At 35.2% G+C, this 288,358-nt stretch overlaps 1 protein-coding gene across 1 annotated transcript; it reads right to left on the bottom strand.

Moving 5' to 3' along the window:
* Positions 1–66,950: 66,950 nt before the first annotated feature.
* On the bottom strand, positions 66,951–255,863 carry LOC150105348 (uncharacterized). The gene is made up of 11 exons (XM_090394734.1): positions 255,248–255,863; positions 243,917–244,096; positions 233,118–233,476; positions 194,868–195,015; positions 178,675–178,755; positions 174,764–174,931; positions 160,171–160,240; positions 124,244–124,338; positions 112,550–112,701; positions 90,091–90,255; positions 66,951–69,008 (listed from the first exon to the last, which is right to left on the bottom strand). Exons 1-11 carry the CDS (start codon positions 255,275–255,277, stop codon positions 68,858–68,860), a joined length of 1,599 nt encoding a protein of 532 aa, XP_090250860.1. The 5' UTR covers positions 255,278–255,863; the 3' UTR covers positions 66,951–68,857.
* Positions 255,864–288,358: the final 32,495 nt, after the last annotated feature.

The following is a 288,358-nucleotide window of genomic DNA, read 5'->3' as shown; positions in this document are numbered from 1 at the left end:
GAATGGAAAAGGGAGATATATCAGTGGATAAGGATTCGTGGCGTGATTGGTGGGATACTATGAACAAAATAGGGGTGGGGGGAAGCGGCGTCAGTATCTTGTATGTGTATTGTTATGAGTTGTAGATAAGTAAACGGTTTGCGTATGGCATGATGGGTGATGGAGAGTGATAAGATAAATTTTGGAATGTTTGGAATTTCGCTGGGGCCCCCTTTCTGTCAGGGACATCACGTGGTGTGTTGGGTTCGCGTATAGTATTGTGAGTGATATTTAGAGATAAGAATCGTGACGTTATGTGTTTAGAAATTTCTGGGGAACATGTCTCTCTGTGATATCACATAGTGTTTTGGTTTGCCTATGGAATTGTGGGCAATGTTTTTGAGATAAGATATCTTGGAATTTTTCCGAGGGTGACACACATCTGTCATTGTCGTCATGTTTTGTCTTTGATTGTCTATAGATGGCTGTATTAATTTTCCAATACATTTTCGGGTATTTCTTTCCTGTTAAAGGAAAAGCGTGGGAATTCTTAGAGTAGAATCGTGATGGCGGCAGTGATTAGGCTTTTCTGAATAATTTAATTATATGGCTGCTGTCCCTCAAACACACACACTTTTTTTTCCATAGCTCATCCATATTTTATTCATAATTCATCCGAATATTTTGATTTTTCTAAATTAAGATCTTAAAGTTCAATAAATAAATAAATAAACAAAATGTGTGTGAAGACATTTCTGAATAATTATATGCCAATGTCACTCAACCACAAACATTAGACATGAAAAGTCGCTAATGTATCCCATAATGATACTTGAATGTATGTACCCTATGATAATTCTTATGGAAAAAAGAAAAATATATATTCAGTATTAGAATTAGTATTGCGCTTACCAAACATACGATCACTGGGCATTGAAATTACATATCACATAAACTATGTTTATGTTAATAAAAAAAAAATATTAACTTACTTTTCAGAATGTGACATCTTGGAACTAGCTAGATAGGTTCTGAAAACAATATTTATTCAAATTGTTGATTTTAACATATATTCACAGCACAAAAACACACAAAACGTATGAATTGAAAGAACGATATTTCTGTAAAAAACTTGAAATATCTTTGACTATTTCTACCTTTTAGACTTATCTCCGTTTGTTACTATGGATTAATTGCATTCGCATGCTGCCTCATGCTATGCTTTTCCAATACTTTCTGTCCCCAGTGACATCATACTGTTGACCCTACTTTCGACTTCCTGTTTTTGGAATTCTGGTAGATTTGGTTTTCGGTCCCTCTTTCAATTTCAAACGATTGGTGTTCCCACACACACACATATGACTAACTGATTTTAGCATTCACGTGAGTTTTACAGTAGAGGCAACAATTTTCCATTAACTCAACATGTCTTTTCCTGATTAATGCGGTTCGTTTATTTCCTACACTCATGGTGGCTCAATCTGTGTCTTGTCATGGGTAATATCAGACAGCGACCGTATTCGCCAAATTGTTGTCTAGTTGTGAACTTTTCTGACTGGGGGGATTGGAATTCTCCTGGTCTTACTTGAGGGTTTGATAATAATTTCCACACGACAATCCAAACGTCACCTTTTTCATGACCCATATCCTCCCTTTGATGTTTTGCGCAGTATTATCAGTTCAGGGAAGTACGACTGTTTTCCTAGTGTGAAATTCTTATCTTACTTTCTGTGGGGAAAGGTAAAATTTGTACTTGTGTTATCTGGAGAGTACAAACCTTTTTTCTATACCAAACTGTAACGGTTTAAGTTATGTTTTGGGTTAAATTATCTGCAGTCTCTCTGTAAAACTACCAACAGAAAGTTCATAAGAAAAAAATTCATTTGTACTTTATCATTTTAAAAGACACAATTACATTATTAGCTATCACATCTGTCGTTTTTTTCTTTTTTCGTTCTCCTAATGGAATAGCATGTGTTGTCAAATTTAAAAAAAAAAAAAAAAAGCTTCGACTGCCAGTCATATGTTTTTAAACTTTTGTCATGTACAAATGTTTGAAAAGAAAAGAAAAATGTACCTTCTTTTCTTTTCTACACCAAGCTTTTGTAAGAGTTTGGTAACGTGATGGGTTAAAATAGCTGCAGTCTCTCTGTAAAATTCTTATCCTATTTTGTGTGGGGAAAGGTAAAATTTGTATTTGTGTTGTGTTATCTGGAGAGTACAAACATTTTTTCTATACCAAACTTTAAGAGTTTGGTATAGAAAGCTCATCCAAGGGGGGGAGAGATAAGCGCGCTCGCCGTTTTCGGATTTCTTTTAGTCATGTCACCTCCAACTTATGCTTAACTTAGGAGCAAAAAAAAAAAAAAACGCGTTTTTTTTTTTCCTACAAAGTTAACACAAATACAAATTTTACCTTTCCTCACACAAAGTAAGATAAGAATTTGGTTATTTTACAGAGAGAGACTGCAGATATTTTAACCCATCACGTTACCAAAATCTTACAAAAGCTTGGTGTAGAAAAGAATAGAAGGTACATTTTTCTTTTCTTTTCAAACATTTGTACATGACAAAAGTTTAAAAACATATGACTGGCAGTCGAAACTTTTTTTTTTTCAAAACTTGACAACATATGCTATTCCATTAGGAGAACGAAAAAAGAAAAAAAGACAGATGTAATAGCTAATAATGTAATTGTGTCTTTTGAAATGAATAAAGTACAAATGAATTTTTTTCTTGTGAAATTTCTGTTGGTGGTTTTACAGAGAGACTGCAGATAATTTAACCCAAAACGTGACTTAAACTCTTAAAGTTTTGTACTTTCCAGATTACACAAATACAAATTTTACTTTTCCCCACACAAAGTAAGATAAGAATTTTACAGAGAGAGACTGCAGATATTTTGACCCATCACGTTACCAAAATCTTACAAAAGCTAACCCAACACACCACATGATATCCCTGACAGAAGGGGGAGGGGGCAGCGAAATTCCAAACATTCCAAAATTTATCTTATCACTATCCATCACCCATAATGCCATACACAAACTATTTACTTATCTACAACTCATAACAATACACATCCAAGATAGTGATGTCGCTTCCCCCACCCCTATTTTGTTCATAGTATCCCCCAATCATGCCACGAATCCTTATCCACTAATATCTTCCTTTTCCATTGAAAAGAATAACGTCACTTATTTACAACTAATAAATGATGTCACTTATCTTCATCTAATAATAACAAACATTCATGTCATGATTCCTTATCTTATCTTGATCTTGATCTGGTCAGAAGTGTCCCACCAATCACGACACAAATCCTTATCCACTAATATATCCCCCTTTTCCATTCAAAACAACAATGTCACTTATTTACAACTAACAAATTACGTCACTTATTTCCAATTAACAAATGACGTCACTTATCTACATCTGAAAACAATACACAACCACATCACGATTCGTTATCTTATCTTGATCTTGATCTGATCAGCAGTGCCCCACCAATCGCAACACAAATCCTTATCTCTACCATCACCCATAATTCCATAGGCAAACTAAAACACAAGAACTGAACTCATTGACACATATGCCCCAGGGATATTCCAAAAATTCCAAGCCCATGACGTCACACACACACAATGACGTCAACAAATGAACAACCAATCAAGTCACGATTCCTTATCTTATCTTGATCTGGTCAGAAGTGACTACACTATTACTTCAGCTTGTTCTGATCAATTTGTTCGCTACTGTAAATTAAAAAATACAAAAAAATATATAAAATTGAGTCCACCCACAGTTCCAAATACGCTATTATTATTATGTGACACTCGAAGGAAACCAAAGACTCATCGAGGAAGAGCACCTACTCTACAACTCTCCGTCTCCACAGTTAATCCACCAACTACAGGGAGCTCCAACTACCATCATCATCTACACTAACGCCATCTAATACCCACCATCACCACTAGTATTTTTTGTCTGTAAATTACGTGTGTTCTCAAGGCGGATTTTTCTGTATGCGGGATGAAAAACCCGAGTTCTGGGAGGAAAAACCCTGCTACTTCCGTATGAGATCGGCTAACTCACCTTCAGTTGAAAAAAACTCATATAACGATTCTTCTCGTCAGGACGAGAATTGAACTTAGTTTTGGTAGGAGCAACATAAAAAAAAAAAGAAAAGAAACAAAGAAAAAATATGATACGCTTTCATTGTTATGAAGAAAACCATATGTGCCTTATCCAGAGACCATCAAGCTGAAGACATTAAAAGAAAAAATAATAACAATAAATAGAATTTTAGCAACATATGAAGTCACAAAATTACTGCTCCAATACGGTATGAATAATATTTGTCATTTCCTACAAAATATGCCCTACACATCAGCAAAAGTTTTGCAACGCTACAATTTTATTACGTCTTTTCAAAAACACAATATCATACCTAATATACTTAATGCTCAATACTCAATAGACAACAATGATATTTTTAACACTTATTAAATACCAGCAGGGAGATGCGATCAATTTGGGAATAAGTGCGAGTAGTATTTTAATGGGAACATCTAAAATTTTTAAACATAATAATAATTTTAAAACATTATTATTGAAGTTAATACTTCTGTAAAAGATATTTTTTAAATAATAAAACAAATATAAGCTAATCCATAATATTTAGTACCTTATGAAGTTTTCCAATCCTTAATCCAAGCATTTTAAGCGAACATACAAACATTGATTGCACTGTAGTTATAACAAATAACATTAGCAGTGCCCTCTCACAAAGACTCATTAAAGTTTAAGCTTTTGTAACGCAAACAAACGTAATGCAAAACAGTATATTATAAAATATTAAAATGGTTCTGTAACATAAATATTAAGCTAAAATTTTAAAGTTAAAAAGTAATAAGTGATATGCTGTAAATATTTCACTCGCAGTTTCTACATTTTCATGGTTACCATTTCAGCTTTTCCCACTCACAAAGACAACGACAGATTTTTACAACTTCGTGGCTGCTTCAAATGCATAAAGATTCAGAACCAGTCTGAAGGAAAGTTTTCTGAAAGTAATACTGCTTCACTTACTTATCGATTGTTTTCTTCGGTGAAGAAAACAATCGATAAGTAAGTGGAGTAAGTGCAGGGTGAAACATAAAAGTCACCTTGGTTAAAACAAAGTTTAACATAAAAAAAACACTATTGATAGACCTCGCGTGGTACGAAAGCTAGCTTTAAGTGCTTCACCTAATTTTGCTCCCACGCACAAGTATGACGCATGCCATAAATTACTATATTGCACATTGGAAGTAAATTGCATGTAGGAAATAAATTGCTATATTATTAAATATAGCAATTTATTTCCTACATTTCTGTTAGCTGAAATGTCTGAGTAACTAAACACACGTTTTTTTTCCTCTCTCTCTTCTTCTTCTTCTTCTTTTTTTTTTTTTTTTTTAAACCACAGGACACGTTTTAGCTGTGGATAGAATGGGGAGTTTCTATCAATATTGGTTCACTCTTTCGACGACCGCAGTATTGAGCAAGGTTTGGAAAGATATCGTACAGAAAATGTTGCCTTCTCACCCACCACTGCAGCAGCATAGACCTCATAAAAATGTCAGAAGTTGCGGTGCCCCGCCTTCATCTGAGAGAGGAGAAAATCATCCATTGGATTCTCTTTTAATGTCTCTGATAATATTTGGTTTAGACTTAACAGATCGCAGTACGGTGTGTACCTGTGTGACCTACTTCTGGCTTACAGGAGTTGTGATATTCATTCATTTGTACGCATTGGTTATATTAAGTGTTTTCTATCGTGGAATGGGAAATCTGCAGGATTTCAGCGATTTGGTTGCCACGTGGACATGTGCAATTACTACTGACATGTTCTTATATCATCGGCGTCGTATACGTCAGCTTCTGATGTCGATTATAAATAGTCCTAGTGAGTCTATCGTTGAAGAGGATGCCGAAACAAATGAGGAGTTTACTAAGAGATGTGTGATTATCTGTTGGGTGTACATCACCGTCTGCGTAGGCCGTTTATTGGTCTTTTCATCTTATATAGATTCTCAGAAGTATTTTGAAAAGGTTTTCTTTAATGTTTCGCGTGATTCTTTCACTCCCAAAATCGAACTGATTGTGGTGACTCTGAATGAGGCTACCATCACGTTTTTCACCCAAGGTCCTCTTTTGTTCATAATTATCTTGTTCATTGTACTGTGTCGGCTTCAGAAAAAGTCGTTCATTAGATTCGGAGCATTTGTGGACGGTACCCACGATTCCCTTAATGATGTAAGAAGCGTGGATGAATTGGGTCGCATAAGATTTATTTACGATATCCTGAACTCCAGAGTGATGCTAATGGATGGGATTTTTTGTGCTGATGTTTTGCTGTGGTACATCTCGGCTGGAACTTATTTATGCTCAAGAATCACGATCCTGGTCCACAATGTGGATTATGGCCACAAGCTAAATAACGTTGTATCTCTATCCCTGGGGGTACTACGCTCTGTTTTGATTGTGCTAGCGGTTGGGCTATCGGCGAATTCAGTTGCACAAGAGGCCCGAAATGGTTTGATTCGTGTTGAACAATTATTATCCTATTGGCCATCTACGCATCTACAGTGTTCTTTGTATCACGAAGTTTACTTGTTGCTATGGAAACTGAAAACCAGTCCATCTTTTCTTACTTGTTTTGGATGCTACAGATTATCTCATTCGTTTGTTATGAACTTCTGTGCGATTATTGTCATCTATGCCAGTGGCTGCATATTACTGAAACCAGAATTCGTGACACAAGTGACCAAAATGTGATTATGAATCGCTTGTGGCAATAATCTGTTATTTAGCAAATGCACATCTTTCGTTTTAGAGATATAAACAAAAATCACATTGAAGCAACACTCCTAATCTTATAGTTCTGTCTGCTATAGAATTCCCCCCCCCTCCAAAAAAAGTGTTCTTGGAAGTTTGTTGTATGTGAAATGGTTGTAAATAAATCCCATATTTACAAGACTTCTTTCATATGTGACTGTCGAGGTGAGTGTCATTTGCTTTTCATATATATAATGTATATTAGTATCCTCTTTGTATTTCACCAGTTCCAACTAGAACAATAATGTGTGCGTGTGTTCTCCTGGCCGGTTTGAGTATCTTGCGGAATGAAAAACCTTGTCATCTTCATACGAGACTGACTAACTCGCCTTCAGTTGAAAACAACGGATAAAGGGTTCTCACGTGACTCGAATCCAAGTTTTCCAGTCAAAGGGCATTATTAAAACTAACTGAGCCACGGAGGCTCTTTAATAATATTATTATTAAGCCTAAGAATAATAATAAATTTTCCCATATTCACATATTTGACTGAATAATTCATAAAAGCTTTAGAAAGAGTAAACATTCCTAAAATTGTAATTCAGAAGTCTCGAACCTTGTCCTCGTTCATGAAATGAGAATGCTTGTCCGATAATGCGTACATGTGGGGGAAAATTACGCCGTAAGACTCATTAGGTTTTATATTTGCTTGCGGATTAATGTTTGCTATGTGGGTCTATAAATGTTACCAAGTAACTGCACACTTATAAGACTGCGTCTCTCTATCCTCATAAAACTCTATAGAAATGGTGATATGCAAGATATCTTTATACTAAGTCCTGGAAATGGGCAGAAAAAAGAATATCAATTCTGAAGATGTACAGCGATAAAATTATTGATATTTTTTTTCCTACCGATGTTTTTATATCGAAATGTTAATATAATGAATATTAGGAAATTTTAATTCAAAAGAAAAATGATTAATAACACCAAAACTTAATCCTTATTTATAAATGAAATACATTAAAAAAAGTTAAAGCCTAAAACATAGAACTACTAGAAAAAATGCTGGTCATATATTGAATTTTGTGAAATTGTCTGGACCATTTCACGTAGTTCCTATTTTTAGAATTTTGATACGTGATTGGCAGTTCAAAATCTTGAAGCAATGAGGAATCCCTTTGGTACCGTTCTAGTTAATCCGAAGAATGTATTAAAATTCATAATTTTAAGATATGATTTTACTGTGCTTTTTGAAAAGGTCATTTTGAAATGTTAATTTGAATTACACATATATTTCCTTTCTTTTTTTTTTTAACAGACGTATATTAAATATGGGATAAAAATATATTTGAGTAAAGGAGTAAATATTTATTTTAGAAGCTATTGTTAAATATTTTTTGCAGATAAACTACGAAAAATTCAAAACACATTTTAAAATTGTAATGTGGGTCTTTCAGGATGCGAGTTTTGTTTGGAGCTGATTAAAGCCACAAAATAATTTGGGATCCCATCATATTTTACGCGATTTTTAATTGCTTCAAGACAAACACTTATCCCTAAGTACCACATTTAAAATATTTTCAAAATTAAAAAAAAAAAACGTTATTTTTTAAAATCGCAGAATAATTTAATTAGTTTTAAATTAAATGTCTACTCATTTACTCAGGTATACTTTTATTTTATATTTAATATTCACCTGCAAAAGAGAAAGGAAATGTAAAACCATATCTTAAAAGTATGTATTTCAATACATGGTTTAATCTGATATTATGCATAAACTGAAAAAAAGAAAATCTCTAGTCCACTCACAAATTAAATTACAAATAAAGGAACAGAATAAAGGAAGTAAGGACATAGATGGTTTCCTTTTAATTTGTACATCAAAGAGCTATTTAGAGATAGAAACCAAATACGAAAAGAACATTTGGTAAATCCAAAAAAACATGTGCAGACTGTCTGCATTGAAGTATTGAGACGCAGAAGCCGAATTGTAAAGCAAGAAGAAATATCTATTACTACAGTGTTTCCCAACGTATTTTGGATCATGTCCCGCTTCAACGTCTCAAATATTTTGATGCCCCCCCCCCCTTCTAGCATAATAGTTAGCCAAGTTCTGAAAAAGCATAATATAAATATGTACTTTAAATAAAAAAGGAACATGGGTAAAACTGTTTCTAATTTGACTTTCTTCAATGAATATAAATTTTATATTACACTTTGTAAATTATAAAACATAAAACGAACTGAACTCGGAAAAATAAAATCCAAGTTAATGAGATCCTTGAACTTGTCTGCTGCAAAGAGTTTTTATTTCAGGTATTAATTTAGTAATTTTCAATTAGGTTTTGATAGCCAGATGATTTCTTTTTTTCCCAGTAGCAAGTCATTTACAGCACTAAAGCCACATTCAACTAAATATGACAACAGTATTTTTTTTTTTTTTTTTTTTTGTAAACCTAGTTGAATTTCGGTATTTCGTTTCTGTCTCGTCAGAAAGCTATGCCATTGTTCCTTTTATGTTGAATAAAGTCTAATAGACTCATCATTTTGCTTTTCTGAGAGTTCTTGATACTGTATTTATGTTGACGGCTGTACTAATGATGTCAGCTTATTTTCTCGGAAAGTCAGGGTTGCAACATCGACAATTTATTGCCGACAATGGTGAGTGTTTTGAGTATATCGGTGATGAGGTGACGAATGCAACATCATTTTCTAATTGCCCCCCAAAATATTCAAATTTCCCATGTTGGGAAACACTGGATTACTGTTTCCTAAGTTTATTATTTATATCTTTATATTTTCTGAAATTTGAAACCGCTCATGGTAGCATTTCTTCCTTAGTTTTAGTTAAGAATATTAGTCAACAAGTTGATTTTGAAATAAGTCTCTTTCACGATTAAGCATTTTTCATTTTAATTTATAATTAATTGGTACTTTTCTGTATCGCTACAATGAATATAGTTCGCACATAACATAGATGTTTATTACGTAATCGCTACTACTATTCGAATGTAATATGCAGTGGCGGCCCGTTCATAAGCACTGCGACACTGCAGCACCCCCAAGGAAAAAATTAAAAAAATACATTTTGTGTTTATAAATAATAACAATGCTCACAACATTATATAAATGCAATACAACATGTTAAACTCTACAGCTTATGTTTTGACATTGATTGAATAGTTAATAATTGGAATTGTTCGATTAACGCTTTAGATTACGAAACAAATATACGCTGCGTTCTAACGCCGTGTCGGAATTATCACGTTCGACCAATCGCAGCCAGTCTCGCCGATATTCGTTTGCGCTTGTAATTGCACGTTACAAGTGATTCCGACAATGCTCGGTTGGGCAGTGTATCGTATTTCTGTGAGATACAATACTTTTATTATTGGTGTTTGTTCGTGGTGAGGGGGAACTATTTTTAATAAAGCAATTTTTTAATATGTACATTTATTTATTAATAGATTGGTTACTGATTAGGAAAAAATGAATTTTTTTTTCTTCCTTTTTTTGTATATGGAGCACCCCCACTTAAAATTTTCACCGGCCGCCACTGGAGAAGTACGAATTTTGAAAATATTTGGTTTGTTTCGTGATTCCATTTTTTAATCACAATCCATCCATTCAATATTTCTTCAATACATTCCAGTTATTAGAGTAGCCGTTGTAAACATGTAATAATAATAATATAAAATTTTAGGTATTATTCCTATTTCTCAAATTAAATTAAAATTTCCTTTCAAATGGAAGCATAGATAAATTCTGTATTAGGTGCTTTAACCTGCGTTGTTACTAGTAAATTAGACAGGGAGAAATATTTCATCACTTTTGTTGGACTGACATTTTTCTGTATTACTTTTGAATGTTAGAAAAATGTCAGGCCATTTAAACCTAACATTTTTAGTCGTTCAAGTTAGACATTCATTCAAGCACAAGGCGCATTTTCAATAAGCACTCACTATCATAAAACATTTAAACCACAACTAATTTTTCACAGAGCAATGACGTCTCACTTTAGAGATCTTCCTAAGAACGGCACATTTCTCGGGACTTTTTGATCTCCACACCCCGGACAATTATAATCATGACAGCAGCCTCTCTGCTGTCATAAGACATCACGTTTTTCAGATCCTCCTTTAAGTTACAAAATCATTAAAGGATGCTAACTAATTATGGAGTGAAACTGCCGCCACCTTGCTCACTAAAAGTCTGAAAATAAATTGTCATTTCAGCCCATTTCCAGTTTTTGAACAGTTTTTAAGATTTTTAAACTTTATAATGAGTTAGATTTTTGAAAAGTGCAATTTTTTTAAGAGTTCAATGGTCATCTACACTTCGCTTACACTACCAATGTACTGCAGCTATAGGAAGGGGGGGTTTGTAATAAATAACTTTTGAAAACCAACCAAGAGATGATATTCTTGGTTTCATCCTTTATCCAAGTGTGAGCAAACAGAGTTTGCGCGTGAAGTCACTTCACTACTGGGCTATTTGTATATGGAGGCTAATGACGCCACATCAGTTGCCTTAGTATTCCATAATATAACGCATATATCCTGTACATGGAACTTGAAATATAATATTTATTTTCCAGTGAAAACTACAAGTATATAGTATAATGTATAGTATAAGTACACAGTATAATGTATAGTATAAGTACACAGTATAATGTATATACAAGTACTGTATATACATTATACTATGCATAATGTATATACAGTACTCTATTTATTTAGAAATCCTCCACTGGGTTTAAGCCTATAAAAGACATTATTTGGAATCTGCTATCGTCAACGGTCATCTGGCGTTGAATACACCGAGTTGCTGCTTGGACTCACTTGACCAGAGCAGACGTGTATTATTGTGCTCCGCGTCGTAGTGTTTAGTGCTTTGTATAAAGATTAAGTGAGGCGTAAGCCGATTATCAGTGCTCTCGCCCACGATCGCTAAGTGCTTCCCGGAAGATGCCTACTGTCTCGGGAACATCGTCAAATAATCCGACCGTCCCTAGTCTGGCCGTTCTTATAGAGAAGGGGTCGCCAAAGTTATTTGCCCGTCGACCCCTTCAAGAGTTTCTTGACTTTTTATCGACCCCTATATTTTACTATTACGTAATTATAATAGGACAAGCAAAAAAAGACGCTTATGTGAGTTTTTAGATTGTTTATTTTATAGTTACAGTGTTTATTGTATGTATAATATAGTATATATTATTATATTACTACTATTATTACTATCACTAGTAATATCACTGGTATTACTAGTGATATTAATAAACTACTGATATTACTACCAGCGCTGCTCAACTCTTCAACATAGAGAAGCTTAGTTCGTGAATGAATAACGATTGAATTATAATATGTATGTTGATGAATTTTAGAACATTAACGCTCACTTGTATGTCGATGCGCAAAAATGAGACTGGGATCGAATACTTGTATCAGTAAATAAGAACCACGCACGTGTTGCAATCACGCTCCCACTGCGCCGGCCGGCAGGAACCACCAACATCCGTTTATTGGTAAATACGTCATTTTGGCCTACTTGATTGGCCTCAGTAACTATTTTCATGACCTTACTCCATCTTACAGGTCCTATTCATGGACCTGTAAGATGGAGGTACTGATCCCACGATTCACTCTTAATTGCGTTCTCATTACCTGGAGGTAATCCAAGTTAACCGAATTAAATATTACCCATATAATGATGTCTTATATTTTTCTGTCGACCGCTAACAATGTGATATCGACCCCTTTGGCGACCACTGGTATAGAGCATTCCACCAAAGTAAACGGATCGAAGATAAGGTTATCGGGAAACGCTCAAGTTCTTCCATGGATACCAATATAGACATCATGTCTTCAGTAAGCCTGCCTGAGGAGCTGGACTGGAGTAAGGCCTGCATCCTATAGTACGACCCAGTTGCAGCTTCGTACACCGAGGAAGACATCATACAAAGTCTCAAAACCAAGGTAAGAGGTTCAGATGTCTGGCACCTCGGTGTCCTCAAATATAATTATATATTCCTTATTTCCTTTAAGTCCATTGCTGTGAAAGAAATATTTTTAAATTTTAAAGAAGTGGATATATGTAAACGTAAATGCAAAATTCTACCAATATCTAAAAATTGTCAGCTAGATATTATTATACACTGGTTATTCCCCCCCCCCCCCAAATCCCAAACAGACTTGTGTCAATGCACTTCGAAAAATTTGGAAAAATCGAATGCATTGAACAAGTCACCAGTAACATCAGGGACAAAGAGTGGGCACATGTCCTTTCTAACAAAAGAAAAGTAACCATCACCTTGAACGAAGGCACCAAAACTGAAGAAATACCGTATGTCATAAAAGTTCAAAAAATGACGGGAATAGTAATCATCGCAGGATTCTTCCCCCCCCCCCGCATGCTTTTGCTGCAGGAAGATTGGTCACTTAAGAAAAGAATGCAGTGCTCCGAAATGCGAGCAGTGTAATCGAATTGGCCATAACATGAAAGAATGTCCTGGGCAGACATGCGCATCGATGTTAGCCAAACGAACGGCTGTAGACCAGCCAAGTACACAAAATGAGCTGGAAAAAGCAGACGATGTTCAAGAGAACAACTTAGAAGACATGCAACTAAAAAAAGTAAACGAAAAAAATACATCCGAAGATATTAGCAAAAAAAAAAAAAAAAAACACCAAATGAGCAGCAAGAAGAGGGAAACACAGTGTGTAACCCCTGAAGAAAATATATGTAGAGAGGACATTACACAAGGGAAAAAAAAATGCCGGAAAAGATGAAGATGAACTGCAAGAAGCGGAAACATCTTGAATAACCTCTCAGGAACAAGACATTGCAGGGGAAAAAAAAAAATTGTCAAGAATGATAAAGAGGAGCTTATAAGTCCGGAAAATCTGGGGGGAAATAAAAAAAAAGCCCAAGTGCTTTCATCCCATATAGAGGAACAAAATTAAATTTACGCTTAATGTAAAAGCAAAAAAGAGATCAAGTCAAAACTCAGAGAGGAAAGATCTGCTGATTTCAAAAATTTACAAGAAACCAATTAATATAGTGAGCATTAATTGTAATGGGCTAAACAGCCAGCAGTCACAGAAATTATTAAGAAACACGATACATCAGAACCACACAGACATTGTAATACTACAAGACACAAGACTAAACACACTCAGAAAGAGAGAAAAAAAAAAATCACAGAAGCCTGCAGTGTCATTACTACATCGTTGGCGAGCCAGCACAATGTAATGGCACTGCAGGATTACCAACACTCATAATAAAAAAAAAGCAACATACAAATAATATCCCACAGCACCATAATAGAACACAGAGCCCTCGAGGTTGAAGGTCTGGAGAGATCAAATAGTGTCGTTAATCAACATCTACGGCCCTACTGATCACAACAACAAAAAACACTTCTGGGAAACACTTGAAAATAAAATGCTAAACATAAAAAATATCATAGCAGCGGGAACATGAACTTTACTGAAAACAACAATATAGACAAGGAAATTAAAAACACTTCAACAAAGAACAACTTCACACACATAATATATCCTATAAGGAGGGAGTATACACACTTTTCCCCCACCAATGCCTCACGGCTAGACAGAATATACATAAGCCAGCATCTAAAGTCACTGTTAAGGAAGTTTGCTATACACCACTAACTTTTAGTGACCACCACCACTTGGTCAAGGCAAAACTATCCCTTGAGACCTTAGACAGCAACACATATACTAACAGAAACTACCCGCTATGGAAACTAAATAACAGCATTATTAACACAGATCAATTTACCTCGGAAATTAAACAAATACTAGACAATATTAAAAAAATAACAAATGTAATGGAGGCATGGAACAAATTTAAAATACAAGTAAAAAAAGCCGCCATAAAGATAGGGAAACAAAAAAAAAAAAAAAATACAACACAAACAAAGAAAAACTAAACATAATTAAAGAACTAATGCAGAAGTACAACCCAAACAAAACACTCCCAGAAAATAAAATAGCCATAATGCACTCAAAGCAAAACTAAAACAAATTGAAATAAAAGAGGCTGAAGGGGTCTGGGTTCGCGCTAAAATAAAAACAATGGAATAAGATGACGGAAGGACCAAAGCTGCGTGGCTCTTTGAAGAGCAAAAAAAGCAGAAAGCGACATTTAATAAAATAAAACACGAGGGGTTAGAAATCGAGGGAGATGCAAATCTCCTCCGATTCTTCCACTCACAGTACACCAATACGTTCTCTGAACAAGAAAATGACGAAACAGAAACACAAAACTTCTTGACACAACTACCAAGACTCAAAGACAAGGAAGCAGAACACATAGACTCGTCAATCACGCCAACCGAATGCAAGAAAATCATAAAATCCTTATCATTACACAAATCTCCAGGACCCGACGGCCTCACTGCGGAGTTTTACAAAGCGTACTACCTTTTATAAAACTGAGTTTTACAAAGAGAGACACTTTGTAAAGAGTGTCTCAAACAGGGGTTTGAGACACTGTGAAAATGTTATCCGAAATACACAACTCGGAGAGCATCCCAGAACATTTCAACCTCGGCTACATAGCATTAATTCCCAAAAAGAAAGACAGCAAACAACGAAGAGACACAATGGAGAGGTATTACACTTCTCAATACAGACCAAAAAATTTTAACTAAAATTATATATGAAAGAGTGCAGAGACATATAAACCAGATCATATCCAAATCCCAAACCTGCGGAATAAAAGGCCGAAAAATAGAGAACAATATCCTGCAAATTCGATGTATATACGAGCACTACCAGGCAACACAACAACCATGTCTACTGGTAGATCTCGACATTGAAAAGGCCTTTGACTCAGTGAGTCATCATTACCTACATGAAGTCATCAAAGCTGCAGGTTTTGGGAAAAAATTTCAGAATCTGATTTCAAATATTTACACCACAGCAGAGTCTCGCCTAATCATAAACAAGAAACTGTCTACACTGGTCAAAATTAAATGCTCGGTCAGACAGGGAGACAGTCTCTCTATGATCCTCTTTGGTCTTACCTTAGAGCCGGTGATACGAGAAATATCGAAGCATCCCGGCATAGCTGGCACTCACATAGGAGGTGAAGGAAAAATAAACGTGCTCGCTTATGCCGACGATGTAACACTAACCGTAACTACAGCCGAGTCCTTCACACTCGCATACAACATACTCAAAAAATCTGAAAAAGCGTCACTGCGCTCAAAGTAAACCTGCACAAGTGCCATGCGATGTTCGTCGGCAGGTGGGTAAAAAAGGCCTACCATGCCGAACGACATAAAAATAAACAAACACCTACCACTTCTGGGGATCGTTATAGGGGAACAAATCCAACAAAACACACAATGGGAGCTTGCACATACAAAAATAACCACGAAAATTAACAGGTGAGACACAGACAACTATCACTAACAAGTAAAGCTAAAATATGCAAACAATATTTACTGTCTAAGATATGGTACCTCATGAACAATACCAACTACAACGGTCAAGAAGTAGACAGAATACACAGAGAGTGCTCAAAATTCATCTGGGGTTCCAAATACGAACCCATCAGAAGATCCACAATATTCCATGACATTGAGGCTGGAGGACTCGCTTAGTAAACGTACACCTAAAAACTCTAAGTGCGAGAGCAAAAATCATAGCGAGAGCTTACACACAGGAAAAAGCGTGGAGCGCATATATAATATATTATATGCAGAAGATAATGCCCGACAAAGTAATATGTTCCCTTCCGCGTTCGAGTGGCAAAACACCAAGAATGTTCCGCGAGATTGCGGAAGGTTACAAATTTATTAACAAATACATAGGAATAAACGAATTCTTGAAGATGAGACCTAAAGCAGCACACATCAAACTCACGCGCACAGGTATACCATCACTACAACACCGGGAGATTGAAAGAGGGACATTAAAACTATCAAACGCACTTAAAAAAAGCTTTCAATCTGCCTATAAATCCAAAATTAAAAGCATTCTACTACAAAGTACACCACGCTTGTTTGCCCACCAAAATATGGTGCACAGAGAAAGGGCTCCCTCTTCAAGGCCCCGCCAGATGTCATTTTTTGCCCCCAACCAGAAACACTTTACCACTTAATGATGTACTGTCCTCACACCTCCCGAATATGGAACACTGTTCAAACATTCATAAAACACAAACAACCCTTTACAAAACACACATTATACTGGTTAAACGAAGGTAACATTAAGACAACTAAAACAATCATCATTATAACAACCATGTACTCGATTTGGACATACAAATGCGACAAAATTTACGGAAAGGAAACAGGACCAGACATACTCAAGAAAATAAACACATATTAAAAGAAACAATCACAGATACCATAAACAGAAACAAAATACCAATGACGGCAAATAGGTCTCATCTCAGAATTCGAAGAACAACTGCAAATCATAGAAATAAAGGACCCACCGTAAATAAAAAAACATAAAACACACATACACGATAAAATAAATATACATAAGCGAAAGCAAAGCATATTGTAAAATTTTTCATTAAGCTTATAACCACTTGTACATTAATTGCTTTATACTATAATTAGTTGTAGTTCTGTGCATAATATTTGTCAACTATAGAGGTTGTAGTTTAGTTTTATGTATCAAAAATGTCAATGACAGTCTATATAGTGGAAGAATTTGATGACATTTTACTGATCCGGTGGGTAACTGAAATCTCTGCCAAAATGTAACCCTCTCCTTTTATGTTAAAACAAACACTACATATGTATATAGAGTTGCAATCTCAAAGTGATAATAATGAAGCAATAAATCATGTAATGATATGCAAAAACAAGTTTTAGTAATTATATGTTAAGAATATTTATGATATGTAAAGTAACTATATGTGTATGTATAAATATGATATATGTAAATAGCGCTTAACACTTCATGATAAGTTAATAATGTATAATACAAACTATATCTGTATAATCCAAACTGTATATGTATAAACAAAAAAAAGGAAAATGGCGTTTTGCCTAGTGCTCATACATATGATTCGCGATTCTGATATTTGATATAAAATGTCATTTAATGAACTCAACAAATATTTTTACTGGCAGTGAATAGTCCTACTGATATAGTCAACCGGTTTGGTTCTTAAATAGGCTCACAAAAACTAATTCAGTAGGTAAGTTAACCTTTTTTCGAAACAACGGCGATACGCTAGGCTTACTGCCATCAGCATCGCCATTGTTTCATTGCATCAGTTATTGTTTTAGAAACTACCTATGCATCTAAGACCAGCGGACAATCCCAAAATCTATGGATATCAGTCGTATAGAACTGACAGATCAACTCACAGAGGTGGAGGCACGGCAATTTTCATCAAGAATTTTATCTCTCATCACTCCATAAACATTCCTTCTACCTCCAATCTCGAGGTCACTGGCATCGAGATTCTCACGAGCTCAGTAGGCAAATGAAAAATTTTTGCAGCATACCATCCACCTCAAAAATCATTACTACCTTCTGATTTGAACGCTATATTTGATACTGGAGAGCCTACCATTGTGGCAGGTGATTTAAATGCCAAGCATTCTACCTGGAATAGCCACTCCACTAACAAAAATGGACAGATACTACAGAACTATGCTGATTTCAACAACCTTCACGTAATAGGCCCTGCTGATCCCACCTATCACAACACCTATGGCAGGGCTGATGTATTGGACATAGCCATACTGCAGCACATCAGACTCCAACACAATTTAATGACAATCAATGATTTATCATCAGATCATAATCCAATACGGTTAAAATTAGGAAATCTTGAAAAATTATCCCCATCCCCTCACTCATTTATTCCTTGGGAAAGGCTCTCCAAGGTGCTTCCAAAATATATTGGTCCTGTTCTCATCATTAAATCAAAAGAGGAATTTGATTACACCCACCTCACCTGCTGAAATATATGCTATTATTCAGAAATTCAAAAATAAAAAGGCTCCTGGACCCGACGGTATCTCCAACAAAGTTATAAAACTTCTACCTCGCAAAGCTATTGTTCATTTGGCAAACATAATCAACTCCATACTTCACTAGAAATATTTCCCTTCTTACTGGAAATTGGCGTACATTGTTCCAATTCATAAACCTGGAAAGGATCCCACTTTGCCACAGAATTACAGGCCAATCAGTCTCATCTCTAATCTTGGAAAAATTGCTGAGAAGGTAATTCTTACTAGGCTTCAAGATTCTGTACTCCGGTTAAACATCCTGCCTGAGGAGCAGTTTAGCTTCAGACAGTTGCATAGTACCACACAACAAATACACAGATTGGTGGAACATATCATTACAAGTTTTAACTGGCGTCAATGCACTGGGGCTGTTTTCCTAGACAGCCAGTGCATTTAACAAGGTTTGGCATTATGGCTTGCTATACAAGCTTATATCATCCGGTGTTCCAATCGGAATCATTCAACTCATCAAGACGTAGCTCTGCGATAGACGCATGCAAGTGAGATTAAGTGGAGTAGTGTCCTCACAGAAACACATCTTGGCTGGAGTTCCACAAGGGTCCTTACTAGCACCAATCCTATTCTCCTTATACCTGCATGATATACCACACAACCCATTATCTTCAATTAAAGCTCTTTACGCTGATGACACAGCGATATTGGCCAGATCATTAAAGTCTCACTTAGCCACCAAGAAACTGCAAGAAAACCTACTGCAAATAGAACAATATTTTGCCAAATGGCGACTCCAGGTGAATCCTCAGAAGAGGATTCTGAGGATTCACCTGGAGGATTCATTGTTCGTCTTCTAGAGAATAAGACGGCTACGTCTTATTCTCTAGAAGATCAGTGCTTCCCAAAGAAGATATTCTCCTCTTTAACACAAAAATTTCAGTGGAAAACAGAGATCAAGTATCTCGATGTAGTAATGGACAGTAAACTGACTTTCAACTCCCATATCAAGACTATCTGTGCAAACACATCAAAAACCATAGCCCAGCTCTATCCGCTAATAAACAAACAGTAAACTGAGCACCAGAATCAAACTTCTCATATACAAACTGATGGTTCGTCCAATACTCACCTATGCCTCACCGGCCTGGAGCCATACTTCAAACTCAAATATCATTAAATTACAACGCATTCAGAACAAGTGTCTTAGAATGATCCTGGGCGATCCATGGTTCATCCGAACTGTCCAACTGCACCGCGAAACGGAGGTCCCCTATATCTACACCTTCATGCAATCTATAGCAACCAAATTCTTTTCAAAAGCAACTGTGCATCCTAACAGACTGATCCAACTGGCCGGTGACTATGATGCAATGGACTATTCTAAGCGCAAAAGACCTAAAGCCATCCTCAACCCCCTCACTGAGGATTAATCTCCTAGCCCATTCAGGGCGAGCAATATAGCTCATAAACTCTTTCTACTCACAGTCTCTATTAAGATAGCATGGAATACGAAAAGCTTTTGCTTCACCCGTTAAGCCAGTAATGTTACTAGTATATGTATAATGTACAATCCAAAATGTATATGTCAAGTCAAACATAACAAAGGTCTATAAAGAAGTGTCTCGGAAAGAATAATTATATGTATTATAGGTAAAATAGTCCTATGCATAGAAGACGTATTATATGTAAAGTAGTAATAGGTATATATGTATGTGTGTATATGTACATGCATGTATAAATATGTATATTTATATATGAATATTGTCAGATTAGTTAACAATATAAAATCCATTGTGGTATATTTTATAACAAACCTTACATAGGTTTAAGGAAAAGTGTCTCCTCACAAGAGATAACAACGTAGATCGAATCCCATATGTAATTGGAAATATACCACAAAAATATAGGAATTTCATTATAAAAAGGAAATATGATTTATGGAAATAGAAATGTGACTGGTAACTTAAATTTATAATGCAGAATTCCATGGATAGTAAAGTTATGTTACATTAAAAGAAAAATACTGCTCAGCTCACTTAAAAAAGACTGTAGGAAGAAGCAGACACTGAGAGATTATTATGTTAAAAATAAGGAAAAAGAAATTGTACATAATATATATATTATTAATATATCAAGAAATGTAAATCAAAATGGCAATTAGAATAAGCATTCTATGTACGAATGTATATATTGTAAATAGTTGTATTTATATTTATTTTCATTGTACATAGATGCTTTAGTGTTAATAAAATATACTGGCGTTGAATACACCTGTTCTCCTACGATCACCGACGTTCAGCTCGGTTAGTACTTGGGAGGGTGCACCTAGGAGTGCCGTTGGCGTAAGATTTTTTTTTCCCCCGCTTCCTGATGAATTTAGGTAAACCATGATGTCATAATGTGTAATTTATTCTTAATTATCATTTAAGCTATAAAATAATATATTAGAAGTATAGCCTTTTGATAAGGAAAGAAAATTATGTATATATCCACAAGCCAGAACATTATGATCACTTACATAGTAATATGTTGGGCCTCCTTCGGCGAGATAACCGCTTCCACTTGCCACGGAATCCTAGAATTCCACGAAAACTTCTAGGTGTTCCCCTTCAATGACTGTGAACTGACTTCAGTGAATGTGTAAAACACTGATTTTTATTAAATGGACCTATTTCTAGCACAGTTCATGTTACTTTTATTATTTGTAATATTATGTCCCATATGTTTTCTTCATTCACAGGAGCGGCTCGTGCATAGGCATTACGGAACTGCAGCACCCCCCAATTTTTCTCGATATATAAATATATTTATTAATTTATTTATATTTGTTTGTAATATTTAATTTTATCATCAACAATCCTCTAATTTCTCGATATATAAATATATTTATTAATTTATTTATATTTGTTTGTAATTTTTAATTTTATCATCAACAATCCTCTAATTTTGTATAAAAAATAATAAAAACCCATCTTGTAGCCCGTAGGAGGGCGAAGGACGCTAGCAGCACTGTGTTTACCACGGTGTCATATTGTCCATCCAGCACTGTCCATCGCGCAATTCCACTGTTGTTTATATGCAGTTTGCGCCAGTAGTAGAGTGTTCGTAGTGCTTATCGTGTTTACTCCGTCTCTTTAAATATTTGGACATTACAATTAAAGACATAACATTTGTTAAAGTTTTTATTTTAGAACATTATTGGGGTTATGATAATGGATTTTATTTTTAAGTAATTTTGAATTATGCTAAACTATATAATTTTATCGATAATAAACAATATTTTTTCATGAAACAAAACAAGAAGAATATTATTATTATTATTATTCCTGATACCTCCAAGGAGTCCGAAGACTCATCGCGGGAGGACATCTTCAACTGTCACTACATATATTAGAAATTGTTAATTCTTGACCACAAAGATTAATTAAAATTAATCTTTGTGGTAATTAAATTAGTTATTCACCTACACTTGACCAGTATCTAAATAATAGTTAATTTTCATTAAGAATATATTTTATTTTTAAGTAATTTTGAATTATACCAAACTGTATAATTTTATCGATAATAAACAATATTTTTTCACGTTTAATTTTTTTTTTTTTTCATTTTTACCACGATTTTGATATTTTATCCAAACACGTATACACTATACTTACAGTGTGTATGTATATTTCGAAAGTTGCAGCAACCCCACGATTTCAAGCCATGAGCCGCCACTGATAATATGTTCAAAAAGGGGCATGTTAGCCCCTTTTTGAACATATAACCAGAAATAAGCTAGCATTATTACGTTTACCGTATGAGTGAGAAGCAAACATAGTTTGCTCGAGAGTATAATTGTGACATGAAACACATAAAAAGATATATGCAGTATACTTAAAATTCTAAAAAAATACTTATGACCAGTGGCGCACCCAGAGGGAGGTCCAAGGGGCCTTGGTGCCCCCAAAGAAAAACAACAAGAACAACAACAACAAAAAAAAACACTAGAAAATTTTCCAAAAATCTTTTCCTAATTAAAATTAATTTTTTTCAAATTTATGTGGTGTCGTGTCTTCTATTTCTATACTACTTATGAATTAGCGATCATTGCTGATGCCCAGTCATCGGTCGTATGCGATGCGTAGTGTGTATGCTCAAATCGTTCCCCCCCCCCCCCCCCACACACACAGATTAAATCGTGAGTGCTCCACTGCTTATGACTATTTAAAATGTTAACTTAAACTTACAGTAACATACAAGATGGTTTATTTATAAGAGAAGCTTCCATGATGTTAGTTTCGTCTCAAAATATCAAAATGCAAATAATGAATTAAGAGATGTTATTTCGATTCCACGCAAATATTCCTATTTGAACCCGATTTCAATTTCTCTCTCTATCTCTCTCTTTTTCTCTCTGCATAGCAATTAATTCGCTATCAAACTATTTTAATTTTTAAGTATACTGAAAGGCAAAAAAAAAAAAAAAAATCCTGTCGAGCGCTAATATGAATGAGCTCGACAGGATTATTATTATTATTATTATTTTTTAATGTAAATCCACTCACTTAAAAGGTTCCTAAGGACGTTTTAATATTATTTTATTTTTAGAATATTTTACTTATTTTTTGTGACCAAAATTTGGTATCTTATGTTAGTTTTAGATCGAGTACGACTTTCAGTGCGACAATTGTAAACTATTGAAATTAACAGAATTAACATCATTGTTTTTGAATATGTTTAGCATGCATTCCTACTGCAACGAAGCCAATAATTGTTCTTGACATTTAACTTTATTCGGGCTTAGCCAATGCTAGAAAAATCTATTACCATCTTCTTCTTTTATTATGGAAAAGAAACGAAACTTCACATTTACATTTTGATAATGTTGGTTATATCCCTTCCATCTGCTTCGGACAGACTGAGTCTCCTCCTAATGAGGAGTCACGGCGAAATAATGTAGCCCGCACGCCACTGCTCTGCTGCATCCCTATTGGAGGTATTCATGACTAGTAGTCCCTGTGTGTTCACGAGGCCGGTTTGCCTGCTTGCGGGATGATAAACCCCAAGCTAAACTGGGGGAAAAACCCTGCTAACGCGCACAAGACCGGCTAACTTGGCTATGTCTGAGGAAGATACTTGAGCTCCTCATGTCTCCGACGGGAATCGAACCTAGGACACTCCTTCTATATATATATATATATATATATATATACACATATATATATTATATTAAAACATTTGGAAAATAAGCATGCAGAAAGCTTGCATGAATCGTTGATTTATGAAGAGCAAGTTAATTCGAAGTGGGAGGGGGGGAATGAAGGTATATGGTCATTTGTACAAAATAATAGTTTGGATACTTAGAATAATGAACGATATAATCAACTTAAAATATTCACAAGTAAACAAATGAAGCAAATATCCACGCACTACAACTGCATTTGACCCTTGAACAACGCGGGGGTTAGGGGTGTCGACCCCTGTTGTTCGAAAATCCGCGTATAACTTTTGACTTCCCTAAAACTTAATACTAATATCCTACTGTTGACCGGAAGCCTTACCGATAACATAAACAGTCGATTAATACATATTTTGTATGCTACGTGTATTATATATTATTTTCTTACAATAAAGTAAGCTAGAGAAAAGAAAATCTTATTAATATAATCATAAGAGAAAATGCATTTACAGTACTGTACTGTATTGTATTTATCGATAACGTAAGTTTACGTCGTCTGTTTACAAGATGATTCATCATGTCTGTCAGTACCTACATCAATGTTGTCTTATATGATAAAAAACCAGTGGCGCACTCAGGATTTAATCTTAGGGGGGGGGCATTCAAGATTTAATGTTGGGAAGGGGAGTTGAGTAGACGATTTGAGAATACACACTACACATGGCATACGACCTATGACTGAGCATCTGCAGTGATCGCCAATGCATGATACCCGTGATCTCCTCTGGACCGGCTCGGACAAACGAAGTAGCGCTCGGTCCGCCCGAGCACTACTTCGTTCAGAGCGGCCGTGATTCCCGACAGCTACCTTCTGTGACCTCTAATTCATATAGAAATAGAAGACACATCACAAAATAAATAAGAAAGAATTTTAATGAGGAAAATATTTTTGGAAAATTTTCTAGTGTTTTTTCCCTTTTTTTGTTGTTTTTCTTTGGGGTGCAAAGGTCCCCCCTTATACCCCAAAGAAAAAGTATATTTAGTATAAGTATACTGCATATATCTTTTTATGTGTTTCATGTCACAATTATACTCTCGAGCAAACTATGTTTGCTTCTCGCTCATGCGGTAAACGTAATAATGCTAGCTTATTTCTGGTTATATGTTCAAAAAGGGGCGTGTTAGCCCCTTTTTGAACATATTACCAGTGGCGGCTCGTGGCTTGAAATCGTGGGGGTGCTGCAACTTTCGAAATATACATACACACTGTAAGTCCAATGTATACGTGTTTGGATAAAATATCAAAATTGTGGTAAAAATTAAAAAAAAAAATTAAACGTGGAAACATTGTTTATTATCGATAAAATTATACAGTTTAGTATAATTCAAAATTAACCTAAACTGTAGTATAATTTTGAATTTTTTTTCGGGTCATGGCCCCTTTGGTCATTGCGCCACTGTACAAAACACACTACGTATTACTAGCACTAAATGTATAACGATTCATGCATTGATAACGAAGCAGCAGCAATATGGTTGCTTTATGGTAGCCTAGTGTAATTGATACAATTGCTTCCCGGTAGTCTAACCTATACACTAATGAATGAATTGGTGTTATAATTTAATTTTTTATTTTATGCTAATTAATTAATTTAATAAATAACAGTCGATTTTATGTAGTGATGTTTTAATACCGCATCCTTATGTTTGTTTACATTTCTCTCAACTGCGAATGGCGCCATGTACAGTTTATGTGTTTGTATGCGTAAGTTTTGATAAATTTTAACTTTTTATAATAGATTTGTGCATATTTTATGGTAGATAAAATAGACTAGCATCTAAAATTTCAATAGTTTATATATCTATGCTCTAATGAAAAGTTAAAAAAATATCCAAGCATCTTTATGTAAAAATCATAAAGAATGAAGGGGGGGAAAAAGGAATATTTTAAATATAATTCTTTGTTGGGATTTGTTTTTGCGAATAAACATTTGAAACAAAAATACACACATACGAGTATTAAGGCGGAACTACGAGACGAGATTATTTCCTCCATCCTGAATACTTCCTCTTCCTGGTTTTAAACTGGTGAGTAGCCAATCACATTTAGAAGTGATGGATTTTCTCTCGCTAAATGTTGCTCAGCGCCATAGCCGCTTGTCAGTATTCGAAAGAAAGGTCGAAATCAGTCTTTCGTGGTATGTTGTTATCCTCAAGCCAAGCCGTAGTAGATTAGGTAGCTCTACAGACCAAATGGGACTTTTTCAGGCCACTTCAGAAATCCAACATGTAGAGGTGGTGGTAATGGTCATACAGCAGACGATGAAATTCGTTTGTCACTTAAAATGGCATTCACAAAACATCAGCTCCGATTCGAACCCACATACTGTTGGCTAGTCAGCAGAATCACTCTCCACCGAATAAAATGTCAAGGAGCATCTCCTCCTTTCACGCATTAAGCCTAGTGGCCTGTTAAGTTCGTATTAGGCATGGCCTATTACAATTTGACACCGCGACCACTTCGAGGATAAGGTGGTTAGCCCTATGCCTCCCCGGTGTGTCTTATGTCTGTAGATACGTGTGTTTACGGGGCCGTTTTGCTTGTTCGTGGGGAAGGACGAAAAACCCGAGTTGCAGGGTGAAAAAAAAAACCCTCCCTCTGTATGAGACCGACTAACTCACCTTTATTCGAAAGAGACCATATAAAGGTTTCTCACGTCACGGACAGGAATCGAACGCAGGTCTTTCCGATCAAAGGGGGTTCGTCTATATCAGCTGAGTTACGGAGGACTCTCAACCAGCATCTATTTACAGTTTACTGTTTTTGTTATCGCTAGGCTGGTTGCAGCGACTATTGCTTCAAAGGTTTTTCAAACGTTCCGTCTCAATAAACGTATTGTTTGAAAATAATGACCGAATGGAGTTGGCGGTCGAAGTCTGTAAAGAATGGTTGATTTTCTGTAGTATAAGTGTGTGTGTGTGCACACACTTTATAAGCGAGAAAGGTATTTATATTTATTAAAATTTAATCATAACTGCTTTATGATTTATTATAAGATTTAACAACCATCTGAACACTATATCTTTTTTATTTCCCCAATCATTACGTTTTTATGCCAGATCTGAACACGGAAAAAAAAAAGAAGCGCTTTTGGTTTCCTTGGAATCAATGCATAACGGAATAAACGGAAGTGTGCCACAGCTATTTTTCTAAACAACTCCAAAGCATTCAACTGTGCACATCAGGATCTACTCTTACAGAAAATGTATAGATATGGTATGAGAAGTGTTGCGAATAATTGGTTTAAATCGTATTTAGCTAACAAAAAATAATTTATTAACTTACGCAAACACAACAGTGAAATATGACTTACTGCAAGGATCAGTATTAGGATCTTCTCTGTGGCTGCAGCTTATTTGGCAAAATACTGTCCTTTGCTGATGACACCGTTCTGATTTATAATGAAGTTAATGTCGATGCATTAGAAGTGCTTCCCAAACTTATGGATGTAAAGGCCCCCTTTGAAAAATTAAAATATTACACGGCCCCATCGAAAGAAAAAAAAATCGTAATACAGACATATATTATTATATTTATATATTATAATAATATTTATTGTATTTATATTCAATACACACAGCGAATATCGCAAAAATCGAATGCAAATATTACATTTTAGCATCTTACATATACACATTTAAATTTGTTTTCATTATTTCACGGTCCCCTCAACAAAACTAAAGTCCCCCATGGGGGCATCGGCCCACAGTTTGGGGAACACTACATTAAAAGACCACATAACTGAGGATGTGGCAAAATTCAACATACTTTCTAATAATGGCCTCAAAATAAATTTCGGTAAAACAAAATATAAGTACTGTACTTCAGTTTGACAAATAAGCTATATCGCCATCTGTCAATAACATGGCAAGACTTAAATTGCGATGGTAAATATGTCATTGCTGAATTAGAAAAAAATAAAATAAAATAAAAATTCGATAAGATCCTTCAATCTAAATGTTGACAGCAAGTTAAAGTGGAACTTCCATGTTCCATTTACACAATAAGATACATCATCAACAGAATCTATGTTAAAAAAAACTGCCAGTACGAGTATAGCATTTCTGAGATGCTTATATATCACTCGAGGGTAAATTCCTCTATCTCTCGTCGAGAATCACTTGCTGGGGTGGAGATTATTACAGTAGCTTGGTGTCCCTGATAATCCAAAACAACAAAAGCATTGCTCATTTCCCATCCAGCGATGAACTGTATACTATTCTTCATGTCTTACCATTACGGGAACTTTATCTTTACCGCTGTTTCCAAAGCCAACAGAGAGATATTCCACAACTCTTTTCAACATACAGCTTCAATAAATTACCAGACGATATAAAATCTGTACCTTCGGACTACATACAGTATTTGAAAAAAAGATTTGATGAATTATATCATATACTTAAATGTCACTGAAGTATATTTCAAACACACAACTTAAAAAGCCTTAATAGATTGTAATATATATAGTGTACAATCTAATTATGTATGTAATAATTTATGTGATTAACAAACACATCTCTAGCCATGTAAATATCAGTTACGCTGTGTAACCTACCCATAACTAGTACGTATTTTTCCCTTCTGGTGGTTCCACATGTATTTTATGTTTATTCTTATGAGAGTGGTCGGAAAAGTTCTCAGCCTCGACCATAGATGGCAACACCATCGGCACATTTTTTTTTTTTTTTGCTAAGTTGGTACATCTGTCATAAGTATCCATGTGAAATTGCAAGTCATTCTATCAAGCAGTTTGTTTTATATAGCTGTCTGAAGCAAAAGCGCTGTCTCTTTCCCTTCAAATGGATAAAATTGAGTATCGCGCGGTAATAAAATTCTTTGTAAAAGGTTTAACACCAAACGAAATTCATTCGAAGGTTATAAATGTTTATGGGCATTCTTTTACTTCGTTTTCGACAATTAAGAAATAGACTGTCGAGTTTAAACTTGGCCGTACCAGCCTTGAAGATGATCCACATGAATGACGTCCAAAAAGTGTAATAACACCAAAAATCATTGATCAAGTGCACGATTTGTATTGGAAGACCGGCGAGTCATAGTGCGTGAAATTGCTGAGACTATAGGCGTTTCAAAAGAACGTGTGTGATATATTTTGCATGAAGAATTGCAAATGGAAAAGCTTTGCGCAAGATGGATGCCGCGCTTGCTCACAGCAGATCAAAAACGCACTCGCATGAAAATTTCTGAACAGTGCTTGGAGCGTTTTAACAAGAATAAAACTATTTTGTGCATCGATTTATTAGTATGAATGAGACTTGGATTCACCATTACACACCAGAATCCAAACAGCAGTTAAAACAGTGGACAGAAGCCGGTTGTTCAGCGCCAAAGAAGACAAAGTCGGTTCCATCAGCAGGAAAGGTCATGGTAACGGTGTTTTGCGATGCTCAAGGTATTTTGTTCATTAATTAGCTTGAAAAGGGTAAAACAATAACCGGGGAATATTATTCCGATCTTTTAACTAGACTAGACTAAAAAATTCGTGAGAAAAGATCAAGTTTGCAGAAGAAAAAAATAGTCTTTCATCGGGACAATGCACCTGCCCACAAAGGTGCTTTGGCAATGGAAAAATTAAGGGATCTGCATTATGAATTGTTGGAACATCCACCCTATTCCCCAGATTTGGCTCCCTCTGACTTCTATCTCTTCCCAAAACTTAAACTATTCTTCGCTGGTCAGCGTTTATTCTTTGAATCAAGAGGTGATGGCACCTATAGAGGAGTATTTTGCAGACCTTGCTGAGAACCACTACACGGAAGAGATAATGGCGCTGGAGCATCGCTGGATTAAAGAGATTATTATAGCTACTTCCCAGTCTTTGGGAATAATTTTGTTTTTCCATACGTCCTTGAATAGATGTAAAAGAAATATTATGGCTTTCGTTAGCCTTAAGGAAGATTATGTTGAAAAATAAAAATAATTTTGAAATTATAAATTCGTTTTTTTTTTTTCATTGTTAGAGGGAGAATCTTCAGACGTCCCTCGTATATACAAACTGTACCTTGCAAATTACATCATACTGTTTTCTAATTTTGCCCTGTTAGACCGCCCCTTTAAGGAAATGAAAGGTCATTCGTTGATGAATTTGCGAACAGAATATAATCTTTTTTTTTTTTAAAGTAATTTTTAAACTTTCTTTTGGAAGTCTTAGGCTTTCCGTAACTATCAGTTTTTTCATTGCTTTGGTCGCGTGTGGTCAGAATTATGGTCGAATGCACCAAGCCATGAGGTCAAGTGTATTAATGGTGAAAAACTTCTGCTAGTAAAAAGCTCTGCTCAGGTTATTTATTTATTTTTTTATTGTCTTCGGTCGAAAGGGCTCTATAAAAGTTTTGTAAGTCTTAGATGGAAATAGAGCGTACATAGAAATACATACCTTAGTGAAAGAAAAGAAAATGCTGGGAAGACTTCGGACATATTTTAGAGCAAAATTTTAAAGGAAACCAAAAACTCTTCTGTAATGTTTTAAGAAGAATGAGGTCAGAGAAAGAATGCCCCATAAAGTTTATCAAAAATAAGGATGGTAAGTTACAAATTCCGAAGACATCATGGAAAGGTGGAAACAGTACTTCCAAGAATTATTGGAAGAGGCAGGACACGGAAAAGAACAGAATCCTAAGAGCAAGACATGCAAGCAAAATAGAAAATCAAAGTGAGGAAATTCATTCAAATGAACTGTTAGCAGCAATAAATAAAATTTATTTATTCGTATAGTTTCCTCCCTTTTTCTCCCCCGTCCTTATTGGGGCGAGTTGAGCCCCCCTCATGGGGGGTTAAGTATTTATGGCTGTAGATCCGTGTGTATACACGGAGCCGGTTTGCCTGCTTGCGGGATGAAAAACGCCAGATAAACTGGGAAAAAAAACCCATACTGCCCGCGCCCAAGACCGGCTAACTTGGCTATGGCTGAGGAAGCTCCTTAAATTCCTCACGTCTTCGACGGGAATCGAACCTGGGACACTCCTTCCCCAGTCATATGTTTGCGAAGCGCACAGCCACTAGGCTAACTGCGCGGACAATAAATAAAATAAAACTGGGGAAATCAGCAGGCCATGACCAAACACCAGAAATGGTAAAGAATTTAGGAACGAAAGCCATAAAATTTCTTTTACATCTATTCAGTGACGTATGGAAAAATAAAATTATTCCCAAAGACTGGGAAGTAGCTATAATAATCCCTTTATATTTAAGAAAGGAGATAAAACGTAGTAGGTTCATGATTGAGATGGAAAGGATTTTTTTTTTTTTAATCACCTGTACAGTTTCATCTGTCATTTTGAGGATTATTCTCATTTTTATGTTGTTTTTTTATTAGTTTAATTTTTGTCATTTTTCTGTACTATACAGTAATTATGTTCTCCCTTTCATTTTCCTATGGCCTAGTTCTGTTTCTTGATATATACGAATGACTTTAGGGTGTTTTAGGTTAGTTAAGTAACTTAGGCTATGGTAATTCCGACTTGCATCGAAAATCGCCTTACGTCGGTCCGTAGGAACGGATCTCCGACATAACTCGAGAACCCCCTGTAATCTCTCTATCTCTCTCACTACACTGCCATCTCCGCCAATCATCACCAACAGCAGTATTTTTTGACTGTAAATTGCGTGTGTTCTGAAGAACGATTTGTCTGTACGCTGGATAAAAACACTTGCTACTAAAGGATTCTTTCGCAAAGTGATACAATGTTCTTCAATTAATTACGTCCTTTCAATTAAGTGCACATAATTTCTCCCCTTTTTAATTTTTCCGGTAATTTATGTAGAATAATTTATTTTTGTAGTTCGTTATTGCAGATAACATCCACACTACCATAGTCTAAAATCATAAAATTAATCAATAACTAGGTTCCGTTTCATATTCAAATTTGGAAAATATGTCGAGTTGTTTCTAATCTGAAAAACGTGATTTCCTCCCATCAAAAATACTTAGACATTGTCACGTCATTGACTACTCTCGATTGATCGTGAAAAATGACGTCATCAATTTATTTAAAAAAAGTAATTAGGGACTAAACTGAAAAACCATTATACGAGTATAAAGTTTTAAGAGATACAGAAGGTAGGGCAATGATATTTATACATGTTTTTCAATACTTGCCATTTTAAGCAACTGTCATTAGGCCTAATGACATCACTGTCATTAAGCCGAATGTTATAAATGACAAGGAAAATTTTAGAATTAACAAGAGAAAATAGAAGTATTTTAATCATTCACGTTTACTTCACGTCCAGTGGCGGCTCGTAGCTTGCAATCGTGGGGGTGTGCTGCAACTTTCGAAATATACATACTGTAAGTACAGGGTATATGTTTGGATAAAATATCAAAATTATAGTAAAAATTAAACATGAAACAATATTGTTTATTATCGATAAAATTATAGTTTAGTATAATTCAAAATTACTTAAAAATAAAATCCATTATCATAACCCCAATAATGTTCTAAAATAAAAACTATAACAAATGTTATGTCTTTAATTGTAATGTCCAAATATTTAAAGAGACGGAGTAAACACGATAAGCTTTACGAACACACTATTATAGGCGCAAACTGCATATAAACAACAGTGAAACTGAGCGACAGACAGTGCCGCATTACGCTAATAGCTCGCAGATCACTATGATGTGCATATGCTTGCGCGCGTAACAATACGACACTAGTAAACACAGTGCTGCTAACATCCTTCGCCCTCCTAAGTGCTACAAGATGGATTTTTATTATTATTTTTATACAAAATAAGAGAATTGCATTGGATTGTTGAATGATAAAAATTAAATATTTAAGTGAATATAAATAAATTAATAAATATATTTATATTTCGAGAAAAACTTGAGGTAGGGAGTTGCAGTTCCGCAGAACCTGTGCACGAGTCGCCCCTGTTCACGTCTACATTAGTTATTACTATTACTATTATTACGGGCAACTCCAGGGAGTCATTAGACTCATCGAGGGAGGCCCCAAATCATATTCATCACAACTATCTGACATTCATACAGTATCTATCATACCTCGCCTTAAACTCATTCACTGTCACAGCATCCACTACAGACTCAGGGAGCGCATTCCACTCATTCACTACTCTAAAAGTAAAGAACACAGCTCTAACACCTTTACTAACCACACTTTTGCCCAGTTTCCATGGATGTCCCCTAGTCCTCCCACAACCAGCCCTGTTCTCAAAAATATCTTCTGAATTAATTTTATAGAAACCCTTCAGTAATTTGAATGTCTCAATCATATCTCCCCTCCTCCGCCTATCAACCAATTTTTGCAACCCACAAATCCTCAACCTGTTCTCATACGGTTCATTCCACAGACCTGCTATCATCTTGGTCACTCGCCTCTGGATCCTCTCCACATCCTCCCCATCAAGAAGAAACCTAGGTGACCAAATCTGAGCACAGTAGTCTAGATGGGGTCTTATCAAGGCTCGATAGAGAGGAACAATAACCTGCTTGTCAACGTATTCTTCAGCAACCAAGTGATTTGATGAGCTGTTTTGGTCACTTTTGCAATGTGTCCCCTAAATTTCAATTCCCTATCCACCAACACTCCTAAATCTCGTGCCTCATCAATTTCCTGGAGTACAGTTACACCAATATGGTAAACCTGCTGCTAATCTTTACACCCCAAATATGTATAACCTTACATTTTGCCACATTAAATTGACATCCATTCTCCTTAGCCTAGACCTCCAATCTATCCAAATCATCCTGCAAAATTTTGACGTCATCTGCATTCACTATTGCCCTACCCAACTTCGCATCATCCGCAAACAAATGAACTGTTCCTCTCAGATCATTTCCTATATCATTTATGAACAAATTAAACAGCATTGGTCCAAGAACAGATCCTTGTGGCACACCACTAGTCACAGGCCGTCTTGTGGACTCTACTCCCGAGTAAACCACTCTCTGATATCTCTCCGTCAACCACCCTCCTATCCATCTCACCAACCCTATGTCCATTCCCATATGCTGCAATTTACTGATTAGAATTCCATGTGGAATCCTGTCAAAGGCCTTGGCAAGGTCCAGTAGAATCACCGTAAACCCATTACCCTTGTCCAGTTCAGCCGTCACTGTGTTATAATACGTGAGCAAGTTACTGAGGCATGACCTACCCTTCACAAAACCATGCTGTCCCCGATACAGTATCCCATTTTCTTCAATCCAATCTTGTATTTTCCTTTTGACTATTTTCTCTAAGACCTTTACAATGATTCCTTATGTTCTTATAACTTTTTTTTTCTAATTTTTGTTAACAAATATTACAGCCACGCGGTAACGTCTTTCTTCATAGCTAATTATGTCAATAAATAGATGTCATGACACACACACACTTTACACAGAACTAAAATAATGAAATCTGTATCATACTAACGGCTACTGTCAAACAGTATATCGACCTGTTCGCAGGATTTACGAAAGAGTGGAATCAATAACCGGTTATTTGGTTGAAGGATAACACGTTGTGTAAATACTTGAATGCTGAAAGTTTAGTTTTATCTTGGAAGTTCAACACTAGAATTTTTTCATTCCTTCTCTTTCCATCCATTACACTGGGGAGAATCGGTAGGAAAATTTCGTCAACAAATACGAACGATATTTCGCATCGGCCATGCGCTAAACTAAACATTGACAATAGAAACTTTTTTTTCTTTTTTTGCTCATTTATTTTCCAATAAACCACTCGACGTGGGCGACTTTTGAAATGAAGTGGTTTCCACAGAAACGGAAATGATTTCCTTAGAACGTTTCAGGCGTTCTGCTGTTTTCCGAGTTTAATACGAAAGACTGTACACGTGCGGAGAAAGACGATGTTTAGTTATCGAATTACGAGAACAAAGTTACGTAGTTAAGTTAACCCTAAAGGTACACAAGGGCATAGAAACGTGCATCTCCGCATTCATCCCATAAATGAAAAAGAGGTTTCATACATATGAAATGTATTTTCTTAGGTTCAAATGCAAAAACATACCTTTTTATAATTCTCGCAATTTTTTTTTGGACAAATCTGAAAAATTTCACTGGCTAGCAAATTTCGGGTTTATTTTTTATGCTGTTGATTGGTCAGTTGGTTGATTGGATAGCAAACTGGCTTTCTCAATTGATATCAAGCGATGCTGTATAGAGGTGCCATGGTTATTAGGTGGAGAGTTACCAGTGGAGTCATAGAACAGGGTTCTGTTCTAGGACCACTGATGTTTAATGTTTGATTTGTTAATGAAATTGCCAGTGGTTTGCAAACTGATTTCAGCTGCTTGCAGATGATGTTAAGTTGGAAAAAGTTATTAGGAATGATGCAGATGTACTGGTACTTCAGACCGATTTGAATGGAGTGGTGATGGGCTGACAAGTGAGGATGTCAATTTAACACCAGTAAATGTAAGGTTTGCACTTTGGATCTCAAAAAAGTAAAGCTCTGGCCTACTGCACATCTATTTTATCACCTGCATTCCTAGCAAGCAAGTTCTGGAAAATGTTCAGAGGCAAATAACAAAAGCAATATCGGGATTGTGGAATACTGACTGCAGACAAGTTGAATGTCAATTGCAGACTCTAGTATATATGCAGAAGAGGGGTGATATGATCGAGAGATAACTTAAGGGGTGCTTATTATTATTATGACACCTCCAGGGAGTCCAAAGACTCATCGAGGGAGAACACCTACTCTACAATTCTCCACCACTCAATCCACCAACTACTACTGCTTTCATCTTCTACACCAACGGCATCTACCTCCAACCACTGCCACTAGTATTTTCAGAGACAAGCACAAACATCCATGCCCACAGCAGGATTCAAACCTGCAGCCTTTGGCTGGAGAGTGGATACGCTAACCACTCGGCCAACCAGGCCAGCAAAAAATATCGTTTGAACAAAATCAATCAGCGAGTGCAGAACTCCTTATTGAACAGATACCCAGAATATTTTTCAAAAGGTTGAAGGAGGGAAGGGGATAGAGACAAGAGGTCATTCTTGTAAGCTGTATTAAGGTGTGGTGCATAAGAGTGCTGCCTAACTTTTTTGCATGAAGAGTGGTTGGTGAGCAGAATGTATTGCCAAATAAGGTGATGTGTGCAAACATTGAAGCAATTTAAGACGAGGTATGATAAACATTATCTCTATTAGAATGCATCTTACTATTGCTTCCCTTGATGAGTCTTGACACCAGGAAGTATTTGTAATAATAATAATAAAAGCATTACATTCTCAGCAGCCAAACTGGAAATCAGTACTTAATTTCCCAAAGTATACTGTATATATTAGGTAGTTTTCCTGCTTGATTATAAATTAAATTTAAAATGTCAGAAAATTATGTTCCTGCTTAGTCCTTTATCCAAGTGTAAGCAAACAGTTTGTGTGTGTGTGTGAAGTTTCTTCTCGACAAGGATACTTGCATATAGAAGCTAATGACTTCACTTAAGTGACTCAGTACCCAATAATGCAAAGCACATTCTTTCAGGTATGTATAATGCTATGCATAACGGGAAAGGCTGCTATTCAGACTAGTTTTGACCTTCATTGAGGACTTAGCAGTGGGAGCCAGACCCAAAAGAGATACTAAGGTTTAAGTAATGCAGGCATCATATATATGTTACCACTAAAGCCCAAAAGCCGTTAATGTGCACGTTACCTAGCTAATCTGCAGATTAACTGATTTGCTCCGTTAACGTGCGGAATCAAGAATTTTCCGCATTTTAAGTAGGTAATGTGCACATTAACGGCTCTTCCGTATCGTTAAAGTTCAAAAGTTTGTTTCTCTCATTTCCTTTGCCTACTCCTCCCCCCTCTCTCTCCACTTTTAGTTTGGTTTCGCCAATGTCATATGTTTTGCAAATTCATTTCCTTAATTGTAATAATATTTTATACCGTTTGATTCTTTGTATTATATTATAGTTTTTTAATTGATTGATGATTGATTCTATCAACTAATTTGTTGATTGATTGTATTAACTTGATTCTTTAGATATAGAAAAATAAATAACATTATGTTAATTTAAGCGTACAGAAACGTTGCTGTTGTTCCAGCAAAGATCTTATTTTCACTTTAACGAGTGCCTAGTAGGTAATGTGCAGATTATCTAGGTAATTTGAGAAAAGAAACAATTTTCTGCACGTTAACTGATCACCCTAGTTAATCTGCACATTATCTAGATAATCTGCAGAATAACTGATTTCTGCACTTTAGCGGTAACATATATTCCATATACAAGAGGTGAAAAGGTACCACACCTTATTAAAATGTTCTGGTTGAAAGTGGTCTGATAGTGGCTCCCATAATGCATAAGGAAATTAATGTTAAGTCATTAGCCTAGTCACGAAGATGTAAATACACACAAACTTTGTTTGCTTACACCTGTATAAAGGATTAAACAATATAACTTCTTGCCATTTTTAATTCAAACTAAACACTGGTCTAAACAAATAATGGGTGCTATTGAGTATTCTTCAGAAAAAAAAAAAGCCCCCTTTGGCTGATGTATATAGAATACACTGACGAAAGAAATGTTGCAAGTTTAAGAAATGGGCTACTTCGGAACATTTTTCTGTTGTCTCTACACACCCATTTGTAATAAATTGTAAAATCATAACAACCAAAATTTTTACAGTATCTAAAAAAATTAAATTAGAAAAATTGATTTTCAATTTTTGTAAATGACTTTAATTACTAAAAATTAGCATTATTGCACCAAAATATCTTTTAGTTTCTTGTGGTACGTGTACCCCCAGGGGTATGGATACCACACTTTGAGGAACACTGGTTTCACTATAATAATTTATACAAGAACTAATGATATGTTAAACAAAAAGGCAGTTTTGTTGCTGTTATAACATAGATGATGCTTTGTGATGAAGTATCAGAAGCAACTGGCTATATTTGAGTGTGATATTTTTGTCAAACTTCAGAATGAAGAAAATAGTGATATGACAAGAAATGGCGAGGTTGTACCAGAGAACTCTGAGGGCGTGAATGTAGAAAGTGTGAATGATGGTATTAATTCAGAGCAAATTAATGGTTTTACAGAGAATAAAAAAGATGAGATAGATGCAATGAGTGAGATCGCGTTAAGTGAGATTGAGTGGAGTGATACAAAGGGCAAAGCGGCAGCTAGAGCGTATGAACAAAAGTCGACTGAGTGTACCAGCCAATAATAAAAAGTATGATAGGAAAAATAAGCATATGAATGTGAACGTAAACAAAATGAAGGAGAGAGTGCTGTATGGAGACTCGTTAGTACGAGGTGTGTTAGTAGAGGATTTGACAAAATTGTACCAACCTGGTGCGACTATAAAGGATGCAACTGAGTCTATTAGAGAGCAAAAGGAAAGGGTGAAAGAAATGATTGTTGTGGCATACAAATGATTTGAAAGGAGATAAAATGGAAATGATAGAGGACCTGAATGAATTGTTTGAGGTAGCAAAAGAAAAGAGTGAGAGAGTTAGGATGATTAGTCTTTTGCCACGGTATGACAGTGAAGTGTTTAAAAGGAGGGTCATAATTGCAAATGACTTTATGCGTGGATTATGTATGACGAGTGGTGTGGAATTTGTGGACGTGTGGAATGATTTCGATGGGCAAAGGGATCTATATAAGATGGATGGTTTGCATTTGAATGGATACGGTGTAAGGAGACTTGAAAAAGTGTTGCTGAATGTAGTGGATGTGCAAAATCAGAGAAAGTAAATTATTAAGGGGGGGGGGTAGATATACAGACCTTAGGGAGGCAGTTTAATGTATGAATGAGTATAATATGCCCGAGTGAACAAGGACAACAAATCAGAATGGGATAGTTAATATAAGGCATCAAGGTAGGGATGGGGCTAATGGGGGGGGGGTCTTAAATTCATGTACATTAATGCTAGGAGTATTAGGAACAAGAAGGAAGAGTTTTTGGCAATGGTTGGCACTTCCAGACCACAGGTTATTGGCATTAGTGAATCATGGCTAACTGTAGATGATATAGCTACTGGGATTGAATGTGATGGGTATAGTGTGTTCAGGAATGACAGGGAGAATAAAATGGGGGGAGGAGTATTGTTGATAGCTGATGAGCTGCAGCCAAGGACAATAGAAGTTGAATTGCAGGATAGAGAAAAGAGCACATTTGAGGCCATTTGGTGTGAGATTGTGGCTAGCAGAACAAAATATACAATTGTGTGCTGCTATAGACCAGGTGATGGAAAAGATGGAGACAGTATGCACAAGCAAATAGAAGAAATGAATGGAAGGAGGGTAATTATTATGGGAGATTTCAACTATGGTCGCATTGATTGGAGTGAGAAGAGGACACATGGGAGGAAGGAATTGGATTTTATGCGGTTATTTAGGGATAACTATCTGCGACAGCATGTAATGGAAAATACTAGGGATCAGAGAGTGCTTGACCTAGTAATTACATCTGAGGATTTGGCTGTAACAAATATGACCACATTGCCACCAACTGGTGAGAGTGATCATAGGGTCTTGACTTGGGAGGTGGCTAAAGGTGTGGAATTTACAATTAAGACAGGGCACATGTGGAATTATCGGGCTAGTAAGTATGACAAGCTTAGGAGTTTGATTGATTCAGTGCCATGGCATGTACAACTGCAAGGACTAGAAGTCGATAGTGCATGGCAGGCAGTTAAGAAGTGTTTGAAGCAATGGCTGACGGTACACCTAGAGTCCGAATAATAAATCAAGTAGGGATTAAATGGATGAATAACATCATTAAGCTTGAGCTGCAAAAAAAGAAACAACTATGGAGGGAATTTAAGGAGAAAGGTGACCAGCAGGCACATGAACGGTATAAAGCGCAGGCCAGAAGGGTAACGAGTGTGGTAAGAAAAGCAAAAAAAGGATCATGAAAGAATATTGGCCATGCAGGCTGAAGAGAATTCTAAACAATTTTTTCGATATGTTGCAAGTAAAAGGAAAAATGTATATGGCAGAATGATTTTAAAGAATGCCGATGGTAGGGAGGTAACTGAATCAGTTGATATAGTTGAGTTACTGAGTGAGCACTTTGCAAGAATATATCATCCAGGTGGTGACATTGCAGAAATGAATGAACCAGTGGATTATATGGGAATTGTGGTGAATGAAGTGGAGGTGAGTGGTCTATTGCATAATCTCAATGTCAATACATCTGTGGGATTGGATGGTATACCAGCTCGTGTCATACTAGAAGCAGCTAAAGAATTGTCAGTACCCTTGACCATTTTGTTTGAGTCTTGGGTCTGGGTTAGTCCCGAGGGGGTGGAAAGAGGGGAAAATAGTTCCACTGCATAAAGGTGGTTCCAAGACTGCTGTTGTAAATTACCGACTGATTAGCATTTGAGGAATCGTTGTCAAGGTCTTAGAGAAATTAGTCAAGAAAAGAATACAGGATTGGATAGATGAAAATGGGATATTGTATGGGGGACAACATGGTTTTGTGAAGGGTAGATCATGCCTCAGTAACTTGCTTACGTTTTATAACACAGTGACAGCTGAACTGGATAAGGGTAATGGGTTTACGGCGATTCTACTGGACCTTGCCAAGGCCTTTGACAGGATACCACATTTAACTGTAATCAGTAAACTGGAGCAGATGGGGATGGATATAGGGTTGGCGAGATGGATAGGAGGGTGGTTGATGGAGAAATACCAGAGAGTGGTTTATTCAGGAGTTGAGTCTAAAAGACAGCTTGTGACTAGTGGTGTGCCGCAGGGCTCTGTTCTTGGACCACTACTTTTCAATTTGTTCATCAATGATATAGGAAAGGATCTGAGAGGAAGTATTCACTTGTTTGCTGATGATGCAAAGTTGGGTAGAGCAATTATGAGTGCACAGGATGTCAAAATTTTACAGGATGATTTGGATAGTTTGGAGGACTGGGCTAGGAAAAATGGATGTCAATTTAATGTGGCGAAGTCTAAGGTTATGCATTTTGGAGTGAAAAGAATAGCAGCAGTATATCACATTGGTAGAACCGTACTCCAGGAGATTGATGAGGCCAGGGATTTGGGAGTGTTGGTGGATAGGGAATTGAAGTTCAGGGGGCACATTGCAAAAGTGGCTAAATCAGCTCATCAAATCACTTGGCTTCTGAAAAATACTTTAGCATGCAGAGACAAACAAGTTATTGTTCCTCTGTATCGAGCCTTGATAAGACCCCATCTGGACTACTGTGTCCAGTTGGGCGGCAGGGTTTCTTCGTGATGGGGAGGAAGTGGAGAGGATCCAGAGACGAGTGACCAAGATGATAGCAGGTCTGTGAAATGAACCTTATGAGAATAGGTTGAAGATTTGTGGGTTGCAAAAATTGGTCGATAGGCAGAAAAGGGGTGATATGATTGAGACATTCAAATTACTGAAGGGTTACTATAAGATTAATCCAGAAGATATTTTTGAAAATAGGACTGGTGGTGGGAGGACTAGGGGCCATGCATGGAAGCTGGGCAAGAATGTGGTTAACAAGGGTGTTAGAGCTAGGTTTTTTACTTGGAGAGTGGTGAATGAGTTCAAGGCAAGGTATGATAGATACTGTGTGAATGTCGAATAGTTGTTCTTGACATGATGTTAGGGCCTCCCTTGATGAGTCTGTCGACTCCTTGGAGTTGCCTGGAATAATAATAATATAAATACAGCTATATATATATATATATATATATATAAATCTTATAGTATAAGAAGACAAAATCACTGTTTTATTCTATAGAATTTAATAAAATTCTTAAATTCAAAATTATAATTTTTCTATACATTTATACAAACCACATTATATTACATCACATGAAATGAATATTTTATGCAAAATATACAGAAAATTAAACTAATTATTTCATATTTTTTCTTACATAACAAAAAGTGGCACTGGCTATTCATATGAAGAATAACATCGCTGGAATAATCTTCCCAAGTAACATGATTTCTTTATACAACGACAATGAAATGACAACTTCAGACAAATGTAACATGATGAGAGTTTGAGCTTTCGGTAGGAAAAATGGTTATTCAGTTACATTTAACATGATAAACAGTATAAATATCATTAGTTCATTAATGCAAAACAGTATTATCTTCTGTAACACTTATACAGGACCATCAATAAAAAAAACTAGTTTGAATGCCTATAATCCTTGAGGTATTTCACTTAAAATAGTTAATCTGGTGTCACATAATATAAAAGCTTTAGGGTTTCACTAACCAGAAGATTACTGGTTAGTACTCTATCAATTTTTCAAAACAGTGTCTTCTTGAATCGATAGTTTAAAATACCATCATTCTTTTGTGCAAACAAATATTTACAAAAAAGATACAGCAGTAAGGCATACTTTAAATGGCAATTTAAACTGATTATACCACTGTTTGACACATTTATTTTCATGTGGATTAGCCTCCTCCTCATGTGTTCATTTAACTTTCTGATGGATGCATCATTACTCAAAATTTTGTATACCATAAAACCATGGGGGGGGGAGTCTGATGGTGATAAACTCCAGCTTTCTGTTGAAATGCTGATCATCTTGACACCTACTTATTAGGATGGAATGAGTGCACATACACAACTCTTGAATCAGCAAACAATTTAGTTTAATATCAACCATTTGGAATGTAACATATTTGCATTTAAAACACTTTTTTTTGGGGGGGGGAATTATGTATTTTAAATTATTTGGAAGTGAATCATCATCATGGCCACTATACTCACTGATTTTAATTGTTTTCATTTCAGGAAATGCTTAATGAAAATGTAAGCAGAAAGAATCCATCTGTAGGAATCTTCAAATAGTAATTGAATAAACAAAAAGCATACTATTCTCAGATAACAAAATCGTTCACTTCTTTGGTGTTGTTAAATTACAACCAGTACTGTTAGTGAAATACTTTAATAAATACAGTATAGGCAATTCAAACCAGAGTATCTTTTTTTTTTACCTGACTATACATTCCACAGAGCAGTAAATTGGCTTATCTAGATCAATAGCTTTCATGGAATGAAAGCTAATGGAAAAAGCTTTTGTTAGAAATTTTACTTAATATACATTAACTAAAAATATATTTATGATTAAAGGAATGAAATATAAATATAGATAAGCAATGACTGCTTGAATAAAACATTAATACTTCAAAGACTAGATTAATTCAAATAAGGAAACTAAATATAAGCTAAAATTTGAATTAAATATATGTTATGAATATCCTTCAAAGCATTCTTGTTGTAATATCCATTATTCTCATAAAGAAAGCTTGAAGTAAATAACTATGTAAATATAGAGAAATCAGCAAGCATGATGCAAAATGTCACTTCTATTTCTAAACTTTTGTTGGAATCACAGTTTCGTATACTGTAAATTCTCTTAAGATAATTTAATTGACATTTATTTTCTTTCTTTCTCTGGGTCTACTATATATAGCAATACACATTTGTTAAAGCAGTTAATACATTAAGCAGATTTGTTTCTTAAAGATTTAGAAAAACTAGCTACACTATGAACAGATGAAAGATACATATTTGTGCATTTTAAACTGGACAGAGCAGCACCATTTAATGCACAATGATGTTCAAATAAATTCCTCATTTTCATTCCAGTTTATATTACCTGTGTTCTCCGATGATGTAATTCCGGTTGGTACTTTTTAGAATGATATTCCAGTGATAATTTAATTATCACTTTCAGTATTTCACCAATGTTAAATTAACACCATTAGAGAACAGTACAAAGGCATATATATTAAAGCATACATTAAATATATATATATATATTAAGGTATACCTGCATACTGTTCGCTGATGATTCCAATTTGACTTTTGCAAAGTACTAAAAGAAATACTTGAAAATTTACATCACACATGATGTCACCTACTTCCTAAAAATAGCAATATAAATGATTTCAATGCATCACTTTCCACACAAGACCAATACTGAAAGAAAGAACACTGTTTCCAAAATGTGTATTTAAGAATTGGAAGGATACTATACTTAAAAAATTAGATATCAGATATTTAATATCTGACACTTCCAAAAATCATTGAATTATTACCTATAATCAATTATATAAACATTTAACATCCACAGAAGAAATTTAAGAAAAATTCAATTTTATACTTCAACCGATAGAGGTTTAAAAATTATAATAATGCGATAATAATAATATAACAAATTTACGGTGCTGACATGAAAGCAATATAAAATTCAGTTAATACAGAAAATTTAAGCAGCTTGCATTAAACTTTCTAATAATGATCCTACAGACATTTCACATCTAAACGATTTCTGCAAAATAAGATATCTAGTAAGTTAGAAACAAAGTTTTCAATTAACCAGATAGGCCGATGGTGTTTTTTCTCTCTCTCTCTCAGATCAAATATGATAAGATGTGCAACTGGTTGCTAGAGAATCATAACTAGTGTTATCATTCTTGTTAGCCATCTTGTTTTTATTACCAACATTGCCTTTTATTTGGTTTTTGTAGCTGCTTAATAAAAATGCTCATTGCATATATTCACTTTTTAACCTAGTTATTATTATTGAATTCAAAAAGACTGTTCAATTTAAAAATTTAAAGAAAAAAGGTAAATGTTAAGATCTCTTTTGCAGGGTATGCATCTATTTACCAGAACACAGTACTTATTACAAATATGAAGAACCATATTCTTGAACCACACACACTAATCAATTAAGACATCAGAATCATCACGGGAAGTAAGTATAATTTTGTTTATGGAAATCTCATTCTACGAGTTCAGATAGAGAAATGCAATTAGGTTGAAGCTGAATTATAAATTAACTGTTCTTACCTTCAGTATTTGTCCTCTATGGAAGTGTGGGAGACACATTACCTTTCACATTCATAGTGTCTACGTACAATAATGAAAAGCAATATCTGAGAAAACCAGTGCAATCAGAATAATTCTAACTGTACACTCATCGACATGGGTATCACCACATTGTTAATCCTTTCCTTGGAAACTGTGACAGAACAAATAAAAGGCACTGGGTACCACAGTGTAGGCCTGTTGAGGTTATTTCCAATGAGATAACCTTCACTTGCTATTTACTTCACCGTTAACTGTTGAAGAAAGTCAAGCTCCTCTGTTTCACTCAGCATTCATTACTGATAAAGGTATGAACTTTTTCAGAAAATTATACATTAAGAACTTAACTTTAAAATCTAAAAATAATCGGTTTGTTTATATTAGAATGCGAGAATACTGTGTTAACTGAAAGATTACAGTTGTCATCACCTGACTTTCTGTTAACTGAAGTTTCCTCTCCTCATATGTAAACAGTGGTGTGACTCAGACATCATTTTCAAATGCTGTGTTCTGTAATGGTGGAAGGATCATGATCTGGAGACGATACAGTAATTGATATAGAGTTACCTCCATTATCACAAGATCACGACAAAAAATGATACATCCTCTGATAGAATGCATCAAAATAGCCCGATATCATTTGGACAGCCACTCATATCACCTGTTTGTTTATCATATGACATAGTTCTTCGGTAAATTATATGGGAGTATCTGGAGAACCTGCTGTCCCTAGTTCAAGTAATGATTGGTTAGCTAAACAGAAATCTCAGTTAGAGGTGCCACTAAAAGGCATTTGGAAGGAGGCCACTGCTTGTAAAGGGAAGAAAGAAGCCTCTGTACTCAATAGCCAATCAGTTCTTGTCTCAGTTCCACTGACTAGGCTGGAGTGTAGTGTTCCACTTATCTATCGTTTTATAATACTGATAGTGCTAACTGTCAAATTCAAGTTGCTGCAGGTCTACAGTCCTGTAAAAATGGTCTACCTTTCATTTCTGGCCCTATGAAGTCTCAATTGCAATGCCTCAAAAGAGAAATGAAGTGGAATGCACGAGAGCTGAAATGAGGACAATGAATAGAAATATTACGACACCTGAGAATGTGACAAGAATGGGCTGGAGAGAAAAAGAGAGTGGAAGTGACAGGAAGTTGAGAGAATGAAAGAACATTAGAGAGAGATAATGAGATAATGACACCTGAGAATGTGACAAGAATGGGCTGGAAAGAAAAAGAGAGTGGAAGTGACAGGAAGTTGAGAGAATGAAAGAACATTAGAGAGAGATAATGAGAGGATGTCATGAAAGTGCAGAAGGAAAAGCGTGATAAGAAGGAATGAAAGTGTGAGAGTAATAAGAGCGTTAAGGATGCTAGTGTGAGTAATAATGAAGCTATGACAAGCATAATATATGCAGATTCAATGATTCAGGGTGTGCAGAGTAACATGCACGAAGAGTGCTTTCCTTGTGGAACAATGGAGAGTGATTTTAGCAATGAAGAGAGGACAGAATGTGGAGGAGATGATAATAATGGCTGGTACTAATGACATGAGGGGCAGCATTAATCAGGTGACAAAGGATCTGAGAGCAATGTTAGACATTGTGCAGCAGAAAAGTGTGAGGGGGTAGGGTAGTGAGTGTGCTTCTTCACTTTGATGATGCACAGTTAAGTAGAAGAGTGGTGATAATGAATGATAGGATTGCAAGAATGTGTAGGAAAAGAAGTCTAGAATATGTTGATATTTGGAGTGCCTTTGATGATAGAAGAATACTGTATGCAAAAGATGGGTTGCATCTGAATAGGGAAGGACACAGGCTTTCAGAGATGTTGTTGTTCTCCGATCAAGTGGAAGTGTTTGGAGAAGAAGAGTTTGGGTGTGAGGAAAGTTGTAGAATTGGTGGTAATATAGAGGAAGGGGCTGGAGAAGTGATGTTTGTAGGATGTGCAGAACCAGAAATGATTTCTTATCTTTGTTTACTAATGCAAGAAGTTTTCAAAATAAAGGGAACAAAATTGTTGCATTGAGTTTATTCGTCCCAAAATTGTTGGTATAATGTTGGTTAGATGAGAATGACATCCTGACAGGAATAGAAATCATATTTTTGTGAAAGGGAGGAGTATTGTTGTTGGTAGCAGATGAGTTATGCATATCTAAGGTGGATTTGCATGGAGCAAATAGTGGCCACGGTTTTGAGGCAGTATGGTACTCAAGTACCCTACTTAATTTATCTAATACATTTTGATATGATATGTATTTTAGAAAAATTAAAAGGGTTAATAGAACAGGTGCGAAATGGATGAATCAAGAGATAAGGCATGCAATCTGCAGTAAACAGTAATGGACCAAATTAATGTAACTCCAACAGTAATGGAGCAAGTCACCTTCCTCGCCTGCGAAGCACAAAGTGCAGGCGAGGAAGGTGACTTGCTTGATAAGGGTAGCAAAAGTGCAGTATGAGCAGTATTTAGCTAATGCAGCTGAAAAAAAATCCTAAGGACTTTTTTCAATGGAAAAAAGTTTTCAATTTTCAGTGACTAGAAAGAATGATTATGGCAGGATGGCAAAGATTGGTGAAAATGGAAGAATGATAACTGCTGCAGAGGATATAGTTGAGGTATTGAATGAGCGATTTATAAAGGTATTTCATTCTTATGAATGTGACATCATACAGAACTTGAATGCGGTGGGAAAGGAGGAGGAACTGTCAGTAAGTGAGCAGGATACATGAGCTGTTCATTACAGCCTGTTCAGCTGTAATGAACAAAATGTAAATAAAGCTGTAGGACTTTATGCTATTTCACCACGTTTTGAAGAAATATTACGGAGAGCTAACATCAGCTTTTACATATATTTTTAACATGAATCTTGCACTGGGCCTAGTTCCAAAAGAGTGGAAAGAGGATAAAATTGTTCTGATTCATAAGTGAGATGATAATACTAGGGCTTTGAATTATAGCTCCAGTCTGTGTGTCTGGAGTTATGGTTAAGGTGTTAAAGAGGTTGGTTAGCACCAAGATTCAGAATTGAGTTGACAACAAAAAAATTCTCTTTGGTGGCCAGCATGGATTTGTTAAAGGAATATCATGTTTTAGCAATCTGCTTACTCTTTATAATAAAGTGAAAAATGTATTGGATAAGGGTGCATACACAGTGGTATATTTAGATTTTGCAAAGGCCTTTGATTGGTTGCTGATAGGTATCAGCGAGTTGTCTATGGAGGAGTGATATCCCAGAATAGGAAAGTTATTAGCGGTGTACCCAAAGGATCTGTTTTGGTCCATTACTGTTTAATTTGTATGTAAATGATATTGAGAGAGGTCTGAATGGTGATATGCAGTTGTTTGCAGATGATGCAAAGTTGGGGAGAGCTATCAGGAGTAGAGCAGATTGCTGTGGCTTTGCATGAGGACTTGAATACACTGGCTGAATGGATAATTGAGTGGGGTTGTCAATTCAATGTTGCAAAGTGTAAGGTTTTTGCAATTTGGGAAACAGAGATGGGAGGTAGAGCATACAATCAGTGGAAATATCTTGGAAGAGGTAGAGGAGATGAGAGATCCTGGAGTGATTATGGACAAAGATCTAACATTGTGAGGGCAGCACAGCAGATAATGGGAATGATGCAGAGGGCACTGACTTGAAGTAAGGATGTTATGATTTCCTTGTATAAGGCTTTGATCAGGCCACATATGGATTACCGTGCACTGATTTGGTCACTTGGTTTTCAAAAGGAGGAAGATGTATTGACAAAGGTCCAGAGACAACTGACTAAGTTGGTTTCTAGAATGTCGAGTATGAAGACATATTGATAAAATGCAATTCGCAGAAATTGATGGATAGAAAAGGAGTGGGGATATGATTGAGACATAAGCTGTTAAGAGGTTATTACCAGATTAATGCCAGGGAGGTTTTGCACAGAATGGGTAAAGATAAAGAGAGAACAGGAGGTCATTCCTGGAAGGTGTATAAGGAGAGTGGTGAGTGATTGGAATGCAGGAGGAGCTGTGCCCAAGAGTGTGGTGAGCACAGAAACAGTGAACATATTTAAGGCGCAGTATGATAAACTGTGTAACAGTGGGACCTCCCATGGTGAGTCTGACTCCATGGAGAATTTTTTTCTTATAATACTACAGTCTTCGCTAATACAATAATCAACTATACCTTCTGTTTAAACATTTCTTTATCTTTAATACTTCTCATGTAGGAAAATTTTTTGCAACGATAACATGAAACCACTAAAACTGAAGGAGTATCTTTCTTTTATTCACCTCAAGAATATCTTGAGTGTTGAGGTGTGACAGAAGGAACCTCTAAGACATCAGTAACTTTTCTGAGTGGATTTGTTCCTATGAAAAAAAACTCTGCCCAGACACCACACAAGATTTAGTTTTGTATTGCAAAAAGCTAGACTAGCTCTGGCTTGGCTGGCTGAGTGGTTAGCGTACCAGTTCTCCTACCAACAGTATGGTAGGCAAGCATGTGAATCTAGAGGTGAGTGGTGCAAATGGAGAGAATAAGAGAGAAGGAACACAGAGTGGACAGGGGTGACACTGCATGTAAACTGTGGATGATGGTTTCAGGAGTAGATGTGTGAGTGCGCAAGAAAGAATTAAGACAGTCAAGGATGTGGGTTGATGATCGACAGGAATGGATAAAGGAGAGTGTAGAGGAGTCATCCGAGAAGTTGGATTAGTGGGACTTGTTATAGAAACAGAAATGAACTAGTGGTATGTTTACAAATGCTAAAAGTCTTCGAAACAGGGGAAATGAAATTGTAGTTTTGATAGAGTTCATTTGCCAAAAAATTGTTGGTATAAGTGAGATATGGTTGAATGAGGATGACATTCAGACAGGAATAGAGATGTGGTCTTTCACAAAGACAGACAAAGCAAAAAAAATGGAAGAGTGATGTTATTGATGATGGCAGAAGAGCTGTGCCCATTCAGGATGAAGATGCCAGGAGCAAATATTGACAGTGGTTTTGAGGCAGTATGATTTGAGGTGGAGGTAAACAGGATGAAATGTTTGGTGGGGTGTTGCTATAGACCCAGTAATGTGGAAGGCAGTGAGAAGGAAATGTTCAGACAAATTGGTCTGGCTAATAAGAAAAGGGTGATCATTATGGGAGATTTCAATTATGGTAATATAGACCGGAATGAAGAGACAGCATCAAGAACCAAAGAGAACAAATTTGAATTTTTAAGGGACAACTACCTTAAGCAGTAAGTTTCATTATCTCAACCTCATCAGAAGATATTGTTGTAAATGAAATGTCACATCACCCTCCAGATGGTGAAAGTGACCATGAAGTGATCACTCTGGTGGTGGTGGCCAACCACATCAGGACTTTTGCAAGAAAGAGTTATATGTGGAACTATAAGGCAGATGATTACGGCAAACTCAGGAGGCAGCTTGCAGCGATATCATGGAATGAGGAATTGCATATATATCAATCAATACTGCTTGGTTTCTATTCAGGAATTATGTGGCAGAGGCAATGACAATGTATTCCAAAGGTCAGGAGATTACCTAAGGTAGGAGTAAAATGGATGACCAAAGAGGTGAAGCGTGCAATCTGGAAAAAAAAAAGCATTGTGGAGGCAGCACAAGGTGAGTGGAGATAATCTGTTATATGAGGAGTACAAAGAGCAAGCAAGGAAGGTGACTTATTTAGTAAGGGTAGTTAAAAGTGCATTAGCAAATGATGCTAAAAGAAAGCCTAGGGAGTTTTTTTTTTTTTATATATATGTGACCAGTAGAGGGAAGAATGATTATGGGAGGATGATGTTGTCAGTAATAATGGAAGAATGATAAACAGTGAGGAGGATATAGTAAAGGTGTTAAATGAGCACTTCATTAAAGTATTCCATCCTTGTGATTGTAATATAAAGCAGAACTTGAGAGCAATGGGAATGGGGAAGGAACCAGTGGTGAGTGAGCAGGAGGTATATGAGGAATTGAGTAAACTTGACAGTATATCATGGTGTCTTGAAGGAATGTTCCAGGAAGTTAATGATGGCTTTAACATATATTTTTAACATGAGTCTTAGATTAGCCCAGGTCCCAAAGGAGTGGAAAGATGGCAAAATTGTTCTGCTTCATAAAGGATGTGATAAGAATTATAGGCCAATCTGTTTGTCCGGAGTTGTGGTCAAGGTGTTGGAGAATCTAGTGACGACAAGGATTCAGAACTGTGTTGACAGCAGTAGAATTCTCTTTAACAGACAGCATGAGTTTGTTAAAAGAAGATTGTGTTTTAGCAATCTGCTTACTTAAAACAAGGTGATGAATACATTGGACAAGAGGGATACATATACAGTAGTATACAGATATCACAAAGGCTTTTGATAAATTACCACATGACGAACTAATTAAGTTAAATTGGAATAATTGAAGTTGGATTGGAGATTGGCTGTCTAATAGATATCAACAAGTTGTATATGGGGGAGTGATATTCCAGAAGAGGAAAGCCACTAGTGGCATGCCCCAGGGGGTCTATTTGCAGATGTTGTTTGCAGATGATGCGAAGTTGGAAAGAGTTATTAGAAGTAGAGCAGATGTTGTAGATTTGCAAGAGGACCTAAATAGACTGTCTGAATGGGTGAGTATGTCAGTTCAATGTTACAAAGTGTAAGGTTTTAAAAATGTGGGAAGCAAAGATGGGATGCAGAGTATATTGGTGGGGATATTTTGGAGAAGGTACAGAGATGAAGGATTTGGCAGTTGTGATTGGATAGAGACTTGAAATTTTGTGGACATTTTGCTAAAATTGTGAGGACGACAGCAGATTATGGGAATGATGCAGAGAACACTGACATGCAGAAGTAAGGATGTTTTGATTCCATTGTACAAGACTGATCAGACCCCATATGGATTACTGTGCACAGATTTGGTCGCCAGGGTTTTAAAAGGATGATGAGTTGTTGGAGAGGGTCCAGATATCATTGACTAAGTTGGTGTCTGGTTTTTGGAATGTGGAATATGAGGACACACTGAGAGAATGCAATTACGGAGCCTAGTAGATAGAAGGAAGAGGGTAAAGACATGAGACATATAAGTTGATAGGGGGTAATTACCAGATTAGCGTGGATGAGATTTTTCATAGAATATCTGGAGACAGGGGAGAATGAGAAGCCATCCACGGAATCTGTTTATGCTCACATCCACCATGTATAAGGTGGATGTGAGCAAGGGGATGAGGAGCAAATTTTTTGCACAGAGTAGTGGGTGATTGGAATGCATTGCCTGAGAGTGTGGCACGTGAGTGAATGCATTTAAATTGAGATATGAGAATGGAACCTCCCACGATGAGTTTCTTGATTCCATGGAGTTCTATTGATAATAATAATAACAACACTCTGTAGGTTCAAATCAAATGTGGGAACGGATGGTTGTGATTGTCTTTAGGTGGGAGATGAATTTCATTGCCCAGTGTGAGACCACTGCCCAACTTAATGGAGACCCGAAGTGGCTCGAAAAAGTTCCATGTTTGGTTTCTAGAGCAGGGTTTCTGGAATATGTATAAAATAAATTTTAAAAAAAATCTTTAACCCACCTATGGTACAAATGAAGTATAGATTTGCAGAAAAATCATTTGTAAGTGCTACACAAAAAGAGACTTAAGCACTGTGCCCTGCAAATGGTTAGGCTGGTGACAAAGAAAGCAGAAGAGAGATAATTCTCTGTCAAATGATACTTGTTTAGAATTGCTGACATATCTTCAAATATGCTTAAAAGGTCATGGATGAATTAGTTCAGTATATAATTAGATGAAATTACCAATGTATATTTTGCAGCTACTAGTAGTCATCTACTTTTTAAAATTTGATATGTACACAATAGTCTGATAAAAGAAGAATTTCTACTTTGGAGCTTATTCTAACAGACTCAATCACAAAATTTTGAAAAGTTTCTTTCCTGGCTTTCTTTCTTGACTGAAAAACAAAAACTCTTAGCTGAACATCCATCAAGGTGTTTCTTCCAGATAAAAATTGGAATATTCCACACTGGTGAAGAAAGAAAGAAGCTCCACATCTAACTCACAGTTTCCCACACCCTGACTACTAAAGTTCCTTCCAGAAACTCAGGAGGTGGTTCTGTTTTTACCAGTGCCTATTCAAACAGGTTTGCAAAGAAACTGTGAGCAGGACAGGAAATTCTTCTATACTACATAGATTATATGCTGCAAATGACATTTCAGTTGCTATGTAGAAAGACTGTTCGATAATTTGAAGCTTTGACTGATACCAAATAACAGTCCGATTAGGTTTGTGTATTTTTATGTTGTGGAACCGAGTGAATTTTTACTGGGTTTATCACCTGCATTATACTATTTTTTTTAAGGAAACACTGATTTGAAAGCATAATTTGTAACAAATGCTTGATTTTATATACACCTAACCTTCGATTTACAGTAGCTTGGTTCAGCAAAATATGTAAATGAAAATTACATGAATCAAGACCAATATTTGTATAGAAAATGACGGGATAGGTTCTATAACACTCAAATGTTTATTTATTATTTTAAATAAATTAATTTTTATGTATAGATTCATAACAAAAATTTAAGGATAATAAAACAAATACTTTTATTTCAAGAATTTATAATGTAGTGCAGCATCTAATTATTATTACACCTCCAGGGAGTCCAAAGACTCTGAGGTAGGACACCCACTCCACAACTCACCAACTTCAAACTAACCGCAACTACACCATTTTGTAATATATATCGACACACACGTTACTCTCAAAAGTGATTAATGTAATGCCTAACAAAGTAACTACTAGAATATTTCAAATAAGTCTGTTCTTGAATATTTTAACCATTTTCAATTTAGAACGGTTTTTATAACAGTATGCTGCTATTATGATTTGCTGTAAAAACACACACATTAGGTGTATTTTCTTGCTGATAATATGTTAACTTTTGTAATAAAATTATTTAATCTTCCTCATCAGAGTACATTAAAAGTTATTTTAAAGTCAGTAAGCATGGATATGTTAAAAATATTATTCATCTGAACAGATCATATACAAAATTCTAATAAATGGAATGGGATCAAATCTATCTTCATAAATTGTTCATAGACTTCATCACAGGATGTATCTGCATGCTCTGTATTAAAAATATAAGCAGGATGCTTATCCAGGCAGCTTACATCAATTCATCAAAAAACAAAAGTTTGGAGCAAAAGGAATTAGCTTATCAATAAATATTCAAAATAAATGTCTAAAGATAGTTTAAAACAAATATGTTGGCATGCTCATCAGTAATATGAACATAAATATTTGTTCCATCATTTATTACATGCAAGTACTAAATTATCTTGAAAGCAAAAAAATAAAATAAAATAAAATAAATTCAGTAAATCATGAACAAGAGCACAGTCATTTTTAGAGAAAAAATTATAGATTCAGACAAATGAAATACAAACTTCGAGACAAGTGTTTTTTTTTTTTCCCTTTGATATATTTATTGCAAAATATCGATCTGTATTATTATTCAATACATGGGCATTCTTATGAAAGATATGCATATGAATCTTTATATGATTAAGACCACACTAACAGATTACAATCAACAACTGTACTGACTTTTTGTATTTAAAAAAAAAAAGGGAAATTTCAGGGCACTGAATGTATAACAACCTGAACCTATACAATTTAAGGGAAGTCCAACAAATGTAAATACAAGGAGAGTGAATCTATATATTTGAAACTTCTGCTCAGTCTCACCCTGAAATTAGTCTTAGGATGAGAGCATTGCCTGATAGTCTGAGTGTGTAGTATCATATGTTAAGACTATTTTATTTGCATATAGGAAATATAGCTTCTGCCATTTAAATAGCTCTTAGCATCTCCATGTATCTTACATCCATGACTACAAATAAATGTTGAAACAGTTACTTTCCAATAATGAAATTAAACACACGAAAGTACGCACGCAAATATGAATATCCTAATCATGAAAATGTTTCACACTCAAATTCCTGTTTGCTAATGCTTAATAAAAAGAGAAAAAAACAACAACTAAATATCCAAGAGATGGACTCAAAACCTTCTCCTATCCAAAAATTTGTACTTCCTAAATTCCAATTCATTATTGAAGAAGGGATAACTACTGAATATCAAATAAAATAAAGAATACATACTGAAAATATAAAATAAACAATTAAAAAAAATGAAGCTAAGCATATAACTCTATAATTAGAAATTGAATTTTTTTTGGGGAGGGGGGAAATAGTTATTAAAAAACAAAACAGCTCATTATTGCAAATACTGCAAATGTGTACTCAGGCTAAAGGGCTAGTTGATGCTCTTTTTTTGGTTTAATCTAATTTAGACAGCAGCACTAAGAATGAATTAAATGTTGATTAGACTACCTCATCTCATCTGACAAATGAGACTGAGTGATTAAGCCTGTTTAATTCATTCTTAGTGTTTGCTACATTAACCAAAAAATAAAACTAATTAAAGTCCTGACAAAAGTCCGATATGCAAAAGTCTATGGTGAAAGAATTCAACCATACCCAACTATTCCTGGGTTTAATCCTGAACTGACAACACTAAGTGTTAGTTGATTTTTTTTTTAAATATCTAAACTACAAGAAAGGTTGCAAGACTTATAGCACATCAGTGCTGTGTAATGTCAAAATTAGTTACATATGAGAATTTGTTTTGGATATTATCGATTAGCTTCAGATAATGGGTGATGCTTAAATGGAAAATTTTCAGGAACACTTAACACATTTGTGTTAGTGTTTCACTTGTCACAGGAACTCAGTTTACTGTACATTACATCGCATCCCCATCAGGCGGCCGCATTTTTATAAAGTTTTCCACATACATGCCATAAGGCATGTATGATGGATGTCAGAGTAGGATGGCTGTCAGTCAGTGTATGGAATGAATCAGATGGTAACATGCATTTTAGGAAACTTGCTGATCAATTAGTGCACAATCTTGCTGCCATCTACACTGTCAGGACATGCCTGAAGGAAGGATATGTAATGGTATGTGGAGGATACTGTCAAGGCCACGTTACAGTGTAGACACAGCCAGTGGCGTATTTGGGTATTTCCCACCCCTAGGCACGCAGAAAGTGCCACCCCCATATTTAATGAACATGTTGATTTATATGCATAACCTATTTATATCTTAAATTCGTAATATAAATATAATTACAAAAATGAGAGCCCGGAAATTTCCACTGCGCCTCAAAATTTGCCACTCTAGGCCCGGGCCTATACCTAAATACGCCACTGGACACAGCCCATCTTAACTGTCCAGATTACACTTTGTAATTTCTTCCACCATAAGGGAGTTGCTTGTGCCATGTGTGTGAATTGATTATTCTTGCAAGAGGATGCCTAATCTAGAATCTCACCTTTTTGACCTAGTGGCTTAAGATTTCTTTGCCACATTATGCTTCATTCATCTGCTGCTTCTATTATTTTCTCCATTCTGACCTGATATATTTAACTTCCGATCTGTGATGCTTAATTTCATTCAGTCCAAATTTCTAAATAGTGAAGTAACCTTTCTTGATTTCAATGTCCACAATTCTAATTTGGTTTCCCTTTTCAAACCTCACTGACCAGTCTAGAAGAAAGGAAGTGATTTTTGCTCTAAGCAACAATTTATAAAAACAGATCATTCATCTCCCCACCAGAATTCCTCACAGTCCTCTTTGCTCATCCAATGCTCTGGATCTCTTAACTAGTTCTCCTTCCAGGTCCTCTGTTCAGGAGACTATCCACCTGTGCTACTTCTGCTTTCTCATCCCAAAAGTAGCATCACTTAAAGACAAGGCTGACATCTGGCTTCATTCTTCTCTTCCTACTCCTTCATAGATAACCATGGCAAATTATCTCTCTCTCCTTCTTTGCCTAGAACATTGCATCTTATGTCCAGTGACCTTCTAGAAGAAAGATATCAGAAGAATCTTGAATAACTTGGATACCTTGATGGCAGCCAGTTCTAATACCCCCTCTTTATCATCCATTCACTAGACAGTACTCAGCTGGCATCCACCCTATAGCATGGAAGAAAGCCTATATAGAATCAGTTCCCAAAAAAGATGATAAAAACACTCTACTGCTCTCAGTTCAATTTGTCCAAAGTAATAAATTATGACCAGTCAAGCTTCTGCAAATCTTGGAGAACTGCCACCGAATTAGCAACCACCAGTATGGATTTTGCCAATCTAGATCCACAGGAGATCTCCTGGCCTAGTCACACACTTCTGGACTCATTCCATGGAAAGGCTCGGAGAGAAACCTGTGCTGTTGCTCTTGACATTTCTCGAAGGCTTTTTATAGGGTCTGGCATCTAGGGACCTGGACTAATACCTATTCTTTATCATCCATTCACTAAACTGTAATCAGCTGGCATCCACCCTACAGCTTTCTTCCATGTCATCAGTTCCTGAAAAAAGGTGATTAATGTCTACATATACCTTCGAGCTACAGATCTATTGCTCTCAGCTCAATTTGTCCAAAGTAATAAATTATGACCAGTCAAGTGGCAGTTCTCCAACTCTTGGAGAACTGCCATGGAATTAGCAACCACCAGTATGGATTTTGCCAATCTAGCTCCACTGACCTAGTCACACACTTCTAGACTCATTCCATGGAAAGGCTCAGAGAGAAACCTGTGCTGTTGTTTTTGACATCTCGAAAGTTTTTGATAGGGTCTGGCATTTAGGGACCTGTTCAGCAATTTACCATCATACGGACTGCCTTCATCCTTGTGTAAGTGGATTGCCAGTTTTCTCTCAGATCGATACCTACATGAAATGGTGGATGGTGTTCTCAGAATTTCCTATTAAAGCTCATGCAGTGAATAAAAATGAATCCTATGTATTACAAGAAGACTGAATCTGGCGATCTTCAACAAAATACTAGCATATACAGGATATCTATTATTAATAAGACAGAAGAGCTGTTGACAAAAAAAACTTGTATGATGAAGGTAGAATTCTCAAACAGGTGAATAATTCCAATGATCATTGGAAGTTATGTATATTGCTTTTACATATTGCTATGTAAAAAGTGTACATTGGTCATCAGTGAATAACAGAAAATTCTTAGAAAAAGTGAAATATAAATAAAAAAAAAGAAGAAAGAAATACACTTAAGCACAACTACCCTTGTCAACATTATTAGTTCATTGGATAAATCCTTGGCTATAGTTATTTATTGATGCAAGCCCTACATTACCCAAACCAACACGTGGATCATCTTCAGTGGTGCAAACAGCATGTATAGGAGATATGGAAACTAGGACAGCTGTGTTATGGAGCAATGAATCATGCTACACCCTCTACCGAGCAGATGGATGGGTGTGGCAGATGCCTGGTAAACATCTCTTACCAGAGTGAGTAACACCAACTATGAAATTCTGAGGTGGCAATGTGATGGTTTGGTCCTATTTTTCCTGGTGTTTGGCCTCAGACCTCTGTGGTGTTGCGAACAATGAACTCCAAGAGGTATATGAACATTCTGGACAATGTAATTCTTACTTTGTGCCATTTCTACAGAATTGACTATTGTCTCTTTTAGCAAGACCAAGCACCATGTCATAAGGCTGCTGTAAATGTATAAAATCTCTCATGGTAAGTGACTTCGTAACTTATCATGTTCGGTTTTACGTTTTTTTAATTTGGGAGAATGCACTCAGAAAAAAGTAAAATGTTGACTGAAATTATATTTTCTGTAATATTATTGTATTCGGCCTTTGTTAAAAATAATGTGGTGCATGAAGTCATCAAATAAGTAATGTTAAATAAGTAAGTTTAATGTTAAGATTAGTGAGAAAATTCTGAGCATTGTCATGGATGGAAAATTCCAACGACCCACGTAAGATGACGCAATCATGTTCAGAGGTCAATACGGACAAAGAATTCCAAAGATGCACAGAGAATTATGTCTGCATGTCTGTAAGTAAATACGTGACCAATTTCGAGAAATGTGCATGCACACGATAGAAGTCAGGGCCTGCATAAGCCGATCCGTCAAGAAAGAATTTTGTTCTTAGGGTTTCCTAAGCTTCCTCTTACCCGAGACTCTGTCACGCCAAGATCGCTATCGGAAGTTGAAAGAGAAGCGTTGAGTTTCAAAGTCATCTACCTGGATCACTGCCACATGAGAAATTTGTGTCAAGTTATCATAAAAGGTAGGATCTGCACTTGGCTGCCATAAAATATAGTCGACTACTCGAACAAGAAAGAAATTTAGCGGGAAAACAGGAATGAGTTAGTAAACGGAAGGAAAAACAAGAAGAGGACTCGCATGCAAACGAAGGATTAACATGAAAGACTGTCTGCTGAATGAATATTGATAAGTACTTGTATTACTGAGCAAGATTCTATGTCAAGTGTCTATATTTGTGAGATATTGTACAGTAATGGTAAATTAGGTTTACCCAAGGTATGTCTTTTAATCAAGTAATGTTAGGCTATGTTGTATTCAATTAAGTAGAAAAACTTGAGAAGAAAATCGTAATGATTTTGTGTATATACTGTATCATTCAGTAATTATTCTTTTAGACTTAATTAAATGGTTTTGTAAACAACACATTGGACTCGTTCTGTCAATGCACTATACTGAAAAAAAAAAAAAAAAAAAAAAATCGAACCTGCATAAGATAAGTTTATATAATTTTTATTTATGCCATGACTAGTTTAAAGAGTAATATTAAGTGGGGAACACGATGTCTGCTTTGTCTTTGGCTTAAGATCTTATACTCTCGCACTCAATATATAGTCTAACCACAGTTGGTAAACAAATAAATTTGTTGGACTATAGAGCGTGACAAATAAGACAGTAGAAATAAATATATGGCAGCAGTTCATAGCTTTAGACAGCCAACCATTAACGATAATTAAGTAAAGAAAAATTAAAGACAAAGTAGGGTAGTTCTTCAATTTCCCAGAATGCAATTCTATCAATGTGGTATGCTATTGGTAATATTTTCACCCCAAAATGCATAACCTAACACTTTCCCACATTAAACTGACATCCATTGCTCTTTGCCCAGATTGCCAGTCTATCCAAATCATCCTGGCAATTTTTAACATCATGTGGATTAACTATTGCTCTACCTAATTTTGTATCAACAGCAAACAACTAAATAATTCTTTTCCTATATTGTTAATGTAAAAATTAAATAGCAGTGGCCCAAGAACAGGATCCTATGACATGCCACTAGTTACAGGCCTTCTACTGGACTTGACTCCTGAATAAACTATGATATCTTTCCATCAACCACCCTATTATCCACTTCAGCTTTATATCCAATTCCCCTTGTGGTGCAATTTATTGATTAGAATTCCATCCAATATCCCAAAAAGCTTTTGCAAAGTCTAGCATTATCACTGTAAACCCATTACCTTTATCCAACTCAGCTGTCACTGTATTATAAAATGTGAACAAGTTACTGAGTCATGACCTACTTTTCACAAACCATGTTGCCCCCCCCCACTCCCATACAGTATTATCTCATTTCTGTCTATCCATTCCTGTATTTTGTTCATGACCAATCTCTCCAGTATCTTGACGACTCCTGATATGCTAACTGCTTGGTAATGTTCTACATGAGTCTTGGAGACTCCTTTATGCAATGGAACTATATTCTCTCCCCCAGGACTAATCCAGAGCTGAAAACTAGATTAAATAATGTGGTCAAAGGCACATCCAATTGCATAGCATCTTCTCATAAAACTCTATTTGGTATACTATCTAATCCCATAGCAGAATTCACATCAAGAATCTGTAATATGCTATGCACCTCCAAGTTTATTTACCTCAATTTCCATATATACCCCCCCCCCCCCTCACATTACTGCCATATCTCTACCTGGATGATATATTCTTGCAAAGTGTTCAGAACAATATTCAAAAATTCTCACTAACCTAGTAAAATGGTAGGAGCAAGCATTTTGCATCCTTGACTAATGACAAACAATTACACGATACAAAAAAATTAAACTCTTTCTAATCCATGAAAACTACTGCCACAGTACAAAACAGACCAGATAAGTTTGGAATAAGCTGCATACTTTTATGATTGATGATAAAGATAAAACTTGTCATGATGGTCACATAACCATATCTGCAGCTCTCATCTTTTATAGCCTATAACAACACACTCTCACAGGTGGTGATATTATTATTTATAAGTCCAAAGTAGTTAAAGAATAGTTTAGAGAATATGAAAAGAAATAACAGCATGCATTCTAACCAGCAAAATTTTCTGATTTGAGTGCTATTAAGCATCTGTAGAATATTCTGGAGAGGCATGTAAGACAACAGAGCCACTACTTAGCCAATCTCTCATTTGAGAATTAGACTCAAATTCTCATCCTCGTACAAAATCATGAAGAAGCAGTTTTAAAGGGCTAGAGTTAGACTTATTATGAGCATTCTCTCTCTCACTTTTGTCTAGACACTTCAATATCTATATTGATAACATTTATTTGCTAGGAAAATTAACGATTTCCCTTTTTTTTGTCAGTGCCACACATCATTTAGAATTAACTTTATTTGAAAGAATGTGAAAATTAAAATTTATTTTTCCTGACACTTGACCAGCCCGATTTGAATAATATCTGACAAAATATAATAATGCATCTTAGGTAGGCCGGTTGCATAATGTATGCAGAGGCTAAACCATGAGGATAAGGATATTGTGCATATCAACTGCATCTTTTCATAGCCAATTTTTGTGAATGTAAAAAAGGAAATTTTTAAAAAGACACAGCCACTTCTGTTTATAAGAATTTGACACAATTATCTCAACAGACAATTTACATTTGGCTTACAACAAAGACTGGCTCTTATGAGCAAAACATGTATTGCCTCAAGTGTTCATTTACAAATGAATATTCACACTCTTATAAACAGGACCGCATCCTTTTTACAACATGAATCACAACTAAACTTCTTTGGATAATCCTCTACTCTAATGGATACTTTAAATGCTTTATAAAGACCCTAAGTTCTTTATAAAAAATTATAATTATGAAGCAATATTAATTTTCTTAGACTGAAAAGAAGGGAAGGAAAAGTATAATTTTAATCAATGCAATTTTGCTTTGAGTATAAAGATTATTTTCATACAAACTGTGACTTGCATCAATATTTAAACATCAGAGAAAAAACAGTTTTGAAACAATAATTATATAAAATTTCAGGACATGCATTCTTTAAAACTATCTATACTGCTATGTGAGTTCATAAAGACTTTCATTTCAGGGTCTGCACTACGCTAAAGAGTTGGTGTCTATAGAAGTTTGATATTTTTATGGAAACATCTGTTCCATAAAATATGAATGAGATTTGGATCAATTGGTTCTTTTAAAAAGACAATGTAACATTTATTTTGGATGGAATATTCAGGATTTTAAGATGCCTGATGCATCTGCTATATGAAAGCAGCAATCATGGGGGGCTATATTGCAGCTAAACAATATTTCCGTTTATCCAGCTTCAACTGAGCTGTCTTTTAGTGTGTTTTTATGGTAAATAAGAATAATCAGATTGTGGTTGGAGAAGGTAGACAAAGCCAATTTCCTGCAAACAGCTGATTTAGTGCCATAAATAGGTTCTATCGTAAATTTTGGATCACACTGATTTTATGATGCTTACTTTGATTGTGAGAATTACCAAAGGTAATGTGGCGATTCTCACATGGTGATTCAAAAGAAAAATCCAGATAAGTATAATTTTCTGATGGATGAGTTTTAGTGCCAGTGCTAGGAATAACTGTGATCCAAGTTTCCTAATCTGCTATTATATTTGAAGGAAACTGGCTTAGATTCAAGCTTAAAATGTTTGCATCAGGGAAACAAACAGCTATAACGAGGTGCTATTCAAAAGTTCAGGGAATTTGAATAGTGCACATGAAACCAGTAGTAGAATGGCCTTCTGTCACTATAAGGGGCTAGTAGTACCCTTTGTGGATCAGTATAGCAGCAAGCTGAAAACTACGTTCACAGGTTATGTGCAGTTTTGTAACATGTGCTTTAGTGGTTCAACAATTTTCTTTTCCAACTGAAATGGCAGATTTTAAAGAGCAAAGAATCTGCAACAAATTTTGCTTCGACCTTAAAAAAACTGCTACAGAAATTCATTGAATGCTTAAGGAAGTATTAAGTATTTGGTGATAATGCTATGAGCTAAAGTACAACTTTTTGTGACACAAACACTTCAAGGACGGACATCTGTCGACGATGATGAGCATTCTGGATGACCATCGACAAGCACAACAATGGAAAATATTGCATGAGGCTATTCTTGCAGATCATAAACTATCTGAGATGCTTGCGAGACCACAGGACTGTTGTACAGAACTATTCAATGCAATTTGCCGGACGTTTTGAACATGAGATGTGCTTTTATAGCACACATTGTTATAAAATGTGTGCCAAGACTGCTGAGTGACAACTAGAAACAATATTCCTGTCCCCTCTATTTACCTGACCACATCCCTCTGTGTGCCTTTTTCTTGTTGAAAGGTTTTGACACTGCTGAGGAGATCCTCAGCAGGAAGTGCTCAACACAATCAGACTTGAGGACTTTGAAGCATGCATACATGGAAAAACAACTGGGATTGCTGTATACATGCCCAAGGGTACTACTTGAAAAGTGACAGCAAAAACTAAGAGTTAGGATAAATAATTTCTTTAGTGGTTCAACTCCCCAAACTTTTGGGTAGCACCTCGTATTTGTCTTCTGGGCCTGAATGATACAAAGACTTGCTGAGGAATGTTGGAATTATTTATTAGATTTCTTATCACCAATTTCTTCTCTAATCATTCACTATGTCATGAAAGCCTTTCTCTTTTCAGATTTCTCCACCAATCCATGCATTTACACTGCTCTGTACTTACCAAGTGCAAATCACATTGATGCTGATGATAGTATACTCCATTCCATTTCTTCACTAACAACCCTTACGCCACTCCAACATTCCATTCTTCAAGAACTTCAAATGTCTAAAACAGTCTTTGCCATTTGGCAGTGGTTGCATTGAAGCATTTAAATGGATGCAGTTATTCTTCATGCAAGAAATATCTCATCTTAGCTGTCTCTACCTCTGATGAAATCTAATCTCCAGACAAGATCAAATTCTCTTTTCAAGCACATATCCTTTTCTGGCATAAACACAACAACCAGACAGCCTCCTCACCCTTGATAAAACTGTCATTTTTCACTGCTCCTAACACTAAACAAATACCAAAGCTATCCAATCTTATAATACTGTTTTTTACATTTGAAGTAGTGCACCAAATACATTACTAAAAATATAATATTTTAATTACTATACTTGACTTTAGAAGAGGTCAATCAATCCAGTTAACTAATGTCTCCTCCCTCTTGTGCACATATACACAATACTCCTATCATTTTACCTGACACGTTCTGTTTCTGTCTCGTCTTTTCAGTAGATATTTTCATGAGCATCAGTTTGCTGAACTTTCTTATACCTCCTGCTTAGAGACCAAATTTTTCTAAACACTTAAGACCTCCAAAATAAGCATATTGGAGGGATTAGAGGTGGTCATACCCTGAGTTAAGAAAATCATCTATGACCAGAAGACCCATTAATATGTATGCTACAAGTTAGATTTGAATCTGTTGGCTCGAGCAGCTAGCCAATTAGCCAATCACACTGGACTGAGATGCAAATCATATAGTAGACTAAAAAAATAAGCAGAAATTGTATAGGAGGTGTAAATGTTTCTTTTTATAATTTAAAATTATATCTTAAAATTTAAACATTACCACTTTCTTGTTGAACTCTTACCAAATTCTGAGCACTGAACCAGATTTTAGTGTTTGCACAGCTGTAGACTGGAGTATGCTGTCAGTATATTACTTCACCATATGATAATATATATTATATGTGTTTTTGAATAAGAGATACAAAGTTTCCCCACCCCATATACACATACCTTTAGCAATAAAATTCATCACTCAACTGTGAAAACATTAGGCTCTGGTTTAATATCCAGGGTTCAAACAACTGCAAAGAGCAGATATTTTACAATGATATGCTTAAAATATCTGTTATTTGCAATAAATAGAAAGCCTACTTGTTTTTACGAGGGACATCAAGAAAGTAAGTTCAGTTTTTAAATATTTTCACTGCAGCACTGGTGCTGGGTTTGTTGATTCCTTAGCAAGGCATTGGTGCCATTTTCAGACAATATTGCAGTGCGTATGCTTCTGGTGTTGCATGCAACCTCTGAATCCAAACAACAGCCCATGAAGTGGAGGCACACCTCATCACCAGTCAAGATGAAATTGAAGACAACAGTTTCCACTTGGAAAATTATGTGCACTGTGTTTTGGGACAGACAAGGAATTTTGCTGGTAGACTGCTTGGGTCAAGGCTCCACAATCAATGTGAGTATGTACTGCCAAACCCTTAAGAACTGAGTCGTGCGATCCAGAATCAACGACGTGGCATGCTTACCAAGGGTGCTGTTTAGATTCATGATAATGCGTGCCCACATACAGTTGGCGTAACACAACAACTTCTAGCCACCTTTGGCTGGGAACAATTCCATCATCCCCCATATAGTCCTGACCTTGCGCCAAGCAACTTTTACCTGTTCAAACATCTGAAATCTTTCCATGGTGGCCAATGGTTTCAAGACAACGACGAGGTCAAAGAAGCAGTCAAATACATGGTTTGCGTCACAGACGGCAACTTCTTCTACGATGAAGGAACACAACTCTTGGTGCCCTGAACAATGGCCGAAATTATGTAGAAAAGTAGTGAAAGATGTCTACTTTAATTTCCAATAAAGTTTTTTTTTTTTTTTTTTTTTTTTTGTAAGTATATTTTTATTTCTCTGACAGACCATCGGAACTTACTTTCTGTTCTTACATGCTTATTTTTTTGAAATATAATTCAAGATCTAAATACCTTGAATTATATTTCAAATTCAAAGTATTTAGACATATTTAAATATTTTAAAAAAATTATAAAAAGTGAGCAGATGCAATATAATTTTCTAAATCTCTCTCTCACACACACACACACACACACACACACCCCAAAGAAAAAACAATGGCAATGCATGAAGCAGTTATAATTTTGAGGATGAACTGCAAAACTGAACACATTTGACCAAATCCATAGTTCTGGTTTGCCAGAACTACACATTTTCCATTTAGATGGACTGTTATGAACTTGTAAATTTCAAGTCAATAAGCATATGTGACAGAGGTTGGATTGACAGGCCCTGTTAACCAAATAACTAAATACTGTTTTCATTTTGGAATTTCAAAAAGGGAAGTAGCATCTATTAAAGTATGTTTCAAACACAGTTCACATAAATAAATAGTCACTTGCAAACAAAAAGTGTAGATGATAGTAAAATATGGCAACAATAATAACAGTTTATTACAAGTGGACAATGGGAGCATTCGTGAGCAAATTACAGCTATGTAATTCCTAAATTCTTAATGCATAATCTCTGTTGCAGGAACTTTGTCATGTAGGTCACACAACATGGCTACCATATGCTATGCTATTTTTAACATGTGAAGGCAGCATAGTATTATACCTACTGTATAGATCTCAAGAAAGTATTTGCAAAGTTATCTTGACTTTCCTTGGAATTGCAGCCCTCTGACAATATAAATCAGAAGCTCTAAAACAAACCCGGAATACTGGATGGTTGATTTGAACATACGTATGCACAATCACTAATCCTTATTACTGGCCAGTGCACAGTTGACAATTATGTCAAATGTAGCCATGATAAAAAGATACATAAATGAAAAAAAAAAAAAAAAAAAAAAAAAAAAAAAAAAAAAAAAATCGCTTGTGTGCATTATTAAGCTAAAATGCTATTATTTTCTACAATACATTTCTTACAAAAAATAAATTATAATCACCCTCGTCTAAAATATTTCTATATTAACTGCAGGAAACATTTTAAAACCGAGAATATTAAAAAAAAATAACAGTATGCACACAAGAATAATTTGATAAACCACACATTTTTACATACTTTTTCAATGACCTAATACTGTCTTCATTTTTTGTACATATTTTACACACTGAGTTTTTCACACTCCTGTTTATTTATAATTTTTTCACAAAACTAGAATTACTACATATATTTGGCAAGTATGTTATTCCAATTAGGAAAAAAAAATATCACATTACTCACTGTCAAAGCTTTTGCATACAAAGTATAAAATCAATCTAATTATTCTTTTCTGCCTGATTAAGGCATAACAAACTGAAAAAAGTTTCATCTATCATATTTGCTTTTATAATAATTTTAAATTTACTTTCCATATTCATTATGAGCAAATGCATTACATGGGTTTATCCATAAAGTTCTTGACAACTTAAGATACCATGATTTCATTAATATGTTATTAAGTAGTAGACATTGACTTAGACCTCTATTCATATTAAGAAATCATGGCTACTGTTCAGCATTAAATTCCTGCCATGTCTTTCAAGAAAAAAAAAGTAATGCTTTCTATGTATATACTTTTAAGGAAGTAATACCCATTTAAGAACTAATCATATCAAGAAATGCACTATTTACAAAAATGAAATATTAACATTTCAGAATACATGTGTCCTAAAAATACAAAAGTATCACAGGATGCTTAAAAACAATATTTCAGCAGGCCATTACTGCTGTTTAACAGCACCTGAAAATTTTTAAAATTTATTTTTTTAAGAATTAAAAAAAAACCATAAAAGAAGCAGTAAAGAATCCATTATTTGATATGTCAACATTTAATCTCTTAGTTTTAAAAATGACAAACTTATACTATGCACAGTTATTATAAAAAGACGAAACTCTGACAAAAAAATGATTATGACTTGGAATTATTTTGGTCTCAATCAAGGCAGTGCATTTGTACTTATAAACTCACCTTATTTCCTAAAGTGAATATCTCTTGGAAGATGTGGAATTTCTTTCTGCTAATCGGTTAGGATTTTAGTAGTGGAATTCTGAGCTATATTTTACTAATTTTTTTTTTATGGTATCATATAAAAAAGAAACATGTATTGCTAGCTAATATGGATGCTAATATGAGAGCTAGTATATATTTAGAACTTCATGAAATATATCCTACTTGAAATTTTATACATAATACACATGAATGCTAAATGATCTGAAGTTCAAGTTTGTACTTGAACTTCACACTGAAGTTCAAGTACAAATTAAAAAGGTCTTGCACTAAATTTATGGGGAGAAAAGAAAAATATAGGCATTTCAGCTTGCCATTTGAAGTTCTTGTTTAATATTCCATACTATAAAATATAATAAAAATAGTTCAACTAGTTATTGTGCATATGTAAATATTAATTGATGTTTTTAATACTCAATATTGAAGTTATATAAATACAACATAAGAGAAGTAATCACAGCTTTCAACATGAATACAATTGAGCATGGTATTTAGCAACTAATAATTTTCAATGTTTTTGACAACTAAAGAAAAAATTAGCAGATTTTGTTTATACCCTGTAGCTATTCTTCACAATAAATGCTATGTTTTGGAATATACATCTTAAATATATCACTGGTATTCAGGAACTAATTATCATATAAAAAAATTCACTATTTACAAAACTGAACATTAATAATTCTGAATAATATATATATTATTTCTTTCTAAAATACTGTTTGCAAGGATCAATAAAATGACACACACAATCAGTGGAACAGAATACACACATGATTTTTCTTTGGTCAGCTGCCAAAATTCAGAAACATTTAAAATAGTATGTTGAACTAGTAATTTCAAAAGAGAATATGTAAGAAATAATAAATGTACTTTGAGTTCTTTATGGTCCATGACTAAATTTTCTTTTCTTTTTTTTTTTTTGGTCCTTACTGAAAGAATGCTGTACATTCTACTGCCCAGAATGGAAAAAGAAATATGTACAAATATTTTTCTTAAAAATAGTACTCACCCAAAGTGTGGCATTCACCTATGACAAATTTATAAAAAAATAAAAACACTATTTTCTAATTTAAAGACCCACTCTTAAAAGTGAGAATCTACCACTTCTTTGGTTGCTGGGCTATTGGCCAAACTGTATTTCTTCTTGGAGAAGAACTGGATGAAGATGGATGGACAGAGTTGGATTTCAATTTATCTACCTCATCCTGCAAAATATGTGCTTCTGCTGTTTCTTCTGTATCCATTACACTATAAAAAAAAAATCATACATATACAATTATATTAAATTCCCTTAAAATTTGTTAGTATAAATTAGCTATTTCTGCCATTCCTTCACAGAATAGATCACTAGCGGAGTAAACTCTGAATATATTACTCTACAGAACAATTAGTTAAACTGCATTCAAGATCTATGCATTCTCGACATTTTGAAATGGAACATCAGCATGATCTTTTTAAATTCATTTATTTAATCACACATGTAACAGTTTTCTAAGTCACAGTCAATGCCTACTGAATATCTTATTATTATTATAACCAATAATAATAATAATGTCATTATTATTATTATTCCATCCATTCCAATGATTGTAGATTCTATAATCAAATGAGACATCACTCTAGAGACAAAATCTCATTCCTTCAAGTAGAGCAAAACATATGCATATTTTGTTTCTGAAGTTTAACTGTGGGTAAATTGTTCACTGAATATTTAATAACATTTGAAAAAAATTTTCTTAAATTACGCTTTTTCTGAATATAGTTTGCCTCTCATTGAAAAACAAATTAGGTATCTGATATTCAATATTTTACAGAAATATTTCCACTGATCCAAACATAATTCTGATCCTTCGACTTAGTACACAAGCAATTATGACAATCATCAATAAGCTGCAGAAAATTCCAAGTGCTTCCTGTTTGTGAAATATAGCTGTCGGAATATTGTTAGTATGCTTGGCAGATTTTTTCTTTGTAAAATGGGATTGTTCATAGGTTTGTTAGAATCCCAATAAATCATTCTGGTATATGCTGTGACAACCATACAAGCAAATTCATGGTGATAATCCAGGTTGGTAACAAATCATTTGGATATGTTTCCTGTATGAGAGGTTTTTACTCTTAGCAGAAGAGCATGAAGATGCTTGTAACCATCAACTTCTGATGTAGTTAATTTCTTCAATATCTAGAAGCCTGCCAGTTAATCAGCAACCACCAGTATGGATTCCACCAATCAAAATCAACAGGTGATCTCTTAATCTACTGTATATCACCCACCACTGGACACCTGCCATGAAACGTGTGCTGTAGCCCTTGACATTCCCAGGGCTTTTGATTGTGTTTGGCATCAAACTATGCTTTGCAAACTGCCTTCCTTCAGTCTACCCATCACCCTCTAACTGGATAGTCAGCTTTCTCTGATCATTTATTGCATGTTATGGTGATGGCTTCAAGCTTTGCCACCAATGTGGGAGTGGTTCAGAGCTCTGTTCTATCACTTACTTTTTTTCTCTTTTACATAAATGACCTACTCTCAATTACCTACAAATTGAATTCATAGCTTTGCGCTGACAACAGCACTTTTCCATCCTTCCTACTCCTTTGACAACCATGCCATTTTCAGAGACATCTCCTTTTATCAAGATCATCTGCAACCAAAAGCACTGATCTCCATATCCTTCAGTGGGGAAAGGATAACCTGGTCACTTTAAATGCCACCAAAATACATTCATGCCATTTTTCTCACAAAGGGGATCTCAGCTTGCCTTCTTTATTCCTCAGTAATACACACATCAGATAGAATGAACTCTCTCTCCTTGGACTCAAATTTATCTCCAGCATCTTAAAAAACTACCGTATTTACTTAAATATAACTTGCCCCCCCCCGATTTTAATTTACGCAAAATGAAATTAAAGTTTCGCATATACCTTGCACATGAAAAAAAGTTAGACACATTCACGTCAGGGTGATGATAACTCTCTCTCTCCCCACAGTAAACAACACTCCCCTCCCCAACAGCCACTATACTGCAGACTCAAGAGAAACAAGTATTTTTATTGTATCACTGAATAAGGTACAGAGACATTTGCAGTCTGTGTAATATATTTCTCAACAAATAGTGCAATTAGAGACAACTAGGATAAAAAAAGACACTAAGTATTGAATCACATGTCCCCCTCCCACAGAAACTATGCTGTAGAGAGTCAAGCAAAACCATATGTTGCACTGGCAAACGCAGTATCTAACTAAAAAAAACTATTGTCCAATTTTTCAATTACATGATTTTGAAATTTTCGAAATTATTAATACAGACCACAAAGGCTAACTTCAAATAAAATTCTACTGCAAAATGCCATGTAATGTATTTGAAATTTTCGAAATCATTAATACAGACCACAAAGGCTAACTTCAAATAAAATTCTACTGCAAAATTCCATGTAATGTATATGCGATACCGCCTGCCAACTCAATGCAAAAGTGGTACCCAAACAAGCAGCAATAAAATTCAACCGAAGGGTTGAAACTTTGTGTGAGTGAGCCCGCCTGTCCACGCGACATCGAAGTGGGCTAACTCACAGATATTATGGAATTCGGTTGAAGAGAATTAGCATTTCAACAACATCTGTCAGCTTGCCTTTGTCGTTGGGTCACATGATCTTCTGTTAATACCCCACCAATCAGATGCACGTCTTCATAGCTGCTCCATCTCTATTGGCCTACTATTGCTGTCTGTTTCACACTCTGCTTTCACTTCTCATTAGTCATTCCTGAAGGAGTGTTCATTACATATCTCAAGTCTTGTAAACTACTGGTAATTTTTGCTTGAAAGAAGATGATGCTATTTGGGTACATGACATTGACGATGCACACAAGGAAACCACTCTCGAGGCTGGAAGTAGCAATAGCAAATAGAAGATTCTCGGTAAGTCATACCCATTCAGTTTTTTCCTGAAAGATTTAGTTTCCGAAAATCCCTGTATATATCTCGCACCACGATTTTTTAGCTTTTTTGGGAAAAAAATTACAAGTTATATTCAAGTAAATACAGTAGGCATTCTTTTCCACACAAGAAGCTATTTTACAGCTACACAACATTAGAATACTGTTCACAGATTTGGAGTGGTGCACCAAAATCTCTTTAAAAATTCTAGATGCTGTCCAGAGGAGAGCAATTCGGCTCACTGATGACCATTTCCTCACAGGCTTGCTTCAACTTCTATTTCACAGATGCAACATTTCAGCCCATGTCTCTTCTACAGGTGCTTCCATGGTCTGCTCCAGTGACTTGGCAAACATCATTCCTTTACTTGCTGTTGGACCTGTTAAAACAAGAGCAACAGCCACCCAACATCCATTTTCACTACACCTGCAAACCCACTGACCCTGCTTCTCCTCTTCCTTATTTATTGCATCTATCTCTGGAAGAGTCTTTCTCATAATGAGTTTCCCAACAACTTCAACCTCCAGCTTTCAAGAAAATTTTAATATATTTCTTCTTTCTCAATCCTTATCTGCACCTAGTATTTGTGTTATAGGTTCTTGTGCTGCCTGTGTGGGATAAAAAAGCTATTTATTTAATAAAAACTGTTTCCTAGAAGTAAAAAATATCTCTGTTATATAATACAGATGTGTTTCAATTTTTCTTCAGCTTCAAACTTTCTTTTTAAAATAATGTATTGTTTGGAGAGTTTGACAAGAACACTTAATTTCTCAAAATAATTTTAAATCCCTGTTTCAGAGTAATAAGCTTAGTACTGTTTTGCTCACCTCGGTTAGTAAACTGCTTGTTTACTGGGGTATGGATTCGAATCCACACACAAGGCATACACAAATGTTACATCATCATTCATATCAAGGATTTAGGTAGTGTGGCCTGTTCCGGCCTTAGAAGTCATCGTTGAATCTTTTAAGAGGACATCCTGGTTTTCTTTTTCCTAATGGCTTGTACTTTAAGGCTTGTTTTGGTAGTCTGTCTGTTCTCATTCTTTGAACGTGTTCCATCCATTTATGTTTATATTTTTTAATTTTTTCTATTACTGGTTCTTGGTTTAATTCTTTCATAATTTCTTCGTTTCTTTTGTAATCAAAGAATGCCTCAAAGCAGGCATTCTTTCTTTCCAAAGGGAGCGAACATTGATCTCAATCTCATGTGGCAGAAGCTAAGATTATGGAGAATATTCAATGCTCTTGCATTTTTCTCTTTAAATGATGAATGTGCGACAGGAATGCAAGCTTCCTTTTTTTTTAGTGTTGCACGGTGATCAGCATTCATTTCAGACATTATGGACTTTACAACTGTGTTATAAATAACTATTTTAATTTCCCGACATTTCAACTTTCATATTAAGGTCATCATCATCTGGAGTATATACAAATATACAAGGACAAGCTGAGTTACATTTCACATAGTAAACTAAAGAAACAATGATTTGATCACCGGTTATTCTACTGGCATGACCTCTAGTGAACAAAAAAACAAATAAAATAAAATCCAGATAAAATTACAAATTAATTATTTAGAAACTACATCAAAGCTAAATTTTATTTAAGATAACATGAGAGAAACATTCTTTCTTATAGATAGTTTTCTTATGGTAACAATGATGTCCTATTTTTAACATTACAATTGTTATGTTAGATTTAGGATTCTGGATTATCTACAGTCCTGCTTATAGCTCTTAGGGAGAAAGGTTCCGTGGGTAGAATATGTGCCTTCCTTATGCTTGGGATTTTTAGACCATCATTACTGTTCAGATTGGGGTGATTGATAAGAATCTCACAAGCTTCTTTAAATTTGCGTTCATACCATGTTTTGGCGTGATGTAAACAACTAGTGTTTTTCCAGTCAATTCTATGTAAAGTGTTCATGGCATGATCAGAAAGGCCAGCTTCACCATAGTTATTATATTTAATGTGTCGTATATGTTCCTTTTGTCTGATAAGAATTGTGCATCCTGTTTCCCTTATACATGGTAGATTACAGGTGCAATAAATACAGTATACTCCAGGGTGAGCCAGCAGAGAGGGTGGGTCTTTGGATGAGTTGTGTAAGCTTTTTGATTTTGCAGGAGGTTTAAAGATGGCTTTGAGGTTGTATTTCTGTAGTATTCTGTTTATTTTATCTGATGTCCCTTTAATGTAAGGAATGGTTATAATTTTATTGTAGTCTGGTTTATCTTTGTTTTTTGAGGTCTAGTAGAGAATTTTGTTAATAGTGTTTTGGCTGTAACCATTTTTTAGAAAAGTATTGCTGATAACTTTAAATTCATCTTTCAGCACTTGTTCATTGGAGCAGATCTTCAAATCCCTGTTTTTTAGAGTACACACACACAGACAAAAAAAATAGTGCACCTGGAAGAAAACATGGTACAACGGCGAAACCAAGCAAATAGCTAGAGTGAGGGGTGGTATGCAAACGATCCAAGTTTGGTGGTGCAACTGCGCATGGCCACACACCCTGCAGTGGTGCTGCAAACACGAACCAGCAGCCTTATAAAGCCGCCGTGTAGTCGATAGCCGATTAAAGCGAAAAGCACCGGCCGAGGCGAGCTAGAGAAAAGAGTGACAATAATGCCGGGAAGACGCCAGAGACATCGATTTAAGCAACTTACGGACTTTGTCAGAAGCATGATCATCGGCCTGAAAACCAGAGGGTGGTCGGCACGCTGTGGACATGTTCCGACTATAGGCCTATTCCCCACTCAGGCCTATACTATAGGCCTGAGTGGGGAATTGGGTTTGTGGATTTTTGGTAAACCGTATATTCGGGGGGGACGGGAGCGGAAAGGTTTAAGTTTTTTCGTGACATCAGGGGGCCAGGAAGATACTTTTTTGAGTAAGATTTTTAGTTTCTTAACTTGTGTTTTTGTGGGGGTCGTGTTCTAGCAGGATGTAAGTAGCGCGATCGCGGAGGTTAATGTTCATTTTACGATTGTATTCACTGGTATTAAGAACGTTTACCAAAAATCCACAAACCCAATTCCCCACTCAGGCCTATAATAGATGCCACCAATGCACCTTGCTATAGACTATCTAAACAGCTGGCCAACTCTCTGATCCCCCTCACCGGAAGGTCCCCTTCCTATATAAAAAACTCGACCCACTTTAAAGCCCTCACAGAAAATTTAACCTTGAATAAGACAGACATATTGGTAAGCTTTGATAACTCCTCTTTGTTTACCAATATTCCCTTAATTGACACCTTATCTCTCTCTTAGAAAACGTTTTCCCCTCTGACATCTTAGATCTCTTTTCCTTTGCCATTAACTCTGGGTATTTCTCTTGGAACAACAAAATCTACAAGCAGATAGAGGGAATTGCCATGGGTTCCCCCCCCCCTTGTCAATTTCTATATGGAAGATTTCGAAAAACGAGCCATAGACTCAGCCCCACTCAAACCTTCTATCTGGCTAAGATATGTAGATGATGTGTTCTCTATTTGGCCTCATGGCCCAGACACGTTAGAATCCTTCCTCAGTCATCTCAATAGTCTACATCCAAGAATCCAGTTCACTATGGAAAAGAACAATTGTTTACCCTTCCTAGACACCTTAGTCACACGCCTACCTAATGATACACTTACCTTCACCGTATACAGAAAACCCACACACACAGGCAGATACATTCACAAACTCTCCCACCACCACCACTCTCAACAATATGGCATTATTAAAACTCTTACCAAGAGAGCCCACAATCTTTGTTCCAGTGGATCCGCCTTCACTACTGAGCTAAACCACATACACAGCACTTTCCTCTCCAATGGCTACAGCGATCACAGTATCAAAAAAATAGTCAACTCCTCCCCCATTCCCCATCCTTCTCATCAACAAGATTTTAAAAATGCCATCACCATACCCTACATCCGTGGTACATCCGAAAAAATAGCCAAGATACTAAAACAGTACAACCTACACACAGCATATAAGCCCCACCGCAAACTTGCTACCCTTATCCGTTCTATGAAAGATCAGCTCCCTCCTCTCTCTCTGCCTGGAGTTTACAAAGTACCCAGTTCCTGTAAGCTGGCGTACTTTGGACAGACAGGCAGATCAGCATCCATCCGTCTAGAGGAACACAAGTCTTACATCTTTAAACACAACTATAACCATTCAGGCTTGGCTGTTTGGTTATATTGTTTTGGACACCACCCACAGGGTATCATGGAAGAAAACCACCATGCTCCACCACAGCAAATTCAAGAAAGAGAGACTTTTCTTAGAAGCAGCAGCAGCTCTCAAAAACCAACCAAATCTCAATAAATACGGTTGCATTAAGCTTCCGAAGATTTGGGAAACACTCATCACCAGAGTTCCCACCTTACATTCCAGGCCATCTACTACTGCCCTTAGAGGGCGCTCTACCTAGATAAGACTTTAGTGTCACCCACGTGGTTGGGCTTAGTATTGTTTGTTATTTGTGTATATGTTACATTAATTGTTTTTGTAATCCCCGTAGATTTTATAAGATTGGTCCAGAAGATATTTTTGAAAATATGACTGGTGGTGGGAGGACTAGGGGCCATGCATGGAAGCTGGGCAAGAGCGTGGTTGACAAGGGTGTTAGAGCTAGGTTTTTTACTTGGAGAGTGGTGAATGAGTGGAATAAGCTTCCAGAGTCTGTTGTGGGTGCTACGACTGTGAATGAGTTCAAGGCAAGATATGATAGATACTGTGTGAATGTTGAATAGTTGTTTCAGACATGATGTTAGGGCCTCCCTCGAGTTTACCGGAACAATAATAATAATAATAATAAAGATGTCCTAGCGACTAGGACGAAATATAGGAAGTATTAAATTCTATTTTAATTCTTTTTGAGTGTTGTAAAAAATCCATTAAGTCTCCAACATGATGTCCTCACAGCACTTAAGCCTCTACACACGTATTGGAGGTATGTTGTTGCAGGTATTGGTGACTTTCAGTGCATGTGTGACATGGAGGTGGATTTTATAGACATGCTTGATGTCCAAGTTGTCGTATGTAGGGCTACACTGTTTTTCTAGGTTCTTTGCTATTTCTTCAGATTTTTCTGCGTCCGTGTGTACTAGTCCCATGTCTGCCCTGAGCGGGGGAAGAGATCTGTTTTTGTTTCTGAGACTTCTTAATATGTTCCAGATGGAGTGTTCGCTGGGTGATACAGAGGCTAGTATGGCTTCCCATGTTTCGTTCCTGTGAGCTTTAAGTGCTTCTCCAACTTCATTGTTCAGTTTGTTGAGAATCTTTTTGTCATGAGGTGCACAGGTTTTGTGGTACCTTTTCCTCGCTTTGTTTTTATCCCTAATTAAATCCATAATGTGTTCGGGTAGTTGGTTTGGCTTAAGAGTGGCTTTGGTAGAGGTGACAGCCTTCATGGCTGTGTTGATCCACTGGGTCAGGCTTCTAACAGCATTCTCAATCTCCCCTATGGATCTGATGCGAGGGACAGGTCCAATATGTTCTGTTAGTACTTCTGTTAGTTTTTTCCATGAGATGAAGGAGTGGGGAGGAGGCAGCAGTTGTTCTTGCTTTCCCAGCTGGAGCAGGATTGGATTTTGATCAGATGTCAGCTCATTTAAAGAATCTAGGCTATACTGTAGCTTAATATTTTGTAATACAGCAATATCAAGTATGTCGGCTGTGCCATACGTACTATGATGTGTTGGTTCTGCAGGGCCTGCCACCACTGCATAATTTGAACTGGAGTAGGTGAAGAGTGTGTAGCCGTTTCTGTTAGTGGTTTTACTGTTCCATGCCGGGTGTTTCGCGTTTAGGTCACCGGCAATGATGACTTGATCTTTATTGCCCACGACGGCATCTAGATCTGAATGTAGTAGATTCTTTGATGGAGGGTTGTAAGCTGCATAAAGTGTTAGTTTCCCAGCTGAGGTAGTGGGTACTACTATTCCTGTGAGCTCTAGATTTTTGGTTGAGGGGCTGGTTACAGAGTGGTGATCGATGTGGTTTTTTATGAAAATGGCAGTGCCACCGCCTCTGTAGTTTATTCTGGAGGAGGTATCCTCTAACTTTGGGGTTGTCTGCTGGTCTTAAGTGGGATTCGTTTATTAGGATGATGTCTGGGTTGTATCTCACTGTGAATTCTTGGAGTTCCAGAAACTTGTTTCTAAGTCCATTCGTGTTCCAAGCGATGATTAGGGAAACTGGAGTGCTTTTATTTTTATGCATTTATGAGAGCTGCTAGGATGGATTGGGTTTCTTGTAGAAATCTTTTTCTGGAGTCCGATGTGGGGTTAGATTTGCTGAAGTCTTGCAGCATATTTGCAAGGGAGTTTGTGATGACGGCTGCTAAATTTGGGTTGTATTGGTCCTGAGTGGCCTTTGTTGAGCGGACTACATCTGCATAGGACTTTGTCTGCTATTTGAGGTTTGCTTCGATCGGGGCTTCTGGTTGCGGCAGTTGGTTTTGTATCATGCTTTGTCGACCTCTGGAGGGTTGAGGAGTTGGAGCTACTGTTGCTGGTTTTAGTAGATTAGTAGAGGGAGCAGATAGTCTGTTTTTTGGATGTTGTATACATCCTTTGTAGTTTGCTGGATGCAGGCCCCCGCAGTTTGCACATTTAGCCGGGATGGATTTTGGCTTGGTGCAAGTATATGTGAGGTGGCTCTCCCCACATTTTAAGCACTTGTATTCTGCTTTACATAATCTCTGGGCATGACCATACTTTTGGCACCTGTGGCACTGTCTTGATGAGGTTCTTTTTCTTAGTGGTTCTGGGCTGATCTTTAGCCCACAAATTGAAGTTAGGTCATATATGCTTTTATGTGCCTGGTGGATCTCTACTAAGACAAGTGGCATTGGACTTTTGTCTGCTCTGGTCATTCTGCTGACCTCGATGGGTGGTAGGTCTTGGTGGCAGAGATCGGCGACTATGTCTTCTGTATGTATGTGCTCTGATACTCCAAGGAGAACCACCTTCAGGCTCCTCTCAGAGTCGAGGGTGAAGGTATGGTATTGTACACCTTTATTGTCTAGCTCCTTTGTGAGTCTGCGATAGTCTATTATAGTGGCAAGTTGGATTTTGATGCCATCATCCAAATTCTTTGCTGTAGTGTATGCTATCTGTAGACTAGTCATAGTGGCCCTTAGTTCTGTCCACCTATTCTTTTCTCTTAAGATAATTGGAGGTTATATTAAGAGATATCTTAAGATTATCTCTTAAGATAATTGGAGGAAGACGGACACAACGCTGACAACAGACCCACCCTGTGGGTGGGTCTGTCGACCGTGTTTTGCGTTTTTTCCACAGGTGAGTCTCTCCTTGATCCTGGGGGGGGATTGGAGACCACCAAATCCAATTTTTCCTCTGTATTAGCAGTATCCTCGCTTTCATCATCATCTCTCGTTGTGGAGCACAGGTTCAAATAGCCTGGCCATTCCACTTCAAACTTTTTTAGTAATTTTTTGAGTAGGCTTAGCACCAGACCTTTGTCTAGTGTTTCTATCAGGGTGTCGGTGTCTATATCAGTCATAATTATGTCTAGTAGGTTTTGATTCGGGGTTGGTCAATTACTAAAACTGAGAATTAATAGCAAAACCTTACTTTTAATGGTGCAATAGCTACAGTTAAAATCGACTGACGTATTTTCTTTTTCAGAAATCAGTACAATTCCTAAATTGCAACTAAATCAAAGTCTTACCTCTATATATCAATCAAATTCAAGCATAGAATTCGGGCTATCATTGACGTTCAAGTTGAAGTAATGCAGAAATCATATTTACATATATAAGTAGCCAAAAGGTGTCACACCTTTTTACTAAAATACTCTAGATTAGAGATAGATGTTGAAAGTTTGTTTTCATCTGCTTATATTATAAATTAAAGTTCCCAAGAAATTATATCCTTGATTTCATCCTTTATCCAAGTGTAATCAAACAAAGTCGTGAAGTGACTTCATGAGCAAACTTTGTTTGCTTATACTTGGATAATGAATGAAATCAAGAATATAATTTCTTGGCATCTTTAATTTACAATATAACCAAGTGAAAATACTTTCAGCATCAACCATGAAGATAAACTTCTTGATTGGAAGGAGTTTCCAGTATTTATGTTGGCAAACTTCAAATTGGGGAAATGAACAAAGAAACATATTTGTGTCTATGGTGCCACAGACTCTTCTTCTAAGGATAAAGTGGATGAATTTTTTGAGACATTGGAACAAGCAGCTGACAAAAACAAAATGGAAACGCAGAGTAGGAAATGAATGCCACTAGGCATATAAGAACATTTCAGGAAAATTGGAGACAAGGACAAAGCTAATAATAATAGCAAGTATTTAATGGATTTCTGCTCAGGACATGGACTAGTCATAAATGTGCAAAAGTTCACATGAAAAGAAGACACAAAAAATAAGAAAAGCCTCAGTGACTACATCATTGCTGATAGTGATATCAGCATGTTTGTTCAGGATACAAGAGTGTACTGAGAATTCGAAATTATGACCATTACTTAGTACTAAGCAGGATATGAATATGAGATTGAAAAGAACAGTATGTAAGCAAGTTTTAAAAATAATTAAAGTTGAGCAGCTTTTACAGGTAAATTGTAGACTCAACTATGCAAATATTATTGAAGAAAATGTGAAGCAGTTTGAAAACAAGAACCAAACTTTGGAGTGTCAGTGGCAAACTCTAAACAAGACATTGACTGATTCAGGTAGGGAGGTATACGATAAAGTTTTCTACAAGGACAGAAAAATAAAAACACCATGGCAGACACAAGAAAGTAAAAAACAGTCCTGCAATCCTGGAAAAGAAGAAAGCATACCAAAAGTTACTAGCAAATAAGTTGGCAGATGCCCTAAAAGAATACAGAGAAAAAAATGTTAGTGACCTAAGCTATGTGCAAAAGTAGCTAAACAAAAGTCATGGAAAGAATTTGGTAAGAGTATAAAAAATAAATATCAGGAAGGTGGCAAAATGTCCTAGAGGCTATTGAAGTAGTTTAGAAATTGAGGAAAGAGTACCATAAAAAATTAAAGATGATAAAGTGACATGAAAACTGACGATAAGAATATCCTAGATGTCTGGAGTATTACTTTGAAAGACTGTTCAATAAAGCAAGCCATGACAGAAATGCACTAGAAATTTTCAAAAGGAATGCAAAGAGGAGCAGATATCGATACTCGAGGTAGAAAAAGTTATCAAAAACTTGAAATGTGAAATGGCAACTGGAGTAGATGATATTCAACAAGAAATTCTTACGTATGGAGTTATAGAAGTTTTGCATTAGCTACACTGCATAATTTAAAGAAGGTCAAATTTCCAATGATTGGAGTAGAGTTCTCATAGTACCCATGTATAAAAAAGGGAATAAAATTGAATGTGAAAATTACTGAGGAATTTCTCTACTAAGAGTTCCAATTAAGATTTATTTAAGCATACTTGAAAAGAGGTTGTGAAAGTTTGTGGAAGAGAAACTTCAAGAAGAACAAGCTAGGTTCAGGCCAAATAGAGGTTGTCAAGATCAGATTCACTTTAAGACAAATAGTTGAGAAATCATAAGAATATGACAAGGATTTGTACTTTAGTCTTGTAGATCTGGATAAGGTATATGACAAGGTACCCAGAGAAAAGCTTTTCAAAACACTACAAGTATTTTGAATGGAACATTATACAGAACAATACTCTATATTTAAGTTGTCAGTCAGCTGTTAGAATTGAAGGAAATACAGGAAGATGATTTGATGTAAAATCAGGGGAAAGACAAGAATTCACATTATGAAAGAAAGTGGCATTAGGCCTGATATTAGAATTGGAGATGTTAAACTTAGCTCTTTGCTTTATGCAGACGTTGTAGTCTTAAACACATCTAGTGCAAGTCTCCAGGATTCTCTCACTAAAATGAATAACAGCTGTAACAAATTTGGCATGAAAATTATTATTATCTGATACCTCCAGGGAGTAAAGGACTTATCAAGGGCTATAAATCATCAAAACTAGTTATCATACCTTCCCTTAAATTCATTCACACTAGATGCACTCACCACCTCTAAGGGCAAATTACGAGGCTTGTTCGATAAGTCTGTGCAAAAATGAAGAAAACAATTTTTTTGGGACAAACATTTTTTATTTTTCAACATAGTCTCCTTTGAGGTCTATACACTTAGTCCAATGATACTAGAGTTTTTTGATCCCGTCCATACAGTATGGTTTGTCCAACTCCTCAAAATAGGCAGTTGTTTTGGCAATCATCTCATTGTTTGATGAAAATCTCTTTCATGCCAGCCATTATTTCATGTTTGGAAACAGATAGTAGTCTGAGGGAGCCAAATCTGGAGAGTGGGAAGGATGCTAAAGGACTTTGTAGCGTAAATCGAATGTTTTACGCTACAATTTTGCAGAAGAGTAAAGTGGGTGCATTGTCATGGTGAAAATGAATCTTCTTTTTTTGCCAAGTGTGGCCATTTTTCCTTTATTTCATTATTTAAATGATCCAGCAAAGACACATAATACATACCGGTAATTGTTTTGCTCTTTTCCAAGAAGTCTATGAAGATTATGCCACAAGCATCCCAGAAAACGGTGGCAATCATCTTTCCTGCTGAAGGAACGGTTTTTGCTTTCTTTTTTGCAGATTCAAAAACAATTGCAACCCAATGTTTTGACTGTTGCTTGGTCTCTGGCTGGTAGTGATGAATCCATGTTTCATCCACCATTACGAAACAATGCAAAAATTCACTGGATTCTGTTTAAACAGCTTCAAGCTGTCCTTGCAACAGTTAACATGTTGACGCTTTTGATCCAGTGTGAGCAAACACGGCACCCATCTTGCGGCTGGTTTTCTCACATGTAAAATGTTTATGTAAAACATTATGTATGCATTCATTTGAAATGCCTACAGCCTTATCAATTTCACACACCTTCACTCTTCTATCATCCATCACCATATCATGGATTTTTTCAATAATTTCTGGAGTAGTGACCTCAACAGAGTGTCCAGAACGTTCAGCGTCATTTGTGCTCATATGGTCACTTCAAAAGTTACTAAACCACTTATAAACCATTTTAATAGAAGGTGTACTCACCCTAATGTTTATCAAGCTTAGTTTTGGTTTCCTGAGCCATTTTGCCTTTCAAAAAGGCATGTTTAATCACAACACAAAATTCTTTCTCATCCATTTTTCACAAAACACGGTACTTGATCGATTCAAATGAACACCAAACACAGAGTAATAGATCTATCTGACTGAAACTTAGTGTGTGATCCTTCAACAGTTGCCAGCAACTAAAAATAACCTCAGTATTGTTAAATTGTGAATGAAGATATTTATAATTAATAACACTTCACTCATAATTAACATGATCTACCATATCATAAGCAGGACTAATTTAAATTTATTTTGTTAGTCTCTTGCTTATAAAATGTTATTCATGTAATTCCTTTCGAGTTTTATTAGTTAATTTTAGGATATATCATAGACATGAAAAGGCTCTGTATTTAAGTGTAATTTGTTTTATTTGCTTTATTCCTTTAATAATAATATAAGAAACTGTGATGTATGTAATTTTAATATATCTAGAAGATTCCTTGTGATATCATTTGATTGGTTGTTGTGAAAAATCATGCAAATTTCTCCTAGCTCATGTTGGAGCGTGAACTACTACATACCAAGGGAAAAGCAAGTTTGATGTGAGCTAAACTGGTGAGAACCGGTTACTGTATGGCGAGAAAAAGGAAGAAGTGGACATGAAAATGAAAGTAAAAAAGGAGAAACGAGTGGGGGAGTATAGAGAACGGTAGCTAGAGATTGAAGGGGGATTTTGACGTGCCGAAAAAGGAATAGAAAGGACCAGGAATAGCTTGGAATTTTAACTTATCTTTTTCGGAGTTGGATTTCTACCAAAACTTCCTAACGCCTAGCAGTGGAAAAAGTGCAGGGCATAGGATAATACGTATAAGAAAAGGAAGAAATAGGTAGATAATTTAAACCAAGTACAAAAAGGTTATATTCTCCCGAGTCTGTAAATCAATCGCGGAAATAGAAGATTCTTTTAAGTTTGTGTTACTACAAGGTAAAAGTCAGCAAGGACTTTAAAGATGTTGTTCGATCTCCTTATGATGTGATGAAGCTATATCCCGGTAAGATTACCTTCCTATACTTAGTGTGAAGTAACGAAAATTAATTCCGCCAAAAGTAATTTATTCCTAGTTGCTGTATTCAGTGAGTCAAGATTGAATGTGTGATGTGCTAAGACCTTTCCCTCTTCAAGTGACAAATGCTATATTATTGAATTAAGTGTACATTGACCGAACGAGAATATTGAGAAGCCTATTTGTTGTGATTTAGGAATCTCGAACTTACAAGAACAAATTTTGATTGACTGAGCTTAGAGAATCACAAATGAATGTCTGATGGTTCATGAGTTGTATTCTTTCTGAATATCTTGAACTGATTTGATATTTAAAATGTTTTGAGATGTAACCTTGGTTAGAGTGAAGTTGTGATAGAAGTTCTTTGTAACAAGAAGAATAAGATCTGTTAATATAGTTTTAATTATAAATTTTAAGGTCAGCTGAGTGGTGTACTAGTATCTTAATGAGAGTTTTATATTCATTTAATTGTAATGTCCTTGTTGGAACATTGTGTTATGATGTAATTATATGTGACACTGCATTAAATGTTTTTTTTTTTTTTTTTTTTTTTTTTTTTTTTTTTTTTAATCTAAGATCAATCTAGAGTTTGCCTGATTTTCTTTCATTGAACTGCACATTAAATATATTTCGAACCAAAAGCAGGAGCTTTGCTTAATAGTGAAAACCTCGGCCTAAAATAAGCTTTATAATAACCTGGTACAGTTGAAGGTTGATTTATCAAAGTTGCTCATGTAATTCAAAACATAGAGTGGCACAGTATAATACAAATTTCTTTATGTTCAGATGTATCAGCCTACAACTAGTTAAATACTAACGAGAGAGAACTACAAGACGATAAAACTTGATTAAGCAGAAGCTACGATCTAAAAAAATGGCACAGTCTGCAGGATGTTGATTCACGAGTATTAATTGAGAGATTAAGTTTTTTTTTTTATATTTAACTTAAGAGGAACTAATTCCTAAAACTTTAGTAGTAAGGTTAAGTGAATCACGGTGAGTTGATTGTGGAACAAATCAGGCAAAGAATTATATTTTGAACAGTTTTAAACTTGAAGTTGTGAGAATTAAAGTAGTAAATGATAACCCAATATGGCTCTTGCATCTAGCACAGGAATTGAAGACAGTGAATTCTTCTGAACTGTGAACCCTCAACAGGTCTTTCTTCAATTTTCAGGAGAGAAATCACATGATGTATTGTCATTTTTTTACCTTTATTGAAAAACTCAGAGACACAGCAAATTGGACTGACTTTCAGTTATTGATATTGCTCAGAAACAAATTAATTGGTAAAGCAAAACATTTTTATTCTCATCTCCAGTACTTAGAGAAACATTTGAATACTCAAAATTTAAGGAAGCTTTATTATCTCAATTTTCTAAACTGAGAAGTGCTGGACCAAATCTGTGGAAACTACAAAAGATCACAAAGAAGGATAAAGAGAGTGTTGTCGAATTCTACAATCGCTTGTTAACTCTTTCTAACAGTCTGAATGTATCCAATGCAGATAAACCTCATTTGGATTGGGCAGTATATCAACAATTTCGACAAGGTGTTAAGCCAGAACTCAGGGAAACAGCCTATAAAAAGAAGATCACCACAGTAGAGGAGTGCCTTATAGCTGTCAAATAGAAAGAACAGATGATAGGAGACCTTTATCCCTCATCCAATGTAGGCCATGTACACATCATAGAAAGGACTGATTGTTCCCTAGGCCTAAATGAAACCTCAAAGGAGACTAAAAAGAAAGAGGAAGGGAAGAAAATTAATGAAGAGAATTCCATAAATTGTAACTGCTTATCTGAGAGTAATGAACAATCCAACAAGAAGTTAATGAAAGAAGTACAAACCTTAGTTCACCAGGAAGTAGAGAAGCTGCAACAACCAATAATGAATAGTTTTGATGAAGTGATGAAACAATTAGCAGCAATCACTGAAACATCTCAAGAAGACTACAACCCCACAGAAGATAAAATTAACGAGATGATTAAATTGGAAGTAGAAAGACAAAATAAACCCATTTTGGATAATCTGGATAAGGTCGTGCAAGCACTAGAGAATGTTAAACAACAAATGTCCATTGTCTCCCAACCTCAGACAAGGAGAGAATATCTCACTGATCATAGAGATCCTCTTAAATGCTTTAGTTGCAATAAAGTTGGACATATTGCCAGGAATTGCTCCTTTGATAGAAGAATTCTAATTTTGGACACATTCCTCACAGAGAATATAATTAGTTTCGAAATTTCCCTAGATTGAGAGAATCAATGATGAGGATTACAGGAAATGTCCAAGGTTATATATGTAGCATTCTGTTTGACACAGGTTGTAATGCCTCAACCATCAGTAAGCAGTATTTCTTGAAAATAAGAGATAAGTTATGGAAAAACATTGCCAAATTAAGGAGACCTGTGAGAATTACCACTCTCTCTGACTAACTCTACAGCATATGAAAAGGTTTGCACTAAAATTTATCCACCAGATATTAGACTGTATATCTACCAAGACTTACTTATTGTCCCTTTTACACCTAGCATGGGTTCACACATAATATTAGGAACAAATTTTGTGCAGAAGCATCACTTCTCTTGTGACTTTTCAAGAGGTGAAATATCCCTAATGAACAGAAAAATAAATGTCAGAAGAAGCAATAAATCTATATGCACAGGAAAGATGCAACTAACAGGAAGATTTTGTATACCTGATGAAGAAGAACCTCCTAATAGAGTGCAATCATCTGTAGATAAACCAACCGTGAAAGATAGTGATACAAACTCTGATGTACTTGATCAGCCTGTAACACAAATTAACACTGACTTAACATCAAAACATCAAGTGTCCAATCCTGAACAAGAAATTAATACTGAAAATCAACTGTCAGTTAAAGTTAATTTTGCTAAAGTAACTGCTTTACATATCAGAACTAGAAATATGAGAAGAGAAAGGAATTACAAAGGAATGAGTGATCACAAAGGGATTACCAATAGAACAAATCACCCAGTAATGAGACGACTAAGACTCAATTCTAGTGACAGAGAACAGAACTTCTGCCCTGAAAAGACATTGTCCCACTATAAGTGTAGCAAACAAATTTTTCCCTGTGATAAAAACAGCAAGAATCCAAGTGGAGAGAAATAGATACACAGACTGTAATGAGAAATTAAATTTTATTCAGACTAGGCACTATCTGAGACCTCAAGAAAGAAGTAGAAAGTCTGATTCATCCCAGAGATCTATGTGAAAAGAAAAATTTTTCAGAGAAAGAGTAAGCCTTTGTTAAATTGTGAATGAAGATATTTATAATTAATAATACTTCATTCATAATTAACATGATCTACCATATCATAAGCAGGACTTATTTAAATTTATTTTGTTAGTCTCTTGCTTATAAAATGTTATTCATGTAATTCCTTTTGAGTTTTATTAGGAATAATAATATAAGAAACTGTGATGTATGTAATTTAAATATATCCAAAAGATTCCTTGCGATATCATTTGATTGGTTGTTGTGAGAAATCATGCAAATTTCTCCTAGTGCATATTGGAGCGTGAACTACTATATACCAAGGGAAAGGCAAGTTCGATGTGAGCTAAACTGGTGAGAACCAGTTAGTGGCAGGAAAAAGGACGAGTGGATATGAAAACAAAAGTAAAAAAGTAGAAATGAGTGGGGGAGTATAGAGAACAGTAGCTAGAGATCGAAGGGGGATTTTGACGTGCCGAAAACGGAATAGAAAGGACCGGGAATTACTTGGAATTTTAACTTATCTTTTTCAGAGTTGGATTTCTACCAAAACTTCCTAACGCCTAGCAGTGGAAAAGTACAAGACATATGATAAAACATATAAGAAAAGGAAGAAATGGGTAGATAATTTAAACCAAGTGCAAAAAAGGTTATATTCTCCCAAGTCTGTAAATCAATCGCGGAAATAGAAGATTCTTTTAAGTTTGTGTTACTACAAGGTAAAAGTCAGCAAGGACTTTAAAGATGTTGTTCGATCTCCTTATGATGTGATGAAGCTATATCCCAGTAAGATTACCTTCCTATACTTAGTGTGAAGTAACGAAAATTAATTCCGCCGAAAGTAATTTATTCCTAGTTGCTGTATTCAGCGAGTCAAGATTGAATGTGTGATGTGCTAAGACTTTTCCCTCTTCAAGTGACAAATGCTATGTTATTGAATTAAGTGTACATTGACTGAATGAGAATATTGAGAAGCCTATTTGTTGTGATTTAGGAATCTTGAACTTACAAGAACTAATTTTGAATGACTGAGCTTAGAGAATTACAAATGAATGTTTGATGGTTAATGAGTTGTATTCTTTTTGAATATCTTGAACTGATTTGATATTTAAAATGTTTTGAGATGTAACCTTGGTCAGAGTGAAGTTGTGATAGAAGTTCTTTGTAACAAGAAGAATAAGATCTGTTAATATAGTTTTAATTATAAATATTAAGCTCAGCTGAGTAGTGTACTAGTATCTTAATGAGAGTTTTATATTCGTTTAATTGTAATGTCGTTGTTGGAATATTGTGTTATGATGTAATTATATGTGACACTGCATTAAATGTTCTTTTTTTTTTTTTTTATCTAAGATCAATCTAGAGTTTGCCTGATTTTCTTTCACTGAACCGCTCATTAAATATTTCGAACCAAAAGCGGGAGCTTTGCTTAATAGTGAGAACCTCGGCCTAAAATCAGCTTTATAATAACCTGGTACAGTTGAAGGTTGAGTTATCAAAGTTGCTCATGCAATTCAGAACATAGAGTGGCACAGTATAATACAAATTTTCTTTATGTTCGGATGATATATCAGCCTACAACTAGTTAAATACTAACGAGAGAGAACTATAAGACGATAAAATTTGATTGAGCAGAAGGTACGATCTAACAATATGTACTGGTGGCACCATCTCTTAGACATTGCAAGGGCTTATCGAACAGCACTCTTATTCCACTCACTCACTGCTCTCTGGGATAAAAACCTAGCTCTTACCCCTTTGTTGACTGCAAATAAATTTAACTTCCATGGATGCCCCATGTTTTCTACCCACCATCCATATAATGAAAAATTTCATCAGTTGATATCCTATAACACCCATTCAAAAGTTTATAAATCTCTATCATATCATCCCTCTTTCTCCTGTTAACCAGATCTGCAATCCACATACTCGCAATCTATCCTCATAATCCAGATATCTTTGTAACTCTTCTCTGCATCCTTTCCACAGCTTCTTTATTACATTGACAATGATGTAAATTTACAATTTATTTTATTTTATTTATTTTTAACTTACATTCAGGTTGATTATGGCTATAAGTAAAAGGAACAGGAAATTTAAAGAGTATTGCATGCAGCATCAGTGAAGGACTCAATTTTCATCACTTCTTCACACAGAATACCCATACTTCAATCCATGCAATGCCTCAGACAGTACTCCCTGCAAGCTGCTACACTCAGACTCCCTCCAGGAACAACCTGACAAAGCAAGGGCAAAATTATTCATCACTTGATCGGGAAGCCTCCTGAAGAGTTACCCAGTAATACCCACTACTGGGTATTACCTGGCAGCGACTTGCAGAAACCCCTTTACAGCTGTATTCTTGAATGGAGAAGGTACTAGATGTTTAGTTATGATTTGAATGTGGAGATCACAAAGTCTTCACTCACAGTGCATGTAGGAGGGGTGGAGAAACCACAAACCCTACTCTAGAGATGGAACACAGCAAAAGCCATTTGATGCCTTCAAAATCAGGGTAGTGGTATTTCACAGTGTGATGAAAGACATCTACCACCTAGAGGCCTAGATGGCATTTGCTCCAAATAAAGGAAAGTACACTTTTAATGTTGCAATACTTGTCTAAGTAGAGGCTGCTTGTGGAAATGGGCCATACCCATTTCCACAAGCAGATAAACTGTACAATAAATTTATAATCTTTGAGTATGTAGTTTCAGATACTCCACCCCACAGGAAAAAAGGTAGTTAATTAGTGCAGGCAGAGAAATGATTCATGTTAAATAATGGATCCAATGAGCAATGCAAATAAAAACTACTGAGGAGGACTAAATTTCATAACACCAACAAAATTAAACCGATCACAGATTTTCAATTATAAAATAGTCTTTTTTCTATTGTACGATCAATAAATATACATTCAAAGTATTATTAATATACCAATGGTGTATTTAAATAATAGGTAATACCCTGAATACTACAATAGCTAAAATAAACTTTTACTTACTGAAGTGGGATATTTTTCTTTTCCAGATGAAATTTCTTACAATCATTTTCCAGTTTCGTTCTCCACTCCTGTTCCCTTGCTAACATTTCTTTGGCTATCCCAAGATCATTTTCCAATCTCTTCCTATTTTCTGTCCAGACTTGTTGTTCATGTTCAATATAGTCCCTAATGATTGAGATAAAAATAAGTAATGTTAACAGTGAGGTATAACTTGTAAATAAACACAAAATCCATTCTTCTGTCATTTGAAACAAGCAACATTGTATATACAAGAACATTCCTGTCTCCTTTTGAATAAAAGGAATTTTCTCTATCTAATCCTTATCCACAGATATGATCAGGCTTAAGTACATAGGTGAAGAAGCTTCAAATATCCTACAAAGATAGCTATCCTATGTTTTTTCTTTTAATTTTTTTTTTGATATTAGCATTCATATCTCATTCAGCCTTGCTTGTTTCCCATCCCACCTCACTTTCAACAAGTATGCTGACATTCATGTTTGCATTTTTCTGCCATAACATGCAATATATATATATATATTTTTTTTTACAGATTTATTTATATATTAGTTTACGGGTTCAGTGCTCATGGTGAAGAGCACAGTGTCCGGCCAAGTGTGGTGATAGACAATTTGTTGGATAAATAGTCTGTACACAAGAGTGAACACAAAAATTTATGTGAATTAACAATTCAGAACTTTCTTTTGAATTCCTGGAAGTTTCATGTTTAGTCATTCATGAAATTGTGTTAGAAAAGCTGGGGTATAAGAAACTGTGTGCCATATGGGTTCCAAAAATGCTGACCAATGCTCATAAACAGCATGAGTTGAATTGGCACAAACATTTTTGGTGTGTTACAAAAAATGAAAAATGAACTTTTTTCTTCTATTATGACTGGTGATGAAACGTGGATTTCACATGCAACTATCAAATCAAAAGAACAATCAATGCAGTGACCACATTCATCATTTCCAAAAGCAAAAAAATTCAAAACGGGCACAATCAGTCAAAAAAATGACAGCCACTGTCTTCTGGGAGCGAAAAGGATCTTGCTTGTCAATTTTCTTCAGCAAGGAACCACAATTGATGATGATGCATATCGTGAAACAATGAAGAAACTCAAACAATTCAGAACAAAAGACAAGGAATGCTGTCATCAGGGATTATGGCATGACAATGCACAAGTTCACACTGCAGATCAAACTATCCAGCAAATTCAGAAGATTGGGTGGGAACTTATCAACCACCCACCCTACACATCATTGACTTCTTGTTCTTGCACATGAAGCAGTGGCTCACATCTCAACAGTTGAGGAAGATGAGGAACTGAAAAACAGTGTGACTCAGCGCTTGAACTCACTGGAGGCATGTATTTTTGATGCAGTGATGAAGCTGGTGCTAAGATACCAAAAATGCTTGGAAGTCAATGGGAACTATGTGGAAAAAATAAAGTACGTAAGTATTTTAGTGTATAACAAATCTTTTTTTTCTTCTCTACCAGTTTTATTTTAATTCTTGACTGGCTTACTTTCTGGATGTGCCATGTACATATGTACAAAGGTCTAGAAATACCACTTAAATCTACTGGTCACAACAAAAAAAAAAAATTACTCACCGTGGTATAAATTTCGTAAAAGGTGTGTGCATATGTGCTATAATTTATAATACATATAGAACATCTTTAATAGAAGTTTAAACATACAAATTCAAATTATGTGCAATAATTTGTAAGATTTGGCCTCTCTTTAATTTTGACACTAGTCCACTGTTTTTTTGTTTTTCACAAAATGTTACATGCTACTTCTGTTCCACTACCTGCCAACCAATTACTTGTCTTGTATGACAAGCAGAACTCATTTGCTTCACTTTCTCTTCTATCAAAGTACACCGCACCTGAGTTTTGGAGAGGAATTTTGTAAAGAAACGTCTCTTCTGATTTTATGCATCTTGTATAATAGAGAAGTTCTCATTTGAAGTATCAGCAGTATCATCTAGAAGAAAACTCACTACTAGATTTCCTTAACTAATTAATACTAACTGACAAAAATTCTTTGCATTTGTCATTTTGATAGATCATTTTATGTTATCTGGGCCTATGAAGTTTTTGAAGTCAGTATCGAGTGATGAATTTAGCTTTACAATAGGCTATATTAAAATGGCACTTCGTGTATTCAAATGTTTTATAATTCATCTTTTGAAAGCAGCTAGACATATTTCCCAAGTAATTTCTTGCAAGTCTATGTCACAGCATTTTTTGTGAAAATTAAATGTGTCATGAAACTTAAATGGCTCCACTTAAAATAAAAATAAAAAAAATAAAGGGCATTAAAAACTGTGCATTGATGTAGATTTACTATCAGCAGTCCCAAGATATTTTTTATATGTTATAGAAATCAATTTCATCTTTGCAGCACAACCACTTGAATTATTCTTGATTGTCTTTAGTCGATGTCTTTTTCTCCTGTGTTTCTAATATTTTCTGGTCCCTAACCTTTGCCTTCGGTTTTGCACTTTACAAAACTAAAAAGTATAGTTTGCATTTTCTTTCATTTATTGTCTATAATAAATGGGAAATTTATATAAATTATCCATAATCATTCAAAAGGAAAGACAAATAACAAAATTTACAGAAAAACAGAAAACGGTCCACACTAGCAATGGAGTAAGACTAACTTTACAGGTGTCGTCATGTCAATAATAATATCTTGTCTCTAACTTGTCTATGCAAGATAACTGTATTTTTTAAATAACACCATTTAAAAGCCTTTAAAATGCTTACGTATATGCACTTCGAACATTTTCCACTAAGCTAGTTCCTCTAACCAAATTTATACTCAAACAAATTTAACGTAAATTTTCTACACATGACTTACACACTTTATTTGGAGCCCATGACTTTTCCTGATCTGCAATTTTTACGTCAAAGTATGCAAAGTACACTTTCTTAACGAAATCAGTGATATTTGTCCTTTGACTGGGAACAGTAAAGCTGCCACAAATGTAGCAGAAGGAATCTACACCACTATTGACACAATTTCGAGTACTAGACATGATGTATTTTCTTCACTGCCGACTAACATGAAGTTAACAAGACAAAAAAAACCAGAGACTTTATTGAAACGCTATAAGTGCTCATCATACTTTCACGATCGATTAACGATTGACTGATTTCGATCGTTCTTTGTCCGCTATGACGCATATAGCATTCATTTGTTTTAGGCAGTTGTCATCGCCTACTTTTCATCACCTAAATGTATTAGGTCAGTTATTGGCCTCTCTCGCATTCAAAGCACCAGTACGTGGCATTGCAGGTTCTTATGCTAACAAGCGAGAGCGGTGAGCGCTCCGATTCTAATCAGCGCACCGCTTTGAATAATAGGCTATATCTTCGGGAATTTTTCGAATTTCTTGATAAAAAGTTAAGAACAGATTTTTAAAAGTACATACTTTCAGAGAATAATATTAAAAAATCGATTTTTTTGATCCCCTAAATAGTACTGCCTCCTCAAAACTATCAAAAACTTACAAATTAGCAAAAAGAAAATGCCATAGAGGAAAACCTGACGTGATAGAGAAAAATGGGTTTGATATTTGAAATCAGCGCACCCAAATTAGTAAAAAACAAGTGTCAGATCATAATCAGCAGAAAAAAAAATTTTTTTTTGTTGGCCAGTGTAATCTAAGATGGAATTACTTATTAAATTAATTACATAAGATACCACTGAAAATAAAAATTTATTACATTCATTGATGGGTGCTAGTGCTATAACAGAATAACTTTAAAATGCAGAAGGACAATGTGCAAGTTATGCAAAGCAAAGAATATATTTTGAATGCATTTAGAATGAAGATGAAAATTCACTTGTCTCTGATAACTAGCCTGTGGCGAGTGGATTTCTAGGGCCCTACATAATACAAATAACAACAGTTTATTTTTATTTTTTCCCTAATAACTACATAAACATTACTAAAATAAGCAAGCATTTATGAAAACAATAAGCCACTAACAACGAATGTAATCTCATTTTTAATATAAAATTTATCTTTACTTTAAAATATAATTTATCTTTTGGTTTGAAACAAAACTGCTGTGCTGCAGAACACTCTCTGATATGCATTACAAGCTATTAAGACATGGCTGTAGCAAGAGTGTTCTCATTTGAAAGTATATTCTATTCTACACTAGTTTCGATAAATTCTATAACTCAGGAGTGAAAAGGAAGAAAACATGAAAGTCAGGAATATCATGCAAAAAGTGATGCTTAGTCTTGTTATTACATACAAATGAATGGTCCTGTCAGCAGTATATGCTAGTGAGCCATAGCATAAAAGCAAGCATTTTGGAGTGGTTTTCCATTTCATGTCTGGAAGAGAACAGGATATTTCAATATTTGCAAGAAATTCAATATTTCAATTCAACTGCTGCAAGACATCATTAACTTACAAATTCAGGTTGGGAGCCACCATAAGACTAGAGGCTGACCAAAGACAGGGAGGTAGCAAGACTGTTGTATGTGAACCATTCTGTGGTTTACAAAACGTGAACCAATTCCAATAGTCACAAACAGCAACCCAGAGATAGAGTGAAGGAAAATCATGGGTCACAACTGCAGAGAGAATCTTGCACTTGTACTGGATTTATTTAAAAGTATAACATCATCTACATAAAGTAAAGAGCTAACATTAACATCTCCAATTTCGATATCAGGTTTAATGCAGCTTTCCTTCATAATGTGATCCATATAGATAACGAGGAGATAATCTACATCCTTCTCTGACACCAGATTCAACATCAACCATCTTCCTGTACTTCCTTCAATTCTAACTGCTGACTTACAACTCAAATAAAGACTAAGTATCTTTATATAATTCATATAATGCCCCACAGACATTATATAACTGTAGCATTTTGAATAGCTTGTCCTTGGCACCTGCCTTTTGCAGGCCTACTAAACTTAATACAGATTTTTGTTATCTTCACACAATTTCTCAACTATTTGTCGTAAAGTAAAAATCTGATCCCGACAGCCTCCATTTTGCCTGAATCCAGCTTGTATTTCACCAAGCTTCTCTTCCACAATCCTTCTCAACCATTTCTCAAGTATACTTGCATAAATCTTACCAGGAACACTCGGTAGGGAAATACCTCTAATTCTCACATTCAATTTTATTTCCCTTTTTGTATATGGGTACTATGAAAACTCTACTCCAGTCATCTGGAACACATCCCTTCCAGTCCTGAATTATGCAGTGCAGCCACTGCAACTTTTATTCCTCCATACTTGAGCATTTCTGGTTGAATATAATTATTTCTGCTGCCTTTCCACATTTCAGCTTTTGATGGCTTTTTTCTACTTCAAGTATGGATATGTATTCTCGATTGAATTGCCTGTTAAGTGATTTTAAACACTGTGCTGTCACTGCTTGTTTCGTTTAGTAATTTTTCCAAGTAATACTCCATACATCAAGGATAGCTTTTTTCTACAGTTTTCATGTCACCTTTATCATCTCTAATTGCTTTTACAGAATTCTTTCCTCCATTTCTGAGCTTTTTCAACAGCCTCCAGAGTATTTTGTCACCTTCCTGATATTTATTTTCTCTGTTTGTGTCAAAGTCTTCAAAATGACTTTTATTTAGCTAGTTTTACACAGTGTTCAGCTTTCTAATATTTTCTCTGTATTCTCCAAGAGCACAAGCTAACTTCTTCTCCAGGAACTTTTGATATGCTTTCTTCTTTTCCTTCACTGTCTCTTGAACTTCCTGTGTTCATCATGGAGTTCTGATTTTTCTATCCTTGCAAACAACCTTACCACATGCCTCTGGCTGAGTCAATCAATGTTTCCTTCGAGGCTTGCCACTGAATCTTCAAAGTTTCGTTTCTGTTCTCAAACTCTTTCATTTTTTGTTGGAAGATATTTTTTCCACTTGGTTAGACTATAATAAATTTAGTTTAATCCTTTACCCAAGTGTAAGCAAACAAAGTTTGCACCTGAAGTATCTTCAGGACTGAGGCAACTAGTGGTAAAGGTTGACTAAGCTCTCGTCACTTGTCTTAGTATCTTCCATAATGCAAAGCACATCTCCTTGCAGACATGTATAATGCTATGCATTAAGGGAAGAGCCACTACCCAGACCGATTTCAACCTTTATTGAGGTCTCATCAGTGGGAGCCAGACCTAGAATGGTGATAATAAGGTGGAAGTAATGGAGAAGTCATATTTACCTATACGAGTTGCAAAAGGTGTCTCACCTTATTATTAAATTACTCTGGATTTAGAGAAAGCTGTTGGAAGTTTTCCCCCCCACTCGGTTAGACTATAATAAATTTATTTAATCCTTTATCCAATGTAAGCAAACAAAGTTTGCACCTGAAGTATCTTCAGGACTGAGGCAACTCGTGGTAAAGGTGGACTAAGATCTCCTTAACGACGAGTTGCCTCAGGTGCAGAGTTTGTTTGCTTACACTTGGATAAAGGATTAAACCAAATTTATTATTTTCTTTCATTTTTTCTTCAATAATCTTTGTGTATTTTAGTCTATAGTTCACATCTGAGAGCTGCTCAACTTTTATTCATTTTAAAACTTTCTTACATGTTCTTCTTTTCAATATGAAATTCCATTTTATCATGCTCAAGACTAAATGGTAATCACTTAAAATTTCTAATCCTCTGTACAAACTAGTGTCTTGCACCAGTGTGAAAACATTACTATCAACAATTACATAGTGAGACTTTTCTTATTCCTTGCCTCTTCTCTCGATGTGAATTTATGCACATTTTCATGTTGGAACATTGTATTAGTAATAACCAGTCCATGTCCTGAGCTGAAATCCAACAGGTATTTGCATTATTATTAACTCTACTCTTTTATCCAAATTTTGGGAAAATTTGGATAAAAGAGCATATTTCTGTATGCTTGACAATCATTTCCTACTCTGCTATTTAGATCCCCAACAAGGACCAACTTTTCTTTTTTCATTGTGTCTGTTGCTTTCTCTAAAGCTTCAAAAAAATTCCTTCACTTCTACCTTAGTAGAACATTCTGTGGGACCACAGGCACAAATAAGTCTCATTGTTCAGTTCTCCATTCTGATATTTGCTCACATCACTACTTGATACTGCCTGCCATTCAAGAAGAGTACCCTTGTATTTAGTGTTGAATACTCTAGCTACTCCTTTTCTCTTATTGCCTGAATATAACATTTTGTATTTATTGCTTAGAAAGCTCTTGCCAGTTTTTGACTTTATTTTGTTTCATTCACCACTATTATGTCAATCTGGTACTTATCCAATTCTTCTGCTAGTTCCATTTATATGCAAAATGCAATTCTTGAATTGCACAAACATATACATGCTGAGGACGAAGAAATATAAAAAGGCAAAACAATAACGTTGACGATAATGATACAAATTCAATACCATCATCAACCTCAATTCTTCTATTGCCAAGAAGTTACTGTAACTTCCGGATCAGAATTTTAAAATAAAGATTTAGCAATGAAGGGAAAATTGAATTTGTTTATTAAACAAAAGACACAATTGAATAAATTCATATGGAATAAGAGAGAAATTAGTCAGAACACTAAATTAGCTATATACAAGACAGTGTTCAAACCAGTTTTAACTTTCGGATCTATGAGTTGGGTCTGAAGTAAAACTTGACCAAAGACTAGGGACCGCAGATATGAGAGTCCTGAGAAAGATTATAGGCATGAACAAATGGCATCAATGGCAATATCATATTAAAAATGAGGATATTAGGAAAGAACTTGACATTGTCAGCATCCAGGAATGTGATAAGCAGAGCTAATCTCAGGTGGTATGGTCACTTAAAGCGAAGAAAGATTAGCAAAACAAGTGTTCTCTGCCAGGTTGGCAGCAAAACGACCCAGAGGAAGACCAAGATATAGGTGGATTAATACGGTATAAAGTGCCTTAGGCGATAGAATATAAGATCTGATAATGTTGGAGTCTTGACAAGTAACAGACTGATTTGGAGGAAAATTGTAGACAAGAAGTTAGTAATGATGTAATTTTTTTCATGTAGTACTATCATATCCTGTACATCCCTTGTGGGTACATGGCAGGAATTTGATGATGAACAAAAGACGCAATCTAATAATGAACAAATATAACTCACAATAAAAAAAAAAATAAAGGAAATAATAAGAAAAGAATTATATTTCAAAGAGCAGAATATTAAAAGAAAATTTTTACATACAACTTTTGATGCATTAATTACAATTCACCCAACAAGTATTGAACAGAGAGATCCTTTTCAAATGCAAGTGATTACTGCACCAAGATTAGATCGTAACTGGAGGATGATAGTTCAAATACCCTTTGTTTTTTAAGAGGATATTTTCTACATAATAAGAAAATAAAAATGTAGTCTTACAAGTGTTTAATAAATAAAATACTGAATTATTTGTTTTATTTTAAACTTTTTCAATGCAAAATCTGTTAGCATGATGCTCTTATTAAAATTTTTGGATTAGGAGTCAAAATTTAAAAATTTCGGTAAACTGGTAACATTGTGAAAATTTACTTTATTACTGGTAACAAAAAAGTTAGTACATTTGCAACTCCTAATGGGTTTTAACCACTAGCTGAAAGATGCTGCAAAGGGCTCTGAGCTCAGTTTAAAGGACGATGTCATGTAACAAATAGCCTTGACTTGGTGAGTATGTGTTTTAAGGATGCCATACGTTGGTAAGGGTGATATGCGATTGTTTATGTACCGTTCTGTATGAGTACACACTCATACATTTCTGTATATGGAGAATAATAATGAGCCATTAGGCTCATTATCTTTCTCACTAGCATATCTAAAAAGGGAGAGACAATTGTTACTTTCTTTTTCTATGAGTGAAGTTTATTTTAGGGTGTTGGCTATTAAGATGTGTCAGAAATGTATCTAATGTGTCTGGACCATGAGGTCAAATAGCAAACACATCAACATAGCACAGTAAAACTATTGGTTTAAGTGCAGCTGTGTTGGGTATTTGGTTTTCAAAATGTTCCATATAGAGTTAGCTAGACAGGAGGAAAGAGGGAAATTTCTAGCAATCCCATCAGCTGTTTGTATATTTTTTTCTTTCCACAGGATATATGGCGAATCTGAATAATTCAGTTGTCAGGATGGAAATGTGACTTAATGAGGTTAAGGGTACAATAGTGAAGTAATATATACTAAATAGACTACTCACCTCCATGAAGTGGAGGTGAGTATTCTATTGCATAACCTCAATGTCAATACATCTGTGGGATTGGATGGTATACCAGCTCGTGTTGTACGAGAAGCAGCTAAAGAATTGTCAGTACCCTTGACCATTTTGTTTAATTTGAGTCTCGAGTCTGGGTTAGTCTCGAGCGGGTGGAAAGAGGGGAAAATAGTTCCACTGCATAAAGGTGGTTCCAAGACTGATGTTGTAAATTACCGACCGATTAGCATATCAGGAATCATTGTCAAGGTCTTAGAGAAAATAGTCAAGAGGAAAATACAAAATTGGATAGAAGAAAATGGGATACTGTATCGGGGACAGCATGGTTTTGTGAAAGGTAGGTCATGCCTCAGTAACTTGCTCACGTATTATAACACAGTGACGGCTGAACTGGATAAAGGTAATGGGTTTACGGTGATTCTACTGGACCTTGCCAAGGCCTTTGACAGGATTCCACATGGAATTCTAATCAGTAAATTGCAGCATATGGGAATGGACATAGGGTTGGTGAGATGGATAGGAGGGTGGTTGACGGAGAGATATCAGAGAGTGGTTTACTCGGGAGTAGAGTCCACAAGACGGCCTGTGACTAGTGGTGTGCCACAAGGATCTGTTCTTGGACCACTGCTGTTTAATTTGTTCATAAATGATATAGGAAATAATCTGAGAGGAACAGTTCATTTGTTTGCGGATGATGCGAAGTTGGGTAGGGCAATAGTGAATGCAGATGACGTCACAATTTTGCAGGATGATTTGGATAGATTGGAGGTCTGGGCTAAGGAGAATGGATGTCAGTTTAATGTGGCAAAATGTAAGGTTATGCATTTTGGGGTGAAAAGATTGGCGGCAGTTTACTGCATTGGTGGAACCGTGCTCCAGGAAATTGATGAGGCACGAGATTTAGGAGTGTTGGTAGATAAGGAATTGAAATTTAGGGGACACATTGCAAAAGTGACCAAAACAGTTCATCAAATCACTTGGTTGCTGAAGAATACGTTGACAAGCAGAGACAAGCAGGTTATTGTTCCTCTGTATCGAGCCTTGATAAGACCCCATCTAGACTACTGTGCTCAGATTTGGTCACCTAGGTTTCTTCTTGATGGGGAGGAGGTGGAGAGGATCCAGAGGCGAGTGACCAAGATGATAGCAGGTCTGTGGAATGAACCGTATGAGAACAGGTTGAGGATTTGTGAGTTGCAGAAATTGGTTGATAGGTGGAGAAGGGGAGATATGATTGAGACATTCAAATTACTGAAGGGTTTCTATAAAATTAATTCAGAAGATATTTTTGAGAACAGGGCTGGTTGTGGGAGGACTAGGGGACATCCATGGAAACTGGGAAAAAGTGTGGTTAGTAAAGGTGTTAGAGCTGAGTTCTTTACTTTTAGAGTGGTGAATGAGTGGAATGCGCTCCCTGAGTCTGTGGTGGATGCCGTGACAGTGAATGAGTTTAAGGCGAGGTATGATAGATACTGTATGAATGTCAAATAGTTGTGATGAATATGATTTGGGGCCTCCCTCGATGAGTCTAATGACTTCCTGGAGTTGCCCGTAATAGTAGTAATATCTAAACTGAGCATGGTCTCATGGCAATTCATGAAAAGTGCAATCATGAGTACATATCAATACTAGAGGTAAAGTTTTTTCTACCTGCAATTTCTAATGCATTTCATAGGTATTCATGAAGTGCATTCCTCTTGAATGTTTTCTATCACTGTTCTATCATCTACTCCAGCTGCAATTGGACCAGAAATGCTCAAATGTGGAGGTATAAAGGTTACAGTTGCAGTGCTGCATAATCCAGAAATTGTGAACAGAAAGTTGAATTCCAGATGACTGAAGTACAGTTATTATAGTACCTATCTATATAAAACAAAATAAAACTGATTGTGTGAATTAGGGGAATTTCCTTGCTGAATGTTTCAGATAAGCAAGCATACTTCAGCACAAGCTGGGTTCAGGCCAAACAGAGGTTGAAGGATCAGATTTTCATTTCAAGAAAACTAAGAAATCATGGTGATGTAACAAGGATCTGTATTTGAGTTTTGTAGATCTTGAAAAGGCATATTACAAGGTAGCAAGAGAAAATTTTCTAAAAACACTACGAAGAATGATGTAAATGAACATTTGAGTTGAAAGTCAGCAGTTAGAGTTTAAGGAGTAATATCTAAACTGATATTTGGTTTGATGTTAAATCAAATGTGAGATGATAGTGCACATTATCTCCACTGGTATTCATCATCTATACCATAGGTTCCCAAAGTGGGTGGTACTGCCCCCCCCAGTGGGCGCTGAAGCCGTCTAGGGGGGAGGGGGGCTATGGTGGGATCAGAAGCATTTAGGAGCATTCAGGCGGTCTAGGGGTCAGTGGCGCTTTATAGAAGAAATTAATAATATATATTTAAAAATTAATTATTTTCGTGATTTTGCGATTAGATAATCATTTTTTAAATGATTATCTAATCATTTAAATGCAATATTTAAATTTTATTTAAATATTGCATTTTAATTCATCTTATGCCCATCTTACATGATCAATTTTTTTATCAATTTTCTATTTCAATTATTTAATCATTTGAAAATTTACCGTGTCAGATAGAAATAGATGTCAATGAGAAAACAGAGCATGTATATATGTGTGTATAATAGGTTATGTTTACAGTAGCAAATATGTTCGTTATATTTCATTTCAAAATATATATAAAATTTATAAAACCACTTTTCTAATTGAATTGTACAAAAATAAACCCAATTTTATATAATTTAGTATTACGAGTAAAAATAATAATGGCAAGAAAGAAATAAAATCGTAAATTTTAGTTAGCCTAGTTAGTACTAACTTATATTGTTAACTAGAGGGAAAAAACAAAGCAAATATTATTCGAAACTTATTATACTGTTTTCTGTCGTTATGTTTTGTAAGTTTGTTGTTTATATCTTGTCTAATTATTTTATTTATTAATTATTATTTATAATTATTCGGACAATACCGTGGTCGGAAGAACAAAATGCGCTTGCGTGCAAAATAAAAAATTGAACGTATCATACAAGATATTTTAACTTCTATTTTTTATATACTTAAAAAATTGATTCATTTTTTGCTCTTTCAAAGCACTTGTTCAAAGTAAGAGTAGGATGGTATCGCAAACAACTCAATGCATGCAAGTCGATTCGGGCTAGATTTCAAATCTATAAATACCAGTGGTTTAGGAATAAGTTTCATTATTTTTTGTGTGCTTTGCCAACAATCATCAGTCGAAAGTGTGATAGATAAGTGGAGTCATACAAAGTGTAAATTAAATCTTTTATTTTGTGAATATTTTTGCAAATTTTATTACTTCATTATGTCTGAATATAAGAAGAAATGTCGACAGTACAGTATTGAGTATTTGAAATATGATTTTATTTAGTCCCCTATGAACCAATTATTACCCATGTGCTTGATTTGCCAAAAAGTGTTTTTAAATGAAGCCTTCTAGGCTACAAGAGCATTTGACTAAAATGCATGCTGACAAAAAGGATAAAGATTTGTCATATTTTCAACTACTAGAAGAAAAATATTTTAAACATCTAACTATATGAAAACTTTTTCCATCGTCCACTAAACAAGATAATGACGGATTACAAGCTTCTTATAATATTTCATTATTAATCGCAAAAGTGGGAAAACCACACACAATTGGTGAGAAATTAATCTTGCCAGCAGTAAAAGAAGTAATAAACACTGTGCTTCATAAGCCAGCGTCAGATATCATCAGGAAAATTCCTTTGAGCAATAATTCAGTGCAAAGAAGAATCGATGAAATGGCTGAAGACGTTTAAAAATCATTGTGCGATTATTTGAAGACATGCCAATTTTGCATTTAACTCAATGAATCAACTCTCCCAAATAATGAACCACTACTCTTATCATACGTACAATTCATAAAAGAAGAAAAAATTTGTCAAGAATTATTATTTGTTAAAAACTTGGAAGCGGATACAAAGGAAGAATCTATGTTTAATATCATGAATAAGTTTTTTCAAGAGAAAGACATTCCTATTCGTAATATTTTGTCTGCTGCTACTGCTGGTGCTCCAGCAATGACAGGGCACCACAAAGGTTTCATAGTGCATTTGAAACAAGCAGTATCAAATGTATATTCGCTATACATTGTGTTCTTCATCGTCAACATTTGGTTGCGAAAAATTTAAGTGAATGCCTGCACACGTCGCTCCATTACGTTACTAGAGTAGTCAACAAGATTAGAAGCAATTCATTGGGTAACAAATTGTTTAGCCAACTTTGTAGTGAAAACGATGAAGATTTCAATCATTTGCTGCTTCACACAGAAGTTTGCTGGCTTTCAAAAGGTATTTGTCTGAATTGATTTTACAATTTGTTTGATTCAGTACTAGAGTTCCTAGAAAACAGAGACGACGGATTGCGGGCCAACCTGATTACATCCAAAAATGACATCGCTTATTTGACAGACCTCTATAAAATATTTAATGAAGTCAATCTACAACTACAAAGTGATGAATTGAATTTAATTAAAACAAAAAACGTTATTGCCGCTTTTGTAGGGTAACTTCTTCTGTTCAAGCGGAATATGGGCCGAGGAGAATATAGCCACTTTTCAAATTTATCAGCAGTGTCTCTCAAAAAGGAAGATTTACTTACATACTGCCAACACTTGGAGGTTCTCCATGCTGATTTCAATGAGCGATTCAAGGATATTCTAAACAGGAATATATACCAAATTGGGTTCTAGATCCTTTCTCACATGTAAGCACATCAGGATCATCAAATTTAGAAGTGGAACTCATAGAACTCACAACAAATGAAGAACTAAAAATAAAATTCAAAACTGGATACCAAGAGTTCTGGCTTCAAAAATCAATACCGACACTGTACCCTGGATTATGGGAAATAGTGCAGAAATTTTTAATTGCATTTCCATCTTCTTATTTGGCTGAGCGTGGGCTTAGTGCTGTAGTGAATTTACTATCTAAGAAAAGGAACCAATTGCAAGCGTGGCAATTTACGACTTTTTTTAACGAAAGTTGAACCCGATATTAACAAACTTTTAAAAATGCACCAGGCTCAATCCTTCACATTAATTTGTTATTTTTTCTTTGTATTTTTACTTTGTAAGTTCGAAATAAACCATCTAATACATTTGATGGTCTTTTAATTATTACAACACGATTCTTACTAATGTAATGCAATCTCTTAATATGTATTCCGAATTTTCATATTTAAACCATTGTATGAAACTTCACATTGATTTGTTATTTTTGCTTTGTATTTTTACTTTATAAGTTAGAAATAAACAATTTTGTAATATATTTAATGGTGTTTTAATTATTACAATAAGATTCTTACTAATGCAATGCAATCTCTTAATTGTATTCCACGTTTTCATATTTAAACCATTGTATGAAACTGTGCATAATGTTATTCGAGCATACATTTTACAATCTTTACATATGGGCTACGTTTCACCAAAATCGGTCTAGCAATAACTGTGTTCAAGATGAAGCATATATTGGCCACTTCTTTTTAAAACTTTAATGGCATAAGCAGCAATGTATCATTAGTTGCTATTTACGTCAAAAATATCAAACAGCTTGAATGCGGAAAACTATTATAATGGGAAGCATTACAAAGTTTATGTCTTGCAAAGTGGGAAGTGGCCCGAAAAAGTTCAGGAACCTATGATCCATGCAGATCACATTATTAACAAAAGTGGCATTAAATCTCATTTCAAAATTGAAGATATTCAGCTCAGCTCTTTATTATATGCAAATTACAAGTGTGCAGAATTCCCCAAGTAAATTAAATAACTTCTGTAATAAATTTTGTATGAAAATCTGCAATAAAAAGACAAAAACTAATAAAATAGGCAGGAACACAGAAAACATCAACTGTATCTAGAATGAAGAACCTATAAGGTTCTCCATTCTGGAACAAGTGAAAGAGTATAGATAATCACAATTTTTAGTGAAGATGGCTGATAAAAACAGAAATATGTGAATGAAGAATCAGCAAAGCTTCTATAGGGAGCTAACACGTTCGCTGCCATGCTACTCAGGCATAGTTTGTTCCCATACGCCAAGCAATTTCACTTCTTTAAGGTAAGTATGGGTAATCTCGTTGCCGGCAGTAATCGACATACGAGTATATTCGTAGTTGGCTTGTGTGGCTTATATACCATCTACGAGTATACACACTTTTGCTGCTAGCTCCACAAGCCAAGCATTTTCACTTCTTCAAGGTCAGTACGGGTAATCTCGTTGCCGGCGGTAAGATAAGAGTATATTCGTAGCTGGCTTGTGAGGCTCATATACCAACTACGAGTATACTCGTAGTTGGCAGCGAATGTGTTAAATGAATAAATTTATTATGGAATAAGAGACAAGGTGGGGGGGGGGTCTGGAAAGTTCTGATAACATCTAGAACAAAAATGATAGTAAATCAACTGATATAACCATAAGAAAGAACATATGAGTAAGTTCTACTCATTCTAAAGAACATACGAGGATACAAGAATATAAGATACCTTCATAAACTATGCTACTAGTATGTGTTTTCTTTTTTCATCAGTTGCTTTAATATCATTTTCATTCTAGGTGTTATCTTGATCATTATTACCAAGTTGAATTTATAGATCTAAGAGCCAGGTTAGAAACAAAATACTTGGTCAAAGACTAGAGACTACAGATATGAGACTAACAGATGACATCGATGGCAGACCCATATAAAAATAATGCTATTAGAAAGGAACTTTCTAATAGCGTTAGTTGACATAGTTGACATTGAGGAATGGGTGAACAGAACTAATCCAAGGTGGTATTGGTCACAAACAGAATGGGAAACGAAACGTTAGTATGATACCAATGGTGACATCTATTCTCTCCCCTGATCTTTCTCAAAACTTTCGTATCTGTAGTCTCCGGTCTTGAAGTGTTTCATATCTAACTCAGTTCTCAGATACACAAGTTAAAATTGATTTGAATACTGTCTTGTATATAGCTAGTTTAGTGTTTTGATTAATTTCTCTCTTATTTCATATAAATTTATTCAGTTGACTTCCTACCATAGCAGATTCCAGGATAAGAAAGAGGATGATATTTGTCTTTTGGAGAGATAAAGAAGTTATTTAGTTTACAAACAGGACAGAAAGAGACTTGTGGATCAATCTGGAAAATAAGTCTTGCTATTCTTTCTGAAAGTGTTTAACACATAGAAGACAAATTATGGAAACTTTTTCTTGAGGATGGTCAAGATGAATACTATGAGTGTTGATTGTTTTATCAGTAGTTTTTTTATTATAACCATTACAATTAAAGCTAGCTCTGATAACAGACAGTTCGTTGTTCAGAAGATAATCAGAAGCTCTAGTAACTATAAATCTGACTACTCCATATTGTTAACAAGGGTGATGATATGAGATGACTATGTATTTGCCTGTATGAGTTTGTATGAGTTCTATATATACTGAAAACTGCCATTTGGTGAACACTGATAATAAATAAATTAATAAAATATTTTTACATTTTCTTTTCTTTCTTCTGAAAAGAAAATTTTAAAAATTTTATTAATTATTTATGTCATGATATATATTAATGTAATGGATTTATTCTCCTGAAGTCAATAGCAAATATTCAAATAATCAAAAATTCTACAAAGAAACAAATTTACATAAGTGAATTCTTTATTAATTAGTATTATAACGACATGATACGGGGAAGAGGATGCTTAAGGATCAAAGCTGCATAACCGAGAGGAGACCTCCACATAGCCTTTAAAGGAATGCGGAGAACTGACCAAGGCTTCTGGCCTAATGTCCAATCCTCACCTTCTCATGGTGCACCATGTTAGGTATTATTGTGTCCCATTTTACGATTATTATCCTATCATTCTGCTCATCTATGTTCAACTATTATCTATGCACGAGATATCACCCAAAATTACAAATATTTAAGTTATTTCTCCCCTTAGCGTCCCTAATATTTATATTATACTGCGCCTTTTGGGACATTTAGTTTGAGATATTAAATACAAAAACAAGGAGCAATTACTAAATTATGTCTGAACGTGAAACAATATTGCAGTTGTGACCCTCTATCTCGTAACTTAACACATTAAATTCCCGCGTGATTAGGTCCGTACGTTTTTCAAGTGGTGCATTGGGCAGCAATTTCAGACAACTGTTTTATCAATGAACAAAGGTTTATTAAACTCATTGGCATGGTACAATTCAACTTCTAATATAATTCAATTCAGTACTAAGAAAATATTTACAAAATAACATTAGCTTATCACATGTAATTTGGCTATGATCCTATATGGGTATTGCGATCATGCCACCATGACAAATTCAACACATCCAATCATATGTATAATTCTAGATCTAATTAACACCTTAATTAAACCTATATTACTTGGAATATACGCTATATGTTGTAGCACATGGACATGTGTGATCAATTCACTCTGTTTAACTATCCAAAACTATGTAAATTAAATTATCCTTTCACTGTGTTAACACAACTATGACATTTAAAACTTTCCTATAAGTTACAATACACATGCATAAATCTCAGGACACATAATTACTTATATAACATTAGCAAGCATACTTTCATTATAATCAGTCATGTACTAAAGTCCTAGTATAAATTTCCTTAGTCTCTTCAACAGTTCAGTAATAGAATAATGATTACAATTACAGACGATTTTCAGTTAACACGAGATTTTACTGTACCTTTTTTTCTCTCGAGTTTTCTATATTGGCCTCTACCTTTTTCCGATTGAACTATCCTGGTATGATCTCTCCTATAATTGGTCACTCCTAAGTTCTTCTGGTATTAAACTGTGCTTACACGATTTTAACTTTTCGTTCTTGAATTAAGGACACACTTTAAATCATCTATACAATGGCTGTGAAACTCATCACGTGGACACCGGCTTCTTTACAGATTTCCTTTTCATTGGACGATGAAACACCTAGATAATACCTTCTTTCCTTTAACTAAATGGCATTCCTCGTTTCTTACCATAGGAAATATGGAATCGAAATCCCGCTCACTTTTGTTTCCTTGTTGTGATGACGGAGATATAACTCCAATCCTGCCACTCAGGAAAACCACGTGAAACCTATACGAAGGAGCTCGTGAAGAAACTATCCAGTAAAAAAAAGGCCTTGTTGGGGGGATTTCTAACCCTTTTATACCTTGACTCCTAATGGCACCCTCTTTAATTTCTTTTCTCAGCCCCTTACTTGATTCGACTTCACTGACCAATTAGGGTGGCGTTTTTCTGCCAAATATCCTTTGGTCAGCGAGCCCATGACATGTCTCAAATCTGGGAATTGACCCTGAGCGATAGTCTATTGTTTTTCTTTTGCTAGCCTCTAAATTAATCCTCCTTCCAAATTTTTAAGAATTTGCTTAATATTTTAATCTCTAGCCTCTCACATACAATTTCTTATTACTAATCTTTTCTGTTTTACTTAGCTAATTGTTTTATATCACAACTGTAACATTTTCCTTCTTTTATTATTTAGTTCTTCAAACACTTTTTTATTATATATTTTACTTGGATGCAAGAATATTTTTCTTTCTTTTAAATAATTCATCTATTAGCTTTTATACAGGGGTTTTATTTTATTTTCTCTTCATGTTACACCATGATAACTGGGAATTCTACATTCTTAAGGTATCAGGGTGTAACAGTATCTACCTGGATATTGAACAAATGAGGATGGGCTGGCAATGTGAGGATTTAGCTGACCAAATTGTTATTCTTATTTGTTTAAACCAAAAGTAAAATGATGGTACAACATGAAAGACTTAAATGCCTTCTGGGGCGTCACCCTGGTTAAACAATGCCCCCATTGTTTTCGCCAGGGAACCAGGGCGAACAGTGAAAAGTCAGTTACTGGAACAAATCCCGAAACACAACCCAACTAAACATCCAGAGTTTAAGATCAATAAAACTGAATGTGAGAATAAGAGGTATTTCCCTACCAAGTGTTCCTGGTAAGATTTATGCAAGTATATTTGAGAAACGGTTGAGAAGGATTGTAGAAGGGAAGCTTGGTGAAATACAAGCTGCAGGCAAAACAGAGGCTGTCAGGATCAGATTTTCACTTTACGACAAATAGTCGAGAAATCGTGGGAAGATAACAAAAATTTGTATTAAGTTTAGTAGGCCTGCAAAAGGCAGATGACACGGTACCAAGAGAAAAGCTATTCAAAATGCTACAGTTATATGGTGTCAAGGGACATTATAACAAGCAATATTCAGTCTTTATTTGAGTTGTAAGTCAGCAGTTAGAATTGAATGAAGTACAGGAGGATGGTTCGATGTTAAATCTGGTGTTAAATATTAAGAAAGAACTTGACATTGCTAGCAGAGCTAATCTCAGGTGGTAAGGTCACTTAAACAGAATAGGAGAGGAAAGATTAGCAAAACAAGTGTTCTCTACCAGATTGATAGGAAAAAGATCCAGAGGAAGTCCAAGGTATAGATGGATTAATACAGTAAAAAGTGCCTTAGAAGACAGAAATATATGATCTGATAATGTTGGAGTCTTGAGCTATCTGGTGTGAAACAGAGTCCAACAGGACAAAATATATTGGTGGTTGCTGCTATAGACCAGGAGCTCCACAGAAAGATGTGGATGCAATACATCAACAGATTACCACAATGTGTGTAGGCCAAGCAATTATTATTGGGGGAGGGGGACTTCAAGTATGGGAACAAACTGGAGGGAGAAAAGGGGGGCATGGCAAAATGGAAATGGAATTTATGCAGCTGCTAAGTCATCACATAACAGGACCTGAGAATAGTATCAGAAGTTGTATCCATACTCCATTTGGGCAGAGTGATCATGCAGTTTTGTCCGGCAGGTTGATAAACATGTGTATCTCTCTCTGTCAAGAAAGGATTAATGTTAAACTATAAAGCTGGGAACTATGATACTGCAAGGGAAGCAGTAGCAGACTGCATACCCATGGTAAGGAGGACAAAGCAAGTGGGAGTTAAGAGCATAAGTAGAGATATAAAGCAAGAGCTACAGAAACACTGAAGGGAATTTAAAGAGAAAGGTGATTGGCATACCCATGAGCAGTACAAAGTGCAGGCAAGAAGGATGATTATTATGGCAAGAAAGGCTAAATTGGATTAAGAGAGAAAATTAGCTAAGCAGGCCAAAGTAAATCCAAGAGTTTTTTTCATTAGGTAGTAAGAGGAAGAATGACTTCAATGATGATGGTAAAAAAGTGGCAGAAGCAAAAAATATAGTGGGTTGATGAATGATCATTTTGCAAAAGTGTATTATGTAAGTGGAGAATTTGCAGTTGCAGATATGATAGAAACTTAAGTTAGAACTCATGTAGATAAACACATGCTTGGGATATTGAAAAATATCAATGGTACTGGATGGCATGTCAGTCCATGTGCTATATTAATGTGCTAGAGAATTGGATGCCTCTGATGAAGTTGTTCAATCTAAGTCTCAGTCTAGAAAAGATCCAAAGGAGTGCCATTACATAAAGGTAGCCCCATCAGGAGTGGAAGTATTGGAAAAGTAGGTTAATCATTAATTATTTCGTGATACTTTGTGCAACATGGCCCCTACATGCCCAATTAAAAAACCTAGTGAAGAATCACAGGAAAAGAGGTGAGCAATTGATCTTGAAATGAAGTTGCAAGTTCAACGATAGTGAAGCAACAATAAGGTCCTATCAGTGATTGGAAAAGCTATTTGCATCATGCACAGAGGACCTGAACCAAAAGCACATACCTCTTAGCACTATGACCATAACTGATAAGGCACTAAGTCTCTTCAACATGTTGCAGGAGAAAGCAGGCTGTTTGATACACCATAAAATCTAGCAGTGGGTGAATAGAATATGATACTTTATGGTGGACAGCATGGCTTTGTAAATGGTAGGTTCTGACTTACTAATTTATTCACATTTTATAATAGTCACAGCAGAATTAGTTAGGGGGAATGGCCACACCATCATACAAATTCTGTCAAATGCATTGCAAAGACATTTGACAGAATAGTGCATGGAAAACTATTTAAAAAAAGGGGGAAGCAAACAGGAGTGGATATGAAGCTGGTAGCATGGATAGGGGCAGCTGACAGACAAATGCCAGAGTACTAGTGGGATGGAATCTAGGAGAATTAGAGGCGACTAGTAGAGTGCTTAAGAGTTCTGTACTAGGGACACTACTCTTTAATTTGTATATTAATGATATAGGGAAAGATTTAAGAAGGAATATTCAGTTGTTTGCTGATGATGCAAAACTAGGCAGGGTAATAATTGATAAAGGTGACATAGATATCCTGCAGGAAGATTTAAATAAATTGGTATTGTGGGTGAAGGATAAAGGTTATCAACTTAATGTGGCAAAAAGGTTTTTCAACACTTTGGGTTGAAAAGGTTACATACTGTATATTACATTGATGATAGTGGACTGCACTGCTGAATCTAGGGGCTTGGGGGGGGGGTTAATGGTGTACAGAGAGTTCTAGTTCAGAGGACATATTACAAAAGTTTGTAAAATAGCTCAAAGAATTACTTGGATGTTAAACATACCAACAGCTAAAGATAGGGAGGTTATTATCCTTCTTCATAGGTATCATTTGGTTGTATCTCACTACTGTGCACAGATTTGATCATCTGAGGATTCAGAGATGAATGACCAAGCTGATTACAGGTCTGTAGAATGCTCACTATGAAGATAAGTTGAAGGTGTGTGCAGGTTGCAAACTTTAGTTGATGGAAAAGATGGCACACAATAGACGCTCAAGTTATTAAAGGGGTTCTATAAGATTGACACAGTAAATTTTTCAATCATTAATACATGGAACGAGAACTGGGGAAGGGGTTAATCTTGTAAGTTGTGTAAGAGTGTGGTTAGTAAAGGTGTGTGGAATGGATGGCCATAATTAGCCGTGAATGTCCTGAGAGTGAATGAGTTAAGGAGAGGTATGATAGGTACTGTGTGTATAAAAGTTGTGTGGATCTTCCACGATGATTCTTCTGACACTTGTATAACAATAATAAAATTTATTGGTATGCAATCAATGCACTATGTGCCAATGAAAGATCTCAAGAGGACAACAAAATTCTCTTAAAAGTTTAGAAATTGAACTATCAACTAAAATGAAGGTTGCTGCAATTAATGTTTATATTACAAACAATAAAATAAGAAATCAAATTCAAACCTGAGTCTACGAATGCGCTCATGATAACGAGCTTTTCTTTCATAATACTTCTTTGTCATTTCTTGAATACGATTATTCATTGCTGCTAACTGTTCTTGTAGACTTTCTACTTCTTTTTTTAAGGTATCAATTTCTCTTAAGAGTGATGGATCCTATTGAAAAAAAATAAAACACCATCTGTAATCGATAATTTCTCAGAGAGCACTAGTAACAAAAAAAAAAAAAAAAAGTAGCTCTTATGAAAAATGTTTAATTCTACTCATGCTCTACCCATGCGTTTTCAGATTGTGAATTAACTGATTTAATGTTACACTTAACACCTGAAGATTATATCATGATAGCCATCTGTAGTAGTAATGTACTTCGGCTGGAAAGATCTGAGTTCAAATTATATCTAGGATTGGAGCAATCTATAAACACTTTTCAACGAAAATTAAAGTTTGCCAGTGTTGATGGCAAACTTTAATTTTGTAAAGTGTAAATGGTGAAGTTAACATGTAGATGATAATTTCACAAACCTGTAAAACAGATAAATAAACCTGCAGGCAATTGAAAAATCCAGCAATTATGCAAATAGGTTTAACTGTTCTATTATGACATTAATTAGGTTTATATGAAGGGGATAAATGTCTAAAAAGTATTACAACAATGTGGGTGTTACGAAGCAAGAGAGGAACACATGATTAGCACATAATTAATCGAAAAAAAAAAAAATATATATATATATATATATATATATATATATATATATATATATATATATATATATATATATACAGGGTGTTCGGGATAAATTTGACATATTTATAATTAATTATATTTTTCCGTAAGTTACATGTATTAACACACACTTCTCTTCATTTAAAAGTTTGGACCCTTCTTCATTCATATACAAGATGTCAGAAAGGATGGATAGCTGGAACCCACCTGAATCATGGAAGAGAATAACTTGTATCATGATGATTCGTGCCCGCCATCAAAATAAGGATATTACGACTGCTGCCCAATGCTCCCTGAATACAGTAAAAACAATCAGGCATGAACTAGAGACTTGCAATGGTGACTACGAGGATGTAGCAAGAAGAAAGATCCCTAGCAGACGATCTGATTGCGTTCGTACAGCAGAATTCCTCGCAAATCTGCAGGAACAGGTGTTGAAGAACCCTGGCATTGGAATTCGGGCTTTGTTCGTGGAGTTGCTAACTGTAGTCAAGCCCTGGATAACAAGGGTAGCCAATGGTAGGCCGTATGTATGGCAGCAGGATTCGGCCCCTTGCCACACCTCTGGGAAAAGTCAAAAATGGTTGTCTGAAAATTTCTACGACTTCACCAGTCCAAATGTTTGGCCTCCAAACTCCCCAGACCTTAACCCCATGGATTATTTTGTATGGGGCGCAGTTGAAAAAGACACCAATCGCACTTCCAGTAATACAAAAGCCCAGTTAATGGATAAAATTAAAACAGTTTTTGCGGCCCTTCCCAGGGAGACTGTAGCATCAGCTTGTTCGAGGTTCCGAAGCAGAATTGAAGCTGTGATCGATGCTAATGGTGGTTATTTTGAGTAAATCATGTTGATAGTATTGTAATTAACTCTGCCTGTAATGTTTTTTTTGTCAATTCATTAAATTTAATAGATACAAAGAAAATTTTCTTTTTCCTTACGAAACTGTCAAATTTATCCCGAACACCCTGTATATATATAACAACTGTATGGGATGGGAATAATTACAATAAGATTACTTTCCAAACCTGGGATAGTTTAAGACAAGTACTGCATGTTTATGTTCTCACACATCAGCCAAGGAAAGTTTTAGTCTTTCACTTCACAACCTATGTAAGACTTCAATTTTGTCCTGCAGACCTAGTGTTGATATAAACTGTATGATGGGTTTATCTGATTTCTCTAACTTTTGGGATCTAATATAATCCTGATGTTCTTTTAAGCGAAGAATTGCTGACCTTTCTGCCTAACCATACTAAGATCATCGACAAGACCAAGGAACTTAAGACTCCTGAATAGGAGAGCAAATCAAGTAGGTCTTTAGGGAAAAAACATACAGGAAGGATGCCATCTTGTGAATCAGATATAAGGTGACCTGTATATTTAAAGCATGAGATGCCTGGATAATTTTTCTGATAAACATTTGACATGGAATGGAAACCTAATGGATGTCTTCTTGAGATTGAAGACAGTTATTCAATGAACAAGAAATGAATTCAAAAAAGGTTCTTCAATGAACTGAAATATAATTAGATATTTTAAGAAAAATTACTACAATGGAAGACTTAAGTTTTTTCTGCATAAAATTTTTGCCAAAGTATGAAGGGCATCTTCAGCATTCAAAATTAAAAAATAAAACAAGGCACAACAATGTGAACATGCAAGTCACATAAGAATAATGGAGAGTGGCATGGACCAAAATGCTCTTAAGTCCTGATGACAGTTTTGATAAAGAAAAAATAATTAAGCTGTATAATGAAGAACAGTCTTCTGATGGGATGGGGGGGGGGGGGCATGAGCTTTCTTTATACAACTAGACAATGAAAAAAATAAAAAAAACAGCTTTATATGTAGACTTCTTTTTCCTGTTTGGAGAAGACAGGATGTTCCTCACATCACTGAGAATCTCATACTTTGCAGGGGAAGCCTGTCCTTTGCAGAGCCTAGAAAGGAAGCAAGTTTATTAATTGGGTGAAGGGTTTGTTTGATTACACCTTTGATGTATTGGATGGTGATATATGGTTGACAGTTTCTTGGGAAACTAGCGATGAAGAACCTTCATAAATGTTAATGATTTTATTGCTAAATGACTCAGTGAAGACCCTCAAACAAGGAGGTTGCTTTTCGACCTGTATTATGTGTTGGTAATGCCTCAGAAGAGCATGGGGGGGGGGATGAGCTTGACAGGTAAATTTTAACGATGCCAGATTTTTGACAAAGAATGGTGACAGAGAATTGATTTAAATTCCTATGCGAGTTTTCTTTCAAAGACAGAAAGCTGAAGGATGGCCTGGATTACTAATGTATTAACTACTATCTAAGCAAGTCTAAAAGGAAATATGGTCATTTTCAGTTCCTAGAGTAAATTGTATATGAGAATGAACAGTACTGATCTTTGTAAAAAAAAAAAAGTTCTGAAATTCATGGGGAACTTTATCATACCTATTGTTGGCTGTATCAGTTCTCCATGTTAGATAGTTGCAAATCATCTCTCTAATTTCTTAACCTCTTTCATCTGCATCTTTTATCAAAACAGCTTCCATTTTAAAGAAAAAAAAAAATTGAGCTTTATTGAGTACAAACAACCTCTTGTCTTGATACTGTACCACTTTTGTTAGATGAAAACTTGCTTACTTGGACAAGACTTTCTTGCACATATTGTTCATCTTTGATTTTGTTATCATTCCAGCTACTTCATGTATCTGAACAAACAGAGAAGACTGGCATGGGCTAGTCCTCTCTCTCTCTCTCTCTCCAATCCTAAAAAATTACTTTATGGAACAGTTTAAACAGTAACTACTCCATAACATTCATCCATCAGTATGGTAGATACATGGATGTTATCTTTGCAGCAATGCAAAGTTCCTATCTGAATTTCATGACTTTTTTAGAAGATGCTATTCATCCTCATATATAATTTATTCAAGCAATAGAAAATGACCAACATATTTCCTTTCTAGATCTCCTTATTCTTCATCAATCATACGAGAACCTTCAGTTTTCCATTTTTAGAAAGAAAAACCAACATCCTTGTCAAATGGCTTCAATGAGTAATTTGCCATTAAGAGGATATCAATTGCCTCTCAAGAAGATATCAACCATATCTCCAGTCACTATAAAAGGTGTATTTGAAAAAATTGCTGAATTACTGGTTTCACTGGTATCTAAGTGGTATTTCATATGATTAATAAACCTGACTCTTTTCTGGGTTCTGCAAAATACAAGCTTCCCCTTTGACCTATCCTGGCATTTATCAAACTTCCAGCAACTGTAGTGTATCATAATTCAATCTAACTGATAGATCTCAATCAGTTAGATTGAAGATCTGTTGTGTTGTTTTCAGAAATCTGCAGATGTCAACAGACATCTTCATTTTCACCAAATCCAGAACCTTCTGAACTTGAAGATGTCATCCCTTCCAAAAATAGGATTCCTTGGAAAAAGAAAGTCTTACATAATAGCTTTGAAAGCCTTGCTATATTACCATAAAATAAATGGATGTGATGGATTATGTTATCCCTCCCCACCTCCCCTCAATTATAGATAATTTTCTTCCTATAGTTCATCCTAGTTATTTGTTTTAAAAAAATATACCCAAAAACGTTGATATCCAAACTACAGAGAAGTTTGGATATCACTTTGGAAATTTGCATATATAAATGACATATTGAAAATGTTGGATCTTCGGTTATGTTGCTTGCACCCTGTTTAAATTTTTAATTCATGTTGAAAGTGCCCTTGGTACTCAGACAAAACTTATGCAAATAAAAGTAGCATTAATCTTCATTTGTATTAATTTTACTTATAACAAATACTACTGATATAGTTCTTTATTATCTTCTCTATAAGAAGAAAATAATAGCTTTTAGAGAGAAAAACATATTTGATATTGAAATTTTTTGTTGCAAATCCACTTCTTCCAAACAGAAAGCATGAATTCAATAGAGAAGAATTTTGATTTTATTTGATATTGCAATTAACATAGGTGAAAGAGTTATTTCACTTGAGGGGAAAAAACTATAAAAAAAGACATTGAAAGAACCACAATGGGTTCTCTAATCTCATCTATTCTCTCACCAATTACCTAGCCCAGTTAACAAAATAACACGTGCACTCTTATTTTTTTATTTCTCCACATGATTCTGATAGGCAAACAATATTTATATTTGGAACGTTCCACCAAAGGGTGTTTTGGCAACTCCTATAGGTTAGGTTGACCTCTCATTGCTTCTGCCTTTTTTATCTCCACTACTGGGCCTGGCTCCCACTGACGAGACCTCAATAAAGGTCGAAACCGGTATGGATAGTGGCCTTTGCTTTAATGCATAGCATTACACATATCTACAAGGAGATGTGCTTTGCATTATGGGAGATACCGAGATAGGAGTGATGAGAACTTTCTCCACCTTTGCAACGAGTTGCCTGGTGTTGCACTTCCTTACGCCAGTCCTGAAGATACTTTCAGGCGCAAACTAAACTTATTATAGTCTAACCAAGTGAAAAATAAACTCACTGGATCATTATATGTATGGTGAAAATGACCTCAGCTGATGGTCTCTCTTCCTCACTCTCTCATATATGATTTCCACATCCAAGCCAGTGGAATGGCATTACAATATGAGGTACAATTTTCCAGGATGACACTGGACTATGTCACCAGGTGCACAGCATAAAGAATTGCTTCACAGAAACATCCTTTGTGTGCATGCGTGCACGCACACACGCAGGCAACCTATTGGCTGGTAAATTCACCAAATCAGATCTGATCAGACATTTCTCCATCATCATCAAATTCCTGACATGTACCCTCAAGGGGTGTACAGGATATGATAGTACTACATAAAAAATTTACATCATTACTAACTTCCTATCTATAATTTTCCTCCAAATCAGTCTGTTACTTGTCAAGACTCCAACATTATCAGATCTTATATTTCTATCGTCTAAGGCACTTTGTACCATATCAATCCACCTATATCTTGGTTTTCCTCTGGGTCGTTTTCCTGCCAACCTGGTAGAGAACACTTGTTTTGCTAATCTTTCCTCACCCATTCTGTTTAAGTGCCATACCACCTGAGATTAGCTCTGCTAAGCATTCCTGGTTGCTGACAATGTCAAGTTCTTTCCTAATATCCTCGTTTTTAATATGATATTGCCATTGATGATATCTGTTCATGCCTCTAATCTTTCTCAGGACTCTCATATCTGCGGTCTCTAATCTTTGGTCAAGCGTTTTACTTCTGACCCAGCTCTCAGTTCCATAAATTAAAACTGGTTTGAACACTGTCTTGTATACAGCTAATTTAGTGTTCCGACTAATTTCTCTCTTATTCCATATAAATTTATTCAGTTGACTTCCTACCATACCAGCTTTGTTGATTATGTTGTCTATTTCCATATTTAATTTACCATCTTCACTAAAAAGTGTGCCTAAGTAGCTGAAATGTTTTACTTGTTCCACAGGTTCCCCATGCACAACACAGTTGACAATTTCAAAAATTCTACCTATTTTCATTGTCTTTGTCATGCTGACCTTCATACCATATCTATTACAACAGTTATTCAATTTAGTCAGAGAATTTTGCAAACTTGGAGCGGATTTATTTAGAAGTATAACATCATCCGCATAAAGCAAAAAGCTGACATTAACATCTCCAATTCCGATATCATGTTTAATACCGCTTTCCTTCATAATGTGATCCATATAGATAATGAATAACAGAGGGGATAATGTACATCCTTGTCTAACACCAGATTTAACATTAAACCATCTTCCTGTACTTCCTTCATTTCTAACTGCTGACTCACAACTCAAATAAAGACTAAGTATTGCTTGATATAATGTCTCATTGACACCATATAACTGTAGCGTATTGAATAGCTTCTCTCTTGGCACCTTGTCATATGCCTTTTCCAGATCGACAAAACTTAAATACAGATCTCTGTTATATTCCCATGCTTTCTTAACTATTTGTCGTAAAGTGAAGATCTGATCCTGACAGCCTCTATTTGGCCTGAATCCAGCTTGTTCTTCCACAATTCTCCTCAACCATTTCTCAAGTATACTTGCATAGATCTTGCCAGGAACACTCAGTAGGGAAATACCTCTGTAATTCTCACATTGTTTTATTTCCCTTTTTATATATGAGTACTATTAGAGCTCTGCTCCAATCATCAGGAATTCATCCTTCTGTCTGGGCTTTCTGAACTATGCAGTGCAGCCACTGTAAGACTTTTATACCACCATATACTTCAGCATTTCTGGTCGAATATCATCTACTCCTGTTGCCTTTCCACATTTCAAGCCTTTGATTTCTTTTTCTACTTCAAGTATGGATATGTATTCCTGACTGTATGCCTGTTGATTTTTTTTTTTTTACCACTGTGCTATCACTGCTTGTTTCATTTAGCAATTTTTCGAAGTAATTACTCCATACTTTAAGGATATCTTTTTCTTCCGTTTTTATATCACCTTTATCATCTCTAACTCCTTTTACAGCACTCTTTCCTCCATTTCTAAGCTTCTTCAACAACCTCCAGAATATCTTACCGCCTTCTTGAAATTTATTTTCTATGTTCTTGCCAAAGTCCTCCCATGACTTCTGTTTAGCTAGTTTTACACAGTGTTTGGCTTTGTTACATTTGTCTCAGTATTCTCTAAGAGCAAAAGCTGACTTATTTGCCAGGAACTTTTGAAATGCTTTCTTCTTTTCCTTCACTACCTCTTTAACTTCTTGTGTTCATCATGGAGTTCTGATTTTTTCATCCTTGCAGACAACTTCACCACATGCCTCTCTGGCTGAATCAATCAGGGTTTTCTTCGAGGCTTGCCACTGAATCTCCAAAGTTTGGTTCCTGTTCTCAAACTCTTTCATTTTTTCTTCAATAATCTTTGTGCATTTTAGTCTACAGTTCACATCTCAGAACTGCTCAACTTTCATTCGCTTTAAAACTTTCTTACATGTTATTCTTTTCAATATGGAATTCAATTTTATCCTGCTCAAGATTAAATAGTGATCGCTTCCAATTTCAAATCCTCTGTACACTCTGGTGTTCTGCACTAGGGAGAAAACATCACTATCAACAATAACATAGTCAATGAGACTTTTCTTATTCCTTGCTTCTTCTCTCCATGTGAATTTGTGCACATTTTTATGTTGAAACATGATGTTAGTAATAACCAGCCCATGTCCTGAGCAGAAATCCAACAGGTATTTGCCATTATTATTAGCTTTGCTCTTTTCTCCAAATTTTCCCAAAATATTTTTGTATGTCTGACAATCATTTCCTACTCTGCTATTTAGATCCCCAACAAGGACCAACTTTTCCTTTTTCATTGTGTCAGTTGCTTTTTCTAAAGCATCAAAAAATTCCTCCACTTCTACCTTAGTAGAACCTTCTGTGCGACCATAGGCACAAATAAGTCTCATTGTCCAATTTCCCATTCTGATATTTGCCCACATCACTCTACTTGAGACTGCCTGCCATTCAAGAAGATTAGTCTCGTATTTTGTGTTGAATACTATGGCTACTCCTTCTTTTCCTTGATTGTCATTGCCTGAATATAACATTTTGTATTTATTGCTCAGAAAGATTTCACCAGTTTTTGTCTTTTTTTGTTTCAGTCACCCCTATTATGTCGATCTGGTACCTATCTAATTCCTCAGCTAGCAGTTTTTTGCCATTCAGGCTTCTTATGTTGATAGTACTGAACTTTAACTCTCGTGATGTTGAGTTGTGGTGTGCTTTCAGATTTGTTCCAGTAGCTGACTTTTCGCTGTTCGCCCTGGTTCCCGGTTAAACAAGGCCGGTTGTTTTCTGGTGAAAACAACGGGGGCCTTGTTTAACCAGGTGACACCCCAACCGGCATGAAATTTTGTCATGTTGTACCATCATTTTGTACAATGATCTTTGTACAATTTGATCGGCTAAATCCCAAATTGCCAGCCCATCCTCGTTCATTCAGTATCCAGGTAGATACTCAACAGGGTGCACCATGAGAAGGTGAGGATTGGACATTATGTCAGAAGATCTGGTCGGTTCTCCGCATTCCTTTAAAGGCTATGTGGAGGTCTCCTCTCAGTTATACAGCTTTGACCCTTAAGCATCCCTAGTAGCTTGTTGACATTTGTTGGAATTCTTAATGGAACAATGTGAGGTCTGAAGTGGATTAGAAAAAGTTCCACGTTTGGTCTCTATGGGAGGTTTTTCTGATATATAAAAAATACAAAAAATTCTTATTCCACCAAGGATGCTAATCTCCTTTCACAGGTGGGAGTTACACACACACACACACACACACACACACACACACACACACACACACACACACACACACACACACACACACACACACACACAAAAATGTTCTGGATATTGCTGTGATACGTAGACAATGCAATATTTCTCTGGTGAGGACTTAAGAGATGCCTTGCAAGCATTCCTCTCTCTGAATTCTTTGTACACATTTCCCACATATAACTGTACAAAAAAAGTGGCATTACACAATATAGGTTCAGTTAGTCAAAACTTTATGTTATGCTTATGAATATATGTGATGCACATAGATAGAAAAAGTCTGACTTTTTTTTAATTTTTTTTTTATTGTATTTGATATTGCAAAATAACACGTGCACTCTTATTTTTTATCCCTCCACATGATTCTGATATGCAAACAATATTTATATTTGGAACTTTCCACCAAAGGGTGTTTTGGCAACTCCTATAGGTTAGGTTGACCTCTCATTGCTTCTGCCTTTTGTATCTCCACTACTGGGCCTGGTTCCCAGGCCCAGTAGTGGATTGTAGATTGCCCCTGTTTGAAGTAGAACTTGATGAAATGCACTTTTCTAAAGTCTGCATTACAAGTCGATCAGAAATCACAGGGTACGACATGCAGTTGCACATTACGTGTATTATTTTTCAACAATGCTAGCTTTAACTTTGAAATGAATGAAAAATGACTCAGTAAATACCATACTAGGGAGTCCAATGACCCATAAAGAGAGGGATTCTTTCTATGTTATACAGCCCCTCATTGCCTATTGTCCCTTTTAAAACATTCATCAAAGACAGATTTGCAACATCCAACACAAGCCCATTCCATACAATTACCACATGCCATTAAAAGACCCTGGACTCCCCCACATGCTTTTCTAACTGCAACCCTTTTTGGCTTTCAGGAATGATTTGAGTTCTACTTCCACTTGTCTCGAGCTGCAAAATGAACACTTGTATCTGTATTGGAAGAGCTTAAGCTCTCCTGACTTAAACTTCTTTGTTGCTATTATGTCTCTTCTCCAGATATTTTTCAAAATTTGAAGACCACTCCCCTCCCATTTCTTCAATCTATTCTCATATGCACAATTCTGCAGGCCAGATATTATCTTGGTTGCCTTCTGCTGGATTTCTCAGCTGTCTCTCCATCTCCGCAGAATCCATGTGACTACATCTCAGCATAACACAACTGGTTAGTATTTTCTTCAGCATTGTGGTTATGCAGTCCAAAGTTGAAGTCAAAATATAACCATCCTGTTTTACAAGTCAGCTGTTTCACTGCCAAGTGGTACTCATACCATGATGAAAGCCAGTATGAATGATACTGGACATGCATGATATACTGTTTATTTGAAGTTGCTTATCAATTGTTCATGGGACATGGTTTAATAGACTTTGAAAAAGACATGTAAGTTGAAGGGTGGCACTATTCAGGAAACTTTCAGCATTATAGGTATGTTCGAGAATGCTCTTGCCAAGGTGTTCCAAGAGTCAAAATATACTTGGTACAACAGCATTCCCTGGACCACTGGTGAATACCCATTCCTCATCAATGCTCATGGTGAATGCAGGTTGATCTGCTTTGTGCAGATCAACCTGATTTACCTGTGCAAACACATAATTGAAAAAACTGAAATGGTTGACTATCGAATATGGTATTTACTGAGTCATTTTTCATTCATTTCAAAGTTAAAGCTAGCATTATTGAAAAATAATACACGTAATGTGCAACTGCATGTCGTACCCTGTGATTTCTGATCGACTAGTAATGCAGACTTTAGAAAAGTGCATTTCATCAAGTTCTACTTCAAACAGGGGCAATCTACAACAGAAAGATATTAAAACTCATATCACACTAAAGTATTCTAAGATAAGATCCGAATATACAGCAAAAAAAACTTTGCTTTGTGCACAAACTGAAGGTCAAACAGAATGATTATTGCTTTCTATACCTAATAAATAAATCACCATGCAGTATTATAAACTTGTTACAATACTGCTGCATCATTTGCAATCCTCTGAGAAAAAAGTCTGAAAAATATCATTTTTGTTCTAGGTGTTTATCAAAACTTTTCAGACCTCCCACCCATATCTGGCACCATGTAACTTTTCTTATGCCAAAACTGACACACAGGAGAGAGAGAATGTGATGACATGATTCATTCACAAAATGCATAATATACTTGCAACTTCAGAAATATTCTGCAAATATTTTCAACAACCCACAAATGCTACAACTAATTTAAAACAGACAGCATGGAAGTGTGGAAAAGAAATGGCATTATATAAAAAAATGAAATCCAGAAACTTTTTATCATGCTTAATGCCTTCATTGGAGTTTAATTCAGGTATCTGTGGCATATATATAAACTAATGAGACAAGAATGACAGTCATTGAAACTAACTGATGATCATAGTTCAATAGGTCTAAGAGTTCTGATTTCTAAAAAAATACAGAAAGAGCAGTCATTCAAATTCTATTTCTTGTTTTAATAATTAAAAATTCCATTGAATGACTTTAATATAGCTACTTGAACTGGACAAACAAACAAAAAATAATAATAAATGGTATTGATGTAATTAAGTTAACATTTCACTGCAGTTTTATTGGTCAGCAACTATAAAATTTTGATATCCATTGTATGTTTAAAAGTAAAAAAAAAAATTCTTAAAAGAAAATTATCAGTTATACATACCTGCTGAGGGACTATTTTACCATTCAGAATAGCATGAAAATTATCCAACTTATGAGAGGGATCACTGACACTGATCTGCTTCAATAGGGATTCTCCTGGTAAGAAGCCATATTCACACATCAGTTGGGATATTTTGAACAAACTTAAAATTGTGATAATCAAAAAGCTTGAAATATTTTTAACTAGTTTTTTTTCTAACACAAATTCCATGAAACATGAAAATGTAATGAATTCCATAAGGTCATATTATTCATTCAGGAATGAGTTTTTGAAATAGTGTACAGTGCCTGTAGAGTCTTTATCATGAAATTTGGAAATTGTGTAAGGTGTGAAAGAGGTTTTTTAATTTGTTTAAATAGAATAATAAAACACACATACACACACTGCATGCACATAATTATTACCATTGCAAAAATGCATACCAAGTTTGATTTCTTACTGATGTCATCACTTAACTAATGATGACACCAGTAATTGCCTTTTAGCTGTAAAATCTTTTTAGGACAGAAAATGTCTGTACACTCACTTGAAAATTCAACATTAGTTGAAACCTGTTGTTATTGGCAAATTTTTTATTGTGAATAATCTATTATGAAATATTAAACAAGTCATGATCATAGTAGCAATACCACTTTAAACTGCTATAAACTAAATATTAAAATATGTTTATAGCTGACTAAATTAATTAGTATCAATATTATATCCCAAAATTATTCTTAGGCATGCAAATTTAACTTAATATAATTGGCATGATAGTCATAAAGGCAGTGCTGCTATGACAGATGCAAACCAGCAGTCAGTGTCATGTAATATGCGGAGTGTAAACTGAACTAGCTGAGGTAAGGGTAGGTGCAGCTCAAATTTTTCTAATTACCATCTGCTGAAAAACCTTCCAATCATCAGTTAGGCTTACATTTAGGCACACAGTAAATCATACATGCACCAAGTTTAAATCCAAATATGAAGTGAAGTAGCCAGCCTGGTTTGCTGAGTGGTTAGCATATCTGCTCTCCAGCCAAGAAGCTGTAGGTTCAAATCCTGCCATGGGCATGGATGTTTGTGATTGTCCTGCTAACTCTGTGTGGAAAGGGTATCTGCAACCATACCACTTCTAGTAGAAGACTTCACTCCCAAAACCCTGTGAGGTATGGAAGTGACCATACAGCATCTCTGAGCATCAAATGCAAAATTTTAATTTAAGTAATAAGATGATCAGTCCTTATTTCCATAACTAACTAAATCTTAAATTTGTGGCAAGAAAAATTTTTTCAGGAGAAAACCTTGATACCTTTCTATGAGACCAATGCAGTCCCCATCATTTGGAAATCTCCTTGCAAACATCTCTCACATGTTATTGTCATGATTCACTCATATATAAAAAAATAATAAATAAAATAAAAAAATAAGAATTAGAATTTAGCTATCTCCTCCAATGATAAAGATGCCAAATGTTTATAAGCAATATTGCTATGTAAGCTAGATAAGTCATGTACGCAGAAGAGATTCAGATGTGTGAAAGTGCATAAATCAGGTTTAGCCTTCCAGAGGGGGGGGGGGAAGAAATAATGTTATTAATAATGAGGTGTAAAGCATATCTCAGTCATAACAGCTATATCATTAAGTTCCAAGTAGCATCTAAAATGACTTGCATACCTGTGCAGGGCAACAAGAATGAAAGCTTTACACTCAGTTATATGTGAATAGCTACAAAGACCAGGTAAATTTAGTAAAGATCAGGTATAATAAGCTTTTTTAGTTTGACAGAAGTTTCAAATGAAGCAATTGTAAGGACAGTATATTTCATCTGTTAAATCTGAGAGATATGTCTATTTCAGGGAGGAAACCCTTTCACCTCTGCATAAGATTGGCTAACTCATATTCAGTTGCAAATCCTTATATAAAGGTTCCTCATGTCTTAGGCAAGATTTGAGAGTGAAAGACAAATGTCATATCATCATCCTTGTGACTATGCCACAGCCTGATATGAAAAGTATTTAATAAATACTTATACATGCATATGATATTAATATGTAGCATAGCTGTTTATATACTTGAATTTGTTTGCAATAGTTTTACTTGAATGATGCTGAAGCTGTACTTGATAATTAAAATCTATTAATACTGTACTTCTTTTTTTTTTTTTGTTAATTTGATCCTTAAGAAGCAGACCAGTGAGTCTGCAAAACTAGTAGTTTGAAATAAAATCTAAAAAGTTAAAAGAATCAAGTATAGTTTATTCTGCATGCTGTTAAAATCTTAGCAACACTGTCAAAATGAGATTACCTATCTACAAAAAATATGTTAAATCAGGAAATGACAAAATTAAACAAATGGTTTCCTAAAAATGGCTTCAAAACTAATTTAGATAAATATACACATCAACTTAGCAAATAAGCTAGATCACCATTTATCAATAAGATGGCACGACTTAAATTCCCATGTTACATACTTGGCAAACAAAATAAGGTGCATCAACAGAATCTATCATGTTAAAAAATTTGTCAGTACAGCATTCCTGAGATGCCTATACTACTCATGGTAAATTTCCCACTCCAGCACAGCATCACTTGCTGAGGCAGAAATTATTATAGTAACTTGTTGCCCCTGATAAGAATCTAAAACAAAATAATAAGAGCAAATGCTCTTATTTGCTATCTAGTGTGATAATCCAGAGAGTCTGCAAAAAATACATAGGAAAAACACAAAAATTTCCTCCTATATATAATGTGAATTATAACCTGTGCTGTGGGTGAAACTTGTTAACACCCAAAGCTAAGATATATGCAAGATATATTCCAAAATCCTTTCAATATACAGCCACAAGCAGCTATAATAAATTACCAGACAATATAAATTCTGCATCTTCAGACTGCATATTAAAAAAAAAAAAAAGGACTGAGGATTTCTATCATGAAATTAAGTGACATTGAAGTATATTTCAAACACAAAATAAAAAGAATATAATTAAAAAATGTTCATCTTAACAGATGAAACAATAACTATGTACCTAAAAATAATAAGAATTTAATACATAAATTGTGTACTATCAAATTATGTATGTTATGATTTATGTGATCAAATAATCATATGTACACAATGCAAACACCTATAGATATGTAAATATCAGTTACACTGTGTACCTACCCTCAATGCACATTTTTTCTCCCTAGTAACCTGCATGCAAATCATCCTTGGTTATACATAGGTATTTTACATTTATTCTTATAAATTATATATTATAAACCATGTATTGTAAATTGTCATGTATTTATGGTCACATATCATATTTTAATCACCCTATATTGCAATTTTGTCTTAATGTTAAGAAGACATCTTGTATAGCACTGTATCATTTCGACTGTGTTAATGAATTCAATTCAATCTAAACAACAACAAAAATTATCATTATAAAATTTAAGGATTCAACTGCAAATTTTGGAGGGAAAAGAATTTGCAGTGGAAATTCTTACTTTTCCCCAATATTTTTGGGTAATATTAATATCCATTTACCTTTATCAAGAGGGATACAAGAAACAAAGATTAAATGTTAAACTTGATAGCTGAATTGTTTCCACTCTCTAATACATAGGATGTGAGTGCAAATCCCACTGTGGGCATTTGTAGATGTCCTTCGATAGTAAATATGCTTCAGTGATAGTAAATTTGATAAGTTTCGTTTCTCAGTGCAGCATAAAAACAAGATCACCCTTTCACATAACTGTGTGCTATGCAAGATACAACTGAGAACAAATCCAGATGCATAGCTTTTAAGACAGTCATTCCTAAAAATTGTTACATGTTAGTTACTATTTTACAATATCTCTTGATGTTTTTTTAATTATTATTATTATTTAATTAATATATTGCAATTTCTTGTATCCCACCATAATGAAAGTATCTGGCTGTAGAAACAGGAAAATGTGGGCAGAAATATCGAATTCTTTTAGCTTTAAAACTCCTGAATCTCTCAGCAAAAAATGAGATTGATGCTAAGAAATATCATTTTTAAGAAATAACATCAAACACTAAAGGAAAGTGTGTGTTGAGGCTTAAGTGCTGTGAAGAATTCATGTATATAGGGTACCTTGTTCCTGTAAACTTGCCTACTTCGGACAAACAGGCAGGTCAGCATCCATCCAGTTAGAAGAACACAGTTCTTACATCTACAAACACGATCATGATCAATCTGGCCTTGCAGACCATGTTTTGGATACATCCCACAGGATCTCTGGGGAAAAAACTACCATGCTCCACCATAGTAAATTCAAAAAAGAAAGACTATTCTTTGAATTTGCATCTGCACTCAGGAATCAACCTAATTTAAACAAATACGGTTGCATTAAACTTCCCAAAATTTGGGAAAACATTAGTTATCAGAGATCCCTCTTTACATCTCAGGCCACCTGCAAATGCCCATAGAGGGCGCATCACCTAGATAGGACTTTAGTTTCACTCTGTATTGTATTTGTGTGTGTGTGTTACAAAACGTTTTTGTAATCCCCGAAGATGTCTCTGTGATGGACACGAAATATTGGAAGTATTAAAATTAGTTTTAATCCTTTCTCAGTGCTGTTGATATTCCATTAAACCTTTAACATGAACTAAAGGAAAGTCACTACAGAGACTTTCATTTTAATAAACTATTCATCTGATTTCTACATGTTTCCTATAGTGATTGGATAAATACACTGTGTACACCGTCTCAAATTTTATGATAATCAGGTTATACATGTGCTTGAAAAAAGGATGAGAACTGGTTGACATTCCTTTGTGCAAATTATATTAACTTTTTAATAATGAAGTTACCAATGAATATCATGACATGGTATATCAAAAGATTTACCAGCATGGTTGGCTGAGTGGTCAGCATATCTGCTCTCAAACCTCTGCAGGTTCAAATACTGCTGCAGTCATGAATGTTTGTGATTGTCTTTAGGTGGGAGATGAATTTCACTGCACCACTTATTGTAGGACTGAAGTGGCTTGAAAAAGTTCCATGTTAGTTCTTAGAGCTTTGACTAGAAAATTATATTCTTGGTTTAATCCTTTATCCAAGCGTAAGCAAACAAAGTTTGCACGTAAAGTAACTTCACGACTGGGCATCTCATATATATAGGCTAACAACTTCACATCATTTGCCTTAGTATTTCATAATGCAAAGCATTATGGAATAATGCTTGTGGACATATATAATACTATTGTAATATCATGTGTCGTCTCTACCATTGTAAAATATATATGATACTTATTTTCTTTAAGTTTTGATTCTACACTTTGTTCAAATTATATACTTATCTTTTTTATTTCAACTCACTTAACTTATGATACTTAACAGTCGTGACTCCATCATTCTTAATCCATTGTTTGATTTAGTCTACCACAGTTAATCCTTTTTTTCAATTAGACCCACCCCCTATTCTCAATGTTGTAATTATGCTTAATCACGTGCACAAAATTCTAAAACATAGGAATTGCCTCTAGCTGAAGTCAATCCCTTTGTCTAAACAGTAAGAATTTTTCTATATTGATTTCTGAAAAATTTATTTATTTATTTAATACGACTGTGCCATCAGAAATCGCAAATAAGACTTAAATATCCTTCCAATAAAAAAAAACACTTACCAAAGCATGGAAATATCTCTTACGTTTATCACTATGTCAAGCAACGCAATACTCTATTCTTCAGCCGTGGCTATTTATCTCCCTAGTTCACACAGATTCGGTCTTTTTATGAGAAGTGCATTGGTATATAGGAATCAGGCATCTTATTTAACAAACAAAACAACTGATTCATGCTAATTTGAGTACAATAAAGTTAACAATAAGCACACAATCCTTTTTCCCCGACTCTATACTTCTCAGCAATATTAACTTAGATCTTAATTTATCCAATCAAGTTCAACAAGTAAACAGGCTGAGGTAATGTATTTGTGCCTATACTTAAGTCATACAACATAACAGACCTACACATACTATACCACAGGCAAGCTTAGACAACAAATAACATTACACACATTAACTTTCACCTTTAATGCTATCTTATTTCCCACAACTAAGCAAGTTATTTCTCAATGATTAGCTAATTGCCTTCAGTCCTGAAGTAATACTAACAAAAAAACAGCTAGAGCAATCTCTGCCTCTAGTTAAATCACATATAATAGACCTTACTTGGTATTTAGTCACCTAGTCCACATCAGTAGACCCTCGAGATCGTTATCATCTTCTTACTTCTGATATTGCTTACACACACGGGCACAGTTTTCTGATATCCACGAGGGCACTTCCACAGGTGAAGATCATCAGGAACCTTGGTGGCTGGAAATCCATAACTTACCTTCTACACTGCATAAACGACCCATATAGCATCTTTGGGCATCTGTTGGCTGCAATGGGGTCTCTTGACCTAGAATCGGCAGGACATACTCGAATCGGGAGCCGGAACAGAAACTGGGTGAAAACGAACTTATCCAGCAACGACCATCAAAACAACTTCTCCTCCTAAGCGGTCTTCTAGCTAACTCGACTCACCTTCTCCGAAATGAACCTTCTTCATGACAACTGACCTTCCTCGAAAAAACTTCCTGTGTTCGTCTCCCCCTTTTATGCTGCTCAATCGACTCTGGGTCTTGCAGTTTATTCCCCTGGGTATTCATAGGTCTTTCCCCCCACCTTTTAGGTCGCTGCGTTAAGGCGGGGAAACCCTGTACATTCTTGACCTTTGTGTGCACGATGGCCTTAGGTCTTATTCTTAATCCCGTCTGGGATATTTTTTTTGTCTTAACAATCCATTGTTACAATTCATTCAGACATTTTTTTCTTTGTCCTTTGTTGTTGTACAGCAAGTCATTAGTTAAATATTAACCAAAATTATAAGTATGTTAAATTAATTTGAATTCCTAAGTAAAATCGGTATAGGAAGAATCTAATTTAAAAATTCTGTCTATACAAGATTTTACACTATGCATTATAGAAAGGTCACTACCCAGATTGGTTTCGACCATTACTGAGGTCTCATCAGTGCATCTGGGTCATGACTTCTGGGTCTGGCTCCCACTGATGAGACCTCAATAAAGGCAGAAACTGGCATGTGTAGTAATCCTTCCCATAAAAGAGTCATGGCCAATGCATAACATTAGATATGTCTGCAAGGATATGTGCTTTGCATTATGTGATACTAGGGCAAGTGATGTGAAGTCGTTAGCCTCTAGATACGAGTTGTTCAGTTACTTCAGGTTCAATTTTTTTTTGTTTATAGTTGGATAAAAGATTAAACCAAGAATATAACTTCTTGGCATCTTTAATTTATAGTATAACTAAGTGGGAAAACTTTCGACAGCTTTGACTAGGCAAAAAGAAAATCAATGAAAAAAAATCCTTAAGAATTGAATGACTAGAACCGAGATTTAAGTAAAAAGGTTTTAATATAAAAACACAACTAGTTTCGGCTTGTAACAGCCTTCATCAGGTAACATTATAAAAGAAAGAAAAAAGAAAAAACACTAAAACACTGAAGCTTAAATAAATTATGAACATCATAGAGTCTCTATACATAATCAACATTAAATTGTTGTGGTTGTATTTAAAGCTGTTCTTTCGTTTGTTGTATTGTTGGGAAAGTACATGCTAGTAGCATCTCGTGAATGCCAGTACATGATTACAGCTGAATGACTATCTGGGAGGTTGTAGCTCAAGTTATTATTTAGATGAACAGGGTTGAAGATGATTTCCCTAGATTCCACGATTTTTCTCTCTAGTTGATCATTGCAACGGATATGACTTGATAATGCACTGGCTCGCTGTCTCTTGTAAGTAATGTTCCTCATGTGTTCTTCCATACGCAATTCAACAGATTTGTCTGTCTGCCCAAAATAAGGAATATCACAATCACACAATATTTTATATACACAAGGGTATTAATCTTATTAGGGTATTATTAGTATTTAATGTCAATTATGTATAGAGACTCTCTATGATGTTCATAGTTTATTTAAGCTTCAGTGTTTTAGTGTTTTTTCTTTCTTTTATAATGTCACCTGATGAAGACTGTTACAATCCAAAACTAGTCGTGTTTTTATATTAAAACCTTTTTACTTAAATCTCGGTTCTAGTCATTCAAGTTAATGATCATTCTTTCACATACTTATAAGCATCATGAAGATCTTAAAAAATTAGTAATAAACAAATCATCTTACACCCTTAGTCCAGAAGAAGAGCATATTCTCTCAAAAGGTCTCAATTTTGTTCTTTCGCCAGAATCGATCCTAGAGAATTGTTTCTTACTAAGATAGAAAAAGCTAGCTCACTGCTTCCTACAACAGATGCAAATTTACTTTGTATGGAGGCAATATTTGCAATTAACAATGCAAAACCACCAGTCAACAACATTTCTCCTGGTGAAAGACTAGCTATCAAAAAACTTAAAAGGAATAGAGATATTATCCTTCAAGCAGACAAGGGCAATGGAATGGTTGTAATAAATAAAACAGCTTATCACGAAAAAATCCCGATGTTATTAGAATCAGATACCTACTCTGAACTAGACCGAGACCCCAACGGGAGAGAGCATAATCAAACAATCTCCTTAAGATGACAACGGAACTTCCAAGAAACAGACGTCTTTCTCTTCAGTCCTTACATTAAAAATTACATTCCTCTTACATTAAAAATTCAACGGACTTCGCTTCTAAAATCAAAGATATAAAGCTGAAGAATTCCGATATTATGGTGAGCTTTGATGCTGTGGCACTTTTTACAAATGTTCCAATGCAAGATGTTCTCAGCATTTTAAAAAAACAAGATCTCTAAAAAGAATTTTGCTCTCCTCTCACACTGTATCAGTTCGAAGCATTTTAAGTTTGTAGAGAAAATTTATAAACAGAAAAAAGGACTAGCTATGGATAGCCCCCTCTCTCCAATACTAGCCAACATTTTCTTCGAGGAAAAAGCAACATTAAAACCTAGAACATGGCTCCACTATGTGGATGATATATTCCTTATTTGGGAGTATGGTGTAGAGAATCATCACATCTTCCAAAATTATTTAAACAATTTCAACCAAGACATTAAATTTATCGTCGAGATTGAAGAAAATGGTTCCCTTTCATTTCTAGACATGAAAATTATTAAGATGTATGATTCTTTAAGGATCTCGATCTTCAGGAAATCAACACACACACAGATAGATACCTACATGCATCCTCATATCACTATCCCGCACAAAAGTTAGGTATCGTTTCCACATTGGCTCACCGTGCTCGCTCAGTATTGTCCGATGAAGAAGAACTAAAAAATGAACAAAAATATCTAGAGCTTTCTTAAATAACGGATACTCTTCCAAAAACATTAAGAGGTAACTACACCAGCACCCTCGAAACAGCACAGACCTCTAACAACCCCAAAGGTTATATTTCTTTACCATATATCAGCTTGCTCTCCTGGAAACTAGGAAGAATTTTGAAAAAATTCAATATAAAAACGTGTTTTTCAACTCTTCCAAAACTAAGGTCAGTTCTAAGCCACCGGAAACAAGCTCATAACCATCTTCAATTCCCTGGTGTATATAAAATAATATGTCATTGTGGAAGGCCATACTATGGCCAGACTGAGAGGTCAATCCTCCTATGGCTAGAGGAACATCAGAGAGACATTTCATACAATAGAATCAGAGCAAGCACACTCTCAAGTCAAGTCTTATTTTCAGTGAACACAAACAACGAAGGCCGCCAACACGGAATAGATTGGAATGCAACATCAAACGTTTATATTTGTCATGATGAAGTGGAACGGCGCATAGTTGAATCCAAAGCAATTGTCCTAGATCCTTCTCATGTCAACAGCAACCTCAATTATAGTATACCTGACTCGCATAGTTCTGCCATTAGATACTGGCGTATTTGTAAACTCATATGCTCGCATTTGCACAACAATAGAACTAAAGAACGGACTATAAACGACAATTCAAACTTAACTTCAGTTAACAAGTCTGTTATTATAATGGCACAGTGTTTTTCTGGGTTTTTTTTCAATTTACTTTGAGTGTTATTACACCTGAAATTATTTTTGACGAAACATGTTGTGTGCTTCATTAAATTAAGTTATCTATTTACTCCATTTCAGTCAGTCAAAATCACTCAATGAGTCAATGTAACTAATGATCACATATATATATATATAGCCTCCATAGCTCAGTCGGTAGAGACTAAGTCCTTTGGTCAGATAGACCTGGGTTCGATTCCCATCTCTAACGTGAGGTGCCTTTATCTGGTCTCTTTCAAGTGAGTTAACCAGTCTCACACACATAGCTACTATCATAAAATATACTATGATAAGGAAAGCAATGGGGAAACTGCCTTGCTCATAATCATCTCCCTAGTATGGTAGCATATAGGTACCCCCACCAGCCTGAGGGAATAGGAAAGGATATATCACTAATTATAAGAGGCAACCAATGTAGAGACTAACAAACAAGTGCTGCCATTTTGTGGTCACTAATCTCCCCCTTTAAGGGGTGCTTAAGTGTCAAAGCTGTATATAACTCAGAAGAGACCTCCACATAGCATTTAAAGGAATGCAGAGAACCGACCAGGGCTTCTGACCTAATGTCCAATCCTAACCTTCTCGTGGTGCAACCTGTTGGGTATCTACCTGGATATTGAACGAATGAGGATGGGCTGGCAATTTGGGATTTAGCCAACCAAATTGTATTCTTATTGGCTTAAACAAAAATACAAAATGATGCTACAACATGACAAAATTTCATGCCGGCTGGTGTGTCACCCGATTAAACAAGGGCCCCATTATTTTCGCCAGGGAACCAGGGCGAACAGCAAAAAGTCAGCTACTGGAACAAATCTGAAAGCACACCCAAATCTGAAACAAATGTGAAAGGACATGGATTGGTTATTACTAACACCATTCCAACATCAAAATGTGCACAAATTCACATGGAGAGAAGAGGCAAGGAATAAGAAAAGTCTCATTGACTACATTATTGTTGATAGTGATGTTTTCTCCCTGGTGCAGGACACACCAGAGTGTACAGAGGATTTGAAATTGGAAGTGATCACTATTTAGTCTTGAGTAGGATAAAATGTAATTACATATTGAAAAGAATAACATGTAAGAAAGTTTTAAAGCAAATAAAAGTTGAGCAGCTCTCAGATGTGAACTGTAGACTAAAATACATAAAGATTATTGAAGAAAAATGAAAGAGTTTGAGAACAGGAACCAAACCTTGGAGATTCAGCAGCAAGCCTTGAAGAAAACTTTGATTGATTCAGCCAGAGAGGCATGTGGTGAGATTGTCTGTAAGGATAGAAAAATCAGAACTCTATGGTGGACACAGGAAGTTAAAGAGGCAGTAAAGGAAAATAAGAAAAGATATCAAAAGTTCCTGGCAAATAAGTCAGTTTGTGCTCTTAGAGAATACAGAGACAAATGTAAGAAAACTATAAACTGTGTAAAAGTAGTTACACAAAAGTCATGGGAGGACTTTGGCAAGAACATAGAAAATAAATATCAAGAAGGTGGTAAGATATTCTGAAGGTTGTTGAAGAAACTTAGAAATGGAGGAAAGAGTGCTGTAAAAGGAGTTAGAGATGATAAAGGTGACATGAAAAAGGGAGAAAAAGATATCCTTGAAGAATGGAGTAATTACTTCGAATAATTACTAAATGAAACAAGCAGTGATAGCACAGTGGTAAAAAAAAAACCAACAGGCATATAGTCAGGAATACATATCCATACTTGAAGTAGAAAAAGCCATCAAAGGTTTGAAATGTGGAAAAGCAGCAGGAGTAGATGATATTCAACCAGAAATGCTGAAGCATGGTGGTATAAAAGTCTTACAGTGGCTGTACTGCATAGTTCAGAAGGCCTGGACAGAGACATGAATTCCTGGTGATTGGAGTAGAGCTCTAATACCCAAGGGAAATAAAAAACTGAATGTGAGAATTACAGAGGTATTTACCTACTGAGTGTTCCTGGCAAGATTTATGCAAGTATACTTGAGAAAAAGTTGAGAAGTGTGGAAAAAAAACATTGTGAAGAACAAGCTGGATTCAGGCCAAATAGAAGCTGTCAGGATCAGATCTTCACTTTACGACAAATAGTTGAGAAAGCATGGGAATATAACAAAGATTTACTATTTTGCAGATCGACAAAACTATTTAAGTTTTGTCGATCTGTAAAAGGCATGTGACAAGGTACCAAAAGAGAAGCTATTCAATACGCTGCAGTTATATGGTGTGAATGGGGCATTATATCAAGCAACACTTAGTCTTTATTTGAGTTGTAAGTCAGCAGTTAGAATTGAAGGAAGTACAGGAAGATGGTTTAATGTTAAATCTGGTGTGAGACAAGGATGTACATTATCCCCTCTGTTATTCATTATCTATATGGATCACATTATGAAGGAAAGTGGTATTAAACGATATGATATCAGAATTGGAGATGTTAATAATGAAGGTTTATTTTCTTGATCCTGAGAATTAGTAATAATATATATATATATTTGTTTTTGTTGATTTTTTTTGTTTACAGATCAAGTTGATCAATTTTATTAACTTAACCAACTAGTTTTGCCAAACTTGAACTGTTGGAGTCTTCAGGGCACTTAACATATAGGCTGAAACAATCTCACAATTATGTGTAACTATAAAACTGACAAGAATAACTGTAAAAAACTGACTAGAATAATTACCAATAAAATAGTATCGAACATGCATGAAACACATATCACGTGTACAAGATTAGCTAGCTGTTGCTAAGAAACTTTCTGTAGTTTGTATTAAAGTTCATTTCTTTTGTTTTTAAAGATTTGATTAGGGTTTTTCATATCTCTGGGAGTATTAGGCTTTGATTTCTATTAAGGTTGACAGTAGAATGGGTGACTATGGCTGCTTCTTTGAAAATTCTTGAATGGTAATCTTCCTCTAAGTAAGGGGAAGAACTTTTGTCCGATTCAATGACATGGTTAGTTGTAGAGAAATGAGACGATAGGCCAGAAATGTCCTGTCTGTTATTTTTGACATAGCCAATGTGCTCTTTTTGCCTGATTTCAAGCCTTCTCGAAGTCTGTCCGATGTAACTAGAGCCACACAAGCATGGAATATTATAAACTCCAGCATATTTATAGAAAGGGTGGTTGTCTTTTGGAGATCTTAGTAGTTTACGAATAGATTCTATTGGTTTAAATGTTACTCATATTTTGTGTTGTTTGAGGAGGCTGGCGACCTTGTGGGAGATGCCACTTACAAACAGAATTGCAATAGTTTTTATATATTGAATATCTTCTTGTTCTTTTTGTGGTGGTTCAGAGAAAAGGACTTTATTGACTAGTCTTCTTTGATAGCCGTTCAAGTACAGATTGTTGGAAATTAATGTTAACTCATCTTGAAGGGTCTCTTTGTCTGTTGTGATGTGAATCGCTCTCTTCTTTAACATGTGTACAATGCTGAGTTTATGTGAGATGTGGTGAGAGGAGCTGAAATGTAGGTAGTGACCTGTATTGGTCAGTTTTCTGTACACTGATAGATTTATACTGCCATCAATTTGTTTTTTGATTAAGATGTCTAAAAACGGTAGTTGTTTTTCTCTTTCAAGTTCCAAAGTAAAATTAATAGAATGATGGAAGGAGTTGATCTTTTTGAGAAAATCATATAGGTCATCGTTGTTGTTCAGACAGCGCAGATATGAAAGTCCTGAGAAAGATTATAGGTGTGAGCAGATGGCATCAATGGCAATATCATATTAAAAATGAGGATATTAGGAAAGAACTTGACATTGTCAGCATCCAGGAATCAGTTAGCAGAGCTAATCTCAGGTGGTATGGTCACTTAAACAGAATGGGCAAGGAAAGATTAGAAAACAAGTGTTCTCTGCTAGGTTGGCAGGAAAACGACCCAGAGGAAGACCAAGATATAGGTGGATTGATACAGTACAACATGCCTTAGACGATAGAGATATAAGACCTGATAATGTTGGATTCTTGACAAGTAACAGACTGATTTGGAGGAAAATTCTAGATAGGAAGTTAGTAATGATGTACATTTTTCATGAAGTACTATCATATCCTGTACACCTCTTGAGGATACATGTCAGGAATTTGATGATGATGATAATCCCCTTCCCCTCTTTTTTAAATTTTAATACATTCTTAGTCAACCATATACACACACACATACACACACACCTCAGTCCAATGAGTAGTTTTATTAATGCTTAATTAACTTCCTCTCTCCTTTTTCTGGTTACTGTAATAATATTTAAGTAATTTCTCTTATAAAGAGGACTAGAAATTAATTTATGATTTGAAGTACACTTATATTTTTATCATGCAAAAGTCCAAAACAGAAATTGATGAAGTAATATTTAATATGGCAAAGCTATATGCCAAATTTGTCACAGCATTTATTCTATTTAATTAAGGAATTCCAAAGCCTTGTATTGGATTTATTTAAAAGTAACCATCATCATCAATTTCCACATATGTACCCTCAAGGAATCTTCATGCTACTATAACAGTATTACATGATTAAGTTTAGATTATTACTAAGTTCCTATCAACAATTTTCCTCCAGACTGGTGCTAACCTGTCAACACTCCACTAATGTCATAATGTTTCAGTCTTCTAGGGGACTGCTAGTTAAATCAATACACCCAGAAATTGGGCTTCTTCAACAGACTTTTCTGCCATCTAAGCATCAAACATCTGTTTTGCTAACCTTTCCTCTTCCATTCAGTTTAAGTGACCATACCACCTTAGATTAATTCTGTCCCACACATTCTTGAATGCTAACAATGTTAAATTCTTTTCTAATATCTTCATTTCTCATATGATTCTGCCACTGATGCAGTATGTTCAATGACTATTTTTCGCAGAACTCTCATATACATGAGATATGAGTTCTTAGTCATCTAGTCTTTGATCAATTGTATAATATATGCCCAACTCATAGATCGGTAAGTTAAAACTTGTTTTAACAGTGCTGCATACTGCTAGTTTAGTATTTTGGCTAATTTCTCTAATTCCATATAAATTTATTCAATGGGCTCTCCACCATATCAGCTTTGTTTATTTTGTCTACTTCCAATATTTAATGTGGCATCTTCACAAAAAACTATCTAAATAGCTGAAATTTTACTTGCTCTAAAGGTTCTCCATTCATGATGCAATTGATATTTTCTATGTTCCTGCCTATTTTCATAGTTTTGGTCTTTTTATTGCTGATTTTCAATTCAGTTAAAGAATCCTGAAGACTTGGAATGGATGTATTTAGGAGTGTAACATTATCTGCATAAAGCAAACATCTAAGTCTGATCTCTTTGATTAACAATATTAGGTTTAATATGACTTTCTTTCATAATGTGATGCATATAGATGATGAATAAGACTAAAGAGAGCATGTACTTATCTTACATGTGATTTTACATTAAACAATCCTCCTGCATTTCCTTGAATTCTAGCAGTTGACTTACAACTTAAATATTGTTTTATATAACGTTCAATTTACCCCATATCATTGGGGTAATTGGAAATGCTTTTCTCTGGGTACTTTGTGCCTTTTCCGGATCTACAAAACTTCAGATCATTCCCATGGTTTCTCAACTAGTTGTCGTAAAGTGAAAATGTGATATTGAAAACCTTTTGACCTGAACCAATATTGTTCTTCTCCAAGTTTCTCTTTGACAATTTTTCTCAGCCTCTTAAGTATGCTTGCATAAATCTTGCCTGGCTTAGTATAGAAATTCCTCTGTAATTTTCATATTCAGCTTTATTTCTCTTTTTATAGATGAAAACAATGACAGAGCTCTATTCTAATCAGCTGAAATTTGACCTGTCCAGGCCTTCTGAATTATGCAGTGTAGCTACTGCAAAACTTTTATTCTTTGCTCCACAGAAACCTCTACAAATGATAAATTACTCCAGCATCTAGGGTAGTTTTACCTTCAGTTTTCATGCCAGCTTTATCATCTGATTCCTTTTATTTTTGATATAAATATAATTTTATTTATGAAAATAAATAAAATTATAATATAATTCTATGAAAATAAACAATTTTCATTTAAAAGATGACTTCCTCCATTTCTAATAAATTTTAATAACTTTAAGACCATTTTGCTGCTTTGCTGACATTTTATCCTCTATATTGCCAGCCTCGTTGGCCGAGTGGTTAGCGTATCCACTCTCCAGCCAAAAGGCTGTGGGTTCGAATCCTACTGTGGGCATGGATGTTTGTGATTGTCTGTGAAAATACTAGTGGTGGTGGTGGGCGATAGATGGCGTTGGAGTAGATGATGGTAGTTGTGATTCGTTGTAGTCGATGGTCGAGACAGAGAAATGTAGAGTAGGTGCCCTCCCTCGATGAGTCTTTGGACTCTCTGGATGGATCACGTAATAATAATAATTTGTCTTCCATTGATTTGTTTAGCTACTTTTAGACAATACCTCACTTTCTTCGATTTTTCTCTATACTCTTCAAAGCACACATTAACTATTTATGAACTTTTATCAATATGGTTTCTTCTTTACCAGGATTGACTCTCTACTTCGTATCTGCCATGGAGTTCCATTTTTGTATCCTTGCAAACAACTTCACTGCATTCTTTCTTTGCTGAATCAATTTTTTTTTTTTTTCAGTCTGCTAGTGAGCCTCCAAAGTCTGTTTTGTTTTTTGATTTTTTAAAAATAATATTTGTATATTTGAGTTTAGTTCTATAATTACTTTAATTCATTTTAAAACTTATCTACTTTTTTTTTGTAATGTTGATTTTTATCCTACTCAAAACAAAATGGTGCACTTCATGTTTCAAATCCCCAGTATACTTAGCTGTGTCCTCAACTAGCATGAAGAAATGGATATAAAAAAATAACAGTTAATGAGACTTGTGCACAACTTCATGTTGGAACAAAGTATTATTCAGCATACAATTGACATTATTAACTTCCACAAAACTTGGAATAGAGTTACATTCAAATTTATTATTTTTACAGAAATAATAATAATAATTATTATTATTAATAGACACCTCGAGGGAGTTCAAGGACTCATTGAGGAAGGGAATCTACTCTACCACTCAATCCACGAACTACACTAATGCCATTTACTGCCCATTATCACCACCACTAGTATTTTCACAGACAATCGTAAACATCCATGCCCACTGCAGGATTCAAACCTGCAGCCTTTTGGATGGAGAGCAGATACGCTAACCACTCAGCCAATCAGGCCGACAATGCTGAACATCAAATGAAAAGATGGCATGAATTTCATTTTAGCTCTATATTCAAAGAGCACAGTTAAAACCTCAGAACAGAGAACTCGAAAAAACTTATTATACAACCGAAGAGCAATACTTATGAGAATATTTAAGCTCAAGAAATAGTTCAGAAAGGATTGGGATTCAGTACAAATACTTTTCTTACTAGAGCAGACTTCATAAGTCTGCTCTAGTACAAGTTGACTAAGTGTAACAATAGAAGTGCCTGACAACTGCAATATGTAAAAATACATACAGCATATCGACTAACTATTCTTCAAGTTTACAAATGCATTAGCTTGCCCTCCCCCCACTTTTTTTTTTTTGAATATCAATTAAAAACAAAAAAAGATTGTGAGCAGTGCCAAGACTATACACAAGAGCTGTTAAGACCTGGAACACAATGCTGTATGTGGGCATGTAATCAGAAAAAGAGGAAAGGAATCTGTGCTTTTCCTTAAAGAAAATGTAGTCTTTTGAATAACGGCAGGCTATTTCTATAAAATAGGAGATATCAGATTTAAAGTATTAATTCTTGAATTCTGTGTTCCCATCCCACCTTTCAAGCATGTGATACTGAGCTCCCAGACAGTTTTCAGCAATTCTGGAAAATGTACATTCAAAAGTTTTAAATTTTCATTTAAAAGATGACTTCCAAGAATGTTAAAACAAATTTTGGTCTAATAGTACAAAAGAATGAATTTTACTTATTCATGTTTCTCATAGCATACCATCATTAATGCTACAGTTCTTTGATATATTGCCAGGAGTCCTAATAGCCACATTTTCATAACAAAATAGAGCAGTATATGTGCAGGGACTACATTCATCAAATATGCATGCCTGAGCCATTATGCTGCTTTATATTCAAGATTTTTTACAGGTACATTTCAACTGAAATCATGAACACTGCACTAAACAGGTAACTCACTACCAAAAGTCTGTGATTTCAAGTCATTACTAGTACAGTTTCTGACTCCAACAGCATTTCCTAACCTGTGTGGCCATTAATTGGTCTTACAAAATTTTGCACAACTGCCTTCCTCCCTCCTGTTCTATCTCATTCAATTATATTGTCATAATTATTCATTTTAATATAACAGTGGTATCAAAACGATGCTAAATTATCCAGTAAATTATTTTTACTTTCGCACAGTAAATTCTAGAACAATGTGAGGTAGGTGGTTTCTTTTTATAAAATAAAAATCCAGCACATTTAGAGACTGAGTAGGCAATAATTTAGCACTAGCTGTATAGATATAATTAATATGAACCTTAACAAGTATCTCTCTCACTTTAAAAATTTTATGGAATTTACAACCTTGTTAAAAAAACTTTTTTTTATTATCCTGGATTTGTTTTAAGTGATTTTATCGCAGTTAATTCGTGTTTAGTTATGTTGCTTGTTATTGTTTTGTTATGGTTTAAAATGTTCGCAGCTTCTATACGTATTTTGTCTGCTATGTTATTAGGTATGAATCTTAGGCCTCTTTCCATATTACAAATAACTTCAAGTTTGTCTATCGTTTTTGGTACTATAGCAAAATTTAAACCTTTGTTAAGTATAGAGATTTTGTCTTTGTTTAGAACGTGGTTAGATAGGTTAATTATGTAATTGATACCTGTGGGTGATTGGTGGCTCCTCTTGTTTCTTGCTTCTGGTTGGTTGTTCTTGTTCACTGTGGCAAACTTTGAATATGGCGGCTGGTTTTGTCGTTCTTTTAGTCTTTGAAATTTGGAAATTAGGTTTTCTTTCTTTGTCTGTTGGATGTGGTTTGCTGTGTTGTCCGTAATCCTTTCTAAGATTATCCAGATATCTGCATTTAAGTAGCTAGACAGCTCTGTTTTCTTTTAGTAGCTGGTTTTGTGTAGCAGCTTGGTTTTTTCTGGTCTTTCTGGCAGACAAAATATGTATAGAAACTGCGAACATTTTAAACCATAACAAAACAATAACAAGCAACATAACTAAACACGAATTAACAGCGATAAAATCACTTAAAACAAATCCGAACATAGTAATAACCAGAGCCAACAAAGGAAATGCCACTGTCATTTTAAACCATACCACTTATATAGAAAAAATGAATCTGCTCTTCTCTGACAATAACACATACAAACTAGGTAACTACAACCCAACTAACAGAACAAAAAACAAAATGGAGAAAGTACTTAAATCAATTACCACATGGCACGAAGATACAGTCAAAAAACTGTTCCCTCATTACTCGCGCTCCCCTAGAATTTACGGGCTACCAAAAATTCACAAAGAAAACATCCCGCTAAGACCTATCGTTGAAGGAATTGATAGCCTGACATATCACTTAGCCAAAAAATTAGCAGCAACAATCAAGGAGTTGGTAGGTCATTCCCCTTCCTATATCAAAAACACACAACACTTCATAAACATCATCAAAGACATTACATTAGAAAAAGATGATTTATTAGTCAGTTTTGACGTCTCTGCCCTCTTTACAAATGTCCCAATCAATGACACAATCCTTCTCCTAAAGAACAAATTCCCTCCAGATATCACAACGCTTTTTGCGCATGTATTATGGTCGGGTTATTTTGTATGGCAAAACGCCTTCTACTTACAAAAAGAAGGCACAGCCATGGGCTCGCCATTATTCCCCCCTATTGCTAACTTTTACATGGAACATTTTGAGCAACTTGCCCTAGATCCCTCCCCTCTAAAACCCAAAGTCTGGCTTAGATACGTTGACGATGTTTTCGCGATCTGGTCCCATGGCTGCCAGACATTAGACACATTCCTTAGCCACCTAAACAAACAACACAAACGCATACAGTTCACAACTGAAATTGAAAAACACAATACACTTCCATTTCTAGATACACTTGTCACACGTCTTCCCTCGGGCAATCTTTCCTTCACTGTTTACCGAAAACCGACACATACGGGACAATATATACACATAAACTCCTACCACCACCCAACACAAAAACTAGGTGTCATCAACATACTAAAAAACAGAGCTCAGACGATTTGTTCCAGGTGAACAGACACTGAAAGACGAGTTTAAAATTATCAGTAATAACCTACAAAAAAACAGATACAGCCAAAATACTATAAACAAAATTCTCTACAAAACCACAATAAAAAACAAAAACAAACCAGACTACAGTAAAACTATAACCATTCCCTACATTAAAGGAATATCAGACAACATAAACAGAGTACTACAAAAGTACACAACCTCAAAGCCACCTTTAAACCTCCTGCAAAATTAAAAAACTTACTCAACTCATCCAAAGACCCACTCCCTCCACTAGCTCACCCTGGAGTATACCGGATTTATTGTACTTGCAACATACCATATATAGGAGAAACAGGACGCACTATTCCTATTAGACAAAAAGAACATAAACGACACATTAAATATAATAATTATGGTGAAGCTGGCCTTTCTGATCATGCCCTGAATACCTTACACAGAATTGACTGGAAAACCACCAGCTGTCTACATTACACTAGAACATGGTATGAATGGAAATTCAAGGAAGTCTGTGAGATTATCAGCAACCATCCCAATCTGAACAACAATGATGGTTTTAAAATCGCAAACATATGGAAGGTATATATTCGACCTTCCTCACCAAGAACTATAAACAGGACTGTAGAAAATCCAGTATTGTAAATCAAAAATAAGAATTGTAATACTAAAAATAGGACACCAATTGTTTCTGAAAGAAAACCATATAAGAGAATGTTTATTCCTGTCATTGTAAAAATAGAATTTAGCTTGATGTAAAAAAAATTATTTTTTTATTTTATTTTATTTATTTTATTTTTTTTCACCAGAGGTCATGCCAGTAGAATAACATGTGATCAAATCATTGTTGCTCTAGCTTACAGTTAATGATGTAACTCAGCTTGTTCTGTATACTTATGTATGCTGCAGATGATGATCTTGATGTGAAGATCGAAACATCAGGATAATAAAAAAAGTTTTTTTTTTTTTTTTTAACACGGTTGTAAATTCCATAAAATTTTTAAAACGAATGCTGATCACTGTGTAACCCTAAAAGAAAAGTATCTCTCTCTTTTCTCGAAATAATAACTTGACAAATTCATATTGATTAACTAATAACTTGACAAACTGGAATGTAAGACATAATTAGTTAATCAATATGAATTTAACCGATGCAAAATTTTTACTGGCATAAAATTTTTTCCCTAGTATCAAGGTCATCTTCAGTATAACTTTCAAATTAAACAACAAGAACAGCAACTGGTAATTCCACAATGAAACGTGCAAACTGCACATGCACGATGTAGAGTGTCATGGTCTACTAAAAGAAACTTTAACATGAGATTTAAAAAAGAATAATAAATTAATTAAAATACATATAATTAATTCTGGAACTATTTGCCTTAAGTGGAATAATTAAAGTTTAGATTTGTTCAATGCAGCAAGGTTTCACAAATTCTTTATAAAGATGTTCTTACAGATTATTACTTTTATGGAGAACTTTAACTTTCTTTCAAAGGATTCAGTATCTGAATCCTTTGAAAGAAAGTTAAAGTGTGGTGATATTGTGGTGCACAAGACCTGATCTTCTAGCTCATGGAACTTAAAGTAGTCTAAATGTTCATTAAAATGCATGGCCACAAATCTACTTGTTTGCCAAAATACAATAAACCACACTGGCAAAGAATTTGATATGCTCCAGGGTGAACAAAGACAGAAGCTTATTTTTAGCTGAATCTAGAAAAGTAGATATCTTGCTGATAGAGAGGAAGAACATTTGTAGACAAACAGATCTAAGTAGTTTGGTTATATTACTTCTGTATTACTATAACAATGACAAGCAGATGACAGGGAAACTATAATTATCAATTATCTTGTTGGCATATGTTTTGATAAAGCCATTAGTAAGGAAGGCAAACTTGATGTGATTAACTTCCTTGAGCAAACTTTCCAGCAGATACTGTCTGCCTACTTGACTTTGTCATTCACCCAGGCTGCTTCAAATGCCAAAATAAACTTCATCAACAAACTGAGAGTATATTAATCGGTAGTCCTCGCTCTCAAACACTAACTAACTACTTCATGGAATGATTTGAAAATAATGAACAGTTTTCTTCCTAAACTGAGCTTATGTTACATATATTTTGATGATGTTTTTTTGGTTTGGCATGGGTGCAATACAGATGTACAAGAGTTCGTCAATACGATCAACACTTCTCAACATTGTGTTCAGTTCACTCAAGTTAGAAGAGAACATTCAGAATGCCTTCATTTCTCAGTTTTCAGAAATGAAAACATACTGAATAGGGCGCTTAAGGATCAAAGCTGTATAACTGAGAGGAGATCTCCATGTAGCCTTTAAAGGAATGCAGAGAACCGGCCAGGGCTTCTGACTTAATGTCCAATCCTCACCTTCTCGTGGTGCACCCTGTACCTGTTAGGAACTGACAATTTAGGATTTAGCCGACCAAGTTCTATTCTTATTGGCTTAAACTACCATGTAAAATAATGGCACAACATGACAGAATTTCATGCCAGCAATGGGGGGGGGGACAGAGTCGCACGGTTAGACAAGGCCTACCACCTATGTTTTCACTAGGAAACAAGGGCGAACAGCAAAGTCAGCTACTGGAACAAATCTTGAAACACATCCCAACTCAACATCAGAGTTAAAGATAAGTACTATCAACATAAGAAGCCTGAATGGCAAAGAAATGCAAGCAGCAAACGAACTGGAGTACCAGATCAACATAATAGGTGACTGAAACAAAAAAGACCAAAACTGGTGAAATCTTTCTAAGCAATAAATTCAGAATGTTATATTCAGGCAATAACAAACAGGTAAAAGAAGGAGTAGCTAGAGTATCATCATCATCATCAAATTCCTGCCATGTACCCTCAAGGGGTGTACAGGATATGATAGTACTACATGAAAAAAATTACATTATTAATTTCCTATCTACAATTTTCCTCCAAATCAGTCTGTTACTTGTCAAGACTCCAACATTATCAGATCTTATATTTCTATCGTCTAAAGCACTTTGTACTGTATCAATCCACCTATATCTTGTTCTTCCTCTGGTTCATTTTGCTGCCAACCTGGCAGAGAACACTTGTTTTGCTAATCTTTCATCGCCCATTCTGTTTAAGTGACCATGCCACCTGAGATTAGCTCTGCTAACGCATTCCTGGATGCTGACAATGTCAAGTTCTTTCCTAATATCCTCGTTTTTAATATGATATTGCCATTGATGCCATCTGTTCATGCCTATAATCTTTCTCAGGACTCTCATATCTGTAGTCTCTAGTCTTTGGTCAAGTGTTTTACTTCTGACCCAGCTCTCAGATCCATAAGTTAAAACTGGTTTGAACACTGTCTTGTATATAGCTAATTTAGTGTTCCGACTAATTTCTCTCTTATTCCATATGAATTTATTCAATTGACTTCCCACCATACCAGCTTTGCTGATTCTGTTGTCTATTTCTATATTTAATTTACCATCTTCAGTAAAAAATCGTGCCTAAATAGCTGAAGTGTTTTACTTGTTCCACAGGTTCTCCATTCACAACACAGTTGACATTTTCAATGATTCTGCCTATTTTCATTGTCTTTGTCTTTTTATTGCTGACCTTCATACCATATCTATTACAACAGCTATTCAATTTAGTCAGAGAATCTTGCAGACTTGTAGCAGATTTATTTAGAAGTATAACATCATCTGCATAAAGCAAAGAGCTGACATTAACATCTCCAATTTTCATATACGGTTTAATACCACTTTCCTTAATAATGTGATCCATATACAGGGTGTTCGGGATAAATTTGACATATTTATAATTAATTATATTTCTCCGTAAGTTACATGTATTAACACACACTTCTCTTCATTTAAAAGTTTGGACCCTTCTTCATTCATATACAAGATGTCAGAAAGGATGGATAGCTGGAACCCACCTGAATCATGGAAGAGAATAACTTGTATCATGATGATTCCTGCCCGCCATCAAAATAAGGATATTACGACTGCTGCCCAATGCTCCCTGAATACAGTAAAAACAATCAGGCATGAACTAGAGACTTGCAATGGTGACTACGAGGATGTAGCAAGAAGAAAGATCCCTAGCAGACGATCTGATTGCGTTCGTACAGCAGAATTCCTCGCAAATCTGCAGGAACAGGTGTTGAAGAACCCTGACATTGGAATTCGGGCTTTGTTCGTGGAGTTGCTAACTGTAGTCAAGCCCTGGATAACAAGGGTAGCCAATGGTAGGCCGTATGTATGGCAGCAGGATTCGGCCCCTTGCCACACCTCTGGGAAAAGTCAAAAATGGTTGTCTGAAAATTTCTACGACTTCACCAGTCCAAATGTTTGGCCTCCAAACTCCCCAGACCTTAACCCCATGGATTATTTTGTATGGGGCGCAGTTGAAAAAGACACCAATCGCACTTCCAGTAATACAAAAGCCCAGTTAATGGATAAAATTAAAACAGTTTTTGCGGCCCTTCCCAGGGAGACTGTAGCATCAGCTTGTTCGAGGTTCCGAAGCAGAATTGAAGCTGTGATCGATGGTAATGGTGGTTATTTTGAGTAAATCTTGTTGATAGTATTGTAATTAACTCTGCCTGTAATGTTTTTTTGTCAATTCATTAAATTTAATAGATACAAAGAAGATTTTCTTTTTCCTTACGAAACTGTCAAATTTATCCCGAACACCCTGTAGATAATGAATAACAGAGGGGATAATGTACATCCTTGTCTCACACCAGATTTAACATTAAACTATCTTCCTGTACTTCCTTCAATTCTAACTGCTGACTTACAACTAAAATAAAGACTAAGTGTTGCTTGATATAATGCCCCATTCACACCATATAACTGCAGCGTATTGAATAGCTTCTCTCTTGGCACCTTGTCATATCCCTTTTCCAGATCAACAAAACTTAAATACAGATCTTTGTTATGTTCCCATGCTTTCTCGACTATTTGTTGTAAAGTGAAGATCTGATCCTGACAGCCTCTATTTGGCCTGAATCCAGCTTGTTCTTCACCAAGCTTTTCTTCCACAATTCTTCTCAACCGTTTCTCAAGTATACTTGCATAGATCTTGCCAGGAACATTCAGTAGGTAAATTCCTCTTTAATTCTCACATGCAGTTTTATTTCCCTTTTTTATATACGGGTACTATGAGAGCTCTACTCCAATCATCGGGAATTCGCCCCTCTGTCCAGGCTTTCTGAACTATGCAGTGCAGCCACTGTAAGACTCTTATACCACCATACTTCAGCATTTCTGGTCGAATATCATCTACTCCTGCTGCCTTTCCACATTTCAAGCTTTGATGGCTTTTTCTACTTCAAGTATGGATATGTATTCCTAACTGCATGCCTGGTCAGTGTTTTTTACCACTGTGCTGTCATCACTGCTTGTTTCATTTAGCAGTTTTTCAAAGTAATTCGTCCATACTTCAAGGATATCTTTTTCTCCAGTTTTCATGTCACCTTTATCATCTCTAATTCCTTTTACAGCACTCTTTCCTCCATTCTTAAGCTTCTTCAACAACCACCAGAATATTTTGCCACCTTCTTGATATTCATTTTCTATATTCTTGCCAAAGTCCTCCCATGACTTTTGTTTAGCTAGTTTTACACAGTGTTTAGCATTCTTGCATTTGTCTCTATATTCTCTAAGAGCACAAGCTGACTTATTTGACAGGAACTTTTGGTATGCTTTCTTCTTTTCCTTCACTGCCTCTTTAACTTCCTCTGTCCACCAGGGAGTTCTGATTTTTTTATCCTTACAGACAACCTCACCACATGCCTCTCTGGCAGAATCAATCAATGTTTTCTTCAGAGTTTGCCACTGAATCTCCAAGGTTTGATTCCTGTTCTCAAACTCTTTCATTTTTTCTTCAATAATCTTTGTGTAATTTTGTCTACAGTTCACATCTGAGAGCTGCTCAACTTTTATTCGCTTTAAAACTTTCTTACATGTTATTCTTTTCAATATGAAATTCAATTTTATCCTGCTCAAGATTAAATAGTGATCGTTTCCAATTTCAAATCCTCTGTACACTCTGGTGTCCTGCACCAGGGAGAAAACATCACTATCAACAATAACATAGTCAATGAGACTTTTCTTATTCCTTGCCACTTCTCTCCATGTGAATTTGTGCACATTTTTATGTTGGAACATGGTGTTAGTAATAACCAGTCCATGTCCTGAGCAGAAATCCAACAGATATTTGCCATTATTATTAGCTTTGCTCTTTTCTCCAAATTTCCCAAAATATTTTTGTATGTCTAACAATCATTTCCTACTCTGCTATTTAGATCCCCAACAAGGACCAACTTTTCATTTTTCATTGTGTCAGTTGCTTTTTCTAAAGCCTCAAAAAATTCCTCCACTTCCACCTTAGTAGAACCTTCTGCAGGACCATAGGCACAAATAAGTCTCAATGTCCAGTTCCCCATTCTCATATTTTCACACATTACTCTACTTGAGACTGCCTGCCATTCAAGAAGATTAGCCTCGTATTTTGTGTTGAATACTATGGCTACTCCTTTTCCTTGATTGTCATTCCCTGAATATAACATTTTATATTTACTGCTCAGAAAGATCTCACCAGTTTTGGTCTTTTTTGTTTCAGTCACTCCTATTATGTCGATCTGGTACTTATCTAATTCCTCAGCTAGCTCCATTTCTTTGCCATTCAGGCTTCTTACATTGATAGTACCTATCTTTAACTCTGGTGATGTTGAGTTGGGGTTTATTTTCAGATTTGTTCCAGTAGCTGACTTTTCGCTGTTCGCCCTGGTTCCCTGGCGAAAACAACAGGGGCCTTGTTTATCCGGGCGACGCCCCAGCCGGCATGAAATTTTGTCATGTTGTACCATCATTCTATATTTTGGTTTAACCAATTAAGAATACAATTTGGTCGGCTAAATCCCAAATTGCCAGCCCATCCTCGTCCGTTTAGTATCCAAGTAGATACCCAACAGGGTGCACCACGAGAAGGTGAGGATTGGACATTAGGTCAGAAGCCCTGGTCGGTTCTCCGCATTCCTTTAAAGGCTATGTGGAGGTCTCCTCTCAGTTATACAGCTTTGACCCTTAAGCACCCCTGGATTCGACACTAAATACAAAGCTAATCTTCTTGAATGGCAGGCAGTCTCAAGTAGAGTGATTTGGGCAAATATCAGAATGGGGAACTTGACAATGAGACTTATTTGTGCCTATGGTCCTGCAGAAGGTTCTACTAAGGTAGAAGTGGAGGAATTTTTTGGAGGCGTTAGAGAAAGCAACTGACACAATGAAAAAGGAAAAGTTGGTCCTTGTTGGAGATCTAAGTAGCAGAGTAGGAAATGATTGTCAGACATACAAAAATATTTTGGGAAAATTTGGAGAAACGAGCAAAGCTAATAATAATGGCAAATACCTGTTGGATTTCTGCTCAGGACATGGGCTGGTTATTACTAACCCAATGTTCCAACATAAATGTGCACAAATTCACATGGAGAGAAGAGGCAAGGAATAAGAAGTCTGATTGACTACATTGTTGTTGATAGTCATGTTTTCTCACTGGTGCAGGACACTACACTGCATAGAGGATTTGAAACTGGAAGTTACCACACTGAAAGTCTTAAGTAGGATAAAATTGAATTTCATACTAAAAGAAAAACATGTAAGAAAGTTTTAAAGCAAATAAAAGTTGAGCAGCTGTCAGATGTGAACTATAGACTAAAATACAACTTTAAAGAAAAAATGAACAAGTTTGAGAACAGGTACCAAACCTTGGAGATTAGTGGCAAGCCTTGAAGAAAACATTTAATAATTCAGCCAGAGAGGCATGTGAAGAGATTGTCTGCAAGGATAGATAAATCAGAACTCAATGGTGGATACATGAAGTTAAAGAGGCAGTGAAGGAAAACCAGAAAGCATACTGAAAGTTCTTTGTAAATAAGTCTTGTGCTCTGAGAGAATACAGAGATAAATGAAAGAAAGCTAAACACTGTGTAAAACTAGCTAAACAAAAGTCATGGGAAGACTTTGAAAAGAAAAGAGACAATAAATATCATGAAGGTGGCAAAATATTCTAGAAGTTGTTGTAAAAGCTCAGAAATGGAGGAAAGAATGCTGTAAATTAGAGATGATAAAGGTGACATGAAAATTGGAGAGAAAGTCTGAAATGGGGGAAAAGTAGCAGGAGTTGATGATATTCGAACAGACATGTTCAAGTATAGAGGTATAAAAAAAGTCTTGCAGTGGCTGCACTGCATAATTCAGAAGGACTGGACAGAGATGAATTCAAGATGACTGGAGTAGAGTTTTCATAGTATCCATATACAAAAAGAGAAATAAAACTGAATGAGAATTACGGAGGTATTTCCCTACCAAGTGTTCCTGGTCAGATTTATGCAAGTATACTTGAGAAATGGTTGAGAAGGATTGTGGAAGGGAAGCTTGGTGAAATAAGCTGGATTCAGGCAAAATAGAGGCTGTCAGGATCAGATTTTCACTTTACGACAAAGAGCTGGGAAATCATGGGAATATAACAAAGATCTGTATTTAAGTTTTGTAGACCTGCAAAAGGAATATGACAAGGTGCCAAGTGAAAAGCTATTCAAAATGCTAGTTATATGGTGTCAATGGGGAATTATATCAAACAATACTTAGTCTTTATTTGAGCAGTAAGTCAGCAATTTGAATTAAAGGAAGTAGAGAAAGATGGTTTGATGTTAAATCTCATGTCAGACAAGGATGTATTTTATCCCCTCTGTTATTCATTATCTATAATGATCACATGAAGGAAAGCAGTATTAAACCTGATATCAAAATTGGAGATGTTAATCTCAGCTTTTACTTTATGCAGATGTTATACCGTAGTCACTCCAGTCTGAAAATATTAAATGGAAAAACAGCAATAAATAAACAATTTATAATTACATCAGTAAAGTGGATATTAGATCCAACATTATTTCAAAGCTGAATATTTGTAGAAAATATAAAGTTTCATAAGTTGACCTAAGTCCTCAGCGTTCCAGAGTTGCCTTAGCTACTAAGTCAAGTAGTGCAAACTAAAGCAACTAGGGATGTAATCTTCATTTCAGCGATATAATTTTACATTGCTGAAATGAAGTCATGCCTAATTTATAAAATAAACTTTGTCATAAGTATGTATGTATGTATAGGAAAAAGCATAGTACATATATAGGTGTCAGTATTATCTGCAGGTGTCTAGGAATGTATTTCCCACAGATAAGGCAGGGGGGGGGGATCTAAATAAATCCAGTACAAGTCTGCAAGATTCCCTACTTAATGAATAACTGTTGTAATAAATTTGGTATGAAAATCAGCAATAACAAGAAAGAATGAAAATATCAAATGCATCGTGAATGGAGAGTACCTATAGAACAAGTAAAATATTTCAGCCACTTAGGCACAATTTTTAGTGAAGATGGTAAATTAAATATTGACATAGACAACAGAATCAACAAAGCCAGTATGGTAAGAAGTCAAGTGAATAAATTTATATGGAATATGAGAGAAATTAGTCAAAATGCTAAATTAGCTGTATACAAGATAGTATACAGCTAATTTAGTTCAAACCAATTTTAACTTAAGAATCTGAGAGCTGGATCAGAAATAAAACACTTGACCAAAGACTAGAGACCACAGATATGAGAGTCCCTATCTTTCCTGAGAAAGATAAGGGTCATGAGCAGATGGCATCAATGGCAATATCATATTATAAACGAGGATATTAAGAAAGAACTTGACATTGTTAGCATCCAGGAATGTGTTAGCAGAGGTAATCTCAGGTGGTAAGGTCACTTACCTCTTACAAACAGAACAGGAGAGGAAAAGATTAGCATAACAAGTGTTCTCTGCCAGTTTGGAAGGAAAAAGACCTAAAGAGAAACCAAGATATAGGTGGATAGATACAGGAAAAAGTGCCTTAGAAGACAGAAATATAAGATCTGATAATGATAGATAACCAATTGATTTGGAGGAAAATTGTTGATAGGAAGTTAGTAATGTTGTAGGTTTTCATGTTGTACAATCATAATATCCTATACATCCTGTGAGGGTACATGTCAGGAATTTGATGATGAACATACTGCACTCTATATTCCTCCTCTTTCATATCATAACTGTCAAACATCCCTCCCATTAAGACCCGGATAAATCAAGCACATTCTCTCTCTGCTCAAATGAAACGCCACTCTCTCAAGAAATAAATCACATCAAATCCAACTTCTCTAATGAGAAGTTGGATTTGATGTGATTATTGTATATCAATAAGATAATTGTAGTATTCCTGTCATCTGCCTCTCATTAGTCCATCGTGTCACCATTCCTTATTTTAAAGGTGTCTTGAAGGTATAGTATAACTACTTTGATCTGCTGGCCTACAAGTCACCCCCCCCCCACACACACACATAAAGAAGACATCTGCTTTTCTAGGTTTAGCTAAAGATAAGTATAATAAATTTAGTTTAATCCTTTATCCAAGTGTGAGAAAACTAAGTTTGTGCCTGAAAGTATCTTCAGGACTGGGGTAAGGTAGTACAACACCAGACAACTCGTTGCAAAGGTGGAGCAAGCTTAAATCACTCCTATCTCCGTATCTCCCATAATGCAAAACACATCTCCTTGCAGATATGTATAATGTTATGCATTAAGGGAAGGGCCACTACCCATACTAGTTTCGACCTTAGGTAGAGATGACCTTGCTATTGCTTCTGCCTGGTATCCTCACATCTGGGCCTGGCTTCCACTGAAGAGACCTCAATAAAGGTCAAAACTAGTCTGAGTAGTGGCCCTTCCCTTAATGCATAACATTATACATATCCACAAGGAGACGTGTTTTGCATTATGGGAGATACAGAGATAGGAGTGATGTAGGCTTGCTCCGCCTTTGCAAAGAGTTGCCCGGTGTTGTACTACCTTACCCCAGTCCTGAAGATACTTTCATGTGCAAACTTTGTTTGCTCACACTTGGATAAAGGATTAAACTAAATTTATTATAGTCTAACCAAGTGAAAAATAAACTTTCAGCTAAAGATAAGCTTCTACCTTTGGCCCACCCTGGAGCATATCAGATTCCTTGTGTTTTGGCAAACAGGTAAATCTGTGGGCATGCATTGTGATGAACATTTAGACTATGTTTAGTTCATGAGCTAAAATAATCAGGACTTGCAGAACATGCTATCATCTCCAGATACTGAATCCTTTGGAAGAAAATTAAGGTTCTCCATAAAAAGTAATTATCTTTTAGAATGTTTATACAAAGAAAGTTGTGAAACCTTGTTACATCGAACAAATCTAAATAGAAACAATGGACTTGAATTATCCCTCATATGGGAAACAGTTCTTCTTGACAAGTTTCAGAATTAATTTTATGTATTTATTATTTTTTTAAATCTCATGTTACAGTTATGTTTACTAGAACCTTAATGTATTTAAGATCATGACACTCTAATCATATAAGTGCAGTTTGCACATTTCATTAAGACTCTGATACATCGAGCACACACTCTTTCTCTCTGCTCCAGTGAAGTGCTGCTCTCTCAAGAAATAAATCACATCAAATCCACCTTCTCTAATAATGACTTTACCGAACTGCATGTATAACTGACAATTATAGTTTCCCTGTCATCTGCTTCTCACTAGCAGAATCTACCAGTTTCATTTCTTGTTTAATTTTCTATTGGGGTATGTACGAAAGGGGTATGTACGAAAGGGGAAGGGGTATGTACGAAACTACAGGTTAGGCAATTATAACAAGCTTCGGAGTGAGCTTGCAGCCATCCCATGGCAGAACATATTGCAAGGGAAAGATGTTAGCAGTGCTTGGGATAAAATCAGCGGGTATCTGAGGAAAGCAATATCAGATTGTGTCCCCATGGTCAGGAGGTCAAACAAGGCAGGCATTAGATGGATGAGCAGTAGTATCAAGCTTGAACTACAAAAAAAGAAAATGTTATGGAGAATTTACAAGGAGAAGGGCAATCAGGACACCCATGAGCAGTACAAGGCTCAAGCTAGGAAGGTTACCAGCATAGTAAGAAAAGCTAAATCAGATTATGAGAAGACCTTAGCCAAAGAGATCAAGGGTAATCCCAAAGAGTTCTTCCGCTATGTGGCAAGTAAGAGGAAGAATGACTTCGGAAGGATAACCTTAGTGGGTGCTGATGGTATTGAGGTGACAAAATCAGATGTAATAGTCGAGTTACTGAGTGATCACTTCTCAAAAGTCTATCACCCAAGTGAGGATATCTCTATACCTATAGCAATACCTAATGTGAGAATTGAAGCTAAAGAATCAGAGGTATTAAATATATTGCGAAACTTAAATGCAAACACTGCGGTAGGCTTAGATGGAATATCAGCTCGGGTGTTGCGTGAATGTGCAAATGAATTGTCAACCCCTCTTACCTGGATATTTAATTTAAGTTTGAACTCTGGTATGGTCCCTAGGGAGTGGAAGTTAGGCAAAGTGGTTCCTTTGCATAAGGGTGGCTCTAAAACTGCAGTATTGAATTACAGACCAATCACCATCTCAGGAGTAGTGGTAAAAGTATTGGAAAAGTTGGTTAAAGACAAAATTCAAGAATGGGTGGATCAGGATATGATACTCTATAGAGGCCAACATGGTTTTGTTAAAGGTAGATCCTGCCTTAGCAATCTATTAACTATCCATAATAGAATAACATCAGAGTTGGACAAAGGAACTGGCTACACAGTGGTACTTCTGGATTTTGCTAAGGCTTTTGACAGGATACCCCATAGAACACTGTTACGCAAATTGGAGCAGATGGGAATGGATATTAAATTGGTGATATGGATAGAAGAATGGCTCAGGGAGAGATACCATAAGGTGGTGTATGGAGGAGCCGAGTCCAGAATGAGGCAGGTGACCAGTGGTGTGCCTCAGGGCTCTGTGCTTGGGCCAATGTTGTTTAATTTGTATATAAATGATATAGGAAACGGCTTAAAGGGAGATATTCAGTTGTTTGCTGATGATGCAAAGTTGTGTAGTGCAATAAAAAATCAAGCTGATGTTGAAAGTTTGCAGGAGGATTTAAATAAGCTGGTAAAATGGGCAAAAGAAAATGGATGTCAGTTCAATGTGGAAAAGTGTAAAGTCTTGCATTTTGGGATTAAAAGATTGCCAGCTGTGTACTACATAGATGGAAAGGTACTCCAAGAGATTGATGAGGCTAGGGACTTAGGGGTATTGGTAGATAAGGAGATGAAGTTCAGAGGACACATTGCTAAGGTGTCCAAGATTGCACATAGGATTACTTGGTTGTTGAGGAACACACTGACATCCAGAGATAAAGAGGTTATTATTCCCCTTTATAAAGCATTGATACTTCCACATTTGGATTACTGTGCTCAGGTCTGGTCACCTGGATTCCTTGGAGATGAGGAGGCTGTGGAGAGGGTTCAGAGAAGAGTGACCAAGTTGGTGAGTGATATAAAAAATGTTCCCTACGTTGATAGATTGAGAGCTTGTGGATTGCAGAGATTGGTTGATAGGCGAAGAAGAGGGGATATGATAGAAACATTCAAATTACTAAAAGGTTTTTATAGGATTGATGCAGGGGAAATGTTTCAGCTGTGTGATAGTGATGGAAGAACAAGAGGTCATCTCTGGAAATTAAAGAAGAGTGTGGTTAACAAAGGTGTCAGAACAAGGTTTTTTGCCTGGAGGGTGGTGAATGAGTGGAATTCATTGCCTGACTTTGTTGTGAGCTCTTCATCTGTAAATGAATTCAAGAAGAGATATGACAGATATTGTTTTGCTAATTTGGGTCTCCCGCGATGAGTCTACTGACTCCATGGAGATACCCGTAATAATAATAATAATAATAATAATAATAATTTGTAGTCATAGTAAAGATACCCTTGATACCAGGTCAAAAATTTTATGCCAATAAAATATTTATGTAAGTTAAATCTGTATTATATTTAACTACTTCTCTCTAGCTAGTCATTAAGGTCTTCTAGTTAATGCTGTTAAGTCAGACCCGAAAAAACCCATAAGGTCAGATTTCTGGTGTGTAGTGTTCAAACATTAATTAAGTCATCTGATTGCTCAATATTTTGATGGATCCCAGTTATGAAAACAGGTAAGATTGGTCTTAAGAATTCTTTGTTCACAAGTATATGGCAGATATAAAAAAACATGAAATACATTATGACATTACAAGAGAAATACAAATAATTAAATATCAGACGAAACATAAAGAGACGAAATTGTTCAGGTCAATTAAACATTTACTTATTATTGATGTGGTGCTTAGGGTAAGCAGCTTTTACATCCTTAAAAATGCTTTTTCATTCTTCAAATGAAGTAAATAAATTGAATACTAGTCCAAATTTTTGTGAACTGGTGGTGGGCAGCTGGTCTCTACCTTTCGTAAGTAGTCAAGTTCATTTTTTATCAGCAATTTGCAAACTTACATGTGATGAGTATGGCAGATAACTACAATATTCTGAATATTGTATTTTTAATCTTCTGTTTTAAATGTGTGAAATAGTGGGAGTTATAGGAGTGAGTTTTGTGAGATGCATATTAAAAATCTGACTTTCTGAGAAGAAAAATCCTGATGCCTGAGCCATAATACCACTCAGGAACCAGCTGAAAAGGCCTAGAAAAAAGTTTATATAGTCAACAACAAGAATAAATCTATACCATCTTTTTTTTTTTTTATTTAGAATTATGAAAATTATCACAAAGTTATGTATGCATTTCTGCTTTACATCAAAAGACAAAGTGGTAATGGAACCTTACTATTAGCCAAAATTTAATGGGAGGTGGTGCAAAAACAATACAGCACTTAATCCAGTACACTCTCAATACTCATTAACAGAATTATTAAATGCAAGAGGTGAAAGTAATGGTCAGAATTTACAGTGTCTTCTCTACATTCATGTTCCTTTGTCACCTTAATTTTCTTTAATACTTTTACAAAATGCTGTTTTGTTTTAGCAAAACAAGTGTTCTCTGCCAGGTTGGCAGGAAAACGACCCAGAGGAAGACCAAGATATAGGTGGATTGATATGGTACAAAATGCCCTAGACAATAGAAATATAAGATCTGATAATATTGGAGTCTTGACAAGTAACAGACTGATCTGGAGGAAAATTGTAGATAGGAAGTTAGTAATGATGTAAATTTTTCATGTAGTACTATCATATCCTGTACACCCCTTGAGGGTACATGTCAAGAATTTGATGATGACAAAATGCTGTTTATGGAAAAAGTTTGCTGGCAATGTGACTATCACAAAAGATATACTTAGTAGGTTATCAAATTCTGTATATTTTGTATTAACTAAAACTGAATAAACATATCATTAAAAGTAGAGATTATAAAGCTAAATATTGCATCCAATATTTATTCATGATTAATGATGTACTGTATTTTTATCATTAATATTCATAATAAAAGTATAATCTTTCAATGGCAAAGACTATTTTAAATATAATAGAAATATTTCTGTGCTCAACTGATAGGCCTACAGGCCTTGAGTTTTTTTAAATGAGTGTGGTTTACTATGAAGGTAACCCAGGCTGTCATGCATCAGTATTTATGAAACAATCTGTATAAAAATTAAGCAAATAGAATAATTAATCATGGTAATAAATTTATAATAATACTTACTTCTTCCTTTATACCTTTCTCTCTTTAGTTGTTCTTCTAGTTCATCAAACTGTGTCAGAGCTTCAGTCAACTGAGAAAAAAATTAAATTCTGATGAAATGTGAATTGAATATTAAAAACCAGCTTTATGAATTACTAGTAACAAATTTCTTTAGTTCTTGAATTGACTAGATTTAACATTTATGTGCCACTTCCACCTTCTCATCAAAATTTAGTGAAATCCAAATAGCAATCAATCAACACAACTTTTACCTTAATTGCACACTCACTAATTGGGTACGGTACAGCATACATACATTCTGAACCTTATACAGTTAGGACTGCTATAAAAAAATAAAACAATTTTATATGTGAATAAAGTTAAAGCTTGGCTCTCATGGGATTTTTTTTTTTTTTTTTTTAATTTAATTAGATAAGATATGCTGACTTGAATCCACTGAACTAATAAATGATTGTCAGTATGGATTCTAGCACTGTCAATCAACAGAGGATCTTGTTTATGTTACCAGTCTTTGGACAAATACCAGGAAAATGTTTCGGGAGGGGGAGAGATTTCACAGATTTCAAGTGGTTGCTGTTGATATTTCTAAGTATCTGACTGGGTTTGGCACATAAGCCTAATAAGTAGGCTTCCATCACATGGTCTGGCTTCTGATTTTTGCAGATGGATTGCCATATCTTTATCCTAAAACTTTGCAACTAACACTGATGTTTCACAGGGCACCACACTTTCATCTTTCTATATATCAATGACCTTCTTCTATCCACCAAAAATTCATACAATTTTACTGATGCACTCCTGTCTCGTTTGTTGTCTTGCACTACATAAATCATTATTCTTGACTAAGTATAGAACAGAGCAATTAGGTAGATAAATAACCCATTTCTCACCAATTCAATTGCCACTATCACAAACATTCAGCTTCTGGTTTGTAGAAAATCCAAAAAACAGCATCATTCATTTTCAGCTGTTTGCATTTTCTACAAACCATGGACACTGTTCATCAGAACTCGCAAATAATTCCTACTTCCATCATTTTAAATCTGTAAAATATATGAAGCAGCTGTTTAATACTCTACAGTTCAATTCCAAACTCAAAACCAATTTTTCTTCATGTTCGTTCATTCCTTCAACCCTGTCTTTGGGGACAATATTTTTTCTAAAGGAAAATAATCTACTATGTAGATCAAAAATTGTATTTCATCTACATAGAAGATCAAAAATTGTATTTGAGTAACAACTTTTTCCTTTCTCTTCATCTTTCTTCCTATCCATAGTACTAATATACTATAGGTTGAACAATTTCTCACATATGGAACTGCCATAAGAAAAAAAAAAAATTTACAGAAACTTTTATAAGTGTGATTAACTTGATTTAAAAATTTGCATTTTGGCTTAAAATGTTCAGTATGATGGGTATCATCAACTATCACAGTACTTTTCTACCAGTCACATGTTAGTAATAAGTCACCTAGCATTATCTGCTAGTATACTGGTCTAACCTGAAATTTTGTCTATTTCCTTCATTAATCTATAAAAAAATTTTAGGCATGTTAAATCAGAGGAATGCTTAAGCAATGAAGCTATATAATTCGTAGGAGATCTCCACAGAGCATATACAGAATGTTAAGGAGCCTCAAAGACTTCTGTCAACATCCAATCCTCATCTTGTAGTGTTAATTGTTGGTAGTTATCCACTGAAATGTAGGATTTAGTCAAAAAAAAAAAACCAAAAACTCATTCTTGTATGAGCTTAAACCATACATACAGTGTGATGATATGGTATTAAAAAGTAGAGTATTATGCAACTGTCTAGTACTATGTTAGTATCTTCTACAGTGGCTCGTGGCTTGAAATTGTGTGAGTGCTGCAACTTTCGAAATATACATACACACTGTAAGTACAGTATATACGTGTTTGGATAAAATATTAAAATTATGGTAAAAATTAAAAAAAAAATTAAACATAAAAAAAATATTGTTTATTATCAATAAAATTATACAGCTTGGTATAATGCAAAATTACTTAAAAATCTTCAATACAAAATGAAGAATTTTCAAAATATGTTATATCAAGTTTAATGGTGAATCTGATGAAAATATTGAAACATTTTGGTGTGTGTAAAAGTGATTTAGCATTTGTGAAAGATAAGCAACTTTTTCATATTTTAGTTGATAATGTTAACTTATTGTAGATATCTAGACCTATTTAAATGAGTTTTTAAATAGGTCTGTGATTGACTGAGTTATTTAGTTTGTAAGTAAAATTGGTATTTTTTTCTTGTTTTAATACTATTTGTCGGTATGGCTCCAATGCGTGGTAGAACAATGCCGAAAAGTACAATGTTGTTAGGTAATTTGAATTTGCTGGATTTTGTGCAATGCAGTGTGTGTATGTGAAATATATTCATCGATAAAATTAAAGATATGTGGAAGGAAACTGAACGTGGAGAGAGAAAGAGAGAGAGAGAGTGCATATTAAATGTTTTAAAAGTGAGTCTCTATTAGGTGATGAGAACAAAGCAAATGTTAGAGTGAACAGTACTGACGGTAAGATAGAAAATGTTATTAATGTCAAAAATGTGGCTGAGAAAATAGAGGAGAATGAAATTGACATAAGTAAAGAAATAGAGTGCAAAATTCGCAGGGTAATTTGCGAAATTTAAAAATTGCAGAAAAACTTAGAAGGGCCAAGAAGAGAAAGAAGAAGGCAATCCAAGCGAACAAAAAGGAAAAACAAGTTAAAGAGAAAATTATTTATGGCGACTCAGTGATCAGGGAAGTACTTCATGGAAGTGTGATATATCACACTGGATTCCCTGGAGCAAAAATTCATGATATTAGTCACACAATCCAGATGCAAAAGGGTAAGTCAAAGATTTTATTGTTTTGCTTGGCACAAATGATTTGAGAGGCAAGAAGTATTCTATGAGGGAGGATATAAATGAGTTGGTAAAGGAGGCAAAACTGAAGAGTGAGAAGAAGGTAAAAATTTTAAGTCTCCTATCACACTACGATAGAGGTGAACTGAGAAGGAAGGCGTTGCTAGCTAATGAATCTATACATAAATTGTGCAGAAGGAATAATGTAGGATTTGTGGATCTGTGGTCAGTATTTGACAGAAAGAAGGATTTGAAAATGCTGAAGGACTGCACCTAAATGGTTCTGGTGTTAGGTGTCTAGAGAGAGAGCTTTGTTCACCAAGCATGCTGAAGCACAAATTCAGGAAAACTAAGCAATTAGGGTAGAAGCAGGTAAATTTGTGTGAAGGCATCCACGAGGCAAGTGAGTGTGATCTAGTGAGGAATCTAGTCTCTAAAGCAAAAATATCAAATAGGGTAGTAATTCAGGAAGTAAAGGTGAGTGGGGACCTAAAGGAATTCTGCAGTTTCTATATACTAATGCCACAAGTATCAGGAACAAGAGGGAGGAGTTTTTGGCATTGGTTAGAGCAACCTGGCAACAACATTATAGGCATTAGTGAGGCTTGGATAACAACTGATAATGTAGTTACAGGGATAGAATTCGAAGGGTTTAGTATTTTCAGGGAAGATAGAATGGGGAAAGGGGTGATGCTGATGATAGCAGACGAATTGCAGCCAAAGAGAACAGGAGACAAGCAGGAGGGCGGCTGTTCATTTGAAGCAGTCTGGTGTGAGATTAAGGCTAGTAAGACAAAATCTACAGCTGGTTGTTGTTATAGGCCAGGTAGTTCAACAGATGATCTGGAAGACATACACTGGCAAATTAGTACGACGAGTACAGGTCAAGTGGTTATTATGGGGGACTTCAACTATGGAGACAATGACAGGAAAGAAGAACGATCACAGAAATGAAACAGAATTTATACACCTACTAAGAGATGATTACTTCAGACAGCATGTGATGGAGGGTACTAGGGGTGTGAGATTACTTCTGGTCGTAGGATCAGAAGAGCTATCCATAACCAAGATAACCACATTGCCTCCGATTGATGAAAGTGACCATGTATTCTTGACTTGACCTGTACTCATTGTACTAATTTGCCAGTGTATGTCTTCCAGATCATCTGTTGAACTATTCTGTCAAGTATGTGGAACTACAAGAGGTGTTTATGACAAGCTTAGGAATAAGCTTAAATCTGCACCATGGCATAAAGAACAGGGTAAGAATGTTAGTAGTGCATGGGAGATATTAAGGGGCCATCTTGAGGAAGCAATATTAAATTATATACCTAAGGGTAGGGAGGTTTAATCAGATAGGACTTAGATGGATGAGTAATATCATTAAGCATGAGCTACCAAAGAAGAAAATGCTGTGGAGGATATATAAGGAGAAATGTGACCAGCATGGCAAGGAAGGCAAAATCAGATTACAAGAAGAATCTAGCTAAGCAGGCCAAAGGAACACCCACAGTTCTTTTGTTATGTGGCAAACAAGAGAAAGAATGATTATGGAAGATTAAATGTAACATGTGATGATGGTCACAAGGCGACAGAAGCAGATAAAATAGAAGAGTTACTGATTGACCACTCTGCAAGGGTATATCATCCTAGTGAGGTTGCAGCTTTAACGTATGTGATGAATACTAATGTGCGAACAGAAGTAGATGAATTGGAGGTTCTTGGGATATTGCAGAATCTCAATGTAAATAGCTGTGGGTTTAGATGAGATTTTAGCTTGGAGTCTGCAAGAATGTGCAAGGGAACTGGCGATGCCTCTGACTTTGCTCTTTAAGTCTCAGTTTTGGTAGAGTACTAAGGGACTGAAAAGTGGGCAAAATAATTCCCTTGCATAATGGAGTTTTTAAGACTGCAGTAGCAAATTATAGGCCAATCAGTATCTCAAGGTATCTCAGGTATGATGGTAAAAGTACTGGAAAAATTGGTCAAAAAGAGAACTTAAGAATGGGTGGATAAAAATATGATACAGTATGAGGGACAACATGGCTTTGTGAAGGGTCGGCAATGCCTATAAGGTGATCCTGCTGGATTTTGCAAAGGCATTTAACAGAATGACACATGGAACTATTATGCAAATTAGAATAAATATGGAAGGATATGACACTGGTTAAGTGATAAGAGGATGGCTTCTGGACAAATATCAAAAAGTGGTATAGAGAAGAGCAGAATCATTGCAAAAACAGGTGACTAGCGGTGTGCCACAGGGTTCACCTGGGACAACTGCAGTTTAATTTGTACATAAATGATATAGGAAATAACTTGAAAGGAAATATTTGGTTGTTTGCTGAGGATGCAAAATTAGGTAGAGTAATAGTTAATCAAGGCAATGTGGAGAGCTTGCAGGATGATTTAAATAGGCTGTCAGAATTGGAAAAAAGATAATGGGTATCAGTTGAATGTGAAGAAATGTAAAGTTATGCATTTGGGGATAAGTAGACTACAAGCTGTGTACCACTTTGATGAAACTGTACTCCAGGAAATAGATGAAGCTAGAGATTTAGGGGTGGTTGCAGACAGAGAGTTAAAGTTTAGAAAACATATTGCTAAGGTAGTCCATAAGATTACTTGGCTATTGAAGAGCACATTACAAGTATAGATAGTGAAGTTGTTATTCTTCTTTATAAGGCCTTGATACGTCTGCATCTAGATTACTGTGCTGAAGTCTGGTCTCCCTGGTTTCTTGGGAATGTGGAAGCAGTGAAGATTCAAAGGTTAGTGGTCTGTGAAATGTTCCCTATAAAGATAGGTTGAGGGTGTGTAGATTGCAGAAGTTGGTTGACAGGAGAAAAAGAGGGAATATGATAGAAACATTTAAGGAGATGCAGGGGAAATGTTTCAGCACTTGGCTAGAGGGGCCAGAACAAGGTGTCATCCCTGGAAGTTGAATAAGTGTTGTTAGTAGGGGCATGAGGACTAGATTTTTTGCTTGGAGAGTTATGAATGAGTAGGATGGGTTGCCAGAATCAGTTGTGAGTGCTCTGTCTGTTAATGGGTTCAAGGAGAGGTATGACAGATTGTGAGGATAGTTTGGGTCTCCAACAATGAGTCTTTGGACTGCATGGAGACACTCGTACAATAATAATAATAATAATAATTATTATTTTAGGCTGCAGAAACAGTTAAAACAGAGGAACAGATGCTTTTAATCTTGAAGTCAAAACTGAAAGCTAAACTAAGCATTTTGCTCAGAATTCTAGCAAGTTAAGATTAGATTCAGAGTACACAACCTTCAAAAGTATTTTGATTGAGGAATTTTCCAAAAGACAGGAACATGATCCAAGCCTTTGGAGAATTCACTCATGTATACAGATGCATAAAGAATTTGTTTCCCAATTCTATGATCGGCTAAATACGTTGTTTCACGATTATAAAATTGATGATTGTGATAGTGAATTTCTGAACAGAACTCTTTTTCATTAATTCAGAAATACACTGAAGTCTGAATTAAAAAGGTTAGTTTATAAACAAGGGATTACTGGTATTAAAAGAGCTCTTGAAGTTGTTCAAAAAGAAGAATCACCAATTCAGATTTTGTGCCCAAATAACACATCTGTTAATGCAGTTAATGAATCAAGCTCTTCAATTCAAGAGTTGCAGAGTAGGTGCCCTCCCTCGATGAGTCTTTGGAAACCTTGCAAGTGTCACATAATAATAATAATACATGTAATTTTTTTATAATGAATCCTATTGAATCATCACAAAAGGCTGGTTTTGCCTACAGTACATTAGTATTAATTAGATAATCAGCAGGTCAGATTTCCTTTTCTGCATAAATCTGTTACTGCTGAACCTCTTCATATATACACACGTATTTGTATACAAGTTAATATATCTATACGAGGGTGGGGGGGGTCTGAAAAGTTCTCGGCCTAACAATACAAAACAAATTTATAATTTCAAAATTCTTTTTATTTTTTAACATAATCTCCCTTAAGACTAATACATTTATTCCTGCAATACTCCAGCGTCATTATCCCATCCGTGTAGTGGTTCTCAGTAAGATCTGAAAAATACCCCTCTACAAATGCAATCACCTCTTGATTCGAAGAAAAATGCTGACCAGCTAGGAAGAGTTTTAGTTTTGGGAAGAGATAGAAGTCAGAGGGAGCCAAATCTGAGGAATAGGGCGGATGTTCCAACCATTTATATTGCAGATCCCTTAATTTTCTCATTGCCAAAACACCTTTGTGGGCACATGCATTGCCTTGATGAAAGATGATTTTTTCTTCTGAAAACCGGGTCTTTTCTCATGAATTTTTTCGTCTAGTCTGGTTAAAAGATCGGAATAATATTCCCTGGTTATTGTTTTACTCTTTTCAAGATAATTAATAAACAAAATGCCTTTAGCATCCCAGAACACCGACGTCATGACCTTTCCTGCCGATAGGAACCAACTTTGTCTTCTTTGGCACTGAACAACCGGCTTCTGTGCACTGTTTTGACTGCTGTTTGGATTCTGGTGTGTAATAGTGAATCCAAGTCACATCTATAATTATAAATCAATACACAAAATCAGTTTTATTCTTGTTAAACCACTCCAAGCACTGTAAAGAGATTTTCATGCGAGTGCGTTTTTGATTTGCTGTGAACAAGTGCAGCACCCATTTTGTGCAAAGCTTTTTCATTTGCAATTCTTCATGCAAAACATATCCTACACATTCTTTTGAAATGCCTATAGTCTCAGCACTATCATGCACTTTGACCCGCCAATCATCCAATACCATATCGTGCATTTGATCAATGATTTCTGGTGTTGTTACACTTTTTGGACATTCTTCTTGTGGATCATCTTCAAGGTGGTATGACCACGTTTAAACTCAGCAGCCCATTTGTTAATTGTCAAAAATGAAGGGGAAGAGTGCCGATAGACTTTTATGAACTTCAAATGAATTTCTTTTGGCATTAAACCTTCATTTACAAAGAATTTTATAACCACACGATACTCAATTTTATCCATTTCAAGGGATACAGACAACACTTTTGCTTCAGACAGCTGTATAAAACAAGCTAATCGATAGAATGACTTGAAATTTCACATGGATGCTTAATGATAAATGTACCAAAAAAAAAAAAAATCTTGCCAATAGTGTTGCCATCTATGGTCGAAGCTGAGAACTTTTCAGACTACCCTCGTATGTATATCATCTACTCCTATATGTTTTAAAGCTTCTAGCATTTTACATAGGTCCATTGAGTCAAAGGGCTTTTTCATAATCTATGAAAGTGAAGGAAATTGGTGTGTGTGTGTGTGTGTGTGTGTGTGTGTGTGTGTGTGTGTGTGTGTGTGTGTGTGTGTGTGTGTACACACACACACACACACACACACACATATACATATGTATTCCTGAGCTTCTACTCGGTTCTTATGGTACATTTTAAAAATAGATATTTAATGACTTTAAACCGAGATAAAATATTAAGTTTTAATGAGAATGATACAACTAGTTTCAGTCTTTTACAGCCTTCATCAGCTATTCACTAAAGGTAGAATACAATAATAAAAATTGAAGTTACAAAAAACTGAGAATTACAGGCAAAAATGCAATACATAATTGACATAAAAAACGTTGCATCTTTTAAGTTGATCTATACAACGCACCATTGTTTATTGAGTGCGTGCTTGTAAGTTCTCGTGAATGCCAGTATTGAACAACTGCAGCATGACTATCAGGGATGTCGTAACTTAAATTGCTGTTCAAATGTTCAGGATTAAGGAGGATTTCCCTGGATTCCACATTTTTCCTTTCAAACTCAACACTGCAGCGAAAAATGTTTTCGGATTTATCCCAGCAAACTGCGTGATTTTGTAGATCATCATGACGATTGTTTGAGAAAAGAACATGACTGGATAGCACAGATGCATGTGATCTTTTATAGGAGATATCTCTCTTATGTTCTTCTATACGTAGTTCAATAGATTTGTTAGTCTGTCCAAAATAATGACTATTGTATATACACACACAAACATTTATCTTTAACATATATATGTGTGTTAAAGATACCAAGAAATTTTATACTTGGTTTTAATCCTTTTCCCAAGTAAATAAAAACAAAATTTTGTGTGTGAAATATATTCACGTCTGAACTATTTGTATATAGAGGCTAGCGACTTCATATGACCTGCCTTAATATGTATCCCATAATGCCAAGCATCCCCTCACCTTTTCAGGCATTGCATTATACACACCTGAAAAGGGGGTGTGCTTTGCATTATGGGATACATATTAAGGCAAGTGATATGAAGTCATTAGCCTCTATATACAAGTAGCTCAGACATGAATATATTTCATGCTCAAAACTTTGTTTTGCTTACTTGGGAAAAGGATTAAAACCAAGTATAAAATTTCTTGGTATCTAACATATTTTATAACATTTTTTACCCAAGGTAAAAAACTTTCTACACATATATATATATATATATATATTATTCCATTGTTTGATTTAATGCTCATAAATGCTCTAAAGTTGAAAAGATTGTTCTTTGTTCTGAAACTTGCCTGTTCTGCTGGTTAATTTTTTGTTTAGACAAAGAAGACAAAAACAGGTCAGATCTTACTAAATAATAAGTATAGGATGGAGCAGCAATAGTATTCAATACCAAACAAAGATAAACTTCTTGATTGGAAGGTAGTTTCAAGTAGAGTTATGTGGGCAAACTTCAAAATGGGGAGATGGACAATAAAACTCATTTGTACCTATGGTCTCACAGAAGGTTCTTTTAAGAAAGATTGGTTGGTTGGCTTATAGTTTATTGGTGCAAGAACAGCAAAGGTCATACTGCACAATAGCATTACAGCAATACACAAAGTCAAAGCTAAGGAAGAAGTGAAATTTTTTAAGTCATTAGAACAAGTAGCTGACAAAGAAAATGGAAAAGTGGTCCTTGTTGGAGATCTAGCAGAGTAGGAAATGAATCCTACCAGGCATATAGAAACGTTTTGGGAAAAATTTAGAGAAAAGGGAAAAGCTAATAATCCTCCTCCTTATACATATATTAGGACTAGTGGCCTGTTCGTATTAGGCATGGCCTATTATGATTTGAAACCGTGACCACCTCGAGGATAAGGTGGTTAGCCCTATGCCTCCCAGTGTGTCCTATGTCTATAGATGCATGTGTTCATGGGGCAGGTTGGCCCGTTATGAGGGACAAAAAACCTGAGTTTACAGGTGAAAAAAACCCTAACTCTGTATGAGACCAGTTAACTCACCTCTAGTCAAAAGAGACCAGATAAAGGTTGCTCACGTCTTGGACAAGAATCGAACCCAGGTCTTTCCGACCAAAGGGCTTCGTCTCTACTGACTGAGCTATGGAGGCTCCAAGCAAATAATAATGGTAAGTATATTGGCACAAGAACAGCAATGGTTACAGCAATACACAAGGTCAAAGCTAAGGAAGAAGTGGAGAAATTTTTTTAAGTCATTAGTACAAGTAGCTGACATAAAGAAAATGGAAAAGTGGTTGTTGGAGATCTGAACAGCAGAGTAAGAAATGAATCACAAAAGGTATATAGGAACATTTGGGGCAAATTTGGAGAAAAGGTAAAAGTTAATAATAATAATTGTAAATATATACTGGACTTCTGCTCAGGTCATTATTAACAGACTAGTCATTACTAACACCATGTTTTAAGATGCGCACAAGTTCACATAGAGATAAGATACAAGAAATAAGAAAGCTTCATTGACTACATCATTGTTGATAGTGATATCATTATGCTGGTTCAGGATACAAGAGTGTACAAAGGATTTGAAACTGAAAGTGACCATTACTTAGTACTAAGCAGGATAAAAATAGATACCACGTTGAAAAGAACAGTATGGAAGAAAGTTTTAAAAAGAATTCAAGTTAAGCATCTTATACAGATAAATTGTAGAATCAACTATACAAACATTACTGAAGAAATAATGAAAATTGAAAACAAGATCTAAACCCAGAAGTCTGAGTGGCAAACTCTAATGGCATTGATTGATTTAGCTAGGGAGGTATGTGGTGAAGTTGTCTACAAGGATAGAAAAACAAGAACACCAAGGTGGACACAAGTTAAAGAAGCAGATGCCCTAAAAGAATATAGAGAAAAATGTCAGTGGGCTAAGCTATGTCTACAAATAGCTAAAGAAAAGTCACGGAAAGACTTTGGTATGAGTATGGAAAATATCAGGAATGTTCTGGAGGCTATTGAAGAAGCTTAGAAATGGAGGAAAGAGTACTGCAAAAAAAATCAAAGTTGATAAAAGTGACATGAAAACTGAAGATAAGGATATCCTGGATGTCAGGATGTCTAGTACAGTGACAAAATGGCAACCAGAGTGGATGACATTCATCCAGAAATGCTTAAGTTTGGAGATATAAAAGTTTTAGGAGGAATTAACAGAGGAATTTCTCTACTAAGTGTTTCAGGTAAGATTTATGAAAGCATACTTGAAAAGAGGTTGAGAAAGATTGTGGAAGAGAAACTTAGAGAAAAGAACAAGCAGTGTTCAGGACAAACAGAGGTTATGAAGATCAGATTTTCACTTTAAGACAAATACTTGAGAAATCGTGGGAACATGACAAGGATCTGTATTTAAGTTTTGTAGATCTGGAAAAGGTATACGACAAGGTTCCCAGATAAAAGCTTTTCAAAACACTACAAATATGTGGAGTGAATAGAACATTATACATAATCTATATTTAAGTTGTCTGTCAGCAGTTAGAACTGAAGGAAATACAGGAAGATGGTTTGATGTAAAATCAGAGGTAAGACAAGGATGCACATTATGAAAGAAAGTGCCATTAGGCCTGATATTAGAATTGGAGATGTTAAACTTAGCTCTTTGCTTTATGCAGATGACGTTGTACTCCTAAATACATCTAGTGCAAGTCTCAAGGATTCTCTACTAAATTGAATAACAGCTGTAACAAATTTGGCATGAAGATCAGCAATAAAAAGACGAAAACTATGAAAATAGGAAGGAGCATAGAAAACTTCAGCTGCATTCTGAATGGAGATCCTATAGAACAAGTAAAATATTTCAGGTATTTAGACAAAGTTTTTAGTGAAGATAGCAGGTTAAATCTGGAAACAGACTGGTATGGTGGATAGCCAGCCGAATAAATTTATATGGAAGAAGAAAGAAATTAGCCAAAACACTAAACTAGTAGTACACAAGACGGTGTTCAAACCAGTTTTAAGTTTAAGTTATGGATCTGAGAGTTGGGATAGAAATAAAGCACTTGATCAAAGACTTTTTTTTTAAATTCATTTGTATGGGGTTTCCCCATTCCTCAACTGTCTCTTAGGACTAGTTGAGCTCTGCTAGTGAGGGATTAAATATGTATTTATGACTGCAAATCTGTGCATGTTCATCTGTTCTGTGGGACGAAAAAACCAAGTTTCAGGGTGAAAAAACTGTCTACTGCCATATGAGACCAGCTAACTCACCTTTAGTCAAAAGAGACCAGATAAAGGTTCCTCACATCATGGACAGGAATCGAACTCATATCTTTCTGACCAAAGGGCTTCGTCTACACCAACTGGGCTACAGAGGCTCTGATCAAAGACTTGAGACCACAGATGTGAGGTTCTCAGAAAAATCAGGGGATTGAACCAATGGCAGAATCTTATGAACTTGAACTTATTAGCATTCAAGAATGTGTCAACAATGCTAATCTAATGTGGTATGGCTACTTAAATAGAATGGGTGAGCAAAACATGTGTTTTGATACCGAGATGAGAGAAAAGAGACCCAGAGGAAGACCAAGGTCTAGGTGGACTGATTCAGTCAGAAGTGGCTTAGAAGAATGAAATGTTAGATATGAAAAAATTGGATTTCTCAAGGAATACTGATTTAGAGGACAACTGTCAACAGGAGATTAATAATAATGTAAACTTAATCATGTAGTGGTACATATCAGGAAATTGAATTTTTTTGTTTAAAAAGGTTTATAAAGATAGAGGAAAGTTAAAGGTCTAGAAGCTGTTGTCAGTGTTAACCTTTCTTACATAGAAGAATGATTCTTCCATGTAAGAATCCCAACTTTTAGGGGTTCTTCCTCTTCTTAAAACATTCAGTATATTTGAGAGATCTAGAGCCCCTCCATTTTTCAACATTTCTATGTATTCCATGAAGTCCAACATTCCTTTCCATTTATTATTCTTAGTGCATGCATTACTTCATTATCTTTGTATACTTACTGTAGTTATCAATATCCTTTTTTACTGTTGTTTTCTATCACTTTCCCCTTCTTTGCATATAAATATTATTATTATTACGTAACACCTCCAGGGAATCTAAAGACTCATCGAGGGAGGATACCTACTCTACAAATCTCGGTCTCCACCACTCACAATCCACCTACTACAACGAACTGCAACTACCATCATCTACACCAACGCCATCTACTGCCCACCACCACTAGCATTTAAATATGTAAATAAATATTGCCATATTTATTACATATTTACATACACTAAATAAATATGTAATTTTTGATAAAATTTAGCTATAATCACCATGTTTGTTCTGTTTGTAACAGGTATTCCATTTTCATCTTTTACATCTGCCATACGAAGATTACCTACATAACAGTAGTCAAAAGAAAACATTATCAAGAATGTTTTCTTTTGACTACTGTTATTCATTTTTATACTGAAATATATATCGTCACTTATCTTTTACAAAGTTCACTAAGCTCTACGTTTCTCAAACCATGTGCATCTTGTTTTCTTTTGTGTTTCTTTTTTTCTATTAGGACTTCAGTTTCTTTCTTTTTTTGAGGGGGGAGAGGAGATCTTTTTTTTTGCTCTTTTCTTCAATACTAGGTCCATTTTTTAAAATCTCTTTTTCTAAATTTATTTGAGATATTTTGTTTTTCATTTCATATATTTTTAAGATGTCTAAGTTTTTAATATGGTTTGTGTAATAATATATAACCAATTTCAATCTTGTGAGTTCTTATGGGGATGTCTCCAGGTCTGCTTATTTTGAGGTTTCTTTCTGAAAAAATAAAATAAAATAAAATGTTCTAAAAGTTACTTTTAGATTTCTTTCTTTTGGAAATTCCACTAGCATTTCTCCCCTTTTTATTTCTACTGCCAATACAATTAATTCCCACAGATGATTCAATTGAATTTTTCTTTTTTAGCATAGGGTCTTAAGAATCACAGAAGTTAGAAAGTAACAAGATGAAATTAAGGAGACAGAAAAGGAATCTGATCATCAGATAAGCATGAACAGCACAATGTTAAAAAGCAAATGGGTTCAAAATTATCAATACAATTCAAATTCAAAATAAATAGACTAACACTGCATGAGATAAACATGGGCAAATGCCCCACTACCCTGGTTTTTTTAACCAAAGAAATGTATAAAAAAACATACCTCAATCAGCAATCAAAGTTTCGCCTGAGTTTTCATTGCTAGTTACTTTTAAGTTATTAAGTTTGATGGAGCTTTTAAGTTAATCGTAGTGTACTAATCTTTTGCAACTTTGCACTTATTCCAGAACTCGTCAAGATGGATAATGAAATATCAAATAGTTATTTAACTGTAATTAGTTATAAGTCCAAAAGTTCCAACTGTAAGTGAAAATTATCTCAACATTTAACATTGAAGAAAATGTAACTTTTAACTGCAATAACATTATGAATCCAACAAATAAAATATAAATACCTTATATGCTAATGTTTCATTATCAAGTTCTAATTGTTTATTTGACCGTTCAAATAAACGGATTCTTTCACTTTGTTCTCTAATTCGACTTTGTTGTTCCTGGCACTGAACTTTTAGTTGATCTTTTTCTAGTTTGAGATCCTCAATTTGATGATCTAATCCACCCTCCTGAAAAAACAAAAAACAAAAAAAAAGAAATTATGAAAAGCAACGTGTGTGCATGCATATAATAATTACATTTGCACATCTAGAATTTTATTAATGTATTTTTTTATCTAAAAACAATAAAAAAAGCTTTTGCATATGGAGTGAACTAAAAATGACAACTCACAAAAGAAAGGACTGACTTAGTGGAGATATGGCACAATGAACAGAAATGTAAATTGACACTTACATGCATATCATTATCATCATCCATTTTCTGTTCACTGCTGGACTAAGGCCTCCTCCAAAGTCCTTCCAATCTTGAGCCTTTCTATGCCACTGAGCTCCTGCCATCTCTTTGATCTCATCCCCTCATCATCTCTTTGGTCTTCCTGTAGCTCTCTTTCCATCTCTAGAATACCATTCTGATATTAACTTTGTCCATTTTTGAGTGCTACTTCTTGCAATATGACCTGCCCACTGCCATTTGGATCTTTTAATGGCTGTTATGTCACTCACCCTAGTCTGAGCTCCGACCCAAGTACTGCACTTCCTAACCAGAATGGTAATATCAAGTAATGATCTTTCCATTTTCCTCTGGCTAATCCTCAACTTGTTGGTCCATTTTTTAGTCAAAGTCCTCCATGGTTCACTTGCATATGTCATGCCTGGAAGTATACAACTGTCGAATGTTTTTCTTTTAAGGATGATTGGAATGTTTCCTTTGAGTGCTTCACAGTGTTTTCCAAAGACCTTCCACCCAAGAGAATTCTACATATAATTTCTTCTTTACAGTCACCCTCCACTGTGATGTTTTGTCCTAGGTAAACATAGGACACTACTAAATCAACTTCCTGTGTTCCATTTGTACACACACACACACACATATATAAAGACAACACTGGATAACTAATGTGATAAAAATTTATAGAATTTCAACCAGAGTTTGCCTGAAGTATCTTTCAGGACTGGGGCAATTCGTGGCAAAGGTTGTGTAAGTTCTCATCACTTGCCTCAGTATCCCATAATGCAAAGCACATCTCCTTGCAGACATGTATAAGGCTATGCATTAAGAGAAGGGTAATACCCAGATACAAAATACAATTCGACCTTTATTGAGGTCTCATCAGTTGGAGCCAGACCACCCAGAAGTGGTGATACTGAGGTGAAAGTAATGGAGAATCTCTGCAGTTTCATCAACAGGATGGTGAAAAATTCACCATTCTATTTGATGAAACTGCAGAAAGCAGATCATTTGGCAAAGATAAAAGGGACACTATGTTAACTTGTAGTCTGAATTTTTTTTCTAGCTTAGGAGATGTTAGTCTCAAGTGCATTTATTTTGTGTTCTATGTGTACCTGTGTGTAAAATTTTAAGTTACATTTGTATGTGAAAGTTTGCTAGCATGAATATAAGCAAAATCCTTTTCTTACTTATAGTATGAATGCACTACAGGTTAACAAAAATCCTATTGAATAATATAAGCATGTAAACACAAGAAAGATATTTAATTAACCAAATATTTCGGTCTGGAAATAGCAGACCATCTTCAGTGTCACTACAAGAACAGTTTTAAAAAAATACAAGGTGGAATACTGACAACAGATCATTTAAAAATAGAACAAGCCACGTGATGTTATATCACTAAGTATTAAAGGGAATATTTTAAGCAGAGACATGATTGAAATAAAGATATTAATTAATAATATTAAATAACATAAAATTAATATGAATTAATGAGTTATCCTGATTAGACTTTCCCAGATTTTTGATATAGATATGCAGTCATTCCGATTCAGGTTAGGACGATGGAGTAAGGCCTTTACACTTTCTTTGAATAAATGTTAAAATTTATAACGGGATCTATGTAAGAGGTGAGTTTTTGACCAAAGGATGTTGTGGTTAGTTTCAATCCCGTGTTGAGCCAATCCAGATTTTTCAGGTTTGTTGTGATGAATGGAGGAGTGATGTTCTTGGATTCTTACAACTACAGTTTACAGAAAACCAACGTTCACAGGTCGTTATATTCTTAAAGAATCAGCCCATCATCCTTGTCAAAAAACAGGAATCATAAAATTTCTAATCAGAAGAACCAAAACTAATTGTTTAACTTCTAATTTTCTACAGAAAGAACTTTCTATTATCCAACAACGCATGAAACTCAATGGCTTTTCCGAAAAGAGTACTCAACATCTCGATTCTTATAATCCACCACAAAACAACAAAGATTCAATACGTCGAGTTCCCATTCCATACATCTCCGGGATTTCAGAACCTTTCGCATGAATTCTGAAGAAATATGAGTTAACCGCTACGTATTCACCTATTAACATTATCTTCCCATTTTCCTTCTCCTAAAGACAAACACTCAACTATGTCTCTTCCTGGAGTTTATCAAATTCCCTGCAACTGTGATCTCTCCTATTTTGGACAAACTGGACATTCTCTTGAAAAAAGAATCCAAGAACATCAATCCTCCATTCATCACAACAAACCTGAAAAATCTGGATTGGCTCAGCACGGGATTGAAACTAACCACAACATCCTTTGGTCAAAAACTCATCTCTTACATAGATCCCGTTATAAATTTGAACGTTTATTCAAAGAAAGTGTAAAGGCCTTAATTCATCGTCCTAACGTGAATCGGAATGACTGTATATCTATATCAAAAATCTGGGAAAGTCTAATCAGGATAACTCATTAATTCATATTAATTTTATGTTATTTAATATTATTAATTAATATCTTGATTTCAATCATGTCTCTGCTTAAAATATTCCCTTTAATACTTAGTGATATAATATCACATGGCTTGTTCTATTTTTAAATGATCTATTGTCAGTATTCCAACTTGTATTTTTTTAAAACTGTTCTTGTAGTGCCACTGATGAATTTCCAGACCGAAAAATTTGGTTAATTAAATATCTTTCTTGTGTTTATGTGCTTATATTATTCAGTTTTTATGTCACAAGTATCCTTAAAACATCAAAAATCCTATTGTGGACAAGGAAAGGAAAACCTACTGCTTTCATTGTAAATAGGAATCCCTCCCCCGAGAAGCAAACAGGAAATTGTGTGTTTACTGCAAAACAACCATCACTGTTGTCAAGGAAGGCCATGTAAAACATTTTAAAACTATGCATTCGGCAACTGATACTGAGTTTTCACCTAACTAGTTTGAGGAAAAACATTAAGACAATGTTGTACAATTGTCAGTAGAACAAAATTTGTTTACCAAAGCTGCTTATAAATCACAGCAGCAACTCTTACTATCTTTTTAAGCTATGTTGAGATATTTTTACATTATATTGCAGATATTTTGGAATTCATAAAAAAAATAACTATCCAGGGGACTTTTTTTGGGTGGTTTATTTATAGAGGGTGAACTTAGTTTTATGGCACTTCTAAAGTGAGTTAAATGTATTGTTTTTATCTAAAAACATGAAATTTCTTTGTAACAAATCCAAACTTGACAATTTCATACCAGGCATATTGTTTTCTGCTTAGCAATAAAAAATCTAATTTTGTGAATTTTAACATTCTAAGTTAATAAAAAAAAATTGTACTACTATTTATTGCGTTACTGGTTGTATTTGTAATTAGATACAAAATACAATTATGCATAATACATTAAAATGTAATAATGATAATAATATTGGAATAATAAAACAGAGAAGAAGTTATATATTTCTGGAAGCTAAGGGAAAGCTAGATATTTCTAGAAGCATGCATAAAAGTTTGAAAAACACAGGTATATACTACTTACTAAAATATGATGAATCCAAGACCTTTGCATTTCCTGGTCTTCTGAACCATCTCTAGAAAACGTAAGTGCCACCTCTTCAATCTATAAATTACATAAATATCAATCTGAATCAACATCTTAAAGTGCACCTTTAAATATATATTATTTTGCTTATTACATTTTTACTTAGTTAAAATAAAAATGTAATTACTATACATTTCAACTGGTAAGACTTTGTTTCTTATAATATAAGATGGTTTAGTGTACAAATTTCTCAATATACAAAATGTAACTGTATCAAAAAACTAAGTCTATTTCAGAGAAAGAATACCAATAAAAAAACTGACACAAATCACCAAATTAGCAACAAGCATAGTGGGCAAGATCTATTTCACCTGATTTTGAAAGAAATTTGTGAACAGATGATCTTAAATAAGAATGCATGAAAGTTTCATGCATTCTTATTCATAAGATGAATTTATTGGTTTATTGATTTCTTAATTTACCAATTAATGATTAAATCAACTAATTATATAGATAAGATATTGGATTTTTAGTGAAAATTCAATATCTTATCCAATATGAAAGTTAAGCGGTTTAAAAGTTGTTAAATCTAATAGTGACATGCTAGCATTCAGCCACAGTTGTACCTGAGCACTGGCATGATACGTATGTGTCGCTATTAGATTTAACAACTTTTAAACTGCTTAACTTTTATATTGGATAAGATATTGGATTTTCACTAAAAATCCAATATCTTATCTACATAATTAGTTGATTTAATTATTAACTGGTTAATTAACAAACCAATAAACAAATAAATTCATCTTATGAATAAGAATGCATGAAGTTTTCATGCATTCTTAGTAAAGATCATCTGTTCACAGATTCCTTACTGACATACACAGCCATATCAATGAAATATCAAATAATATACGCTTTGCACTCAACATTTTTACATATATGGCATGGTAGTTAACTGGTGTTAAAGATTTTTTTAATTACACTGATAAAATGTTTTTGGTCTCTTTGAACAGATATACAAATTTCAAGCTACTTCTATGGAATAGAAGAATAGCTTGAAATTTGCATTTGAAATGTTGTAGCCACCAAATTTAGAATCTGGTGGCTAGTGTTAAACTCAGTATGGTTAACACTATTTGACACTTATGAGGGTCATATCAGATTTTTTTTTTTAGTGTTTCAACGAGACTTTCTTTACTGAATGACTACCCCACTTGTGATGTGCTGTATAACAGGCAAGAAACTGGAGATTAACTACTTCAAATAAGGCAAATAAGTGAAATTTCCTCAGATCCTTGGTGATACACTGACAAGCCTATCTGAAATATTAAAAGACCACATTTTATGTAAGGCAGTCAAACTATTTTTGCAAAGATACTGTGCATGTATGTTTTTGATAAATAAAGTGCCATCTTGTTTATGTGAGATTACAATATGAAAGTTAGACAGCTAATGAATTTTCTTTCTAGCATAAAGATAAAGCTCTTTAATTTGAAAGATATCAATTTCACTGTACTGGACCAGATCATCATTGCAATAATTTCATTATGTCTTCAGGGAAGTTTTGAAATCAAACTTGCAATGTGTTTGCTAATGGATTGTAAAAAAAAAAACTATTTCAAAACTTGATTTTTCGTTAAGAATTTAAATATGTGACTTTAGACAATGAAGGGAGCAACATTTGTGATGCAAGATTATGATTAGTCTCTGTATGCAAGGATGGTCTGAAAGGTTCTCGGCCTCAACAATAGATGGCAACACTATCAAAAAGTTTTTTTTTCTAAGTTGTCATAAGCATCCAAGTGAAATTGCAAGTCATTCTATCAAGTAGTTTGTTTTATACAGCTGTCTGAAGCAAAAGTGTTGTATGTATCCCTTGAAATGGATAAAATTGAGTATCATGCAGTTATAAAATTCTTTGTAAAAGAAGGTTTAATGGCAAAAGAAATTCATTCGACATTCATAGAAGTTTATGGGCACTCTTCTCCTTTGTTTTCGAATTAATAAATGGGCTGTCAAGTTTAAACTTGGCCGTACCAGCCTTGAAGATGATCCACATGAAGGACGTCCAAAAAGTGTAACACCACCAGAAATCACTGATCAAGTGCACGATATGGTATTGGATGATCAGCGAGTCAAAGTGCATGAAATTATTGAGACTACAGGCATTTCAAAAGAACATGTAGGATATATTTTGCATGAAGAATTGCATATGAAAAAGCTTTGCACAAGATGGGTGCTGCGCTTGCTCACAGCAGATCAAAAACGCACTCGCATGAAAATCTCTGAACAGTGCTTGGAGTGGTTTAACAAGAATAAAACTGATTTTGTGCATCGATTTATTACTATGGATGGATGAGACATGGATTCACCATTACACGCCAGAATCCAAACAGCAGTCAAAACAGTAGACAGAAGCCGGTTGTTCAGCACCAAAGAAGACAAAGTCTGTTCCATCAGCAGGAATGGTCATGGCATTGGTGTTTTGGGATGCTAAAGGCATTTTGTTCATTAATTATCTTGAAAACGATAAAACAATAAACAATATTGGAATCTTTTAACCAGAATTAATTATCTTGAAAAGGATAAAACAACAACCAGGGAATATTATTTCAATCTTTTAACCAGACTAGATGAAAAAATTGGTGAGAAAAAATCCGGTTTACAGAAGAAAAAAAAAAAATCATCTTTCATCAGGACAATGCACCTACCCACAAGTGTTTTGGCAATGGGAAAATTAAGAGATCTGCACTATGAATGATTGAAACATCCACTCTATTCCCCAGATTTGACTCCCTCTGACTTTTATTTCTTCCCAAAACTAAAACTCTTCCTCACTGGTCAGCGTTTTTCTTCAAATCAAGAGGTGATTTTAGTTGTAGAGGGGTATTTTGCATATCTTACTGAGAACCACTACAGGGATGGAATAATGGCGCTGGAGCATCGCTGGAATAAATGTATTAATCTTAAGGAAGATTATGTTAAAAAATAAAAATAATTTTGAAATTATAAATTCGTTTTTTCAGATCACCCTCGTAGAGTGAAGAGAAGACATGCAAGATGTTTTGTGATATGAGAAGTGCCCAACTAAAACTGTCTATGAGTTCAGCATAATGAATAGCTGGATTTATGAGCCTCCAGAGAAAAACCATTCTATGAACTTTTGCATAGTAAGCATGATAAATTATTGAGACAATAACCAAGCTGAAATAATAATTTAAAATAATTACTTTACATTAACATTAGCTCTACTCATATAACAGTTATACCTCATTATAGACAATTATTGGGACCAAAGGAATAATTTCTTGAATAATTTGCTATAGTGAATTTTCAATTTTCTTTAGAACAGCATTGTACATATCAAGTTCGGATGAAATATCATATAATTTACACTTTACACTGATTGTTTTTACTGATGTATAAAACATGACTGGTATATGTTAGTTGATAGTATCAAGTTTGTTTGGATCTGTGTTTTTTGTAAGTTTGTTACACTGTGCGAATTTGTTATGGTGTATGACATAATGAGTCAATTTTTTATATATATACAAAGAGAAACCAGCTATATTACAATTCACCATATGCCACAGTGTAATTACTTGGGACAACTGTTGATCCCAGCCTAAGCTCTAGTGAGGCAATATATAAGAACAACTAATCATATAAAAATAAATTACAAAAACTAACTAAATAAAAATAAAAATTATAAGTTCTGGTATATCATTGGTCTTGTTTGCATATCACACTTGCTCTGCAACTAATATGCTACAGTTTCAAATCTCAGTGTGGACATTGATGTTTTGTGAATGTCTTCTAAGTGGGAGATGAATTTCTTTGCCTGGTGTGAAACTACCAAAGCTATTAGATGTTATTTCAGATGATTATCTCCTAGCAGCTGTATAAATTGCATTATCTTCCTGCCTCATGACCATTTATTTTTCCAATTAATATGTCTTTGACTTTTCTTTGGCAAGAACATAGAAAATAAATATCAAGAAGGTGGTAAGATATTCTGGAGGTTGTTGAAGAAGCTTAGAAATGGAGGAAAGAGTGCTGTAAAAGGAGTTAGAGATGATAAAGGTGACATGAAAACAGGAGAAAAAGATATCCTTGATGTATAGAGTAATTACTTTGGAAAATTGCTAAATGAAACAAGCAGTGATAGCATAGTGGTAAAAAACACTGAACAGGCATACAGTCAGGAATACATATCCATACTTGAAATAGAAAAAGCCATCAAAGGCCTTGAAATGCAGAAAGGCAGCAGGAGTAGATGATATTCGACCAGAAATGCTGAAGTATATGGTGGTATAAAAGTCTTACAGTGGCTGCACTGCATAGTTCAGAAAGCCTGGACAGAGGGATGAATTCCTGATGATTGGAGCAGAGCTCTAATAGTACTCATATATAAAAAGAGAAATAAAATTGAATGTGAGAATTACAGAGGTATTTCCCTACTGAGTGTTCCTGGCAAAATCTATGCAAGTATACTTGAGAAACAGTTGAGAAGAAGAAGAATTGTGGAAGAAAAGCTTGGTGAAGAACAAGTTGGATTAAGGCCAAATAGAGGCTGTCAGGATCAGATCTTCACTTTACGACAAATAGTTGAGAAAGCATGGGAATATAACAAAGATCTGTATTTAAGTTTTGTCGATCTGGAAAATGCATATGACAAGGTGCCAAGAGAGAAGCTATTCAATACGCTACAGTTATATGGTGTCAATGGGGCATTATATCAAGCAACACTTAGTCTTTATTTGAGTTGTAAGTCAGCAGTTAGAATTGAAGGAAGTACAGGAAGATGGTTTAATGTTAAATCTGGTGTGAGACAAGGATGTACATTATCCCCTCTGTTATTCATTATCTATATGGATCACATTATGAAGGAAAGTGGTATTAAACATGATATCAAAATTGGAGATGTTAATGTCAGCTCTTTGCTTTATGCGGATGATGTTATACTTCTAAATAAATCAGCTACACATCTGCAAGATTCTCTGACTAAATTGAATAGCTGTTGTAATAGATATGGTATGGAGGTCAGCAATAAAAAGACAAAGACAATGAAAATAGGCAGAATCATTGAAGAAAATGTCAACTGTGTTGTGAATGGAGAACCTGTGGAACAAGTAAAACATTTCAGCTATTTAGGCACGATTTTTACTGAAGATGGTAAATTAAATATAGAAATAGATAACAGAATCAGCAAAGCTGGTATGGTGGGAAGTCAACTGAATAAATTCATATGGAATAAGAGAGAAATTAGTCGGAACACTAAATTAGCTGTATACAAGACAGTGTTCAAACCAGTTTTAACTTATGGATCCGAGAGCTGGGTCAGAAGTAAAACACTTGACCAAAGACTAGAGACTGTAGATATGACAGTCCTGAGAAAGATTAGAGGTGTGGACAGATGGCATCAATGGCAATATCATATTAAAAATGAGGATATTAGGAAAGAACTTGACATTATCAGCATCCAGGAATGCATTAGCAGAGCTAATTTCAGGTAGTATAGCGACTTAAACAGAATGGGCGAGGAAAGATTAGCAAAACAAGTGTTCTCTGCCAGGTTGGCAGGAAAACGACAGAGGAAGACCAAGATATAGGTGGATTGATACGGTACAAAGTGCCCTAGATGATAGAAATATAAGACCTGATAATGTTGGAGTCATGACAAGTAACAGACTGATTTGGAGGAAAATTGTAGATAGGAAGTTAGTAATGATGTAAATTTTTCATGTAGTACTATCATATCCTGTACACCCCTTGAGGGTACATGTCAGGAATTTGATGATGATGATGATATAATTTACTATCTTTCGCAACCATATGCCTGGGGAAGGAATGGCCTAAATTCCATTCTTGTCGACGATGTGAGGAGCTCAAGAATCTTCCTCAGCCATAGCCAAGTTAGCCGGTCTTGGGTGTGGGCAGCAGGGTTTTTTCCCCCAGTTTATCTGGGGTTTTTCATCCTGCAAGCAGGCAAACCAGCCCCGTTAACACACAGGCTAGTCATAGGATACCTCCAGGAATATGGAGTAACCAACCTATTCCATAGGATTTTGATTCCAAATGCCTACATGGTAAAAAGTGTAGGTCTATGTGTGAATGTAAATTAGAATAGTATAGGATATGATATTTCGCTGATGAACAATTCATTGGTTTATGACTTAGAGGCAGTATTACTGAAAGCAAGAAATGTGTATTTTCTTACAATAATTTTAAATATATATATATATATATATATATATATATATTAGACCGAACTGCATTATGATCATTATTATTATGGATCGCTACAGAGTCACAAGACTACAACATATTTTTATATTTATAGTCCATCTATAATTATAATTTATGAATGGCAGGACAAAATAAAAGGCCACTGATAAGTACACAAAAGTAGATACAATATTGCGATTATGTATGTATTGTATCTACCTGGAAAATTAATCTTTGAATTATACCTCAGGATTATCTTATATTACTGTGTGTGTAATAAGCTGCATTCTTTATTCCTAAAGAATTTTATATTAGTTACTTATGAAATTATCATTAGCCACAAATCAATTGCTTGTATCCAAGTTCTAAACAACTCTTTCTTTTAAGGTTATACGGTGATCAGCATTCATATTTATGAATTTAGGGACACAAAACACACATGCTGAAAAGATTATTTTACTGACTAATAATAAAATAATAACTTGACATTTCGATCCCTGTATTGAGGTCATCATCAGAAGGATACATGTGTATAAGAAGCAAGCTACATGCTGTTGCACTCTATACAGATAAATTACATCTACGTTGTTAACCAATCTTTTTTCTTAGCCTGCCCTCTAGTGATAAAAAAAATATAAATTAAAAAAAAAAAAAAAACACTTCACCAAGACTCCTTGTATTGAGATTTTTCCTTGTGGTTGCTATGAAGATTGCAAATGGGTCCTCCACATTCTTGGAATGGTTAGACCATTTTTATTCAGATTCGGATCATGTTTGAGCATTTCACATGCTTCCTTGAACTTCCGCACGAACCAGATTTTGGTCCGGTGTATAACCTCAATACAGGTGTCGAAACGTCAAGTTATTAGTTTATTATTAATCAGTAAAATAATCTTTTCAACGTGTGTTTTGTGTCCCTAAATTCATAAATATGAAGTTCTAAACAAGTTTGCAGTTCTAAATTTTGTTTATTCTTAGTTAAAAATAATTTCACAGAATGAATGCCTAGTTTCCACACTAAGTTTTTCTCTATAGAAAACAAAACAAGTATTTTGACACATGACATTTATAAAGATTTAGATTGCTACATCTAAATTTATGGTCTTCTGATCTTTTCACTTTGGTTTCATCCTTTGAAGTCAACCAGCAATATATGTTTACATGATTTAGCTCTCCACGGTAGGCAGAACTGGACATTTTGTAAACATGCTTATACTTTCCAACATTTATAGTTTCTACACATATCATGTGAGAACAGTAAAGGTTTCATTATGACCTCAAGGATGCAACACCACATCAGCTAATCAACTAATATTTAGTCTGAAAATTTTACTACCTGACAGTTAAATACATTCATTGAGAATAACGAACCTTGCCACCTTTTTCACTGCAAAAGATAGATGGGTTTTACTATTTTCCTTATACTGATTAGGAAAATAGTAATAAATCTTCAAGGCAATATGAAATCAGCTACTTTCCTGTAGTTTTATTTTTTTATACAAATACTACTGGCATTCTTAGGTCATAACTAATCTGGATATGTAATATGCAAACAAGCACATGAATAAATATTTGTCTCTTTAAAGATGCTTCTGAAATTGACCCAAAGTACATTTCATAATTTATAGTGAATTACAGTATTCATAATTTCATGAAAGAAAGTTTATAGAAGTTCTACAAATTTGAAAATTTCTGCAATAAAGCAAAACAACCATTAAAATATCTTAGAACTGTATCATTATTTGATACCAACATGTATATAATGTTGGAAATTACCATTTCTTTTCTGCACTTTTAGCAGAAAAAATCTACCATCATTTCAGGATGAGCATTTTGTGAATGCTTCTCTCCATCTCACATTGGTAAGAAAAGGTCTAATAATAAGAATAAATAATATATATATATAAAACTAAAATGACTGATGAAAAAAAAAAAAAATTGCAAGTGTACTTTGTTTTTGGAATGTGAAATATAAAATTTTTAAAATTTATATAAAATGTTTACATCAAATGGATATACACATACAAAGGAAACTCAACACAAAAATCACTTACATCTTGCATTTGGTGAAGTTACAGCAAACCAAAACATACACTATGAAATGGGAATATTTTTTCTTTCCACAGTATATAAATGATAGCATTCATACTACTCACTTTATTTTGTGCATCTTAATTTATTTTTGCAAATTGAATGCAGTAAAATTTTGTGCATTCGACAAAAGTTTTCAAAAGTTTATAAAAGAGTAAGTATATTTCTTAACCAATTTAATTTAATTTCTAATCCAACTTTAGAAATGAACTTTAAATGGTTAATCAAAACTTATCCATTAAAAATATTTTTATTAGATAAGAAGAACTTTTTTTCAGGATTTAAATGTACTATAACAGGTTAAGAAACTAGATGTAAATGCCTTATAAAAAACAAGTTAAACTATATAACTGCTTTAGACATTGCTATGTAAATGAACAAGCAAACAATTTTGATGCATTTACTTCTCTTGACAGTGGACAAGTCATAGCAACAATGCTAAAAATGACCACTAAATTTTAAGGAAGCTGTATTTTCTTTATCTTGGTCATACTGCTAAGATGGTCCTTCTTTAGTACCTTCAAAATTTATTTATTTATTTTGAACAGTCCAATTCAGAAAATCCAGTTTAACTTATTAACATCTGACCTTTATGGAGTCATTGTGGGAGGTACAAAGTTCATCCAACCATGCCTTAAACTGATTCAATGTGTCTACATTTGCAACAAGCTCAAGCATTCCATTCACCAGCCACACTCCATGTAAAGAAACCTCCTCACACCCTCCTTATACAATTTCCAGGGACTGGCTCTTCTTCTATTCCCCCCCCCCATCCTTCCATTCTATGAAAAATCTCTTCCATGTTATCAGGTTTGGAAGAAAAATCTCTTCCAAACCTGATAACACCTGACTAATTTATATCTCAATCATACCCCTCCCCCCTCCTCCTATCTATCACGAGGCTTTGCAATTTACATTCTCTCAATCTGTACTCATAACATTCCAAAAACCACTGAACAACCTTTGTGGATCTTCTCTGGACCTTTCCTAACTCCTCTTCCTCATGAAACCCAGTGACCAAATCTGTGCATAATCCATATGAGGCCTGATCAAGGACTTCTACAATGACATCATAACCTCTTTATTTCTGCATATCAGGATCCTCTGTATCCTTGCCATTATTCAATGTGCCGCCTTCACAACTTGTGCAATGTGGCCCCTGAATTTCAGGTCCTTGTCCATCACCACTAGCTCTTCTACCTTCTTTAAAGTTTCCCCACCAAGTGCATCCTATCGCTGCTTACCAAATTTCAAAATCTTACACTTTGCAACACTGAACTGGCAATTCCACTTACCTGCCCATTCATGCAATCTGTTGAAGTCCTCCTGTAAAGCCAAAATATCTGCTTGACTATGCATTGTTTTCTCCACTTTTGTATTGTCTGGAAATATTTGCATATCACCAGTTAAAATCATCCCAATATCATTAATATACAAATTGAACAATAATGGTCCCAAAACTGACCCCTGCAGCACACCATTAGTGACATTTTGGAATACAGGTAACCCTCGTATAACGAGGATGTTAGGTTCCATAGAAATTCCACGTTATATAAATCGCGTTATACGAGACTTAGATCACATAGAAAAAGTAGGGTTAGGTTCCGAAATCATTTTTTTTTTAATTATATAAACAACAATGACATATCCAACAAAAACAATATTTTTATTTAATTCAGGTAATTAATGTAAGTTACGAAAACATAAACTATGAGACAAATACGTAGTATAAAATTATAAAAATTACAAATTGTACATACATTTCATTGCACATAATGCATAAATGTTTTAGACACAATAAAATAAATGGCATATTTTAATCATCATCACTGTCTTCAGAAATAACATTTCGTAGATGTTCTTTAAGTGGCCGGAGGTCATCACCACTTGAAATCTCTTGGATATCATTTGTATAATTCTCATATGTATGTAACTCACCAGAAAATAAACTGCTCAGCTTGAGAATAACACACTTATGATTTTAAATGCGCTTTCCTGGCAGAAAACGGAGACAATTTTTAACAATAAACACTTTACAGTAAATCTCAGACTTGCAACCTATGGCACTCGTGCCAGAATTTGCACGTCTGGGAATTTTGCTGGCATGTCAACAATTTACAGTTTTTTTTTTAATTGTTACAATACGTACAAGCTGGATTTTGTTTTACACAAGACAACAGCTATAAAGATGTGCATATCATTGGTGCGGTATTAACAAAAGAAAGCGCGACCCAAAGACAAAAGCAACAGACAAGTATTGAGTTGAAATGCTAATTCTCTTCAATCGAATTCCATAACATCTGAAACTGTCACAACATTCACTATTAGTTTTAACACATTCACAACTGGGTGTCATTTATCGTTCCGATGGAACTTCTCATTACTGACTGGCTCAAATCACACAAACGTTTCAACCCTTGGTTGCATTTTATGGCTTCTTGTTTGCGTTTGAGGTGGCAGGTGAACTCACACATTCATTATATGGCATGTTTCAATTCTTGGTAGTCTTTTATTTTAAGTTAGCCTTTGTGATCTGTCATAATGACACTGAGAATTTCAAATGCAATAAAACAAACACTTATTTCATAATTGAAAAATTGGACAATAGTGTTAGTTAGATACTGTGTTTTGGTTGTTTTGGTGCAACATATGGTTTTGCTTAAGTCTATACAGCATAGTTTCTGTGAAAAGGGACATATGATTTATTACTTAGCACCGTTTTTATTCCATCTGTCTCTAATTGCACTATTTGTTGAGAATGACACAGACTGCAAAAGCCTCTGTACAGTACCTTATTCAGTGATGCAATAAAACTAAATTCGGTACTTATAACTATTTGCGCGATATGGGCAGACACACAAATTTAACAAAGATAAAATTTGATTTTTAAGTCCCACAGTGAAAAATATGAAAAAAAAAAATAAATAAAGGATTACTAGAAATTGTAGACCGCGTTATATCGAAACCACGTTGTATAAGTACCACCTTATACAAGGGTTACCTGTACTGCATTCCCATATAAAATTTTGATACATATCTGACAGCTAGTCGCCAATACAAATCAGAAGGCTGTTATCCAATCCCATCAATTTCCATTTATTTAACAGCTTGTGTGGCAACCTAGCAAAAGTTTTTGCAAAATCTAAGTATATCACTGTATTATGCATCTCCCTTATCCAAGACATTTATCACCTTGTTATAGCACATAAGTTAGTAAAACACGATCTCCCTTTAACAAACCCACAGAGAATATTGCTATAATCAAGCAATTTCCATATCCTATCACCAATCTCTCTCTCTAGTACCTTCATCAACTCTGAATATACAAATTGGCCTATAATTTGTAGCCACAGCCTTATAACCACGTTTATGCAATGGAACAATTTTACCTTCTTTCCACTTTCTTGGAACTTGTGCTATTGTAAGACTCTTATTCAACAAGCATGCCAATGATACTTTAATTACCTGAAACATTCCTTTTAAGATGCATGGTGATATGTCATCAAATTGTATTGCCTTATTGACATCAAGTTTATTTATTTCCTCAAATACCATCTGCTCATTCACAATTAGGCCATCCTCTATGTCTTCTACACTTAAGTTTCTCATGATTTCACCCTGATGAAGATAAAACATCCTTATAAATCGATCACTGAATACCTCAACCAAGTCTTCTGCAGTAGTTACCATTCTACTATTTTCATCCATTAACATCATCTTACCTCTGATTGATATCGAGAACATACAATTTTGTTAAAAAAAACAGTCGGTAGTACTTGTTTTATATATAAACATCGATTTACGTCAATTTCCCAAAAATTGATTGTATATTTCACCATAGCAATATCTGCACCAATACCAGAGAAAAAGTTTAAAAAAAGAGTAAAGATGATAATCAATAAAAAGTGATTATCATATTTATTACCAGACCAGTCAATATGAAAGTAATAAACACTTAAATATATATATATATATATATATATATATATAAAATCCCTTGAAAGGAAAAAAAATATAGACCTAGCATTCAGGAAAGCATTTTTTTTTCACTTCTTTCGCATTAAGTGCTTTTTTTTTTTTTTTTTTTTTTTTTTTTTTTTTTTTTTAATGTTGAGCCCATACACGACAGGTTTGTTGATCAACCTATAGTACATTAGTACCGTGTATGGGTGGTGGGTTGGAAAAGGTACTTGTACACATTTGATTTAAAAGGTCTGTATATTGTATTCCTTGGGAAATGCATCAGAGGGAAGACTGTTCCGTAGTACAGCAGTTGCAGGGATGAAGGAGAAGGAGAAGAAACTTTTTCTGTGGGTTTCAAGCTGCACTGTGAAAGGATGTTGAGCAGCAGCAGCAGCAGCTACACATGTTCCCACGAGCTTAGTACTAAGTGAGGGAATTATTGATGCTATTTCAGATGAACATTTTCCATGGAAATACTTGTAGAATGCACATAGTGTGGAGACCGATCGTCTGTGCGAAAGTCAGGGGAGTGAGTTGGTAAGAGATGGGTCATTAATAAGTCTGATTGCACTCCTCTGTATTGAGCATTTTGACGAAGCTTTTGGGGGCACCCACCCCATATGTGAGAGCAGTATTCAATGGTTGGGATGATTTGTATAAGGTTAACAGCTGTTCAGGGGTGAAGTAATGTCTTGAGTGAAAGAGAAATACTAGTTTTTTTTTAGAAGCTGAGGATGGAATGGCTGTGATGTGTTTATGCCAGGAGAGGCTTGATGTCAGGGTAATTCCAAGAAGAGAAATCTCAAAATTGTCTGGAAATTTGGGTGTGGTCAAAAATAATACTGGGAGAAACGGTTCTTTTTTTTTTTTTTATGAGAAATAAGACAGTACACTGGGTTTTATTAACATTGAACTTGACTAGGTTATCTGAACCCAGTTGGAGGATAGCTTAGAGCAGTGCTTCCCAAACTTATGGATGTAAAGGCCCCTTTGGAAAAATTAAAATATTTCAAGGTCCCCATCAAAACAAAAAATCGTAATACAGACATATATTTATTGTATTTATATTCAATGCAAAACATACATAGCGAATATTGCAAAAATCAAATGCAAATATTACATTTTTAGCATCTTACATACACATTCGGCATGGCACATTATCTTATATTTATCTTACCTATGAAATGAAACTGATATGAATAAGCATATATTTACTAATATTCATTAAGCGCTGAAATATGCAGGAAGTAAAATTTGTGAACCAACACCAATGTGCGATTTTTTCCATTAAAATATAAAAAATAGCCAAAAAGGAATAATAATAAAAATTAAATAAGTTTCTTTAAGATAAAAAATATCTACTTCGTCTTAAAATATTTTAAATTTGTTTTCATTATTTCACAGCCTCATGCAAAACTAACGGCCCCCCAGTTTGGGAAGCGCTGGCTTAGAGCAGGTTTCCCAAACTATGTTCCATGGAACACTGGTGTTCCGTAAAAAATTATCAAAGTTAATATGAGCCTGGAATGGTTTTAAATGCTGTGACAAGTTCAAACATGTTTGAAAATCAGGCACTCTCACTTTGCGTATGGATTGTGCTATTAAAGCCAGCATGTGCTGGCCTTGATTCAGCCACCAGCGGTTGTTGAGACCTCCGAGCGCAAGTGAAATACGGAGTTATCTATTCTAGGAAACATACAGTCACAAGTAAGGTCAATGCAATGCACTGCAGCCCAGCATGCCTGTAGTGTGTGCTGTCACATTTTGCGATGCTATACCACCTGCTGCCACAAGAGTGTGCTTAGCTTTACATTGAATATGAGACCAATAATACTCAACTCTTACTAAGGTGTTCCATTAAAATTTCAGGATTTGTGAAGTGTTTTGTCATAGGAAAAGTTTGAGAACCCTGGCTTAGAGATCAGAATTGAAGGCAGTAGTGGTTGATGTTCTGTAGGTTGAGGTGAGTTGTGTGGAGTAAGGTTTATCAAAAGAGAGGGAGGAGTGCAATGTGCTATCGTCTGTAAAACTGTGTATTGGGTTAGAGGTCAACTGAAGTAGTTCATTGATATATAGTAGGAAGAAGGTTGTTGAGAGGACAGAACTTTGTGGAACCCCGGCATTAGTTGAATGGTGAGAGGATAAGGAACCAAACAGAAAGCTGTTTGTGTTTGGAACCAAATGGTTCCAAACAGAAAGCTGGTAATCCAACTACAGAGGTTTTCAGACAGACCAAACGATGGCAGCTTGCTTAGTAAGCCCTTGTGTCAGACCCAGTCAAACGCCTTGGAGATATCAAGTGCAACCGCTCGAGATTCGCCAAACTTCTCCATGGCATTTGTCCAGAGATAGGCGACACATGTGAGCAAATCTCCTGTTGATCAGCAGCGACAGAATCCATACTGGCAGTTGTTTATTAGACAGGTCCCTTCAAGGTAGTGTAAGAGTTGGGCAAATATGCCTATGACAAGATATACAGCATTCTCACCAATCACTTCTTGTAAAATTTACATAAATCAATGAAGCATCCAAGTGTTCCTCATCTCATCTTCCTTTTATCCTCTTTTATCTTGTGGTGTCTAGGGTTTGTTAATCATCGGACCTCAAACCGTTCAGAGGATAAGGTGGTCAGCCCTAAGCCCCAGTGTATCATATGTCCTGTAGTGTTGAGTTCTGAAGGCCGGTTTGCCTGCTTTGCCGGATGAAAAACCCCAGGATCAACTGGGGAAAAATCCCTACTGTCCACGCCCAAGACCGGCTAACTTGGCTATGGCTGAGGAAGATCCTTCAGCTCTTCACGTCACTGACGGGAATCGAACCTAGGAGACTCCTTCCCCAGGAATATGGTTGCGAAGTGCGTAACCACTAAGCTAACCGCGAGACAGGTGTTCCTTTCCACTATTATTTTTTTTATTATTATAAACTGTCATTGATTATAGAAATTATATTGTATTTAATTTGTGAAATATAAATTAAGTTGCACAAATATAGTGAATTGCTAGCATTAACTGTCATTTGTGCAGTATGGGAGAAAAACTCCCATTTCACAGTGCAAACTTTGGTTTGCTCTTCATCTCAATGCAAGAAAATGGAAGCAATGTTTCTTGCACTTCAGTTTTCTTTGTATGTGCATATTTGTTTGAAGCAAGCATTCCATATTAATTTTAAGATGCTAAGATTTCACATTCCTGACAAAAGCCCACTTCAGCAGATCTTTTCATTTTTTTTTCTTCAGTCATTTCATTTTTCTGTATACATTTTCTGAAACTTATGAATTTTTTTTTAAATTAAATTTGTGATGCTAACAACAGCATTAATATTGTGAATGAAATTGAGATATCGAACACACAATAGCTCCACTTTAACACGTGCTCGGACATAGCATGAAAATATCATTCCAAGAACCTCTATTATGCAAAAAAACTGTTTCCAAGCTATTCAGATGACACAGAATTCACTGTACATAAATGAACTAAAAATTTTCATTACTAACTAATCTGAATAAATCATGTAATAAGTTTCATATTAAATTCAACAATAAAAAGGCAAAACTATGAAAACATTTACGAAAATAGAAGAAATTGCATTCTCAATGATGACTACAGAATTAAAAATATTTTACCTGTATGATTTCACTAATGTTTATTTACAAACCAGTTTTAATGAAGGCTGTCAACTAGATATGGAAATATTATAAAATGCACTGTCAGAGAGAGGGAGAGTGAGGAGGAGATGCAAGTATTATGAATGTGTTTAAGGTATGATATAGCAAATTTAGATATAACACATTTAGAGAAAAACTTCATGATGAGTTATCTCCACAGGTATAGATAAAAACTGCTGCATTTATTAAAACCAATCTATGTTTTCTTTTTCTTTTTTTGTGTGTGGGGGGGGGGTATATATACCTTTTTCTTAGTTCTGTTTAGTTCTTGCTGAAGCTTTGACTTTTCAGCACTAAGCCTTGCTACTTCATCTTCATGAACTTGTCTGAGTTGCTCTTTTATAAGCCTCATAGTTCCTTGTTGATGTCTCAGTTCTTCCTCATACTCTTCTCTTTAAAAAAACAAATAATTAGCAATTATTTCCAAGTATGTAGTTTCATAAATACAATATACATTCCCAAAATAATGACACGTTTTTTAAGCTGACATGCTGCTCATTCCTTTCTAATCAGATATGAACAGTGTAACAAAAAAACATTTATGGTATGTAAAATAAGTTACCGATTGCAATGAAACAAGAATTAAGGTGAATCTACCAAGGTAATTAAACCAATAATAAACGTATCAAGGAGTGGTATAATCAATTTAAAAGATGCCTTGGTTAAAAAAAAAAAAGTGGACTGTCCCTGTCCCCCCACCCCATAGGATTATTTTGAAGAGTTGAAACAATACACAATCAGTTATGCTGTAGCTATTAGTTATACCCCAAAATTGGATTATACACGGAAAGACTGAGTTACAAGTTGGATATGTGCAGCATAAAGAACTAGCAATGAATTTAACCAGAACGAAGTAAAAAACTTCACACTCCAAAGCTGATATTCGTTATATTTGTTATCACTTTATTTTTTCCCCAATAAGTATTTGCATTTAAAATGCTTATATTATTTGTGTGGAAATTCATGCAAATTAACTAAATGCTATAAAGCATAGACAATGCCAAATATAAAATTAAAAAGGAATCTTTTAATTACTCTTCAGTATAGCAATAACAGTAGAGTAATCTGTAAAGATGAAATTGACACTGTATATGAATAAATAATTGATACTGCTTGAGAAGGAGTTAGCAAAACTGTCCACAGGTTATCACATGTGGTAATCTGTTAACTCCAACAAGAGGTTATGGTAAAAACTGTAGGAGCCGTTTTAATGATATTTATTAATTAATTATATTAAAATAATGTCACCAGGCTAAATTGTGAGGTTAAATGCCCCTTGATGCTGTGTATATCAAAATTGCGTTAATCAAATATAATAATCATATGGTAAAAATTACAATTTATCCATGATGATTGATTACTGTATTAATAATTTGTTTTATATGATACTCTTTTAGGAAAGATAAAAAATGAATGCAAAGTAAATGTTTAATAAATGCTTGCACCTACGTTAGTTAATGCAAATATTTTTTATCAAAAAAGTTATCAAGAGTTGTTTGAACAGTTTTAGTTTTTTTCTTATATCAGCACCATCAAAATCAAGGTCTTCACCAATTCCAACGATTTTTTTAACCACATCGTTAACAGAATTTTGAAAACCACCTAAGTCATTAGTGCATTCTGGCAAAAGATTTTTCTAGACAGCCATCATGCAGCTAGAAAACACTTGCTCCCACAAGTCATGAACGTTTTCAATTGTGTGTTTAATGTTAAAATTTTTCAAAAATTCTTGGAGCGTAATCGCATTTTCTCCCGTTGTTGTTTTTACTGCCTTTGAGAATGTCTTTTTAAGAAAATAGGCTTTGAAAGTTGCAATGACTCCCATGTCCAGGGGTTGTAGCAATGATGTCTTATTTGGTGGAAAAAATAAAACTTTCACATTCTTACACAGATCATTAAGAGAATTTGGATGAAATTCTTTTTTGAATGAAAAAATTTACGAAGAACATAATTTGTAAATACAGCAGAACAATCAGAGCTTGTAATACCCACTCTTAATGCTTAATGGGAGGAATGAGAATGACATCATCATGCTCACGACTTTCTCTCAACCAGGAAACACTCTTCGAGGCTTGCGTGTTTTTGCATGGTAAATTTAAAGGCGCGTTTAATTAAAACTCTTGCTGCGTATATAAATGGATTGTCGCAATTAATTTCACTGCATTAATCAAATCCTACATTAAGCAAGGGATACCTGTAATTAACTCAGCATGAACCGCATCTTTTTATATTTGAAAAAGAAACATTACTGAAAATGCAAGTGTTTTATTTTAAACAAGTTGATTTCCTGTGCAGACATTCAACTATCAGAGTTAAAATTCGCTTATACACAATTGAAATTTAGTTAACAAACAAACACAGTCATCAGAATGGAGAGAAGAATATTCCACTACAGCAGGGTCTTTAAGAAGTGTAAGATTCATAATGTTTGATAATCCTTGCAAAGGATGTCTATCCTAGAATCTCACCTTTTTGACCTCCTGTAGCAAAGATTTTTCTGCTACATTTTCTTTCATTCATCTGTTGCCTCTACTATTCTCCCAATTCTGAAATCATTCTGACCTCTGACTTCCTATCTTCAAAATTTGACTTCAGTGTCAAAATTTCCAAATATTGAAGTCATCTTTCTTGGCAATTTAAACATCCACAATTCTAATACGCTCCCTTTTATAAATTTCACTGACCAAGCTGAAAAAGGCAGAGATTTTTGCTGTAAGCAATGACTTCCTGACAATGATAAAGATTCCTGACCATCATCTTCAATCATCAAACACTCTGGATCCCTTCTTAACTAGTTCTCCTTCCAGGTACTCTATCGGATGACTTCTCCTCTTGGTAATTCAAGATTACAATCTCATCCAAGTATCAACAGTATCAACATTAGTGGAATGTCCTTCCTTCAGACATTCACAGCCTCATATGGATAACAACAATGCCAAGTAGGAAGATTTATATGATTTACTTCTTTCCATGAGAAATAATTCATACCAGAATAGAAGCTTTCATTCCTCGCCCTGTTCAAATTTCCCAATCTATATCTAAACCATGGTTCTCAAAAAGGTTTCCAGGGTGGTGCAAGGAAAACAACTTATCAAAAGTGTCCCAAAGCTGGTATTTTATTCCAAAATACCAGCTTCCTTCAAAGCTTAATAGTTGCTGAACACTTGTAAAACCACCAGTGAAAGGGCAAAGTCAAAATTCAAAATAAATATAGAAAACTCACTGCTTGTGCCACTGGCAACTGCGCTTTCTGGTTACTTGCCAAAGTTTTGGGTACAACTTTTGTCCATCTGTGCATTTCACCATGATGGTAGTATTGGAACATCACCTAAAGACAAAGCAGACCCCTTGGTTTTGTTCTCCCAACTCCTCCACAGATGACCATGGCAAATGACCCCCCCCCCAAAAAAAAGATAATCAGATAAACACCTACCATCAAGTTATCAACCTATTGCTTTCACCTCAATTTTGTCTAAAAGTAATGGAGAAGGTTATCAACAGCCAACTTCTTCAACACTTGGAGAACTGCTATCTAATTAGTGACCAGGTATGGATTTCACCAATCTAGATCCACAGGAGATCTCCTGGCATGCATCACAGATCTTTGGACCCATTCCATGGAAAGGTCTGGAGAAACCTTTGCCGTTGCTCTAAACATCTCCACAGGTTTTGATCAACAGCATCTTAACAAGTTACCATCATTTGGACTGCAACTGTCCTTGTGTAATTGTATTGCCAGTTTTCTCTCAGATCAATCCGTACATGTAATGGTGGACACTATTCTCTTCAGATGTTCCTGCACTTGTCCCTCAGAGCTCTGTCATTTCAACCACCCTTTTCCTGATTTATATATGAATCAGGATATAAATGACCTGCTCTCATTGAATGCAAACCTTATTCATAGTTCTGCTGATGAAAGCACACTCCACTCGTCCTACTCATATTAAGATGAGTGAAGTGTTCCTTGCAGTGCTCAAACATCAAGATTTAAGATCTGTAATAAGTGCCCTGAATACTGATCTCCAAAGTATTCTTGATTGGGGTAAAAACAAACTAGTCAACTTCAATAACACAGCTTTGCTCTCACAAAATAAGACCTCAGATCTTCTCCGCTTACTTTTGTACAATGCTCAGATTAATAGTGAAGACTAAATCTCTTCTCTCGGACTGAATGACTAGAAAAATCTTTCCTGGCATAATCATATCACTTCTATAGAATCAACAGCTTACACAAAACTAGGTATTATTTTCCTACTTAAAATGGCACTTCTCTGCTGAATACTTACACTGTATGAAATCACAAATTCGACCAACCTTGGAATACTGCTCTCGTGTTCGGACTGGTGCATCTAAGACCTCCCTAAAAATTCTTGGTACTGTTCAGAAAAGGGCAGTTTGGTTGATTAATGACATCTCTTACAGACGCTCTTTGATCACTTTCCCACAGATAAATTTCTGCATTGTGTGTCTTCTACAGATATTTCCACAGTCATTGTTCAGCAGAACCAGCATCCATTACCTCATCTACGGGAACTTGAGCAATAGCTGCTCAAAATCCCTTCACAGTTGAACTGGATACTTTACGAACCGGTTACTCCCAGTCATATTTCATGCCATCCACTTCAATTCTGTGAAACTGCCTCTCTCGTGAAGCATTCCCGAAGAACTACAACCTGAAAAAGTTCAAGAAGAATATCAACACTACTCCTGACAGCTGCCCACACATGGTATTCATTTGCTACAGGCTCTTCTACCTTTCGTGTGCAGGAGTAATAATATTAAAAAAAAATAATCTGTCACACAGAACAATATTTTTTCTTAATAAGTCTAACAACATCATATAATGTTAACAAAACTTTCCAGATTGACATAATATGACCTCTTTCGATTGTGGGAAAATTCACTTCACTTCTAAATCCAACCCTTGAATCAAAAAGTTTACCTATTCTAGAGTCTCATAAAATCTGATAAAAGAAAACTGAAGCCATATGAAAATCTACTACTATGTGGAAGAAATGTGGAAGAAATGCTAATCATATCATATTTGGCTTGCTAATGGAAATGATGTAAAAACACAGAATGATATCAGAAGTATCAATCCATAATGTGATTTCTGAGAGGTAATATAACATTTCTGATGTATAAAGTGAGCAACCTATAAAAGCAGAAAATGTCAGAAATCTTGCAATTCTATCGGTAGGTTTGCTCAATTATCAGCCATCATTAGCTTTTTTGATTGTTACTTTGCCTAAAAGTGTTATGTTTGTTAGGCAATTTGTTTACTGCAATGATCAACTTTCTAAGTTTGAGTTCCCTATAGTTTTAATCTAATACACATCCACTTGCATTTAAATGACAGCCACTATTGGGTATGTTGTTATAAATCAGAAGTGTTTGCATTTCTTAATGTTCTCTTAACCTGAGATGTAATTTGAAACTAAATTTCAAATGCAATTATTTGGCTATGAAATAATGGATTTATCCTCTAACACCTTTTATTCCCAAAGGAAGTAGGTAGACTGTCTTAAGTGCTAACTTAAGACAGTCTTAAGATTGAATGGTAGCTAGCTTCCACTCTTATTTCTCAAGGATAACAACTGCTGCTATCTCGTGGTTCTACACTCTTAACAAGTATATATTACTGTCTGAAATAGTGCAAGTTCTATATATAGTGCAGGTTATAATTTTTTCAGTTGAGGAGTTAAAACAACTTCCAGCAAAGAAATCCTGCCTACTTGTGCCAGAGATCTGATTCAGGAATCAGTTGAAAATAAAGGCCTAGAAAAATTTCTGTTCATCAGCAACTGGAATCAAACCTATAATGAGTTTTTCTTCAAGAAGTTTACTGCTATGGAAGCAGACGCCATTTCCACAGGGGCACCCTTGTTAGTTTTATATTGTTTATTTCTATCACTTATGTTTTGATTTAGTGGAAGAAACAGATCTAGAGATAATAATTTAATCAATTTCATTTAATTATTATTAAATGCATCTTCATAGACAACCATCAATTCCTGATATGTACTTTCAAGGGATAATGTGTGGTATAGCATGAAAGTACTATATAAATATGTTGACATTATTATTGTTTCAATCCATAAGTTTTCTCAAAACATTGAATATTACTTGCATATAGTCTTTGATCAACTGTTTTACTTTTAACACAACTCTCAGATCTGTAAGTTGAAGTTCAAATGAACACTATCTCATAACAGTAAGGAAGGCTGGTATGATTGGGAAGGGGGAGGGGGAAGAACAGTTGAATAAATTTATAAATAAGAGAGAACTTAGCCTAAACGAGCATTTTGGCTAATTTCTGTTATTCTCATAAATTTATCAGTTATTTTTCCCTAATCACACCAACTTTTCTAATTTTATTATCTATTGAATCTGATTCATTTCAATGCTACTTTCCTTCATAGTGTAATCTACACAGATAAATAAACTGTGGCTAATAATTGTAAGCCAAGTCTATTGACTTACATCTAATAGGCTACATAATTTTTATCTGATATGTCCCATTTCGCTGCTTAATTGCAATGTTCTGCAGAGAAGTTCTCTTGGCACCTTTTTATATGCCTTTTCCACATTTATAAACACTTAACTATCAAAGCTCCTTGTTGTATTCTAATGATTTTTCAATTACTTGCCCTAGTAAAATCTGATCCTTGCCATTCTATTCAGTCAGAAACACAGTTGTTCTTTCCTATGTTTTTTCTCTTCCTTGATTCCTCTTAGCAAATTCTCAAATATGGTTGCATAAATTTTATCTGAAACACTCAGTAGAGAAATTCCTTCATAATTCTCACATCCATTTTTATTTCCCTTTTTAGTCTTATGAGAGATTTACTCTAATCTAGAATTTAATCTTTGACCAGGTGTTCAGAATAATGCAGTGCAGCCACCATTACAACTTTTATACCCATATCGGTGAGCAGTTTTTCTATCCAACCAACCATATCTGAACCATTTCTAGTTTTAGGTATTGATATGCACTTTTGGGCAATGTTCCATCTAAGCTATGTGAATATGCATGTACATACCGATCAAAACTAGATCAAACATACCTAGTAACTGTGCACACAAAATTTTTGATTTCAGAATTTCTAATTTACATTTAATTTTTTTAAATTAATATGATTTTATCATGAAAAATGAATTTCATGATAAAATCATATTTGTCAATTACTTCATTTTGTAATTTCTCCAATGTCTCCACTCCAATATTACTCTAACCCATTCCAACTTAATACACTAATTAGTTACTTTTAATTTGCACTATATAGGCAAAGTGATGTAAATATCAACAACTTGAAGACATATTTGCTGAGAATGTCTATTGTCTAGAGCAAGGTTTCCCAAACTGTGTTCTGGGGAACACTAGTGTTCTGCAGAAGGTGAATAAGTGTTCTGTGAGAAGTATTGGAATTTGTCATTTTAATTTTCTAAGCAATTTTCATGAATAAATATTTTATAGTGGAAATATTCTGAGGAGAATAATATTCGTGAGTATGTTGAAAAGCTCAGACCCAGAATACCTAATTAACATCTGTGTATTGTTAATTTTCACACATCGAAACCTTTCAACATTTGGGAAAGGGAATAACCGCTGTTTATGACTGGTCATAAAAATTGCCTGCAAGCGGATTATAACAATGGGTGGAGTATCCTCTGTTCTTAAAACTGAAGGAAATGACATCTGTGTAGCAAATGTCAGTGACCAAGCAGCATAATTTTAAATTACCAAACATATTATTTAACATACTAAAAGAAAGACAAATACCAAATAATATCCTAAAAGCTATCACAAGTATATATGAAAATAATCAAATACAAATAAGATTAAATCATGTTCTATCATATACAAGAGAAATAAACCAAGGGGTCCGACAGGGATGTTCCCTCTCAGCAACTCTTTTTAATATCTACTTAAATGAAATAATAAAATAGAGTAAAAATTTACATCAAGGAATTAAACTTTCACCTACAGTTAACTTAAACACTCTCCTCTTTGCAGACGACCAAATAATAATTACAAATTCTGAAGATAACTTACAGAAAGCTATTTTAAATCAAATGAGATATCCAAAGATTATGGTATGATAATATCAACGGAAAAATCAAAAACTATGGCCTTTAAAGGACAAGATCCAGCAAGAACTAAAATAGTAATAGATAACAAGATCTTAGAACAGGTGAATTCATTTAACTACCTAGGATGTATGATCACATATGAAAATGAAAAAGATATAAACGTAAAAATTGCAAAATATTTAAAAATAACAGGTGTAATTAACTCTATATTTAAACCAAACCTAGTTCAAAAACAAACCAGGCTAAAAGTATACAATACATTAGCCTTACCGGTCTTAATGAATGGAAGCGAAATCTGAACAATAAAACAAAAAGACAAACAAAGATTAACAACAGCAAAAATGAAGTTTATGAGAAAAACTGCAAAGTATACCCTATTTGATCACAAAAGAAACAAAGATATTATGAAAGAATTAAACCAAGAACCAGTAATAGAAAAAATTAAAAAATATACACATAAATGGATGGAACATGTTCAAAGAATGAAAAATGAAAGAAAGATTACCAAAACAAGCTTTAAAGTACAAGCCACTAGGAAAAAGAAAACCAGGACGTCCTCTTAAACGATTCAACGATGACTTCTAAGGCTGGAACAGGCCATGCTAGGCCTAAATCCTCGATACGTATGATGATGATCCTCTGTTCTCAAAACTGAAGGAAATGACATCTGTGTAGCAAATGTCAGTGACCAAGCAGCATAATTTTAAACATGGAAATATTGAAGAATTATTGTTAATTTTCACACATCGAAATCTTTCAACAATCGGGAAAGAGAAAACCGCTGTTTATGATTGATCATAAAAATTGCCTGCAAGCTGATTACCACAATGGCTGTTGTATCCTCTGTTCTCAAAACTGAAAGAAATAACATCTGTATTGCAAATGTCGGTGACCAATCAGCAAAGAAGTATAAAGAAAATTTTTCCACTGAAATTGAAGATCAAGGTAGTCTGTATCCAGTTCTCAAATCTATTAATACTGAATACTTTCTTCGCAAGTTCATATTGCAGTGTGTAAGTGTTTGTTCTGAAACTGGAGTGCCGTGATTTTTTTAAAAGTAATAGGAATACAGATTTAAATTCTAAAATGAATAAGATACAAGCCACTTTGTTTAATATTGGTGTTAAGAAATCTCTTATTGAAGGTGTTTGTGATGGAACAGATAGTGAGTCAACCACCTCAAGACTACAAAGATCTCCAGGATGTACAAAAGGAGAGGAAAACTACTAGCACACAGATGAAAAATTCTGCATTCACTCGTAAGTACTTATATTATAAATATATTTGGTGATCAGAATGGGATATGTCAATGAAAATCAGCACAAATTAATTTAATGATGTTGGCCTGGGAAACTGCAATAAGCTACAAGATTTCATTAGTTCAGTGATTCATAACTAATTTAAATGTAATTTTATATTTGTCAACATGTCACACTATATACATAAGTGTACTAATACTCTTTATGATTATGCCATAATTAATTATTAATACTTATTTATATTAATGTATGAACTTTAAAAAAATTCGGAAAGATATTTACGAGTAACTTTGTTGGGACCAGGCCCTCATCTTTTAAAAAAGAATTCTTTCTTTTGACTACTTTTATAATTAATATATCTGATTTATTTCGAACTGTTTAATTTTTGTTACTGAACATTTTAACAAATCATTCTTATTACAATTGTTTTTGCATTATTTGACACAGTTTAGTACTTTTCTTATAAGTATTGTTACAATTCATATTTACTTTTGTGTGTTGCAGTCTTTTTTTACAATTTTGCATTATTCATTTACTTTTATATTATTCGACATTTCTAATTTATAATCTTATTGTTTTTCAATACTAAAGTTACCTTTACAACACAATTATGTTTGTTTTTATTATAGATCTGACAAATATTGGAATTTGAATATTAGTCAAAAATTACCCATGGATACTTGTTTAAAGACAGGAACTTTAACACAGGGAGGAGGAGTAAGTACTTCTGCTGACACATCTACTCTTATGATTGGAGAAGATATGGAATTACAAACTGTGGTTTCTTCAAAAGCTAATATTAAAGAACAAGAGTCATCTAAGAACAGACCAAAATGGAAGTACGATGAAAGTTATTTAAATTATGAATTTATGTGTATTGGCAATACACATGCTCCTGATGCAATGCGCGTTTTATGTAATAAAATACTAGTAAACAGTTCTTTGGCTCCAGCTAAACTTCATAAGCACTTCGAAATGAAACACACTGATTACAAAGGAAAAGATATACATTTTTTAAGAGATGACATGACTCGCTAGAAAAATCTAAACTTCAAATGGTTACAATTGCTATAACTGAAAATGCAACAGGCGCATCTTTTCGCATGAGTTACCGCATTGCACTTCATGGTGAAGCTCATATACAATTGGTGAGACGCTCATTAAACCTTGTGTGAAAGACACTGTATCATGCATGTTAAACGAGCAGGTTGCTAAAAAAATGGATGCAGTACAATTATCAAATAATACTGTTTCATGCCGCATCAAAGATCTTTCTGCTGACATAGAGAAAGAGTAATTGATCGACTTAGACTTTGCAGTGCATATTCATTGCAAATGGATGAATCTACTGATGTCGCAGCACTCGCTGTATTACTAGTGTTTGTTCATTACATATTTGATAAAAGTATTGAAGAAGATTTACTCATGTACAAATATCTACAAGAAAAAACTACCAGAGAAGATATATTCAATTGTATTAATAATTATATTACAAAACAGGAAATCAGTTGGGAGAAGTGTATTAATATTTGTACAGATGGTGCTCAAGCAATGGTAGGAAAGATGAAGGGAGTTGTAACACATATCCTGCAAGTAGCTACAAGAGCCACCAAAAGTCACTGTGTTTGCATAGGCAAGCACTAGTAACAAAAAGAATTCCTACATATTTAAAAACTATTTTAGATGAAGCCATAAAAATGATCAACTATGTAAAATCTCGACCACTTCAATCCAGATTATTTAAAATTTTGTGCGATGAAATGGGTAGTGCACATAACGCACTTTTATTACATACTGAAGTGAGATGGCTATCCAGAGGAAAAGCATTTTGAGGCTTTTTAACTTCGTAATTAGTTAATGGTCTTCTTGACGTTACATAATTTAGGACAAAATTATTAAGAAATTCTTCATGGTTGATAAGTCTTGCGTATCTGGCAGATATTTTTACAAAGTGCAATGAAATTAACTTATCATTACAAGGAAAGAATATTACAATTTTTAATACAAGAGATAAAATTGCATCTTTTGATAGGAAGTTGCAATTCTGGATTTCTACAGTTGAACAGAATAATTTTGATTGTTTTCCCACCTTGCATGAATATTTGACTGAAATAAATTCTCAAGTAAATGAAGAAGTTTCTAATGTAATTTTAGAACACACTTGCATGACTTACAATCAACCCTTTTGTACTACTTTCCAAAACCCAGTGAGGACAATTCTTGGGTTCTGAATCCATTTACAGTGACAGCTAAGCTAGCAGGCTTCAGCGCAAGCGATTATGAAAATCTAATCGACTTAATTAGTGACTGATTTAAAACAAAAATACAAGGAACTGCCAATACATGATTTCTGGACAAATTTAACAGAAGAGTACCCCAGCATGTCAAAACTAGCTATTCTTGTTTTACTTCCTTTTACAACGACATATTTATGCGAGGCAGGATTTTCATATTATGCTGCAACCAAATCAAAGTCCAGGAACAGACTCGATGCTACACCAAATATGAGAATTCAACTTTTTAATATTGTGCCTGATATCAAAAGAATTTGTAATTCAAAGACCAAAAAACATCGGAGTCATTAAGAACTTAATTTGCAATATGCGTGTGTGTATATACCCTAGTTTATTTTACTATTTTCATAAGTTTTGTTTTTAATAATTAACATTTGAGAACAAATGTTTGTTTTTTCTTAATGCTTAGATTTACCCATTTATTTCATTTATTATTTATATTTACCTACCCTACAAAACAACAAAGGTGTTCTGTTAAGATTTCAGGATTTGTGAAGTGTTCCATCGTAGGAAAAGATAAAGAAAAAGATCAAGGTGTATCTGGTTCTCAAATCTATTGTAGTAATACTGAATACTTTCTTCACAAGTTCATAGTGTAGTGCGAGCATTTCGAAACCGTAGTGCCGTGATTTTTTTTAAAAGTAATAGGCCTGCAGATTTAAATTTTAATATGAATAAGAGACAAGGGATTTGTTTAATTTTGGTATTAAGAAATCTCTTATTGAAGGTGTTTGTGACGCAACAGATAGTGAGTCATCCACCTCCAGCCTACAAAGCGATCTCCAGGATGTAAAAAAGGAGAGGAAAACTACCAGCACACAGGAGAAAAAGTCTTATAAATTTTTAATTCTTAAAATACACGTATTATAATTTTTTTTTCTTTTAAGGTTACACCCCTGTATCGAGGTCATCATCAGAAGGATACATGTGTATAAAAACCAAGCCACATGCTGTTGCACTCTTCTTCTATGTTCACTGGGCATCTACAGATGCCGTATGGTCACTCCGATGCTCGATGATGTTCCACACCAGGCCTCGCCATGTAGTCCTGTTTGCTTTTCTGGCAGCCTCAACTCTCTGAAGATCAGTCACTCCACACGTCATCCATCCATCTCATTGATGGTCTACCCCTACCTCTTTTTCCAGGAACTTTACCTTCTATTACTGCTCTGAGAAGTCCTCCTTCCATCCTTTCTATGTGTCCAAAATATTTTAACTTTCTTCTGTCAATATCCTTAAGGAGTCTTAAAGTTCTACTAATCTTTTCTAACACCCATTCATTTGTACGCCTTTCAGTATATGATATCCTCAACAGCCTTCTGTAACACCGCATCTCAAAAGCAGATATCCGTTTCTTATCTGACTTCTTTAGGTTCCAAGTCTCGCATCCATAAGTCGCTGTTGGAAAAACAACTGCATCTAAAATCCTCAACTTTGTTCCCATGGAGATAGATCCATCCTTCCAGATTTTAGACAGGTCTCTGACTGTTGTTTTAGCCATTCCTAACCTTTTTCTGACATCTTCTGAACAGCAATTCTTCACATTAATAATGGATCTCAGGACTCAAACTTGCTGACTTCCTCAATTCTTTCTCCATTAAGATACATTTGTTTCTCAAGAGCATCTCTGTTTGTTTTTCCTTTGAGAACCATGATCTTTGTCTTGCTAGAATTGAGTTAAAGTCCTTTGTTATTACTGATCTTGTTAACTTTGTCAAGAATTAGTCCTAGTTCTTCCATGTCATTACAAAGGAGTACTGTATCATCAGCGTACCTCAGATTACTGATCAATCTACCTCCTACCGTAATTCCTGTCCTGAGCTCATCCAATGCTTCATGCATGATGTCCTCTGCATATATACTAAACAAGTGAGGAGAAAGTAAACATCCTTGTCTAACTCCTTTTCCAACTTGAAGCCAGTCAGTCAATTCAACACCTGTTCTTACTGTGGCTTCTTGCTCCTTATACAAGTTGGCTATCAACCTGATAGTGTGTTGAGGAAAACCCATTCTTTTCATTACTTCCCACAGTTTCACATGCTCAACACAGTCAAAAGCTTTAGATTAGTCTAAGAAACACATTACCAGAGGGAGTCTGAATTCTTTATATTTTTCTATGATCTGTCTAAGGCAAAGGATCTGATCTCTGGTGCCCCTACCTTTCCTAAAAACTGCTTGTTCCTCTGTTGCACTCTATAAAGGTAAATTAAATCTACATTGTTAAATAGTCTTTTTCTTAGCCTGACCTCTAGTGATAAAAAAAAATTAATAAAATAAAATAAATGAAAACTACAATAAACTCTGCTGAAGTCGTCAACTACGATTCTTCTGTAATTGTACAGTTCATATTGTTGTACTACGATTCTCTTCTGGATTTGTACAGGTTGCTATTGAATGTTCCGGAAAAAATAAATTAAAATAATAATAATGATAAAATAAATGAAAACTACAATAAACTCTGCTAAAGTCCTCATGTTCTAAGATTCTTCTGAAATTGTACAGTTCATATTGTTATACTACGATTTTCTTCTGGATTTGTACAGGTTGTTATTTAATGTTCCAGAAAAAAAAAACACCTTCACTAAGTCTTCTTGTATTGAGATTTTTCTTTGTGGTTACAGATGGGTCCTCCACATTCTTGGAATGGTTAGACCATCATTTTTATTCAAATTTGGATTATGTTTGATACCTTTCCAATCAATAATTGATTGGAAAGGTACGAAGTCCCTACACCGCACCAAAACCTGGTTTGAGAGGAAAACCAAAGAAGCACGTGAAATGCTCAAACATAATCCAAATTTGAATAAAAATGATGGTCTAACCATTCCAAGAATGTGGAGGACCCATCTGCAACCTTCATAGCAACCACAAAGAAAAATCTCAATACAAGAAGACTTAGTGAAGGTGTTCGGGATATTTTGTGAACTTTCCCCTACCCCTTTTTTTAACGACAGGATGTGATGGTTTAGATCAGTGGTTCCCAACCTTTTCCCACTTGTGTACCCCTTTTAAACCCATTTCTATAAATTGTAGAAATTATTCAGTGCCTATCTTAATGTAAAATAGTGGAAATGATTGTTTTTCTGCCATTAATGATTATTTTTCGTGTACCCATGAACGGCCCAGCATGTACCCCCTGGGGGGTACATGTACCACCAGTTGGGAATTTATGATTTAGATGGATGCATAAATATCGAGAGCATGAGAAAGTGATGAAGGCTAATGGTGGAGTTACAGCCCACTTGCAGTCCTAGCTATTTGCAGCTTCTTTGAGAGGAAATCTTTAACATTTTAAATTTATAATAATTTATGGATATTATTTCTGGGAAAACTCCCATGTTACTCCTCTTAACAAACTATTATATTTATTTTTACTCACAGATTTTTAGGGCATTGCAGATGTATATTTACCAAATAAATATATGTAGCATAAAGGAAGAGAAATTTACACATACCTTTTTCTGGGTGTTGTGGCTTTTCTTCTTTCTGCGATGTCCAAACTACTGTGTGTGTGGGGGGGGGGGTAGGCAATGTGGGAGAATTAAATAGAAATGGAAAAAAAAAAAACAGGTTTTTCCCATTTCTATTTAATTCTCCCACATTGCCTAACCCCCCCCCCCCACACACACACAGTAGTTTGAACATCGCAGAAAGAAGAAAAGCCACAACACCCAGAAAAAGTTATGTGTAAATTTCTCTTCCTTTATGCTACATATATTTATTGGTAAATATACATCTACAATGCCCTAAGAATCCGTGAGTAAAAAAGCCAATGACATTTAAACAGGGGCACTCCTAAAGAGAAGCAGGCAAAATAGCTGTAAATATAATATAATAATTTAGTAATATAGTTACAACAAGGAGCAGTAGTTCTTGGTTCCATGCTTATTATTGCATGAAGTGTATGCTTTAATATCCCTACACAATATATGTTTATTAATGGATATTTATTATCTGTATCTGTTTACTTAATATGATCAAGAATATCATTTAGTGATACTTTCAAGTTCTACTCACTCCCCTTCAAGGTCTGCCACCCTGAAATTTTTGTATTATTAAAATTCATTCTTGATGCTGAATATTTTGCATGGAATGGAAAAATATAAAAGCAACTAGGTAGGATTACAATGCCGAGAGCATGGAACATGTAGAGTGCAAAAGTCTCAACACAGCAATACTCACACCTTCAGGCTGACTGTGTGCTATGCTCATGACATTTACTATTTGGTCTCAATACATTTTTAAGAAATATAAACAGACTAGATAAAAGAATAACATTTCACTACAGAAAACAAACCAACTAACTATCTAGATATATAGCTTCATAACCTTTAAATAGTTCACTTATCATTTTACATTTAAAGGAAGTAAAGACAGTCACATTATCATAAAGACAAACATTGTGGATTCCATAAGGAACAGGACTATTTGTTATGATGAGATAGATCTTGCCACAGAACTCCATTATTTATGCAACTTTTTTTTTTTTTTTTTTTTTTTTTTGGAGCCAGGGCTCAAACTCCTGTGAAACAGAATATCACATTCTCATATCCCCATCCCATTGCATACTCAGAACTATTCCTGTCTCTTATATCTAAATCTAGGATATGTTTGAAATCACAGCCAAGGTGCTGCAAAAAATATATTCTGCATACCACTTCTGACCTATACACAAACAGCCAACGCATCCATTTTTTTTTAAAGATAAAGTTTGCATTTCAACATATCCAAGAGTATACATATAATGGCTTGCAAATGAAGTTTGCCTATTATGGACAGACAGGAAGAATTATTTAACGTCTGAAGAATATATAAGAAAATATACATTTACATCATTAGAGCAATTCAGGGGTAGCATGTTTCCACTTATCCTGTGAAGACATATTTTCACATATAATTAAAACATAGTACAAATGAACAAAAACCATAGTACAAATGACTCTTACTAAGGCAAACTGTAGGGGCAACACGTAAGAATAGTTGGTTAGAGTAAATCTCCTTTAGTACATACGACACCTAGGGATTTGGCAGGATTTATTTCAAGGAACTTGTTAGTGGGCAAGTTTGTTATAGAATTGTTTCTTATAGTGAGAGAATGCTACACAAAAGACTTGACATATCTGAGACTGTTTTTGGAATCATTAGAAGCTAAGTATTTCTAAAATCTCAATAACTAGAGCAGCATTAAGTACTCATAATTTGGGAAATTCATTTTAAGACCACCACAAAAAATTCTATTACAACATCCTCTATGGCTTGGATATAATATAAAGGTTATGTCTACAATCTGAACAGTTTCCATATTCACTCAATTGCAGTGCCTTATGTTGTGTGACAAATGTTCTTAACTCTTAGAATGCCAGTTTGAAATTCAGTCAAGTATCAGCTAAAAAATACATTTCTCCTTACTAATGTAGCATACGATACCATAAAAAATTATTATTATATGGACATCGAGTCTGAAGACTCATCACAGGAGACAAAATCTATCCATACAATCTACCATATCTCTCCATTAACAAAGAACTCACTCACAACTGACTCTTATTCAACCTATTCCACTCATTCACAACTCTCCAAGCAAAAAATCTAGTCATCACACACCTACTAACCACACCTTTATTCAATTCCCATGTACAATCCGTTGTTCTGGTCCCTCTAGAGAAATGATAAAACATTTCTCTAGATGCAGAGATGATGGTGACAGCTATCCTATAAAACCCTTTAAGCAACTTAAAGGTTTCTATCATATCTCCTCTTTTTCTCCTATCAACCAACTTCTGCAATCCACACACCTTCGATCTATTGGGAACATTCCACAGGCAACTCACTTCTGAATCCTCTCAACTATTTCCTCATCCCAAGAAATCTAGGGTATCAGATGAGCACAGTAATCCAGATGTGGGCATATCAAGGCCTTATAAAGAGGAATTACAATTTCCTTATCTCTGCTTGTTAATGTGTTCTTCACTAGCCAAGTAATCTTATGTGCTACCTTACTAATATGTCCTCTAAACTTTAACTCTCTGTCTACCACCACCCATAAATGTCTAGCTTCATCTATTTCCTGGAGTAGCTTGTAATCTATTTATCCCAAAATGCATAACTTTACATTTCTCAACATTAAACCGACACCCATTAACTTTTGTCCATACTGATAACCAATTTAAAATTGTCTTGCAAGCTCTCCAACATTGCTCTGATGAATTATTTTTCTACCAATTTCACATCATCAGCAAACAACTGAATATTTCGTTTCAGGTTATTTCCTATGTCATTTATGTACAAATTAAACAGCAATGGTCCCAACACCGAAACTTATGGCACACTACTAGTCACTTGTTTTCTCCTCGATTCTGCTCCTCCATATACTATGATGTTGAATCTGTGGTCTCTGTTTGATGGAGAGAAGGAATTGTACAATGCTGATGGACTGCATCTTTGTGGTTTTGGTGTCTGGATAGAATTTTGTTTTTAACATGCATTGCATTTAATTCTGAACAATTTTCAACTGCAATGTCATGTAAACAATTATAAATGTCAGTAAACATGATGTATGACGAGGGTGTGCTGAAAACTTGTGATAATCACCATGGTTCTACCTCAATGAAGGAATTGATGTAGAACCATGCAACTTGCACATTATTCTACATATTCCCCCATGAAGTGTTATACACTTGTTACAATGCTGCTGCATCATTCGCAATTCTCTGAGGAAAAAAGTGGTTATATCATTTGCTTTAATATCAATTTTTGTTGTAGGTGTTTGAGAACTTTTCAGCCCCCTTCTCATAATTACAGCAAAATTACAAATACCACTACCATGGAGTATAACTTTCATTTATAATAAAGTACTTACTCAAATGATTTAATATGAAGGTCAAAATATCATCTGGAGTACGCACAGAGAGAGAGAGAGCTGCAAGCTATATTGACACCAGTTATTGTCAAATCTTACATTTCAGTCTTCTAAGGCACTTCTTACTGTATCAATCCTAGATTTTGGACTTCTGGATCTTTCTCCTGTCATCATACACATACCTTTTTGCTCACCTTTCCTCTCCCATTCTGTTTATCTTCAGTCTGATCAAGTCTTATTTCTAACCCAGCTCTCAGATCCACAAGTTAAAATTGGTTCAAACACAATCTTGATTTCAGCTAGTTTAGTGTTTTAACTAATTTCTCCATATAAATTTAGCCATTTGACTTATTACCACACCAACTTTGCTAATTCTGTTAATTTTCATATTTAGTTCGCCATCTTTAGTAGAAATTGTGCCTAAACAGCTGAAATGTTTTACTTGTTCTGTAGGTTTTCCATTCAGGATGCAGTTGATGTTTTCAATGTTTCTACCTGTCTTTTTATTGATGATTTTCATAACAAATTCATTACAATAGTTATTCAATTAGTTACTAAAAGGCAGGGCTGAGATTAACATTTCCAATTTTTGTTGTTAGGACAGATTAATTTGGACTAAAATTTTCAATAAGAGGTTAGTACTAGATGAAAGTTGACATCATTGCTATCATAATATCCTGTACCCACTCTGAGGGTACATATCAGGAAAGTGATGATTTCTTAACTAGTCATTCATCCCTTATGAACAGAAAGCAAATGTAGTCTAAATACAAAGAGGTTGCTCATTAAATTTATGATTCCCCAACATTTTAACTAGGGAATCCTATGTGAATTAAGACTTATAAAGAATTAACTCTATTAATGATGAAAACATGGTTTGTGAACTGTACGATATTTACATCTGTGTTACATCAAAGTTTATTATGTTCTTTTAAAATTGTGTGCCTTAATAATAAATTTGTTCTTCAAATTAAAAAATAAAACTGAAACTATGTCTTGTCACAAGGGTGGACAAGTCAGTGAAAATGTTGCTTCAAGATGATGCAAATCTATAATATTATAAGAATATATGGAAGTTATTATTATAAGAATGGATAGCGGGCAATCACATCCTACTGTTTGTAAGGAGCTACATATCATTCCTTCCACTGTAACAATCATGAAACAATGCTGATAAAATTAAAATGATCATAGAAACAGCAAGGAAAATTAACTCAGATACTCATGTAACGGAAAAATGGCATAGCCGCTCACACTGTGGATGGAAAAGTTATATAAATGAAACATTCTCTCACAAAGTATTATTTGTGATAATAAAGTTTTCGTTTGATGAGATAAAAGAAAGGCAGTGACAAAACTTTCATAGTAAATAAGGGTGATTTGCTAACATCAATTGCTAAACTCAAATTTACAAAATGAAAATAACAGATGAGGGTGCAAGTGAAGATAAAGCATCAAAGGAATATTCTGAGAAGTTCAAACAACTCATAAAGGAAGGTGAATATCCATCTCATCTTGTTTTCAAGCTAGATGAGACTGGTTTTTCTTCTATGAAGAGAAATGCTTTTAGATTTAAACCAGCCAAGGGCCATTTCATTATTTATCTTGGTGGAAATACTAAAAATGCTAGGAACTATCAAACAAAGCCTCATAATGCTAAGTACAGATACAGACTATAATGATCAGTTCCTCTCATTATACTTGTTAAATTGTGAAAGAAGAATTTTATGATTATTAATACTACATTCATGATTTAACATGAATTACATTTCCTGAGCTAAGTTTGCTCCTAAGTAAATTGTAATTTACATATTTTTTTACTTACTGTTTTTTGTTCATTGAAATGATAATTGTAATTTTTTTTAGTTATCTCATATAAATTCTTTATATTAACTTGTAAATGTATCCTAAGCGAACTGTAATATATGCATTTTATTTGTTGTTACTGAAAGTGAAAATATTTCTAATGAACTCTGCTAATGTGATTTGATTGGCTGCTGTCAGAAAACTTATTTTGAGATAGCATGTGCCTTAGCGTTGGGAATTGTATAACAATCACCTGGGAATTTCGTTGTAAACTTAAAGAGCGAAAAAAAACCAAGTTTGGGTGGAAAAGAGAGAGAGGATTATGAGATATAGGAAGAAGGAACCAGAAGGAAATTGGAGAGAGTGTGGGAAGGTCGTGAGATGTGATCTAACCTGGGATCGTACGACGTAACAAAGATTTGGAAACTTGTTCCGATTTTAATGAATCTTACTTCGAACTCATTTATTTATAGTTTTCTGTCACCTTGTAAAAGAATTTACCCGAGTGAAAGGATAATAATATGATCGAGATATCGTAAGATAAGTTATTAAGAGCAAGAAAATACGTTTTCCAGTCTTAACAAATAAGTTAGGGGTGCTTAAGGGTCAAAGCTGTACAACTGAGAGGAGACCTCCACGTAGCCTTTAAAGGAATGCGGAGAACTGACCAGGGCTTCTGACCTAATGTCCAATCCTCACCTTCTCGTGGTGCTCCCTGTTGGGTATCTACTTGGATACTGAACGGATGAGGATGGGCTGGCAATTTGGGATTTAGCCGACCAAATTGTATTCTTATTGGTTAAACCAAAATATAGAATGATGGTACAACATGACAAAATTTCATGCCGGCTGGGGTCGCCCGGTTAAACAAGGCCCCCGTTGTTTTCGCCAGGGAACCAGGGCAAACAGCAAAAAGTCAGCTACTGGAACAAATCTGAAAATAAACTCCAACTCAACATCACCAGAGTTAAAGATCGGTACTATCAACGTAAGAAGCCTGAATGGCAAAGAAATGGAGCTAGCTGAGGAATTAGATAAGTACCAGATCGACATAACAGGTGACTGAAACAAAAAAGACCAAAACTAGTGAGATCTTTCTGAGCAATAAGTACAAAATGTTATATTCAGGCAATGACAATCAAGGAAAAGAAGGAGTAGCCATAGTATTCAACACAAAATACGAGGCTAATCTTCTTGAATGGCAGTCAGTCTCAAGTAGAGTAATGTGGGCAAATATGAGAATGGGGAACTGGACAATGAGACTTATTTGTGCCTATGGTCCCACAGAAGGTTCTACTAAGGTAGAAGTGGAGGAATTTTTTGAGGCTTTAGAAAAAGCAACTGACACAATGAAAAATGAAAAGTTGGTCCTTGTTGGGGATCTAAATAGCAGAGTAGGAAATGAATGTGAGACATACAAAAATATTTTTGGAAAATTTGGAGAAAAGAGCAAAGCTAATAATAATGGCAAATATCTGTTGGATTTCTGCTCAGGACATTGAATTGTTATTACTAACACCATGTTCCAACATAAAAATGTGCACAAATTCACATGGAGAGAAAAGGCTAGGAAGAAGAAAAGTCTCATTGACCATGTTATTGTTGATAGTGATGTTTTCTCCCTGGTGCAGGACACCAGAGTGTACAGAGGATTTGAAATTGGAAGTGATCACTATTTAGTCTTGAGAAGGATAAAATTGAATTTCATATTGAAAAGAATAACATGTAAGAAAGTTTTAAAGCGAATAAAAGTTGAGCAGCTCTCAGATGTGAGCTGTAGACTAAAATACACAAAGATTATTGAAGAAAAAATGAAAGAGTTTGAGAACAGGAATCAAACCTTGGAAATTCAGTGGCAAACTCTGAAGAAAACATTGATTGATTCTGCCAGAGAGGCATGTCGTGAGGTTGTCTGTAAGGATAAAAAATTCAGAACGCTTTAACTTTAACTTCCTGTGTCCACCCCTGGTGGACACAGGAAGTTAAAGAGGCAGTGAAGGAAAAGAAGAAAGCATACCAAAAGTTCCTGTCAAATAAGTCGGCTAGTGCTCTTAGAGAATATAGAGACAAATGCAAGAATGCTAAACACTGTGTAAAACTAGCTAAACAAAAGTCATGGGAGGACTTTGGCAAGAATATAGAAAATAAATATCAAGAGAGTGGCAAAATATTCTGGAGGTTGTTGAAGAAGCTTAAGAATGGAGGAAAGAGTGCTATAAAATGAATTAGAGATGATAAAGGTGACATGAAAATGGGAGAAAAAGATATCCTTGAAGGATGGAGTAATTACTTTGAAAAACTGCTAAATGAAACAAGCAGTGATGACAGCACAGTGGTAAAAAACACTGACCAGGCATGCAGTCAGGAATACGTATCCATACTTGAAGTAGAAAAAGGCATCAAAGGCTTGAAATGCGGAAAGGCAGCAGGAGTAGATGATATTCGACCAGAAATGCTGAAGTATGGTGGTATAAGAGTCTTACAGTGTCTGCACTGCATAGTTCAGAAAGCCTGGACAGAGGGACGAATTCCCGATGATTGGAGTAGAGCTCTCATAGTACCCATATATAAAAAGGGAAATAAAACTGATTGTGAGAATTACAGAGGTATTTCCCTACTCAATGTTCCTGGCAAGATCTATGCAAGTATACTTGAGAAACGGTTGAGAAGAATTGTGGAAGAAAAGCTTGGTGAAGAACAAGCTGGATTCAGGCCAAATAGAGGCTGTCAGGATCAGATCTTCACTTTACGACAAATAGTTGAGAAAGCATGGGAATATAACAAAGATCTGTATTTAAGTTTTGTCGATCTGGAAAAGTCATATGACAAGGTGCCAAGAGAGAAGCTATTCGATACGCTGCAGTTATATGGTGTCAATGGGGCATTATATCAAGCAATACTTAGTCTTTATTTGAGTTGTAAGTCAACAGTTAGAATTGAAGGAAGTACAGGAAGATGGTTTAATGTTAAATCTGGTGTGAGACAAGGATGTACATTATCCCCTCTGTTATTCATTATCTATATGGATCACATTATGAAGGAAAGTGGTATTAAACATGATATCAAAATTGGAGATGTTAATGTCAGCTCTTTGCTTTATGCGGATGATGTTATACTTCTAAATAAATCAGCTACACATCTGCAAGATTCTCTGACTAAATTGAATAGCTGTTGTAATAGATATGGTATGGAGGTCAGCAATAAAAAGACAAAGACAATGAAAATAGGCAGAATCATTGAAGAAAATGTCAACTGTGTTGTGAATGGAGAACCTGTGGAACAAGTAAAACATTTCAGCTATTTAGGCACGATTTTTACTGAAGATGGTAAATTAAATATAGAAATAGATAACAGAATCAGCAAAGCTGGTATGGTGGGAAGTCAACTGAATAAATTCATATGGAATAAGAGAGAAATTAGTCGGAACACTAAATTAGCTGTATACAAGACAGTGTTCAAACCAGTTTTAACTTATGGATCTGAGAGCTGGGTCAGAAGTAAAACACTTGACCAAAGACTAGAGACGACAGATATGAGAGTCCTGAGAAAGATTACAGGTGTGAACAGATGGCATCAATGGCAGTATCATATTAAAAACGAGGATATTAGGAAAGAACTTGACAATGCGTTAGCAGAGCTAATCTCAGGTGGTATGGTCACTTAAACAGAATGGGCGAGTGTTCAAAGTGTTCAAACCAATTTTAACTTATGGATTTGAGAGCTGGGTCAGAAGTAAAACACTTGACTAAAGATTAGAGACTGCAGATATGAAATGAGAACGATTAGGAGTGTGAACAGATGGCATTAGTAGCAATATCATATTAAAACAAGGATGTTAGGAAAGAACTTGACATTGTCAACATTCAGGAATGCTTTAGTGGAGCTATTGTTAGGTGATATGGTCACTTAAAGAGAATGAGAGTGGAAAGATAAGCAAAACAAGTGTTCTCTGCCAGGTTGGCAGCAAAACGACCCAGAGGAAGACCAAGATGTAGGTGGATTGATACGGTACAAAGTGCTTTAGACGATAGAAATATAAGATCTGATAATGTTGGAGTGTTGACAAGTAACAGACTGATTTGGAGGAAAATTGTAGATAGGAAATTAATAATGATGTAATTTTTTTCATGTAGTACTATCATATTCTGTACACCCCTTGAGGGTACATGTCAGGAATTTGATGATGATGACAAATAAGTTATTGAACTAAGAGATACTATAAGTTTCGTGTTGCCTATAGTGGAAGATTATCGAGTGCCTAGAAGTGTTGTAAGAGTTTTCCATAACGTGCAAGCTATGATGATCATACCGGTAAGAATATTTATTCTATAACTAACGTGTGATAGTGTTGCTTGTGTCCGGAGAACTTGGTCAAATTTCGTGTTGCTGGAGCCAGCTAGTCAAGCTTGAATGAGTGATATTATAAAACATTTTCCTTGTGAAACTAAATGTGAAAAACTTCATTGAAGAATTAGTTCATGTTTGAATGTGTTCTCACAATGTATATGTAAATACAAGACTGAGCCTTTTAAGAACTATTTTAATCCTCTGATAGATATTGATGATGCCAGCTAAGTGTTTGATAAAATTGAAGTTTGTAATTATTCTATGAGACTAAAAAGAATTACTTTTTAAGTGTTTTGCTGAATATTGTTGTTGTTTGAGGTGAAACTAAGTTGAAATCCTAACAGATGAGAATTGTGAAAGCCTTATATATATGTTCTAGCAGTAAATGATGCACTCAGCTGAGTAGAATATAAATACTTTATAGAATGCATAAATTATTTTCTAATTGTATTGATCTTAATAGAGTTCTTGTTTCTTATGTAAAAATAATTTTGTGAGAGAATTAAATATCTTGTTTAACTTGATTCTTGTGCTTGCCTAATTTCAGTTTCATTGCACCGCCCATTAAAATACAAATCTTGCAGGGAAACCCTAAGTATAAATAAGAAAATTTTGGCCTGTAGTAAGTTCACGTTGCTGTTGTGCTATTTGATGCTCGATTCCTTCACAATAATTTGCGATTTCAAACACAGAGTTGCGCAGTATAATAAAAATTTTCTTTATGTTTGAATGTGGGGTCAACCAACAACTAGCAAATATAAGGTTGGATGAAAGACAAAACCAACACACTTGTATTACTGAATAATAATGAAATTATTATTCAATTTTATAGTAATGAAACTCTTGTATTATTACTTAACACTCAGTGTAAAACAATCTCTTTACAAAGACAGTAAAGGATTAAAATAAACACTACCTTCTTACTTTATATCCATTTTTTCCACTTAAAAATGGCATTTTTGCTCTTTATAACTCCTCTTGCTATTCTAAACATGTAACATTTAAATGTATATATTGTTTTTAGTTTCATTAAATGTATATATTTTTTATTTGGTCTTGAGTCAATAATTTTCAGGATTCTAAAAGAAATAGAGTTAAAAGTCATTGTATTTTGAGATCAGAAGAATTTTGTCCAAACTATATATCAAAAAAGTCACTTGGTCATAATGGCATTTCTTCAACTGTTCTAAACATTTATACATGAAAGCTGACCCTATTCTGTAAGCCTTTTATTCTTTCCCATTTCAAAGATATCTATCCTGTAGCTTGGAAGTAAGTCCATATTCAATTCATACCTAAGAAGAGCAACAAATTTTTACCTTAAGATTACCATTCAATTTCTTACTTCAATATCTAAAGTATCACAGAAAAACCTTTCAACTTCTACAACACCTAGAATCTCTCAACCAATAAACAATCACAAGTATGGATTCCACTTTTGATCAACAGAGGACCATCTTGTTAATTTGATCCATCATTTTAACAAATGCCATGAAAAATATTAGGGAATCCCAAGTAGTTGCTTTTGATATCTCTAAGGCATATGATCACATTTTAGGTACAAAGGTCTATTAAGTAAGCTCTCATATGGTGCGTTCTCCGATTTCTGAACTAGGTTAGCAACTTAAGTATGGTTTTCTGTTACATCTGAATGTTGATAAATCCTCATCCTTAAACTTTGCAACTAATGCCACATTCCATATCTATTCTTTTAGCTTCTCTCTTCCTTCTATATAATGACTTTCTCCAGTTGATAGAAAATCCAATCCACAGCTTGCTGATGACAGTACACTTCACTCCTCTCTCATCTGAAAAACCTTGCACTACATAAATCAACATTTATTTCCAGAATATCAACGTATATAATCCTAAATTATCTCCAAACCCTATTAGGACTAGAAGAAAAGGGTCCCTTTCTTCTAGTCCTAACACCTAAACCTCTAGACATGATGAAATCTCTCTTTTCTTGGAATAACTAGCCATTAATCTTTCTTGGAAATAACATATTACAAATATTGCTTTCTCACCATCCAAGAGATCAGGTTTTTGCTTTATTTATCTTGACGTGACTATTAACTCCATACAGATCTACCACTGATTCTCATTATAATAAATTTAGTTTAATCCTTTATCCAAGTGTGAGCAAACAAAGTTTGCGCCTGAAAATATTTTCAGGACTGTAGCAAGGTGGTGCAACTGTTGGCAACTCGGAGCAAAGGTGGACCAAGCTCTCATCACTCGTCTCAGTATCTCCTACCATGCAAGGCACATGTCCACAAGGACATGTATAATGCCATGCATTTAAGGAAGGGCCACTACCCAGACCGGTTTCGACCTTTATTGAGGTCTTGTCAGTCGGAGGCAGACCCAGAGGTGGTGACACTAAGGCAGAAGCAATAGAGAGGTCATATTTAAATCAAGAGTAATTTAATAATAAGGTGATACATTGGTTGGCAACTCATATAGGTAAATATGACCTCTCTATTGCTTCTGCCATAGTGTCACCACCTCTGGGTCTGCCTCCGATTGACGAGACCTCAATAAAGGTCGAAACCGGTCTGGGTAGTGGCCCTTCCTTCAATGCATAGCATTAGACATGTCCGCAAGGACATGTGCCTTGCATGGTGGGAGATACTGAAACAAATGATCAGAGCTTGGTCCACCTCTGCTCTGAGTTGCCAACAGTTGCACCACCTTGCTACAGTCCTGAAGATATTTTCAGGCGCAAACTTTGTTTGCTCACATTGGATAAAGGATTAAACTAAATTTATTATAGCTAAAAAGAGTGCAAAATAAACCTCCAACACTGAATCTCACATTTGGAACAATGACAGAGTTCTACAAAATATATCTGACTCAGTATAGTAGAGAGCAGTTAGGCTGATTAATGACCAAATGCTCACCAATTCACTCCACTTTCTTTTGCACAAATGTTCAGCTCCTGTTACTTGCATTTTCTACAGACATTTCCATAGTGCCTGGTCTTCAAAACTGGCTTCAGTAATCCAACCCAATCTTCTCTACATCTGTTAAAACACATGCAAATGTTATTCAACACTCCTTCACAGTTCAACTTCCAAACTCACAGAACAAACATCTCTTCTTCTTCATTCATTCTCTCTATTACTGTCCTTTGGAACGAGCGATTTATTCCCTAAAAATGGAAAATTTGCAAATTCAATGTTCGCCCTCATCAGTGCCTATAGCAAAAGTGGTTATGGAACAGCCATGACTTATGAAAATCCACTTATGGATTTAGAAATAGTTAAATCAACTGATGTGGGTTCTGTCAAATGTTAGATGATTTTTACTAAATAGCTTAAGGAAATTACAATGTACAACAGAATATACATTAAAATCAATTTTAATACACTTCCAATATTTCAGCAACATCACGTTGCCATTATCACAGGAACTTAAATACAAGACATGTGCACGAAAGCACAATACACAGCAAATGAGGAACGAAGCAGGAAGCTATTCTTTATCCTAAAAGTCCTGATGGTGCCCCCTAGCGGGCAATGTTGGTATTCTTGGCCGATTGGGCTGAAGGTCTTCTGATGTAGGTTTCCCAAATTTGGGGCAGTCTCATGCAACCAAATTTGTTTAGGTTTGGATTGTTTCTTAGGGCTGAGGCTGATTCCATGAATAGCCTTTTGTATTTGAATTTACTACGGTGTATTATCATGGCTTTCTTCCACCGTATTCTATGGCGGGATTCCAGCGCATGATCTGCAAGACCAGGTGGCTGTATTGGTGAAACCAGAACACTTTCTTAGCCAATGGCTACCCCCCCCCCCCACAAAAAAAAACCAAAACATATTGAAACCAATAAACCACAACCCCCCTCCCCCCCTTCACAACAAGGATTACTCTAAATCCGAGGTGAATCGCTATATGCGAGGCACCTCGGAAAAAATTACAAAAATCCTAGAAAAACACAATTTAACTTCTTGTTGCAGACCTTATAAAAAATTGGCATCCTTTATCCGCTCCACTAAAGACCAACCCCCCCCCCCCCACTAGACCTACCTGGTGTATACCAAGTCCCTTGCAGCTGTAAGCTGTCCTACTTTGGCTGAACAGGCAGGACAACTAACATCAGAATTTCAGAACACAAGGACTACATCCGGTTTCACCAATACAGCCACTCTGGTCTTGCAGACCATGCGCTGGATTCCCGCCATAGAATACGGTGGAAGAAAGCCACAATAATATACCATAGTAAATTCAAATACAAAAGGCTATTCATGAAATCAGCCTCAGCCCTAAGAAACAATCCAAACCTAAACAAATTTGGTTGCATGAGACTGCCCCAAATTTGGGAAACCTACATCAGAAGACCTTCAGCCCAATCGGCCAAGAATACCAACATTGCACGCTAGGGGGCACCATCAAGACTTTTAGGAGAAAGAATAGCTTCCTGTTTCGTTCCTCATTTACTGCGTGTTGTGCTTGCGTGCATGTGTCTTGTATTTAAGTTCCTGTGAAAATGGCAACGTGACATTGCCGAAATATTGGAAGTGTATTAAAATTGATTTTAATGTATATTCTATTGTACGTTGTAATATCCTTAAGCTATTTAGTAAGAATGTATAACCAATGTCTAAGCCTTTCCACGAGAATTATGATAATCCACGGAAATTCCAGCGCACGTAAGGCCCGCCATTATGGTAAAATGAAGTCGAAGCTATCAAGACAACTGAATCGTCTTACTTTCCTAAAACGCTGCCGGGATAACCAAGAAATCCCAAACTGTGTCAAATTCAAGCACTGTTTTGTTTCCCAAAAGACTCTCCGTATTTATAACCGTGCCAGCCAAGCTTTGCTCAGGAAACAAATCGCCGCTACTCGCTGTTATCTGTGCGACGTTAACTCAGCTATCCAGGCACTCGAAGATGAGCTTTCCAGCACCTTAAACCACGAGATTTGGTCTATTTTAAACGACATCTCGTGCACTGCTGCAGACAAAGAATTTAAAAAAGTACAGGAATGACACATCAAAAAATTTGAGAATTTAAAAAAAAGAACTCTAACTCCAAACCACGACTTCCTACTGACACGGTAGTCAACCTTTCGTCAATTAGTTTGAAACCTGAAGCAACCGACGCTCTATCACGTGGCCATTACTTCGCTATTGCGCCCAGAAGAATACCTGCTGAAGATTTTATGATACAAACTGAACATGGGATTCGACACTTTCCAAACCACATTGCGAACAATATTAGACTGGATGTAGCTTGTGTTCTGACCAAAGCAAAACCACCAAAAACCAACATGCCCAACAAGGAAATTAAATCTCTGCAAGAATTAAAGAAAAACAAGGAAATAATAATCACCAAAGCAGATAAAGGGAACGCCACAGTATTGGTTAACCAAAAGGATTACACAGGTAAGCTGAATGCTCTATTGTTAGATGGCTACTTACCTCCCTATCGAGTACAATCCCACCAACTCACAAATTAGAAAACTCCACAGGCTCCTTAAGAAGGTTAATTCTTGGCCTGTAGAAGTCACTAACAAATTAAAACCATTTAACTCCATACCCCCCCCAGTATATATGGACTCCCAAAAATACATAAAGAAAATGTGCCATTACATCCCATAGTGGATGGCATTGATTCCCCACATACAAACTAGCTAAACATTTGGCCAAAGCCCTCAGACACTATACTGGCAACACACCTTCACATATAAAATACTCAGCCCACTTCAAAGCCAGCATAGAAAACCTTACACTCAAACACACTGATGTAATGGTCAGTTTTGATGTCTCCTCCATATTCACAAATGTTCCACTCAAAGAATCCTTAGAGCTAATCCAAGCTAAATTTCCTCCCGATATCACAGCCCTATTTCGGTTCACAATGAACTCAGACTATTTTTTTTGGCAAGGAAAATTCTACAAACAAATAGAGGGGACAGCCATGGGTTCTCCACTCTCTCCCCACCCTTGGCCAACTTTTATATGGAGACTATTGAAGAGAAAGCCTTAAACTCTGCCCCACAAAAACTAACCGTATGGCTTTGCTATGTTGATGATGTGTTTGCTATTTGGCCACATAGTTCCGATGCACTCCTCTCCTTCCTAACACACTTAAACAACACCCAGAATGAAGTTCACCCTGGAAGAAGAAAAAAACAACTATCTTCCTTTCTTAGACACATTAGTCACCCACCAGCCTGATGAAACTTTGGTTTTCTCAGTTTATAGAAAGGTTTTCTCAGTTTATAGAAAACTTACTCATACAGGCAGATACATTCACCAACAATTACCCCCCACACACACACAACAATATGGAGTCATTAAGACACTACACAACAGGGCTAAACTTATCTGTTCAAATCAATGCCCTAACCACATTCTCAACACTTTCTTAGCCAATGGCTACCCCCCCCCAAAAAAAAAAATATCCAAAACATATTGAAACCAATAACAACCCCTCCTCCTACCTTTGCAACAAGGATTACTCTAAATCCATCACCATTCACTATATCCGAGGCACCTCGGAACAAATTACAAAAATCCTAAAAAAAACATTACTTAACTTCTTGTTACAGACCTTATAAAAAATTGGCATCCCTTATCCGCTCCACTAAAGACCAACCTCCCCCCCCACCTAGACCTACTTGGTGTATACCAAGTTCCTTGCAGTTGTAAGCTGTCCTACTTTGGCCAAATAGGCAGGACAGCTAATATCAGAATTTCAGAACACAAGGACTACATCCAGTTTCACCAATACAGCCACTCTGGTCTTGCAGACCATGCGCTGGATTCCTGCCATAGAATACGGTGGAAGAAAGCCACGATAATACACCATAGTAAATTCAAATGCAAAAGGCTATTCATGAAATCAGCCTCAGCCCTAAGAAACAATCCAAACCTAAACAAATTTGGTTGCATGAGACTGCCCCAAATTTGGGAAACCTACATCAGAAGACCTTCAGCCAAATCGACCAAGAATACCAACATTGCTTGCTAGGGGGCACCATCAGGACTTTTAGGAGAAAGAATAGCTTCCTGCTTCGTTCCTCATTTACTGTGTGTTGTGCTTGCGTGCATGTGTCTTGTATTTAAGTTCCTGTGATAATGGCAACGTGACGTTGCCGAAATATTGGAAGTGTATTAAAATTGATTTTAATGTATATTCTATTGTACGTTTTAATTTCCTTAATTAAGGAAAAGTAAGAGTGTATAACCAACGTCTAAGCCTTTCCACGAGAGGTAGATGATTTTGATATGAATAATATGAATCTCAAACAGACCCAGAACAGAAATACAATTCCATTATTGAGTCTGCTAAGATCTGATAATTGGCAATCTCATTTTTGTGACCAAAGTCTCAAAAACATGAAATAATTGGACCATATTTATGAGAATGGTAACAAGCAACAGCTTGTCAAATTGAGTCACAGGCATTAAATGACATGCAAAAAAACATTTTTCATAAATAGAACCAAAATGCTAAGTGACCTTTTTTCATGACGAAAATGTCAATGAACCAATCACCTCCATAGGCTATCTCGGACTGCCTATAAATCAAAAACAAACTAAGCACCATGGTTCTTTCCTTTTCATACATTTCCACATTCATGTGATCATAAGAATGTGTCCCTCGTGGTTATTTTTCTAATATCAGTATCGTAAATGTTTGACTTGACATGGAAAAAAATAGAAAAATTCTGAAAATGGCCTTAGATGATAAGAAAGAAGAGGAAACCATGCAAGAAAGATAAAGGGCAAGAAATAAAAATTTGAGGTTATGTTTGTGTTTTTACTAAGATAAATTTTTAAGAATATTGTCAAACTTTGCTCGATCATTACTATTGCCAATGCAAAATGCAACTTTATTTAATATATAGATACCTGTAAGTTATAAGAAAGAACTCAATATCGTTTTAGAATGAAATTTCATCAAAGAGACAGACACCAATGATCTCAATTAAATCATAGTGCTGACACAGCCATCAATTATTTTATTGAAAAATCAACATGACAAATCAGCAATTTGGAAAGCTAAATGCTGTTCTTTCTGATAAAGAAAATGTTGAAATATTATATGAAAAGCATGTAGTATGCCTGAATGTACTGCCAGATAATACCAAACGTATAGAGAAAAAAATAACATTCATTTAAGAGCGAAAACTAGTACAGATATTCCTGCAAATGGAATTTTCTTAACAGAATTCAAAGTAGCAGTTATTTTTTGAGGAATAATAACAGCTGCAAGTAGTCCAATGTTACATATGACCCAATTTCATGTTTATCAGAAAACAGTTGGAGCACTTCTGTATCCAGTAATGAGCAAGGAGAAAATCGCAACAGAAATGAAAATAAGTATAGAAATCAAGCAAATGAAATTTGGTAGACCAAATAAAGGAAGAAAGAGAAAATTTAAAGGTCAAACTTTCATAAAAAATCTTCAATACTCTAATAAATCTTATCATACAACTAAAAGATAATTTGTGAGATCAAAGAGTTTTTTTCGAAGAACATAGGTGTCCTTGTAAGCATGAATGTCAAGAAACATGTGTCTGAAAACGTAACATTTTTTTTTTTTTTTTTTGGAAAAATTCTATCTACTAGGAAATTATGACACTCAAACTGCTTATATCACTGGGAATCTCAATCACAGTTTGAGATTCCCAGTGAAATGTAAGAGAAGTAAAACTTAGACAAAAGGTTATTTATACAATGACTTACAAACACATAGCTTGGAAAGATTTTTTTTTTTTCAAAAAACCTAAGAATTTCTTCTAAATGGATAAATACTGCTTTAACAAAATTTACAGATGGGAATAGTGAAGACAAACAAGGTGGGAGAAATAAGTTGTGAGATCAAATTATTGGCAAGGTTACAAAACACAAAATTTTCAACCTACAAGTAACAATACTGTAAAACTTGAATGAGGAGTTTGTATTTAACTTATATTATGGAAAGAAAAATGCATGATCTTTATATAGAAGAAAATCTTTTGCTACCATTAAAAGTATACTTTACAAGAAATTTAATCTTCACAAAAAAAAAAAATAATAATAATAATAAAGATAGCTGTAGTTTGCATGATGCATAAAAAGCTGAACTTGAAAGTGCAGGACCTGAGAATCAAACAGCAGAAATAAACTTTCCCTGCCACCAACACCTTAAGGAAGCTTCATTAGCCAGAAAATAAATGAAACAAGATTTTGATGCAGCCTAAGCAAAAACTGAATTTGAGACATTCACAACATGGAAAAAAATTGCCACCACCTAACATTCCAAGTAATTGGACATTTTATACAAAACAACTTCAGCATTATAATGGGGATGTACACTGTGGAAATAAGGGATTTTTTTTTTTTAGAAAGAAGGAACAGCAAGACATGGCACACAAGAAGTAGACTCAATCCTACAAAAAATTACTGAGAATCATATCAGCCTCAATACTAAAACTATTATTATGTGGTCTGCTAGCTATGGTGGATAAAACAGAAATATCAAAGTAGTTTTGATGTTGAAATATATCCTTTCCAGTCATTCTACATTAGAAATTATATATTTTAAATATTTAATATCTGGATACAGCTATCTGCTCAATGATTCAGATTTTTCTAATGTAGAAAAGCTATCAAATTTAATCAAAGAATTTATACTACTGGTGATTACATGAATATATGAAAGCCTATAGGTGGAAAAATTAAGTTTAACTGGAGGGGGAGGGGATTTTTTCTCAATGTCTCAATAGAAAATATGACAGGGTCAAAATAAGTAGGTTGAAAGCAAGGGCAATAAAAAGAATGTCTTTTTTTTCCATCTTTTCATGCAATATAACAATAGCAATGCTGATATTTTCAAGAAAGTAGAGATCAGAAGAAATCTTACAAAGTCGTCACCAAGTTAATTTAAATTGGACTTCCAAATAACTTATAAGTACCCATAGTCCTTCAAATCAGTTATTTTTACGATTAAAAAACAGCCACGTGAAAGCACTCGCTATGCCTACCATGTGAAGTAAAGATGGCGGCAGCAAAGGCCAATAATGAAAGATTACCTCGAGTCCCATAAGCGTAGTGCAGCTGATCGCCAACAAACAGAATGACAATAGGAAGTGCAGCAGCTGCGAATCCAAAGTTACTGAAAGGAAAAAAGGTATATTGTGTGATTTCTGTTGACACTGGCTACATACTCCCTGTGAAAAAATGGATGAATTGGCACACAAGCTTTTTATCGATCTCAACCAGCCTTTCTTCTGTTCAATGTGCCTTCTCCCTCCATAAAACAGCTATTGAACGTAGGTACATGAGTTGAAAACCTCGAACACTTAATATTACGATCGATACATTCTCTTCCAAAATCTGAAAGTTGGAAACTAAGCTCAAGATACTCAATGACTAGTGGCCGATCGCAAGTGCACCTATTCCCGCTAACGAACTCCGAGACCTAATTGCATCAATGGTACATGAGTCGAGGCCGAAAAGGAGACTCAATGCCATTATTCTGAACTTCCCAGTGGAAAATGGTAAATCATTAAAAGAAGGCATCAGCAAAGTAGCAGGAGAATGCAACTTCAATCCCAGAAATATCAAATGCCATCGTTTTGGACACATAAACAAAAGAATGGGCGGAAGGAACTTTCCACATCTCATGAAAGTGACCTGTGACACACTGACAAACACACCCAAATTAATAACAGCAATAAATAACAAGCTAAAGGACACTTACCCCCAATCATGTATACGTGCTCGAACTGATTTAACTTTTGCCCAGAGGGAACAAAGACGCCAACTCTGAAGACAACTAGAAGAAAAACACCAAAATGAAGACAACAGTTGGATCATAGACTACAAACAAACCAAACTAGTGCAAAAATCAAGTGATGCAACTAGTATCCACCAAGGAAACTAGTATGCAGACGCTGCATAGGAAACATGCAAGACCTTGCAGTCAAATCCAAGCCTCACAAAACTTTGCATATCCACTTCAACATCCATGGTATCAACTCCAACATTAATAGTGTCCACTAAAATTTGCAGTCTGCCAAACCCCACCTAGTCTTTTTAACAGAAACTCAAATATCACCTTCCTCCAGCACTATCCATCCCAACCTTCCAAATTATACACTATTTAACTCCTTTCGAACCAAGGGTGGCATCTGCACATATAACCGCTCTGACATACCCCCAGAGAGCACCTAACCTAGAATCACCCAACTTTGACCTGCTTTGGTTGAAAATATCCCTCTCCAACTCAATCAAATTCATCTGATGTCTCTATCACTCTCCTAATACCACCAACCATTGTGAGCTCTTTCATTTCCTCTCCTTAAAAGTTGATTTTCTTCAGTCCCACTCTCCTAACAGTGAACTCATCCTCCTGGGTGATTTTAATGTCCATAACACCAATTGGCTTTCCTCTTCCAGTTGTACTGATCCTGCAGACAGAGATGCTGAAACATTTGCCATCATCACTAATGACCTTACACAAATTGTTCAAAAACTGGCTAGAATACCAGATATCCCGAACCACTTCCCAAATACCCTAGATCTCTTCCTTACCACTGACCCTTCCAAATATACAGTGAATGTAGTGAGCCCCCCTCCTCCCGGTAATTCTGAGCACAACCTAGTGTTCATCTCCTCCTCCATGCAAAAATGCACAGTCACTCCCAAACCAGAGTAGTTTGGCATTATAACAGTGCCAATTGTTCCATGGTTGGATTATTGTTTCTGGTATTCCAGTCCAAACATATGCACCGAACGTATCACCAAAGTAATCCTCACTGGAATGAAAACATACATTCCCCACACTACTGTCCTGAAAGTCTGTGCACCAGAACTGACTCCTATCCTATGCAATCTGTACATACTCTCTTACTCCACTGGTATATATCCCAAAGCCTGGAAATTGGCGTATACTCAACCCATTCCTAGGTTGGGTTGAGTATAGGCCAATCCTAAAAAAGGTGACAAATCGCTGCCTTATCTCACTCACCTCAGTCCTATCTAAAGTGATGGAGAAAACCATCAGTTCTCAACTGCTACTCTACTTGAAGGTACTCAGCTATTAATCAACCACCAGTACGGATTCCGTCGATGCTGATCAACAGGTGATGTGCTCTCATATATCGCCCATCTCGAGACAAATGCCATGGAGAAATTTGGTGAATTCCAAGTGGTTGCACTTGATATCTCTAAAGCCTTTGACCAGGTCTGGCACAAAGGCTTACTAAGCAAACTCCCATCATTTGGACTGTCTCAGGACTTCTGCAGACGAATTACCATCTTTCCTTCTGGACACACCCTATGTGTGATGGTAGATGGCACCCCTATCCTCTCACCATCCAACTATGCTGGGGTTCCACAAAGTTCAGTTCTCTCACCAACCATCTTCCTTCTATATATATATATATATATATATATATATATATATGTCCTACTTCAGTTGACCTCCAACCCAATACACAGTTTTGCAGATGACAGCACATTGCACTCCTTTCATCTGAAAAACCTTACCATACACAACTCACTTCAACCCACACAACATCAACCACAACTTCCCTTAAATCTGATCTCCAAGCCATACTCCAAAGGGCCTCAGATAACATCATCAACTTCAACGCTAGTAAAACCCAGTTCTGTCTTATTTCTCACAAAAAAAAAGAACCATTTTTCCCTGAGTATTATTTTTGATAACATGCAAATTCCCACACAAAATGAGATTTCTCTTCTTGGAATTACCATGACATCAGGCCCTTCCTGGCATAAACACATCACAACCACTGCATCCTCAGTTTCCAAAAAACTAGGATTTCTCTTTTGCTCAAGATGTTACTTTGCCTTTAAACAGCTGTTAACCTTATACAAATCAGAAATCTGTCCAGCTATCGAATAATGTTCTCACATTTGGAGTGGGGACACCTAAAAGCTCCCTCAAAATGCTTGACTCAATACAAAGGAGGCCAATTAGACTGATAAATGACCAATTTCTTACCAACTCACTTTCACATAGATTTAGTCTCAGCAATTTGTACATTCTATGAATATTTCCATGGAAAATGTTCATCTGAAATAGCATCGATAATTCCCCCACTCTGTACTAAGCGCACTGAAACACTTACAGCTGCTGCCCAACATTCTTTCATAGTACATCCTGAAACCCACAGCACAAGTTTCTTTTCCTCCTCCTTCATCCCTGCTACTGCTGTACTGTGAAAGTCTTTTTTTTTTTTTAAGTTATTTTTATACAGGAATTTTTAGTTTTGGGCTATAGAATCCTGAAGTTAAAAAAAAAAAAAATGTGAAGGAGTGCAAAGCTTCGACTTTCAAGACCATTTTCTCAACATTTGACATTTGTTGCTTGGTCCCTTTCTGATAAACATGCTCCAATTAGGCGTTGATTTTTTTTTATTATTTTTTTTTTTTTTATAACACAGACCTATGATAACATACTTGCTTGTAAAAAGCATGTCCTAAATTATGTACAATACTATTATAACCAAATTCATTTTTAACAAATGTTTATGTTGTTGACCATACTTACTAACCTACTTCTCAGCAAAACCAATTTAATATTTTAAACTTTCTAAAAAATATGTATATGTTCTTCTGAGAAATAAATAAGGTGCTCAACACAGTTTACAATGAGTTCATAATGCATAATTTAGGCAAAACTTTGTCTAAAAATGTCATTTTTCACTCTGATATTTAATTGAGCAATATATTATACCATATAGTTAAATAAATTTTAAGTTATTAAAAATAACTTTGCTTAAACTTATTTTTCATTCTTAGTCATTTTTAGTTTTAGGTGATGCCAGGCTAATATAAGGTAGCCTAAAAGATTAATCTATCTTACTTCTGACGTTCTAATATCCACTGTACTTGAGGAGAGCTAAGTTTCACACTATCTGGCATATTGGATACTATGTGTGCTGTTTGTTCCCACTTCCTCTTCCTTTCCTGTTCCTGTTCTACTTTCTCCTTCATCCTGTTCCACTCAACTAAAAGGTATGCAAATTGTTCAGGAACTGGTAAACTGGCAATTTCTATCAAACCCTGCTGTAACAACATTTGTTTGATTTCATAGCTAACTAACGCTTCATTTTCTTGGTCTTGTTTCTTTAATTCTTTTCTTAAACTTTTATTTTCTTCAAGAAGATTATGCATTTCATCATTAGATAATGCTTGTATCTGTTCAATAAACATTTCAAGTTCCTATAAAACAAAACATTAAATAAGAAATGCTTAATCCAAAATGAATGCAAAATAATATTTCATAATATAATTTACTGTAAAATAATTATGTTAAGAAAACAATATACAACTTGGACTAATAACCTAGCAGCAATCAAAGTTACCTGACTACCAAAATGGTCAGAAAATTTTTATAGAAAACAGCAATAGTGTATTCAGCCATGTGTGATTTTAATTTTTGAAGACAGTAATTTTGAAAACAGTAATTACTAATATTGTCATTTTAGCAATTAGAGAGAATGTAGCCAATATAAAGAAAAAAAAAGGTTCTTGCTGGAGTCCTCATAATTAAGGAAGGAATAAATCTCAATAGAAATGTTCTGGGAAAAAATTGACAAAAAACAAATCTAATAACAGTCAGGAATTACTTAATTTCTGTTCAAGGTCTGACCTAATTAATAAACAGCATAAACATACGTATTTTCACTGAGGTACCTATTTTTTTTCTTCAAATTATCAATTTTTTTAAAAATATTTATATGCCTAAGTTCACCTTTAAAATATGTAGAGAAGTTTGAAAAATTCAAACTCTCTCTTTCTCTCTGACACACACAATGTGCTATAATATAATATTATTCCTGTAGGTATCGTTTTTCACTGAAAACTTTATAAATACCTTGTTGAGGAATCAAGTGGCATGTTTTGGACTTGTACAGCAACTAGCCGTCATTATCTGAGATTATAATCAGTGATTCAAACTCCTCAAGACAAATAATGTTATCTGTATGACAATAAATACCTAGTTGGGGAATCAAGTTGCATGTTTCGGACTCGTACACTAACTAGCCGTCATTATCTGAGATTATAATCAGCGATTCAAACTCCTCGAGACAAATAATGGTATCTGTGTAACAATGCACAAATCTGTGTTGTATCCCCCCCGCCCTCCATGAACCAGTATTAAATATTAAACACATCTGGAAAAGGATTCCAGTAATAGTAGCAAATTTTCCCTAACATGGTCATTGACTGCTTCAAAATTTAATACTGAAGATTTTTGGTTGCAGAGTTTTGGGTGTCGTCTCAAGTAATACCAAAAGAAAGATGAGTGTATTTATACTGTATAGAATCTTTTAAGCATAAATGATGTCATTCAAAGAGAATCTACATCCACTCCTGTATGAGTGGTGCTCAGCACTGTTATACTATGACAACCTGCATATCATGCCAGATAATATAGAATTATCTTTATTATGAATGTTCCTCCAGGGAGTCCAAGGATTCACCAAAGGAGGATCGACTTAAATACCTATCGCATCTCTCTCTCTCCTTGAAAAAAAAAATTCAAAAGGCACAACATGCCACGAGAAGAACCTGGATCTCAAATTCTTTCTTACTACATAACTATTCAAGCCTCTAGGGATAACCACAAGTTCTACCAGCAATAAGCTGCAAAATAACATTTCTGTCTATACTGTAAGATTCCCCTTACTAACTAGTATGTTTCTATCATATCTTCTCCTACATCTAGTTCTCAAACTGTTCTCATACACACAATTCCATAAACCAGTTAACTTGTTATTTACATGCCACAGGATTTTTTGAATCATTTCCTTGAAACGCACATGATTATCTGCTCACCGTGATCTAGACCATTAAACGGCTATGGCAGGATGAGGATGACATCCTGAGAGGAATAAAGATGGAAGGGCATGTTTTTCGTGAATGCAGAATGGTAAAATGGCAGGTTGAGTGATACTGATGATAGAAAAAGTTATGTCCATACGAGGCAGAGATGAAAGGGGGGGGGGATTGTGGCAGTGGTTTTGAGGCAGAATGGTGTGAAACAGAGGTGAAGAGAATAAAATGCATAGTTGGATGTTGCTATAGAGTTGAACACGGGGGGGGGGCATTATTATACTAGTAATATAATAAAAGCAAAAAATTCTGTATTTAATCTTGCATCCAACAATTTAATCTAACCGAGCCTCTGTAGCTCAGTCGATACAGACGAAGCCCTTTGGTCGGAAATACCTGGGTTTGATTCCAGTCAGTGATGTAAGGAATCTTTATCTGGTCTCTTTCGATGAAAGGTAAGTTAGCCATTCTCATACGGAGGTGGTGGTGGGGGGGGTTTCACCCAGAAACTCAGATTTTTTTATCCACCAGGACAGGCAAACTGGCCCCGTGAACACACATGGATTAGTCATGAATACTGCCCTTAGGGGATGCAGCAGAGGAGTGACAAACTGGCTGCATTAATTCATCATAAAGCCCGCTCACTGGGAGGGAGGGATAGACTCAACCCATCCTAGGAGGGATGAGAAGGATAGGAATCCCTATTTATGTTGTATGCTTGGCAACACTGTTCAGAATATTGTATGTATGGCAACATCATTCAAATTTATTCGCTACTTATTTTTTAGAATTTTTACATTGAAGTTAAGTAATTGGGCTCCTTTTTGGTCTGAATTTTCTACACTGAAAAGAATTAATTTGGGCTATTTTTAGCAGAATTCACTGCATTTATAAGCTTTATCTGCTACTTTTCTTAACACCTATCTGACAACTCTAGTTTGCAGGTTGCATGAAAGCCCATGATGTCGTGTAGCGCACTTCGCTGATATTGTGTAGCACAGTAGCTCATTAAAATGAATGAAAAAAAAACTTTCGTCAATATTCAAATGAATATTTAAAATATGGAGTTATTCCGTCCATCTATAAATAATGAGCAGTTACTAATCTCTTTAACATGTGAAAAAACATTCTCAAATGAAGGAATGAAGCCTTCAAGAATGATTGAGCATTTAAGAACAAAGTATCCAAATAGAGCAATAAAGGATGTGGAGTATAATAAATTTAGTTTAATCCTTTATCCAAGTGTAAGCAAACAAAGTATGTGCATGAAAATATCTTCAGGACTGAGGTAAGGTGGTGCAACACAAGGCAACTCCGAGCAAAGGTGGACCAAGCTCTCATCACTCATTGTCTCAGTATCTCCCATAAAGCAAAGCACATCTCCTTGCAGACATGTATACTACTATGCATTAAGGGAAGTGGCCCTTCCCATGATGAACAATGAGGAGGATATAGTCAATATGTTAAGTTCATAACATAATGCAAAACTTTAGAGCAGTGGGAACAGGGGTTGGGGAGAACCACTGATGGTGAGTGAACAGGAGGTATGCAAGGAACTGAGTCAAGTTGATGTCAACGAGGCCATGGGACTTGATGGCATATCACCATGTGATATACCATCAAATGGAGGGTATGTTCCAGGAAGTTAACAGCTTTAACTTACCTTTTTAACATGAATCTTAGATTGGTCAAAGTTCCAAAGGAGCGGAAAGAGGGTAAAATTGTTCCACTTTATAAAGGGGAGGATAAGTCTAGGGCTACGAATTATAGACTAATCTGGTTGTCTGAAGTTGTAGTCATGGTATTGGAGAAGCTAGTGAGGACAAGGATTCTGAACTAGGTTGACAGCAGATTTCTCTTTAGTAAACCCATACTAAGGAAGATTGTGTTTTAGCAATCTGCTTACTTATTATAACAAGATGATGAATACATTGGACAACTGGGATGCACATACAGTAATATATTTAGATTTTGCAAAGGCTTTCAATAGATTGCCAGGACAAACTAGTACAGTAGCAAACAAATTAATCCAAAGACAATTTAAAGAAAAATTTTAATTATGCAAGAAAATAAGTACAAAAATTAAATTTCAATTTTACCTAATTTATATGTACTCCTCTGTTCCTAATAAATTCGTTAATTTGTTTAGGCAAGGTCTCTACCAACGTAGAAGACATTTTTCTTAATTCTGCATCTTGAAACCATACTTTTATAATAGATTGTATTAAGTTATCTTTTGTATCACAATTTAAGTTTACAAATCTCTTTTTCACTACAGTCCACCAATTTTCTATTGCATTAATGTCAGGAGAGTTGCCTGGCCACTGAAGCAATTGGATATTCTGATTTTTGAGGAAGTCTTCAGTATTTTTGAAGTGTGGCCTGGAGCGAGATCCTGCTGGAAGATGATATCTTTGTCTTTCTTATCTCCAACATTTTTATATATTGATCACTTTTCACCATACCATCAACAGGCACAAGTGATCCTCAACAGTCCATGTTTAAAACAACCCAAGAACATCTTGGGTTGTTTTAAATTGATTTTAAATATAAGGAATTTAAATATAGTTTTCGTTTTTGGTCAGAAGAAAAAAGGTATCTGTCTCCCTAAACCTGTTTAAAATTGCATTAACCAAACCAACACTACACTCATCGGCAATTTGTTTTTGAGTTAAGGATGTGTGCTGAGAAAGAGTACATATTTTTGAATGCTTTCTTGGAGCATTATCATTTTATAGCTACACAAAATGAATAAAACACTATGAATGTCAACTTGTTTATACTATTAAAAATGCACACTATTAATAAACATCATAGAGAGTTAAATCAGTTAAAACATATGGCATTTAATCAAAATAGTGAACTAAAACCAAAACCAAACCTAAAAACTTGACAAAAATTCTGACTGTTCAGATTAATTTGTTTGCTACTGTAATTAAACTGGGGCAGATGTGGTGGACAGTGGATTGGAAACTAGTGTAAAAACTCTATGTAGCTTAAAAAATTCCAAAGCACATTACAACGATTTTTTTACATAGCTCAAGTCCCATGAGAACTGTAAATAACCTTGTTTGTTTCTATGTATATTTTGCAAAATATTGATGTAGTTAACCTGTGGGAAGTGAATGTATTTACTGTTTTAACGTCGAAAACAAAGGCAATGCTTTCCCAGGGGAACTTTGTATATGTATATAGTTATGTGTAACAGCGCAGGAAAAGTTGTTTACTAGTTTTGTATATAAGACATGCTTACTGCGCTAACACCTTTAAAGATAGTATCTAAGAGTGCCGCTAGGTTTAGAGAAGTTTCCGTGGCCCTGAAAGGAGAATCAAAGAGTTCCGCTAGTTTCAGAGACAAGTTTCGGAGCAGAACAAAGAGCGGGTTAAACTTAAAAGATAAGAGTCATACCGAATTCTTCGGGGTTTACTACCCTTAGTGCAAGGTTCCAAGATTGCAGAATAAAAAGGGACTGAGCCAAGCATAAGGAGCTTCTCGGTTCGAGACGACTTCTAGGCCAGACAGAGGGTTTCCAGAGGCCGCAGATGGAGCTCCCCACTTCCAACAGTTGCCAGAGGTGAGCTTCCTGGTTCCAGTGGCTAGAGAGAGGGCTTCCAGACGTTGCCAAAGAAGGAAAGGCTTCCAGACGCCAGAGAGAGGGGTCCTGGTTGAGAGTTGGCAGCAGTTTCGGTTTCTTGGAGGTGGCAGTTGTCCAGACATTTTTAGCGAGCCAAAGCAGAGGAGAAAAGGCGATGTAAATTACCCGAGGAAACTTCACTCGGAAGTTTTTCTTTTTCACTGTGGGAGGACAACCTTTTGCCGGTCGCAGTCCACAGCGGACTATTTTCCCGATGAGATATTACTAAAGCCAGACATTCCTGAGGAAGCTCAAAATCTGAGATGAAAGAAATGCCATAAGACTGTGTGATGTGGAGTCATTTGTAAGTTCAAACCTTTTGTATTTGTATATTCCCTCTCATAGTAGGTTGTTGATGGACTTTTAAGAGATTGTTCAATAGTAATAAGAAGCGTCTTAAAGAGAATCGATTGGCATATTGGAAATTGATATAAAAATTGTAAAGATAACAGAGAGTTAGCTAACCTCTTTGCAAGTAAACTAGAAGTTTAATAAGTTGAATTTGTAAGCGGAAAGTAATTAAGATTGTGAGTTAAAGAAGTTAATGTTAAAGTAAATAGGTTATAATTTATGCTAAAGATTTTATAAATGGATAGAGAAAGCAATCTCCCTATGGTTTAATTCATGTATAATTTGAAAAATAAATGTGTTTTAATTATTTGATAAAAGAGTGCTGCCTGATCTTTTATTTTACAACTGCACTGTTCTTAAATAAATCGGACTTGTGAGCAGGAAATAATTTAAGTCAATAAAAACGCAGTTCAGTTACTTACAAACCACGACTGTTAAAGTAAACATTGATAAAAGAAACTTCACTTGTGAGAGAGAGGGAAATTTATCAGAAGTTTTATTTAGTCTTATGCCAATGAAATGATATATTGGTGGGCGCAGTCTGACAAAATAAATTTCCAGTATTCATAGGCATTCAATTAGTAAATACGGAAGGTGGATAATCATAGTACGCAGTAGAGTAAATGAGAAAGGATAAGAGAGAAAAAGCGTATTAGAGTAAAGCTATAAAGAATTAGGAATAAAGAATTAGAAAATGGAATAAAGAGAGTAAAGATAAAGATATATTACATATATAGGCAGAAAAAATAATATACGTTTACAATGGTGCAGACAGTAGAAGATATTACAACAGAATTTATTACACTAGCTGTTTGATATGTATCAGCAGGTTATGTATGGGGAGTGATATCCCAGAAAAGGAAAGTCACTAGTGGTATGCTCCAGGATTCTGTTTTGGAGCCATTATTGTTTAATTTGTATGTAAATAATACTGCAAGAGGCTTATATGGTGACATCCAGTTATTTGTAAATGATGCAAAATTCAGGAGAGTTATGAAAAGTAAAACAGATGTTGTAACCTTTCAACAGGACTTGAATAGATGGTCTGAATGTCTATGTGTGTGTGTGTGTGTGTGTGTGTGTGTGTGTGTGTGTGTGTGTGTGTGTGTGTGTAGTGATGTCAGTTCACTGTACCAAAGTGTAAGGTTTAAATTTGGGTCAATCAAGCAAAGATGGAATCCAGAGTACAAGATTGGTAGGATTATCTTAGAGTAGGTGAAGGATATGAAAGATATGCTGGTGATGGTGGATAGGACTTGAAATTTCATTAACATTTTTCTAAAATTGTGAGGACAACACATCGAATTATGTGAATAATGTAGAGAACACTAACATCTAGAAATAAGGATGTCATGATTCCATTGTACAGGGTTTTGATCAGGTTGCATATGGATTACCATATGCACATTTGGTCACTGGGGGGTGCTTAAGGGTCAAAGCTGCATAACTGAGAGGAGACTTCTACATAACCTTTAAAGGAATGCGGAGAACAGACCATGGCTTCTGACCTAATGTCCAATCTTCACTTTCTCATGGTGCACCCTGTTGGGTATCTACCTGGATACTGAACTAACGAGGATGGGCTGGCAATTTGGGATTTAGCTGACCAAATTCTATTCCTATTGGCTTAAACCAAAATACAAAATGATGGTACAACATGACAAAATTTCATGTCGGCTGGGGCATCGTCTGGTTAAACAAGAACCCTGTTGTTTTCGCCAGAGAACCATGGCAAACAGCGAAAAGTCAGTTACTGGAACAAATCTGAAAGCACACACCCCAACTCAACATCACCAGAGTTAAAGATCGGTACTATCAACATAAGAAGCCTGAATGGCAAAGAAATGGAGCTAGCTGAGGAATTAGATAAGTACCAGATCGACATAATAGTGGTGATTAAAACAAAAAAGACAAAAACTGGTCTTTTTTGTTTTTGTATTTTGTTTTGTATTTATTGTATTTATACAATAAATACAAAATGTTATATTCAGGAAATGACAATCAAGGAAAAGAAGGAGTAGCCATAGTATTCAACAATAAATACGAGGCTAATCTTCTTGAATGGCAGGCAGTCTCAAGTAGAGTAATGTGGGCAAATATCAGAATGAGGAACTGGACAATGTGACTTATTTGTGCCTATGATCCAAGAAGGTTCTACTAAGGTAGAAGTGGAGGTATTTTTTTTGAGGCTTTAGAGAAAGCAACTGACACAATGAAAAAGGATAAGTTGGTCCGTGTCAGGGATCTAAATAGCAGAGTAGGAAATTATTGTCAGACATACAAAAATATTGTGGGAAAATTTGGAGAAAACAACAAAGCTAATAATAATAGCAAATACCTGTTGGATCTCTCTGCTCAGGACATGGATTGGTTATTACTAACACCATTCCAACATAAAAATGTGCACAAATTCACATCACAAGAAGAGACAAGGAATAAGAAAAGTCTCATTGACTGTGTTATTGTTGATAGTGATGTTTTCTCCCTGGTGCAGGACACCAGTGTATAGAGGATTTGAAATTGGAAGTGATCACTATTTAGTCTTGAGCAGGATAAAACTGAATTTCATATTGAAAAATAATGACATGTAAGAAAGTTTTAAAGCGAATAAAAGTTGAGCAGCTATCAGGTGTGAACTGTGGACTAAAATACAACCATTAAAGAAAAAATGAACACATTTGAGAACAGGAACCAAACCTTGGAGATTCGGTGGCAAACGTTGAAGAAAACTCCGATTGATTCAACCAGAAAGGCAAGTGGTGAGGTTGTCTGCAAGGATAGAAAAATCAGAACTCCATGGTGGATACAGGAAGTTAAAGAGGCAGTGAAGGAAAAGAAGAAAGCATATCAAAAGTTCCTTGCAAAAAAGTCAGCTTGTGCTCTTAGAGAATACAGAGACAAATGTAAGAAAGCTAAACACTGTGTAAAACTAGCTAAACAACAGTCATAGGAGGACTTTGGCAAGAACATAGAAAATAAATATCAAGAAGGTGGCAAAATATTTTGGAGGTTGTTGAAGAAGCTTAGAAATGTAGGAAAGAGTACTAAAAGGAGTTAGAGATGATAAAGGCGACATGAAAACGGGAGAAAAAGATATCCTTGAAGTATGGAGTAATTATTTTGAAAAATTGCGAAATGAAACAAGCAGTGATAGCACAGTGGTAAAAAACACTCAACAGGCATACAGTAAGGATACATAACCATACTTGAAGTAGAAAAAACCATCAAAGGCTTAAAATGTAGAAAGGCAGCAGGAGAAGATGATAATCGACCAGAAATGCTGAAGTATGGTGGTATAAAAGTCTTCAAGTGTCTGCACCTCATAGTTTAGAAGGCCTGGATAGAGGGACAAATTCCCGATGATTGGAGTAGAGCTCTCACAGTACCCATATATAAAGAGGTAAATAAAACTGAATGTGAGAATTACAGATGTATTTCCCTACTGAGTTATTCTGGTAAGATTTATGCAAGTATACTTGAGAAGAATTGTGGAAGAAAAGCTTGGTCAAGAACAAACTGGATCCAGGCCAAATAGAGGTTGTCAGGATAAGATTTTCACTTTAAAGCAAATAGTTGAAAAACCTTGAGAATATAACAAGGATTTTTAATCGAGTTTCGTAGATCTGAAAAAAGGTATATGGCAAGGTGCCAAGATGAAAGCTATTCAAAACTACAGTTGTATGGTGTAAATATGAAATATCGAGCAATACATATTCTTTATTTGAGTTATAGGTCAGCAGTTAGAAATACAAGAAGATGGACATGTTAAATCAGGTATGAGACAAGGATGCATATTATCCCCTCTGCTATTCATTATCTATATGGATCATATTATGAAGGAAAGTATTACATTTGATGTTAATCTCAGCCCTTTATTCTATGAAGATGTTATACTTTTTAAATAAATCTAGTACAAGCCTGCAGGATTCCCCGACTTAAAATGAATAACCACTGTGATAAACTTCTAAAAATCAACAATGAAAAGACAAAGACGATGAAAATAGGCAGAAAAATTGAAAACATCAACTGCATCCTGAGTGGAGAATCTATAGAACAAATTAAACATTTCTGATATTTGAGACAATGTTTAGTGAAGATGGCAAATTAAATATGTAAATAGACAACAGAATAAGCAAAGCTAGTATGGTAGGAAGTCAACTGTATAAATTTATATGGAATGAGAAAGAAATTAGTCAAAACATTAAACTAGCTGTATACAAAGCAATGTTGAAACCAATTTTAACTTTTGGATCTGACAGCTGGGTTAGAAATAAAAAACGTGACCAAAGACTGGAGACAACATATATGCGAGTCCTGAGAAAGATTAGAGGACTGAATAGATTGCATCGCTAGCACTATTATATTAAAAATGAAGCTATTAGGAAAGAACTTGAAATTATTAGTTCAGGAATCAGGAATATATTAGCAGAGCTAATCTCAGGTAGCATGACCACTTAAACAGAATGGAAGAGGAAAGATTAACTAAACAAGTGTTCTTTGCCAGGATGGAAGGAAGAATATTCAGAGGAAGACAAGGTCTAGACAGACTGATACAGTAAAAAGTGCCTTAAAAGACAGAAATATAAGATTTGATAATATTGGAGTCTTGACAGATAACTGATTATTTTGGAGGAAAATTGTTGATTAGAAGTCAGTAATGACGTAACTTTTCACGTAGTACTATAATATCCTGTACACTCCCCCTGAGAGTTCATGTCAGCAATTTGATGATTCAAAACTTAATCAAATATTTAGAGTGGTCAATTCAACTAGTATGACTAAAACAATCAAACAACAAATCTACATAAATAATAACATCAACCTTCTCTATTCATACCTTTACTTTCTGAGCATGTTCTTGACTTAGTTTATCTAACTGGTTACGGAGAGATGAAGCATTTGTCTCTGCATCAACAAGCCACTGCCACACGTGAACTAGTTTCTTGTCATCTGAAAGTTTAGAATCCAAATGTTCTTCTCTGAACCTTTTGGCTATCTTTGTTTTTTCATCTTCTGACTGTTGTTAAAATTTATAAAATATGTCAATTAAAGTAAACTGAAACAGTACTAACATACTATACAATTACTCAAATTTATGATAATTTGATAACTGTTCTTGTTAGAATAGAAACCTGAAAACTATTGAACATTATTATTAAATGAAACATCTGTGGCATTGCAGGAGGTCATCCTACACTACACAAAGTGTACTGTATCATCTACTACAGTTTTTTCTTTTGGTAATTATCTATTCTCCCCTGTAAAACAAGAGAATTTTGTTTGTGTGTGTATGACTCCTCACCTATGAAAGGTCATAAACCCATAGTAGATTAGACTAATACTATGAGTTGGTTGCTGTATGAGAATAGCTAACTTACCACCTTCAAACAGAAAAACATGCATCAAGATTTCTCACATTATGATGAGAGCAGAACTGAATCTAGGTATTTTTAAACTGATGGATGCACATCTTAGTTGTATGGGGGGGGGGACAATTTTTTAAATACACAAATCGATAACAGTACTTTAAAGAAGATATATGAAAATTGAAATGTGATTGTGACCGAGTCAAATTCAAGTTATTCTCAAGATAATTTCAGACTATGACGCTTTTGTTTGTAACAAAAAATACAGCACATTATGTCACAAATAAATGAAATCATACAATATTTTAAACTGAACTGCTGTCTTATCATTTGAACTCTTATTCTCTTCTTCGATTTGTTATCAATAATAACACATGAACTATTATTTTAATGGCTAATATAGCCTACTTTCGTTTAAGCGGCACTCCTAAATGAAAGTAGGCTACATTAGCCATTAAAATAATCGTCTATTTTAGAGGAGTAACATGGTAATTTTCCCAGAAATAATACCTAGCAAATGAACTTTTTTTTTTCATTACAAGATGTCTGGTATTTAATTTGAATGCAATATTTTTGAGCTACATTATATTAATTATTATAAATAAACCTCCATGGAATCAACAGAACCACTGCAAGAAATCTCACTCAACCAGCAACGCATGTCATTAAATCTCACTCCTTCACAATGCTAGGATTCACAACACACTTCAGCAATCCATTTGACTCCTACCATTCTCCATATAAAATATGTATACCTCACTTCCTTGAACACTCTTATACAACTTCCAGGGATAGCCTCTTGTCCTTTTCCTGCCTCTACGTGACAGTATAATATCTTCTCACCAATGTATCATAAGAAGAACTTAAACATCACTTCTTTTCTTATCCACTTAACTCTGCTATTTACATCCCTCAGCCTCGAGGTTGGAATATTGTCTCTACAATTTCTCTCAGGTCTGCAGCATCTAATTATTTGTCTCTGGATCAACTCTAGTTTGTTTACTCAACACAATGGTATTTATTTGACCATATTTGCATGCAACAGCCCATGTCTTGTACAGAGGCATCACCATCTCTACACATACACGTCTTTCTTATCTTTGGCAGAAATGCACTGCATGGTTCTTTGCAAATTCTGTTGTTGTAGAATATGCGTTGAACTATAGATCTGCCAGCCATCAACCCTAGAATCTCAATTCTCATCTTCCTGAAGTACACTTTCACGAAGTGTACACAGCATAACATTTCTACACTCCAAAGTGCAAAGCCTTGCACTCAGCAATACTGAAAGAAATCCTACTCATCTGATGAAGTCTGTTCAAATCTCCCTTCAAGGAGATTTGAACAGACTTCATCAGTTTTATCAGATTTATCAAATCCCAAATCTGCTCAATTTTAGAATCAATATAAAGAAATATTTTGGGAAAATAAATATTTCTTTCCCAACTTTCAAGTTTTAATATCTACTATTCACAGTCAAATTCTGGTTATTCCATCACTGGTTAAGAAATAAGCTAATTACCACTGCATTTCTATTTTAGGCTGCTGTGTCATGATTGAATGGTTACCTTGCAATAGGACTGGGTGCTCTGTAAGTCACCAATATTCCAACAGATATAAGGTAAACATACAAAAACTATTTATGACATAATAAAAAAAATTGGGATTATGTAAAATAAAAGTGATGATTAAATTGAAACTCCGTTTTGATTTTTTTTACTCAACTAAAAATTTTCCCTCATCAGAGGTGAGCAGATAAGTGCATTTTTCAAGACCTGGTTATAAACCCATAAAATGTGTTAGTGTAAAATCTCTTGTGATAAGGTGACTCCGTAAATTATGTTCGATTTTTTTTTTTTTTTTTAAATTTATTTATATATATATATATATATATATATATAGGAGAATGTAACAAGAAAATTGTTAAATAATGGATATTATTTCTGGGAAACTCCCATATTAAATAATGGATATTATTTCTGGGAAAACTCCCATGTTAAATAATCCTTTATGCAAAAATTATTGTATTGAGTCTTTGTTAAACTAATATGGCACATGATGTCATCAAGTAAAGCTACTAAATAATGTTGAGTCAGTAAGTTAATGCTAAGATTAATGAGAAAATTCTGAGAATTACTATAGATGGAAAATTCCAGAGACCTGCGAAGAATGACATCATCATGTCCAAAGGTCAATAAGTGACGATAGTTGTCACGGACAAAGAATTCCAAAGTTGCACGAAAAATGACGTCAGCATATATGAGAGTAAACGTGATCAATTTTGAGAGACGTACACATGTGCACAATGGAGGTTCAAGCCTATAAAAGGTAGTTCGTCCAAGAAGAAATTCTTCTTAGGATTTATTTATATATATATATATATAAATAAGCGGCATAAGCGCCAACCTGATCCTTCATATCATGAAACCTTATGTTCGGTTTTTATATTAGCATCGTGGTGGAATAAAGATTAGATAATCCTGAATTCCTGCTCAAGAGACCAAACAGAACTTTTTTAAGCCACTTTGGGCTTCCAATAAAGCAAGGCAGTGGTCTCAACAATGAAAGCAAATACTACTTTTAGAAGACTGAATAATGTATAGGAATCATTCAAATATCATAATAAAGCCAACATAAAAGATTTTCAATAATAATGTCAAAGCCATATTATGGATCTAAGATATGAAAAAAATAACAAGAAAACAGAAAGCTAAATAACCGTTTTCAAAGAAAATGCTTGCATAAAATATTTTGGCCTTGACATATAAGAAATGAATTATCACCATATAGAGTAGAAATCATTCAAATGGCATTATCACCAGTAAAATTAAGATGTAGACAAATGGACTGAGGAAAGATTCCATGGGTAGCACTGACATTGATCCCAGAAGGAAAAGGAGAACGCCTAAATGAACTTGGAAGAGAATGACAGACAAAGAAAGACGGATGACTAGTTGGGAGAGTGCAAGAAGAATTAGTTGCAAAAGACAGGGTTAACTTTAGAAAACTGATCTCAGCCTTATGGCACCATGAGACAAGAAGAGGATAGCTAGATAGTTATGAAATTTTTAAAAATTTATTATGCTTCAAGAATCCAACACTGCCACATCTTATACACCAATCTTCTAAGACGGTGTTTCCCAAAGTGTAGTACGCATATCCCCAGGGGTACGTGAAAGTTCTTTAGGGAATACAAAGCAGTTTAATTTTGATTACTTTTTTTTAAATTTACTTTTATATTTTTAGCGGTATTGTTGTAGATAAGTGCAGGTCTATTCTATAATTAATTTTTTCACTAACTAAAAATCTAAAAGAAGTTTTAAAGAAAATGTGTCTCTTGGCATCAACTAACCTCCATATAGACCTGCACTTATCTACAACAATACCACTAAAAATATAAAAGTAAATTAAAAAAAAAAGTAATCGGTTTAAGGCATGATTGCATTCCAACTGTGTATTTTTAACTGTTTGCATTAAAAGTTAAATTCAAGTACAGGGTGGCCATAAAATAACTTTTCCTCTTTGAAGGCATCTGTAGCTAAAACCAATAAACGGAGTGAGACCAAATTTTATATTGAGACTTTTGAAGGCATGGGGAGATGATTTCTGCGAAAAAAAGATTTAGTCCCAAAAGTCACTGATAGGGGAAATTTTGGCGCTGGTGGAGCCTAAAACAAGGGATAATTACGTTAAAGGCAGATAAAATGGAATAATAACATTTCGACGGTGTAAGCGACAGCCGCATCACTCATTCCAGCTGGATATGTGGCGGGTTACAATGATAATAAGAATAATAATAATTAAACTAAAACAACTTGCGAGAGACACCGAAATTAATGTAGTGATTGAACTCACAGGAAATAATGTTTTATTCATCAGAATCAGAGTCCCTTGGACCACATACACGATTTTCAATGGGCTGACCTTTGTTGTGTACAACAAATTGCATCCGGTGTGCGACATGCTCTACAGCTGAGCATAAGGAGTCGGATTGGATGTTCATACAGCCTGTTTTATGTTCTCTTTCAAGACATGCAAGTTGGGAATGTCACCAACATGCACAACGAATTTCAAATATCCCCACAGATAAAAGTCATGTGGAGTGATGTCCGGGGATGTCCTGAGGCAAGGTAGGATGCATATTGAGCACAATTCGTCAGTCATTCGAATAACTGCCTGAACGTTCCCAATCCCTTTTTAAGTGGAATTGGTAGCACTGCTGTCACGTACGAATAGTAAAATTTGCATAATCCTTTTTACCTGCGTTTACTGCAAATATTTGACTGCTTTTGGCTCTGCTAGCATCAAAATTTCTCCTATCGGCAACTTTTGGTACTAAGGTCTCAATCCGTGTATTAGTTTTAGCTACAGATACTTCCAAAGAGGGAAAGTTAATTTATGGCCACCCTGTAGTTAAAACTAAGCAGTTAAACTCTCCAATAAATTGTATTCATTTCATTAAACTTTCTTTTTTATTATAATTATTAGAGAAAATTTGAAATTCACGATTTCTGTTATTGGTATGTATACTGCATTCATAACTAAAAATGTATTTAATAATCAAAATGTATCATGTGTTTGTAATTTATTATAATCATCATACGTATCAAGGATTTAGGCCTAATATGGCCTGTTCTGGCCTTAGAAGTCATCGTTGAATTGTTTAAGAGGACGTCCTGGTTTTCTTTTTCCTAATGGCTTGTACTTTAAGGCTTGTTTTGGTGCTGGGTGATTCAGTTTCTCAGAAGATAGCTGGTATTATTTATTTATTATAATGCACGTGTTAAAAAATAAATATCTTCATAATTATTCATGTTTGAATGAAATACTAGTATAACTCTCCCAAAAGTATTTTCCTGAGAGACAGTATGCTTATGTGGCCAGATAAAATTTTTAAAAGGTAATAAAATTTGGGAAACACTGTTCTAAGGCATTAATAACTGCATCAATTCATCTAAATTTTAGTCTTTCTGAAGTTTTTTTTTTTCCCCTTGACATACTGGCAACAATCATGGCTGCTTAAGTAACCAAATCACCTTAGATGGCTCTTGTTACACATTTCTGAATGCTAACAATGTCAAGTTCCTTTCTAATATTTTCATTTTTACAATAATTATGCCACCGATGTTCTATAATTCCCACTTCAAATATTTCACAGAATTCTTATAATACGGGTGAGAAGAAGTAATAATAGTTAAGTGAACGCTGATAGTGCACTGGTTTTTCTGTATATAAGTGCAAGAACCATTAGTAATAAACAGAAAGAGTTTTTGGTGCTGGGTGATTCAGTTTCTCAGAAGATAGCTGGTATCAGTGAAACTTGGTTGACTGAGGAGGATATCTTGACAAGAATAGAAACTGAAGGGTATAGCATATTTCAGCTGGATACAGAAGATAAATAAGGTAGTGGAGTAGAGGTAAGAGATGAATTGTACATTCTCAGGGTAGAGAATTAGAGGGGAAATAACACTAATGGTTTTAAGAATATATGGCGTGAGGCAGAAGTGGATAGGTCAAGATACTAAGTAGAACGTTGTCACAGACCAGGAAAAAGATGAGCAGGAAATTAGGCAAATTAGTATGGCAAGTGCAAAGTGATAATTATGGGAGGGGGGTGAAACTAAAACCATAAACCAGGCAGAAGAAACAGCATACAATAACAAGGGAAATGAATTTTGGGACTTCTTGAGAGAAAACTGCACTGTCTTAGGTAGCATGTGATATAAGGAACAAGAGTCAAGCGTTCTGAACTCTTTCAATGCATCAGAGAATCTAATCATGATATTGAGATATCATACTAGTCCCCCAGCTGGTGAGAATTATCACGCATCCCTAAATTGGAGGGAAAGGGAGCTTCCATAGCTCAGTTAGTACTGACAATACGCTTTGGATGTAAAGACCAAGTTCAAATCCATTTAGGATATGAAGAACCTTTATCAGGTTCTTCGTATCCTAGATGAATGCGAGTTAGCCAGACTCATACAGAGGTTTCAGGGTTTCCCTCCTGCAAAACCAACCAACTGGCCATAAAAACACAAATGCCATTAAGACAAATACACTGGCCTCATAGGCCTGAGTTACTGTGACTGTACATCCAAAACAACCAATCTGACTTCAAAGGTGAATAGGTATGCAAAAGTATCAAGGTGGAAGAATCTATATGGAATTACAAGACAGGCAACCATAATACTTAAATGCCAACTTGGAACAAAACAATAAATTAAAAAATTTCAAGGATGAGTGTTCTATAGTGCATAAGAAATAATTGAGATTACTTAACAGCAATGGCAAATTGTATACCTCAAGTGAAGAAGATAATGAAATTTGGAGTACAGGGGAAAACTAGGAAATAAACAGTAACAGCAGATGAAAAAAAGTTATGGAATGCACATAGAGTGAAGAACAGCTGCATGATGAACAGTGACGCACTCAGGGAGGGGGCCAAGGGGCCCTGCCCCCCCCCCCAAAAAAAAAAAAAAAAAAAAAAAAAGAAAAAGGAAAAAACACTAGAAAATTTTCGAAAAATCTTTTCCTAATTAAAATTCATTATTTTTTTTTTATTTATGTTGCATCATGTCTTTTATTTCTATACTACTTATGAAGAATGGGAGACAACTTAAAACCGCGTTATTAGCTGATTCTGTGCCCTATTCTAGATAGGTTCTCAGGCTCTGTGCATTGCCTAGTCTGCCAGAAATGTCCCTAGATAAGTTAATAAAATAAACAGGATGGTGGTTTCATGGCAGGGGGGGGGGTTGAAAATCATTTCCAACCCAAACACTTTGAATTACTTATGAATTAGCGATAATTGCAGAATGCTCAGTCATAGGTTGTATGCAATGCATAGTGTGTATTCTCAAATCATCTACTCAACTCAGCCCCCCCCCCCCCAAGATTAAATCCTGAGTGCGCTACTGATGATGAATATAAGGCTTAGGCTATGGAGGTGACTATATAGCAAGGAGAGAAATATTAAAATATAAGAGGAGACTAGCACTGCAAATCCAATGAATCTCAAAGATTTTTTTCCACTATGTGGCCTGCAGGATAAAAAATGATTGTAGATGGATTTCCCTTACTGGAGATAGTAACTAGGTAGACAGACAAGGCAAATGACAGTTGAGTTCTTTAATGATCACTTTATTAGTATTCCAACCTGGTAAAGAAGATTTTATTCCTGGAGGGATTGAAGGATAAAAAGTAAAAGAAGAGGATGTATTTTGAATACTGAACATTCTAGATGTCAGTAAGGTAGGCAGGGAGATTAGATGGGATTTTACTATGCATTTTAAGGTTAAGGAACTAGTGTGTTAAGAAATGACCATGTCATTAACCTGGCTGTTATGGTAGTCAGTTCCTTAGCAGTATCATGGCTACACCATGATACTGCCAAGGAAGTATCATGGAAACTGAACTGACTAATCTTCTAATCAAGTAATTTCTCATATTTCAAAGACTTGTAATGGGGAAACGTTTCTCAGGAGTGGAAGGTGAGTAAGATAGTGCCATTGCATAAAGGTGGTTCCAAGACAGAGGTAGCAACCTACAGACCAATTAATATATTGAGCGTTGCTGTTTAAGTATTAGATTAGAAAAGTTGGTGAAAGGTAAAACACAACACTGGGTGGATAGGGATATGATACTCTATAGTGAGCAGAATGGCTTTGTAAAAGTAGGTCTTGTCTTAGTAACTCACATTTTATAATAAAGTAACATCAGAATTGGATAAAGGTAATGGTTACACCATGATACTGCTTGACTTCACCAAGGCATTTGACAGAATACCACATAGAAAACTATTACAAAAAATGAGGCAAATGGGAATGGATATGAGGTGGCATGGATGGGGGGGGGGGGTAGCTGATGGACACACCAAAGTGTAGTATATGGGAGGATGGAGTCTAGGAGAATGATGGTGACTAGTGAAGTACCTCAGGGCTCAGAACTACGGCCACTGCTCTAATTTTTTATATCAATGACACAGGGAAGGATTTAAGAGGGGATATTCAGTTGTTTGCTGATGATGCAAAACTGGGAGAGCAATTATTATTATTACGTGACACCTCCAGGAGTCCAAGGACTCATCGTAGGAGGGCACACTACTCTATTTTGCTAAATACATCTCACTACTTAATTCTCCACTACTACAACTTTCCAACTACGACGCTACTACCATCAACGCCATCTATTGCCCATCATCAAAAACAACAGTATTTTTTATAAATTGCTTGTGTTCTGAAAGCTGATTTGTCTGTACGAGGGATGAAAAACCCGAGTTTCTGGGAGGAAAAAACCCTGCAACCCCCATATGAGATCAGCTAACTCACCTTCAACTGAAAAAGCCCATATAAGGATTCCCTTGTCATGACGAAACCCAGGTCTTTTCCAATTGAAGGGTGCAATGTTCTGCTATTCTTCCAATTGCACTACAGTGGCTAGCAATAGTTGATAAAGGTGATGTAGATATCATGCAGGATGATTTAAATAAAGTGGAATTGTGAGCAAAGGATAATAATTATCAATTTAATGTTGCAAAATGTAAGGTTTCAATACTTCGTGTAGAAAAGTTTGCATCAATATCATATTGATGGTATTGGTCTGCAGGAAGTTGAGGCCAGGAATTCGATAGCATATTGCAAAAGTTGATAAAATAGCTCAATGAATTACTTGGATGTTGAAAAGCACACTAACAAGTAAGGTTAAGGAGGTTATTATCCCTCTTTATAAGACTATGATTCGCCCACATCTTGACTACTAAGCACCGATTTGGTCACCTGGGGTTTCTTGGGGACCAGGAAGCAGTCGAAACGACAAAGAGACAAGTAACCAAGATGGTGACAGGTCTGAAGAATATGCTCTACGAGGATAGGTTAAAGGTTTGTGGATTACAAAGTCTAGTTGGTAGGGGGAAAAGAGAGGACATGATAGAAACTTTTAAGATATTAAAGGGGTTTCATAAAATTGATGCAAGTGAAATTTTTCAGTACATGACAACAGAGAACTAGAGGTCATCAGTGGAAGTTGTGTAAGAGTGTGGTTAGTAGGTGTGTGTGTGTGTGTGTGTGTGTGTGTGTGTGTGTGTGTGTGTGTGGACCATATTTTTTTTGTGTAAAGAGTGGTGAGTGAGTAGAATGGATTGCCAGAATTGAGTGCAATTTCCCTGAGCAAATGAATTCAAGGATTTTTATGATAGGATTTTTGTGTATGATGTTGATTTGGATCTCTCATGATTAGTCTCTGGACTCCATGGAAATGCTGTAAATAATAATAATAATATTTTCAGTTACATTTTATTTGTAAAATTATTACGTGTGAACTGTAATGATATAATCTCAAATGCAATTCTGATTTCAAGTTATATAAATATTTGCTTTTAAATCATTCCATTTCAGCACCCAATGACTGTATTATAAATGGGTATTACCATGTCTTTTCTGTAACTGAAAATTTCAAAGGACATTATGGCAAATGTATTTAGTTAGATACTTGTTCATGCTACAATAAAATTTGCTTGTGTGTATGTGGGAGGGCGATTTCATTGTGTAGGATCATTTTCATTCCAGTTGTCTCTAATTACACTAATTGTTGCTAAATATAGTAAACATACTTTGAATTTTAGTAATATGATAAAGCTACACCTCACCTTGAGGTCAAGGCATTTGGCACGAAAGGAACATACTGTGAATTTTAAATCATTAAATAAATTGCGGCATCAATTTATTAACCATGTTAATTAGAAAAGCAACTTAATCAAAACCATGCAAAATGAGGGATTCCTGTAACAAGTAAGCAGGTTTTTTTTTTTTCCCCCCCTGGAGAGTGGTAGAAGTGTGGAATGCATTGCCTGAGAGGGTGGCAAGAGTGAAAACAGTTAAAACGGTGGTATGATACACTTTTGTCTAAGGTAGAACCTCCCATGATGAGTCATGTCTTAGTTATTTACTACCCATAAATAATTAAGATTACAGGAAGGCTTGATAATGTTAAATTATTGGTAACTGTCAATAAAGATAAATCGGTTATATTTATTAAATTCTAGCAATGATTTTCCCCACTGCTTTTCAGAAACTTTTTTTCTTTTTTTTTTGCATTTGACTCCCCACAGATGAATTACAGCCAGAAATTCTTAATAGTGAATTAGATGAACTGTCTAATATGGAATCCTGCTTGTACTTATATTTATGCCTTTCTGTGATATTCCTCAAATAGAAGAACAATGACAAAAGTTACTAACTTTAATGTAGTCCTTGAATTACTTTATCACATTTGCAACGTATTTGGTTGATTATATGCTTCTTAGTTCAGAAGTACCTCTTTCCCTCATAACATAACTTCTAAGTCAGAATACTGAAACATCAAATTATGTTTCATTACTTTATACAATGCTGTGACTTATGCCATCTACATAGAACAGATCTTCCTATTTCAGCAATACCAACCAGGCCATAGTATTCAATTTAAAAGCATTTATCCCATGAAATTAGTAATTAAGTATAAGTCCTAAAACCGAATGCGACTACTCTGCATCGGTCAAAAAAAAACTTTAATTCGGATGAGACTAGCTAACTCATCCAATCTAAAAAGCATAAAATATTGACGCGCCGTTTTTCCAAAAGAACTATGGAGATGTTCTATATAGCAAATTAATCAACATGATTAATGAAAAGTACCATACAGAAAAAAAAAAAGGGCGGAGGAAGAAATGGCAATAGCAAACCTCACATAGGATAGATAGAAAAAAATTTTTTTTTTAATCTCACCACTTTTCTGTCAAAAATTAAAAATCTTATATATTTACTTACGTTTTTCCTGAAGAAGTTTAATCGAGGCATATTCAAGTACTTAAACCATCTTCTCTAGAATCAGGTTTGAAAGACCATCTTCGAAATATAGCAATGTAGTAATAAATACTCTTTCCTGATATTTATATGAAATAAGTTAACTTTTTACGCAAAGACGCTAGAGTTCGAAAATTCACCGAAGGAAATGAACAATATACTAAACACGTTTTCTTTCTTATTTTTACGGATGTATAGCCAACTGCTATAGTCAGATTAAAGAGAAAAAATAAATATGACAATCCGCTATGCATCTTAACATAATGAGCAATTGCATGTTTTTAGAATGAAAATAATGTTCGTGTTTTGCAGAACGAAGAGGAATAAAAATACCATACTTCTATCCAAGCAGACTACGGGAATGCATTACACATGCGTTTTTTGCAACTTTCGCTATTTTAGCAATACTTCTATATATTTCAAAATCAAAGCAAGGCAGAAGTTTTCCTTATAAACAACATAAGTGTCCTTGCTTCAGGCGAATAAACATATACAAAATGACTAGAAAAATATGACTCATTCCCACCACCAAGCAAAGCAAAACAAGCGAACCACCACCGACAGATTGCGTAAGCCTATATTGCACGCCAAAACTACCTGTAAACAGAAAAGTAATTTTACTGTTAACAGTACCACCTATCGTTCAAAAACAGAATATAAACGCTCTCTAGAACACTGTATGTGGTGTTTTATTCATGATCTATTATACTGCGAACAAAGCAGGATTTCCGAACTATGTAAAAATAAATAAAAAATTACAAAATATATATATATATATAAATGATAAAAGATGCAAAATTTACGCCAATTTGACAGTATGATTGCATTTTTAACAATGTATGAAAGTTTTAAGAGTGCATAGCGCATCAGCATTCATCTCAATTGGTCTTAATTGTAGGATAACTGAACGGTGGCGGCTCGTGGCTTGAAATCGTGGGGGTGCTGCAACTTTCGAAATATACATACACACTGTAAGTACAGTGTATACCTGTTTGGATAAAATATCAAAATTAAGGTAAAAATTTAAAAAAAAATTAAACATGAAAAAATATTGTTTATTATCGATAATATTATACAGTTTAATATAATTCCAAATTACTTAAAAATAAAATCCATTATCATAACCCCAATAGTTTTCTAAAATAAAAACTATAAGAAATGCTATACAATTAAAGACCAAATAGTTAAAGAGATGGAGTAAACACGATAAGCACTATGAACACTCTACTACTAGTGCAAACTGCATATGAACAACAGTGGAGCTGCGCGACGGACAGTGCCGCTTTACGCTAATAGCTCACATTTCACTATGACGTGCATATGCTTGCGTGCGTAGCAACATGACACTGTGGTAAACAAAGTGCTGCTAGCGTCCTTCGCCTTCCTAAGTGATACAAGATGGATTTTTATTTATTTTTACAAAATAAGAGAATTGTATAGGATTGTTGATGATAAAATTAAATATTACAAACAAATATAAATAAATTAATAAATATATTTATATATCGAGAAAAATTGGGGGTAGTGCAGTTCCGCAGTGCCTATGCACGAGCCGCCCCTGACTTTGAATATTTTAATTTATCAATTAATTGTAACCAAATATTTGTAGAGTGGGAGACAATGTGTTTATTTTAAGATATATTAGAAAACAATAATGAAGAAGAATGCTATATTTGGATGGTATATTTGAAGAACTGAAAAGTGTAATTTGTAAGAGGACAACGAGGATTACCTCCTTCGACCACAATTATACAATCAGCGAAAGCTCTGGCCAAACACAGGGCATTCAGTAGATCGTCAACATTGTGTCATAAAAGTTATAAATTATTTATAGAAAATTATATATTAAAATCCTGTCTATATCGGTGTCCTAAACACATCAGTTGACACTTCACGTTCGCAAAACAGATGAAACTCAGAAGAAAAAAAAAAAAAAAGCAACTCATGACAAATGGCAACGTTCAATTGGATTGGTTGACACAATAACCAAACACAGCCACTGATTTCTACGTGCTGTTGTCTCAGCGCATACTCTGTCTCGCCTTCTGGGTAGTTCAAAACCACTGGAACTAAGAATTTGAACCGCTGCGCCATCTGTACGTCTGTTCAAATGGGCTCTCAGATGTACATATTTGTGACTGCACACCTAGAAATGTGATGAAATGTTTACATGTCGAAAAGGGTTCTCTTTCTGAAGCAACAGTATATTGTGTTTAATTTTAGGAATTATGCGAACCCAGGAAACAATTCGGGAATACTTTAACAAAAAAATATGTAAAAATATAATATTGGTGATATTGCTATTCCCTAAGGATGCATCACACACCTAGCACTCCCGAAATATACTCCCCTTGTAGCTTAATAGAAGTGGCGTTGCATTCTATATCGCTTGACCGCACGACGAAAGACTTGGGTTCGAATCTAGTCACTGACTAGGGGAACATTTTCTAACTCGACCGGTTCCCGAGTTAGTCGATCTCTGGCACGGGCAAGGATTTTTTCTCCCGGAAACTCGGGTTTTTCGTCTCCTGTAAACTTAATAAAATCGGCCGTCGAACCCACACTATTTTGAGATATTAAAAATATTGTGTTGTGTTAGGGTTAGGGTCCACGAGATGGCAGCACTTGCTGGCCGCCTTCTTCACTGCGTACTGAATAATTAGTGATAACCTTGGGCCAGCTATATCTGATTGGCTACCAGTGGAGATTGAATGCCCACTCAGTCTTCAAAAAGTAGACAGGGCTGAAACGACGTCGCCTACCTCCTATACGGGAACAAAAGGCGTTAACTGATTTTTTCTGATTTGATACATACATACATACATACATACATACACACACACACACACACACACATATATATATATATATATATATACAGGGTGTTCGGGATAAATTTGACAGTTTCGTAAGGAAAAAGAAAATCTTCTTTGTATCTATTAAATTTAATGAATTGAGAAAAAAACATTACAGGCAGAGTTAATTACAATACTATCAACAAGATTTACTCAAAATAACCACCATTAGCATCGATCACAGCTTCAATTCTGCTTCGGAACCTCGAACAAGCTGATGCTACAGTCTCCCTGGGAAGGGCCGCAAAAACTGTTTTAATTTTATCCATTAACTGGGCTTTTGTATTACTGGAAGTGCGATTGGTGTCTTTTTCAACTGCGCCCCATACAAATTTCTTCTTTCTACAAGTCTCTAGTTCATGCCTGATTGTTTTTACTGTATTCAGGGAGCATTGGGCAGCAGTCGTAATATCCTTATTTTGATGGCGGGCACGAATCATCATGATACAAGTTATTCTCTTCCATGATTCAGGTCGGTTCCGGCTATCCATCCTTTCTGACATCTTGTATATGAATGAAGAAGGGTCCAAACTTTTAAATGAAGAGAAGTGTGTGTTAATACATGTAACTTACGGAAAAATATAATTAATTATAAATATGTCAAATTTATCCCGAACACCCTGTATATATATATATATATATATATATATATATATATATATAGAGAGAGAGAGAGAGAGAGAGAGAGAGAGAGAGAGAGAGAGAGAATATCAACTGTTGAGTCATAAGACATTTTATAGTGTAAGCAGAACTATGAGTAAAGGGGAGAAGCCAACAGAATTCGAGTGGGAAAATAGTTATTGAATATTATTTGTGGAAAATAATTTTATATTTCTGTGTAGCAGTTGAGCATATCTGAGTCCATATGGCGTAATGGTAGGTATAAACATTTCACAAATGTCATTCAACTAGAATTTCGATACCATTTATGGGTGGAGAAACTAGGGTTGAAATACCATCTAGGAAGCAAATTACGGATTTTTTCATTATCCAAAACACGCTTTCCAACTAAAAATTCATACAGTCGTTTGGTATAAAAGTTTCTTGGAGAATTGTTTTCCAAGAGTGCGCTGTCGCAATAATGAAAGCAGAAGAGCGCCAGTGCAGCTCATTGGAAGTTGCGCTTGCATACTCTGCACAAGTTTTTTCTTTTGATCAAAACTTTAAGCCTTCTTCGGTCGTCCACCTAGATTGTATGGTCTTCCAAAAGTTCATAAACCAGGCATTCCGTTAAGACTAGTTGTAGATTGTATAGGTTTCCCTTTACAAAATCTCAAACTTTTTATGAAATTTACTCTCCTCTTCAACTAGAAGAACTGATACTTATATAAAAAATACTTTGAATTTCAAAAATAAAATTTCAGATCTTCATTTGGACCTTTCTTATATCATGATCAGTTTAGATGTTGTTTCTTTATTTACAAATGTGCCTCTTTCTGAAAGCATTGAATTACTACAACAGGAATTTCCTTCAGACATTGTAAATGTATTTGATTTTGTAACACATTCCGGTTATTTTTCCTTTAAAAATAAGTGGTATCAACAAATTGAAGGAACAACAATGGGCAATCCTCTTTCTCTTGCTATTTCCAATTTCTTTATGGAACATTTTGAACAACGTATCTTTGACAACATTTCTCCCAGACCTACTCATTGGTTCAGATATGCCGATGACATTTTTGCTGTATGGAATGGCTCTTCGGATGAACTTCAACAATTTCTCACTAAGTTAAACGCATTTCATCCTAGGATCAAGTTTACCCTAGAAGTAGAATCAAATAAGCAGTTAGCCTTTTTAGATCTTCTAATTCTTCGCCAACCAGATGGTAACCTACATTTCTCAGTTTATAGAAAAAAGACTCATACAGGCCATTATATCCATGCGGAATCTCATCACCATCCCAGTCAAAAGGCAGGAACTATTAAAACACTGGTTCATTGGGCCCACTCCTTTTGTTCTTCAGACGATCTTTTACAAAAAGAACTACTATATATAACTTCTTCCTTTCTATCTAATGGTTATAAGAATTTCTTCATTAAAAGAACTTTGAGTAGTTTTAATACGTCTTCCTCTTCAAACACAGAAGAAATAACGCGCATTACTATCCCTTATGTACAAGGCATCAGTGAACGTATAGCAAAAGTTTTTATTTCTTTTCGACCGTTTAGAAAAATCTCCACCTTTCTCACTTCTCCTAAGGACAAGCTTCCACATCTTAATCATCCAGGTGTCTACCAGATTCCGTGCTCTTGTGGATTATCTTATTTCGGACAAACGGGAAGATCTGCCTCTATTCGGCTAGAAGAACACCAATCTTATATTGAATACTTTAAACCTGAAAAGTCTGGACTTGGAGAACATACCATCTTCACTAGACATAGAGTTCATTGGAGAAAGACAAGAGTTCTTCACAAAAGTCAGTTCCTCATGGAATGCCTTTATAAAGAAACATGTAAAACTCTACTTCATTCTCCTAACTTAAACAGATCCGACGGCTTACGTCTCTCCCCTTTATGGGAGATAGTACTTTAAAAATTAGCTAATCTTTCCTAACTTTTTATTGTATTGATTTTTTTAAATTTTTTATTTTATTTTTATTTTTAGGAAATTTATTGACCTTTTTAGTTATCTTACACCAGCTACTTAGGTGGCGCTTTTTGGAATTGTCAGTTAACTCATCTTAGTACGTTCGGCACTGCTGACATCCTGGATATAGCTATCCTGCAGGATATTAAACTTCAGTACAGTATCATATCTATGGATGAACTATCATCCGATCACAATCCAATTCTACTACAGCTGGGAAATCAAGAATACCTGTGTCCTCCTTCTCACTCCTACATTGCATGGGAAAGACTGTCAGCAGCACTCAAGGATTATATTGGACCTGTTCCTCACATACGCAAAAAAAGAAGAAGTAGAAACTGCAGTTACAAATCTCACACAACAAGTTAATTCTGCTATAAAGGTAGCTTCCTCCTATAAATCTGCCCGCAAGCCAGATCGTTTGCCTGAAGACATCATGAACTTGATCAGAGACAAAAACAGAGCTAGGAAAAGATTCCATAACACGTGTGCACCACACGATAAAATAAATCTAAACAGATTAAATGGGGCAGTAAAGTAAGAGATGCACGTAAAGCGCATAGAGACCAAGTATGGGATGAAAAATTATCCTCCACTTCACCTACTGATCACTCCGTCTGGGGACTACTGAAAAATATCAAAAACAAAGACAGATCCCTTCCCCAATATTCTCTGACCAGGGCCTTGCTCACATAGATGTAGACAAAGCAGAAGTTATAGCATACAACTTAAAGGAGCAATGCAGGCCTTCATATGGAAACCTTGACTTTAACCACATATATAAGATTCACAGCAAGTTCAGACACTCACTCAAACTTCCTATCACCAGCACTGTCCATATTGCACCAACATCACCTGCTGAGATATATGACATTATTAAAAAATTAAAGTACAAAAACGCTCCTGGCCCAGACGGCATTACTAATCAGGTGATTAAACTTCTGCCCCGAAAAGCAGTAGTGCACCTGACCAGTATAATAAATGCAATTTTATGATTTCACTATTTTCCTTCCACCTGGAAACTGGCTGACGTAATTCCTATACATAAGTTCACGACTCCAAACCTCAGTAAATGATCTAAACATCCTCCCCAAAGAACAGTTTGGTTTTAGGTTACACCACAGTACTACCCAGCAAATCCACAGAATTGTTGAATACATCACCACCAATTACAACTGGCGCCAGTGCACAGGCGCTGTTTTCCTGGACTTATCCAAAGCATTTGACAATCTGGCATTTTGGACTCCTGCACAAACTTATCTCAGCCGGTACCTCACTAAAAATGGTTCATTTAATCCATTCATATCTTCAGAATAGATCAATGCAAGTAAAAATCAACGGTTCTACATCCTCCCAGCGCCACATCTTTGCTGGAGTACTGCAGGGATCTCTACTGGCTCCATTGCTATTCTCTATATACATGTCAGACATCCCGTACAATCCGATGACTTCCATTTTGGCCCTATATGCGGACGATACGGCAATACTAACCAGATCTCTCAGACCCCATTTCATTACCAGAAAGCTTCAAGAAAACCTTCTAAAACTGGAGCGTTGGTTCTCTAAGTGGAGATTGGAAGTCAACCCCCCAGAAAAGCTCAGCCGTTCTTTTCTCAAAAAGGCCAATGTCTCCTGTAGGAGATGTGTTACTATTCAATACTAAAATTCCCTGGCAGACAGAAACAAATTACCTGGGTGTAATTCTCGACAAAAAGCTATCTTTCAAATCCACACCAAGTCTGCGTGCACAAAGGCATCTAAAGCCATAGCGCAGATCTATCCGCTAATTAATAGAAATAGCAAGCTCAGCAACAGAATCAAACTGCAACTATACCAGATGACAATTCGTCCTATAATCACCTATGCCTCTCCGGCCTGGAGCCACACCTCTAATGCTAACATTATCAAAATACAGCGAGTGCAGAACAAGTGCTTGAGAATGATTCTGAACGCCCCATGGTATGTTAGAAACAATCAACTCTACAGAGACAGAAATATTCCTTATATTTTCTCTTTTCTACGATTCTTAGCAACCAAGTTTTTCCTAAAGACTTCCACACATCCCAACGATTTGGTTCAGCAAGCTGCAGCATACGATCCAACGGACATATTCAAATATAGAAGACCAAAAGCTATATTAGCCTCCTATAAGGATGCATAATCTCCATGCCCATTCAGGGCGAGCAATCTGCTCATAAATTTTACCTTCACTGTACCACAATAGATAGCGGGGAATATGAAAAGCATCTTGCTTCACCCCTAAAGACATAAATGTCAATTGTCAATTGTCAGTTATTGTTTAATTTGAGCTTAATATGTACAGAAGATGCCTGTGACACACAGGCGAAAATTATACTATTAAATAATCTTTGTACGTGAGTTTTTTTTTTTTTTTGTTTCGTTATTAATTTTGTATCGATATGTCTACTCACGGTATACCTCTTTTAAAACTTAAAGGATAGTCTGTGAAAGTAAAGCTGTTGAGAAAGGGATGTAAGCTAGATTTTGTTTCTCGCAGAGCAATGAGTGAGTGAACAGTTTGCTTGTTGAAGTGACGAGTGCATCTGGTGTGAATGAGTTTCAGAGAAGGTGTGGGAGATTCTCCCTCGATGAACCGTTGACTTACGGAGATCGATAACAACAACAATAATAATAACAACACGATAACGTTTGATATATGAAAATTCAGCGACAGTAAACACGTGATTTGAAGATAATATCATGAGAACATTATCTTCATTTGACTACTAAGAACCAGCTGATAAAAATATGTATGTATATCACACATATACCAAAATTATCTGTGAATTGATAGCTATAACCGAACCTATAGATCTTTCTTTCGCTCTTCTAGTGCGAGGTAATCATTAGATTCGATTGCATTCAAATATAACCACTTAAACGACTATTGTTCATGCAATGAAAGGTTAAGTTAGTTCCGTTATACTTTTATTTTTCAACAGTAAGTAATTTTGAAGTGTGTAGTTTAACGTCTTTTGTCTATTTATAACTTATTCCGTCAAGTAGTTTTGCCTTTTTTTTTTAATATATGGTTCTCATCCCCGAAAGGTTATTATAAACCCATAGTACGTTTTGTACCGTGAGCGGGCTAAGGTTTTTTTTTTTTTTTTTTTTGCCATTTTTCTCAATTTTATATATTTTTTGTAATATTTTATTTTATTTAATTTTACACATAACCTTCGCGTGCAGAAAAAAACAAACAAAAAATTTAGGTTTGAATTTCTCCTGTAAATTATACTGCCAGGAAATTATATTCCTGTTACAATCCTTATTTTACCCAAACGTGTTTTACATCCAGGAAAACTGCAAACTAGCACAACATACATCTCACAGACATCAAATAAAAAAAATCAGCTAGCATCTCGTATTCCCTTATAGGCGAAGTTTTCATTTTCTGTTCAATTTCTATTCATTTTATGAAAGCGTTTTTTTTTTTTTTTAAGTAAATTGTCTTGACTGAGCCACATATGTAAATTTAAAAATGACGTAAGAATTTCCTAAGGGAAAATATAAATTCTTTTGATTAATATTTTATTTATTTATTTATTTTTACGATTCTTGATCGGTGTGTTATCAGTTAGTATGAAAACTACAATAAGCATTACGCAAAAGGACAGCGTAAATTGCTTCAGTGACCATTTCAGTAATCGTTTTTGTGTGCACTGTATATCCTTCCTATAGGGAGGAGACTTCTTGATCCGATGAATCCTGTTTTGGTTGAGATGGATTTATATATCATTATTTATATATTACTAAATTATGCCTGCATACACACAAACAAGGATAAAACAAAATAGCAAAAACGGAACTTATTTTTAATATTTTAACTGGAAAAAATTAAAATTAGAAATAAATGTAATTAATAAAAAGTTATGTAAATGATATTGACAAAGCAAGAAATGTTAAACAAAATAATTAATAAATATTTTTCTGTTCTTTCCTTCTCCCCCCGATTTCTTATTCGCTCTTGCTAGAGGTATGGTATTCTTCTCTCTACCCCCCCCCCCACACACACACAACACCAAACTCTGCTTTCATAGAAAGAAATATTACCGAATTGAAATATTCGCTAAAGAGAAATCTATAATTAAACATAACGCTGCTCAGTGCTGGCATCTAGTGAGTAAATTGTTAATTTACATTTTTTTTTTTAAATGCCATGGGTTTGAAAAGTTAATTTAAATGATATTGCATAATATATGGATTAAATAAAGCCTACAGTTACATAAAAAGTATAATTAAGTGTTCATAAATTTAGGTCCTCCATATCGCAAGTTGAAGAAAGAACGGATTTTGTTCCCTTCGATCGGAAAAGACTGTTGTTCAATTCTACTCGCGACGAGAATATTTATAAGGGCTTTTTCGGCTGAGTTCAGTTCGACGATCAGGTACAACTTAGCAGGGATGTAGCAGAATGATTTTTTTCCCTCCTGTAATGTCGGATTTTTCATCCTTTCATCCTGCAGATAAGCAAATCGGTGGCACGGATAATACATGCAACTAAAAGACAAATATGCTATTGTTGGGCGGTAGATGGCGTAGTGTGTGTGTGTGTGTGTGTGTGTGTGTGTGGAACGAGGATTAAGCAGCGTATATAGTCGGTGCGTGTGTTGTAGTATTCTTTTTCGCTATGAGTCCTTGGTATGCTTGGATGTGTAATGTAAAATAAGTAAATAATATATAAGCCTAAAATGAAAAGAAAAAGAAAAAACGTTCAGAGTGTTTGTTTTTAGCACATTGTATGGAATTTAGATTATATTAATTACACTAATTGCACAGTAAAGTGCTGTTACTATAGTTGTTCAAATGCAGAGTGCAATGGTATAATCCTTGTCCAAAATGCTCAAGTTTAACGTTTAAATTTCTATACTGCATGTATAATTCAAATAAATAAAACTTATTTGAATAAATAATTTAATTATTTCGCCAAAATAATCAAGAAATTTAACAAAAGTAAACTACAAAAAATATAAACAAAAATTATTGAATCAGATGTTAAGGTGTTAAACCTATAATTTGTTTCCCATTTTAAATGTTGGAATTTTATACATAGATCGACTTGCAGGTTATCGTCTGGATCAACATTAAAAAAAAAAAAATTACGGAATGTTATGAAGTTGTGCTATACTCAAACACAGTAACTCACAAAAGCCGTTGACCGATTTGTTATGGATTAAAAGGCTTCATTATGGCACTAATATTGAATTATCGTTAGCAATTAGACGGGACTATATATAATATAAAGCAGCGAACAAATTAATCCGAAAACAAACCGAATTTTCATCAAGTTTTGTTTCAGTTCACAATAATTTTGGTTTTGGTTTTGGATTTAGTTCATTATTTATTTATTTGTTTATTTATTTATTTTTTGAGTGTTGCGTGTTCTGACTGTCTCTACAATGTTTATTAATATTGCTGTGCGTTTTTAAGAGTGTAAACAAGTTGACATTCGTAGTGTTTCATTTTATTTAGCTATAAAATGGATACATTTCCAAGAAAGCGTTCAAAAATATGTACTCTTTCTCAGCACACATCCATGACTCAAACACAAATTGCCAATGAGTGTGATGTTGGTTTGGGGACTGTTAATGCGATTTTAAAGAGGTTTAGGGAGACGGGTACCTTTTCTTCTAACAGAAAAGTAAAATATGGATGAAAAAGGAAAACTACACTTACGATCGTTTACTGGTTAGGAAAAGCAAAATGAGACTTGGCAGCTATTGGGATTAATGATTCTATCATGACAGTCCTTCGAAGATTGTTGGAAGCAGGAAGGGCTGCCCACAGACCAAAAAAGAAGCAACTGTTGAGGAAGGGTATGTAGAAAAAGAGGCTCACTGTGAAAAGTGTTCAAAGATTGACCTGTTGAGAAGTGGAAGAAGTTTCTCTTCTAAGATGAGAGCCTTTTCTTTGTCCAAGTAGAGCGATTACCCTATGTTCGCAAATCAGCGATTGAGAAGACTTTGCCCGCCCATTTTTAACATGCTCCTAAACACCCAGCTAAAAAGATGTTCTTGGGTTGTTTTAAGCATGATGGTCCAGGATCGTTTGTGCCGGTTGATGATATGATGAAAAGTGACCAATACATAAAAATTTTGGAAAAAAGAGTGGTCTCGCATATTTAGAAAGACAAAGAACTCATCTTCCAACAGGATCTCACTCCAGGCCACACTTAAAAAATGAAGTATTTCTCAAAAATCACAACATCCAATTGCTTCAGTGGCCAGGTAACTCTCATGACATTAACCCAATAGAAAATTTGTGAATAATGAAAACCCAGACTTGGAAAATTAAATTTTGATACAAAGAATAGCTTGATACAATCCATTATAAAAGTAGGTTTCGAGATGCAGAAATAATAAAAATGTATTCTACATTAGTAGAGTTCATTCCTGATCGAATTAATGAACTTATTAGAAACACATATCATATAAATTATTAGTAAAGTTGGAGTTTAATTGTTGTACTTAACTTTAAATAACCAGATGCCAACAATTTTTCAAAAAACAAAACAAATAATGGTCTGGATCTGCGATGCTGTTTTTTAATTAGTAATAGAGCTACTAGCGGTAAAGATGAATTAAAGTTCGCAACTGTTGGTTTCCAAGTATATTTGGTTCAAAGTACATTTTGTTTATATTTATGTTATTTTATTTTTATATTAATCTTGCACATGAAAGGGTTGCCAAATTTACTCATCAGTAGCCAAGTCATTCAAAAGGAAGGAATCACCGACAAGTTTATTTAAAAAGCAGCTGTTACACTATTTAGAATCACTGCCGAAGACTACGAATATGAGGCCAACATACACGTATGTTGACCTCATATTTTTATTTTCCTAAAAAAAAAAAAAAAAAAAAAAAAACCTCTCTCACCCCTTCAATTGAAAAACCTTTATAAATATATTTCAGGTTCTAGATGGAATTTAAGCAATAATTGAGGGAAGGAAAACAGGGTGAGAGATAGTAGAGTACGGAATGAAACAGGATGATGAGAAGTTGCTCTGGTAGTTTTGAAGTTGGACAGAGAACAGATGTCGACCAGGGGATGCTCATGTTTTGACATTCGATATTTGCCTTTCAATATTTATTAATTTCTTCGATTAGTTCCGGAGTTACTCGATCTCTGGTACGGGCAAGCCGGTTTTTTCTCCGGGAAACTCGGGTTTTTCGTCCCGTAAACTTAAGAAAATTGACCGTACAATGCCCACTATTTTAGACAGTAACACATCCTCTTAGGATTAGGTACCAAGACATGGCAGTGCTTGTTTGCCGGTCTCTTCATCGATTGCTACTCATAATTAATGATAGTCGTGGGCCAGCTATCTCTGATTGGCTACCCGTTATGAATTGAACAGCCCACTGATTCTCCAAAAGCTAGACAGGGCTAAAAGGCTTCGCCTACTCCACGTAAGGGAATAAAAGGCATTAGCTGATTTTTTTATTTAGGAGTCAAGCAGGAGAGAAGTAGCACTTTCGAACAAAAATTGGCCAGAAAAAGAGATTATTATAGGTTTGATTTTCTAGTTGCTCACTAGAGGAACGTTTCTTTCTTTCCAGTTACCGAATTAGTCAATGTCGGCATAGGAATATAATTTTATCTTCATTAAAATTAGGTTTTAATATGCATCTCAAAAATTCAACAGCAAAACACTTAAACTATTACAGAAAATAATCCGAATAGGTGTTGGGGTTTAGGACCATGAAATAATGTCAGTTGTCTGCCGTTATTTTTTTCCTAAAAAGCTTTCATTCATTGGTATCTTTGAACTCACTATCAGTGAAAGCACGAAGAATGGAGCTGCCTGCCTGTCTTCAAAAAATTAGGACTAAAAGCGTTCGGCCTACACCCTTTGGGAAATAAAAGCGGTATAGAAATGTTATTTAATCTATAGTCAACTTTTCGAGATAAATAATCAAAAAGTTCAGTATTATAATCAAGAGAATTAGGAGAATGGAATATAGAAAGGCAGCAAATGAAGGGAAAAAAGTCAGGCTAGGAAATATTGATAACAGATCATATAAGGGATTCGGTCTGATAGCCTTTGACTTGGGATATCTGACATGACAAAAGCACAAATTCCACCCTTCATATGGTCTGCAAAATGTATGATGCAATGTGGAAAGTTAAGGTGAGCTATAATCGTATACGTTAGAGGTTCAGCAGTGAATAACAGATTGAGTTTGGATGCCTGTAAGTAGCACCCATTTGATGTTAGAATATAGACCCAATATGAAAGGATTTTTATATTTTTACATGGAAATTTGTTGTTTTTTTAATATAATTTTTTGAAATGTTTTGCACTTTTGATGTTTTTGAATTATTCATTTATTTTTATTGTAACCGCAGTGATATTATAACAGCAGTGGTACAACAAAGAACTTGTAGTGGCGAAACTTCCGTAAAGAGAGTGCTCAGATTCCAATCCAAGCGTGGTCTTGACAGTGTCCCATGCAAGCAGAAATGGATGTATGTGGGGAAACCCGGTAAAACTTAATGAAACAAGAGTTAAAATTATATGCAAGAACGTGAACTAGACTAAATATAAAAATTGGTAAAATCACAGTGATAACTGCGTCGCATTGTAAGAATGCAAATTGTGATCAATTCATAGAAGCATTCAAAAGCAGTTGACGGAACTAATGAAGACTTCGGTTCAAATCTAGTTGCCGACTAGAGGAATATTTTCTAAGCTTTTTTTCGATCGGTTCCTGAATTAGACATCTCTGGCAAGGGCAAGCAGGCGGATTTTTTCTCGGGAAACTCGGGTTTTTTCGTCCCGTAAGCTCAAGAAAATCGACCGTTGAACCCACACTGTTTTCAGACATTAAAAATAATATTGTAGTGGGTTAGGAACCACGAGATGGTGGCACTTGTTAGCCGTCTCTTCACTGCGTGGCGATTAACTTAGTGACAGCCTTGGGTCAGTTATCTCTGATTGGCTACCAGTGGAGACTGAACTGCCCACTCAGTCTCCAAAAAGTTAGATATGGCTAAAACGGCTCTAATATATATATGTATATATATATATATATATATATATATAGACAAGTAAGTCAAGTTTGCACCTAAACCATGTTCAGGTGCAAACTTGACTTACTTGTAAGTTTGCTTACTTGGGAAAAAGGATTAAAACTAAGGTTATAAAATTACTTGGTATCTTTAACTTATATTATACCAAAGGTAAAAAAACTTTTCACATCTTTCTCTCATCCGGAGATTCTTAATTAATAAGGCCAAAGCACTTTGTGGCAATTTGCATGGGTGAAATTGATAAGCTCTGTATTACTTAAACCTTGGCATTTCAGGGTCTGCCTACTCACTGATGAGACCTCAATAAAAGTTGAAACCAGTCTGGGTAGTGATCCCCACCCATAAGGTATAACATCATACAGCTCACATTTATGGGAAATACTAAGGAAAGTGATCAGAACTAAATCCATCTTTACCACGAGTTGTCTTGGTGTTGCACCACCAAGAGTTGCCTTGGTGTTGCACCACCACCACCATAAGTTTCGAACCATGTGTCTATTTACTTACTTGGGAAAAAGGATTAAAACTAAGGTTATAAAATTACTTGGTATCTTTAACTTATATTATACCCAAGATAAAAAACTTTTCACACACACACACACACATATATATATATATATATATATATATATATATATATATAGACTTCAGTTCAAGTGCAGTCGCAGACTGGTGGAGTTTTTCTTTTCTAGAGCCTAACTTTGATATGTTCCAGAGTTAGTCGATCTCTGGCATGGGTAAGTGGTTTTTTCTCCCAGAAACTCAGGTTTTATGTCCCATAAACTTAAGAAAATCGACCACATAACCCATATAATTTCAGACAGTAACATATCCTGTTAGGGTTAGGGGTTAGGCACCAAGAGATGGCAGCACTTATTTCCCGTCTCTTCATCGGTGACCGCTTATAATTAGTGATAGTTATGGGCCAGCTATCTCTGATTGGTTACCGGTGGAGATTAAACTGCCCACTCAGTCTCTAAAAAGCTAGATAAGGTTAAAAGTCCTCGCTTACACCCTATAAGGAAATAAAAAACGCTAATTGATTATTCATTTTTTTTAAAATTTATTTGTAGATCCGACTCTGCCTGTAAGCTACTACCTCCAAGATACAGCAGAATAAATAGTAGATCAGGCGACCGCACAGAATAACAGGTCCTGTGTACTACCTAGCAGGTGGCCTGAAGAAACCTCTTTACTGGTATATTCTCGAATGGAGGATGTGATGGCTCCCTTGTTACTTAATAAAGGTACTGATGGCATGCATAGAAAAATCATGACATCAATGAATGTAGGAAAAACAGGTCGGGGACTGAAACCAAAGAGAGTATTGCTGAGACCCAATATGGCAATAGCACTTCAATTCTTCAAGAAGCAGGTGGTGTTTTACTGGGCGATGAACGTCATCTATCACCTAGAGATAGGTGATAGATTTTTATTTTCATGTTTTTACAAAACACTTTCAAATTATCAAATCTTTTGGGAACAGAATGGACACAGGAATCGAATTAGTTTATCTCTCGGATGCTACTATAAAAACAGGTATAGATTCCACACTTTTCCTTCGACATGACACAGTTTCAAAGACACCCAATTGTAACTGTAATTGTAATTGTAATGGTAATTGTCTCTAAGTATCTTTCTTTGTTAGTAAGATGTTTTGTTACTTTTTTTAAAAAAACAAAGTAACCTAACATAACAGAAATAATATAATAACAAATTAACAAAACGTTACTCGAATTCTCGAATTCCTCTTAATATAAGATTTATTAGACTATCGTCCTGCGAATATAATTTTTGTTATAGGAAATATAAGGGTTTATAGTATTAAATATTCATTATTACCTAGTAATGTATCTTCATTATTTGCCTTATTTTTAACATTGCTCATGTAGTGCCAAAAATTACGATAAACATTTGGGATGATTGTTTTATGAAGTGAGATTGGGAAAGCGTTAATCTTTTTTTAACAAAAAGGGGGCGCTGTCAAAGTTTGAAAACGTTTAAGTAACTAAATAATTTAATGAGCATTTTGTTTAGGTTTAAGAATGACAATTGCATTTTAGAATATTGCATTTTAGAATGAAATACGAACATGAGCAGTGAGTTAACATAAAGTATGTATATTTATATGAGTCATAATGAATTGATATTGCATGAAAATCCTGTACATCCTGTGAATTTTGCAATATTTGCATGAATAATTGTGTCACAATTATTCATGCAAATATTGCGTGAATAACTGTGAATGCTTGCCACTATGAATACTTATAGCGTAAGTGTTCCGTTATTGTAAAATAGGATTTGTTGTATTTTTTCATTTAATTATTTCTTTTTATTTGCTTATTCTGGTTCAGGACGAAGCAAAATTGGAAGAATATTGATTACTATTAAATTCGGGATAACATCAAATCGTAAAAATATAAACATAATATTTAATCTTATTATTACACCAAAAAAATGGCTTTTCCACTTCAATATCAGGCTATTCTTTGTTTTATCCACTTCTAAAATTGTATACATTAAAACTAATAAATAGTTTGGCTTTTTAAAATACAAGCCGTTAAAAATTTAGCTCATAACATATCTAGGATTACCTTTAAAGGGTAAATTATGTCAGAATTCACTTACTCGTTAAGTTGGACGAAAATGTGCCGAATAAAACTGAAATAACGTGAACTGAATCCAAGCTAGAGCGAAAATCAAGCATACGGACAAGAGGAGTTCATCTGACTTCCCCACATGCACCAAACATTTGCTCAAATAATGATCATGTGTGTGATTTTAGTATCAGAAATGTTTTCTTTCTTCCACTTTCTGGTTGGTTGTTTCCCTGTCATGGTCAAATGCACCCTTTTAGTTCAATCTTTTGTCCTCCGAAAAGGCCTCCGGGTTATATGGGTCGCTGATTATGCAATTCAACAACTAAAAACTGGTTTCCAAGGTAAATGTAAAACTTGGAAATTTCTGAAAATAAAGATACACAAAACAGTTTACAGAAAGATTTATATGAATGGAACAATTAATCATAACGTGATATAAGACTGAGGAGTCAATCTTTACTTACTAAACAGTAAAACTCTTTATCGAAAGTATAATGGTGTGTGTGTGTGTGTGTGTGTGTGTTTGAAATTCCTCACCTAACAAAACCGATGGAAAAATCGACCTGAAAAAAAAAAACGATTAACATACGTAGTATGCAGGGGAGACTGCTGGTCTTGATATTCACGCTTGCTCTTGTTATCATTCAGGGAGTGAGAGGTGTGATTGAAGTCTGATTAGCGAAATAATGAATTACTGACCTCTTAAAACTATATATTTAGAATGCACATAAATTTGTATTTAATCATACAAATACAACATTTATTTTACAAATGATATTCTATCTTTTTCAATTTACCTACTTGAATACAAATTCTACCCTACGGTTCTTCTTTATGAACTGGTCAATAACATCGTCATAAAAAGTTGGTTGTAACTTAAATTTCCCAAGCAACACGCACACTTGTAAAAGCTGGCTGAAGCTCACTGGCTAGAGCTACTTTGACTGCGTATGGGTAAGTGTGATTTTTTAAGATGTTTAAGCAACAAGGTGAGATGACGTGGAGGGAGCGGAAATGGCTATGCGCGCGCATGAAATCACAGCGCTGCAGCGAGGACGTGAAAGCTCCGACAACCGAGCAAGCCAAGGTACTGTAGCTTTGAAGAGACGAGCGCAAGCATCGGCCTTCGATACACAACTCAGTTATTGCCGCGCAAGCTTAAGACGTCTGTCTACAAAAATAAAAGCCTAAATGGAATGCTTATAAATGTATGCATTTATTAACAAATAAATATTACTTCTTTCTCAAGTAATGAGCTTGCGCAGCAAGCATAGCAAGCATGGAGATTCGCTTCTGGTACTATGATGCCTCTGGTAGTACGAAGGTCTTATAGCCTTCATTTAGCAATCGTTCCAGATAAAACAACTTCTTCCATAAGGTTTGCTCGGAAGGGAAAATACAGCTATAGGTTCGTTCCTTATCTAGATTCTTTTCCTAGATCCTAGAGAAATTGTTTTTAGACTTGTTTATCAACTGGTTTTTTGTCCATTATTCACATAGGTAATTATACTTTTGTAGCAGAAACCTACACCTCACTCTCTTTCACTCAATAGTGCGAGTTAGGCTTTAGGATCACTGGTCGGTAACAGTTTCATCCGATGCTCTTCTCCGGATGCTTTTAAAAATCATTGGTAGCCGTAAACTGGGATATCAGTGGCGACTAAGGATGGAGATCCAGCTGCCTAGCATTTCCGAACTAAATTAGAGCTACAAGAGTTCTGTCTGTTTTTTTTTTTTTTTTTTGAAAAATATAAATATGCCAGAGGATTCATTTTATCACCCCCCCCCCCCACACACACACTTTAAAGAATCGTAAGCCTTATAGCATGGCACGAGGGTACGCTATAAAACAGGAATCTATGGATAAATTGAACAAGGGTATACTGGTAACGGATACGATGGGAACAGAACATGTTTCATAGACTAATGTAATGTGTTTATTGACTGATATAGAAACGCTGCTGTGCAATGTCTTTCGATTTTGATTCATTCACATGTTCAAAATTGGGTGATGAAACATTCATTTATATTCTTTCTAATTCTCTTATTAGTAAAAACAATCTGAAATGAGAAAATAATAATGGGTACTTGAGTAGCCTCTTGAAATAGTGTCTGATTCCATAGCGCTAGTTCGATTCTAGTCGCTGCCTAGAGGACTTTTTTTATAGTCCTTTTTCTTCAACCAGTTCTCCAAGTACTTGTTTGCAGGCAAGTAGTGTTTTTCTTCGGAATCTCTTCGGAATCCTCTGTTTTTGAATCACACAGAGAAAATGCTAACATAGAAAATGTCACACAACTAAAAAATCGACTTATAACTCACATTGTTTTATACAGGGTGTCCCATAAGTTTCGAAATATTTCACTAATTCATAAAAATTAGAAAAAAAAATGGTATATTAGAATGCGGTTTGCACGAAAGTGGATCGCAAGGAGGGGGATTGATTTATTTATTTTTATTTTTTGGCGGGGAGAAATAATTTACTTCAAAATTTAACCGATAGAGGGCGCTGCAGCATATTCATCATTTGCAAATACGTGCAAATGAGAGTTCTATAATGCGCAAGTATACCGCTAACAGCTCGTAATGAATGCGTGCGAATTCCCAATCATTAAGGCAAACAGAATTGCTTTTGTGAAAAGAAAAAAATTGTTGCTGTGATGCTTACGCAAAATGAAGGATGTGGACGTTTTCTCTATGGCTGTGATGCTTGCAGCTTCCCTTGCACCGCTGACACCGCTTGTTGATTATGCTCCTAGGACATCTGCGATATCACAACGCTGGTACGAGCTTCGGATAACACTGGTCTGCATGTTCGAAGGCGATCGGACAAATTTCCAGTTTTCTCGAAACGTCGTAGTAGAGACTGTATTCTGGCTGGAGTGATAGGACCTCGACCATGCTTCATTCTTTTCTGCTTTCGAAACGTTCGTAAAACTTCTGCTACCGATTCCCCACTTACGTAAGACAACTTCACTAACAATCCACCAAAGTAAGCATCACAGCAACAAGTTTCTCTTTTCACAAAAATAATTCTGTTCGCCCCAGTGACTGGCAATTCGCACGTATTCATTTACGAGCTGTCAGCGGTACTCTTGCGTTTTATAGAACTCTCATTTGCACGTATTTGCAAATGATGCATGTGGTACATCGCCCTCTATCGGTGAAAATTTGAAGTAAATTTTTTCTCCCCGCCCAAAAAAAAAAAAAAAAAAAAATCCCCCTCCTTACGATTCACTTTAGTGCAAACCGCACTCTAATATACCAATGTTTGCGATTTTTATGAATTATTGAAATATTTCGGAACTTATAGGACACCCTGCGCAATAATATATTGTGTTAGCTTTGAGACCCCTAAATGGCAGTAGTTGTCTAGAGTATTCTCTACCCAAAATCATCATCATCATTCCCCTCATTCATCCATCTTAGGACTGGTCGAGTCCCCCCCCCCCACACTCACTGAGGCTTACAGCTAATTAATGCAGCCGGGCCGCCACTCCTTGCTGCATCCCCTATGGGCAGTATTTCTGACTGTAATCCGTGTGTGTATTCACTGGGGCGGTTTGCTTGTTCTGGGGGACAAAAACCAAGTTTCTAGGAGAAAAAACACCTACTTCCGTATGAGACTGGCTAATTCATCTTTAGTCGAAAGAGACCAGTAATAAAGGAGAACAATAAGGGTCCTCTCGTCATCGACGGCAATATATATACTGTTTGAGCTACGGAGGCTCCTACCCCGGATACCTAGGAAATTCCGTGATAGTTCTGAGCCAGCTGCCAGTGACAGCTAATGGTGGAGTTAGCTGCCGACTAGTCTTTTCTTAAAAGAGTTAAATGACCACACTTTGGGGAACGTAAGGTGTTAGCAGATGTTTTTAAGATAATGAATCGTCTAGTCGCTTTTTCTTTCCGAAAGAGAGTAGGTGGACCTTTATTAGCTTTATCTGACTTTTGGAAATTAGTAAGTAGCTGGACTCTACCCTTAGCTGTTACCACTAACTGAGATTATGACTCTTGTTGACGACTGTAAAAAGATCGCGGTGAGTTATAGCTACCACGAACTCGTTATGGTTAGCTTTCTGAGGTCCTGGCTAATATTGTTATAATAATTTCAACGTGAGTTGAGCTTAATATATACTATATAGTATCCGGTCTTTGAACCAACGTGCTGTCGGTTCAAATCAGCACGTTGAAATGACTGATGGTGACCAGAGCCTAAAATTAAATGAACAAAATGCATCATTAGATATAAATTTGAACGAAATAACAAAAACAGAAATTACAAAAGCAATAACTCAGATCAAAACAGGTAAAGCACCGGGAGCAGACAACATTCCAGGCGATATACTAAAAGCAAATCCAAAACGTATAGCAGAGATATTATATCCCTTACTAAATGAGATATGGCAGAAAGAAGAGTGGCCTAAGGAATGGAATACTGGATTACTGGTTAAATTACCCCAAAAAAGTGTACCTATCTGAATGCAAAAATTAGAGAGTTATAACATTGCTGAGTGTTATAAGTAAAATAATAGCAAGGATAATACTAGAAGGAATCAAAATAGAAATAGAAAAACAACTAAGAACAGGCAAGATTTAGAGCCAATAGATACACATTGCTACTTTACGATTTATCGTAGAACAATCATTAGAATGGCAAGCAAGCTTAGATTTAAATTTTATCGATTTTTAACAAGCTTTCGACAATATAAACAGATATTGCCTATGGAAATTACTTAGATATTATAGACTCTCAGAAAAAAAAAACAATAAGAATAATTAAAAAAATGTATGAAGATTTTGAAATTAAAGTAGTACATGGAAATACCCTTTCAGAACCATTCAAAACAAAGACAGGAGTAAGGCAAGGTTGTATACTCTCCCCTACTATGTTTTTAATTGCCGTTGACTGGGTGATGAGAAAAGTATCTCATGGAAATACAGGATTAAAATGGCTACTTCAAAAAACCAACTCTACGATCTAGATTTTGTAGATGATATCTGCTTACTTTCACAGAAGCACCAACTTATAGAACAAAAAACAACAACACTTGTAGAAACAGCCAAAAAAGTTGGTCTTAGGATAAATAAAAATAAAACAATGTTGATGAAAATAAATGCAAAGCAAAATAAACAAATAACAACAGAAGAAACACTTCTTCAGACTTCAGACCTCCATTAAGACTCTTCTTAATGGAGGTCTGAAGTGCTTGAAAATATTCCATCCTTGGTCTCTAGAATAAGGTTTCTAGAGCACCCAACTCTTAGCCAACCCTAGATACTAATACCAATGTACGATGCATTTACAACCTTTCATAGGTAGGACTCACAAAAATGTTATTACAAAAAGCATCTTTCTTATGATTGCAAGCTTTTTTCCTTCATCATCTTAGACATCTAGGCACTTAAGCTTCCGGGACTTTCCAAGTGTTCTTGGATTTGGTGACTATAATTCTAGGATAAGATGATTATCCTTGTGCGTATAAGTATCCTTTGTATATAAATTGCGTCTGTTCTCTTGGCCAATTTGCGGCATTAATAAGCCGCGTTTCTGAGAAAAAAATCCTGCCACCTGCTTATGAGACAGGTAAGGAACAATAACATCAGCATTTTCTCTGATATAACTGGAGTGGGGGGGGGGACTACATTCACTGCGTATTTGGAAAGGTCGTTGGTAAGAGATCTAGGGTGTTTCGGGAGTGGTTCGGGTTATCTGATATTCTGGTTGGCATGTGAACAAGTTGTGTAAGGTAAGTGTAAACTCATCTTCAGTTGAAAAGCCATGAAAAAGAATTTTTGCTTCTTAGATGAGATTCGAATCCAGGTCTTTTCAGCCAAAGTGCTTTCTTTATACCTACTGAGCTATTGAGGCTCGCTTCATTTTCTTACTTATATGATATTTATAGAATATATTGAAACATTATATTCTTTCTTGTATTCCTCAATTCCTCATCATACAAGAAGGGAACACTCGTATAATCTTTGTTTGAAACATTTAAAAATGAACAATAACATCAGCATTTTCTCTGATATAACTGGAGTGTGTGTGTGTGGGAGGGGGACTACATTCACTGCGTATTTGGAAAGGTCGTTGGTAAGAGATCTAGGGTGTTTCGGGAGTGGTTCGGGTTATCTGATATTCTGGTTGGCATGTGAACAAGTTGTGTAAGGTAATTAGTGACGGCAAATGTTTCAGCTTCTCTGTCTGCAAGATCTGCACAGCTGAGTCGTACAGCTCCTGTAACAACTCCAGTAACAAATCCAGTTGGTGTTGTGCATCAAAATCTCCTAGGTGGATGATTTCGCTGTTGGGAAAGTGGGAGTAGAGAAAATCAATTTTTAAGGAGAGTAAATTAGAAAGCTCAGAGTGGTTGGTGGCATTAGGGGAGCGATAGAGACAGGAATTTGACTGAGTGGGGAAGGGATATTTTCAACCTAAGAAGGTCAAAGTTGGACGATTCTAGGTTGGGTCCTCTCGGGCAGGGTATGTCAGAGCGGATATATGCGCAGACGCCATCCTTGGTTCGAAAATAGTTAAACAGTGTGTAGTTTGCAAGGCTGAGGTGAATAGTGCTGGGGAGGATGAGATTTGAGTTTCTGCCAGAAAGAGCAGGTGAGGTTCGGTAGACTGAAAATAGTAGTGGACACTGTTAAAGTTGGAGTTAAGGCCAAGGATGTTAGTGAAGTCGTTGTGCAAGGTTCTGTGGGGCATATATTTGACCTCAAGGTCTTGCACATTTCCTATGCAGTGCCTGCATACTGGTCTCCATGATGACTAGATGGGGGGTGTTTAAGTGCCTGTTAAAACCACTGATGATATATTTCGTCACAACACACCTTCTCTTCATATATATATATATATATATATATATATATATATATATATATATATATATATATATATATATATATATATATATATATATCTGAGGAATGTACATACACAGCAAATAACGCCAGAAAAATACATAAAAGTCATTATTACAAAAATTCTTTCGTCTCTAGTTTTAAGTTTTTTATCGCAGTCAACACTTATAATGAAGTTTATAATTTTTAAAAAAATATTCTCTTCACCAAAAAACACGATAAATAGAGTAGTTGAAAACACAAATAATTAGTGTTTAAAAATAATGATGAAAGTTACAACTGGTCTTGAGACCAATCAGCCTACCAGTGAACATTTTAAAACGCAGAAACTGCGCATGCGTTAACTATCTTTAAAGCACTTGTCTAAGTTGGAAAGTATGCTTCACAATTGCTTCCAATCAATAACGAATAAAACGTGGCGACAAATTTTTCACTAGTTATACGAAATTATTGTAAGTGCAAGAGGACGGTTAATTTCTAGTTCCATCGTTCCATCATTTCCGCAAGACCACCGATCCTCAGTGCTGTCGTGATGTCACGTTTCTTGCGCGTGCTACACGTTGTTCTCTCCCAAGTTTTAGTGGCTATACCTTTCAGGAAATCCCACGGCGTTTGTGAATCGTTTGTGAAAGAGAGAGAGAGAGAGAGGGTGCGTGCAACACAACACGCGAGTGCCACATCGGGCACTTAAGGCCCTAAAGGTCATTGTTGGAGAAGCGCGGTGGAAACCTCAGGTTCGCGTGCCTCGAGATGACTGTCGCGCCAGCTTACCTGTCATGGATGAGGGCTGGAACGTTGCATGCGGCTGTCGCTAGACATTTATTATGGAAAGCTTTATCATCTCGCGACAACCGGTGCGGATCTCCGGTGTCCCAGAGCGACAGTGAACTATGATTGCTTCGTTCCGAACTCCGGAAGATTAGCCAATCTCTCACGAGGGCACGCCTGGCTCTGTCTTTCCTGTGCGGCTCTCATTACGACGATGACAAAGATTGGCCGAATCACGTAAATCTGCAGGCAACGCTAATGATAATAATTCAATGCGGATTACATTGGAAGGGAGGGAGGTGCATTGAAATATTACTTCGCGGTCGGGGGCTTTCCTGCTTTGGGCAAGAACGCTCTTTAACAGCGATCTTCTCTCCCTCCCTTCCCCCTCTCGGTACGTGCGGAAAACACACACCCATGAAAGTTAGAGAACTGCTCGAAGATAGAGAACATGTTATAGAATTCTAAATGCTTTTGTTTCATTCCTAGGGGGTGTTGGAGTTTTATCAAGAGACTAATCGATTCTTCAAAGGCTTGTAGGCACAAAATGTCATAACGAATCTGCTTAATTCATACATTTTTCAAATCTAACTTATTCCTATATATGAGGAGCAACTACCTTTCAATTATTTCTCTACCAAAAATATCAACCGTATTGAATTTTTTAAGATGTTTGCTGTTATTTATTTTTCTGGTGATAAAATAGCATCGTGTTTTTCATATTTTCCTTGTTGTGTGGTGGCGGCCTGATTGGAACAGCGGATGGTGTTCTGTTCTTGGACCTTCAGGACGTGCATTAGAATCCCGCTGTGCCATTGATGTTTGAAAATGTGCTTAGGTGGTGGATAATTCTCATTGTTGGGTATAACTACGTTTACTCTGCTCAGTGGTAGCCTGAACCTATGAAGAAATTAGCCTCGTATTAATCTGAACTTTCTCCATATCAGTCTGCACACTCTTTGCACTATTTGAAGATCCATGTCAGAAATTGAAGATGATGATTACCATGGTTATGATTATTATGACCGAAATTCCGCATTACTTATCATAATATTGCTATAAGGGCAAAGAATTATTATTATTATTTATAGAGTTATTATTATTATTCGACACCTCCAGGGAGTTCGGGTACTCATCGAGGGAGAGTACCTGCTCAACAACTCTATCTTCACCATTCAATCACCAAATGACCACAATTACACCAACGTCATCTACCGCCGACACCACTCGTATTTCCACAGACAATCACAAACATCCATGCCCACGGCGGGATTCGAACCCACAGCCTTTTGGCTGGAGACCGGATACGCTATCCACTGGATAGCGTATCCGCTATGAATAATAATAATTATTATTACTTCATGCAAAATAGAATAGAAGTTCATTTGCTCAAATTAGGTTGTGAATTACAGCTTGCAATGGATAGACGGAGGTGTCGAGGTCTTCGTCAACTAGTGGGCCGATAATTGCATATGAAGAGGAAGGGAAAAGATGCATTTCAATGTTTAGGAGTAGATTGGATATGAATAGATTTTATTTGTTCACTTCAGGTTTTAATAATAACTGAGGAATATTCCTTCAAGAATATCAGCTGTCATAGCATCATGGATGTTCTTTCCTACTTCACTTACAATGTTTCAATCTGACTGAAAAGACTTACGTTTCAATCGCGTTTAGAACGCAAATTACCTTCATAAGGGATTTGCAGTCGATGGTGAGTTTAGTCTCATAATGAATTGGAATGGTTTTGATTTTCTTCTCCCAGCTTGGTTTTTTTTTTTTTTAAAAAAATTTTTGTATAACCGGAAAACAGAATTCTGACTTCATTAATAATAACCAGCATTCGGTTCTTGTAGTCATCAATATAGTCAGAATAAGATCCATTCCATGCATTCTGCTTCTTGTGATTTGTTGATAAACCCAGTAAAGAATGGAGTGTTTAAAATGAAATGGTTTCGAATCAGTGGTCAAACGATTAGGCCACGCGGCACCAGGATCCTGTGCCAGTCAAATGCGTATTCTTAAGTCGATTTTTCTGCCTTGGGGATTTCTCTTGGGGCAGAAAATGAAGTCCAGAAAAAAAAAGCTCTTGCCATATGAGGAAATATGAGCATCCACGTAAGAAATATCCTGATAATGAATAATCTGTGATATATCACTATCAGTCATAATATCAACAGGGAAATGGCTGGAGTTGTGAACATGCAAAGCACTGTAACAAAGAAAACAGAAAATGGTATCCACATTAAAATGTCAGAATGCAGGAAATTAAAAGTCAATAAATTAAAGACGTAAAGCTTATTCCTGAAATGCAGTACCGTTGACAGTATACAGCATATTCACTTACTGCATAAGGGCGCTCGTTCAGCCATATTGCGGTAGGCGCCGTAGCAAGAAAGAATTTTTTTCTAAGCTTAAACTGATTAAAAATTCTTTGCAAAGAGCAATGACCCAAGAAAGATTGGTTGGTCTAGCAACTATATCGATAGAGGTGGACATAGCTTATAATTTAAATTTAGAAGAGCTTGTAAACAGTTTTATTGTGCGATATCGTATTATTATGCAATCGTTTTGCATTAATGTTTCTCTTGTAATAAAAGCAAAATAGCAATTGGAGATTTTCTTATATTTTGGTCTTATGATCCATCAGGGACGATATTTAATTGTTTGCCTCAGGGCACGATCTAATCTGGCGACGATCCTGCTGAAATGAGGAACAAATCATTGCCATAAAAGTATTGTGTTATTCATTTAGATAGATTCTCTCATTGCTGAGAGGTACCAATAAATTTCTTTGTAGCAGTGAAGATATTATATTTCGGAGCACTTGGTCAAATAGATGACTTAATTGTGAAAGGTTATTCTCTCTGTTATAGCTAAAGTGATTCTCATTTTCGGATTGAGAGGAAGATGGAAGGATAGTTTGATGAACGAAGTAATTAAAGGTAAAGGTAACAGAAACTAATAGTTTAATAAAAGTGGATCACGCTCTTTTCGTATAAGTCTTGGAAACGAGTTCTGGAAAGGAAAACAAGTCTCATAATTATTGTGGTGACGAAGCCATTGCATAAGTATAGGTTTGTCACCACAATAATCGTGAGAACGCCATCCTACTAACTGGAGACACGAAATGGTTTGAAAAATATCATGTTTGGTTTCTAGACGGTAGGATTGTTTTACGAATGTTATAATCTTACGTGCTACAGGTATACAATCTTTTCGTAGGGGAATTCACATAAAACACAGCAACTTATTCCATTTATTTCATACATTTGCTTCTATTGCTAACCGCTTCACCAAATAACACAGAACTAGATCGCGAAGTCTGAATTACGAGAGATGTATCGGGCTGCATTTAAAACACAACTATCATGTACTGTATTCAATCAGCCGATTTTCCAATCAGTTTGTTTAATTCTGCAAATCTAAACAAATGTCGCTCATTTTGATACATATATCACAATTTTTAAAAGAAGTCGGCAACAAATGCTTTCGACATGCAGGATTATTGTAAAGATAGAGTTGCTCTTGAAAATTACCCTGGAGTATGCAAGATTCCATGTTCTTGGGGAAAAGCATACATCGGTCAAACTGGGAGTAGTTTGGAGATCTGAAAAAAGGAATACCTGCGGGATAGCAAATATCAGAAAAGATACAAGTGGTCTCACTTCAAGCACATTTTCAGAATGTCATTAAATGAATTAGCCGTGTGTCTTCACATGACATTTTAAACAGGAATCATGGTTTTATATTACATGACGTTACGTAACTTGCATTACGTAAGCCAGTGACCAGCTAAAAGCTTTTCACGACAATGATTGGGTTAGACTTGATATGTCAAATGACACGAGTGGCCAATCCACGTCATTATTAATCAATTTCAAAATAATATATTAAAACATTCTAAAACAAAACAACTACTGTTTAAAAATATTTTTGTATATTCCTGTAGCATGTTAATCTTCTTGAAGCAGTTAGTCAGTAGACAGTGGCATATGTATAAGTTTATTTTTATGATTATATTAAAATTTACGACGAGTAATCTCGCTATTTTATACGGAGGGGGGGGGATAGAAAGTTCTGATAAAAATCAAAACAAAAATTTATGTCTTCTTATATATCCTAAAAGAAAAATAAATCAATATCAGTTGCATTAATATCATTTTTGTTCTAGGTGGCAGAACTTTCCATGCCACTCCACCAGGTGCGGCTCGTGCGGAACTACAGCACCCCCAATTTTTCTCGTTATATAAATATATTTATTAATATATTTGTATTTGCTTGTAATATTTAATTTTATCATCAACAATCCTACACAATTCTCTTATTTGGTAGAAAAAATAATAAAAATCCATCTTGTAGCACTTAGGAGGGCGAAGGACGCTAGCAGCACTGTGTTTATAGTGCGCCCACAGATTCGAGACCCTTCGACACTTCTGCGCATGTCAACGGAAGGAGAATCCATTCCGATAATAGAGTAATCAATCCGTATTGTGGGATGAGTTGTTTATTATTATAATACCTCGGAAAATTAACTTCTCTTTTATGATCATTGTAGTTAACTAAGTTGCTTGTATAACAGTTGGAAAATTTTACCTATAAAGCACGTGATTTCGCGTGTTGGCGACCAATTGGTACGTCCCTTCATTTCGTTCTCCCCTTCAGCATGAATCGACTATTCTTGGTAAGTCTCCAAGTGAAGATCTCTAAAGCAGCGTTTCTCAATCTTTTTAAACCTGCGGACCGGGGAAAATAGGAGAAATATTTCGCGGACCGGGGAAAATAGGAGAAATATTTCGCGGACCGGGGAAAATAGGAGAAATATTTCGCAGACCGGGGAAAATAGGAGAAATATTTCGCGGACCGGCTGACGTGGCTGGAGTTGTTTCTGAGAGATGAAGAAATTTTTGGCGGACCACAGGTTGAAGAACACTGCTCTGAAGCATGGGCATAGTATACCACAGTGTCATATTGCTACGCGCGCAAGCATATGCACGTCATAGTGAGATGCGAGCTATTAGCGTAATGCGGTACTGTCCGTCGAGCAGTTCCACTGTTGTTTACATGCAGTTTGAGCCAGTAATAGAGCGTTCGTAGAGTATTCTACAGTAGACCCGACAAGCATGATTATTGTAAATTAATACACTTGTCAAAATTTACAACAGAAAATAATTTAGATTGTGTTCTTAGTGAAATTACTGTATTGATAAAAATTCTCTTGACAATTCCTATGACTACATAAGAGCCTGAACACTGTTTTTCAACATTAAAGAGAATAAAAAAAAATTATGAGGAGCACTATAAATCACGATAGGTTAAATGCACTTGCAATGATTTCAACGGAGAAAAAATTTTTTAACAGTCACACAAACATCAAGGAAAAAGTTATTGACCTTTTCGCTCGAAACAAAACAAGAAGAATATATTTTATTTTTAAGTAATTTTGAATTATAACAAACTGTAGAATTTTATCGATAATAAACAATATTGTTTTATTTATAATTTTTTTTAAAATTTTTACCATGATTTTGATATTTTATCCAAACACATATAACCTGTTCTTACAGTGTGTATGTATATTTCGCCCACGATTTCAAGCCACGAGCCGCCACTGCTCTCCACCGTAATTATTGTTATTTATTATCCTTCTTATAGTTTGTTTTCAATACATACAGTTATTATTTAATAGCTGTAAATTATATTAATAACCGCTCGAAAACTTTTTGATTGACATAAAAAAAATAAGATATTTTTTGAAATATTTTTTTTATTTTACTCTGACGTCACTAAATTTCATTTTAAGCAAACTAAGAGAACAACGACAACAATAAAATATGTTCTGATCCCTGAAATAATATCTCGCTTGCACGTAAATGCAAAATAGGCGTATGTTTGCTGAATGATACATATCTCTGATGAACTTACAGTATGACGTTTCACTCGTCACTGCACATCGTGGTTGTCGGCTGTCAGGCCTTTCACGGTCCAGTCCCCTCTGAGCTGCGCTGTAGCTTATGGGATGACTGTTAACAGTACTAATGCGACAATTACACTCCGTGTCCTAATCAGTCATATGGGACGAATCATCTATGGCTCCATCGTAGGCACACGTGTGTAGATTACAGAAAAATATCACGAACAGTGTGGTTCCTATTCTGAGGCAAGATTATCATTTTTGGTGGTGACCTCAGACAGTTATCTGCCTACTTTTTTTTTTTTGTGTGTGTGTGTGTGTGTGTGTGTGTATGTGTGTGTACGTGTCTGTGTTGGAAACGAGTATTATTCCTGAATGCGACATTTTATGAGGTTCGATAAGAGGTGACACCGTATACAGACGACCTTCTGCCACACGGCTCCTTAATTACTGCAGCTTTCTTTATCAGTCCTTCTCTTTTCCATATCAAGAGTTGAACATAATAAAATGTCATAGGTATCTAAATGAAAAACAAATGAAGGAAAATTGATTGATGGCGACAAAAAAATTTCGCATAACATCAAAAAATCGTGTTAACCGAATAATCACTCGCTTAAAGCGAGGAATAGTATCATTTCATTCACTCGCGCGATATATCGCGCATATCGAATTCGCGTTAAGCGAGGTTTCTTGTAATTCTATGAATATTCGTTAAAAAAATGAAAGCTATTTGATTTTTTGAATTCTAACACAAATCTTAATAAAGTAAATTAGATTAATAAAAAAAATACTTTTCCGGCTTGTTGGACAAGTGGTATCGTATCCGCTATTCAATCCAAAAAGCTGCAGGTTCAAATCCCGATATGGAAACGGATGTTTGTCTCTAGGTAGGAGATGAATTTCATTTCTCGGCGTGAGACTACCTCATCGCTCATTGGAAGCATGAAATGGCATAGAAAAGTGACATCTTTGATCTCTATAGCAGGTAAAAATTGAATAAAAAATACGAAAAATTATAAAAAATAAAAAAAAATTCGTTATCTAACCCATCTAGTATGTAACGTATAGGTTGACATGAAAACGTTTCATGGGTGGGAGCCACCAAAAAAAAAAAACTTAAGACTGATATTCTTTGTATGCTACACCTTTTAAAAATGTAAATTTATTTATACACTGCGCCTTATATACAGTATAACAGAAGCAAAGCAGTGAGTTTTTCGAGCACTTTCACTTTTGAGTTAAAAAAAAAAAGACTGCTGGTTGTTATGTTCCATAGTCTATTGGCGGAATTATTATGTACAGATAACCTTCATATAACGCGGATGTTAGGTTCCACAAAAATCCTGCGTTTTATAAATTGCGTTATGCGAGACTCAGATCACATAGAAAAAGTAGGGTTGTGTTCCGAAATCGTTTTTATATTTTTTATTTTTATTTTTATTTTTTATTTTAAGATTATATAAATAATGACATATCCAACAAAAAAATATTTTATTTAATTCAGGTAATTCACGTAAGTTAAGAAAACATAAACTATGAAACAAACACATAGTATAAAATTATAAAAAATTATAAATTGTACGTAAACTTCATTGCACATAATGCATAAATGTTTTAGGCAAAATAAAATAAAGTGCATATTTTAATCGTCATCGCTCTCTTAAAAACTAACATTTCGTAGAAAGTTCTTTATTTACGAGTGGCCTGACGTCGTCATCACTTGAAATCTCTTGGACATCATTAGTATAATTCTCATTACATACTTCGGTTGGATAAGTTGAAGAATTTATGGATAAGTTCATAATACGGAGCTAAACAAATATCCAATTGTCTCGTGAATTTTCCGGAGCGCTCCATTGGGAGATCATTATCCATAAAAATAACTTTATTGCCAAGTCCATTCCTTCTGCTAATTTCTTTAAACTGAATTCTTTAACGGATTCATCACAATTAGAATTTTCGGCAGAACTTTCTCCGCCATTTGGTTCGACGTCATCTATTAATTGTACCAGTTCCTCCTCATTTAAATCTATTTCCCCATCAATTAATTCACTATTGAAGAGATTGGAATATGCACTTATGAAGAAGTTCGCGAAGGTTGAGTCTCATGTGCTGATCGAAACCGAATATATCTTCAGTCTTATTCAATTGTTACCTTGGCAGTTTACAGTGGGTGGGTTTATCCCTATTAACAAACTCGTATATCGCAAAAGCGCTCTAAGTGCCCATTACTATAAAAATAATTTTTTTACATAAAAAAAGCATTACATATTGTATGTAACTCACCAAAAAATAAAGTGCTCAGCTTGAGATTAACACCCTTATGATTTTGAATGCGCTTTCCTGGCAGAAAACGAAGACAATTTTCAACAATAAATACTTTATACGGTAAACAATTGGGGTACATGCGTGCTAAAGTCTATTTCCCGTAA

Source organism: Typopeltis vanoorti, chromosome 6, assembly GCF_054136105.1.
Source record: "Typopeltis vanoorti isolate ZY-2024b chromosome 6, IOZ_Tvanoo_1.0, whole genome shotgun sequence".
NCBI classification, from domain to species: domain Eukaryota; kingdom Metazoa; phylum Arthropoda; class Arachnida; order Uropygi; family Thelyphonidae; genus Typopeltis; species Typopeltis vanoorti.
The sequence above is the reverse complement of the archived record's forward strand: the minus strand, read 5'-3'. Positions and strand labels throughout refer to the sequence as shown.

Coding starts and splice junctions, on each gene's coding strand:
- LOC150105348 (XM_090394734.1), bottom strand. CDS start 255,277: ATGCCTCGATTAAACTTCTTCAGGAAAAAC. Junction 233,477..243,916: donor AACATGCTCAGAAAGTAAAG/GTATGAATAGAG, acceptor TTTGTTTTATAG/GAACTTGAAATGTTTATTGA. Junction 90,256..112,549: donor GAGCGCATTCGTAGACTCAG/GTTTGAATTTGA, acceptor CTCAATCATTAG/GGACTATATTGAACATGAAC.